The 224,690-nt window shown below is 43.2% G+C and overlaps 4 protein-coding genes across 9 annotated transcripts; 2 read left to right on the top strand and 2 right to left on the bottom strand.

Moving 5' to 3' along the window:
• The first annotated feature begins 40,216 nt into the window (after window positions 1–40,216).
• Gpr45 (G protein-coupled receptor 45) lies at window positions 40,217–44,480 on the top strand. The gene has a single exon (XM_069988435.1). It carries the CDS (start codon window positions 40,781–40,783, stop codon window positions 41,903–41,905), a length of 1,125 nt encoding a protein of 374 aa, XP_069844536.1. The 5' UTR covers window positions 40,217–40,780; the 3' UTR covers window positions 41,906–44,480.
• A 12,063-nt stretch (window positions 44,481–56,543) lies between these two features.
• On the bottom strand, window positions 56,544–120,346 carry Tgfbrap1 (transforming growth factor beta receptor associated protein 1). Of its 2 annotated transcripts, none has more exons than XM_069988616.1 (12): window positions 120,307–120,346; window positions 97,575–98,276; window positions 92,506–92,700; window positions 91,236–91,390; window positions 83,522–83,604; window positions 79,914–80,255; window positions 77,193–77,250; window positions 74,374–74,517; window positions 72,037–72,183; window positions 70,972–71,131; window positions 61,558–61,991; window positions 56,544–59,450 (listed from the first exon to the last, which is right to left on the bottom strand). In XM_069988616.1, the coding sequence occupies exons 2-12, from the start codon at window positions 98,260–98,262 to the stop codon at window positions 59,274–59,276; spliced, it is 2,583 nt and encodes an 860-aa protein (XP_069844717.1). In that variant the 5' UTR covers window positions 98,263–98,276; window positions 120,307–120,346; the 3' UTR covers window positions 56,544–59,273. The 2 variants fall into 2 exon arrangements, with proteins under 2 accessions (XP_069844717.1, XP_069844718.1); XM_069988617.1 differs by lacking the exon at window positions 120,307–120,346 and adding an exon at window positions 99,936–99,953.
• A 3,904-nt stretch (window positions 120,347–124,250) lies between these two features.
• CUNH2orf49 (chromosome unknown C2orf49 homolog) lies at window positions 124,251–140,415 on the top strand. 2 transcript variants are annotated; one of them, XM_069988619.1, is made up of 5 exons: window positions 124,251–124,393; window positions 127,267–127,433; window positions 130,682–131,054; window positions 136,665–136,739; window positions 139,694–140,415. In XM_069988619.1, exons 1-4 carry the CDS (start codon window positions 124,295–124,297, stop codon window positions 136,719–136,721), a joined length of 696 nt encoding a protein of 231 aa, XP_069844720.1. In that variant the 5' UTR covers window positions 124,251–124,294; the 3' UTR covers window positions 136,722–136,739; window positions 139,694–140,415. The 2 variants fall into 2 exon arrangements, with proteins under 2 accessions (XP_069844720.1, XP_069844719.1); XM_069988618.1 differs by lacking the exon at window positions 139,694–140,415 and having other exon boundaries at window positions 136,665–139,638.
• A 7,086-nt stretch (window positions 140,416–147,501) lies between these two features.
• Window positions 147,502–216,651, bottom strand: Fhl2 (four and a half LIM domains 2). 4 transcript variants are annotated; one of them, XM_069988622.1, is made up of 7 exons: window positions 216,527–216,651; window positions 187,486–187,592; window positions 173,078–173,261; window positions 157,927–158,101; window positions 153,753–153,922; window positions 150,343–150,529; window positions 147,502–148,097 (listed from the first exon to the last, which is right to left on the bottom strand). In XM_069988622.1, exons 3-7 carry the CDS (start codon window positions 173,231–173,233, stop codon window positions 147,946–147,948), a joined length of 840 nt encoding a protein of 279 aa, XP_069844723.1. In that variant the 5' UTR covers window positions 173,234–173,261; window positions 187,486–187,592; window positions 216,527–216,651; the 3' UTR covers window positions 147,502–147,945. The 4 variants fall into 4 exon arrangements, with proteins under 4 accessions (XP_069844723.1, XP_069844722.1, XP_069844721.1 ...); XM_069988621.1 differs by lacking the exon at window positions 187,486–187,592 and adding an exon at window positions 207,323–207,385; XM_069988620.1 differs by lacking the exon at window positions 187,486–187,592 and having other exon boundaries at window positions 216,527–216,649.
• Window positions 216,652–224,690: the final 8,039 nt, after the last annotated feature.

A 224,690-nucleotide genomic window follows, 5' to 3' on the forward strand; every position in this document is an offset into this window, starting at 1 on the left:
ATGCCTCCATCAGAAAGAATGACATTGCCCCATTTGTTAGGAAATGGAAAAACTTGGAAAAAATTATATTAAGTGAAGTAAGCCAGACACAAAGAAACACAGGTCCCATGGTTTCCCTTATTTGCAATATCTAGTATATGTATGAGTCAAGCAGAAAAAGTCAGATAATGTGATGTTAAGAAAATGAATCCTTATACAGGTGGACCTGTTGCAACAATGAGAAGTACAAGTTGTCATGTCCAAAACGAGCTTTACAACGTTGGTGCGGGGGGGGCAGGGGGGGAAGGAGAAGGATTGGGATTAGGGGGGAGGGGGGAGGCTGGAAGGGTAAACAAAGGAGGAGGCTGCAATGCTTGGTAAGAAATGTACGCATTGTCCTGCCCATGTAACTGTAACTCCTCTGTACAGTATGTTCACAAATAAAATTAAATTAAATTAAAAAAAAAGAAAATGAATCCTTAGATAGGTATTTTAATGTTTTTTTCTTTCATGCATGTGTTTCTAATGCATTTATAAGTTTATTTCTTTGTTGCTTTGTATGTCCCTCCCCCACAGTATAACCCCCGCTTTCAATATATTTGATGTCAGTATAACTTATGGAGGAGATGGGGAAAAACAAGTCATTTAAGGATTCAGGTGGACCTGTTGCAACAATGAGAAGTACAAATTGTCATGTCAAAAAGGAGCTTTACAATGTCGGCGGGGGGGGAGCGGGGGGGGGGAGGGTTGGGGGGAGGGGGGAGGCTGGGAAGGGAGGTGAAGGGTAAACAAAGGAGGAGGCTGCAATACTTGGTAAGAAATGTATGCATTATCCTGCCCATGTAATTGTAGCCCCTCTGTACAGTATGTTCTCAAATAAAATAAAATTAAATTAAAAAAAAAGAAATGTATGCATTATCTTGCCCATGTAATTGTAACCCCTCTGTACAGGATGTTCACAAAAAAAAGAATTATGTATAAGAAATGAATATATAAAAGAAATGTTAATGACCTTAAAGGCAAGTGAACATCAAAAAAAAAAAAAAAGGGATAGTTTAACTTCTTCTTTCCCTATGTGGATCCCTTTAATGTCTTTTTCTTGCCTTATTGCCCTGGCTAAGGGTTCTAGGACTATACTGAAGAGGAATGGAGACAGTGGGCATCCTTGCCTTATTCCTGATTTTAGGAGAATTGGTTGTAGCTTTTCCCCATTAAGTATAATATTGGCTATTGGTCTGTCATAAATGGCTTTTATTGTTTTTAGAAATGTTCCTTCTATTCCTATTTTCTCCAGAGCTTTTAGCATGAATGAATGTTGAATTTTATCAAAGGCCTTTTCTGCATCTGTGGCGATAATCATGTGATTCTTGACCTTGGCTCTGTTGATATGTTGGATTACATTTATTGACTTACGTATGTTAAACCATCCCTGTGTCTCTGGGATGAAGCCTACCTGGTCATAGTGTATTATTTTTTTATGTGTTTCTGGATTCTGTTAGCTAGAATCTTGTTAAGGATCTTTGCATCTGTGTTCATCAAGGAAATTGGCCTGTAATTCTCCTTTTTGGTTGGGTCTTTGCCTGGTTTGGGGATGAGTGTGATATTGGCTTCGTAGAATGAGTTTGGGATAGCTCCCTCCTTGTCTGTTTCTCTGAAGAGCTTGAGGTGTATGGGTATTAGTTCTTCTTTAAAGGTCTTATAGAATTCTGCTGTGAATCCATCTGGTCCTGGGCTTTGTTTTGTTGGAAGACTTTTGATAGCTTCCTGTATCTCATTATAGGATATTGGCTTATTTAATTGGTTAACTTCTTCTTTGCGCAGTTTGGGCAACTTGTATTTCTCTAAAAATGCATCCATTTCTGCCCAATTTTCTTCCTTTAGAGAGTATAGCTTTTGAAAGTAGTCTGTTAGAATTGTTTGGATATCTTGGGTACGTGTTGTGATGTTTCCCATGGCATCCCTAATCCTATTAATATGGATTTCCTCTCTTCTTTTTTTAATTAATCTAGCCAACGGGCCAACAATTTTGTTTATTTTTTCAAAGAACCAGCTTTTTGTTTGGTTTATTTTGGTTATGGTTTTCTGATTTTCTAATTGGTTAATCTCTGCTCTTAATTTGGTTATCTGGCTTCGTCTAGTAGCTTTAGGTCCCATTTTTTCTTGTTTTTCTGGCTGTTTTAATTGCAACATGAGATTATTTACTTGGTCTGTCTCCATTCTCTTGATGTAGGCACTGAGGGCAATAAATTTGCCCCTCAGGACTGCTTTTGCTGTGTCCCACAAGTTTCTTTGTGAGGTGTTTTCATTTTCATTGAGTTGTAGGAAATGCTTTATTTCTTCTCTGATCTCTTCTGTTACCCAGGCATTGTTAAGGAGTGTGCTGTTCAATTTCCATGTATTAGAGAAATTTCTGCGGTTATGCTTTGTTATTGAGAGCTAGCTTGATTCCACTGTGGTCAGATAGGATACAGGGGATTATGTCGATCACTTTGTATTTGCTTAAGTTCCTTGCATGAACTATGATATGGTCTATTTTGGAGAAAGTTCCGTGAGCTGCTGAGAAGAATGTGTACTGTGTTGTTTTAGGGTGAAATACTCGGTAGATGTCAGTTAATTCTGCTTGAAGTATGGCCTCTCTTAATTCGGTAGCTTCTTTGCCAATCCTCTGGTTGGTAGACCTGTCCTTTGGTGAGAGTGGTGTGTTAAAGTCTCCTAGTATTATCGTATTGGGATCTATTTTATTCTTTAAGTTTGAGAGCATTTGTTTGACATATCTGGGTGCACCAATATTTGGGGCATATAAGTTGATGATGGTTATATCCTCCTCTTGGATTGTTCCCTTTATTAATATGTAGTGTCCATCCTTGTCTTTCTGTACTGATTTTAATGAAAAGTTTATTTTGTCAGATATCAGGATAGCTACACCTGCTTTCTTACTGGGGGCATTTGATTGGTAGATCCTTTTCCACCCCTTCACTCTGAGTTTGTTTGTATGTTTGGCTGAGAGGTGGGTCTCCTGAAGGCAACAGATGGATGGGTCTTGTTTTCTGATCCAGTCCTCAGTTTGTTTTCTTTTAATTGGCGAATTCAGCCCATTTATATTAAGAGAAAGTATAGAGAGATGCATTGTTGTCCCTGCCATTCCGTTTTCCTAAGTTTTTTTTTTTCTTTCCTTTCCTCCTGTGCTTGCTCAGTTAGACTTTGAGTAACGCCTGTTTGGGGCAGGTCCCAGTTCCTGGTTGCTTTCTTCAGGTTGTGTCCCCCCTCTTAGAATTCTTTGTAATGCTGGCTTAATGTTTATGTATTCATTTAGTTTTTCTTCAGTTCTCCATCGAATGTGAATGCTAGCTTTGCCGGGTATATTAGTCTGGGTTGGCAGTTATTGGCTCTCAGGGCTCGTATGGTGCTTTCCCAGGCTTTTCTTGTATTCATTGTTTGTGTGGAGAGATCTGCAGTGATTCTAATTTTTTTCCCGTTGTAGTACAGCTCCTTCTTCATTTTTGCTGCATGCAGGATTGTTTCCTTATTATTCAGATCTATCATTTTTACTATAATGTGTCTAGAAGTGTTTCTCCTGGGATCTTGCTGGTTGGGTGTTCGATAAGCTTCTGTGATGTAGTTAAGATGGTCGTTTTTGAGGTGAGGAAAATTTTCATTGATTATCTTGTTAAATAGGTGTTGCATTCCCTTGCTCTGGAATTCCTCACCTTCGTCCACTCCGATTATGCAAAGGTTAAATTTCTTGGCATTATCTGCTTGCTCTTGAATTTCCCTTTGGTTTAATTTGAGTGATTTTTCCATATCTGTCACTTTTTGGTCCAGTTGGTGTATTCTGTCTTCTGTATCTGACACTCTACCTTCCATTTCATTCACTCTGTTGACCGTGGCTTCTATTGTGGTTTGCATGGAGGAAATGGATCCCTTTATGGATTCAATGTTGGTTCTCAGAGTACTGATCTCACCTCTCAATGAGGTATGCATTACCTCTAATTTGGCATTTATCTCACTTCTTACTGAGGTTTGTGCAGCTTCTATTTTTGCATCCAACTTTTGTTTGATATCCTGTATCTCTTTTGATAGTTCATCCTTGTGCTCTTTCAATTTCTGATCAATTTCTCACTTTATTTCTTGAGTCATTGCCTCCAGCAACCCTTGGATGTAGCTTTTGTCTTCCATTCCTGCTTTGCTCCCACTGGGGCTCTCCCCTGCGTGGCTGCTGGCTTTTGAGGTGAGCTTGCTGTCCTGGGTGCTGGTAAACCTTGTGATTTTTCTCTGTGATTTTCGCATGGGGGTTCAGGAGACTGCTCTTCAATTTTGTTTTGGTGTGTCTGTCTTTGCCTGGTTGCTGATTCTGTATTGGTAGAGAGAGTCTGTGCCTGATCTGGGTTCTGTTGGGAGCCTATTTCCAGCTGCTATTCTGACTTACTTAGGATTCTCAGCTCTCTGCTGTAGATCGCTGGCAATTCCCGCCTTTGGAAGGGTTGAGCAGCCTAGACTGCTTGTGTTTGCTCCTACGGGTGCTCTTGGGAAGATCAGATGCTCTGGATGCACTCTCCCAAATACTGGGCTGCTATGGGCAGCCTGATGTGTTTTTGTTTGTTTGTTTGGGGCTGGTTGTGGGCTTGAACTCTAGGTTTGGGTGCTGTCCCTCAGCTCTTCAGCTCAAGGCTGGCACCCTACCATTTAAGCCACAGCACCACTTCTGACCCTTTTTGCTTTTGTGATGCTGAGGAATCAGATCCAGGGCCTCATAAATCCAAGACTATCACTCTATTGCTGAGCCGCCTTAACAGCCTGAGCTCCTGCTTACTATCAGGTGCTGGCAGCCTGTGTTGCCCAATTCCCAGCCTAGGGTATATGGGTGGCGTTTTGGTGGGGTTTGGGCTTCTCTTGTCCTGAGCCTCCAGGTCTTTTGTTGTCACAGGCGTGCTTCCCGGGGAGTGTTGTTTCCTGATTTTCTCCCCTCTGTTGAGGCGTATGCTCAGCTTTTTACTTCAGTTGGGAGGAGTTGGTTGTGTTGTTCAGGCGCCAGATCTCCGGGCCTGGTTCCGGCCCCAGCCTGGAGCGCACTCGTTAGGCCTGTGCTGATGTGTATACCACCTAGGTTATGCAGCCTGGGGGACACAGTTCAAATTTCTTCTACTGTTGGTAGTCTTGACCCAGGGGCGCTGTTCCTGGATTGGGCATTTAAGCTCCCTTCCAGGGGCACTCTTGCTCTGGCCTGGCCAGCAGAGTGTGCTCCACGGGCTGGTGGAGCTCTCAAACAGTTCCCAGTTTTAGTGGGTCCTGTGGTCCGGGTGTTGGGGTAGGGGGGTCTAGGTCAGGGTCTGGGGATTCCCTCCAGCTCTGGTCTCCCTTGAGGGATACACTTCCCCTGTGGGGTACTCACCCTGGAGCTGGTTGTTTCTGTGTGGTGTAGGTCGTCAGTTGTTGTTGCAATCCGAGTTCAGTTGGGGTGGTTGCGGGCTGGGTTGGGCGGTGGTGGCTCTGTGTGATTCTTTTCTGTCTCTGCCTCTGTTGAAGCTGTCGGGTCAAAAGTGTCCACTCCCAGGCGGCTTCTTCGCGGGTTGTAGAGATCCGGTGGGTCTGATGCCGGTGCCTCAGGCGACTTCTGTGCGGGTGATCTGCAGGCAGCCCCCTGTGCCTCTGGGACCCGGGCGGCCCCTGCCGGGTCATTGCAATCGCGATCAGGTGGGTGGTCTGCCGACAGGTCCCTTTGTCGCGCTGCTGGTGCCGGGCGGCTTTGGCGGGATGGAGCTTCTCTGTTCCGGTGGAGAGTGAGGAGTGGGGGTGGTGGGATCCTCGTGGAGACTCCCGGCTGGTAGGTTTCTCTGTTCCTGGCGATCCGCTGTTCTGCAAACCGGTACCTGGTGATCTGCAAGCGGCCCCCTGTGTCTCTGGGGCTCCGGCAGCCCCCGCCAGGCTGGCTGGCCAGCGGCTTGGCGCACTGCCACGCGGCCAGTAAAGGTTGGGGGAGGGGTCTTCACTTTTCTCTGTTCTGAAATTCTTCTTTTCCTCTCTTTCTTTTTTTTGTTATTTTCCACCTCTGGTTTTTCTCTGAGTGTTCGTCTTTTTGTTGTTGTCGGTCTCTTGGGGAGATTAAGCGTTGGAACTCGAACTCTCTTTTTGGTTGGAGAGAGCTGTGGCGTTTCCCTACTGCCCCCTCGCCATCTTGGTCCCCCCTCCATTCATTAGATCTTTTAAAAATAATTTTAAAAAGGGGGAAAAACTTGCACATTAATTGAAAGGAACCATAGCCTTGCATCTGAAATGTCACCTGTAGGCCCATATGTTAAGGATTTGGTCACCAACATGTGATGCCACTGGAAGATGGTGGCAAGAGCTACTAGGCGGAAGTTATATCATTGGGAATGTTGCCCTTAAAGGGATGTTGGGATCCTAGCCCCTTCTCTGTCTCTCTTTGTCTCTGTCTCTCTGTCTGCCTCATCTCTTTCTTCCCACTCTCTCTCTTTTTGCCTCTGGGATGCCATGAGGTGCATAGTCTTTTTTCCACCCTGCACTCCAGCCACTATTTTGGATGCAAGCCACCACGGGCTGAGAGCAACCCACATAAACATGGACTGAGACCTCTGAAGATGTGCATGCGTCAAAATACCCTTTTTCTCTTTTTAAGTTTGTGCTCTCAAGTATCTTGTTGCAGCAGTGGAAAGCTGCCTAACATGGAAGGCTCTTAGATTGAGGTAATACTCTTGGTTCTCTCATAAACAACTCAGGGTCAGTGGTCATATAGTTTAGGCCAATCAGTAATTACCAAATTAAGCCATTGCTCCTTTAACCAATTGGATATCTTTTCTGGTCTCCTTTCCCATTCACTCTATAAAAGCCTTCCTCTTGTTACTCTTCTGCAGGCCAAGTGCTCAAAGGCTGTAGCTGTTTTGATTCTGTTCAAATGAACCTTTACATTTTAATGTGCCTTGGTTTGTCTCTTAACAGTCTGTGCTGCATTGTTATTTTTGTTGGGATTTCAGGCTGTGCAAGTGCCAACAAGCATAAATAACTCATACCAGCATCTATATTTGTGCATATTTAAAGGGAGTTATAATTAGTGATAGTCATGTGCCACACTAATGGTTTCTCAGCCATGGATCACATACACAATAGCGATGTCAGAAGATTGCAAGGGAGCTTGCGACTATGTAGTGTTGCAGCTCTGTGACCACATATCACAATGCATTCCTTGTACATTCCTGGAGCTGCTGCTGTGGACATACCTACTGCCCTGCTGCCCCAAAAGTGGAGTACCAGGTGCAGGTGGTTCATGCCTGTAATCCTAGCTACTCAAGAGGCTGAGATCTGTTCAAAGACAGCCCAGGCAGGAAAATCCATGACATTCTTACCTCCAATTAATTAGCAAAAGGCCAAAGTGAGGCTGTGGTTCAAGTGAGCAGCCTTGAGTGAAAAAAGCTAAGGGACAGGACCTAGGCTTGGAGTCCAAGCCCCAGTACTGATTTTAAAACAAAAGAAAAAGTGAAGCATGTACAATTTCACAATGCACCTACACTTGATGTTGACTGCACACAAATGTATGGCTTTATCACACCATGCTCTCTATAACTAGAATATACTGCTTCTTATAGGCAAAAGTGCTCTGCAAACCAGGATGACACAGTGGACTGCTGCAGTTCTGACATCTCGTGTTTACTGCGTGCATCTCTTGATGGCAGGGAGAAGCTCACCAGTCCATGTGCTTATCTGTCCCATCAAGGTCTGGGTAGATGCTTCCATGATATTCACCTAACTACAAGATTGCCTTATGCATTTCTTTTCATCATTTGACGATGGCAGTATATACATCAAGGTGGGCTGTACCCAATTTGAGTGTGACCCTAAATTTGGAGGGAGAATGGGCAGACAATCTGAAGAATTGAAATGGCAGGGCAGGGCCTGTTCTTGGGCAGGACCCTATGACAAATCCCAGTCTGCAAAACCAAAGACAGTTCCAAGGGTCTGTAACAAAGAGCTTTAGCATTGCGCTCTGCTTTGGACTTTTTTTTTTTGGGGGGGGGTCTGGTCGTGGGGCCTGAACTCTGGGCCTGGGCGCTGTCCCTCAGCTCTTCAGCTCAAAGCTAGTGCTCTACCACTTGAGCCACAGCACCACTTCTGGCTTTTTTCTTTTTGCTTATGTGGTGCTGAGGAATCGAACCCAGGGCCTCATGCATGCAAGGCAAGTGCTCTACCACTGAGTCACCTTCCCAGCCCCCTGCTTTGGACTTTTATTGGCAAGGCCATCCTCCAAGATCTGGGGTTAAGTCTCTTTATTACAGGCCCTTCTGGAAAAAAAACCCTCTTAAACCTAATTTTTGGCTATAGGAGGATTTTCTGAATGAGTAAAAACTGAACCCACACACTGGATTACCTTGGGGAAGCTGTTCCTTCAGCCTCTTTCTGGGGGAGACAACAGCTCTCTCTAGAAATCAGAAATCATGTCACTTTCTTTTGTGTGTGTGTGTGTGTGTGTGTGTGTGTGTGTATGTTGGTTGGGGTGGGGGGTTCATGGGCTTGAACTCAGGGCCTTGGCACTGTCTTTGAGCTCTTTTTTGTTCAAGGCCAGCACTCCACCACTTTGAGCCACAGCACTACTTCTGGTTTTCTGGTAGTTAGTTGGACATAAGAGTCTCACAGTCTTTCCTACGGGGGCTGGCTTCAAACCACAATCCTCAGACCTCAGCCTCCTGAGTAGCCAGGATTACAGACATGAACCACCAGCACCAGTCTGTCACTTCCATTTTCTGTATCAGAAACACACTTCCCCCTTTCCTTCTAGAGTTTTCTATTTTGTCCCAGGTCTTCTTACGGGGAAAATCAACAGGAGCTTTCTTTTTATAACCTTTTCATTCTGGTTGATTTAGCTATTATTGGACCATTTTCATTTCCTCCTAAAGTATTCAGATTTAATTACATGTTTTTCTTCTGCCTTGGTGCAAGTGTGCTAATTATGTGGAATTTAGTCTGTCTCAAGTTTATTATTAGACCTTTCATTGTCCCTCCATTTGCTAAATTGGAGAGAATTTGTATTTTTAAGGTTCTTTCCATTCATGCTGTCTTCATTTAGGGAAAGCCAAAGAGATTGTCAAAGTAGGCTTAACTTAGTATTTCTAATTCCAGGTGTAAAATGCTACATACATGAAACTGGTTAATTCTGTTGTCTAGTAGCCTGTGAAGATCACTTTAATAAAGGTAGTGGGATACTAGTTTCCTCTTCCTACTATGAGTAGCCATAGAGCCAGGTGACTTTGAATACTGAAGTGTGTGTGTGTGTGTGTGTGTGTGTGTGTGTGTGTGTGTGTGTGTGTGTGTGTGTGTGTGTGTGTGCCAGTACTCCAGTACTCAGGCTTGAACTCAGGGCCAAGGCACCATCCCTTAGCTTTTTCACTCAAGTCTGGTACTCTAACCACTTGAGCCACAGCTCCACTTCTGACTTTTCACTGGTTAAATCGACATAAAAGTCTCCCATACTTTCCCTCTCAGGCTTGTTTTGAACCTTGATCTTTAGATCTCAGCCTCCTAAGTAGCTAGGAATATAGGCATGAGCCATGGGTGCCCAGCCTAGAATGCTTTATAGGCAGCTGCTTGGATAATATCACTATCATCAGAAAGTCTTGAAGAACTGAATTGAAGGAAGGGACAGTGAATATAGTAGCTTTGTTATTTATTACTACTGTTGTTTCTTATTATAAATGTAAAACATGACCTGGATAATAGTCATGAGTGTTCATCTTAACAGGACCAAAACTTTCTGAAGGTCTAAATATTTCACATATTTTTAAAATTATTGTTAGTATAAAGGTGATGTACAGAGAAATTACAGTTACATGAGTAAAGAGTTCTTTCTTTTAAAAAAAATTATTTTGGTTGGTTATGGGGCTTGAACTCAGGACTTGGACGCTGTTCCTGAGCTCTTTTGTTCAAGACTAGTGCTCTACCACTTTGAGCCATAACTCCACTTCCTGTTTTTGAGTGGTTAATTGGAGATAAGAGTCTAATGGGGACTTTTGTGCCCCTGCTGTCTTTGAACTACTATCCTCAGATCTCAGCCTCCTGAGTAGCTAGGATTACAGGCGTGAGCCATTGGCGCCCCTTTCAAGAGTACATTTCTTTTTGAACAATGTCACCCCTTACTTTACTCTCTCCCAGTTTTTCACTCCCATCCCTATCCACAAGGTGTATAGTTCATTTTCAACATAGTGTCTAGGGAACACCATTGCTGTATTTGTTCCATTTCTGTGCCCCCACCATCCTCCCCAAAAACAGATAAATGAACAAAGAAGATAAAAAGAAAAGAAAACCAAAGCAACAACAAAGAAAAATCCTCATATTTCCATTTCCTAGAGTTTTTTTTTTTTTTGGTTGTGGGGCTTGAACTCTGGGCTCAAGGCTAATGCTCTACCATTTGAGCCACAGCACTACTTCCTGTTTTCTGGTTGTTTATTGGAGATAAGAGTCTCATGGACTTTCCTGCCTGGGCTGGCTTTGAACTGTGATCTTCAGATCTCAGCCTCCTGAGTAGCTGGGATTATAAGCGTGAACCACTGGCATCCAGAAAGTTCAATTTGATAAAGATTATTTTATATGATCAGATTTACATAGGCATCGCACTTTGTGCTCCTCTCCTAAGAATATCCTCCGTTGGTCTCACTGTGTGTGAATGCCTGGAGTCCTGTATCATATATTTTTTTTAAAAAGAAAGTGCTATACATCCATGGAAGAAAACTAAGAACTTATCAAAATACACCCAGAGAAAATGCTCACTACTTATGACTAAAGCCTAAGCCTATCTAAACTGAAAACTCTGGCTTGGGCTTTGGATTACTGCCATGTTTTAGAACCAGAAGAATACCCAGGGAAGCATTTTGAAGTGTGGGACAAGTGTAGACGCTGATTAATTTTGATGGCTGTCTGAACATTTGTTTAATCGTAGGTTGAGACTTGTGCACTCCATGCAGAAGGAAAAACTTGAAACGATGTTCTCAGCATTTTCCTGCCACACCCTATGCCTGCTGCAGTGAACTGGGGTTGACAAGGCAGATGTAGGCATAAACGCATTAACCTGGTTTCCTTGGGAACCGTAGAACTGAAGGAAGGATGCCACTGACTTTTAGCAACCTGCTATATGTACATCAATTCATTCTAGAATTTGTCAGATGGCAGTTCTAACACTTTCTTATCAATTATGAGTAAACAAATACCTGGCATGCAGAGATTTCTCTGCAGTTTGAGTCGAGACTCGGTGATAAGGAACAGGATGGCAAGGTCAAACTGCCTGGTACAAAAGATCATTATGATTTGTTCCTCCAGCAGAGGGTCTTGACAGATGGGCTCAGGGTTTGGATATAAGCAAGAGGTAGTATTCACCTCCTGCTTCTCAGAGTGCAACAGACTGGCATACACATCTGCTTAATCACCAAAGATGGCATATGCTGTTCTTTGACCATTTGCTCTGGTAAATTCATAATGGTCTGGATTATGAAATAGTTCTGCTAATTATATGAAAACGTTTTAGACAAGAATAACAAAAACAATCCAAGAAATGCACAGCATTTACTGTATGCCAAGCAGCAGTGGGTTGAACATATATGCCCATTATATTATCCCATCAAGAATGGGGGCAGAAAGCTGGGTACAAGTGACTCACGCCTGTAATCCCAGCTAAGATTAGATCAGGAGGCTAAGAGCTGAGTATTGCAGTTCAAAGCCAGCATGGGCAGAAATGTCTATCTTCCATTAACCAGCAAAAAGTTGGGCTGGAGGTGTAGCTAAAGTGGTAGAGTGCCAGCCATGACCAAACAAGCCGAACAAGAAATGGAGGCTCTGATTTAGAGCCACAGAACCAGACAGAAAACAAAATGAGAGGAAGAGCAAAACTTGAGCCTCACTGTCTGTTGGTAAGGCATCCTCCACTCCACCCTCCCCACCACTCAAAGCATGGACCCGACTGTAGTGTGGGTCTCCCCTGATAGCTTGCCTAAGACCTACATTGTGAAATCCTGATCCCAGATGATCCCAAGGGAAGGATGAGCGACTGTACTGTCTCTATTCACCGCTGTTGAAATGGAGACCATATCCCACAGGACCACACCAGGGGAATAGGAACAAGTGAGTGGCCAGACACGGAGGGCTTGGGAATTCAGAGATGAAACAAGGGCTGAGGGCTGAGATGTTTGGGGGAACCTATACAAATGAGGTGGAATTTGGAGGAATGTTAAGGTTCAAATCCATTGGCACTTTGAAAAATTGAGGAAAACATTTGCCTCAGGCCCCGACCCCCACTTTTTAGTCTCTATACGCCAGGTCTCCAGGGTCCCTAATTGCCCCAGGCAGCATGCTTTCCTGTGCTTAAACCTTTGTCCCTGAGCGGGGTGATTGCCAACTGGGAAAGCTCAGGGAACACCGGACATCACTCAGACACCACTAAGAATTCTATTTGAAAGTAGCTGCGGTGAGACATGGACTCATTCCTGCATCTCTCTCAAAGCAGTCTTGTGATCAAAATGTTTAAAAGTCTGTTTCCAAGGAGGACTCTCTGTATTTAAATTGAAAGAGGCAACACATATTTAAGACACACATATAGCATTTTGACAGTCTCAGGCCGTACTGGATGCTATAACAGAATAGAATACCATAGCCTACCTAGATGGCATGTGAACATCAGAAATTGACTTCTCCCCATCCTGGAGGCTGGGAGTCCAACAAATAGTTCTAACAGATCCAGTATATGGTGGTAAAGATCCACTGCCTGGTTTATAAATGGCCCCTTTCTCAGGTGTCCTCGCCTGGTGCAAGGGGTTTGAAGAGCTCTCTAGGCCTCTTTTACAAAGGCACCAATCCCACTCGGGAAGGGCCCACCCTCATGATCTAATCACTTCCAAAAGGCCCCACCTCTTAACTGATTGGGAGTGAGGAGGATAGTCACAACCATTCAGAGTATACAGGTCACAGACAATAATTTAATTCTATCTGCTAAAATAAGGACGTTTGGGCCAGACATGGTGGTTCATGCCTGTAGTCCCATCTATGGATAGGAGAATTGTAGTCCGAAGCTGCCTTGGGAAAACAAAACAAAACATAAACCTTAGACCTTATTTAGGTCTACAGGCATAGCTCAAGTGGTAGAGCATTTGCTTACCAAGTGTGAGGCCCTGAACTCAAACTAAAAACTAAATTGAAATTAAATGAAATAAAACAATAAAAGAGTGACTCCATTTTAGCGATAATGCCCTCTCTGTATGCGTAGTGCCACCCAAAAGGTGTTCATAGTTCTGCTTACAAAAGAAGTACATGTGTTACAGCTGATAACCAACTAAATCTTAAATGGTGAACTCGAAGACCTTAGCCCATTTCCACATCAGACACCTGCTTTCCCTTCACTAAGCCTCCTCAGACATCCTGTCCCTTCAGGAGGTATTGTCATGCCCCTGCTGCAGCCTTTGCAACCACCACAACCTTCTAAATGCAGACTCAAATTCCCCGTTGGTCCTCAGCTTCTGCCTTGTTTTCCTTTACCACATTTATAACCCTGGCTGTCATTTCCACAAATTATTTGTTATTTATTTTACCTTGTTATTCTCCCTGAGATCAGAGATTGCAGTGAACACAAAACCTTGGATATTTTTCCTATGCCTACAATCTCAGCTATTCAGGGATATACTACAGTCCTCTCAATCTTAGCTTATATAACTTGGGGTAACAGCTGCACCCCACTATGTCCCAGCCTCTGACATTGAGTCTAGTACAATAAGTACCGCTTGAATGAATTAATAAATGAAAGCTAAATGAATAGGTCAGTTGAAACTCCCTGAGTGTGGTTCAAACATGACACTTTTGGCCTGGAGATTGCAGTGAGTCTTCCTAAATGCATTCTAAAAGAAATTCAAAAGATGCAGAAGTAGGTAGCGCAAAGCTCAAAGCTCTGTCACTGGTAAGTTCCACTTCTGAAACTGTGAGGTAGCACCAAGGACAAAAAACAAAAGCCCCAGGAGCTGCTCCTGATCAGCTCTGAGTGGAGCTTCGACCCCAAGATAAGTCATGTCTCCCCAAAACTCATGAAGTCGTGGGACTTTCATGGAGGGATCAAAAATTCATGCTCAAATATTATCTAAGCTAAATAGGCAAGAAGGATTCTTTCCTGCAGGACTTCCGAGACTGATCTTTAACATACAACTTGGCCCTGTGGTGGCATGGAGAGAAATAGAGGCCAAGAGAGGTGAGGTAGAGGGTATAAGTCCACAGGCTGGTGATGAGTTGGGCAGAATATGTATGGTATTGGACTGATTCCAAGGTTCTCTGGTTTGTGCCATATCGACACAGTAGGGCCACTCAATGGGGACACAGGAAGAGAAGACCTCTATTTAGAGTGGAAGAGCATGAATTGTATTTCAGGCATGCTGAGCTACAGACATCCTTGAGAGACAGGAGAGAAGATGATCATGGGATTGTACTGTGCTGTACCTCAGGAGGGTATTTTTCTGTAGAAAACCTGACAGCAAGCATTGAGCCAGGAGATAAAGAAGGGAGACATTTTCTGCACTGTGATTTTCAGAGAACAGCAGAAGCTGAGGATGCTCAAAACAGTGGAGGAATCCCTGCAGGAAGCCATCTCTCTAGCAGCTAAAGGAGTCAGAAAATACCAACTAGAGCTCTGGGATTTTGCCTGGGGCCAGAGAGAATGCCCTGAACGGTTTCATTGTTTTGGTACTCCTGGGGTTTGAAATCAAAGCTTCATGCCTCTGAAGCTGGCAGTCTACCACTTGAGCTACGCTTCCAGCCCCACTTTTCACTGGTTATTTTTAGGATATAGTCTCTCTTTCTGACTGGCCTGGCTACCTGAGCTGCGATCCACGTACTTTTAGGCTATTTTTCATGGCCAGGATCACAGGCACTTACTGGTGCATCTAGCGTCCCCTTGTGGGTGTTGAATCCCACAGATTTTCCTGCCAAGTCTGGCCTTGCACATGACTCTCGCAATCTCAGCCTGTCACCTATCCTGATATAACAGGTGTACACCACTGTGCCAAGCTATGGGTTGAAAAGAGTCTCAAGACCTTCTTTGCCTGAGCTAGCCTTGAAAAAAATCCTCCTGTTCTCAGCTTCCCAAGTAGCTAGGATTACAGGTAGGAGCTACTAGCTTTTGGCCTAGCCTAAACTGTTTGAAAACTAAGAGTGGAAAAGACATGTACCTCATACGTTGATTCTTTCCATCACGCTTGACGTATCATGAAGGCCATGGAGACTTTGTTGATCTATTAGCAATGTCTGCTGATCTCTTACAGTGGAAGAATACAAAACATCCGTGCTGCACATTTACTTGCCCAGGTCTAAGCCCGGCTTGGTATCTGTAGTCAAGGTATCAGGCCCATCCCTGGGCCACTCTCTTATGGCAAAAGCCAGCAAAATAATAATAGGCTATTTAAAAGGTTAGGTTGTGATGTGATTGGAGGAGAAAACATAAAGCTTAAGAAGAAAAAGTAGGGAAGAAGTTAGAGAATGATGGAGGAGAAACTGATCAAAAAAGGCCTTTCTGATTATGTTTTCTCAGTAAAGAACCAGTGTAGTTGTATGCCATTGACAAATAGGTGTCTGGGGAGGAATGTTGCTGGAAGAGGGAATAACCGGTGCAAAGGCCCTGTGGCAAGAGTTTAAAGGAGAGTTTATGAACTACTAAGGAGGCAGAGTGTGAGCAGTGTGTACAAGTAGGTGGTTAATGGTTTCTTGTGCTGGATCATGCTGTGCACTAAAGATTTTGTTACGACATTTATCTCGGCCTTTTTTTCATTGTTATTTTAAAGGTGATGTAAAAAGAGGTTACAGTTACATAAGTCAGGTGAAGAGTACACTTCTTTTTGGATAATGTTATCCTTTCCCTTGCTCTCTCCCACTTTTTACCTCCTATCCTCACCCACAGGTTATATAGTTCATTTTCAACAGAGTGTCTAGTGAGTACCACTGTTGTATTTGTTCACCCTTTGTCCCTCTTTTTCTGTGTACCCCCTTACCCTCCCAAGAGCAGATAAATGAACAAACAAGACAGAATGAAATAAAGACAAAAACAGCAACAATAAAGAAAAAGCCTCTTGTTTCCATTTCCTGGAGTTCATTTCAACAAATATTATTTTATCTGATGAAATGCAATAGGCTTTGTGACTTTGCATTCCTCTCCTGAATATTCTCCTCTGGTCTTCAGATCCAGTCTTTATGAATTAGCTGATGTAATGAGCAAGAGATCAACATGAAAACACAGGTTTTTATAAACCTCAGTATCACAGGTCAGGTTGTAGTCATTATAACCAGAACACAGATCATCTTCATCTGTCTCTGATGCCAGGTTCATGTTTTGCATGATTTGTGCCTATGAAAAATCAGTAATGTAACATTTTCTTGATATAGAAAGTCATTCTTTTTACAAAAAAAAGGACATTGAATTTGTTCTGAGAAAAATGGAAGAAGGTTTCTAGTAAAATATAACATCTCTTATTTTAAAAATACAAACAAAACAAAACAAAAACCCTAAAAATAACCCACCCTACTAGCAGGAAAAGGGGCCCAGATAAGAACAGGAGGTTACTGCCATGATCCAAGTAAGGCAGAACTTGGAAGCACTCAGATAGATAGATGTTAAAGATACAGGGAACAGCATTTGCTTATGGAATTGTTGTGAGGTGCAAGAGAAAGAGGATCACGGGACTACTGCAAATCTTTTGGCTTTAGCCAAGAGAAGGGTGATGTGCTGAGGCATCTGAGCTGTTAGTGAGACACCTCTGTAGGGGTGTGAGGCCATACTTACTAACACCATCATGGGTGCCTTGAATATGGGGATGTAGACTGAGAAACATGTCCATGAGTGCTTTCTTCATAGAAATAGCACAGAGGGCACTCACACATGGCCTACACAGGACAGATCAGCACTCCGTATGGCCTCCCGATATAACTAAGAGATGAAGAAAAATCAGATGTGTGAGGCTGCTGTCAGAATAACACTACACACTACTAATAGTGCACTCCTACTTAGAAAAGAGCAATCAACAGAGCAGTAGCCACGGTCAGTGCAGAAGCCACTCATATTGTTGTGTGTTATTGTCAAGTATGATGTATTATACTTAATTCTTGTGCATGTGACTGCTACCACCACCACTGTGTGAATCATTTGCTGTGCTATACCTGGTGTCACCAGATGATAGGAAATGACCAGTTTGGACATAATCAAATGGGGCCCCAGTCAGATCTGAGACTCATCACCCATGGAAAGATTACTATGTAACATGGGTGCATGAGTTTCAGCATTCAGAGATGGCTCAACAGGAGACATACATTTGGAAGCAGTCAGCACACAGATGATCTTAAGTATGCAGAGATGCTGTTCCTAGAGTTGCCAGTTACAAAATCATGTGACCCAAAGAGGTCACACACAGCATGGGAGATCAGAGGCCCGAGCCTTGTTACTTTTATATTTAGAGGCTATGAACCTGAGCAGGAGCTGAGACAGAGTCTGCGAAGAAGAAAAAAGCTAATACAGAAGAGACTATATATATATCACATTTTCTTGATCCATTAATCTACTGAGGGGAATCTGGGTTGGTTCCATATCTTAGCTATAGTGAATAATGCTGCAATAAACATAATTGTACTGGTAGCTTTAGTATGGCCTTGTTGGTGGTCATTTGAGTAATGCCCAGAAGTGGGATTGCTGGGTCATAGGGGATATGTTTAGTCTTTTGTGGAACCTCCATACTTCTTTCCAGAGTGGTTGAACAAGTTTACCTTCCCACCAACAATGCAGTATAGTTCTTTTTTGGCCACATCCCCTCCAGCATCTGTTGTTATTAGATTTCTCTCTCTCTCTCTCTCTCTCTCTCTCTCTCTCTCTCTCTCTCTCTCTCTCTCTCTCTCTCTCTCTCTCTCTCTCTCTCTCTCTCTCTCTCTCTCTCTCTCTCTCTCTCTCTCTCTCTCTCTCTCTCTCTCTCTCTCTCTTTCAGTTGTGGAGCTTGAACTCTGGGCCTGGGCTCTGTCCCTCAGCTCTTCAGCTCAAGGCTAGAGCTCTACCACTTGAGTCACAGCACCACTTCTGGTTCTCTGGTGGTTAATTGGAGATAAGAGTCTCAGGGCCTTTCTTGCCTGGGCTGGCTTTGAACCCTGATCCTCAGATCTCAGTCTCCTGAGTAGTAAGGATTATAGGCTAGATTTCTTGATATAGCCATTCTAACTGGGGTAAGATGAAATCTCAATGTTGTTTTGACTTGCATTTCTTTTATGGCCAGAGATGTTAAGCATTTCTTCACGTGTCTATTGGCCCTTCTTATTACAGGAATTCTATGCTTCCTTCCATCAGAAAAAATGACACCGCCCCATTTGTAAGGAAATGGAAAGACTTGGAAAAATTCATATTAAATGAAGTAAGCCAGACCCAAAGAAACATAGCTCTCATGGTTTCTCTTATTTGCAATAATCATATCCAGGATAATCGTAGCAGATGAGCAGAATAGTTTGATAGCTATAAACATATGACCATATATGATGATGCTAAGCAAAATGAACTTCAAGACATGGAAACAGAGGTTTTTCTTTGTTGTTGTTGTTTTTAATGTACTATGTGATTTCTTGTTTCTATTGTATGTTCTTCCCCTTATGGTATATCCCCTGTTGTCATTGTAGTTGATTTTGGTACGCTGGTATTGTATATACATTTATCTGAATTAGGGCAGGGAAGGGGAACAACAGAATGGTAAGACAAAGGACAAAGGATGAACCAATGCAACAGTGACATAGACAAGACAATATGTTGGAAATGATCTGTACAACATGGGGGGGGGTTGGTAAGGGGAGGGAAAGTATAAGAAAAATGAGGGAAAGGGTAAAAGTTTGACATGAAATGTACCCAATTACCTTACTTATGTAACTGTAACCCCTCTATATATCACCTTGACAATAAAAATGGAAAAAAAGAAGAGATTCTGAGGGACCAGAGGCCACATGAAGAAAGAAAGGACGGACTGGGTGAGTTGAGTGCTGCTGAGTCAAGAAGAGGGCTGAATGGTGACCACTGGCCTTAGCAACATGGAGGTTAGGTTAAAAAAAAAAACCTTCAGGGGACTGGGAAGGTGGCTCAGTGGTAGAGCACTTGCCTTGCATGCCTGAGGCCCTGGGTTCGATTCCTCAGCACCACATAAGCAAAAAGAAAAAAGCCGGAAGTGGCGTTGTGGCTCAAGTGGTAGAGCACTAGCCTTGAGCTGAAGAGCTGAGGGACAGTGCCCAGGCCCAGAGTTCAGGCCCCACGACCGGACCCAAAAAAAAAAAAAAAAAAAAAAAAAAAGATCTTCAATAGCAGGCAATAAGCAGGAACATTTTCTTCAGAGGACCTTAAAATGATCATTGACTTAGTAAAAACAAGTGCTTTTCTCATCACCTCTTGGTGACTTTTTTAATGCTAGCACTGAAGCTTTAACTTGGGGCTTTTCATGTCTTCCTTGCACCATACATCCTCTTCTAGTCTATTGGTGGCTAATTGGAGATAAGAATCTTGTGGACTTTATTGTGGACTTTCAAACCCTAATCCTCAAGTTTTAACCTCCTGAGTAGGTAGGATTACAGGCATGAGTCACCAGTGCCTTCCTGGTGGCATTTCCAAACAATGACAGTGGAAAAAGTTTATTATTATTATTATTATTATTATTATTATTATTATTATTATTATTATCTTTACATAGTCGTATGAAGGGTTTTCAAGTCAACATGTTAGGTTATGAGAACAATAGATCCTGATCAATGTCATCTATTTCATCATTCTCCCTCATCTCTGCCAGCCCCACCCATCCCCTTAATTTTCCCAGTTCTATTTCCACCTCTGTACATCTTTATTTGTCTATTCCTTTCCTCTTGATTTCACTCTTTCCCCTGGCACTAAGTTCTAAACATCGTTGCAGGAGGTGAAGTTGAATAAGCAAAAGCTTCCATTGACCATGACTGTGATGTTTTCTTCTAATACACAAGGTGTTCTCCAAGAAATGGCAGTTCCATAGTCAGCCTATCACCATTCCTCATCCATGTTTTGTTTCTGATTCTCAGAACTGTAGAAATCCTTTGACTGCATGCACGGTCTGCAGCCTCTTGGGACTACATGTTCCAACACTTAAACAGATTTGGCATGGATAATGATAGCAGAGATCTTGTCAAAACAATGACATGGAGCTGTTGTCCATTCATTTACTCTGTATGACCAGCTGGCATGTTTATTCGTGCTTAAAAATTATAGACCAACAGGAGGGCAAACTATACAGCACAATCCTTTTGGTTGGATAAGTAAAATTTTAGTCAGGAGAGGTACTGGATCAGAATGGCTTTGACATGGAAATTGATTCTTCTTTCATACTGGCAATTGTTTTATTTTATTTTTATAGATTTTTATTATCCTTAAGCAGTTAGACAAAGGGATTTCAATTCAAAATCTGAATCAAGTTCACCCCTTTTATCCTTCATCATTCCCCCTATCTCTCCCAACCACATCCATCCCCTAGTTCACATATGTACATCAAATGTTATTATTGCATTTGCAGTCATAATGAGAATGAACCAAGAGAATGATGGTGAGATCTAGATGAGAGGCTGTTATAATGATCTCCTCAGGTATGAATAATGCTATAGATGCCACTCTGTGAAAGTCATTAGATGACCTCAAAAAGAAAAGTTTGCTGAATTTTTGATTATGGTAAAAAAAAAATTGACATAAAACCTACCATCTCAATCAATCATTTTTCATGTACAATTCAATGGCATTAAACATATTAATAATAGAAGCCAGTGGCTCACACCTGTAAGTCTCTGAGGCTTGAACTCAGAGCCTGGGCTCTGTCCCTGAGCTTTTGTACTCAAGGTTAATATTCTATCACTTCGAGCCACAATACCATTTCTGGCTTTTCAGTAGTTAATTGTGGATAAGAGTCTCATAGGACTTTCCTTCCCAGACTGCTTTGAACCATGATCCTCAGATCTCAGCCTCCTGAGTAGCGAGTATGACAGGCATGAGCCACCAGTGCTGGCTAACCATTTAATTTTTTAAAAATGCACAAAATATTCATTGCACTTGGAAGAAAAGTCCATTGTTTTTTGCAATTGCTCCCGTCATTGATGTGGAAAATTAAAAGCTCTCTACTGTGCATTTTAATCTAATAAAGACTGATGTCTTCACTTGCATAGAAATCTGTATTCTACATCTCGGTAGCAGAAACATAAAAGAAGGAGAAAGATACAATCCCTTCTCTCAAATAAGCTCTAACTCACAAGACAAAATATTCCTGTGTGTGCAGGGTGCATCTCTGCCCCCTTACGCACTGCTCTGGCTGCGTGCAAGCGTTCATTCCATTTGCAGTTGTTACTAATCCTCCGCTTGTCTCCAGCAGCGCCTTCTCTATGCTCATTTTGCACAAACCACAGAGGTGCCACTGAATCTCTAGCAATTTAAAGGTCATCCCGCTCAGGCACTTGAACAAAGTGAAATGACTGTGAGGAAGTCACACAAATCACACCTGTTACTAGTGCTGGGATCTAAACTGGCCTCTCACTAATGACTAATCGTGGCAGAGGCTCCTTGTTGCTGCTATGTGTGTGTAGTCTCAGTTTCCATGAACGCCGTGGTGAGAGGAGATATTTCATTTTTAGCTCAGAAGCCCTTCTTCTACAAAGCCAGCTCCAAGCACGTCTCTCTAGTTATTTCTAGCATCTGCTTAGGCCAGGACCCCTGTAAATGGAATGCCTGATTTTTACAGTGGGAAACCTGGCCTCTCTTCTATTCCACCTGAGTCTTGACCTTAGCATCTCTTCTTTTGGAGGCCATGTCAGTGCTGGGGAACTTGGTATATAACAGGACACATGGGCTTTCTGTAGGACACTGAAGCTGTCTGCCTGTTTAAATAATTTGGTATCTCCCATGAATGATGCTATAAATACCAAATGAACCTTGGCAGAGAAAATAAAAAGGCTCCCATTGACTCAGATGCTCTTCAAGAAACAGTGCGAAGACCCTTCCTGGAGGATCTCAGACTGTCACACCCTACCCTGCTCTCTCTCAGCAAGAAATAGCCTAGAGCAGCCATTGCCCCTGTTCCCTATGGGCAGTTAAGGTTTCTATCTGAGAGGTGGGGAATGAGGGGGAAAAGAGAGCTCTTACATAGATAAGAGGTGATGAACATCACATGTAGTAGATAACATGTGTCCCAACATGGCGCTTCTTGTTCCCATAATGCCTCCTACTCAAATGTTCCTTCTTCCCATAATGCTGTGAGTCCCCAAACACTTCTTCTCATATTGCCCTGGATGCCCACTCAACCTATGAAATAAGTTGGAGAGTGGAGCATGCACAAGCCATCAAGCAATCAGCCCAAAGGGAAGAAATATGGGAGAAGCCTTGTATTATTAAAAAAAAAAAAAAAAAAAAAAACCTCTCTGAGAGGACTCTATTGGACTCCTCTTTGAGGCCCCTTTTGGAACTGAAACTCTTGGTACTTTCATGGCTTTCTTTTTACTTTCAAATAAACTTTCTCTGTCTATTTTAAAAAAGAAAAAGAAAGAAACTTTGTGGACCTACACAAATATGAGGGCAGGGAAGAGGCTACAGAGAACTAGGCCAGGACCTAAGTGGCAGAAGCAGAATCGAGATAAAGCACCTTAGCCAAGATAGGCCCCAGGGCCACCTGAGGAATTCACAGGTGTGCAAATCTACCAGAGTCTCTTTCTTTCCTATAGGAAAGGCCTGAGAAGAGCTACAGCTACTCAGACATTTAGAGGCCACTCTCCAGGAACAATTCCTAAGGCTGAATTTATACCTACATATAAGAAGTCATTTGCCTATTGGTGGCTCATGGAACAAATTGCAGAAATACAGTTTTAATTGTTTGTTCACTTGGTGGCCTCCCCCAGAGGCTGACTTAGATCCTCCTGGAAGTCCAGGGCTGTATTTTTTCCAGCTTTACTGGCATGGTTTCTTTCCCCCAAAGACTCTCAGAAGCAGCAGCTGGTTAAATGCTATTCTTTTACTTGACTGCTTTCATGTCCTTATTTATCTATTTTTTGGTCCTTCCCCTAGAAGGGGAAGCTCTAGGACAGCTGGACCGGCTCTGCTTCCTGTCTAGCACCTGGACAAAGCCCGAGAGTCAAGATTACATTAAGTTGCTGGGCACTAGTGGCTCACACCTGTAATCCTAGCTTCTCAGTGAGATCGGGAACAAGACAAGGATGTCCACTCTCTCCACCCCTCTTCAACTTAGTATTAGAATGCCTAGCTAGGGCAATAAGACAAGATGCCAAGCATAAAGGGGATCCAAATAGGGAAAGATGAAGTAAAACTCTCCCTCTTTGCAGATGACATGATCTTGTATTTAAAGAACCCCATGGGAAAACAATGGAGGGGGTAACAATGTTCAAGAGGAAGTGTACTCATTATCTCACTCATGTAACTGTAACCCTCTGTATAGTATCTTTACAATAAAAAAATTAAAAAAAATAAAGAAAGAAAGAACCCCATGGACTCCACTCCCAAGTTACTTGAGCTTATTAGAAACAATGGCAAAGTAGCAGGGTATAAAATTAACCCTTAGAAATCAATGGCTTTCCTGCATGCCAATAATGAGACGAGCACGGATAAAATTAGGAAAGCAACCCCTTTTGTAATAGCCCCACAAAAAATAAAATACTTAGGAGTTAACTTAACAAAAGAGGTGAAGGACCTGTATGATGAAAACTTCAAAAACCTGAAAAAGGAAATTAAAGCAGAACTAAGCAAGTGGGAAAAACCTCCCATGCTCCTGGATTGGGAGGATCAACATCATGAAAATGGCAATACTTCCCAAGGCTATCTACAAATTCAATGCAATACCTATCAATATGCAAATCTCACTCTTCAATGAAATAGAAGAAGCAATCCAAAAATTCATATGGAAAAAATAAAAGACCCTGAATAGCAAAAACAATCCTTAGAAAGAACAGTGCTGGAGGAATATCAATACCAAATTTCAAACTCTACTACAAAGCCATAATATCCGAAACAGCTTGGTACTGGCACAAGAACAGACCTGAGGACCAATGAAATCAAACTGAAGACACAGAAATGAACCCACAGACCTATAGCCAAATAATCTTTAACAAGGGAACTAAAAAAATAGAATGCAAGAAAAGCAGCCTCTTTAGTAAATGGTGCTGGCAAAATTGGTTAAACACTTGTAGAAAACTAAAGCTAGATCCTTATATATCACCCTGCACCAGAATCAACTCTAAATGAATCAAAGACCTTGAAATAAAAGCAGACTCCATGAAAACATTACAGGAAGGAATAGGAGAAACTTTAGGGCTCCTTGGCACAGGCCAACATTTTCTTAATAGAGACCCAGAAGCACAACAAATCAAAGAAAGGTTGGACAAATGGGATTGCATGAAACTGCAGAGCTTCTGCAAGGCAAAGGACATAGCTAGCAAGATCAGTAGAAAGCCCACGGACTGGAAGAAGATCTTCACTAGCCATACAACAGACAAGGGCCTCATATCTAAAATATACTTGGAACTCAAAAAACTTCATCTCCCAAAGAAACAACTGCCCCATTAATAAATGGGCTAAAGACTTAAAGAGAGACTTCTTTGAAGAGGAAATAAGAATGGCCAATAGACACATGAAGAAATGCTCAACTTCTCTAGCCATAAAAGAAATGCAAATCAAAATAACATTGAGATTCCACCTCAACCCAGTTAGAATGGCTATACTCAATAACTCTAATAACAACAGATGCTGGAGGGGATGTGGCCAGAAGGGAATGCTACTGCATTGTTGATGGGAGTGTAAACTTGTTCAACCACTTTGGAAAGCAGTATGGAGCTCCCTTATGACCCAGCAATCTCATTTTTGGGCATTTACCCCAACGATCACAAACAAGGTCATACCAAATCTACCAGCACAACCATGTTTTTCTCAGTATTATTTACCATAGCTAAGATATGGAACTAACCCAGACGCCCCTCAGTAGATGAATGGATCAATAAAATGTGGTATATATACACAATGGAATTCTATGCCTCTTTCAGAAAGAATGACATTGCCCCATTTGTTAGGAAATGGAAAGACTTGAAAAAAATTATATTAAGTGAAGTAAGCCAGGCCCAAAGAAACATAAGTCCCATGGTTTCCCTTGTTTGCAATGACTAGTACATGTCTAGGACAAGCAGAGGTCAAAGACTATGTACATATGACCACATGAGATAATGTTAAGCAAAATGTACCCCAAAACAGGAACACAAGTGGGTTTTTTTTTCTTGCTAGTGTTTTTAATGTACTTACAATGCACTATGTGATTCTTTTGTTTCTTTTGTATGTTCCTCCCCCATGGTATAACCCCTGTTTTCACTAGATTTATGCCGGTGTTCTGCATCTTGTATAAACATTTTTGTAATTTGGGGAGGGGAAGGGATTTTGCAGAACGCTTAAATGGGGATTGAGGCTGACCCATTGTGATGATGAGATGTACAGGACGCCATGTTGAAAACAAACTTTACAATGTTCGGGTAGGGATGGTGGGAGGAGTTGGGGAGGTGGGGAGGAAAGTGATAGTAGGGGGAAAACAAAGGAGGAGGGAACATAACAATACTTGCTACAAAATGTACTCATTACCCTACTCATGTAACTGTAACCCCTCTGTACAACATTTTTACTATATATATATAGTATATATATATATATATATATATATATATATATATATATATATATATATAAAAGGCTAAGATCTGAGGATAGTGGTTCAAAGCCAGCCCAGGCTGGAAAGTTCATGAGACTCTTATCTCCAATGAACCATCAGAAAACTGAAACTGACTCTGTGGCTCAAAGTGGTAGCGTGTTAACCTTGAGTGAAAAAGCTCAGGGACAGCACCCAGGTCTTGAGTTTAAGCCCCAAACTGATAAAATAAATAAGCAAATAAAATTATATCAAGTCAATGATAAGTGAATAGATGCATGACTTCAAACCTATAAAGCCATTCCTTGCTGATGGATGCAAGAACTTTCTTGACCCAACAATTACCCTGGCCAGACTAGCCTTGCTCCAGCTCCTTTCTTCCTACTCAGGATGATAATATGGTATCCACCTTTTATCTTAGTCAAGGTTATCCAGAGAAACTAAATGAATAGGATATGGCCTAGAATCTATCCATAGATAGATCTGTTTATCTCTAGCATCTACAATCTATCATCTGTCCATCCATCTACCTATGATCTTTCATCTCCCTGTCTATATCTATATCTATTATCTATTAATCTATCCATCTTCTATCATCTATTTATATCTCTCATCCAACATCTCTATCTTCATCTGTCTCTATCTGTCATTATCTAATTATCTATTCACCTATCTGGAGAGATAAAGAGAAAAAGAACCAGAAAGAATGAGAAACAAAGAAAGAGTGTGTGTGAGAGAGAAAGACCAAGTCTGAGAGAGACAGACTGATCATGGTCTAGCAAAGTTGATCCATATAATTTGCCATCACCTCCTACCTCCCCCGGTGAGCTGAAATGAGGGTCTACCCCACCCTCAACTCCTTCCAGTATAACCCAACCAGCCTTTCACTACTCTTTTTCCCCAAGGTGATGAGCCAAGTAGGCCTCTCATCTTCCTTGCTTCCACAAATTTCTTACAGAATGTCCCCCAAAGTGTCCCCCCCAGACTTTCTCTGGAGATCACAAAACTACTTTTCCTCCCAAGCTCAATGAATATTTTATGCATGTTTTATATTAAATGTTTGAGTAATGCAAAAGGTTCCTTGCATGGCTTTTATTAACTTCCTCATTTTGAACAAATGCATTGGGTATTGGGTTTCTCTGACTTCAGCTGGCCTTGCCTCCCCCTTTCCTGCAGGTCAGGAAATCGGGAACATGCTGTCCTCTGATGCTCCCAGGCGAATTTACATCAGATAAACAAAATGACTGAGGCCAGCAGGGAATAATAAGGCAGGTGGTGTCCAGTGCTTTAATTACTTCCTCAGACTGGCCTCCAAGGAACAGCTTTCCATTGCTGGGGGGATGCTGTGTGGACATGGGACCTCATACTGTTTAGAAAGGGAAAATGAAACAATGCAAACGGTGCATCATCCAGCCTGATGGCTCATAGGAATATCGCTATGTCCTTGCTTGTGGGCAGTTAAACTTTCCATTCTTACATGACAGCACTCTGGCTTATTCTGTTCCTATCCCTACCCATGAAAAGCCCCAGGTTATTGCTGAGACTATCCCCTCTGTGATGGAGAGCCCAGGTTTCCTAACTTCTTCCCATTCTCCCTGGGCTTTTTCCACAGGCACTCTGAATGGAGAAACTAGACTGAGAACAAGTGAGCTTCATGGTGCTGTGTTTATTTTCATCCTTCCCAGGAGTGCAGGCTCTTACAGATCAGTAAACTCTGAAGCATTGAGGCTGAGAGCCCTGGCTAGACAATGGGCCCATAGAGGCCAGACCATCAAGGATTGGGACTCAGGTAGGCTTATTCCCAAAGCCTTGAGTCTCTACTGCTCTGAGGATGGCGGTGGGTGGTCCCCACCTTGTTTCCTTCTTTTTCTCCCTCAAACAATCTGCCTCCAGGACTGGAATTCTCTACCCTACACCCTTCCCCCTCAACCATGTACACACTTCTGTCCTGCATCTTCATACAGAATAAGATGAATTTTTATTTTCTTTTTCTTTTTTCTCCATTAATTAATTAATTTTGGTGCCCATACTGGGGCTTGAACTTAGGACCTGTGTCCTGAGCCTTATTTTATCCCTCAAGACAGATGCTCTACAAACTTGATGCTCTACAAACCACATCTTGCTTTTTGCTGGTTAATTGGAGATAAGAGTCTTGGGGCCTTTTTTGCCTGGCTTTGAACCAGCCTCCTCGGATCTCAGTCTCCTGAGATCTGTAGTTAGGATTACAGGTATGAGCCATAGGCACAACTTTGAATTGTTATTTTCATGAAGTAATTCATCCAGAATGAATAAGTAAGGTTTGTCATGCATTTCTTCTCTTCTGTATCTACTAAGGCCCAAGGAATGACACCATGTCATTTGCCCTGAAACAATAAATGTGTGGCTATTCCAGGACAGGGCAGATTGGGTAATGCCAGGTGCCATGTAGGTGGAAGTGTATGAGTGGGAAGAGGTTCTGTTGCTTTTTTTAAAAGAGCCTTAGAAAGTGTTTTCAGGAGGGCACCACTGTGTTCTGAGACTTCCTTGGGAGTCATTTCCTGGGGGAGAGATCTCAGATCTGTTCCCTCTGAATCTGGGACAGGAAGTCTGTCTCATTGTTTCTTTGTGTGCACAAGGGACTGGCACATGTGGAGAACCCCCCCCTCTCAGTGAATCCCCATGATTCAGTGAAGGTCCCATATGCTCACTCTATACAAGGTTACAGAGTGAATCCAATATGCAGAAGCCTATGCTGTGAGCTACGAACCCACAGGTGAAAGGGAAATGGATGTAATGCCTGCTCTAATGAAACCCCTAACGAGCTGAGCAGAAAAGCAGGCACTAATTTGGGAATTGCAGGACAGTGTGAGTGTGACCTGTGGCAGGGGACTGACCCCTGCCTGGGGCCCAAGGAAGGATGGGTTGAGGCTTGGTGGGATAGAACAAGCTAGGCACTTCAAGGAAAGAGAAGAGCATGTACAAATTACTGGCGGTATCCAGAGCTGAGTGTCTAAGATAGTCCATGTGGCTGGAGAATGTCACAAATGGGAGAAGGATATTTGGATATTTGGGTTATGTCCTAAAAAGTCATGATGACTAATTTCTCAAGCTTGTCCTCACTGCACCCCAAGTAAGAACTAGATCTCACATCAAGCCCAGGACACAAAAATGTGAAACCACATCACAGACCTCACTGGCCCTGATAGTACACAAAAGATGCTACTAAGACTCCATTCTATTGGAGGAAGGTGGTTGTGTTTGCTGCTGTTGGCAATTAGTTTTGTTTTGTCGAGGCACTACCTCACTTTGTAACCATGGCTAGTCTCAAACTTGCTAGTCTTCTTAGTCTTCTTCCTTAGCCTCCCTAGTATTGAGATTGCAAATTGCAGGCATACACTACTGTACCCAGCTTCTTTTCTTTTTTCTTTTTCTTTCTTTCTTTTTTTTTGGCCAGTCCTGAAGTTTGAACTCAGGGCCTGGGCACTGTCCCTAAGTTTCTTTTGCTCAAGGCTAGCACTCTACCATTTGAACCACAGTGCCACTTCTGAGGGTTTTTTTCCCAATATTTCATTGGAGATAATAGTCTCATAGACTTTTCTGCCTGGGTTGGCTTTGAACCACAATCCTCAGATCACAGCTTCCTGAGTAGCTAGAATTACAGGCATGAGTCACCAGTGCCCACCTTTCTTTTCTATTTTTAACATGTTGTCTATGACCAAATAACCTGACTTAAGAATCTTCTAATGAATCTCTACACCATTTTGTTAATCATAGTTCAAAATGTGAACTTGATTCCAAGATTAGAAGGGAGTTCAAAGCCAGGAGTAACTTAGTTTCCTTTTCTTGATAGAATGAGTGACACTGTAGCTGATACAGAGGATGGTAGGTATTTGCAGGGACTATCTGGGACTGTAGATGGTTATAAGTCAGTTTCAAGATGAGCACAGACCAAACAGGATTAATTGAAAGCAATAGGTTGGTATTTGGGGGTGGGAGGTAGTACTGGAGCTTGAACTCAGGGCCTCAAGCTCTTGCTTAGCTTTTTCTGTACAAGGCTAGCATTCTACCACTTAAGCCACAGCTTCACTTTCATTGTTTTGCCTCCACTGGCTTCAAACCTTGATCCTCAGATCCTAGCCTCTTGAGTAGCTAGGATTGTAGGCATGACCCACCAGTGCCTAGGTTGGATTGACTTATGAGATTCTTATTGAAGAAGTATACCTACAACTCCTCATATTTCAGCTGATTTGCTGGAGGAGTGGAGATGGAAACAGGGGAGACGTTGGGGTAATTGTCCCAGGGCAATTGCCAAGGTGCAGCAAAAGGGAGAAAAATCCCTCTTTGGCATGGAGGCGCTGGATTCCATCTGAGAATTGAGTCCCACGGACTTGGGAATTTAAGAAGTAAAACAAGATTGGGTTCTTGGACTGTGGGCTGAGAAGATTCTAGAACCTTGGAATCAAGAGGTCTCCTAGGGAGTATAAATGAGAAATGTAGGCAGATCCTGGGTCTCTCTTGGTTTCTGCTCTGGAACCATCTTTCAATGCAAGTAAAGCCAGTAAAATCTGGACATAATCCAGGTCTGGTCATCATTTTCTCTGTGCTCCAGATCTTTAGATAATGTTACTCAGTGGAGGTTAACTCAGAACAGGTGTGTGTTAGACCTGATCGTCAAATGTGGTCCCAAGCAACCTGGCCTGAGCCACTGTAATGGCAAATGAACCTTTTCTCCTGGCCAAATTGTGGGAAACCCATATGAAAACCTGGGGGATGGCTTGCCCTGTGGCTTGGCTGTGGCCTGCAAACGTTTCCCATCTTGGCTCCTTTTGAACTACATGTGTTCCACATTCAGGCAAAGACATGTGTTTGATGTTATTAGAAATCTGAACGATTAAAATACATTGGAAGTTATTAGAAATTGGAGCAGCTGGTATTGAAATATTCTAGCCCTAGGTTTAAATTAGTAAGTTGGTTTACTTGATAAGGAGTGGTATTAAATTCCAGCTTCCAGTTCAGCAAAAGATTTGGCTGCTGTCCAGAATGTGGCCTGCAGTAGTAGGTCTGCCTCCCCCTCTTTCTTCTTTCTTCCCTTCCTCCTTTCACCTCACATCTCTGTTTTCCACTCCAACACATCAAATCCAAGAAAGTCCCAAATAGAACCTTAGAAGTTGTTAGTCATTTTAAAAATTGGTTTTTCTTTCTTATTAGAAAAATAAGATACGTTGATGGCAAAAAGCTTACTGCATATTCATCAGAGTAATGGATGAGTAAAAGAATGCATCTATTGGTAATTACTGAGTGACTACTGATTTTCAGAAACAGTTATGGGTCCTGTAGCAACAGTCATGAACAAAAGCAGCAGGACCCTGCCTTCAGGCCCATTGGTGTTAAGTACTAAGAGATAGAAGGGGTAGTGGGTGGCTATTTATGCCTAATACTATTTCCTCTCAGGACATGGTATGGCCACACAGAAGCATCAGAAGGAAACTGACTGTACAGCTCACCCTATTGCAGGCTCTATCTTGGAATTGTATTAGTAGCTTTCCATCATTATAGCAAATACTCAAGATAATCATCCTAAAAAATGAAAGGTTTAAGCCGGGCGCTGGTGGCTCACGCCTGTAATCCTAGCTACTCAGGAGGCTGAGATCTGAGGATCGCGGTTCAAAGCCAGCCCGGGCAGGAGAGACCGTGAGACTCCTATCTCCAATAAACCACCAGAAAACCGGAAGTGGCGCTGTAGCTCAAGTGGTAGAGCGCTCGCCTTGAGCTGAAGAGCTGAGGGACAGGGCCCAGGCCCAGAGTTCAAGCCCCACGACCGACAAAAAAAAAAAAAAATGAAAGGTTTACTGGAGCTCCAAGTGTTGGTTGGCATTGTTGTTTTTAAGTCTGGTGAGGTAACACACCATGGCGGCAGTATATAGCGGACCAAAGTACTCCTGTCATAGATTGTAAGAAAGGGAGAGGAAGAAGAGACCAGGGCCCTTAATCCATTTCAAAGTCATCCCCAAGGACCGAAAGACCTCCCTCCTGTCTAGGCATGTGCTCCCTCCATGTCTACAACCACCACCATCACCACCACCGCAGATGGAAATCTCATGATGCTCATTTTCAAAGGAGGAAATGGAAGCTAAAGAGTATGCCCAGGTTCCAAGAGGCTTACCAATGCAGAGTCAAGATTTAGCCCAAGAGCTGGGCACTGGTGGCTCACGCCTGTAATCCTAGCTGTTCAGGAGGCTGAGATCTCAGGATCGCAGTTCAAAGCCAACCCAGGCAGGAAAGTCCATGAGACTCTTATCTCCAATCAACCTCCAGAAAACTGGAAGTGACGCTGTGGCTCAAGTGGTAGAACACTAGCCTTGAGCTGAAGAGCTCAGGGACAGCCTTCAGGCACAGAGTTCAAGCCCCACAACTGATCAGAAAAACAAATTTTTTTTTTTTTTTTTTTTTTTTTTTTTTTTTTGTCGGTCGTGGGGCTTGAACTCTGGGCCTGGGCGCTGTCCCTCAGCTCTTCAGCTCAAGGCGAGCGCTCTACCACTTGAGCTACAGCGCCACTTCCGGTTTTCTGGTGGTTTTTTTATTGGAGATAGGAGTCTCACGGTCTCTCCTGCCCGGGCTGGCTTTGAACCGCGATCCTCAGATCTCAGCCTCCTGAGTAGCTAGGATTACAGGCGTGAGCCACCAGCGCCCAGCTAACAAAAATGTTTTAATTCAATACTGTGACTTCAGGTACCAAGAGCATCTCTTCTGCCCCTGAATGGCCGGCTGTTTGAATGGCTTTGCCTTTCCTCAAGCAGAAGCTTGCTTGTGTTGAAATCTTTGTATTAATAATTACTTCCCTAGGATGGAATTCTAGGGTGGAATTTCTATGCCAACTCTTGACATAACAAAAAAAAATTATTTCAATTATGAACAAATTGTTTCAGATGCTTAGAGGACCGACATACATGATGGGAGTCAGTTTTAAAGCAGTAACTGCCATTGGTCTGATGGGGTCTTTGAAGTGGGACCTTTCCTCCTTCCTCCTCATATAGTTTCTCAGGACCTTCAAAGACCCTCAGCCACCCCTTACTCTGGACAGACAAGTTACGCCATCTCTAAATACAAATAACCTTTACCTCTAGGTTGCTGTGCAAGTTAAATCACACAACCAATTATGTGAATATCTGGCCCACATGACATTCTTGGCAGAGTGTGGCTAATACCATCATCAGCTCCATTCAAATTATCATCCTGAGCTTTTCTCCTCTTCCTGAGCCTGCTTTCCTCCTCCTTTCCCTCTGCTACTCGGATACTGTCAAGCATCACTGACCTTGAGACGCCTTCTGATTACTTAATGCATGGGCCTGTGGGGGGCCATTTAAAATTCAAAATATAGCAAGAATCACCTGAGTTGGGGCTTGAGTTGCAGCCCCTGGGACCTCGCTCATGGCACTGATCTAGCAAGAATCTGCTCATCTAAAATGTACCCCATTTTTCTATTCAATCCCCATCCTGTGGCTTTCTTTTATTTCTCTGCTTCCTTCCTTATTGAATCAAACTACCAGAGGAGATCAGATGTTCTGATAAAATAAAAAATAAATGTAGACAGGGTGTGTGAGGGCCTGCCTAGCTTTTTCACTCAAAGCCACTTGAGCCACAGCTCCATTTCTGGTTTTGGGATAGTTAATTGGAGAGAAGTGTCTCAAAGACTTTCCTGCCTGGGCTGGTTCTCAGATCTCAGCCTTCTGAGTAGCTAGGATTACAGGTGTGAGCCATTTATCTTCTTAAACTTGAGACACTTCACCTCCTATCCTGGCTGATTCCTACTGTGGCTCCCTTTTCTGTAACTGAAACCCCACAGTGCTGAGTATAGTGTGAGTCACAACAACAGGACAGTGACTAAAACACTAAACTAATCACTTAAAACAGGTTGCTACCAGATGCCAAAACATTTCTGATCAGATTTACCCTCAAGATAACATATATTAGGGGTTGGGAAAGTGGTTCGGTGGTAGAGCGCTTGCCTTGCATGCCTGAGGCCCTAGATTGGATTCCTCAGCACCACATAAGCAGAAAAAGCTGGAACTGGCACTGTGGCTCAAGTGGTAGAGCACTAGCCTTGAGCTGAAGAGCTGAGGGACAGCACCTAAGCCCAGAGTTCAGACCCTATGACTGACCAAAAAAAAAAAAAGATAACACATTAAAAAAGCAAAATATTTTGCATTATTTGTTCCTTTGTTTAAGCATGTAGTTAGTCTTTGTAATGATCATTGTGGAAAAACATCCAATTTTACAGCTTAGACGAGAAAACAGAAGGAGGATTCACTGGTACTAGTGAATACACGCACCAGTGTGTTAACATTCAGTGTAGCCTAATCCATGAGGATTCCTCTATGTGTATCAGAGTTCTCATCCTCCCTGGATTTATGGTTAAATAGACAGAACCCCTCAATGAAAGGTATGAACTTAATTTATTAATGTCCTTCTTTCTACTGGCATTACCTGTGATTACGTATGATTCTAAGGGGAGGCAGTATGCTGGTATTGGGGTTTGAACTCTGGGCCTTGTGCCTTCCCTTGGACTTTTTACTCAAGGTTGGTGCTCTACTACTTTTGCCAGTGAATTGGCAATGAGAGACTCACAACCCTTTCCACCTAGGCTGGATTTGAACCTCAGTTCTCAGATCTCAGCCTCCACAGTAGGTAAGATGATGGGTATGAGATCCTAGCCTCTGGCTTCCTGTGATATTTTGTCATTTGAGGGCAGATATAATCACCTCAATTTCCTAGATCAGAAAATTTAGATGCAAAAGTACTCTATCATACTTTGGTCTACATGAGGGATATTTCTGAATCAGAAATCAGATTTCTGATTTTACAACTCAGTCTGATGAGTTTGGATAATTTCACTAAGAGATGAAGCCATTCTGGACTTGTGCAGCCAAGTCAGTTTCTAGACCTGGAAAACGGAAGATTGGCTGGGCCTAGATGTCCTGGTAGCATCACTTAAATATTGACACTTGCAGAGCAGAGCCTCTGTCCTAGCTGGTCTGCTCTAAGACCTCCTGGCTTTTTACATTGCCTGTCCCCCTTTCCATTTGATATATACCACACCCTTGGTATGGGAAGATATGTGATATGTCATTCTATGATGACTGCCTTTAAGGACAAACTGTGTATGCTTAGGAGTTCAATGCTGTCGTGTAAAGGCTTGACCCATTTTACTCATACCCAACTTTTACTGAAGATATGCTGCTTTTTACCAAATCAAAAATTTTCACGTTATCACTTCAATTAAACATACTCACTTTTACCTTTGTTTGAGGGAACATTTGCTTCTGTGTGTGTGTGTGTGTGTGTGTCTGTCCATCTGTCTGCCTGCCTGTCTGTCTTGTGTTTCCTGAGATGTTATGCCTGAGTTTTTTTTTGTCAGTCATGGGGCTTGAACTCTGGGCCTAGGTACTGTCTCTGAGTTCTTCAGCTCAAGACAACCGCTGTACCACTTGAGCCATAGCGCCACTTCCAATTTTCTGGTGGTTAATTGGAGATAAGAGTCTCACGGACTTTCCTGCCTAGGCTGACTTTGAACCACAACCCTCAGGTATCGCAGCCTCCTGAATAGCTAGGATTACAGGTGTGAGCTACCAGCGCCTGGCTCCTGCCTGAGCATTTTTGCTCAAGACAAGCATTATACCAGTTGAACCACAGCTCCACTTCTGGCATCTTGGTGGTTGATTGGAGATATAGTCTCATGGACTTTCTTGTCTGAAGTGCCTTCATTCAAATTGGGATCCTCAGATCTCAGTCTCCTGAGGAGTTAGGATTACAACCATGAGCTGCAGGCTCCTGGCTACCATTTACTTTTGGGAAGGCAGATTTTCACAAAATTAAGAACAAAGAAACATTCGGCAGATCAAGCAACTTATTCCATCTGCTGATAACATGGGATTGACTGCTCCTCTCTGTCATTTTGCTGAGCTGCAAAATGTATGACACAGGAATTTTTAATTTGGGGCTTTGATTTTTTTAAAAAACTGAAGCTAAGTGCTGGTGGTTCATACCAATAACCCAAGCTACTCAGGAGGCTGAGATCTGAGGATTGCAGTTCAAAGCCAGCCTGGGTAGGAAAGTCCATGAGACTTTTATCCCCAATAAATTACAAAGAATGCTGCAAGTTGAGCTGTGGCTCAAATGGTAGTGCACTAACCTTGAGCAAAAAAACCTCAGGGACAGGCAAGACCCAGGCCATGAGTTTAAGTCCCAGGACTGGTCATCAATACTACTACTAATAATAACAAAATTTGATTTTACTTTTTGACTATGCTTGGTCAAAACCACATGTTATAAATGCATGAATAAGGTGAGCATACTGTAATTTGACCTTAAAGATGTTAGCCAAAGAGAAGTTTCTTGTAGGCACAGAGGAAAAAAATGAGGTTATCAAGTAGAAAGCAGATAGGGCTTCCAAAGAAGAAAACCATGAGCTCAAATATGTCCTCTTGGTGGTCCTTTTTATCTAACTCATACACAGTCACAAGCCATATAAAGATATTTCGCATAACAATGGACCATATATATGATGGTAGTCTCATAAGTGTATCATCTAGTGACATCCTAGCCATCTTTGTTCAAGTATACTACATGATGATGCTCACAAGACAGCATGGCCAGGACTCATTCATTTCTCATTGTTAAGAGACACATGACTATTTTGATATAGCTGAAGGCAAAGCAATGAGAAAATAATCTGTGTCCCCTGGGTGCTGTGGTTCTGGAACTGTCTCCTAGGGTAGAAGTCTCTGGTTAGTCAGGTGTGCTATTCAGCTCATCTTGAGCCCTTGCCCACAGCATCCCCAAGTGATTTCTGCCTGTGCTACTGCTCACCAGGACCAATGGATATTACCCAGGTAACATCATTGAGCCCAAGCTGCCACTCGCCTCTCTCTCCCGATTCAATGGTCACTCTAGTCACCTTGCATTTTCAACTATCATGCTTTTTATTGAAATCATTATATACCTATCAAAGGGAAAATAATCGGGTGAATATAAGTCAAGTGGTTGATATAAGGGTGAATATAGTCAAGTGGTTGATTAGCGTGATGTTTGTAATGTTTAAATTTTATTTTATTCTTCCATAATTTTCAAACATAGTAAATGTCAAATGACTAACAACTCGAAAGCAACTCCTGCCTGAAGGACCTGTTGCCAAGCTAAACGAAGCCTCCACCCTTGAGCTGAAGATAAGTTAGCAGCTAGCCTCTGTGGATATTCCTATGTGCATCCTTCAGCCCATCTCCCAGGAACATTTCTTAATAATCCTCTCCAGTGGTAATAGTCTTTCCTCCACTTTACAAATGACCACAGGCTCCAAGACATTCAGTAATGAAACCATCAGTTTATAGGAGCTATTGGGATTGAGGACTGGACTTATTGACCCTACTAGGTGCTTAGCATTTCTCAAAGATGACTGAAGGATGAGGTTAGTACCATCCTTCTGTGAAATATTTAACATCTACACTGGAAAAATCATAAACTCAAACAGGTTTGAGAGAATCATCCTTCATGAAGTCCAGGTTACTGATATTTATTCTCCTTCCCTAAGCAAACAAATAGGTGTTAATTGGAGAGGGAATATTGTGGACTTTGCTGCCTAGGCTAGCTTCAAACCAAGGTCCTTTGAATTTCAACCTGAGCAGCCAGGATTACCTGTGTGAGCCATTGACATCTGGGGGTAAATAATGATTTTCACTAGGTAAAAGTAAGAGCACAGCTGATGTCAGAATAGATGCAAAAAGGTGAGAGCAAAGTGGGTAAAGAGAAAAGGTACTGATTGTCTACCTCATAGAGTATGGGGTACCCTCCAGTCTTGAATAAATGCCTTGTAGTCACATAAATATATTGTTAAAATTGCAATGGTGCTCAATTTATTTTCAAAAATACTGTTAAGACAGACTAGTGACTCATGTAACTGTAACCCTCTGTATAGAATCTTTACAATAAAAAAATTAAAAAAAAAAAAAAAAGAATAAGAAGCCTAAAAATAGGATGATAATGGCTCACATGTCAGATAAAACAGGATAATGGGTTTATCTAATGCCATTGTTTTATTCCAACCAAAATTATTAAAGTTTTAGGTCTACCTGAAAAAAAAAAAAGACAGACTAGTGAGGTAGAATAGAGCATACTAGCCCATCATCTTTCATGCATGAGGCCAACAAATACTGTCTAAAGTGAGTAAATGAAGAAATAAGATGCAGTCCTAGCTACTTTGGAGGCTGAGATCTGAGGATTGTGATCCAAAGCCAGCCCAGCTAGGAAAGTCTTGAGACTCTTATCTCCAATTAAACACTGAAAAGTTGAAGTGGAACTGTGGCTCAAGTGGTGTGTGGAAAAGCTAAGGGATGCTGTGTAGGCCCTAAGTTCAAGCCCGAGTACCAGCACAGAAAAAAAAGGAAAGAAAAGAAATGAGAGGCAAGCTAATCAGTCAGAAAATAGGCCAAGAGGTCACCTCTGAGGGGTGATGATAAAAAAAAAAAGAGAGAGCGAAAAAGAAATCCAAACATTCCAATGAAAATGAAGGCAGGACTAAATACCATGAATGTACTTGTGGAAATATAATTGTGATTGTTTGAAAACTTGATAGAATTTGACATAGATTTCTGCATTCTCTCTCATATCATGGGGGCCCAGCCTCCCAGGCAAAGGCCTAGTAGGGAGAGGACAAGAGGCCTGAAGGTGCAAGAGGAATACCCAACACATCTTTGTTGCCTTTGGATGTACCTGGGGCTTCTTTCTACACACGCCTTACCTGCTGCAATTGTGTGCTCCTTCCTAGCTAAGGTTTCTGGCTGAGTGACTGAGAGGGTTCTGGGGCAGCATTGGTCAGGGTGCTGGATTAGCCTTCCTGGCTGCCTGGCATGACCAGTTATAATAGAGAGGTGGGAGAGAAAAAGACTTCAAAACATTCTTACTTCACCTGCAGGCAGATGTAGTGCCATGCAAATGTGTATGTGTGCATGTTTATATCACATGCATCAGGCAGGATCCATTGTACTACTCTAATTGGTTTACCTCAGGCCTCAGATGATAACAGTGCCATTTTCTGAGAAGCCTCTACCATTCAAGCATAATAACATTGCTGTGATTCCCACAGCTGCTTAATATGCAGGCCTGATTGGTGTCTGTGTGTTCTGGATGAGCGAGTCATACTGCAGAGATTAATCAATGAGCCAGAGAATGTCCAGGCCAGGATGGATAGATGAGGCAGATAACATTTCACCACGCTCTGGCAATCTTACTACAGACCAGAGCTTACTGAACACCATTATGGCCACGTCTTTGAGAAAGATATCTCCCTTGCTGTGTTTCCAAGAACACTATCTGAGCTGCACTACAGTTTCCCAAAAAAATTACCACTGGGAGAAACTGGATGAAAGATCGACACAGGAGCTAACATTTTTCATGTGAAGTTACACTTATCTAGAAATAAAGATTAAATAAATACGCTTAAATTTTTAAAAATTAAAACACACAAATACATGATGAAAATTTCCTGAGAGGGTAGAGCTTAAGTGTTCTTAGCACGCATGCACACACAAATGATCATCTTAAGGTGAAATGCATATTTTGGAAGGTGATGGGTATGTGTATGGCCTTGACAGTTGAGGTACATACTATCACCTGCGACCAGTGAGATGTAAATATGTAAAACTTTTTCATACCAGTCAACCCCCAAAAAACAGTTTTATTAAGCTAATATCAACTGACATTCATCTACTCAACAAGATCTACCGGGTAAGTCCTATCTATCAAGCACTGTCATAAGTGCTGGAGACAGAATAGAGAATCAAATAAGCAAAAGCCCCACCCTGCCTGAGCTTCATTCTAAAGGAAATTGCCCTGTCCAAAGCCCTGTTTGTCAGGCAGTTTAGGGGGGTGGGGGGAGATGGGAAGGGTAAACAAAGGAGGAGGCAACAATGCTTGATAAGAAATGTACTCATTATCTTGCCCATGTAATTGTAACCCCTCTATACGGTATTTTCACAATAAAAAAAAGAAATCAAGTCACTACATAAATGCTAATTATAAACTAACTTACTTCCTTAATCTTCTAAAAGATTAAGATTCCAAGGCTACTTGACAAGATTCAATGTTTGTGACCAAACTCCTAAATAATGACAGATAAATGAGTCATCGTTTCTACTCTACTATATTTCTACTATATTCAGTGTATGTTTTATATATATATATATATATATACACATATACATATACATATACATACATATATATATATATATAAAACGTACACCTGCTGAGTTAAGAGGAGATGTTTTCTTCCAAATGTTTCCTATTCTGATTGGCTAAATATGGAGATGTGGAACCCATCAAGAAATGTCTGTTTGTACCTGTCAAATTGAAATGTGGGCTGAATTCATTGAGTCTTACAAAATCTAACTCCCTTCTCTCTTGTACTCTAGCTCACTCTAGGCTACAGACAGTGTCTGTGTAAGAAGCTGAGAACTTCATAGGCTGCCACAGAGATGATCAGGATATGACTCATGAATCCAATATCCCAGCTAGTGCTTCCAAAGAAAGACTTCTCCCTATGGGCACTGGTGACTCGTGCCTGTAACCCTAGCTATTCAGGAGGCTGAGATCTGAGAATCACAGTGTGAAGTTAACCTGGGCAGAAAAGCCCATGAGACTCTTATCTCTAATTAACCAGCAAAAAACTAAAAGTGGAGGTATAGCTCATGTAGTAGAGAGCTAGCCTTGAACAAAACAAGCAAGAGTGTGAGGCCTTGAGTTCAAACACCAGCACTGGCATAAAAAAAAAGAAATAAGAAAGGAAGGGGGAAAAAAAGAAAAAAAAAGGAAGGAAGACAGCAAGACAGCAAGAAAGGAAGGAAGGAAGGAGGGAAGGAGGGAAGGAAGAAAAGAAGGAAGGAAGGAAGGAAGGAAGGAAGGAAGGAAGGAAGGCTTCTTCCATCAACTCCAAAGCCTTAGAGATCCTCGGACATCAAAGAAGAGATGTACCTGGCAGACAGAACACGAAAGCCACCCAAGCGCTGAGGGACACCCAATGCAGCCATTTCTGTCCCCGCTCCAAGTTTCTCTCTATGATGGCCTGTAACAGCACACCCACCGAGACTTACGAATATCTGCTGCTGAACGTGAGCAACGTATCGGACTCCCAGCCCACCCCGCTGTCCACCCCGCTCAGGATCTCGTTGGCAATAATGATGATGATGATGATGGTGGTTGGATTTCTTGGCAACACGGTTGTCTGCATCATCGTGTACCAGAGACCCGCCATGCGCTCTGCCATCAACCTGCTGTTGGCCACCCTGGCCTTCTCGGATATCATGTTGTCCTTATGCTGCATGCCTTTTACCGCCATCACCCTCATCACTGTCCGCTGGCACTTTGGGGATCACTTTTGCCGCCTGTCCGCCACACTCTATTGGTTTTTCGTCCTGGAGGGCGTGGCCATCCTGCTCATCATCAGCGTGGACCGCTTTCTCATCATCGTCCAGCGCCAGGACAAGCTGAACCCCCGCAGGGCCAAGGTGATCATCGCGGTGTCCTGGGTGCTGTCCTTCTGCATCTCGGTGCCCTCGCTCACAGGCTGGACGTTTGTGGAGGTGCCCGCGCGCGCGCCGCAGTGCGTCCTGGGTTACACCGAGTTTCCAGCCGACCGCGCCTACGTGGTGACGCTGGTGGTGGCCGTGTTCTTCGTGCCCTTCGGGGTCATGCTGTGTTCCTACATGTGCATTCTCAACACCGTGCGCAAGAACGCGGTCCGTGTGCACAACCAGTCCGACAGCCTGGACCTGAGGCAGCTCACCAGGGCCGGCCTGAGACGGCTGCACCCGCGCCGGCAACAGGTCAGTGTGGACTTGAGCTTCAAAACCAAGGCCTTCACCACCATCCTCATCCTCTTCGTGGGCTTCTCGCTCTGCTGGCTGCCACACTCCATCTACAGCCTCCTGTCTGTGTTCAGCCGGAGGTTTTACTACAGCTCCTCCTTCTACACCACCAGCACGTGCGTCCTGTGGCTCAGTTACCTCAAGTCGGTCTTCAACCCCATCGTTTACTGCTGGAGGATCAAGAAATTCCGCGAGGCCTGCCTGGAGTTGCTGCCCCAAACCTTCCAAATCCTTCCCAAAGTGCCTGAGCGGATCCAAAGGAGAATCCAGCCAAGCACAGTCTATGTGTGCAATGAAAACCAGTCTGCTGTGTAGCGGAGCAGGGTAGAACCAGCCAGCCACCTGGTGGGTTCCAGATCCAAGCTGGGAGTTCCTGCACTTTAATTGTTGTCTCTTGTGTGTGTGTGTGTGTGTGTGTGTGTGTGTGTGTGTGTGTGTGTGTGTGTGTGTGTGTGTGTGTGTGTGTGTGTGTGTGGTGATTCTCGAAGCACAAAGGTATTCATTCGTTACCAGATGAGCTGGGATATCCAAAGTTCACATTTTCACAAGGTGAATTTTTTGCTCCTCATGACAGAAGCATGTGTGGGTGGTTAGACTAGTTAAGGGGGAGGTGGGGAGTGCAGAAGTTGGGCAGAAGATAAAGGAAGAGGAGGAAAGGAGGAGTGAAGGGCAAGGCAAAAATTGGGCATCTTTTAAAACAACCCAGCTTTGTCATCTGAGGGCCTCACCTGCTTCAAGAGTAGCTCTTTGGTGGCGGATTCAAAGCATAAGTAGGTGTCATCTTATGGTCACCAATAACTGTTTGGCACCAGAGTTCTTGGAAGCTGTTATGTTTATCAGATCTGATACCAAATAGTGATTGACAACTCTGCTAATTATCCTTTCTAAAGAGGCCACCTGCAGCTGACTGACACCTGTAATCCTAGCTACACTGGAGGCTGACACCTAGAGGATCATGGCTTGAAGCCAGCCTGGTGAGAAAAGCCTGTGAGACTCCATCTCCAAAATATAGCTCAAGTAATAGCGTACTAGCAGTGAGCAAGAAAGACAAAGAAAGCCAGGCATCAGAGACTCACACCTGTAATCCTAGCTACTCAGGAGGCTGAGATCTGATGATCATGATTCCAAGGTAGCCCAGGCAAGAAAGTCCATGAACCTCTTATCTCCAATAAACAATCAAAAAGCTGAAAGTAGAGGTGTGGCTCAAGTGCCAGCCTGCAGAGAGAATGCTAAGAGACAGAGTCCAGGCTCTAAATTCAAGACCCAGTGCCAGTATAGAAAAAGACAGACAGAAAGGAGCAAGGAAGGAAGGAAGAAACGAAGGAAGGAAGGAAGGAAGGAAGGAAGGAAGGAAGGAAGGAAGGAAGGAAGGAAGGAAGGAAGGAAGGGCAGAGCAAGAGCTCTAGACTAAGTTCAAGCTCTAGAACCTACACACACACACACACACACACACACACACACACACAAATAAAAGAAACCAAAATCGCACTGAGAAATAGAGTGATCCCTGTACTTTTGAACTCCTCAGTGTGACAAATAAAAAGTCTCAGTAACACCAAGCTCAGAGGATGTATAGGGCAGCTGTAATGAGAAGCCCACCTGAGCACCTACCTGGCTAGCCTGACCATCTGTCCCTACCCTCTCGCTCCACCAGCCTTCCAGCCTCTCTTCAGTTATCTTTTCTGGTGTGCTAAAACAAACACCTCATCCCTTGAGCAAGTATCTGTTGTGGTTTGCTTTCTGAATCAGATGCTGCCAGTCAACTGCACTTTGTTCCCATGGATACCTCGGCACTCCAGAGCCTTTGTAAGGCACTAAACCCACTTTGGTACTACAGTTGTTGTAGAAGCAAGAGTCCCCTCTCCAAAATGGCGTCCTCCATCACTGCCCTTCCTCCCAAGTTGCATCCTCACGCTCACTACCCTCTTCCTTTGTTCACATCCACTGCCATCATCAGAGCCTCCTTCCCTGAATTGGGGAAAAGCTATCGAGAGAGGATCTTTTTGTTTGTTTCTTATTCTCAGTCACACAACACCATCAGGGACTTCTGATGTGGGTGGGAGGAGACTTCTGAGAGTGCAGAGCACAGCACTGGCTCCATTGAGCTCTCTTTACTGAGTCGAATCTGAGGAGAGTAAGAAATGTAAGAAGAAATTAAGTTAATCTGATTCTAGGTTTGATCCTCCCAAGGTCTAGTCAGTGACTTTGCTTGCATTGCCTCCTTCCATGGGTCTCAGTTTTCCCATTTGCCAAGTGAGAAAGCAATCTAGATGACCTCAGTCTCTCTGATTCTAAAATAGTTCTTTTCTACCTGCTACCAGATCCCCAGCATTCATTTACTCTGCCATGCAGTGAGCATTTATTAAGTGCCTGTGAGAAGTAAGGCCCTCCCTGTGTGAGGACATTAATTGAGGACTGGGATGTGCCCCAAAGCAATCTCAGGATAGTGATGACCAGTCTAAGAGCACAGAAACTCCATTTTTGCTTCATTTCTTCTTTATTTCCACGTTGTATTCTAAGGCCAGGACTCCATTCTAGCTCTCCGTTCCTGTGGGACAGAGATGTAATGAAGGCATGAAAAAGGGGGAAGTGAAGAGAATATAGTTTACATTAATCACAGTCCCACAGAGGGTCATTCAACAAAATAACTGACACTTATTCTCACCCACCATGGAGTGGAATGGGTTGGGAACAGACAATGAGTATGTGGATGATGAAGGCTACCCATCATCTGGGCCCCTAGCAAGACCATAAGACAAGGCTCAGCAGTGCATAAGAATACAATCAGACCACTAAGAGGACCACACCCGTGGCATCTCCCCTCCTGCGGTTATCTCAAATGGTTTTCTTCAGGAGCTTTGAGCAAAAAAGAAATCACAAAACTAAATGAATGAAGGTACCAAAATTCATATCCATTCACGTTCTGTGCTATATGTTGGACAATAACATATATGTTTCAAAGTAATAATTTTGTATATATTTTAAATAAAGTATAATTACTGTTTTGGTGTATAAGACCATGTTCTTGCCAAAATTCACACCACAATCAGGAATAATAAGCCCAACACTACCATAGCAGCCAGTCAGGCTACCATAAGCACACTTTGCCTGGGTAATTTATAACAATAGAAATGTATGCTTTATAGCTTTGAAGCTGGGAAGTCCAAGATGAAGGTTGGTATCTGTTGGGTAGGTCTCTGCTTCCTACATCAGCTTGTCACTATGTCCTCAAGAGAGTTCCCCCACATCACATTTGTGTGTGTGTGTGTGTGTGTGTGTGTGTGTGAGAGAGAGAGAGAGAGAGAGAGAGAGAGAGAGAGAGAGAGAGAGAGAAGGTACCATGGCTTGAACTCAGGGCTTTGTTCTCACTCAGCTTATTTGCCTACCGCTGATTCTCTACCACCTGGGCCATGCTTCTAGCCCAGATTTTGATAATTATGTTGGAGATGAAGGCTCGAAGACTTTTCTACCTGAGCAAGATTCGAACTGTGATCCTCTGATCTCAACTCTTTTAGTAGCTAGGATTATGGGAAAGAGCCACCAATGCCCAGAACAACTTTATTAATAGGATCTTAATATGTTGCCTATCTACCTTAAACTCCCAACAGTCTCTTGAGTGCTGTGATCACAAATGATGCACCACCATGACTGTATCTAGCATCTTAGATAAGTATGTTCATCCCATCCACAAAGGTGGACCCCCTCATATCCTAATCATTTCCCAAAGGCCCCCTCCCCTTTAGCATCATAACATTAGATCTGAAGTTGAATTTTGGAGATACCAACAATTTGGCTCCTATGTCAAAATGACTTCAAGACGTTTAGGCCCTATAGGTTAATGGAAATGCTGAAGTTTAACTACAAAGCCAGGCACAGGTGGCTCATGCCTGTAATCCTAGCTACTCAGAAGACTGAAATCTAAGCCTCAAAGTTCAAAGCCAGCCTGGCAAAGAAAAACTGTGAAACTCTTATTTCCAAGTTAACCATCAAAAAACCAGATTTGGAGCTATAGCTCAACTGGTAGAACACCAGTCTTGATCAGAAAAAGCTAAAGGGCAGCACCCAGGCTCTGACTTCAAGCCCCAGGACCAGTACACACAAAAGAATTAAAGATAGATTCATTATGTCACAATATCAAGACCTTTTCCTCATCCTTCTGTAGATTAATGTTTCAGAGTTCAGTAAAGGTAATACCCACTGATGTCAGAAGCATGGATTGGGCTTTAAAAATCAAAAGGCTGGGCTGGGAAGGTAGCTCAGTGGTAGAGTGCTTGCCTTGCATGCCTGAGGCCCTGGGTTCGATTCCTCAGCACCACATAAGCAAAAAGAAAAAAGCCGGAAGTGGCGCTGTGGCTCAAGTGGTAGAGCGCTAGCCTTGAGCTGAAGAGCTGAGGGACAGCGCCCAGGCCCAGAGTTCAGGCCCTATGACCGGACCCAAAAAAAAAAAAAAAACAAACAAAAGGCTGACCAATGGCCTCACCTGCCCACCTTCACTTCATTCAAAACTCTGCTGGACTGTGGGCTGGCTCTCAAAGCTGAAAGGAATTGGATGTATGCGGGAGTGCCTAGTAAAAACAGCCTTATGTGCACATCTGCTCTTCTGAGAGTCATTCCATGTCCACAGCAGATACAGGAAGTCAGGAAGGATATTGGGAGCTGTTGATTGACTAAATGGATCAAACTGCAGTAGCAAAGACAGCCAATACTACTACAGAGGCTATGAGCAAAGCAGATACACATGAAGACTCCAGGGCTGCTGTATGGACTCTCTGTTAACTGGCTGTTCAGGACCCAGCTTCATTCTGTCTAGTTTCCCATCATCCTCTATGGCAGTGTCTTTATAGGATTATGGTCAGTCCAACCACTTCCATGCTCCATTAACATGGCGGGGTGGGGGTGGAGGAAGAGAGTCTCACACATACATCTCACAACACACAACCCACAAGTATGGGGAAGCGTGTGCAAATGACAATTTCATACAAAACTGGTCCTACATAGTTGCATGACCATGCCTAGCTGCAAAGGAGGCTGGGAAATGGAATGACTGTATGCCCAACTGCAACTTGATTTCCCTGGAATAAGATGAAAAAAGTAGATTCCCAGCAATGTTTGTGAATGAATTGCATAATTAAAAAAAAACCTCAAGAGCTGTTGAAATAGAATAGCCTTGAGTGGAAAAAAAAAGCAAGAGCACAAAATCCTGAATTCAAACTTCAGTACTGGCACAAAAGAAAATGAAAGAAAGAAAAATCTGTTCTCACATCCAATATAGCTAGGTGGCAGGGGCTCACACCTATAATTCTAGCTACTCAGGAGGCTGAAATGTGAAGATCATGGTTTAAAGCCAGCCCAGGCAGAACAGCCTATAAGACTCTCTTCTCCAATTAATCACCAAAATGCCAGAGTGGAGCTGTGGCTCAAGTTGTAAAGCACCAACCTTGAGTTAAAAACCCAAATAAGAAGCCAGGTGCCTGTGGCTCACAGATGTAATCCTAGCTGCTCAGGAGGCTGAGATCGGAAGATTGAGGTTCAAAGCCAGCCCAAGCAGGAAAAACCATGAGATTCTTATCTCCAATTAACCACCAGAAAATGGGAAGTGGTGCTGTGGGTCAAGTGCTTGAGCTGAAATGCTAAGAGACAGTGCCCAGATGCAGAGTTCAAGACCCACAACTGACCAACAACAACAACAAAAAAGCCAAATAAAAGCAAAAGACCCTGAGTTCTAACCCCAACACCAGTACACAGGCCCATGTACACAGAGAGAGAGAGAGAGAGAGAGAGACAGAGAGAGAGACAGAGAGAGAGACAGAGAGAGAGACAGAGAGAGAGAGAGAGACAGAGAGAGACAGAGAGAGGGGGGGGAAGAAAAAAGAGATCCTAGAACACACAGAATTCTGAAGGCCTAAATACAAATTTTGCAAATGAACCTTTCTTCCTGGCAAAATAAGCTTACTTCTGTCATGTCGGTTGGCCTCCCTTTTCATCCTTCAATCTCTATAGATAAAATCCTAGATACAAGCCAGGTTCCATTGGCTCATGCCTGTAACCCTAGCTACTCAAGAGACTCAGATCTGAGGAGTGTGATTAGAAGCCAGCCCTGGCAGGAAAGTCCATGAGACTCTTATCTTCAATTAAGCATCAAGAAAGCAGTAAGTTACACTTACTGTACCTGTGGCTCAGTCGGTAGAGTACTAGCCTTGAGCACAAAAGCTCAGGGACAGTGCCCAGGCCCAGAGTTTAGGACTGGCACACATACACACATGCACACACACATACAATCCTAGGTGTAGAAGCAAAAGTTGCATGCATTTACATCCTGGAGTAAGGAGTTAAAGGCCCCACATTCAACCTTTTAGACACAAATAAGAGGAGACAAAAAAGGTAAGCTGACTGAAAAATGTGTAGCCACAAAGGAATGAACTTTGCCAACGTAAGAAAAAGATACTATTTGTAGCGACACTGATTGCAATACATCCTAAAAATTTGATTATGTTAAAGGAAAGAATAACTTCAGAGGTTCGGCTATTGATTGGTGGAGACTAGTTGTTTTCCTATGGTAGATTGGACTGGGGACACACCAGACCATGGAAACGGAAACACTTAAGCAAAGGAAGGATCTGGTGATCATTACTGTTAACATCTAGAATCTATACACATGAAAAGAAGTTGAATGCAAAGTGTAGCAGGTGCATGCCTCCCTTGCCTCCTGGTGTTCTTCATCCTAGAGGTGCCAATACAAGGCATCTTGGGAATAGGAGAGGTGTCCAAGGGGAAACCAATAGGGGGCTGCAAAACACATTTGTAGAATCTCATTAATCTCATAGGAAGAGAAAGAACTTAGATGTATGTGGAGGAACAGCTTAGATCTGCCAGAATATGACCTAGAGCTCCTGGTATACAAGTTCAGCCTCTCCTGGGGTGTTCAGATAAATGCCCAAGGAACCCCCACAGCTCAGATTCATTAAGAAAAACAAATTACTTGTTCTGGGTCTTCATGTTCCCTCTCCACACCCTTTGCCGCCGCCTCTGGCATCTACTGTCCCTTTGCCAATCACTTGTTTAGGGGGAAAAAAACGACCAAACTCATTTAGCATTTTTTATAAGAAAGCTGCCTCTTATGCAGGGTCCTTGGGGGAATATATTTCCTGTTTCCTCCCTAATTGAGATGCAGCTGCCATAGTTCCTCATTTCAGAATTTTGTGGTGCATCAGGAAGCCTTTGAATGCTTTATTTGCACGGCAAAGAGAGAGGTCACTGGTTACCACAAAAGACAAAGACTAAACACTAAAGAATGCATAATGAAAAGTGGGAAGCTTCATTTGCTTTCAAGAGTGTACAGAAGACAGGAGAAACCTTATATGAAACTCGAAGCTTTTTCTCCCCAAGGCTTCCAGATTGTCCCTAGGATATGGTGGGCCTCCAGGAAGTAGGTGGTCGAAGCTAATAAAAAGCACTTCAACCCATACAGGGACTTGGGAGGCAGCCAGAGGCTAGCCCCTTAACACCTGCCCAGGTGGCTGTGGGGAGGGAACTAGCCAGGCCCTGATAAGTGCTAGCTGCTTCCTCCAGTCTCTGGAGAGGTGCTTCACAAAACTATGTCACATTGATTTTCTTTTGTTTTTTCTTTTCTTTCCCTCCTTCCTCCCTTTTTTTTCTTTCTAAGAAGTTCTAGGGGATGAATTCATGGCCTCACTCCACACTTGCTTGGCTTTCTTAGCTGGCACTCTACCACCTGAGCCACGCCTTCAGTCCTGCTTTTTGCTGGTTATTTTTTGGAGACAGAGTCTAGAGAACTTTTCTGCCCAAGATGCCCTCAAACCTCAGTCCTCTCTATATTTCAGCCTCCTGAAGAACTATGATCAGATGTGAGCTACTGGCACTTGGCTGCCACATTAATTTCTAAATCTCTTCTACACCCCCATGGGAACCTACTTCTATGTATGCACCCTCTTCATTCCTCAACCCTCTTCTTTGGTATCCCATATACCAAATATACCAATATATCTGAGATTGGGTAATTTATTAGGGAAAAAGCTCATTTTGGTCCATGGTTCTGTAGGTTGGGAAGTCCCAGTGCATGGCCCCAGCATGTGGCTGGCTTCTGAGGAGGGACCAACTCATAGTGGAAAGAAGGGCAAGCAGGTGCATGCAGAAGACACTAAGGTAAGGGGAAGCCTAGCTCTACACTACCTGACCCCATGGGAGCAAGAGGTCACATGCAGAGGATGACTCACAAGGCCCACAACCCAAACATCTCCCCCTAGATCCCACCTAGGGCCTCTCTGCCCTAGGACAGCCTTACCTGTTCCTTCCAGTAGAAACTTCCATAATGGTTCTTCACGTTCACCACCTCTCCTTCTGCCTCCAGACAAGCTCAAATATGTCTCTGTGTGGTCCCTCATGGCATGCAGAGCGATGAAGAACCACTGGCCTCCCCCATGTTGTAATTATTCTACTGAACACTGTTTTAAAACAAAGTATTCTCCAAATAAGTTGATAGACCAAACCATTTTATATTTCATGCCCCACTCCCAAGTCATTAAAAACTCTTGGTCTTGGCTTTGTAAAGGCTAAAATGAGTAGGAACATGTCTGTCAAGTGGAAATGTTAACACCTTGAGAGGTGGCTTTTTGAACTTTTCTACAGAACATATACTTACTGTTTTCTTTATAGTTCTGGCCAGCCTGGAACTCACTACAAAGCCCAGTTCTGGCCTTGCCTCCATCTTCCAAGTGGGAGGATAGCAGGTGTGGACCAACACACCCAGCTTCACAACTACTTGTTTACTCTTTTGTTCATTACCCTCCAGTCCCAGCTAATACCACTCTCTGATTCTCTCTCAGTTCGGATAAAATTGATATTCTTGACCCATTTCCAAGGGGCTGTAATCTCACCCTCCTCCAGGCCAGGCTCTGGTGCTCCCTCTTCCTGGATGGAGCACTTCCTTCCACCTCCCATGCTCAGGGCTCCTCATCAGTGCCTCTCATTTACCCATACCTCCTGCTTTCTGACTTTGTCCTGCTCTGCAGGTGCTGTTTCCTTGGGCAAGTAGTTTACCAGAAGACTGAATGTGTCTTCACATAAGTTTCCATTTTATGGAACAAATAAATGAATGCATGAATATATAAATGCAAGAATATGTGAATAAATGAATACACTGATGGAAAAGGGAAAACTGGTCCTTTCCAGTTGTACTAACATATTTGGTGAGTCCTTTAATTCCTCCCTGGCCTCCCTCTGTAACAAAGCTATTTCTAAACCTTTAGTTGCAAGGATGTGATAGAAAGCTTGGATTAAGTCATGACTGCTTCCGCTCTGCTCCAGGAGAGCACACAGCCACGCCACACTTAAGACAGTCATCTTTCTGCTCACAAGATCTATCTATATATTTATTTATTTTAGCTGTATTGTAGCTTGAACTAAGGCCTTGCATTTGCTAGGCAAGTACTTTACCATTTAAGCCATACTCTCTTTTTGCTTTATTTTTTATGATATTTCACACTTTTATCCCTGTCAGATTCAGACTGTAGTCCTCCTAAATCTGTGTTCCACATAGCTTAGAATACAGGTATGTGCCATCCATACCCAGCAACAAGTGAATTTTTTATGTCAATGTAACTGGGCCACAGAGTACCCAGATTAAACATCATTTCTGCAGATGTCTCTGACAGGGTTTCTAGGTAGCATTAGCATTTCCACTATGGCCTCAGTAAAGGGAATGACCCTCCCCTGTGTAGGCAAGCACCATTTAATTTGTTAAGGGCATGAGTGAATAATGGCAGAGTAAGAAGGAATTCATCCCATTTCTCTAGGCCCCTTCTTGCTTGACCTGAGATGTCATGTTTCATCTTCTGCTCTCAGACTCGGAACTTGCACCATTAGCTTCCCTGGGACTAGCCTTTGGACCCAGATTTAATCTTATCATTCCCTTTCCTGGGTTTCCAACTTGTAGATAAGTTATAGGACTTCTAGACCTCCAAAGTCATATGAGCCAATCTCTCAATCTTTCTTTCTCTCTCTCTCTCTCTCTCAATCTCTCTCTCTCTCTCTCTCTCTCTCTCTCTCTCTCTCTCTCTCTCTCTCTCTCTCTCTCTCTCTCTCTCACACACACACACACACACACACACACACACACAACATACACATGAATATCTCTTATATGTCCTCATTTTCAACAGAGTCTTGACTAATACTATGAGCATCCTAGCATTGAAATAATAGGTTGGAGACAATTGATCAATTCTGTTCATTGCTGAAGAAGCAACTCATTTTCCAGTATTTGTTTACATGCAAAATATTTTTTAAAAAATTACAAAGTAGGTATGAATTAAGCACGAAGTAGAACATTCCACAAACTCCTTTCTACTTCCCACATTCAGCAGTGTGAAATCACAATTATGAAGTGCAGATAACGGTGGCTTTTCAGGATGTACTCACACTCTGTGAGACAGGACCACCAGACCTCTATTTCTGTGGTGTCTCCCACAGAGATTACTCAGGCCTGCAATGCAAGCTCCCCATGGTAATGTGGAAAGGAAACAGGCTAGCTTTAGCTTGCTATGGACCTATTCTTCCCCTATACACAGAAAAATGGTGCATATTAGCCCTTGTCACCCCAGACCTGGGTAGATACAGTCAATACTACCTGCAACTTCTCTTCCTTCTTTCCTAGGAGAAGTGAGGCAGAGAAATAACTTATTATGGTCCTGCAACCAGGTTTTCAGGCTGTCAGCACTCACTCCTGGATACAAATATGGGGTAGGGCTCTACCTGAAAGCAGAAATGGGAGCCAAGATAGCTGGAGAAACCACCCAAACCAGACAGCTGGGAAGAGTACATACCTTTGCTCCGCAAAAGATACAATGGAGATTTCTAGAAAGAGGTTGAGAAAAGCAATAGGCAACATGTAGACTCTTGCTAAAAGATCTGCCATTGAAAACACCTGGTTTCCTGTAGCAAGTTTGGGTCTGTAGGTACCTGCCCTAGTTCTGACTCTTTCTTGTGTTACTGTGGCCCATTACTGATTCAGCTCTACACAGCCCTCTGTCATCAAGTGTCACATTCTAGATGGAGGAGGGGGGTTTTGCCCTTCCTCCATGGTGATCACTTTGTGCTGATTTTGAGCCCATTTTCTAGCGCTTGCATCAGACCATTTATGAGCTTTATTGGTCTGTTTTAACCTGACAAAAGTAATCAGTCCAATGAATGGGTGGGTGTCCTTTAGATGGGCTGATGGAGGGTAACATGTTTATAGGAACATATAAAATAGCAGTCTTGATTTTATATATAATGAGCACATGTAAGTAGTATACACCTGTGCAAACTTGATTAACTATATTATTTAAAAGCCATGAAATGGAATGAGATTGATCACTAGAAATCATGTCCCATGCTACAATGTAGGGAGGAGCCTTGAGGGCATTATGCCAAGTGAAAGCAAGCAGTCATGAAAGAACACTGAATGACTCTACTCAGGGAGGCATCTGGAGTACTCAAACTCATACAGACAGGAAGAGGAATGTGAGTGCCAGGGGCTTGGGGAAAGGAAACAGAAAGCTTTATGTTACCTGATGCGGCGCGCGCCTTCTCGACCAGCGAGGAAGAACGAACACCACACCAGGAGTCTTCTCAGATCATGCTTTATTGGAGAGCCTTTTAGTTGATGGGAGAGCTTGAGCTCGAGAGAGCGTGCACCCAAAACATGGCTGCTTATATAGGGAATAGGAACACTCGTCTTTCTATCATTGGTCGTCTGCCTTTCACCGTCACCAGGTGCCACGGGATTGGCTGGGGACTCTACGTGGCTCGCGCATGCGCAAAGCCCAGGACCCACCGTCCCGCCAAGCACCGCCTGAAATGGAGTGGTTACCTCAAAGCTGCAAGGGAGTGGGCGCCATCTTGTAATGGCGTTTACCCTGGCTCCCTACAACCTGAGAATAAAATATCAGTTTGGGATGATGAGAAAGATTATGGGGATGGTGAGTGTTCCCTGTTGCAAAACAAGGTGGAAGCACGTATGCTGTTAAATGGCTAATGAGGCTTGGCGCTGGTGGCTTACAACTGTAATGCTAGCTAGCTATTCAGCAGGCTGAGTTCCGAGGATCACAGTTCCAAGACAGCCCTAGTAGGAGACTCATCTCCAATTAATCACCAAAAAAGCAGAAGCAGAGCTGTAGCTCAAGTAGAATACCATCCTTAAACAAAACAAACAAACAAACAAAAAGCTGAGGGACAGCACTGTGGCCTTGAGTTCAAGCCCCAACATAGGCACCAAAAAACAAAAACAAAACAAAGTTTATAAAACCCACATGGTTCTAATAAATAGATAATGCTTTAGAATACACCCATGTCAGCAATAATAGTAATCTGTTTTTTAGATATGACAGTGATTTCCTGATTTTGTTTATCCATATAAAAGTATATATTCTTGTAAATTAACTGACATTAAAAAAAGGATAGAATATTTGAAAGTGTATGTTATTCTGCAAGTAACAGCTGAGAAAATACTCTGAATTCTCAAGAAAACAGAAGTTCAGCATTTTGGTCATGTTAGTGAGCTCAGGTCAGTAGTCTTTAAGTCAGTGGCATTATAGAAAAGATAATTTAGGGAAAACATACGGGGGTTTCCCTGTGACAAGCTGACTATGGAGGTGGGGGTGAGAGAGGAGAGGGCCTGGCTCCCTAAATCCCTCACACACATCAGGTAAAGCACCTGGCATGCTGGAGGACAGAGGCAGACAGAGCCAGCTCCCCAACAGTGGCACGTACACATCCGGCTTTGGGCATCCGGGCTCCCATCCCACCGAGAGCAGTGGGGAATCTGCCCCCAGAGTAGGAAAGCTACCTTGAGGCCCCAGATCCTAGTATTAAAAACTGAGATTAGGGCTGGGTGCTGATGGCACATGTTTGTAATCCTACCTATTCAGGAGGCCGATATCTGAGGATCACTGTTCAAAGCCAGTCCGGGCTAGCCATCAATACGCTGGGAAGTAGTGGAGTGGCTCAAGTGGTAAAGTGCCCACCTTGAGCAGAATAAGCTAAGGCAAGAGAATGAAGCCCTGAGTCCAAGCCCAAGTACCCGCACATACGCACACGCAGATGTGCAGACACACACATACAGAAAGTTGAAATTAGGCCTACTTTCTCTCCTCAGAATTCAGATTAGAACACCTTTTGTTTATGGATGAGATTATTCATCAAGGTCAAGGGCAAAGGTCCGGCGCACAGTTGAGTGTCAGAGGCCAGTGGCACCCAGGTTCCCCAGCATCTAACATTACCTTTCAAATCACTCTGAAGCCCCTAGAGTTGCTTTTTAATCCCTTCTTACCACATGATCTCATTTAACTAATTTATGACTACAGGCTGCAGACTGAATTACAGCTATTTGTTTCCCTTCCCCAGTTACAAGTTGAAGAAAAGCAGGCTTCATTAATTCAAGTGCTTATCTCCAAACAGCATGTTAACAAGCTTTTCAATGGTGCCCCAGCCACTGAGTTTTCTGAGAAGGTGAAAAGGCTCCTGGTCCATATGGTCCCAATTCTTGTACATTTTCATTTGCAAGCGCTAAGGTTGACAGATCTGCTAGGAGCAAATGGGGTGTTAGTTAATATCTAATTACTCCTAACACGAGTCACAGCCCATTTAACTGAGGCAGACGCCAGTCTTAGCTTCCACAGACTATCTAGGACATCCATTTACACTGTCAGCCACATGGCCTTGTCTGCCTACGTAGTAAGTTTTACAATGCAATGTGAATCCAGGTTGGTTCATAGTCTAACCACTCCCTTATTCCCTAGTATGCTAATGGGCCTTGGGATAGCAGTGAGTTAAGATGAGAGACTATAATTGCTGGCTCATGGTTTTCTAAAAGTAGTAATACTAAGATTTGAATAACAGAGCTCATGTATGGTTATTACTGTTTGGTTGGGAAAATGCCAGGAAGGGGAATCTGTTGGCTGGAGCTATCTTACTGGCAGAGTCCCTGAAGCCCAAGGAAATGTCTGGAACAAACAGCACCTGTTTCTTCAGTTCGAAATACGTTGAGTCACGATAGCTTGGCTCAGAGCATATCTCTGAGACATACTTGGCCACAGCAGTTAGAATGGGGTTAGAATAGTCAGGATGTCACTTGGGTTAACATTACCTCCCCCCTTTCCTCAGGGGCAGAAGAGATCCTGGAACAGGACCATGAGGAAGTGTTGTGAGATTCTCCAGAATTGCTCAGACCTACTTTGAACAATGTGCTGGAAGAGAAGGAGAATGAATAAGCTGAGATCTGATTATATTCCTTAGATATACTTAGGGCTAAAAATGCATGGCAACTGATTTATTTAACCTTCTGCTTAAAGGGGAAGTATGGAAAAAGTCATCAGGAAGCTCACCACTGGTAGTTCACATCTGAAATCCTAGTTACGGGAGACTGAAATCTGAGGATCATAGTCCTAAGGCAGCCTGGGCAGGAATGTCTACGAGACTCTTATTTCCAATTAACCAGCAAAAACCTAAAAGTGGAGCTGCAGCATAAGTGGTAGAATATGTGCCTTGAGTGAAAAAGTTAAGGGACAATACCCACCCCCCAGTTCAAGCCCCAGAACACACACACACACACACACACACACACACACACACACACACACACACACACACACACACACACACACACACACACACACACACACACACACACACACACACACACACACACACACACACACACACGAGTCAACAGGAATCTCCTCAGCATGGGATTAGGCATTGGATAATTCATCTGAAGGCAACAAATGACTAGGAGCAATCTAAAAATATGTAGGAGATAAAATGGTGGAGAAGTTCAAATTCCATCCAGTCTGCAGCTATGTTCTAGAACTTCTCAAACTTAGGTACCATGTGCGTGAAAACAATCACTCCATCAAGATGATTTTATTTATTAAAAAAACACTCCAGAAAAAAGGCAAAGAATTAAAAGGATTTTAATAAAATCAACAAGTTTACATTTGTACATCTTGTATATTGGAACCCAGTGGTGGGGAAGGGGTTAACGATAAGAGTTGCAGACACAAAAGTTTCATGGACAGCAAGCAAAAAAGCAAGGGCTAGTTTAGCTGCTTAGGGGGTACCCATGGGAGAGCGAGACCCCATGGCTGGGACCCTGTGGCTACCTCCCTGCATTCCTGAAGTGACAAGGCAGCTTACTAAGCCTGTCAGCTTGCGAAGTGCTGGCTCAGTGCTCAGGTCCAATGCCACAGCCTATGTGACACTCCTACATTAATACCTGACAGGCAACGGGGGATAAACAGTTCATAAAATACTACTGCCCACAGAATATTAATGTATGCCCGAACTCCACTCACACGGTTTAAACCAGAATGGTTCCGTCAAGCTAATGAGAGGGAAAAGGCCCCAGTGTCAGTTCTAATTGCTCCATTCAATGGCACAGTTGCAGAAAAACAGCAAGAGAAAGAACCATGTATTTGTTTTACAAAACAGGATTTAAGAAAAGAACCTCGTGAGAGCGAGGCAGGTCAGAGAACGTAGATTTTAGCATGAAATGATTCTGCACATTTTCACAGGGTTCTGTTTGTGTTAAAGGATTTGGTTGATGAAAAACTCCTCCACTTTAATTCTCATTCTTTGAATGGATGACAGATGTTTCAAACAACTGATCAAGGTCCAGAGAAAAGAAAAGGGACTAGTGTTCCCAAGAGTGAGCAAGCATGTACCTTTTCTTTATTTTCTTTTTGTGCTGGTACAAGGCTTGAACTCAGGATTCTCACACTTGCATGGCCTTTCCACTCAAGGCTGGGGCTCTACCACTTGAGCCATACCTCCACTTCCTTGCTCTTTACCCAACTGCATCATTTTGTGTGTAGGGCCAACAGTGTTTTTAAAAACACAGCACTGGGCTGGGAAGGTGGCTCAGTGGTAGAGCGCTTGCCTTGCATGCATGAGGCCCTGGGTTCGATTCCTCAGTACCACATAAGCAGAAAAAGCCAGAAGTGGTGCTGTGGCTCAAGTGGTAGAGTGTTAGCCTTGAGCTGAAGAGCTGAGGGAGAGCACCCAGGCCCAGACTTCAAGCCCCATGACTGACAAAAAACAAAACGAAACAAACGAACAACAACGAAAAAACCCCAACACCGCAAGTACAGGTAGCTTGTCTTCTTTGAGGGTCATTAGCCCTAACCCACAGGCCACAATGGTGACATACACCCAGATATACCTTGGTGGGAGCAAGGGACCCTGCTCTAGATCGACACCAGTTTACACAGCACACAGGTGCGCTAAAAGAATTCTTTAGCCAACTGAGACATAGTTAGGAGGAAGTGGCGTTAATCCCCTCCCAAGAATGCAGGGAGATTTTGCTTCTTGGCTTACTTAGAATCCCAAGAGGAAAAAAAAAATACACTGATGATTATTAAAACAGGAAACATTTTCTAACGAATGAGCAGTGAGTGAGCTCTGGGCTGATGGAGAGGCTCCTCATGTCAACGTTCTGATGCTCATTCTGAAGAATCACTGCACGGAGTGTGTTGTCTTTATGTAGGGGTCCCCGAGGAGTCTACCTTCCCAATGAGGAAACTCAGAGGAGGGCAGTGGAATAACAAGAGCATGACACGAATCCCACATGGTGATGGTTAGACAGACATTTTCTTCTGAGGGCTCAGGAAAGCTCAAGGCAGGTGCAGAAAGTGCTGGGAGGTAAGGGAGGCCTGACAGGACCCCCTTACCGGGTTGTGCTGGGAGCAATGGTGCCTTGGTCAAGGGCACAGGCAGCTATGAGGGAGGCCAATGTCAGCCTCTCTTCAGGAAGCACGCTTGATACAGCTTATCACGTTTCCCTTTTAATTTCCCAAATCTTCAGTAGGAGGTATGTTTTAATGAGGGAAAAAAAAATCCCTAATGAGTATGAAAGGGGAATTTCTCAATGACAGCAAAACTGCAAAGACAGTATGAACTTAAATAAAAAACGTTTAGTGGAACATATCCATCATGGTGTTTCCAACTGGCAGCTGATGTGATTGGAAAGAACCCACCCTCGCCCTCACCTTCCCTTTCTTCTGCCATCTCGGGGATGGGCGAGGCAGAGTGGAGCTTGACTGGCTTTTAAATAGATCTCCATTTGCCAGGCAGCAGGAAGCACAGGAATTTACCCCAGAGTCAGTGTTTAGGTAAACGGGCGGCAGCTTCAGAGGTTGAAAGCTAGGTGGGACAAAGGAACAGAAACTATAACCCTAAGTTCAGCCCCTCCAGGGGCAAGTGTGGAGCCCATGTGGACGGCAAGGTGCCCACTTCCAGTTTCCGCATCTGGACGCTTGCCTGAGCCTGATAGGGCTTCTTCTCCAGACACACAGAACAACACCTGTCCAGGGCACAGGCATGACTGGAAGTGTGTCTGCACTGCACAGATTCCCTTCTTACCAACACCTGTGCTTCCCATGACTGTTACCTGGACAGGCGACTCCCTATCTGTGTGTTTGGGAAATTTGCAGGGATTTTCCATTTACATTCATACCCAGGGTGGTCAGCAGGGAGGTGTCCTTGCTTCTCAGGGGTCGGGGATAGCGTCTCCTAGTACACAGATGCCTCTCTCCGTCCTCATGCTGCCAAGCATGCAGCTCTCTACAACTTGCATCCAGCAGGCTGGGGAAAGAATTCGGAGTCCCCTTGCACCCTGAGGCCAAGCTTTTCAAGTCCGGGTGCCGGGGCTGGGGGAGCTGGGGGTGGCGTGTCTGCTGGCAGCACAGTGGGTGTGCACAAGCCCTCCATTTGGGTATCTGACAAACACAGGTTCACCAAAGGGGTTCTGGCAGAGCTGGCAGAGCTTTTTGTCTGAGAGCTTGATTGCACTTCCCTTCAACTTCATCTGGAAACAGAAACAGACAGTGAGTATGCCAGTATGGAATTTACCCACCAAGACCGCTTTATATCAACTTCTTGAAACAATCCGCAGGAAGTAGAAATAAACAAAACTATTCTTAGTAACCTGAGAAGTAAAAAAGCTACAAAACCACTTTTCTTAGAAAATTTACCATGTTGCCAGATGCCAGTGGCTCATGCCTGTAATTCTAGCTACTCAGGAGGCTGAGATCTGAGGATTATGATTCAAAGCCAGCCCGGGCAGGAAACTCCGTGAGACTCATCTCTAATAAACCACTAGAAAACCGGAAGTGGTGCTGTAGCTCAAGTGGTAGAGTGCTCGCCTTGAGCTGAAGAGCACAGGGAAACCGCCTAGGCCCAGAGTTCAAACCCCACAACTGACCAAAACAACAACAACAACAACAAAAAAAAAACTTACATGTTGCTGGGCACCTGAGGCTCACATCTCTCACATCTGTAATCCTGACAACTCAGGAGGCTGAGATCTGAAGATGACAGCTCAAAGCCAGCCTGGGCAGACAAATTTGAGACTCTAATCTCCACTTAACAGGCAAAAAGCTGGAAGTGAAGGTGTGGCTGAAGAGGCAGAATGCCAGCCTTGAGTGAAAAAGCTAAGGGAGAGAGCCTGGACTTGAGTTTAAAGCTCAGTATCGGCATACACATGCACCACACGAAACCTTGCTTGTCCAGCCTATCTACTTAGGCGTCACCCTCCCTCCAACATTCTCAAAGCTGTTTCCACCAGGCCTCCTGGCATAGGTATCAGCCTACTGGATCCCTACATGTCACCTCATGTCCTGGCCTTTCCATTTACAAGTAAGATAAGTAAGGCACAAATTGGGGACTTGGGCAAAATTATCAGTTCATTAGTGCCACTTTCCTGATGGACCCTGGGAAATACAATTTCCTTTGGAGGGTCATTAATACAACTGAGCCTAACGCTGTCTATCTCATCTCATTTGCTAAACAGGACTGGAGTTTGCAAGTTAAATCCTTCTGTATAATTCACTTGTGTCAACTCGGTAGCACTTAGCGACTTCTGCATTCATAGTTACATTTATCATTTAACAAACATTTATGTAATGCTTTCAACACACCCCCTGGCTCTAGAAAAACTAAGACATGTAAATGCCCTTCAGGAACTCAGAGTCTAACAGCAAATAGAAACAATTATATGTAAATAAAAACAAAAATATGAACACATACACACAGTACACAGGTTCCAACATGGAGAAAAAGGGCAGCCCGTACTTCAGGTTGAGTGTTCATTAAGCGTAAAGGAAATGGTAAGGGAATTCCAAGTGGTAGGACAGGGCTAGGGGGTAGGAGACAGTATGCCATGTGCTAGGAAGATGGGGAGATGGGAGGGTCAGAAATAAGGAAGTAGACTGCATCTCCCAGGCCAAGGAGCAAATGAAGGACTAAATGTGGCAGAGAACATGATTCTCCCTTTGCCAGCTATGTGGAGCATTCACAAGGGCTACAGCTCAGGGAGAGAAAGCAGGTTTCTTTCTTTGTGCCAGTTCTGAGGCTTGCTCAAGCTATCCCACTATTCAGTCAAAGAGAGTGCTCTACCACTTGATCCATAGCTCTGCTTATGGATCTTTACTGGTTAACTGAAGAATCTCATGGACTTTCCAGCATGGGGTGGCTTCAAACTGCAATCCTCAGATCTCATTCTACTGAGTAGCTTGGATTACAGGTGTGAACCACCAGTGCCTGACTGAACATGGGTTTCCGAATCAGCCCAGAATCAACTCTGAGCAATTCTACGTATAGAACATCTGACTTGCCTGTGCCTCAGTTTCCTTTTCTCAATGTAGATAAGACTGATGAAGGGCAATGACACAATGCCATGCAGTGTTTGCTCAGCAAGCGCCACTATTCTAGCATTATTTTCCTTCCTTCATCTTTCCTCATACACTCCTTAGCCAAAGTGTCAAAACAGGAGGAAAAGGCAGACCAGCCCAGCCTCAGCCTGTGTCCCCAGACCTCGGCATCTAGTGAAAAACTCACAGAGACAGAAACAGAGAAATTAACCAAGACCCTTCCTCAGTAGCTAAAAAGCTGACCTTCCATGAAAGGCCACTCACCTTGTCATATGTGTAGATCAAGTTTTCCGACCTTGCCAGGCCAAGGGCTACCTGTGTGGTCCTCCTGGTATGGATACTGTCTCTCACAGCCCCCATCAGGAATGGGCAGAGCAGCTGCACTGACCAGGTGCCTGGCAGCAGCTGCAGCACTTGGGTAGCGTCAAATTCCCTGGCATGACGGTTGAGCAGGTCCACGGCTGGCATGGCCAGCTCATGGGCAGAGGGGCCGGCGTGGAGGTACATGGCGAGCAGCATGTGGAAGAGGCGCTGGCGGCTGGGTGCGTCCTGGCCCTCGGAGCCCCACAGGCAGTAGTCTTCGGCTGCGGAGAAGTCCCCCAGCTCGTGAACCAGGATATGCAGGGCCTTCTCGTGCTCGCGCAGCTTCCCGTGGAGGATGGCGCGCTCCATGGGCAGCCCAGCACCCTGGATCTTCTCTGTCGGAGAAAAATGTTTCTCAGAGATAGGCAGGCTTGGTGAGGGCCTATCACGTATGTACCCATGGGCCCACAGCTCCCAGCCTCAGAAAGGACAGGAGAGACACTGCTAAATACTGCCACTTAGACCATCAATTGAAAGGCTGCCTTGTGTTGTCACCTTAACATTCTGGGTCTTAGTAAAATAGAAGATAGACTCCACTGTGAAGTGTAGGGAATAAATATCTATGGTCTTGGAAGGCCACACTGAATCAGTGACTACCGAACTCCTTGTGTGCAGCAAACTCATCACTCACTCCCCTTTCCCCAGTACCATACATATCCTTTGACTAATGTAGGAGGGCACTACAGCCACCAGTTATCCGTCTGTGACCTAAGATTGGGTCCCAGAACCTCTTCCAGTAGATATCAAAACCCATTTCACAGAAAATGGCAGGGAGTTTGCAAACACCTGCACCGTATTCGACATATTTTAAATTATCTCTATATTGCTTACAACATTTAACACAATGTACATGCTAGGTGAACAGTTACACTGTATTGTTAGGGAATAATGACAAGAAAAATCTCTACTTGTTCAGTTCAGTCCTATTTCTTTTTGGAATTTTTCTTTTCTTTTCTTTTTGCAGGTACTGGGATTTGCACTCAAGGCCTCCAGGTTGCTTAGCTTGCTTGCTTGGCTGACATTCTACCACTTGAGTCATGCCTTCAGTCTGGTTTTTTGCTAGGTAATTGGGAAACGGAGCCTTATGGCCTTTTCTGCCTGGAGTGGTTTTGAACAAAGAGCATCTGGATGGGCTGGGAAGGTGGCTCAGTGGTAGAGCGCTTGACTTGCATGCTCGAGGCCCTGGGTTCGATTCCTCAGCACCACATAAGCAAAAAGAAAAAAGCCGAAAGTGGCGCAGTGGCTCAAGTGGTAGAGCACTAGCCTTGAGCTGAAGAGCTGAGGGACAGCGCCCAGGCCCAGAGTTCAGGCCTCATGACTGGACCAAAAAAAAAAAAAAAAGCATCTGGAAGCCTCTTGAACAGCAAGGATTACAGGCATGAGCCAATGCTGCCTGGCTCTGGAATATTTGCTATCCACTTGGTGGACCTATAGCTGTAGAGCCCATGGGTAAGAAGGGCCACCTGAGTATCTCCTAGACATATACTCATTTCCCCCGCCCCTCCCATTCCCATTAAAAATATATTTCACTGAAGGGAATGTGGGCTCATGGTATAAAAAATTTCCATGTCAGCAAGAATAAGAACCACATGGTTATCTCAATAGATGCAGAAAAAGCATTCGACAAGATCCAACACCCCTTCATGATGAAGGTTTTGGAAAAATTAGGAATCCATGGAACATTCCTCAATACAATAAAGGCTGTATATGACAAACCTACAGCCAGCATTATACTCAATGGTGAAAAACTAAAGCCATTTCCTCTTAACTCAGGAACAAGACAAGGATGTCCACTCTCTCCACTTCTCTTCAATCTAGTATTAGAATGCCTAGCTACAGCAATAAGACAAGATGCAGACATAAAGGGGATCCAAATAGGGAAAGAAGAAATAAAACTCTCCCTCTTTGCCGATTACATGATCTTGTATTTAAAGAATCCCATAGACTCCACTCCCAAATTACTCAAGCTGATTCAAAACTTTGGCAAAGTAACAGCGTATAAAATTAACCCCCCAAAATCAATGGCTTTTCTGTATGCCAACAATGAGAAAAGTGGGGCTGAAATTAGGAAAGCAACTCCATTTGTAATAGCCCCACAAAAAATAAAATACCTAGGAATTAACTAAAGAAGTGAAGGACCTCTATGATGAAAACTTTAAAATCTTGAAAAAGGAAATCAACACAGAACTAAAAAAATGGCAAAGCCTCCCATGCTCCTGGATTGGAAAGATTAACATCGTGAAAATGGCAATACTTCCCAAGGCTATCTACAAATTCAACGCAATACCTATCAAAATTCCAACCTCATTCTTCAAGGAAATAGAAAAGGCAATCCAAAAATTCATATGGAACAATAAAAGACCCCGAATAGCAAAAACGCTCCTCAACGGAAAGAACACTGCTGGAGGAATATCAATACCAAATTTCAAACTCTACTATAAAGCCATAGTAATCAAAACAGCTTGGTATTGGCATAAGAACAGACCTCAGGACCAATGGAATAGAATTGAAAACCCAGAAATGAACCTACAGACCTATAGCCATCTAATCTTCGATAAGGGAGCTAAAACAATAGAATGGAAGAAAGACAGCCTCTTCAGTAAATGGTGCTGGCAAAATTGGTTAACTACATGTAGAAAACTAAAGTTAGATCCTTATATATCACCCTGCACCAGAATCAACTCCAAATGGATCAAAGACCTTGAAGTCAAAGCAGACACTCTGAAAACATTACAGGATGGAATAGGAGAAACCCTAGGTCTCCTTGGCTCAGGCCGAAATTTTTTGAATAGAGACCCGGAAACACAACAAATCAAAGAAAGGTTGGACAAATGGGATTGCATAAAGTTGCAGAGCTTCTGCAGGGCAAATGACATAGCTAGCAAGATCAATAGAAAGCCCACGGATTGGGAGAAGATCTTTACTAGCCATACAACGGACAAGGGTCTCATATCTAAAATATACTTGGAACTCAAAAAATTAACCCCCCCAACAACAAATCCTCAAAGAAACAACTGCCCAATAAATAAGTGGGCGAAAGACTTAAAGAGAAACTTCTCTGAAGAAGAAAGAAGGATGGCCAATAGACACATGAAGAAATGTTCAACATCCCTAGCCATAAAAGAAATGCAAATCAAAACAACATTGAGATATCACCTCACCCCAGTTAGAACAGCAAAAATCAAGAACTCTAACAACAACAGATGCTGGAGGGGATGTGGACAGAAAGGAACCTTACTTCATTGTTGGTGGGAATGTAAACTTGTTCAACCACTTTGGAAAGCAGTATGGAGGTTCCTCAAAAGACTTCACATAGAGCTCCCCTATGACCCAGAAATCCCACTTTTGGGCATTTACCCAAATGTTTACAAACAAGACCACACTAAAGCTACCAGCACAACAATGTTTATTGCAGCATTATTTACCATAGCTAAGATATGGAACCAACCCAGATGTCCCTCAGTAGATGAATGGATCAAGAAAATGTGATATATATACACAATGGAATTCTATGCCTCCATCAGAAAGAATGACATTGCCCCATTTGTTAGGAAATGGAAAAACTTGGAAAAAATTATATTAAGTGAAGTAAGCCAGGCCCAGAGAAACATAGGTCCCATGGTTTCCCTTATTTGCAATATCTAGTATATGTATGACTCAAGCAGAAAAGGTCAGATAATGTGATGTCAGGAAAATGAACCCTTAGATATGTATTTTAATGTTTTTTTCTTTCATGCATGTGTTTCTAACACATTTATAAAATTATCTCTTTGTTGCTTTGTATGTCCCTCCCCACAGTATAACCCCTGCTTTCACTATATTTGATGTCAGTATAACTTGTGGAGGAGATGGGGAAAAACCAGTTGTTTAAGGATACAGGTGGACCTGTTGCAACAATGAGAAGTACAAGTTGTCATGTCCAAAACGAGCTTTACAACGTCGGTGCTGGGGGCAGGGGGGTGGGGGGTGGGAAGGGGGGGAAGGAGAAGGACTGGGATTGGGGGGGAGGGGGGAGGCTGGGAAGGGATGTGAAGGGTAAACCAAAGGAGGAGGCTGCAATGCTTGGTAAGAAATGTACGCATTATCCTGCCCATGTAATTGTAACCCCTCTGTACAGAATGTTCACAAATAAAATTAAATTAAAAAAAAATTTCCATGTCTACATTATTCAACAAGAAGTTGAAAAAGAAAGAGTCCAAAAGGTTTTCTTGTATTTGTCCTGTAATTAAGCTTCTAGATTATAGGAAAATGTAACTTATAGCAGAGTCAGTCCTGACAAAGGCCCTGCATAGTAGGCCGAGGCTGGCCAAGTTGTTCTGCTTCCTGCCACACCCCATCTATAAAACAGAAAGCTAGCATAAGATCCTTACCTACTGCTAAGTGGGTATTCCACGGCTGACTCAGTCCAGGTCTAAGATTAAACCTATAGTTATAGGCATTGAGCATGGAAGCTTGGCCACATAAGGGTGGTCCTTAGGCCTGATGCTCAAGACAGACATCACCTGTCCCATAGCAAAAGGCTGGCTATTTACAATGCTTCACCTAAACACTAGACGAAGCCACACAGGTATCATCAGCCCGTGAAATGTCAATGTATAACTACCACAGCCTGCCTTATCTGAGGCACAGGGGAAGGTTCAAAGATGGATAAAGTAACTGTGGTGATTCAGTCATCTATACTGACTGCTGGCCCCCCTGTGTAGATAGACTGGACAGGAATCCTATCCACAGCTCTAAGCCTGACACAGCTCCAGGCCACCTAACCAGCCTGGGGTTCTGCCATGGCATTGACATGGTTCCAGGATGTCCTTTGCCCTTCCCAGGCTCATGTTGGAAGCTGGGACCTTACTCTGGGAATGTGGGAGGTAGTGGAACCTTTATCATCCAGGGATCACTCCCAGAAGAGATTAGGGTTAGTTCTCAAAAAAGAAATACACTAACCTCCCAACTAAGAAAAGTCCAGGAGCGGATGGATTTACAGCTGAATTCTACAAGGCCTTGAAAGCAGAACCCACACCAATACTCCTCCAACTCTTCAATGAAATTGAAAGAGAAAGTTCACTACCAAACTCTTTCTATGAAGCCTTCGTAACCCTCATCCCCAAACCAGGCAGAGACTCATCAAAGAAAGAGAACTATAGACCCATTTGTTTGATGAACATTGATGCAAAACTTCTCAACAAAATTTTGGCCAATCAACTTCAACAATTCATCCAAAAAATCATACACCACGATCAAACAATATTCATTTCATGGATACAAAGCTGGTTCAATCTATGCAAATCTTCATCACATCAACAAGAACAAGGATAAGAGCCACATGGTTATCTCAACAGATGCAGAAAAGGCTTTGACAAGTTCCAGCACCCTTTTATGATGAAGACTCTGGAAAAACTAGGAATCCTTGGAACATTCCTCAATAAAGGCTGTAAATGAAAACCCTAGAGCCAACATTATACTTAATGGTGAAATACTAAAGCCATTTCCTCTAAACTCAGGAACGAGACAAGGATGTCTACTCTCTCCACTTCTCTTTAATTTAGTATTAGAATGCCTAGCTGTAGCAATAAGACAAGATGCAAACATAAAGGGGATCCAAATAGGGAAAGCTGAAGTAAAACTCTCCCTCTTTGCAGATGATGTGATCTTGTATTTAAAGAATCCCATGGACTCCACTCCCAAATTACTGAAGCTGATTCAAAACTTTGGCGAAGTAGCAGGGTATAAAATTAACCCTCAGAACTCAATGGCTTTTCTGTATGCCAACAATGAGAACAGCACAGCTGAAATCAGGAAAGCCCCACAAAAAAAATAAAATACCTAGGAGATAACTAAAGAAGTGAAAGATCTCTAAAATGAAAACTTTAAAACCCTGAAAAACCAAAACAGAACTTAGAAAGTGGAAAACCTCCCATGCTCCTGGATTAGAAGGATCAACATTGTGAAAATGGCAATACTTCCCAAAGCTATCTACAAATTCAATGTGATACCTATCAATATTCAAACCTCATTCTTCAATGAAATAGAAGAGGCAATCCAAAAATTCATATGGAACATAAAAGACCCCGAATAGCAAAAACAATCCTCAACAGAAACAACAGTGCTGGAGGAATATCAATACCAAATTTCAAACTCTACTATAAAGCCATAGGAATCAAAACAGCTTGGTACTGGCACAAGAACAGACCTCAAGACCAATGAAATAGAATTGAAAACCCAGAAATGAACCCACAGATCTATAGCCATCTAATCTTCGATAAGGGAGCTAAAAAATTGGTTAAGCAGTTGTAGAAAACTAAAGCTAGATCCTTATATATCACCCTGCACCAGAATCAACTCCAAATGGATCAAAGACCTCGGAGTCAAAACAGACACCCTGAAAACATTACAGGATGGAATAGGAGAAACCCTAGGTCTCCTTGGCACAGGCTGAAATTTTCTTAATAGAGACCCAGAAATACAACAAATCAAAAAAAGGCTGGACAAATGGGATTGCACGAAGCTGCAGAGCTTCTGCATGGCAAAGGACATAGCTAGCAAGATCAATAGAAAGCTCACAGATTGGGAGAAGATCTTCACTAGCCATATAATGGATAAGGGTCTCATATCTAAAATATACTTGGCACTCAAAAAATTTAATTCCCCAACAACAAATCCTCAAAGAAACACTACCCAATAAATAAGTGGGCTAAAGATTTAAAGAGAACCTTCTTTGAAGAGGAAATAAGAATGGCCAATAGACACATGAAGAAATGCTCAATCTCTCTTGCCATAAAAGAAATGCAAATCAAAACAACATTGAGATACCACCTCACTCCAGTTAGAATGGCTATAATCAAGAACTCTAATAACAACAGATGCTGGGGGCTCCCCAAAAGGGAACCCTTCTGCATTGTTGGTGGGAGTGTAAACTTGTTCAACCACTTTGGAAAGTAGTATGGAGGTTCCTCAAAAGACTCCACATAGAGCTCCCCTAAGACCCAGCAATCCCACTTTTGGACATTTACCTCAATGATCACAAACAAGACCATACTAAAGCTACCAGCACAACTATGTTTATTGCAGCATTATTTATCATAGCTAAGATCTGGAACCAACCCAGATGCCCCTCAGTAGATGAATGGATCAAGAAAATGTGGTATATATACACAATGGAATTCTATGCCTCCATCAGAAAGAATGACATTGCCCCATTTGTTAGGAAATGGAAAGACTTGGAAGTAAGCCAAGTCTCATGGTTTCCCTTATTTACAATAACTAGTGTATGCCTGAGACAAGCAGAAAGGTCAAAGGTACATATGACCAGATAAGATGATGTTAAACGAAATGAACCCCAAGATAGGGACACGAGTGGTTTTTTTCTTTTTTGCTCTTGTTTCTAACGTATTTATAATGTACCATGTGATTTTTTTGTTGCTTTGTATATTCCTCCCCACGGTATAACCTCTGCTTTCACTGTATTTGATGTTGGTATAATTTGTGGAGGGGAAGGGAAAAAACAAAATGTTTAAATAGGGATACAGGTTGACCCATTTTAACAATGAGATGTACAAGACACTATGTTGAAAAACGAACTTTACAATTTAGGCAATGGGGGGGGGTGTAGTTGTGGAGGTGGGAGGGAAAGGATGGTAGGGGAAAAACAAAAGAGGAGACAACAATGCTTGATAAGAAATGTACTCATGGGCTGGGAAGGTGGCTTAGTGGTAGAGCGCTTGCCTTGCATGCCTGAGGCCCTGGGTTCGATTCCCTGGCACCACATAAGAAAAAAGAAAAAAGCCGGAAATGGAGCTAGCCTTGAGCTGAAGAGCTGAGGGACAGCGCCCAGGCCTAGAGTTCAGGCCCCACGACCAGACCACCCCCCCCCAAAAAAAAGAAAAAAGAAATGTACTCATTACCTTGCTCATGTAACTGTAACCCCTCTGTACAGTATTTTTACAATAAAAAACTTACTTTTTAAAAAAAAGAAATAAGCTAGCTCCTCCCTCATCTCTCCATCTCTCTGGCTTCATGTCTTTCCCTCTTTTTCTCCTTTCTACTGCTCCCATTTCTCTCTCCTTCCTTGTCACCACCATGAGCTCCTGCCATAATGTCATCTGTTATTAGACTCCCACCAGAGGCCAATTCATTAATGGGGTCATCCAATCTTGATCTCATGGTCTTTTTTTAAAAAAAAATGTGGCTAAATGAGCCTCTTTTCTTTAGAAAGTAGCTAGCCTCCAGTATGTTGTTATAGCAATGAAAAAAAATCTAAAACAGGTATAAAGTATCTAATGTTCTTCCCATAGTGCCTTGGGGCATACTTCCATTTCCCAGTCTTTGTTTTGTTTTTGAGAAGTATAGGGTTTCAAACTCAGGGCCTCTAAGCACTCTACTACTTGAGCCACACCCCTAGCCATTCCTAGCTTAAGTTATTTTTCAGATAAGTATTAAGTTTTTCCTCAGGGCAGTCTCAGACTTCAGTCCTCCTACATCTATCTACCTTACAAGTAGCTAGAATTTCAGGCATGTGCCACCAAGTTATCAGTCACATATGCTAGCCTAGATTTATGCTCTATGACTACTCAAACAGTCTTTCCTCTAGGAGGTTCCCTGAAACCTCCCAACCCAAGGTGTGGTTTGCAGATCCCACCTACCAGGGGGTGCAGACCTTTTCTACATCCTTGTTAAACAAGTCTCTAAGGACCAGAACCAAGCCTCATCCATCTTTATATTGTCAATGCACAGGGATACACTCTATGGACTCAAAAGCTGGCAAAGTCATGAAGAGTATGTGATTTTTATAAAGAGGTTTATAAAGCAAAGAGTATAATTGAGGAGGATATATGTGGGTTTATGCAATCACTATGCTATGTCATTTCCCACAAGAGACCTGAGCATCCACAGATTGATACCCTTAGGAGTTTTGAGGGGTGAGGGTAAAGCTCAGTGGTAGAACATTTAGCCTAAAATGCACAAGGCCCAGAGTTTGCCTGCACTACAAAATACTAAAACAGAATACCAACTCCTTAGAGCTTCTGGAACCACCCTCTAGAACACTCAGGGACAAGTGTACTGGAGTCACCAAAAGGGCTAAAGATGCATGAGAGCTTCACAGTCAAATGCACCAAGTTAAGACTGGCACACCTGCACACATCAGGGCAGCTCCCATATCCCCAGCGCTGTCCCTGAGAGCAAGGGTACAAGAAGCTCACATCTTCCAGGAAGGCTGACTCCAAATCAGCACACTCAGGATTCATCCTATGCTATCAAAATGATGAACTCCACCAAGACCAATCTGTCTGCACCTGGGGAGAAGGATGAGTGCATCCTCACCTATGAGAAAGTGGACTCGGTACAAGTCAGATTTCTGCAGCAGGTGCCGTAGCTTCCTCTGTGTCTCAGTGGCTTCGCTGCCCTTGTCGCTGCCAGACATCTTTTGCCGAAGCACCTCTTCCAGGTAGAGGACAGCCAGGTGAGTGTGGTACTCTTCTTTCTGCAGGAAGCAGGGTTCCAACAGACAGCATTTGCCAGAGGGAAGACTGTGGATCTCACCCTCCAGCCAGTATTCCCACAATCAGGCCACTGTAGAGGAGGGTTGGGCAGATTCTCCATCATAGACATGATACCCTTACTGGACTAGACATCTCCAAGAAACCTCCACACCGAGAAGCTGAGTTTACAACCTATGTTGCTGTATATAGTTTAGATGCTGAATGACTCCCAGAGGCCTTTGTGTTAAAGACTTGGTCCCAAGGTGGTTGAATCTTCAATAGATGAGACCCTTGAGGAAAGTCTTTAGGATCATGCAAACATTCTGGTTTCCTCTTCCTTTTCTTTCCTGGCTATGGGCTGAGCAGTTCTGCTCCTTCACGTGCTGTGCTCTGGCCTCACCACAGGCCCCAAACCAACAGGACCAACTGATCACAGATTGTAACCTCTAAAAAAACCATGAGTCGAATCACTCTTTGGTCCTTATAAATTAATTGACTCAGGTATATTGCCATGGAGACAGAAAGCTGATTAACACACATCCACATATCCACATCCACACAAAAGGATTACTTTGTGAAAGGGCCGAACATGGGATGTCGGTGTTCTACAAAGAGGGGCAGCTTCTCACATTTCCTTTGAAAATAACAAGATGGGAAAGGGAGAAGGAATATAAGTGGAGTGGACATGGGATGAAAGATCCAAGATCTGGCTAGCCCCTTTGTTATCTTTCACCAAGCCTCATATTCCCTTAAGACTATCAACAAGTACACTGAGTAGTGAGGAAATTAAAACATGACATTATCATTTCTGGAAAGCTGATAGGCAGCTTCCCTCTTCTACATTACCCATACCACGTCCCCATACCCGTCCCCATCCACACTTTGGTCTAAGTTCTAAAGAACTCACCTGTAGATTCCTGTCAATAACGAGGTGTTCCAGATATTTAACCAGAGCTTTAGGGTATTTTTTAAGGCAACTGATAATATCATCTGGATTAAAACTGTTCTTCTGCTGGTCATCTAAAGGTCTCTTGGTGAAGACTTGAACTCCAATCTGAAGGAAGAACAGCAATTCAGTTAGCAATTAAGCTTTTAAGTTGCCTTTTGTCATCTTTATTTTGGTCACTGCACATTCATGCTTTGGATCAAATCATCATGGAAAAAGGCAGTGGCTATAATACATAGGAACAGCGTCTGACATGCCAATCAGGCCTCAGCAAGGTGGTTAAACAAGGTGGCTATTGAAACAAACAACCCAGCCTCAAGCCCTGACAAGGACAACCTTTGGTCCTTTGCAGAAAGCAGTCAGAAAAGTGGCCTACACTAAGAAATTCTCTGTGTTCTTCAAAAATAATTGGAAAATTAAAGAATGCATTTACTGATAAGGTTTTGACAAACCACAGAGCACTCCTCTGCAGTAATAAGATCATCCCAAACACTAACTGTTCCCTCTGAAGAATAAGTGAAAAAAACAGAGAAAGCACTGGAAACTCAACACTTGCAGCGAATTGTTCTCTGAACAATGACCGTGTACTTGGTGGATTCTTTATTCAATTTAAGCCTCTGAACAAGTTTCCTGGTTGCCTTCCTGCGCTTTTCCCATGCAGTGCCCATCAAATTCTGCTTTCTAAGGAAATATAAAATAAAGAATGAGATCCTTCTTTGCTCTGTGGACACTCAGGTGTGCACATCCTATCACATGCACATATGTGTGTGCATGTATACATACACATCATAATACTAAAAATGAAAATATGCAACAGCTATTAAAAGTATGCATCTGGGGTCCTATAAGCCTAGATCTCTATCTCTACCATGTGAGGTCCAAAGGGACTGTTTCTTAACCTCTCAGAGCCTCAGTTTCCTCAACTGTAAGTCACGCCCAACTCGTATGTGTGTGTGTGTGTGGGGGGGAGGTTACTGTGTCCTTCACCCAGGCCAGGTGACAGGTCCATCCTTTGGTGCACAGAATTCCATGCATGGGTCAGTTCTGCCCTCTGGGAAGGAACTGCTACTTTCAAGGCACTAGACAGGATGCTGGAGTGAGGGTGACAAGGTGTGTTATGCAGGTTTGTGAAGAGTCTAGGAGGGGTGGAGCAAAAGTCCACCAAGCAACATCCCTGATTTCCAGTGGCAGCAGAATACAGGACAGAGCATTTCTGGGCTGCCTCAGGCAGATGGATACCAAGCTCTCCACTTAAGACAAAGACCCCTCAACATCAGAGAGCTCACTGCACCTCTCCCAGAAAACCAGGATACATGTAATTTTAAGATGGTGAAAACAGAAATGTCTGCTGTTTTTGCCCAGGTTATCTATAGGGCATCACTAAGGATTTTGTCACTCTGTCCCAACCAAGCTGCCTTCCCAAACAGCCCACAGGCAAGGGTTTTTTTTTCACTACTCTCATTTCTCAGCCTCTAAGGTGGATGCTTGTCTCCATGCTCCAAACTTCCAAGTAGAGGCAGTAAGAAAATGGAGAAGAGGACAACAGTCTTGTGGGCATGATGAGGCCTGGGGCTGCCACCTGCCAAGGCAATGGCCTGATTCTGCTCCAACAACAGTGCTAGCCTGTAGCTGGGGGTGGTGAAAAGTGGATTAGAGAGAATTGTGTTTTCAGGAAGGCACAGGCAACAGAAGCTGGCGGACTGCTGGCTTTCCACCATGCTGGCCTCTTCAGAAAGAAGTTCCAGCTGGCATCTCCTACAAGTTCAAAATACCCAGTGGGATTCACACGGTTCAAAGGGAGGCATTTGAAGAAGACTAGAGAAATGTAAGCTTCTTCTAATTAATTCAGTGAAGGGTTCTCTGGGTCTGTTTCTAGGAAGCACTGTGAGAAAGAATAGATTTATAATAGCCATGTGCAGGTGGCTCGCGCTTATAATCCTAGCTACTCAGGAAGCTGAGATCTGAGGGTCGCAGTTTGAAGCTATCACAGGAAGCAAAGTCCATGAGACTCACCTCCAATTAACCACCAAAAAGCCATGGAGCTGTAGGCTCAAGTGATAAAGTGCTAACCAAAAAAGCTAAGGGAGAGCACCCAGCCTGAGTTCAAACCCCAGTACACGTGTACACACACACACACACACACACACACACACACACACACACACACACACACACACACACACACACACACACACACACACACACACACACACACACACACACACACACACACACACACACACACACACACACACACACACACACACACACACAAAAATGCATTTGTAAAGCACAAACCTCCTCACTTTTCTGCAAGACCCAGTCTGCATAGGTCCATACCAGCTCTCGGTCTAAGCAGAAGGTTAAAAAATCTACAATATATTCATACAGATCTGAGCGTGTGGAGTCCTGGACATCCCCATCCACGATGTTCACCCACAACTAGAACAAATAATAAAAAAAAAGAAGGGAAAAACCTTAGGATATTGTATAGCTTTTAACATCAGCTTAGAAAGGTACTATCTGAGCCATATCATCAGCGAAAGACAAAAGCAGCCCACTAAATAGGGTAGGAAGTACAAATCTATCATTTTCACATCAGTACCAAAATTGAGTCTCCCTTGATGGAAAGAAATGCTTGTGATCACAAATATTTCAGGTTTCAGACTATTGTAAGATTTTAGAATGGAGGCATGCACACATGAGGATTCTTGGGACTAGGCCCTGAGTCTAAATATGAAATTCATTTATGTTTCATGAATACACACATAGCACAAAGGCATAATATTTTACAAAATGCATAAATATTTATACAGTATTTTACATAATTTGGGACATAAAACCAAGTTATATGGTGTGACCTTTTCTTTTCTTTCTTTTTTTTGGAAGGGGTCAGTCGTGGGGCTTGAACTCTGGACCTGGGTGCTGTGCCTCAGCTCTTTAGCTCAAGGTGAGCACTCTGCCACTGGAGCCACAGCGCCACTTCCAGTTTTCTGGCGGTTTATTGGGAGATAAGAGTCTATGGACTTTCCAGCCTGGGCTGGCTTTGAACCATGATCTTCAGACATCAGCCTCCAGAGTGGACAAGCGTGAGCCACTGGCACCCAGCCTTAGTATGGCCTTTTCGACTTTCAGCATCATATTAGTACTCAAAAAGGTTTGGATTTGGAAGCATTTTAGATTTTCAGATTAGAGGTGCTTAACCTCTGCTAGTTCTTCAACACTAAATTCTTCAAACCAAATAACTAAATTTTGCATACACTGAAAAATGCTGTTTTTTTTTTCCCTAATAGAATGTTTTCACATATGGAGATTTATTCCATATAATTTCAAGTTTGCAAATATCTCTATATAGCTATGGTAATTTTATTACAATGCTTTTATCAAGCTGAAATTCTAAAAACACCACCATGTTTTCAAAAATGAAAATTTTATCTGTGATACACAAATCTATTCTTGGCCTGGGGGTATGTGTTGATGGGAATCGATTTTCTTTTTACTATGCTCTACAATTACATTACTATGATAGTTCCTCAAAGCAACCAAAGACTAAATATGTGTCTGGCCTGGCCAAAGTCATTGGGTTGGTGTTACTTGGACTCATGTGGCTGGTGTTATCTTCCTTCACAAACTAAAACTCTAAGGAAACTAGTGCACAAGCAATACAGTTGGGAATGAAGAACAGAGGGAGGAAGAAGTCCCTTGAGGGGATGGGAAGATGCTTTTTCTTAAGATCAGTGAAAAGCTGTTAAGATGCAAGATGAGAGGCCAGGCTACCAAATAAAATCATGCCATTAGATAAAGCAGAGCATTCTGCCAGTCTCCTCGGAGCACTTGTCCCAACATCCCAGCTCCATCACTGAGCAGGGTGTGGCCTCCATCAGCTTCAGTCCTGCCATTTAGTTGCCCACAATGGTTATTGTCATTTATTATATATTTAACTGTCATTTGTTGTCCCAATTTTCTGATAAGGCAGGGATGTTATATGCCTTGTAGCTCAGGAAGAAATCATAATTTGAGGGGGCACTGGTGGCTTATGCCTGTAATCCTACTCAGGAAGCTGAGATCTGACAATAATGGTTTGAAGCCGGCCTGGGTAGGAAAGTCCATGAGACTCTTATCTCCAATTAACCAGCAAAAAGCTGAAAATAGCTCAAGTGGTAGAGCACTAGATTTGAACATAAAAGCCAAGAAGCCCTGAGAGCAAGAGGCTTTGAGAATGAGAGGGCCCTGAGTTCAAGATTTAATACCACCACCTCAAAAAAGTCCTATATTGGGGCTGGGAAGGTGGCTCAGTGGTAGAGCACTTGCCTTGCATGCATGAGGCCCTGGGTTCGATTCCTCAGTACCACATAAGCAAAAAAGAAAAAAGCTGGAAGTGACGCTGTGGCTCAAGTGGTAGAGCGCTAGCCTTGAGCTGAAGAGCTGAGGGACAGCGCCCAGGCCCAGAGTTCAGGCCCCACGACCGGACCCAAAAAAAAAAAAAACCAAAAAAAAAAAAAAGTCCTATATTCAAGTTGAAAGAACAGTGGTTATTAGCAGCTGGATAGGAAGAGGAGAGTTGGGGTCAGAGGCAGGCAGCATATGAAGAACCAAATGCAATTAGAGACAAGAAACATGTCTTAGTGTTCAATAGCCCAGCTGCATGAACTATAGTGTATAACAGTTTATATTTTTTAAGACTAAAGAAGAATTTGGAGGTTTCTAACACAGAAAATGATAAATGTTTAAGGAGACGGAAATGCTAATCACCTTGATTTTATCACTACATATGGTATGCATGTACTGAGTTATTATACTATGTCCTACACATGTGTACAATTATGTCAATGAATTATTTTTGCAAAAGATCAATACTTTCTGACTTTTCCAATTTTGAAAAGTTTTATCTTGATAAATGTTCATTTTACAGAAAGACAAAGAAAATCCTTAGCCAATATTCCTCAAGAAATTCACTGCCTAAAACATTTATTATTTTTGTTCTACATAAAGTTCTAGATCAGGCAAAAGTGATCTCTATCAACCTTGAGCTTTCTTTTTTTCTTTTCTTTTTTTTTTGGTAAGTAACAGTCCAAAGGTACTGAATTTAAAGTGATGCTAAAATACTTAAGACTCACCTGAACTGCAGCAGCATCTTGGTTATTGTAATGATAGAGTAGTCCAAGTGCAAAGTACCTAGAAGAGAGTAAGTTATTCAGCACTGTCCCTTCCCCTTTCTGCCACAGGTGGAACCACCCACATCCCATCCTCAGCCCCTGGTTCTACTGAACTTAGAATACAACATCCAGTTCCAAACAACTAAAGAAACCCTGTTTGTTTTACTTATTCACTAAAAAGTATAATCTAAGGCAGGTGCTGATGGCTCATACCTGTAATCCTAGCTACACAGGACTCTGAGAGCTAAGCATTACAGTTCAGAGCCAGTCCAGACAGGAAAGTCCATGAGACTCTTATCTCCAATAAACTTCTAAAAGTTAGAAGTGAAGCTGTGGCTCAAGTGGTATAGCACTAGAGTTGAACAAAATAGCTGAGGTTCTAAGTTCAACCTCCCCCCCCACACACACACACATGAAGTATGCTCTATTGATCCTCAAATAGGGTCTGATTCTAATCTAAGAAAAGCCAAAACAGAAAACCATAATAACAACATTAAAAACAACACTGGAGGCAGGGGCAGTAGTTGTGAAGGTGGAAGGGAAGGGATGGTAGGGGGAAAACAATGCTCAGTAGGAAATGTATTCATTACCTTGATCATATAACTGTAAACCCTCTGTACAACATTTTTACAATAAAAAACGTACCAAAAACCCCACTGGAACTGTCTTACAATTTGCTTCAAATATTAATTAAATTTCCTCTCCCAATCTCAGCTTCTTGTATAGCATGGGATGATACATGTATGCTACTTTATTTAGATATGAATTGAGAAGGAGTTTCTAGAAATTTTCTGTCTGGGGTGGCCTAAAATTGAGATCCTCCTGATGTCAGCCACCCAGGGTATCTAGGATTGAAGGTGTGAACCACTGGTGCCAGGCAATTATTTCAAATTCCTACCAAAAATCATAGGCCAAAAAAAAAACAAAACCATTATTGCTTACACCCACTCCATGCCCCTCATTTTAAGGGGAAGAAAACCCAGGCCTACAATGGTTAGGCACTGTGGCCACCTGCCACAGAAGAAGAAAATGCTGGTCCCAATCAAGCCAGTCATGGTGAATTCACTTCCCATGGACACGAGGCAGCTCACTAAATTAGGGTCATAATGAAGGCAAAGTGTGAAACCAGGACTTTGTATCAGGGAGACTAAGCAGCTCCCTTTCCACCTACATGTACAGGTATCTATCTCATCAATTTGATTATCACAGACTTCACTGCACTCATGAGGCATCTTTCACAGGTGCAATGTAGGTTGACAATAGAAGCAAACATAAAAATCCCTTTATTTAAAATGAATGACAGAAATGTATGCAGTTCCTTACTTATATAACTGTAGCCCCTCTGTACATCACCTTTACAATAAAAAAAACTTTTTAATGGATAATGACTGAAGAGATGGAAGGCTCCATTGAGGGTGATGGGTACCCCCCTGGGAGGGGAGTGGCTAATGAGGGGTAGTAAATGAGGATAATTTTTTTTTTGCATATTTGAAAACAGATCAGTGAAACCTGTTAAAACTGTTTGGGGAAGGGGAGTAGGATGGGGAAGAAAATAGAGGAAGGGTGACTGACACTCAATGCCTGTGTAGAAATGTCACAAGAGAATCTCTGTACAATTTATACGTGCTAATAAAAAATCTGTTCATTTAATAATAAAGCACATGCAGCTTCCACAGTCTTATACATTCTTTAAAAATTGAGCAGGAAGGGCTGGGAAGGTAGTTCAGTGGTAGAGTGCTTGCCTTGTATGCATGAGGCCCTGGGTTCGATTCCTCAGCATCACATAAACAGAAAATGTTGGAAGTGGTACTGTAGCTCAAGTGGTAGAGTGCTAGCCTTGAGTTGAAGAGCTAAGGGACAGCACCCAGGCCCAGAGTTCAGGCCCCATGACCGACAAAAAAAAAAAAAAAAAAAAAAAAAACTAAAAATTGAGCAGGAGTCAGGCGCCAGTGGCCCATGCCTGTAATCCTAGTTATGCAGGAGGGTGAGATGTGAGGATCATAGTTCAAAGCCAGCCTAGGGAGAAAACTGGGATTCTTTTTTTTTTTTAATTTAATTTTTAATTTTTTTTTTTTTTTGGTTGGTCGTTGGTCTTGAACTCTGGGCTTGGGCGCTGTCCCTCAGCTCTTCAGCTCAAGACGAGTGCTCTACCACTTGAGCCACAGCGCCACTTCCAGTTTTCAAGTGGTTTATTGGACATATAAGAGTCTCATGGACTTTCCTGCCCGGCCTGGCTTTGAACTGCAATCCTCAGATCTCAGCCTCCTGAGTAGCTAGGATTACAGGCGTGAGCCACGGGAGCCCGGCTGGGTGACTCTTGTGTCCAATTAACTAGGGAAAAAGCCAGAAGTGAAGCAGTGGTTCAAGTGGTAGAATGCTAGCCTGAGTGAAGAAAGATAAGGGAAAGCATCCTGGCTCTGAGTTCAAGCCCCGGGACCAGCACACAGAAAAAAGAATGGGTAGGAGACCCCTAAGATAGGATGATAATGAGGTTTTCTGAGGAGTACAAGCTGCCTGTAGTCTCTGTCTAGTCACCATGGGGACCCCTGGGAGACCAAGTGTCACTGGCTAAGCCAGCTTCCCAACAGTGTTACCAGCAGAGGGCCTCCACACTGGCTGCCCATGAGCTGGGCTGGAGCCCTTATAACCCTCCCTGGGAGGGGAAGGAAGAACTACGCTCACTTTTTGTGCTTTTCCAGCCAGGCAGCACTGTCGGTGAGGAGGCAGAAGTTTTCAGTGACCAGGAGGTCCAGCAGGCTGTCGTGGTCTGCCTCTGCATAGAGTTTGAGCAAGGCTGTGTCGATGTCTTCTTTGTAGCCATTGGCCACCTCTGTGCTGCGGACCTCATTCAGGTAGCTCATGAGAAAACGCTTGCACTTGGCCATCTTCTCCTGGTCGCCTTGGGTGAGCTGGTTCAGGTCTGCGTACTCATGAAGAGGAGGGTGAGACCGGGTGAATGAAGAGGAGGTGGGCAACAGGAAGGGGTAGAGAGATATCAGCTCCCGGACATCAAGCTGGCCGCTTCTGCAATTACAGTGTCAAACTAAATGAAGCAAAAAGAGAGAAAGAGTACACATAGGCACACAAACGACACTGGAGGGCGGTGCCATGGGCACACACAGTCATGGGGTAGATGTGGGGGTGCATGTCAGAAAGACAACCTAAATTGCAAGTACCATGAAGGACTACCAAACTGGATGCCACCACATAGTTCCGAAAAAGAACAGAGGGACAATGGGGAAAGACACGTATACATACAATGTGGAAGTGCAACACCAAGATATCTAGGCCACTGGGAAGCCCCTGATTGGCCTGGGCTCCCTCAAAGCCAAGGCATAAAAAGCTACACAGAGGATAACATGGTATCTGAGTTTGAACAAGTCAGTATCATGATTCCTTCCAAACCAATGCTCCCCTAACATTAAATTGTTAACAGATTGCTGAATGTTTTTTTTAAAAGGTACTTCATAAGAATCTAACTTACAATGTTCTCAGTGACAGTCTGAACATGAGACAGAAGTATTCGTGTGGCCATTTCCATTACGACATCTGATAGAATTTCAGAGCAAAACAACGGGACAACACTTTGAAATGGTCTGCATACAGTTGTACACATTGTAATCCCAGTCCCTTAGGAGGCAGAGCAAGGAAGATCAAGGCTAACCCACGCAAAAAAAAATAGTATCAAGCTGGATGTGGTGGCCCGTGTCTATAATCATGGCTAATGGGAGGTATGGGTAGGAGGATCATGATCTGAAACTAGCCCTGGGGAAAAACTCAAGAGATCCTATCCGGGGGAAAAAAAAAAAAAAGTAAAAGGGCTGAGGAGTGTGGCTCAAGTGGTAGAGCATCTATCTAGAAAGCATAGGGCCTTGAGTTCAAAGCCCAGTACCACCAAGAACATGAAGGAAGGAAGGAAGGAAGGAAGGAAGGAAGGAAGGAAGGAAGGAAGGAAGGAAGGAAGGAGAGAGAGAGGGAAGAAGAGAGGGAGGGAGGAAGAGAGGGAAGGAAGGGGAAAGAAAGAGAGGAAGGATGGGTAGAGTATCAACCTTCCCAAGGCACAGGAAGCCATATTAGTGACCTCCCTTGTCTCTAATCCATCGCTAGGTCCTTTCCTATCTCCTCTCCTCCAGCCCATTGGTCTTGTCTAGTCTCATCAGTTAATGGTAGCAAGCTGTAGCTCTCTACCTCAGCCAATTTAGACTCATCTGTGGGAAAACTCTTGAGGAAACAGAAGCAAGAGCTGTCCCCACTCCAGATGCATGGAAAGATGAGGAAGACCCTGTGGCCATCACTGCCTGCAAAGTTTGCTACACATGTCTTCAGTCCATCTGACTTCATCCTCCGCTGCACCAGCCTCTGCTTCTGGCCTCTATTACCTCCACTCCTCTCTGCACCCTCACCCTCTCCTGACCTGCAAGGGTTTGGATAAACTTCAGAGCCCTCAACACAGCAGTCAAAGCCCTTTCTACATGATCCCACACTAGCTTTCCACTTGTGCCCCTCTCCTCACAGCCAGCATATCAACTACATCTGCTGACCTCACCAAGACTGATGTCACCTCTCAGCCTGGGCTGTTCCAGGGCCTTTGCCTAAAACAAAGGTTCTTAGCAGGGCTTGAAGGACCTCCAGCACAACTGAAAACTTTTATCACGACTTGGGGTGTGCCACTGATGTCAAGTGGACAGAAATCATGGCTGCACCTAGCTTGGCCCCATGAGATCTGGGGTGCCCTGTGCTTCTTGTTCTGCTTAGGCCAAATCTGCTAAATGAAAGATGTGCTACACCTAACTACCTACAGAGTGAGGCAGCTGCAGTTTCCAGAAGAGGAGATGGCATAGGGCCCATGACATAAAGGATATATGCTTTTCTTACTGGTATCAACCATGACAAACTGGCAGCGTACCTTCTGGTTCAGTTTTAGGAAGGAGCCTAAGGACAAGTCCCAGTGCAACAAGGGAAGAATCCTGACTTACTAGCAATATGAACCTTGGGCATAGGAAGGAGATTCATCTTTGTCTTAGGAGTCTCTCAACCAAACTCCTGACTTATGCCAAGCAGTCAGTGTAAAGATAAGCTTCTAGAAGTGTGGAAGAACACGGACTTTGTAATAGAGCAAGTGACCAGTCACTGTGGACAGCAGCTCATGCTCAGGTCAGATGTGTAGTGGATGGTGCTCCGGAGACAGCTCTGCTCAAGTCCTTCCCAAGATACAAGTGAACTATCTGGTAACCCTTTTCTTGGTTAGATGGCTCTACTCTACATTGCTCAATCAGCTCTGGTGAAGCAATGTGAAAAAACTTTTTTATTCTAAAGGCAGAGCTCTAGTGAGACATGTGAAGACTATGGCAGCTGGTGTAACTTCTTCTCCAGCAAGGACTTGCTGAGCAGTTTCCCGTCTCAGGGAGCACCCAGAGTGAGAAGCAAGGGCAGCAGGAAGAACAAGTGTGGTGCTGAAGGTGACAGGTGAGGGTGAGGAAAAGCAAGTAAGAGAATGAGAATAAGACAGTGAGCAAGAGAAGAGAACTCACATGAGAGCCCACAGGGCAGCTCTCTACAGGTGCAACACGAATCAGAAGGCCAGAAGAATCTCCCTCAGACTAACTCAACTCCCTACGAGAACAGATCAGGAATATTATTATTTGTAGTGTGTGTGTGTGTGTGCGCGCGTGCACGTGTGTGCGCTAGTACTGGGGCTTGAACTCAGGGCCTGGATACTCTCTTAGTTTTTTTCACTCCAAGCTGGCACACTACCACTTGAGCCACAGCTCCACTTTCAGCTTTTTGGTGGTTCACTGGAAGTAAATGTCTCACGGATTTTCAAACCACCATCCTCAGATCTCAGACTCCTGCATAACTAGAATTATAGGCATGAGTCACTGGTGCCCAGGTGGAATATAACATTTAAAGTCATCATTTCTCTTAGCTTTTTCTGAACTCAATTTCTAGCAAAAATCTCTGGATAGGATTCCTTAGAATCCTGCCTTCGTGTTACCAAATTCACTCCTCTGAATCATGTTGTCCTGGCTCAGCAACCTGTACCCTTTGCGGCCTTCCTGGGGCTCTCCTCAGCCTGCCTCCTAAGGACTGGGGATTGTTGGATACATAAAGGGTGGGGTGGATCCGAGGAACCAGCGAGGCGGTGTGAGCTGAGGTAAGCCCCACCACTCTTCCCCGCAAGCTCCAATCTCACCATCTAACTGTCCATGTTTCCCATCATGACATCACAATGAGACTCTGGGCACAGGGGGCACTGGAGTGGCAGGCTTGCTACCAACACCCCAAATTACCTGAAGAGCTCTTTAGCTTCCAGGAACTGAAGCTGTGCAAACTGTATAAAGCCCGCCTGCTGTAGAATCCTTCTGTACATTACCTGCAAGGAAAGACACGTTTGATCTCTGAGCCATCTTAAAACCATTACCAAAGGGGGACACTCACAAGTCAAGCTACCTGATAATTACTACAAGGATATATGATGACATTATGATTTTCAAAAAGAAGTATATCCAATTATATATAGTCATTCTCTAGCATTAAAGAGGGATTGTATTCAGAATCCCTATAGATAGCAACATGCAAGGACACCTATGTAAAACAGCACACTGCCTCCACACAACTCCTACACATCCACCAGCTCTGTCAATCATCTCTACATGAAATGCAGCACCTAACACAATGGAAATGCTCTGTAAACAGTTGTTACACTGTATCATTTGGGGAATAATGATAAGAAAATTATCAGTACACATGTCATTTTTATGTATTTTTGCAATACTCCAGATTGAACCAAGACCTTCATACACACTAAACAATCTCTGAGCCACATCTCCAGTCCCCCACAATTTATTTTTTTCTGAATATCAATGATCTGCAGTTGATTGGATTCATTGCTCTGGAAGCTACAGCTGAGGAGAGGCTGATTGTATTTTGTATACACACACACACACAGACACACACACACAGACACACACACACACACACACACACACACTCACACACACACACACACACACTTCACAGATTTTTTTTCCTGAGTCCTTGTGCATAACCTTCTCCTCTACCTTTCTCCTCATTGACCCGCAGGGTCTCCTTGGTTGCTATTTCTCAGATCATCCCTCAGACACAAGGCTGGGCTCACATAACCACTGAAGAGATACAGATATGTAGACTTTCTCAGCCGAGGCTGGGCAGGTGCCATACTTCTAAATGTCCTATTTCCTGGTGACATCTGTGCTATGCATATAGCTGACTAAAATTCCTGCTATAAATGTGCCAGTCCACCTGAATCTGACCCACCCAAGACCATGCAGTCCTCAACCACAGGACCCCTGTTCTGATAACACCCAGCAACAGCAAAACACACCTCAGAAACCTGCTTGTGGTACCAATCCAACCTCCAGTCTCAGTGCCAAGTGACCATGTCTGAGTTCTACCCAAGCCTGATCTGCACATGTTTCTTTGCTCTGGTCTCATAGATTCTGTCGCCACCATTCAAGCTCTTGCCACCTCCCAACAGAATGCCTGCGTTTCAGCAGCTCTCTCATCATGAATTCCTCCCCTGAAAATGTGGGTTTCATTAGCTATACAATCCTTGAACACATCATGAATCTTCGTACCCATAGCACTGGCCTCACCTCTGCCCTATACTCAGGGTGTCTGAAGGACTGACTGCCTGGTTTGCTGCTAGGGAACCCCACATGGTCATTTTAAAGACAAAAGTTCTGCTCAGAGACGATGGAGAAATTACAGTAATAAATGGTTTCAGTGTGTTTTGCTGTGGCTGGGTGTTACCATGGGTGAATGCTAGAATCATATCCAAACCACAACACAGATATTCTCAACTTTCCCACCCACAGAGAAATGGTTCAATTTACATTCTTACAAGTTACGTATAAAAACTCATTTTCCCCACACTCTATGCAAACTCATACATCAAACTCTTGCTCTCTCATTATCTGATAAATAAAAAATATATGGGTGAATTTTTAATGTGCACATGAGTGAATCAAAGCATTCTTTCATGTCTATTAGACAAACAATTTCATTCTAGTTCTCTGTTGGTCTACTCATCTTTCACTTCAGTATTCTAAGATGTTCTTCACATCCTAGAGAAATTTGCCTTCTTTCTCTGCTGTAAATTACAAATACTTTTGCTTTTGGACTTGTTTACAGTAGGTTACCTTTGACAGTAAGGATAAAGCCTTCATGAATAGGATCCATATGCTTCTAAAAGTCCCTGGACAGCTTGCTTCCCATCTACACAGCTATAAACTAGGAGCCTCACCAGAAACCAAGCCTACTGGACCTTCATTTGGACTTCCAGCCTCCAGAATAGTCAGAAGTGAATGCTTGTTGTTTAACTGACCCCCAGTTTCTGATATTTTGCTATAGCAACTTGAACTGAATGAGAAGAAAATATAAATGGCTAATAGCCCCATGAAGAAATGTTCAACATGCCATAAAGGAATTGCAAATCAAAACCAAACTAAGACTCCCTTTCATCTCTGTCAGAATGGCAGTCAGCAAGAAAAGAAACAACAAATGCTGGAGGATTTAGGGAAAAGGAACTTTCATTCACTGCTCATACAACTACTATGGAAATCAATATGGAGGGTTCCCCAGAAAACTAAAAATAGACTACTTATGACCAAGGCATACAACTTTTGGACATAAACCCAAAGAAGTATAAGATGCAGATATAAGAAATACACCTGCATACCTATGTTTCTTGCAGCACTATTTACAACAGCCAAATGATGTAATTAGATAAGGTACCCAATAATGATGAATAAAATAGATCTAACATATACACACATACACACAAACTGGAATATTACACAGAAATAAAGAAAAGTAAAATCATGTCATTTTTAGGAAAATGGATGCTACTGGAGATCATCATATTGAGTTGAGAAAAAGCTAATAGGAAAAAAAAAGAAGCAAAACAAAATACCCTGTTTTTGCTCAGAGACCTAAACACATAATACATATTCATAGACACAAATATAGAAACATGCCTTGTATACTAACTATACATGGATAAACACAGAACATAAGTTCAATTAAGGAACTACTTAGGAGTAAAAAGGGAAAAAAAAGTGAATAACTTTTTGTAATAAATTGCAAGTACATAGGAAAACAGTATACAGACCTCAATTAAAGCTGTTTATTAATAAGGGGTTGGGGGGAAGGGAAAGAAAACCTGGCTTTGTTGGGGGTAGATACATTAGGAGGAACTTGGATTAATGAGAGTCAAAGAAGATGAATATGGCTAAAATAGATTGCCTGCATGTATGCAAATAAATAATGAGGAAATGGAGTTATGGCTGAAGTGGTAGAGTGCTAGCCTTGAGCAAAAACCTCAGGGACAGCACACAAGCCCAGATACCAGGACTAGCACAAGGGAGGGAGGGAGGGAAGGAGGGAACGAGGGAGGAAGAAAGAAAGAGAGAGAGAGAGAGAAAGGGAGGGGGGAGGGAAAGGAAAAGGAAGAGCAAATGAAGAAAGGAAAGAAAGGAAGGAGGGAAGGAAGGAAGGACAATAAATAAACTGCAACTGTATTAGGAGGGAAAGGGAGAGTGATAGAGGAAAGAAAATTGATTAGACTACATTGTATACATGTGTGGAAATGTCACAATGAAATTACCCTTTGCATACTAATAAATAAGAAGTGGTGGTGTAGTTTTTTCCAATTTTTATTCCTTTCCTACGGAAAAAGGGAGTAATTAGTTCACAGCATTATTGGTCATAAATAAAAGGGAGAAGCAACTCAAATGCCCATCACAGGTGACCTGGATAAGCAAAATATGGTATTGTGTCCATATAATATCCTTCTTCAGAAAAGAGATTCTGACATATATCACAACATGGATGAATCCTGAAGACATCATGTGGAGTCACAAGCCAGTCACAAAAGGAAAACAACATGCCAAAAAGCCTACAAATACATAACCAAATACTCAACAAGGCAGGCCTACAAATCTGAAAACATGAGCCAGGAGGGACAAGCCAGCGCCAGTGACAGGGCCTGGGAGGTGCCCCACACTTGGGGTAGGGAAGCAGATAGAGCAACAAAAGGCTGAGATAGAGAAAGTCAGAGTCCCCACACCCTCCTGGAAACTTCTAAGAAGCTGGCAATTGTCAAAGGACAGCAGTGGAAAGTGGAAGGAGAACCACATAGACAATGAATGTCACCCCTGGACAGTGCAAAACAGAAAATAAAAAAAAAAGAAAGCAGGGGCTGGGAAGGTGGCTCAGTGGTAGAGCGCTTGCCTTGCAAGCCTGAGGCCCTGGGTTCGATTCCTCAGCACCATATAAGCAAAAAGAAAAAAGCCGGAAGTGGCGCTGTGGCTCAAGTGGTAGAGCGCTAGCCTTGAGCTGAAGAGCTGAGGGACAGCGCCCAGGCCCAGAGTTCAGGCCCCACAACCGGACCAAAAAAAAAAAAAAAAAAAAGAAAGCAAAGCCCAAATCTAGGCATCCAAGTTGCTACTGGGAAATTCAGATTATTATTATTGTGTGGGTTTTTTTGTTTGTTTTTTTTTGTTGGTCGTGGGGCTTTTCAGCTCAAGTGGAGTGGTCTACCACTTGAGCCACAGCGCCACTTGCAGTTTTCTGGTGATTAATTGGAAATAAGAGTCTCATGGACTTTACTGCCGGGGCTGGCTTTGAACCACGATCCTCAAATCTCAACCTCCTGAGTAGCTAGATTACAGGAATGAACCACTGGCGCCTGACTATGCTTTTTGGTTTTTTTACTACAGTGCTTTATAATGGTGCACTGTAGAAAGTTTCTCAAAGGTAAGTGAGTCATGAATTTTATATGTAGCCAAAGGGTCTTCAAGGTGATTTCTACAGAAGCTGAAATCCCAGAGGACTGAGGTTTGAAGCCAGTCTGGATAGAAGTCTATGAGACTCCATCTCCAATTAAAATGCCAGACAGAGGCCTAGCTCAACTGCTGAGCAAGCAAGCTCAGTGAGAGCAAGTTCAAACCCCGGTACTGGAAAAATAAAAGTAAAAATGAGGAAAGTGGTACTGGTTATTACTAAGTTCTTCTGAGGAGAAAAAACAAAGTTTTCCAGTGTCACACAGAGTGCCTGACACAGGACAGGTCCGCAGCTGTTTTCCTTGGTGTCACCTCCTGAGGTAGGTTAGGCACACATCCATGAGGGAATACTAGGCCAGAGAAGTAGCTGGACCAAGCTATAAATCCTACCAGGATATGAACTTCCCATGGGCACCAATGGGCCTGAGGTATGTGAATCAAAGAATCTGGTGTGTGGGGAGGACAATCATTACACATTAGTATGCAGGATGAGCTGCAGACACAGATGCAGAGACAGATCAATCCCACAGCGGTGTCATGCAGCAGTGTCATGCGGGATGCATGCGGGAGAAAGGTCATCCCACAGCAGCACACAGGATGAGCTGCAGGAGACCTGAGGCGGCTGTCAAAACAACTCAGGGAAAACAGAAGAAGGTTCTAAATGCCTTCATAACAACAGAACTGAGACTAAAGGCTGACCTGAACAGACTTGTGAAGAAGTGTCTCTATAGCCCAGCTATGAGTGTAGAGCAAAACAGGGAGAAAGCAGCAAGCAGCAAGAAGGAAAAAGAAACAACACAGAGCTAGTAGATGGGACAGAAAAGGGGCTCGTTGCTTCAAGTACTATCTGTGTATCTACTCTTGGAAAAAAGAGTAGAGGAGGAAAAAGCAACACTCAGATAGAATACTGAAAGCCTCTATATAAGAAAATGTTACAGACTTAGAGTGCAGTGCACGTGGTGTGTGTATGTGTGTGTGTGTGTGTGTGTGTGTGTGTGTGTCTGTTTCTCGGGTGTGTAATGAAGGGTGGTGTCTCCCCATGTACCTCATGGCCCTTGAAGGACCTACATGGTGATGGGGCACTGAACACAGCTCCTCTTTACAAACGAACATTAGCCAGATGCAAACAGTGCAGGAGATCTGACTCCAACCCTGTGTCTGCCCCCCAAGCAGGGGAAGGCTGCAACTACTGCCCTAAGTGCAAGTGAACCTCTGTAAGTGCACTGCACAAAATCAGGCCCTGCACTGACAGTCACTCTTCTTTTTGCTTCTGCTGCCCCCTGCTGGATGCTCAGATCAGTTTCCTTCGGCAACAGTAAAGAACACAGGAAAACTTCATCAGTGTTGACAAATAGATAAAATACCTTCTGTCCAACCCTAGCAACCCTACCAACCCTTCTTTGTTAAAACCTGCCCTTTTAGATATAAAATTCAATGTCAAAACCTGCCCTTTCCTTTGCAACTGAGGCCTAAACACATCTTCTGTCCAACAGTATTCCCAGAACTAACTTTATTCTGAGAACTTTTAATGACCAAGTAGTAAGTCACATGAAGTGCATGCACACATCAAGATTATGTTTAATTAGTCTCAAATAATAGGTAGAGTAACCTAAATGTGTCAACATCTGAGTGAGTAGCAATTTCTGCAAAGTTTGATTTCTATCAGTTATATTTAAAACACCAATTACACTTTTTGTTGTTGCTGGTCTTGGGGCTTGAACTCAGGGCCTGGGTGCTGTCCCTGAGTTCTTTTTTGCTCTACTACTTTGCCATACCTCCACTTCTAGTTTTCTGCTGAAGATAAGAATCTCATGGACTTTCCTGCCTGGGCTGGTTTCAAACCACAATCCTCAGATCTCAGCTTCCTGAGTAGCTAGGATTACAGGTATGAGTCGCTGGCGCCTGACTTACCAATCACACTTTTAAAGGTAGTTTCTTATGCATATTTTCTCCTAGGGCTGGTATGAGTAATGGCTCATGTCTGGAATGCCAGCTACCCAGTAGGGGGAAATTGGGAGGGTCATATTTTAAGGCCATCCCAAACCAACAAGCTGGATTTCAAGGTGCACATCCATCACACCAGAGATACAGGAGGTCATAAGCAGGAAGGTTTTGGTCTGAGATCAGACTGGGGAAAAAATGCAAGACCCTATCTGAAAAATAATTAAAAGCAAAAGAGGGGTGGAGGCATGGCTAATATAGTAGAATACCCCCTTAATGTATACAATGTACTGATTTCAAACCCAAAGTCCCACCAAAAAAATTTTTTTCTCCCCACTGAGCATGCTGCTGCATGCCTATAATCCCAGCAGAAGACTGAGGATTCCTAAGGCAATCAATCAGCTGGGTTCCTGAAATCTAAGGACTTTGTCAATGTAATGGGCAAAGTACTTCTTACAAATGACAGAGCTCAAAATTTTAACTGAACCCCATCCAAACAAATACAAATTCTGAAATCAAAGACCAATTAACCCAACTTCATTCTTCCATTTATAAGAACTACATCATTGATTCTACTCAGAAGAATGTTGATTAGAAATACATTCAGCTTGGGCTGGGAATGTGACTTAGTGGTAGAGTGTTTGCCTAGTATGCATGAAGTCCTGTATTTGATTCCTCAGTACCACATATACAGAAAAAGCCAGAAGTGGCTCTGTGGCTCAAGTAGTAGACTATTAGCATTGAGCAAAAGAGGCTCAGGGACAGTGCCCAGGCCCTGAGTTCAAGCCCCAGGACAACAACAATGATAATGATGACGATGATGAAGACAAGAAGGAGGGGGAGGAGGAGGAGGACGAAAAAGAAGAAGGAAGGAAGGAAGGAAGGAAGGAAGGAAGGAAGGAAGGAGGGAGGGAGGGAGGGAGGGAGGGAGGGTAGAAGGGAGGGAGGAAAGGAGGGAGGAAAGGAGGGAGGGAGGGAAAAGAAATGCATTTAGCCTAACAAGGACCAGAATCACATTCAAAGTTGAAACCTGACCTATCTGCCATTGCTGTGCAACCTTAGTGGAGCTATTTAGCTGCTCTGCAATCTGTTTCCTTACCTCTAAATCACAGATATGTTGAAAGAAAGAAATCATAGAAAGCCATGTATAGACTGTGTAGAATCTAAAGGCCAATATATGTGACTTAATTCCAGATGTTTTGTAAATGGCATGCTTTCCTGGGACTAGTCAATTACCAACCTGAAATTTTTCTTTTGGAATGTTCCTCCGGGCTCCTTTCGCTAAAACCAAAGCCTCCTCCACTCTGTGGCTTGCTAGCAGATCCTGTATTTGTTTTTCCAGAGGCAATGGGACCAAGATATAAACTCCTTTACTTGTGGCAACAATCACTCTTCCTGGGAAGAAATTTAATATTACTAGAAAGGAAAAAAGCACTGCTTGCAAGAACACATGCAGCTTTCCTCAGTCTGGATCATTATCTGGCTTGCTTATCAATTTCTCCAGTTTTGCCAATAGAATTTCTGCAAAAACTGTAAGCTAATGCCTCCTTTTCTCCTATAAACTTGTCAGGAAAAGAAACACTCTTAGAATTACATTTCCTTAGCATTTTTTAAATAAGTACTAGTAAATTTAAACTCAGTGTAGGAGATATGCAATACAGACTCTGCACAAGTTTCAGAGTTAGCCTCATACAAAATTTGTTAGAAATTCTTTTCCTTTCCTTCCAAATTAGTTTACATACACTAAGCTTTATTTCAATATTCTGAATGATGAAATATTTCATGCCCTCCTTCCCCCACCCCAAATACCTCCATGTCTTGCTATTTTCTTTCTCATTTCTCCACCATCCTACCAGATCACCTGGCTCATGGCCACATTGTCACCTCTGTACCTGTGAAAGCCTCAGGTGGCCTGTGGAAGGGTCAGACTACAATGTAAGACTAACTCCTGCTACTGAGCTTTCAAATTAAATTGGAAACTTTCAGCTCAGTATTAACTGTTCACAGGAAGCAAACAAGCTCATCGGCAGAGGTGTCATTCCCTGACTCCCCTCTGGACACACCAAGCACTGTGGCCCTACTCTGCTGCTGGGGGCCTGGAAGCTCATATTGGTGCTTGTTCACACACAACTTTCTACCAGACAGGTCTTCACAGCACACTGCTTGCCTTACTCTTACACAACCTGAGTTTGGCTCAAGTACCATCTCTCTCATGAGGCCCTTCCTGCTACCTCCAGGAAGTGCATCCTCCTCTGCTCTCTTAGGAGCCTTATTCCATGTCTGTTGAGATATAAGCCATTGTAACAGTGCATTCGAGTGTCAGTCTCCCTGTAACCCTACAGTTGCTGCAGCTGCTGAGACACAGGGACTGTGTTAAGAGTCATTCATTTGTGGATCTTCCATGCTCAACATGAAGCCATTCCAAATGGGTCCTTAACATCATTTACTGCAGATGTATCAATAAAGGTTTAATATGTAGATTTCATTAACATGTCTATGTCAACAGGTACCTTCAAAGTCCTGCAGGATATGGCCCTCCTTAAAGGGCAGGGTCTGTTTTTGCTGTTGATCCAACATGCTATGGACTGTGATGAACTCAGCATCGAGCGCAATAACATATGGGAAGCAGATGGCTGCCCCAACCACATTCTCCGACCAGTGCACTGGGGCCCGCTGAGAGATCCCAGCCACCGTTGCAAACATGCCTTAAAAAAAAATCAGGACAAAAGCGTTAGCAAATATTCAAATAACACTAACTTCTTCCTAAAGATACATTTGAGTGCAGAATACCTCCTCCCCCGCTTATATTTCAAGAAAATCAATAAATCCAGGCATTTATTGCTCATGCCTGCAATTCTAGCTACTCAAGAGGCTAAATGTGAGGGACATGATTCAAAGCCATCCCAGGCAAGAAAGTCTGTGAGACTCATCTCCAAATAACCACCAAAAAGTCAGAAGTGGACAGGGGCTCAAGTGGTAGAGCTCCAACCTTGAGTGAAAAAGGTAAAGGACAGCACGAGACAGAGAAAGACACAGAAGAAAAAAAAGGAAAAGGAAGGAAGGAAGGAAGGAAGGAAGGAAGGAAGGAAGGAAGGAAGGAAGGAAGGAAGGAAGGAAGGAAGGAAGGAAGGAAGGAAGGAAGGAATACACTCAGGTGCAAAGAACCCTATTGGATTTTGGCAAAGATAACCACCTTACCTAGAACGTCAATCATATCTGCTTCAAAAATAACAAGGTTTAAAATGTTTCCTCTTAGCCAACATGCATTTAAAGTACACATCCTCATGGGGGGGGAAAAGCCACTTTCAACCATATGTGATGCTTTCTTTCAGCTGGCTAGCCCTGTGTTCCAGTTTCTTGTCCCTCCCATATTCCCACACACACTTACTATGTGCTCAGCACTCCACCAAGTGTTCTTTCGGGAACTGGCCATACACTGAGTAAAGGTTTAACTTTGCATATAACTAGGTATATTCCTTTACTATGGAATAGTTGTATAACCTACCATAATGAAGGAGTTTTACAATGCAAACAATGAACATGGTTTTACAAGGAAGCCTCATAGCTGAGGCTAACAGGGACTAGCACATGTCTAGGCAGGAAGACAGATGGATTAAAAATAATAAATCCAGACACAGATCCACTAGCATCAAGGAATAAAGCCATCTAAATAAGTGAGGAAAAGATGGCCTTTTCAATACTTTGTGAGATGACTAGGAAGCCATATAAAAATCCATACTTTATGTAAGAAATGAGACTGTAAAGTAAGAAAACAGAGGTGAATTTAGAGGATGAGGAACTATTCCTAATGGTACCAGTCCAGAAGGAACTGAGAAGGGCTCTGGTGGCTGACTACTGTATTCTTAGCTACTCAGGAGGTTGGGATCAAGAGGCTCATGGTTTGAAGCTAGTCTGGGTATAACAGACTGCAAGTCTCCATTTCCAGCTAGCTAGCACAAAGCTTGACTGGAGGTTCAAGTGGTAGAATGCCAACTAAGTGATGCCCTGAAGTCAACCCTGACAACAGGAAAAAAAAAACAAAAAAACAAAAAAAAACAAAAATAACTTTAAAAATTGAAATATTTAAAAAATTGAAATGTTCAGATTATATTATATAAACTTTTTAAAGCAGCTTTGGGCCTGGTACCAGCAGTTCATACCATAATCCTAGCTACACTGGAGGCTACGATTTGAAAATTGCAGTTTGGTGAGACAGAAAAGTCCCTAATTAAACACCAAAAAAGGTGGAAGTGGAGCTGTGGCTTCAGTGCTAGAGAACTAGCCTTGCCTAGGCTAGATCAAGCCCAGTATGTATGTGCACACATGCGCGCACACACGCCAGCGCACGCGTGCGCACACACGCACTCAGAGCCAAAGTGAAGCTACCATTTAGCTAAGAAAGAGGAAGATATATTTACATACCATTTATAAGCTTTCTTTAAAAATGAAAGATAAACCCACAAAATACAGGCCATGAGTGAGAGAAGGAGAAAGCAGGTGGGCAGAACATACACTAATCTTTTTTTTAGTAGGCCTTGCTATATCTACCTACTTTAGAAATCTGTTTTATGTAATGAACAAATAAACAAAACTAATTTCCTGAAATCTGAAGGTAAAGTGAAGGGAATCAATGTAACTGCAGCTCCAGTTGTTGGCAAAACCACACAGAAGGGAACTAGTCCAAGTGACTTGAAACACAGCAACTCTTGATTGCTAATGTCCTAAGGACAAAAGGCACCAGCACCAATCAGCCTTTTCCCGGTAATTACATTGTGGGGACAGCAGGCTGGCACTGCAGTTCTGCTCCTCGCACTGTGGGGTCAATCAAAGCAATGCTTACAGGGTAGAAGGGAAGTGGGATTTTTGATGTGTGTGGCTGAAAGGAGACACCAGGATGCAGATGGGTCCTCTCCACACGATGTTAGGATGGAGTTATCTTCAAAGTATGGACTTCCTGGCACTGACTTCCAAAATGCCTGGAAACCAGCACCCTGGCACCCAGCACCCAGGCTGTAACAGCAAGCTCCTGGGAGGAATGGCTGGAACTAGATCTAGGGTATCAAGTACATGAAAAGAACAGCACACACCAGAGAGCCAGGGAGCTATAGGATTTCTAGACAGTCAAAGGGCTCAGGAGTCCACCTGAATAAGTCCTCAGGCACTGATGGAAACAGCATACCTCCAGCACTAAACAGTTCCCAATGAGGCTATTAAACAGGCAATTGTAGAAGGCAGAAGTGATCGCCTCATGCTGCCTTTTTATAACAAAGGACTTGGGGATAACCAAATAATCAAGGAGGAGAAAGTTTGCTTAACTGAAGCATTCTCAAGAATACACAAAGGAGGAACCCACAGAAACACAATACTGCCCATTGGCAGACCCAATGGGTCTAGGCCATGACCATCAATAGCTTCCCTCAGCATGAAGGGATCTGAAAAGGCCTTGTGTAACCCCTGACAGAAGTACAGTTGTCTTGGCTCCCCACAAAGCAAGCAAAGAAAATCTCCTAATTACCCATTGCAACCCCCCCCCCCAGAGATCACAGGGCCTAGAGAAGCTCATTGAACAATACTAGGGGCCAAACCATCAAAAGCCAGAGTTTGAAAAACCATCCAATTTCATCAGCTAAAAATTAAGGGAAAATAAAGAGGGAGAGGAGGAACCTAAAGAACAAGAAAATTAACATCAGATCTATGAACCAATGGCTACATAAGGCTTTGGTTGGAACTGATACAAATATATGCGAAAAACACAAATACTTAAACCCAAGTGTACATGTGTATTATGTACATCTATTATCCATGATAAAATAGAATAAACGCAACATGCTTTGTACATTAGATAATAAGGAACTACTATCATTTTTTATGTTAGAATTAGTATTATGGTTTTCCTTTCCTGCATGGGTATCTGACTCTTTGAACTACATACTTTGTCCACAGATGAAATGCTAGGATGTCTGGGGTCTGCTTCAACATCAAGCAGGGGGAGTACAGTAGACAGATGTGTAAAGAACTGACAGTGACTGAAGGAGGGTGGTGGCTATCTCAGGTTTATTATACTATTCTCTGTACTGGGCTGGGAAGGTGGCTCAGTGGTAGAGGGCTTGCCTTGCATGCATGAGGCCCTGGGTTCAATTCCCCAGCACCACATAAGCAAAAAGGAAAAAAGCGGGAAGTGGTGCTGTGGCTCAAGTGGTAGAGCACTAGCCTTGAGCTGAAGAGCTGAGGGACAGTGCCCAGGCCCAGAGTTCAGGCCCATGACCGGACCTAAAAAAACAAACAAAAACTATTCTCTGTACTATGTAAGTTTAAATAGCGTTCCATAAAAAAAAAAAAAAATCATAATAAAAAATCTGCACTCTTTTGAAGAAAAGCATGGTCAGTGCAAATAATTTTTTCAAAAAGTAAACATCTAAGCTGGGCATGGTGGCTCATACCTGTAATCCTAGCTACTCAGGATGAACAAAGTTCCAAACCAGTCAGATCAAAAAGTTCTTGGGACCTCATTACAACAGTAAAAGCTAGCCATGGTGTAATGTGCCTGTCACTCTAGATAAGTTGGGAGGCTGAAATTGAGAGGCTAAGATTGGAAGAATCATACATAGGAAAAAAAGTTCATGAGACAACATCTTAATGAAAGGAGTTGGGCATGGTAGCATGTGCTTGTCTTTCCAGTTATAGCAGAAAGCATAAAATAGAATTTTTGGTACAGGCACAGGCTTAGGAAAAAAGCAAGACTTGCAGTCAAAATAACAATTATGTATTCTGACCCTGACAAATGGAGCTTTGACTTGGTAGTAGAGCACCTGCCTAGCAAAGCCATCAAGAGACTGGGTGACCATCAGTCATGGTTATAATTCTAGCTACTCAGGAGGCTGAGTTCTGAGGACTAAGGTTTAAAGCCAGCCTAGGCCGAAGTCTGTAAAGACTCTAATCTCCAATTAGCCAGAATAAAGCTGGAAGTGGAGGTATGACTCAATTGGTAGAACTCCAGTCAAAAGTGAAAAACCTAAGCAAGAATGTGATACCCTGAGTTCAAGCCCCAGAATACTGCAGAAAGAGGGGGAAAAAATCTTAGGAAAAAGACTTGTAAATGTTTATTCTTACAGTTATTTACCTAAATTTCCTCTCCACTTTGGCAAAAAAACACCACTGTCTGTGACTAGTCTGTTTCTGTTCTACTGAATTCACATGCACTGGTGGAGCTGCAGCACTCACTAGTCATGAGACATTGGCCAACCACATGTGGTCCTGCCGCAGTCTCACCACACAACCCAACAAGGCTTGAACCTCGAAAGGATGTTTCAGTCCTCAGTAGATTTCAAATCTGACTGTGGTCAGCTCCTTCTACAAGTGTGCTATGCTACTTACTGATATCATAGCTGACATAAGTACTCCAGGACTACCCAACACTTAATACTGCCTCACAATGGGTTTCTTAGAGCTTGTCGCTAGGCAACACACACAACTAGTAACTTTTCACAGTTGACTGCTTGCTCCCACTGCAGAATGCAGTTGGAGATATTCTGCGCCCCCCAACCCCAGTGCAGCAGGCAGGGCTCCCGTCCCTTCTCACCCAGGCCTCCGGGGCCAGCCAGCAGGAACTCCTGTCTGCCTATCCTCTTGACAATAGGTGGCTTCTCCTCACTGCAGTAGGGAAACAGGTCCTGGGAGAGGCCCGTGCTATAGTTCAGGATGATGTACTGTGTGGTCAGGGCCAGGCACAGAAAGTAGCCATCTACAGCCACAGCCAGGGGCTGCTCTGGGGTGGACACTTCCTTGACGATCTGAACGCGGTCCTCGTACACCAGAAACATCTGGATGGTCCTACGTTTCACTGAGATGATGCACACTTCCACACAGAATGGGTCCCCACTCACAGGGTTCTCATTCAGAGCAAATGTCACCGCTCCTTTGATGCGAGCCCCGGAGGGGACAGGCTCCAGGTTCAGCATGTTGACCAGGGTTATGGAGTTGTCGCACAGCACCAGCAGCCTGTTAAGGGCTGAGGCTGCTCGCAGCTCATTCACGGGCTTCTTGAAGCCCAGGTGCCTGTGCAACTGTTTGGTGGCAGTGAATGAGGATGTGCCGGTGGGCAGTGTCTTCTCCTCCAGCAGGAAGTGGTAAATGAAGCAGTCAGCGGTGCCGATGTAGAGGTTCCTGCCGCAGCACTCCACGCACTCGATGTGGATGTGTTCCTTGTCACCTGCCAGCAGCTCCTGCTCCACAGCAGAGACCAACGTGAAGGCCTTGATGCTCATCATGCCGACAGGGTGGTCTGTGGAAGAGGGAGAAACTGAATCCCGGAGGAATGAGGAATGCACAGAAACATCAGGTCTCAGTCTATTAAGATATATTCATTCCCTGTTTAGCATTTCAGCTACAAAAAGAAATCTGAATGAGATCTTCCTATGATCTGTCCTACCAGCTAACGGGGGACTCTGACAGAGCTGAACACTAGAGGAAACTTCCTCCGTTGCTCCTGGGAGAAATGTCTACAGGCAGGAGACCTGTGTTCATCCACAGACAACAAGACAGAAAGAGCAGAGATAGTGCCCATCTTTCCCTCTTACTTTCTATGATTGACAGAATGGCATGACACAACTATAGGACCTGCCAGAAACACGGAGGCAGAAAGCATGTGCGGGATTCCCATGTTCCTCCCAGTAAGTCCGGGAAACCACCTCGGGGGCACATCTGCTTCCCACAGCAAACATGTGCTGTAAAACAGCAAAGCCGTTCTTCCAAACATCTTCCAAGTGGCACAGTGAGCTGCTCCAAGATTTGTAAGCACATCCCTGGCATTTCACCACTGATGACCCACGGGTCATCACTACTCTCTCCTATCACATCTCACAAAGTCAGAGACAGAAGAATCTCAAGACAGCCTGTCTTGGCCTCTCTAAGCAGGAAAGGACCTTCCCAAAGCAAATCCCACACCTGTGAGGGCAGGAATCACAGAGAACACAATCATGTCTATTTCACAGAGAGGACCACGAGTTACAAGGATGTTTGCCTCTCCTCCATTGTTCAAGCAGTCCAGAGATGGAACAAGATTGTCTCCTGACAGATTAAATTCCTTAATCCTTTGAATCATTCCTGTGAAGGCTAGAACAACTCATCAATTTCCAAGAAAGGTTCAGACATAGGGAAAGAAAGGAATCACACTGGTGTGTATCACCTCAAACATTTTAGAACCCCAAACATTTTAAAACCCCATTTTCCATCCATAGGAGTAACAGAAGCTATACCTAAGTAAGAATCCAGATCCCTTCCCTGAAACAACAAATCCAGACAGAGGGCATCCCAGGCCTGAGGTCCTGTGGTCCGAATGTTTGGGTCATTGTCCTCTCCCTTCCACGGCTCCCCAACTTTCCATGAGTTTCACTCACTGCTCCCCTTTCATGTGTTCAGTGGGGCAGGTCCTGATGGCGAAGCCCTCAAGAAAGGGATTAGTGACCCTTATCAAGGAGAACACAGTGAGGAGAGGCCAATGCTGCTTACAGCTCGTTCATAGGCATTTGAAGCCCTGGTGTCTATGATCCTGAATCAACCAGTATATACTAAAAGTATATAATACAGTACACTGGGATGCAATGCTCCTATAAGGTAAGGAAATCTGCTGGTTTAATTTGCCACATTTACAAATTAAAGAATGTCATATTTCAATAGATGTGGAAAAGTATTAAATCAAATTCAACAATCATTCACAACAAATACAGGTATCATGCTACCCTTCTAAAGCAAACAGACAAAACCTATAAGAGCAAAATTTCAAACTTATTTCCTTTAAAATCAGACAAAAATGTCTATTATTGTCTATTATTATAGGATCTGGGTATAGTGGTATATGCCTGTAATCTCAGCTATTCAGAAGGTAGAAGCAGGAAGATCAAAGTCTAAGGTCAGTTCAAACAGGGAGAAACAAAGTACAAACCAAAAAGGGCTAGAAGATGTTTGGCTCAAATTGAAGAACAATTTTTGAGGCCCTGGGTTCAATCTCCAGTACTGCAAAAAAAAAAGTATAAATAAATAAATAAATATTCACAGTTACCATGTATAACTGGCTAAATTAAGTTCCAACCAAAATATGCTGAAGCCCCCAGAATCTGTGACTATGACCCTGGGTGGAATCAGGATCTTGATAGAAGATCAAGTTCAGATGAGGTCAGGCTGGTGAGTGTCAGTACAACTGCTGTGCTCACAATAGGGGAAGTGAGATGCGGACATATACAAAGGAGAAACAGGCAAAGATATGGGAGAAGACCAGGATTTACAAGCCATAATCTATGGATACTTCCAGAAGTTCTGTGAGAGAAAACAGACTCTCCCTCACAACCCTGCCTGCCATATCCAGATGTCTATACTCTGAAACTGTAAGAGGATGGTTCTGTTTAAGGCAGCCAGACTGTGGTATTTTGTTATGGTAGCTCTAGCAAAATATCTGTACTCAACACAGTGAAAGTCTGTCAACATATACACACGTGTGCACACACATGCATACTCACACACAAGCCCCCCCCCCCCCCCCGAATAGTTTTAAAAAACTGAAAACAGCCAGGCAGTGGTGGCTTATACTTGTAATCCTAGCTACTCAAGAGGCTAAGATCTGAGGATCACATTTTAGTTTTTTTGTTTTTGTTTTTTTTGCAGTTGTAGGGCTTGAACTCTAGGCCTGGGCACTGTCTCTCAGCTCTTCAGCTCAAGGCTAGTGCTCTATCACTTGAGCCACAGCGCCACTTCCAGTTTTCTGGTGGTTAATTGGAGATAAGAGTCTTACAGACTTTCCTGCCTCAGCTGGCTTTGAACCCTGATCCTGAGATCTCAGCCTCCTGAGTAGCTAGGATTACAGGCATGAGCCACCAGCACCTGGCTCAAGGATCACATTTTGAAGCAAGCCAGACCAGTTAAAACCATAAGATTCTTATTTAAATAACCAGCAAAAAGCTGGAAGTAGAGGTTATGACTCAAGTGGTAGAGTGCCAGCCTTGAGACAAAATCCAAGTGAGAGTGTTGAAGCCCTGAATTCAAGCTATAGTATAAGCACAAAGAAAAAAAAACCCTGAAAACAGAGACAAAATTATAATTATTCACAGATGATAGTTTATAGGAAAGACCATGAATCAGCTATTAGAATAAGAGCCTAAAAGTATTAAAAAATACAAATATATCAAAGCAATCTGCACTTGTATATATAAACAATTAGAATTTTTAATCTTAAAAAGTACTAAAAACATAAGATATAAAAAGAATTATCAAACAAGCTAGGTGCTGGTAGCTCATGTCTACAAACCTAGCTATTAGGAGGCTGAAATGTGAAGATCACAGATCAAGGCCGGCCCAAGCAGGAAAGTCTATGAGACTCTTTTTTTTTTTTTTTTGGTTGTGGGGCCTGAACTCTTGGCCTGGGTGCTGTCCCTCAGCTCTTCAGCTCAAGGCTAGCACTCTACCACTTGAGCCACAGCACCACTTCCAGCCTTTTCTGCTTATGTGGTGCTAAGGAATCGAACCCAGGGCCTCATGCATGCAAGGCAAGCACTCTACCACTGAGCCACCTTCCCAGCCCTATGAGACTCTTAAAAAAAAACAAAAAAAGCCAAAAGTAGAGCTGCGGCTCAAGTGGTAGAGCACTAGCCTTGAGCAAAAAAGGTCAGGGACAGTGCCCAGGCCCTGAGTTTCAAGCCCCAGGACCAGTACACACACACAAAATAGTTATCAACGATGTACAATATCCATATGGATAAAACAATATTTCCTTGTTGGACATCAAGGAAGACCTAAAAACACCCTTCTACAGAAATCAACAAACCAGTCTTAAACACTCAAAGGACATCAAAGGGTCTAGAATTGCCAAAACAGTCTTGAAAATGAAGAAAGCTATAGGTCTACACTCATGGATTTCAGGAATCACTATAAACTAGAGAGTAGATAATTACGACTTGGGTTTATACATCTGTAGTCTTAGCTACTTGTGAGTCTGAGACAAGAGGATTGCTTGATTTCAGGAGTTCAAGGCTACATTAGTGGCTCACACCTGTAATCCTAGTTACTCAAGAGACTGGAATCTGAGGATCACAGTTCAAAGCCAACCTGGGCAGGAAAGTCCAAAAGACTCTTAATCTCCAATTAGCCAGCAAAAAGCTGGAAGTGAAACTGTTCCTCAAGTGGTAGAGTGCTAGCCTGGAGCTAAAAAGCTAAGGGACAGCCCCCAGGCCCTGAGTTCAGGCCTCAGAATCAGCACAAAAACAAAGACATAGTAACAATTAGGCCAAGCCCCAGATTGCAATGCATACATCTGACAATTGACTCATATGCAGAATATTTACAGACTATAAGCCAAAATTAATAAGACAAATTTATGTTTTACAAGAGCAAAAAGACTGTGACATTGTCACAGACAATGACAATGAATGACCAAAAAGAGTAACAAGATGTTCATTAGTCCCCAGAAACATTTATTTTAAGGCATAATAAGATAAGACTTCACATTTACTAAGACCAAATATCAAGGAAGCAATCTCTGATTTTGATGAATGGTACTGCTGCTTTGGAGATTTGTTTGGGAGGTTTTTACAAAGTTAAACATGCATCGATCTGTTAACTTCTTCCTCTGATACTACATCTCTTGGATGTGCTTCTATAGCCAAAAAAAGGTTCATACAACATATACTCAGCAAGCTTCTTCATAATTGCTTAAAAAACACAAAGCAGTCAAGTTGTATCTATTTTTATGCATTTAGTTGTGACATGCAAAGGAATAAACTAATGGATAAAGACAAAAAGATATGACTACTGGGGGATGGGGCTGGGAGAATACTAGGAGTGCCTGGAAAAGCCCGTGGTTCTTGGAAGAAGGAAAACGAAAGAAAAAAAAAAAAAAACGATAACTCAAAAATCACTGAATGAAAGAAACCACATTTACACTGTGTGCTGCCAAGCACAAGGTTCAAAGATAGGTAACACTAAACTATGTTGCTAGAAATCAGAAGCACTTACTTTGAAAAGAATGGGGTGACTAAGAATAGGGTGGAAAGGGACAAAGGGAACTTTCTGAATGACAGAAATAGTCTATAGCTTGTTTGAGTTACTGGTTAGACAAGTGTATAATTTGTCAAAATTTATTCACTTGTAGACTTAAGTTGTATGCATTTCATTGTAGGCAAACTTGCTTTCCAATGAAAAATTTGTCTTAAGAGACCCAGAGAAAAATGCCATTCCAGTACAAATTCTAACCAGTATGGATCTTTGTGCTTATAACTCAAAAACACAGATTCTAAAATTTGTATGACAGGGGCTGAGATTTAGTTCAGTGGTAGAACTTGATTAGTACAAGCAAGATCCTGGATTCCATTCCCAGTACAAGATAATGGTGGGCTAGAATAAGGCTCCTGGAAGATGACACAGCTGGAAATCAAGATGAAGCCTGTACATAAACAAAACTTAAAACACAACAATGGTGACTGTGCATCACAGGCTGACACCTTGCACATACATGTCCAAAAAGCAATGTGCAGAACACCTACCCCTAGCTATAGAGAAGAGAAAATGGATTCCTGTGATTGAGCACATGTGAAAATGATTTCAGATACTTAACATTCTCAAATTTAGAATGCATAACTTTAAAATGTTTAGAAGAGAACAATGGAACAATAAGCCCATGATCTTAGAGTAGGGGAAATTTTCTAAAATAAGATTTTAAAGTAGCAAACTCTAAGAAATAAATTGATCTAGCAGGGCGCTGGTGGCTCACGCCTGTAATCCTAGCTACTCAGGAGGCTGAGATCTGAGGATCGCGGTTCAAAGCCAGCCCGGGCAGGAAAGACCGTGGCGCTGTGGCTCAAGTGGTAGAGCGCTCGCCTTGAGCTGAAGAGGTGAGGTACAGCGCCCAGGCCCAGAGTTCAAGCCCCACGGCCGACCAAAAAAAAAAAGAAAGAAAGAAAGAAAGAAATTGATCCATAGTGAAATGAAACACTTTTATCCTTCAAAAGACATGGGGTGGGGAGAGGGTTGGGGTGTGGCTCAGTGGTAGAGCACTGACTTGCCTAGCATGTAGAAAGCCCTAGGTCCCATCCATGGTAGAGGGGGGAAAAAAACACCATAAAGAGGAAGAGATGAAGATAAAAGGGGGAAGGGAGCTGGGGGAGAAGACACTGACCTGACTAAAGATCTGACACCTGGACTACATGGAGAGTTCCTTGGTAAAGAAACCTAATAGCCTGGGCAAACTGCAAGAGCAGGGTTTTCCGTGAAAAAGAAAGATAATTATCCAGCAAATACAAGACATTTATCCAGATTAATCACCTGGAGTATAAATTATAACCAGAAGAGATTTCATGTTATGCTCACGGAACTGAGAACATATTTGAGGCCTGATAACTTCCAGCAATCACAGAGAGCAGGTGCAATGAAAATTACACTAGTAGGGTTAGCTTCCATCTGGGTAAGACCATGTAGGAACTGTGATGACCCAGGCTTCCTCACCAGAGAGTTAACAACAGCTCCTTTGGGGATGAATCTTACAGAAGCCTCCTAGGTACAACCAAGACAAATCCAGGGGGCACAGGCCTGTGACATACCCGACACTAGACTTCTCAGGGAGCAATAATGCTAGGTTTCTTAAGCTCAGCATGGCTTTTATTATTATTTGCTGTATTTTACATGGGTTACACGTGTCCTTTCATAGATATTAAACAATTTTTAACTACATATTTCAGGTAGACAGATAACTGTTTAAGTTTTAGCTGAAGTATGGTCATGTTTCTCCAGTATTACCTCAAATGAGGAGAGAGATCAGGTCTATACACTGAACAAGTATGACCCCAAGGGACCAAAGACCTGCTCAGATTGTCCTGCTCCTGGATCAGAATACTCCACTGAATCACCATCAGAAAAGCTCAAGGTGCTCATAACTCAGCAGACCTGTCTGGCCTTCCTCCTTCATCTGAGCCCTCTGAGCATCGACTGTGAGCCTGAAGGCAGACTCGCACCTTTGAGATAATTTCATCATGATCTTTGATGCTGGTATTTGAGGCAATCATGGTTCACTCACCTTAAATAGAACAAGTTTAATTTTTGTGTATGTGTTTTGAATTATTGCTGGGTTATTAAACACAGAATGATTTGGAAGTAAATATATATATATATATATATATTTCATACATTCATATGTGTATATATGTGCATATATAGAGAGATAGAGAGCATTTATTTTCCCAAACTTGGCCCTGGAAATACTCTTAGCTTAATAAGCTTGATAGAATGCACAAAGTACAGGTCCTTGTTTAGAATTTTCATTTCAAGGAACATATTTATCATATATATATGTGAATTTCTTGTAATGTCTTAATTCATGTAAATTCAGTATTCAGTTTACATTACATCTACATTTAGTGGCCACTTTTCAGAATATAAAAGCCCAGTTTGTGCTATCACATCAATTACTTCCCATAGAAAAATCGCTTAGAAGTTGGGTGCTAGTGGCTCATGCCTGTAATCCTACTTAGGAAGCTTAGGTCTGAGGATCGTGGTTCAAAGCCAGCCTGAGAAGGAAAGTCTGTGAGCCTCTTACTTTCAACAAAAGTAGAGCTGTGGCGCTAGCTTTGAGCAAAAGAGCTAAGGGACTGCTCAGAGCACAAGCTTTAAGCTGCAAGACTGACCAAAAAAAAATTTTTTTAAATCCCTTAGGATATTAGAAGACAAAGGACCGAATACCCGACATGAGGTGAGCTATCCCCCAGTGTAATTGTAGGAGAACAGCTTCTGTGAGACAGTTTCTGAGGAGAAGGCTTCCAAGGGACACAGATTGCGGTGGGCAGCTTCCAGAAGGCACGTATCTTACCTCCTGGGCCTTTTCCCACCTCTATGCAACCCTCAGGAACATATAAGTACCGGCACACTCTCTTTTCAGCCACTGTGGATGGTTTAACTAGCAGCCTGCTTTTTTTTTTTTTTTAAGTATTTTGTTTTAATTGCAAAGATACTGTACAGAGGAGCTAAAGTCATGAGTAAGTATATTTCCTTTTATAGTGACTCTATACAACTTACCCAGGCCAGCCTTCATGAAACAAGTCACAGCACAAAGAACAGACTTAAGGATATTTCTAATGCAGATAGATTATCTAGATGCAGAAAGAGGTTTCTAGATACATATTTAAATATTTTAACATGTATATACAAAATTATATAAACTCATGAATTGAGAAAGAAATGAATATATTTTACTAAATACTATAACAAATCAGCTACTGACATAGGTAGCCTGTAATCCTTGCTGCTCAGGAGGCTGAGCTCAGAGGATCACAATTCAAAGCCAGTCCAGGTAGAAAAGTCCATGAGACTCCAATGAACTAACAAAAAGCTGGGCTGAAGGTATGGCTCAAGGGGTTAAATGTCAGCTGAGCCAGCATAAGGCCTTGAGTTCATGTCCTGGTACTGAAAAGAAAACGAAACATTGTAAACCCAGCACCAGTGTCTCATATTTGTAATCCTAGCAACTCAGGAAGCTGAAATCTGAGGATAAAGGTTGAAATCCACCCCTAATAGACTCATGTTCAAATAATTACCAAAATGCTGGAAGTAGAGCTGTGACTCAAATGGTAGAATGCTAGGTTTGAGCCAAAATAAATAAATAAATAAATAAAAACACACACCAAAAAAAAAACAAAAAAACTCAGAGACAGTGCATAGGCCTCAAGTTCAAGCCCTAGGACAAGTACTCAAAAAAAACTAAAATAAAATAAAAGGGCATGCTAAACTGATATAATGAATTGAAACCCCTTTGCACAACTACTTAAAGATAATTTTTAAAAAAATACTCTCTCCCAAAGAATGTGATGGCAAAGTGGCATCTAAGATGGGATTTCTAGCAGTAATATTTCTCTGCTGCAATGTCACCTGTTATATTACAGAATATATACCTGAAATGAGGGTTATCTTTAACATGGACCTACATCTGAAAAATACATCCTATGCATCTGAAACAAACAAAAAAACTCACAAACTTATATTCTAGAACTACCTCATGACTTTCAAATGAGTCTTCAGAGCCCTAGGCAGTAGAATGTGCTTCAAAGGAGAAAAACTAAAATAGGCAAAACTGAATAGGCATCATCACAGCCCTCTAACTGGAGTGTTTTCCTTCAACAAGCCACACTCTTCATGTATATTTTGAAAAGATACTATCTCAGCTGGGCACTGATGACTAATGCTCATAATCCTAGCTACTCAGGAAGCCGAGATCTGAGGATCTTGATTCAAAACCAACCTGGGCATAGAAGTCTGTGAGACTTTTTTCTCCAATGAACCAGCAAAAAGAAGTAGAGGCATGGTTCAAATGGTAGAGTGCTAGCTTTGAGAAAGAAAAAAAAGCCAAGTGAGAACACAGGTTCAAGTCCTCCAGTAACATCTCATTCACACACACACACACACACACACACACACACACACACACACACACACACACACACACACACACACACACACACACACACACACACACACACACACACACACACACACACACACACACACACACACAGAGCCACTACCTAAAGTTACATTGGCTATTTCTTCATCTTACAGGAAGGTGTTTGTTTGTTTGTTTTGCTATTAGTTTATGATAGTTCATCATAAGCCAATAGAGTAAATGGTCATTTAAACATGTAGATGAAGAGACAGGGCAGATGTGAAGCCAATAGGGGAAGATCAGCAGCATCACCTCCTTCTTCCATGTCATTGCCCTTTAAGTGTTTGGGAAAAAGACAAAAACAACTCTGCTTTGGAAGGGAAGTCACCATGTGAAAGATGGACTCAGACTTGGCACACAGGCAAATCTCAAACACTCTCACCCTCACCAGCCAGTCCTTTACTGAGGAAGAAGTGTTACATACAGCTATCAACCTCTTCCTATTACTCCATAGCAACAATCATGTGTTGGATAAGCTTTCCGAATTCTAGAATGCTGAATTGGCTAGTGTCTTGTGCTATAAAGAGCCTAAAAATGAGCCAGGCACCAGGGGCTCTTACCTGTAAATCCTAACTACTTAGGGAGGCTGGGATCTGAGGATCTCAGAAGTCAGCTCAAGCAGAAAGTTCTATGAGACTCCCATTAACCGGCAAAGAGCTGTTGTTCAAATGTCAACCTTAGCAAAAAAGCTAAGGGACAGCATCCAGGCCCTGAGTGGTACTCCACAAACCAACCAGGTTTCAAGACTGATCTTGTCCCAAACTACCCTCTGCATACCTTCTTGAGGGATTAAAATTATCAGTCCACAGGGAGTCACCATAAAGTACCAGGGTAGAATTTAACAATATAACCTCAAAGGATAAACTACCACCTTGTTCAGTACAGATTCCCACAGGGTCCCCTGAGTAAATGGATGTGGCTTGTGAGAAAGAGGTATAAAGGACTGGCAGTGTCCCCACAGGCCAGCTACTGGGGCCTGGTCCTAGCAACTCAGGCATTAGGAATATTCTTTCTTTGATCTCTCAGCAATGTGCAGTGACTTTAAAAAAATTTTTTTTAAAGCACAATGACTTTTTTTTTAAAGCTTCTATTCTGTATTATTATTTTTTTGGTCGGTCGTGGGGCCTGAACTCTGGGCCTGGGTGATGTCCCAAAGCTCTTCAGCTCAATTCTAGCGCTCTACCACTTGAGCCACAGTGCCACTTCGAGCTTTTTCTGTTTATGTGGTGATGAGGAATCGAACCCAGGACTTCATGCGTGCGAGGCAAGCACTCTACCACTGAGCCACCTTCCCAGCCCCTCTATTCTGTATTTTAATAAAGGAATTTCCTTTTATAGAAAAAAAACCTGTTTAAAAAGGCTCACTTAGTAAACATATTTACTAAGACCGTAGACAACAATTTCCACTCAAAAGGAGAATCTTTGAGAAAAAAGACTGTGTAGTGTGTTTCTAAAACTGAACCTAGCAAGGAACCAATCCAAATTGCGGTGGTTCTCCCCACCTTAAAAAGATCTGGGGGAAAGCAGGGCGCTGGTGGCTCACGCCTGTAATCCTAGCTACTCAGGAGGCTGAGATCTGAGGATCGCGGTTCAAAGCCAGCCCGGGCAGGAAAGACCGTGAGACTCCTATCTCCAATAAACCACCAGAAAACCGGAAGTGGCGCTGTAGCTCAAGTGGTAGAGCGCTCACCTTGAGCTGAAGAGCTGAGGGAGAGCGCCCAGGCCCAGAGTTCAAGCCTCACGACCGACAAAAAAAAAAAAAAAGATCTGGGGGAGTAGGCCAAGCCTGGAGGGCTTCATCAGTGGTTCACAGCTCTGGAACAAACAGGTACATTGGTGCTACAGCATCAGGAGAGAAAAGGAAAAGCCCAGGGGACAGAGTGAAAGCAAACCAGCCAGGGGAGGAGGTAAAAACAATCTGCAAGACCTTTGCCGTGATGACCAGAATGTCTTAGGCAGTCCAGAGATGACCAAGGAAACCAGTACATGCAGGAGCCAAGTGTCTCCTGATCTCAGCATGATGCCTGGACGGGAGGGTCCAAGCAAGTCAGGGGATGGCCTTAGAAACAGCAGCCAGCCTTTACATTTGTTGACCCTTTATCCTCCTTCAGACAAGCACCAGCCCCAAGCTTGTGATGCTCCTCTTGGTGTGCTGAGGTTCAAAGAGGTCAGGTGGATATAGCTGTGTACACTTTTCTTTTGGCCTGCAGAGGGGTGTGTGTGTGTGTGTGTGTGTGTGTGTGTGTGTGTGTGTGTGTGTGTGTGTGTGTGTGTGTGTGTGTGTGTGTGTGTGTGTGTGTGTGTGTGTGTGTGTGTGTGTGTGTGTGTGTGTGTGTGTGTGTGTGTGTGTGTGTGTGTATGAGTCCTGGCCTGCATGGTGTGTGTGTGTGTGTGAGTGTGTGTGTGTGCAGAGGGGTGTGTGTGTGTGTGTGTGCCCCAAGCTTGTGATGCTCCTCTTGGTGTGCTGAGGTTCAAAGAGGTCAGGTGGATATAGCTGTGTACACTTTTCTTTTGGCCTGCAGAGGGGTGTGTGTGTGTGTGTGTGTGTGTGTGTGTGTGTGAATGAGTCCTGGCCTGCAGAGGGGTGTGTGTGTGTGTGTGTGTGTGCAGAGGTGTGTGTGTGTGTGTGTGTGTGTGTGTGTCCTGGTCACTGGTGCTTTACCACTTGAGTCACAGCCCTTCTGGACTTTTGGGGTGGTCAAGTGGAGAGTCTCACAGATTTTCCTGCCAGTGTTGGCTTTGAACTTTGATCCTCAGATCTCAGCCTCCTCTGGGAAGGTGGCTCAGTGGTAGAGCGCTTGCCTTGCATGCCTGAGGCTCTGGGTTTGATTCCTCAGCACCACATAAGCAAAAAGAAAAAAGCCAGAAGTGGCGCTGTGGCTCAAGTGGTAGAGCGCTAGCCTTGAGCTGAAGATCTGAGGGACAGCACCCAGGCCCAGAGTTCAGGCCCCATGACTGGACCCCCCCAAAAAAAAAGAACAGAATGCTCAGATCTCAGCCTCCTGAGTAGCTAAGATTATAAGTATGAGCTACAGGCACCCTGCTATTTCTTATACTATTGTTGGAGCTCAGAAACAAAACAAAAAGGTGGGGGAGGAGTGTAGCTGAGGAGGTGGGAGGGCAGGGATAGTAGGGGAAAAACAAAAGATAAGAAATGTACTCATTACCTTGCTCTTGTAATTTTAACCCCTCTGTATGGTATTTTCACAATAAAAAAAATTAAAAAAAAAGAAAAAACAAAACAGAAAAACTAACCAACAAAAACCTCTGAAGTATGGTGGCTTGGTGTGCTGATAGGGAAGAAAAGCAGCATTTTTCTCTGAAGGTACTGTCCCTGCTTAGGATGGACCCAGGGAAAAAGACTAAAGATTAACACAGACTGGCTACAGGATGAGGCTTACTTATCTGAAATGCAGGGGGCCACAAGTGATTCAGATTTCAGGTTTTTGGACTTTGGAATATGTGCACATGTATAGTGAAATGTCTTGAGTGGAACTCACATCTAAACATAAAAATTCTTTTGTCTCACATGCAATTCGTTCACATAGCTTGAAGGTATTTTTGTACCACACATATAACACACCTGAGCTTTGACTGAGACCAGTCACAAGAGATCAGGTGTGGAATTTTCCTTTTGCAATGTCATGTGGACACTGACCAGACTTTGGATTTTGGAGCATTTTGGATTTCAGATAGGGATGCTCAAACTACCTTGTAGTCTTCTAAGGAGGTTACCTGAGAGATTAATCTGTATAACAAGACAACCAGTATTCACCATGTTTCCTTCCCCTCACCCTCTCATAATCTGCCTTGCTTTCATTAGCTCAGGTTGCAACGTAAGCTTCCACCGTATGACCTCTCAGCCTTATACTTTGTGTGGCTCTTGTACATATTCACATAGAAAATCTGCATCCCTTTCACCTGTTAGTCTAATGTTGGACTCAAGCCCTAACCTTCAAACAGTAAAAGAACATTTTAATTCCTTACATTATACTCTTGACAAGGACTAAAATTGGCTGGGTCCTTTGATAACGAAAGTCTTCCCATTGCCAGATAGCTTCAGATGTGTACTTTGTGACAAGCTAGCAAAGAAAATGTTAATAGGTAACACCTACAAAGCCACCTCCCATACCTCCAGGCTCCTATGAAGAATTCAAAAGGTTCACATAATTACCTGCACAATCTAAAGAAACAGTACATTTCATGCTGCCTTCTTTTCTTCTCTCCCTCTCTTCCTTCCATGGGCCTTGAGCATGTTAGGCAAGTGTTCCATTACTGAGCCACACCCCCAATCCTAATAACATATGTAATAAAAAACCCCACTACTAATGGCCTGCATCCTCAATTCAGCCAACGACAAATGCTGGAGTGGATGCAGAGAAACAGGAACCCTATTACACTGCTGGTGGGAATGTACACTAATACAACCAATTTGGAAAACAGTCTGGAGGGGTCCTCAGGAAGCTAAATATAGACCTCCCCTATGACCCAGCCTTACCACTCCGAGGCATCTATCCTGAACAACAGGAACCAGGATACAAGCACACATGCACTTCCATATTTATTGCAGCACTATTCACAATAGCCAGGATATGGAAATAACCCAGATGTCCCACTAAAGATGAATGGATCCAAAAATTGTGATATCTATATACAATGGAATATTATGCAGCCATTAGAAAGAACAAAATAATGGCATTCACTGGGAAATGGATGGAACTGGAACAAATCATGTTGAATGAGGCAAGCCAAGAGCAAAGAGACAAACGGCACATCATCTCCCTGATAAGTGGATGTAAAGCCAAAACTTAAGGAGTTATATAATAAAGTAACCAAGACTCAAGAAACAAAGGACCTCCACTCATCTGGTCGAATCATTACTAAATGACCCCATGCTGCTGACCAAATATATGATGTGCAAATCTGAGGAAAACTAGGAGGAGGACACAGAAACAGAGGGAAACAGGGGAAAACATACAACAGTGGGACCCATCAGTTGCACTGGTCATTGATCAAAACAAACTAAGCAACTGGATGGCAGCGATGGGAGGGAGGGAATGAGCAGGAAAGAGGGAAGAGCTGACAGTAAGCAAAAAGAAAGAAATGTATTTATCACCAAATGTGGAAGAAATATCTGTATTATCAAAGCTCACAGAACTCATAAACTTTATAGACCACGATAAAGACAATTTGCCCCGTGAAGGTTAGAATGTGTTTGTGACTTTAAGTATCACTATACTGTGAAATTTATGTAATCACTTAATCACAATAAAAAAAATTGCTTAAAAAAACCTACTAGTGTCTCAAAACTTCAAGTCATAACTACAAGACATATTGAGGTAACTTTAAGTGACAATTCTCTCTTCTTAGATATGAATTGACTAATCCATGAATATGGCCTCAAGATCAAGAAAAGTATTAACTGTTGGGGGCTGGGAAGGTGGCTCAGTGGCAGAGTGCATTCCATGCATGATGCCCTGGGTTCGATTCCTCAGCACCACATAAGCAGAAAAAGCTGGAAGTGGTGCTGTGGCTCAAGTGGTAGGGTGCTAGCCTTGAGCTGAAGAGCTGAGGGAGAGCACCCAGGCCCAGAATTCAGCCCCCACAACCGATTAAAAAAAAAGTATTAACTGTCTAGTCACATGAAGGGATGATTTAACGGCTCAATGGTCACACATATAGTTCTTTCATGGTAAGAAGGCATGGAGTTGTTGTTTTTCAAACAATGGCTGGCTCCTAGGTGGGAAAATGTTTTTTTTTCTCATAAGTCTCAAGGTAATCTAACAGGGAAATGTGAAGTATATAGACATGCAGAGAAACAAGAAGTGAGGAAAGAAAGGGGAACTTTTAGGCAGACAGGGATAAAAAGTGGCAGACATAATACAACATATGGTAGATAGCATGTGGCTCATCATGGTGTTTCTTGTTTCCATAGTGCCTTGAGCTCCTGCTCAAATGCTTCTTCCTATAATATTGTGAGTTCCCATTCAAGTTGCTGCTCAACCAGTAAGAAGGACCAATCGGTGCAAAGCCCAGGAAAGGAGGTAAGGGAAGAGCCCAATACTATGGAAACCCTGTTCAAAGAGGACTCCATTGGACTCCTCTTTGGGGCCCTGTTCTTAGGAGAGTCCTTTCATGGATTTCTTTTCACTTTCAAATAAACTTCTATTTTGACCTTAAACACTTTTCTGCCTTTTAATTCTTTAATGGCAGAGACAAGGAACCTGTACTCCCAGATAGCATTGAGGGTAACAAAAGGACTCAGTTCCCACTCTGGCTCACCAGGGCAGAGAAGAGAACTGCTCACTGGGCCTGTAGGCCAGTGATCCTGGGGACAGTGGAGACACAAGGATCACAGGTTGCTTCATCTGAGCTTCTCCTCCCATCTGGTGGGGGAGGTAACAAGTCCCCAAATTTAAATGTAATTAAAATGTAATTGCAGCATGTCACCTCTGTGGAATTTTTGTCAAAGTACATGGCAGCAACCTAATCATGAGAAAGCACTAGAAACACTCAGAGACTTTCTACAGAATCCCTCAAACCCTTCAAGAGTGCCAAAATCATGGGGGGGGGGTGGCGGAAACACAGAAAAAACTAATGATGAGAGGCCAAAGACTCAGTAACTAGATGTAATCAGAAAAAAAGGGGGGAGGGAGGGTCAAAGAGCAGGGGGAAAAGCTATTCATGCATAGTTTAATAAATGGTATTATTCTAATGTTAATTTCTTAAGTTTGATCAGTACACTAGGAGCAAAAGAGTATTTGAATGCTACTGTTTTCCAGCTCTTCAGTAGGCCCAGAATTACTTCAAAACAAAAGGTTGAAGTGAAAAATGTAATCACAGTTTACTGGTTATTTTACTGCAGAATAACTGAGTAGAGAAGAAAGAGCTGGTATAGTTCAGAGGTAGAGCACTTGCCTAGCATGTGTGTGGTCCTGGGAATCATCACCAGCATAAGAAAGGGGATGAAATGCTAGGAGGAAAGGAGGTGGTTGGTCAGAAGGTCTGAGTGTTAAGGTCTCAAAATATAAGAAGAATTGAAATGTCAAACCAGCTAAGACTCTCTGAGTGTCTGCATTAGCTCCTTTTCCTATGACTACACCAAAATACCTACTATAAAGATTTCAGGAACCCTTTTCCAAGGTTTCAACTCTTCATGGCTAATACAGCAAGGTAACAGAAAGCAGCTCACATCATGGCAGACAGGAAGCTGAGAGACAGGAAGGAGCTAGGCAGATAAAACCCCAAGGTCACACCACAAAGACCCAATCCTCCATCTATATCCACCTCCTACTTTTCATGGCCTCCCAATAACACCAACATATTGTGAATCTATCAAGAAACTAACGCATTGATTAGGTCAGAGATTGCAGGATCCACTCACTGGAACAGTTGGCATCCAAGCCCTAATATATGAGCCTAGAAGGGACATTTCATTCTCAAACCATAACAGTGAGCTACTGGAGCGATTTTACGTTCTTTTTATTGAGAAGCTTGCAAAATGATTAACATTCCAGGTATGAATAAGTCCTTTAAGAGCATTTCCTTTTGAGAATGCATTTCAAAGAGGAGAGCTTAGAAGCTCTGTAATACTAGCCACTTGCAAGCTGAAGTGAAGGATCCCTTGAGCTGTGACAAGTTCAAGAACAGCCTGGGCAACATAGTAAAATTCTATTACTTCCTCCCACCTCACCCCACCCCCCCCCCGGCCAAAAAAAAAAGAGAGAGAGAGAGGTGTTGTTTGGGCTTTTGCTCCTTTGAAATACTTCCCACATAAGGGCTTAGGCTAGATGGGGATAATGGGAGCTGACTCTTGCTGGGGTCAGAAGACTATGAACACTGGGAGGCTCTGAGGATGAGCACTGGGACTGGGAAGCGCTGAGGCCGTCTGTGAAGACCAAGGCCTTAGAGCTCACCTGGGCTGTCCCGGCAGTGAGTCACAATAAATGGTGAGCACAGTACATGACCACATTTCAATTAATTAGGAATTCTGAGTTCTAGTTGTGGTTTGGGTATTCCTTAAAATCCTAGATGAGTCAATGTCTCCTCTGTACACAGGGATTTGGACTCCATCATACACTTCTTCTATACTGTTATCCCACTGCTTCTGGCCCACAAAGAAGGAAAGTGCATCTAGAAGGTTTGAAGGCCACAACCAGTAGGTGGACAGCTGGGATTCCAATCTAGGAAGCTTAACTACAAGGTACATGCCCTTAACTAGGTGTCACATTGCTTCCAAATCTGGACAGTAGACACACCAGATATACACACATTAGCTATACATACTATCTGTATATGTACCATATGTTTGCAAAAGCAGCTCAAAGCCTGGAATGGCAGATGCTAAGATGTACCCATAACATGTGTATGTACACCATTCAGACATCTATCATATATAGACAAAGGCTGCTTCAAGCCTGTAGACATACTGGATGTATGCATAGGCTGGTGGCTCAAAAGCATCATATGACAGCATCCCTGAAGACCCCTTAGCTGCCCCTCCTGGAAGCCCCAGAGTGATGTGTTAGCTCAGATGTTGACCCTCAATATTGCCATTTGCTTTCTTTCGTTCAATGACGCTGCAGAACAAACACTACTATGGAGGCATGGAGATAACAGGTGCCTTGCCCAAGGCTACGAAGTTATTCGTCATAACACAAGGATTTCTATTCAAGTTCTCTAATTCCAGAGCCACATTCTTTCCAGGGTATCAAGAGGGAAAAGTATGATTTCAGATCCTCTCTACATATTTGATCCTCCTGGTCAAAGCAACAACTCCAAGCAAGAATTTTGGAGGGCCCTTAAAGTGACTGATATAGCTCATCCCAAAAAGGACTAGAGATCAGCAGAACTCTTGCTTCTCTAGTGTAGGTCTAAAAGCAGAATCTTACTGTTCTACATGCCTTGCTGTAAATCAGACAGAGACAATCTATGTGCTTATAGATTTTCTACCAACATAGAATATATATGTTTATGTAACATCAATTGTTATTGTTATTGAATGGCACTCCAGGCTGGCCTGGTGTTTTCCAAGTCTGATAAACATCTGTTTAACGGCATAATCTTGAAATTTATTAGAAATCAACAACAAATTTATTGGCCTGTACCACTTTTTCTTTTCTGAAAATTAAGGCAGCACTTGACCAGCATGTGAGTGAGTGTGAAAGAGATAATAACGCTTTCACTAGTTTAAGCACAACGAATCAATTTCAAGAGGGAGAGGATAGGAGAGGAGGGGAGAGCTAAAAGTCTAACATTTTAATATCTAACCTGTCATCTTGATGACATCATGAAATAAAAACTGTAAGTAACTATTTGTGATTGGTATCTTTTTTCTGGGGCATAATGACTAAAATTAATTACTGTGCCCATACTAGGGCTCAGAATCAGGGCATTACACTCTTCCTTAGCTTTTTTACTCAAGTCTGGCACTTTACCACTTGACCTATGCCTCCATTTCCAGATTTTAGCTGGGTAACTGGAGATAAGAGTCGTGAGTATTTTCTGCCTGGGCTCGTTTCAAAACTTGTTCCTCAGATCTCAGCCTCCTAAGTAGCTAGAATTAAAGGCATAAACTACCAGCATATATATATATATATATATATATATATATATATATATATACATATATATGTATTTAATACTGGGGTTTTGAACTCAAGGTCTCATATACTTGCTAAGCAGTTACTACCACTGAGCCATACCTCCAGCACCCCAAAATTATTTCATATAGAGAAATATGCACAACCCAACATTCTTGGGTTCCCCATTTGTGGATTTGACCAAGTATCAGGAAAAAAAAGTCTTATACTAAACATGTTTACTTGTCATTATTCCCTTAACAATACATTATAATAATGTCTTACATAGTACTTACATTGTATTAGGTATTGTCTATCATCTACAGATGGTTTAAAGTATACAGGAAGACGTGTGTCTATTTTATGCAAATACTATGCTATATTTTATATCAGGGACTTAAGCATCCACATACTTCGCTATCTGTAAAGGTCCTCAGAATCAATTCCCCATGGAGAGTAAAGGATGACTGTATGTGTGCTCACACACACACACAAAGTACACAATATACACATACCATAAATATGCACTACACATATATTGTGAATATGTGATGTATGCACATGTGTAGATGAATGTACATATCATATACATGCTAAGTTTTATCAACAGTTATAACTGAAGGAGACTGAGGAGGCGAAAGCTATAGAGTGAGAACAGAGGTCTCTAAGGAATTTATTTCATAACATCTTTCTCAATACTGAGCCTGCAAACAGCAACAAAAAAATCGCCACCTGCATATAAGACACCAGGAAGGTATCCTCATTCACACACATTATTTTTCTTGAATCTTTAATTTACTCAGCAGCAGCTAATTGACTGTGAAGATCTTGCTCTCCAGTCATCCATAAGATTTCCAAATACAATCTCATTTTGGCAACCCTTGAGTTGAGTTGGTTATTTCTACATTCATTGAGTAGTTACATATTTTTTAATAAAGAAAACGGGTCAGGTTTGCCACAGAGGAGCTGAGTCGTAAAGCTGAGCCAAATTATTCAGCAGAATCCAAACACCTGGCTGCCACAAATGATTACTTTAATGTATTTCTAATGAGGTCTGGATTCAGACCAAGATGAAGATGATGCTTAAACTGTTAGTAGAATTTCCTTGAGTTTTCTTAAAGGATCACAAAATTTTAACATTATCATAAAGGAACAGGCCATAAGAACTCCCTCCTCCCTTTTTAAAAAGGAATCAGAAATGCTAGTTGCAAATAAAGCCTAGGAAATACAGTATTCTTAAATAGTGGGTTCTATGCTTTTTCAATCCCTTCAACTGGATGGAAGCCAGGTGCCAGTGGCTCATGTCTGTAATCCTAACTACTCAGAAGTCTAGAATCTGAGGATCAAGATTTGAAGTTGACTGGTGCAGAAAAGTCTATGCCACTCTTATTTTCAATTAACCACTAAAAAACCGGAAGTGAAGCTATGGCTAAGTGGCAAAACACCAAGCTTGAGTGAAAACGTTAAAGGATTGTGCCTAGACTCTTAAGTTTAAACCACAGTCTCGGCGCGTGTGTGTGCGCGCGCACACACAAAACTGTATGCAATAGCATTCGGTTGAAGAATAAGTCCCTTAAAAATCTGTCTCTGGGAAGCTCAGGCCAAAGCTAAATCCATCCTAGGAGCGTATCGTGGTAAACAGCTCTGTCCCTCTGACCAGAGGAATGCCACTCAGAGAAAGTTCAGATGTGTACAGCCAATTGGAATTCAGAAGTCACAAGTCCAACTACTCTAGGGCAAAGCATTCATTGGCTTCAAAGCTAATCCCAACATAAAAATCATACATTTTTCAGATCCAAGTGAAACATAGCTCTCTACTCTCATTTATAGTTGGTAACAATTTTTTATGCCCCTAGCAAGTGCCAGGCTCTAAGTCAGGTACTGTCCATATACATTTTCTTATTAGAATTCATATACTTTGTGTAATGGCACCCTTGTTTTGACCAGTAAATTGACCAAAGGTCAGAGCTGTGAAGGGCAGGAGTAGGATTTGAACTCATAGCCCTCATCACAGCTGGAGCAACAGTTCCATTTCACAGATGGGGGAGGGCAGGTTCCAGGGAATTTTGGTCAGTGTTGTGTCTTGTATCCTAAGCAGCTTTTTATTACACATGGAGGAGGCAGCTGTGACGACTGTTGAAGTTGCTTGGCTAGCAGAAATGAAGGGAAAAAGAAAAGGAAGCAGCTGGCCCAATGTTCCTTCCTATCTGACCATGACCATGAAGCTGTGTGTCCTCAGCTGTCCACCAGCTCTGCTGACCAAAAGAGAGAAGGCTGTCCACTACCTTCAGGAAGTAGCTGGCACCACGCAGCCTCTCCATAGGGTTCTCCTGATTCCAGGTGGACCAGCCCATACTGGCAGCAGGATCCTCCTTCAACACCTTCTCAGGGCCTTAACTTGCCACCACACTCACCACCTCTTCTGCCTTCTTTCCTAATGGCCAGACATCTGCCAAAAGCACCTGATAAAATTCTCTCAGGATACACACTTAAGGCACACTCTGTGCTCCCCAAGGTAGGGCCCCAAAGTAGCCAAGATTGGAGTCACCCACCAACTCTTGCACAGAAGCAAAAGCGCGGATTGGGACTAATGGACAACCCCCAGTCAAAAAATAACCAACCATCCCTGTGTAACACAGAAAAGGAAGCAGACCAACTTCCACCTGCCCGCAAGAGCCGTGAGGGGTACAGCTGACCCCAGCCTAGGTCTTCTGGGGTAACACTCCCTAGCCTACCTAGTCTTTCCAGTTCTGGGAATAATTCGGGCCTGAGTGTGACCCAGAATTTCAGCTCTTTTAAATCCAGGGAAGGAAGGAAGGGAAACCTCAGCTCCACACCGAGGACTGGAGGCGCATGGGTGCAGGCAGGGGGGTCTGTCCTTCTGTCCCTCTCCCTCCAGAATCCCCAATCAAGGACGAGGGCTCGGGACTCTGCCCCGGGACACACACACACACACACACACACACACACACACACACACACACACACACACACACACACGTTACACCCTCGTTCACGGCCGCCCATCGCACTCCCGCGGGAACATTTCACTCGCTCACCCCAAAAGGAATACCTGCCTCCCGCGCCGCGCGCCCGCACGCCCGCACACCTGCTCGGGTCCTGCAGACGCGGGCTCCGCGCCGGCCCCCCACCCCACCTGCCGGGGCGCGCACGCCGCCGCGATCGCCCCCCACGCCCCCGGCCCCGAGCCCGCCGCCCGCCCCCTCCGTCCCGGCCCGACGCTCCCCTCCCGGCGAACTCACCGCGCCCGACCCCGCCGTCCCGCGCCGCCCGCCCGCCGCCCGCGGCCTGGGGCCCCGCGCCCGCTCCGGCCCGCGGCGCTCCTGGGCTGCCGGCCCAGCCGCCGCCGCTTCCCGTCACGTGGGCCGCCGCCCGGCGCCGGCGGAGGGCGGGAGCTCGCCGGCCCCGCGCCGCCCGGCCGCCAGCCCGGCCGTCCCCGCCCCGGCCGCGCGTCCGGGCCCCGGCGGCCGCGCCCGCGCCGAGCCCTGCTGCTCACGGAGGGGGGGAGCGTGCGCGGGGGAGCGCGCGCGGCCGGGGCCGGCGGCGGCGGCCTGGGGTCACGGGGCGTCTCCGCGCCCGCCGGCCCGAGCTCCGCGCACACGCGGCCTGGCCCCCTCCGTCCCCCGCGCCATGGCTGACGGCGCCGCAGTGGGCGAGGCGGAGGCTCAGCGCAGCCCCGCGGGCGGACGCGGGTGGACGAGTGAAAGCGACGGACGGACGGACGGAGACCCGGAGGTTGCGTCCCGCTGCTGCCTAGCAGCGCTGGGTCCCGACTGGGCTGCGCCTTGGGGACCAGCAGGCCCTCCGCTGGTCCAGGCCCAGGGCCGAACGCCAGTCCCTGAGGTTTGCAGGGTATTATTTAGGCGGGCCCTGGGGCTTGAACTCCCCGGCCTTAGCTTTTTCACTCGAGGGTGGGTTCTGCTGCTTGATTCACAGCTCCACTGGATTCTACCTAAAAACACCTACCAAAACTTACTCAAGAGTCTAAGTCATAAATGACAGGCACTACTAGGTAACCACCTAGATTACACAACGTGCTCAAACATCTGCATAGGCTCATTTCATTTATTTATTTATTTATTTTTGTCGGTTGTGGGGCCTGAACTCTGGGCCTGGGCGCTGTCCCTCAGATCTTCAGCTCAAGGCTAGCGCTCTACCACATGAGCCACAGTGCCACTTCTGCCTTTTCTGCTTATGTGGTGCTGAGGATTCGAACCCAAGGCCTCATGCATGCAAGGCAAACACTACCACTGAGCCACCTTCTCAGACCCTGCATAAGCTAATTTTAAATTGCTCATTTTTCTGTTACATTTAAGAACAAGTATCAATATATATGGTTTTCAAAGGAATTATTAATTTCCTCTTAATATTTGTCAAATAGCTTCTGGGCCCATGCCAGATATGGTAGAAGTATTTTATGTGAAAAGGATGAGCTCTAACAGAAAATGGAGGCTGATGAAGAGATGCACAGACACAAGGGATTCTCCACCTTTGCTACTTTCCACCTTCCTACCTTCTTCACACTTCATGTGAGTGCATAAGCTTCAGGCAAGGAGTGGCACTATCTGGCTTTCTGCTATTTTCTGTGTCTTTCTATAAGTATAAAACATTCAACCATTAAAAAAAAAGTGTGTATGTGTGTGTGCACACACACAAGCCAGTACCAGAGCTTGACCACATGGCCTATGCTTTCACTCAGCTTCTTCAAAGCTGGCCTCTACCATTTGCTTCCACTTCTGCATGTGTTGGTTAATTGGAGATGAGTCTCCAATTTGTCTGCTCCAGGAGATTTCAAATCAGAAACCTCAGATTATTATCCTCCTTCCTAAGTAGCTAGGATTTACAGGCATGTGTCACCAACAAATGGCTTTTAAAAATATTCTTGACAATTTGGTGTTCAACGTTGATGAAATAAATTATTAAGACAGGGTTGTTGTTGTTGTTTGGGGGAATGCTGGGTTTGAACCCAAGGGCTTATATGTGCTGAGCATGCTCTTTAACAGTGAGTCCCAAAGATAACTGCATGGGCATCAGTGGCTCACTCTTCCTACCTTAGAAGGCTAGGATCTGAGGATTGAGATTTGAAGCCAGTGGGGCAAAATAGTCCATGACACTCTTATCTCCAATTAACCACCAAAAATCCAGAAGTGGAGCTGTAGCCAATGTGATAGAGGCTTGAATGAAAAACTAAGGGATCCCCACTACAGATGAATGGATCAAAAAATTGTGGTACCAATATACAATGGAATATTATGGAGCCATTAGAAAGGACAAAATAATGGTATTTGCAGGGAAATGGATGGAACTAGAACAAATCATTTGAACGAGGTAAGCCAGGAGCAGAGAGACAAATGGTACATAGTCTCCCTGATAGGTGGATGTTAAATCCAAAATTCAAGGAGATATGACATAGTAAATAGGACTCATGAAACAAAGGACTTCCATTCAATGTGTTGTATCATTTCTAAATGACTCCATGTTCTTGACCTAATATGTGGTGTATATATATGTGCACATCTGAGGGAAGCTAGGAGGAGGGCACAGAATCGAAGGAAACAGGGAGAAATATATAAGAGGGGACCATCAGCTGCACTGGACATTGAAGAAAACGAACTAAGCAACTCAAGGGCTGTGACAGGAGGGAGGGAATGTGAGGGGAAAAGGGAACAGCTTACACTAAGCAAAAGGAAAGAAATGCACATATCACCCAATGAGGAAGAAATAGTTGTACTGTCAAAGCTCATGGAATTCACAAACATAGACCAGGATAATGACAATTTGCCTTGTAAAGGTTAAAATGTGTTCATGTCTTTAAATATCACTATCTCACAATACTGTGAAATTTATGTAATCACTTAATCTCAATAAAGATATTTTTTTTAAAAAAGAAAAGCTAAGGGATACTGCCCAGACCTGAATTTAAGCCATAGTATCAGTATGCATGCACACACAGACACACACCCTGGATGAAGCTGCATCTGGTTGAAAATTTGGTCCCTAAAAAAAAAATCTGGAAAGCTCAGGCCAAAGCAAGAAAGACCTCTTAAACCAGAACAAGTTTTAAAAAAATAAACTAGAAAGAAAAAACATCTTATCATTCCACATACCAGTCTTGGATGATGAACATGTAAAAAAATTGGGGACATATGACTTCCCATTAATGATGAAAGAGCAGATAGGATCTCAAGTCAATTACTAGGAATTAATCATAATGGGACACATATAATATATTCCAAATACTTCTACGTCAATGTAGTTAATAGGTAGGGAAAATTTACTCTTCAGATCCTACTGCCTTCCTCATTGCGACCTCAATGATCAGGAAATTATCCTTTCGAACTCCCATTTTTCTTATCTGAGAAATACTCTGGTAAGACCTCATTGGTCCGAGGGATGAGATAATCCAACCATAGTAAATATCTAACAAACGTTCGGCTATCACGACCAGTTTCTCAGGTAATTATTTTTCACGTGTGAGCTGGTTATTATTCAATGTATCCTTTCAAGGAGCAACTTTCTCTTTTGTTATTGGTATTAGCTGTACTCAGAGGGTTTCATGGTGACCTGTCTATATAGGTATACAATACCAGGATCTGATTCATCCCTCTTAATCCTAAACCGATATTAAACAGGGGACAAATATTTGAGCGTTGAAGTCCCGGGCACTCAAGTTAACAGCGAATGAATGCGACAAAGTCTCTGGCTTACAGGCCAATTAGGTGGTACACGATATAAAAGACAGAAAAGGAGAGGGGGAGGGAAAGTGAGGGAGAGGAGGGGAGGGAGGGAGGGAAGGAAAGACGGACCAAGGCAATTTCAGACACAGGAGGACCCTATTGGCCCGACACGCTCCAGGCTGACCCGAGAATCCCTTTGGGAAGCCCTTGGGCCTTGGCCCCAGGGCCCTGGAACGTCACAGGAGGCGCGACCAGGCAGGACAGGGTGGCGGGACTCGTCTCCCCCTCTCTTCCCGCAGGATCTGACTGACAGGATTTGGCAGTCTGAGTGAACTTCGCCCTGCACGCCCCTTCCTGGCATACCGATCTTTTCTTCATCTAAAGTCCCGCTTTCCCCCCCTCCACACTGGAAAGCGCGGGGCCCGCCCGAAAGCTGTCATCGGTCGCGCGGCGAGTGACCTCACAGTAGAGGTCCCGCCCCCTCACGTCACTTCCGGGACGCCTCCTCCGCGGAGCTCTGTGGGTAGTCGACGGGGTCTCCAGGCGACAAACCATGGCGGGGGATGTGGGCGGCCGCGGCTCCGCGGACTCGGAACTGCTGCTGCACCCGGAGTTGCTGTCCCAGGAGTTCCTTCTCCTCACCCTAGAGCAGGTTGGACGCGCTGGGGCGGAGGACAGGGGGAGCGGGCGGGTCTGTTCCAAGTAGTCCGCGGGGACGGCAGGCCACCCGCCCCGGGCGCGCCCCTCCGGGTTTGTGCCGCCCTCCGCCCGCCCCGACCGGTCCGGGCTGCCCTGGGCCTCCCGCGCCGACCGAGGCGCGCCTGGATGATCGGGACCTGCCGGGATTCGGAGTTCATCCATCAGGGTCACCCCCGTAGTCCGTGGGTGAGGGTAGGGCCGGAGGACCGGCGGGGAACGCAGCACGGAGTGGGAGGAATTGGACCCGGGCGCCCGAGGGACTCGTGTCTGTCACCCTACCGACCCTGGAGGTGGAGATCCTGGGGGATCGCAGTTCAAAGCCAGCCCAGAGGCAGGAGAGCCCGCTTAACTACCAAACAACAACAACAACAGAGCCGTCCGTGTCGCTCCCGCTCAAGTTGTAGAATGCCAGCCTCCCGCACAGAAGCGCCCGGGCACCGGGTTTCAGCCCCGGCAGCAGTATGGGGGAAAAGGAGGGTAGACTTGGAGAAGAGAAATCGTGGGCCCTCGAGGCTGGAAAACATCTGAGAAGCGGTGCATTTCGTCTCGTTTAAAGACATTACTCACTAGGTATAAATGTCAGAGTTAGGAGAATTCTGGGCTCTCCATGTCGTGCACGCTTGTCACCAGCTGTGGCCTGTGATAGGGAGCAAACACAAAAATGTTGCTGGGTGTTGGTACGGTTCACTTCGATAATCTTAGCTATTCAGGAGGCAGAGATTTGAGGATCGTGGTTTGAAGCCAGCTGGGTCACAAGATTCCGGTTTCCAAGTAACCACCAGAAGCCTGAAGTGGAGCTGTGGCTCAAGTGGTTGAGCACTAGCCTTGAATAGAAAAAGCTGAGGGTTAGGGGCGGGAAAAAGCTAAAATGGTAGAAATTAAGGAAAGTTTCCATAAGGTTTTATATGGTATATTTTGTTTTCCATGTAGTTTTCCTTCAGTACTATATCTGAAGCTTTCTTGCTAAGTAGATCATTTTAAAAGTGACCTTCTACCTATGGTTCTCAAGCTTTGGAGCATTTCAGAATGGTCAAGGGCCTGTTGGGAGCCCACAATTTTCTGGGCTCTGCCCTCAGTTGTCATTGTTCATTAAGCAAATTTGGAATGTAGCTGAAAAGTTGCATTTTTAAACCAGTATTTGGCTGATAGTTCAAGAATAACACTTGGAGAACCATTGTTCTAAAGCAGTGCTTTTTGAAGTCTATTTCCTGCCTGTCAATCCTCTGGGCATGCTTTCCAATAGAACCTCCAGAGCCTGGCCCTGGTGGCTCATGCTTGTAATCCTAGATACTCAGGAGGCTGGGATCTGAGGGCTGGTTTGAGAAAAGAGAGGGGATGAATATGATCCTGGTGTTGTGTGTGTATATGGACATGTCTCCATGAAACCACCTGTACAACTAATTCATATCAATAACCAAAAGGAAATTTGCTCCTTGATAGGATACATTGAATAACCAGCTCACATGTGAAAAATAATAATCAGCTGAGAAATTCTGGTAGTGACAGCCGAACATTTGTTGGACATTTACTGTTGGTGGATTATCTCATCGCTCGGACCATAGCCTTATGAGGTATTACGAGAGTATTTCTCAGATGAGAAAAATGAGGGATGGAAAGGATAAAAAATCCTGATCATTGAAGGTCATAGTGAGGAAGTCTGATCTGAAGAGTAAATTTTTCCTACTTATTAACTACACTGATGTATGTGTCCCACTGTTGTATGTGTCCCATTATGATCTTATTCCTAGTAATTGAGATCCTATCTGCTCTTTTATTATTCATGGGAGAGACATATATTGGTCAGTTTTTCACATGTAAAAGCTACACTTACAAGTGCATCAAGGTTTGAAGTCAGGAAAGTTTGAGAGACTATCTCCAATTAACCAGAATATTTGGAAGTGGAGGTGTGGTTCAAATGGTAGTATGCCAGCCTTGAGTGAAAAAATCTAAGGGACATCACTTAGGATTACCCAGCTTCTGAGTGAATGCTAGATGAAAATCAGCAGTAGTACTCTGTATGAGCAAAAAGAAAATTTTGTCTTAAAACTTAAAAAAAAAAAAGGACTGAGGACATTTCTACATTTTCTTACTTGTCCAAATATGTTCTGGATTGTGAGTTGTAGAACCTGTTGTATTTTCATTGTCTCCACAACTATTCCTCTACCTTGGCTGTATGTTTTCCTTGATACCCAGAAGAAATTAGGACAGGAGAATGGTTGAAGTTATTTTGGTAGGAATTAGTATATAGAAGGTACTTGGAAGGGAAGGGAAGGCTGTTGGAAGGCCTTATTTTTCCTGTCATCAGAAAGTGAACTGCAGTTTGCTTCTGTGGTATTTCAAATCTTGGTTGCGACTCTCTTTTTAAAAAGCAAAACAGGAGCTGGACTGTAACTTAAAAAGACTTATGCTTAACATATACAAAACTCTGGCATCAATCTCTACCTCCCCCCCCCCCAAAAAAAACTCCACCCCCAAACAACAACCTCTACATTAGAGGTTAGAGATACATGTAGCATAGCATATAGGATGAGACAGCCTCCGTTTCAGCAATCTGAGGGGAAGGCTAACTAGTTTCTTACACAGCAGTCTTGGTTAGAGTGAAGAAATGTGATCACTGTCTTTAGATGAGGCAGAACCCAATATTTTTAGTACTTTATCTTTAATACCACATCTAATAGTGCCTTAGTGTACTTAGGAAAGTGTGTGTAAAAAAGATTCAAGATTGTGAAAATGGTTTTATCATCTGCTATTTCATGTTTTACCATGTTAGGTAATTATTTAAATGAAGATTTTGTTTTGAAATTATTTTTGTTTCCTTTCCTACAGAAGAACATAGCTGTTGAAAATGATGTCAGAATAAACAAAGACAACCTTACTGATCTTTATGTCCAGCATGCTATACCATTGCCTCAGCGGGATTTGCCAAAGAATCGATGGGGGAAAATGATGGAAAAAAAAAGAGAACTACATGAGATAAAAAATGAGACTAAAAGGTACCGTTAGTGGCTCTAGTTTTTATTTTACATACGTAAAGTTTTGTATTTTTCCCCCAGTTAAACTTAAGAAAAAAAAGTATTTATTGTTTAAAATGAATCAGGCACTGTACTTTTAGCAACTAAAAAAAAACATAAGGGAAAATTCCTTGCTTAGTTGGTGAAAAAAACAGTGTTAGTGTGCCTCATGAGTTGTGTTGCATATACCTTCTGTTTCTGGTTTTTATTCAGGCAATATTGTCTTTATCAGCACATTGTGAGAGTAAGAAACTGTGTGTGTGTGTCTGTCTGTCTGTCTGCCTGTGTGTGTCTGTGTGTGCACACATGCACGCTTGCTTGCGTGTGCAGCTCTTAGGGCTTAAACTTGGGGCCTGGGAGATGATCCTGAGCTTTTGTGATCAAGGCTAATGCTCTGCTACTTGAACCACAGCTGTCCTTCCAGCTTTTGGATAGTAAATTGGAGATGAGTCTCAAAGATTTTCTTGCCCTTGCTGGCTTCACACTGAGATCCTCAGATTTCAGCCTCCTTAGTAGCTGTGATTATAAGTGTAAGCCACTGGAAAGAAACACTCTCAGTGCTTAGGTAGAGGTTCCTTCAAAGCAGAACTTCATATAACAGTCCCTTAGTATTATTTTTGAAAGAATCTTTGGCTCTATGTTAAACATTCGTAGTTTGGAGGTCTGGAGCTTAGCTCAAATGACAGAGTGCTTTCGTCACATAGATAAGGCTCTGTTTCAGTCCCTTAACACCACAAAACAAAAACAAAACCACCCACACAAATTGTAATTTGCTCCTTGAATGAGACTATTCAAGTTAGAAGGATCTGAGATATCTTGTATCGTTGAACTGGTTATTATTTGCAGAGAAATTGGGATTTGGGAAAGTGCTGTAACATGCTCATGGTCATGTCAGTTAGGAGGACCATGTTCCTCCAACTTCCGTGTTAAACCTTGGGTTGAACCTATATGAGCCAATTTTTCATCTTCTACCAAATGATACTCTGGTAACCCAAGAGTTGGTGAGCTTGGCAGGCAATTTATGAATCTTGCTAAAATGTTGGTTTTAAGATGCTCATTTCTCTTCCTAGACTTTGCATTTCTTAAAGCTCCCAAAGGGTGCTGATGTTGGGGCTGGGAATGCGGCTTAGTGTTAGATTGCTTGCCTAGCATGCATGAAGCCCTGGGTTCGATTCCTTAGTACTGTATAAACAGAAAAAGCTGGAAGTGGCACTGTGGGCTCAAGTGGTAGAGTGCTAGGGAGACACTGAGTTCAAGCCCTGGGACTAGCAAAAACAAAAAGGGTGTTGTTGTTGTTGTTCTTGAGCAACACTTTGAGTGGCAAGGCTGATATATTCTTGTTGAATGATTACTCAAGTTCTTTTAGCATGTTAATTTTTTTCATAAATCTGTTGTAAAAAGAACTATCTGATTGAGTAACACTGGTACTCACTCCTGACTACTCAGGAGACTGAGAATCTGATGATTGTGGTTTGAAGCCAGCCGAGGCAGGAAAGTCTGTGAGACTTTTATCTCCAAACTACCAAAAGGCAGATGTACAGCTGTGGCTCAAGTGGTAGAGTGCCAGCCTTGAGCATGAAAACTCAGGGACAGCTCCCAGGCTCTGAATTCAAGCCCCAAGACCAGAGCCTTAAAAAAAACAAAACCCAAGAAATCTATACTAGCACAATTGAATGCTTTTTGCCTTTACTATTAAAAAAGGAAATGTGATTTTTTTTTTTTAGAAGCTAAACAGAAGACTTACATAGCTTCCTATTAAAGTTGCTAGTCTTGGTATATTTATGTAGGTTTTGTTCTTGCTTTCTATTTGGCTTTTTTTTTTTTCCTTGGTTGTGGGGCTTGAACAAGGGTCTGGGCATTGCTCCTAAGCTCTTTCACACAAGGCTAGCACTGTACCACTTTGAGCCACAGCTCCATTTTTGGTTTTCTGGTGTTTAATTAGAGATAAGAGTATCACAGAGTTTCCTGCCAGGGATGGCTTTGCACCTCAATCCTCAGATCAGCCTCCTGAGTAGCTAAGATTACAGGTGTGAGCCACCAGCACCTGGCTTCTCTCTGGCTTTTTTCTCCTATGGCTGGTGCTATGCTACTTGAGCCACACTTCTACTCTTTGGTTAAAGAGTCTCATGGTCTTTACTGCCCTGACTGGCTTCGAACTGTAATCCTCAGATCTCAGCCTACTGTGTAGCTAGTATTATAGGCATGAGCCACCCCTGCCTGGCTGGGTTAATATTCTTTTTTTTTTTTTTCGGTCGGTCGTGGGTCTTGAACTCTGGGCCTGGGTGCTGTCCCTCAGCTTTTCAGCTCAAGGCGAGCGCTCTACCACTTGAGCTACAGCGCCACTTCTGGTTTTCTGGTGATTTATTGGAGATAGGAGTCTCACGGTCTTTCCTGCCCGGGCTGGCTTTGAACCGAGATCCTCAGATCTCAGCCTCCTGAGTAGCTAGGATTACAGGCGTGAGCCACCAGCGCCCGACTTGGGTTAATATTCTAAAATAATTAAAATGACATGGTCAAGATAACCATATCATTAATCCATTATTTGTTGTTACTTGGAAATTCTTTTATGCTTTAGCTTTTAGTGGTTAATAGATGTTTCAAAAATAGCTATATCTTATGTATCTAATAGAGCTCTTTTTAAATAAACATTTTATAATTAAAATAAATTACTAGAATTTTTTTTTTTTTTGGTCAGTCATGGGGCCTGAACTCTGGGCACTGTCCCCTCAGCTCTTCAGGTCAAGGCTAGTGTTCTTCCATTTGAGCTACAGTGACACTTCCGGCTTTTTCTGCTTATATGGTGCTGAGGAATCAGACCCAGGCTCTCATGCATGCAAGGCAAGCACTCTACCATTGAGTCATCTTCCCAGCCCCAGAAATTTATTTCTTTTACAGAGGACATCAAGTTTCTAGTAGTCCCACTAAAAAGACTCTCATCTGGCTGGGAAGGTGGTCCAGTGGTAGAGTGCTTGCTTTGTTTGCATGCATGAGGCCCTGGGTTCGATTCCTCAGCTCCACATAAGCGGAAAAAGCTGGAAGTGGTAGAGTGCTAGCCTTGAACTGAAGAGCTGAGAGACAGTGTTCAGGCCCAGAGTTCAGGCTCCATGACTGACAAAAAAAAAAAAAAAAAAGACTCATCAGTAAATCTCTATTGATTTAATTTTGAATTCCAGTAAATTGTTTTTCCATCCCAGATGGTATTTTTCAAAGGTGCATTTCTTTGATTTCAGGAGTAACACTGTAGATGGGTTAAGGAAAAGACCCCTTATTGTGTTTGATGGAAACTCAACAAGTACATGCATCAAAGTGAAAAGGACAGAGAATGGAGACAATGACCGACTCAAGCCTCCCCCTCAGGCAAGCTTTCCCAGTAATGCCTTTCAAAAATTATCAAATTCCTCTTCAGGTGTTTCAACCCTAATTTTGTCTTCCAATTTGCCTACGAACGATAAGATGGAATACAATAATGACAATAAACCAAACCATGACTTAACGCATAGGAAAAGTCTTTCAGGTCCCATGAAGTCACCACCTTTGTCCCCTGTTGCAACTACACCTGTGAAGTTGAAGCGAGCTGCTCCTAAAGAAGAAGCAGAAGCTGTGGTAAGTAGTGTATGGCTGCCATGCAAAGTATAAAATTAGAGCAGTCCACCTTGTAGTCCAAGATGCGTCAGCTATGTTACTTGCTTGCTTTTGTTTGCTTTTGGTTTGGTAAGTTGAAGATAGGTTTATTTTCTTTGGTGGGTCATGACTTGAAAACACCCAGACATGGGATCCTTTGTATAGAGATTAAAACCTGTCTCCTCATCAAACTGTAACAGAATTTTGATAATTAACTTCTCTTTCTGGTAAGGGTAAGAGGGGAAAAAAGAAGGGTCACTCTGATAATACAGAGGTCAGGTGGCTCCTCTGTCAGGAACGCAATATAGCTAGTTTAGGCTCTTCCTTCAGAACTGCACTGATTTTTTTTTTTCTTTTTGTCGGTAATGGGGCTTGAACTCTGGACCGGGGCGCTGTCTCCTATCTCTTTAGCTCAAGGCGAGTGCACTACCACTTGAGCCACAGCACCACTTCTGGTTTTCTGGTGGTTTACTTGTGATAAGAATCTCACAGACTTTCCTGCCCAGGCTGGCTTTGAACCTCCTGAGCAGCGAGGATTACAAGTGTGAGCCACTGGCACCTGGCAAAACTGCACTGATTGTTAAAGGCCGTATTAGGATAGTTAGCATGTACAATTTCCAGTAGAACTATTATACACTTAATTATATGTTTCCCAGATAAAGGCTGACCAGTGGCCCTGCAAGCTATTTTAAAGCAGGTAAAATATAAGACCCCTGTGCAGAATAATCAAGACCGCAAAACCCAGCACCTCCAAGAGGATCTAGAGTAAATATGTATGCATGAAATAAACAATTAGATGATAGATGTGCTTCCTGCAGTTCCCATACCTGTAACTAGGGCATCTGTGGCCAAGAGCTGAGGTTCCAGCCCACAAGTTGGGGCTCCAAGCCATGTTGATCACCACTGTCCAACCCAAGTATAACATTCGTGAAGGACTGGTTATCCAGTAAGACCTATCTCCACAGGGTATCCTAAGAGAAGGCATAATGGCTCTTGAGGGCAGAAGCACTCACTGGAACCTAGGGGTACTTCAGGACTCCCTAGACTCACTTGCTTTGCTATGCACCTTGACTCCTTCACAGCCTCTTGAGTTGCATCAGCAGTTACTGCCCAACTCAGAGCCTATGCAGTGCTAACCCCTCTTCAAACTGTACTAGAGATCCAAAGGGTCAGGCCTGAGGCTCACCAGTGCCCAAGAGAAAGCGTATATGTGGCCCATTTAACTTTGCAGTTTGAATGCAATGCCTCTTGAACCTTTTAATAATCTTATCTGTGTGTGTGTGTCTGTGTGTCTGTGTGTCTGTGTGTCTGTGTCTGTGTGTCTGTGTGTGTGTGTGTCCTAGGGCTTGAACTTAGTCCCTGGGTGTTGTCCCTGAACTTTTGTGCTCAGGGCTACCACTGTACCACTTGAGCCCCATTTTTTGGTGGTTAATCAGAGATAAGAGTCTCAGGGGACTTTTCCTACCCAGGCTTAGCTTTGAACCACAATCCTCAGATCACAGTCTTCTAAGTAACTAGGATTAAAGTCCTGAGCCAGTGGCACCTACTTTTAATTTGTCTGATTTCTGTGTCTAATTATTTATATGTTTGAGGCCTAGAATTTAAAAATCCATGATGATTTTTGGTTTTGAGACTGTACTCAATTTGTTTCTGTTTACCCTTTGAGCAGAAAAGCCAAGTAAGCAGCAAAAGGATCAGAGTTTAAGCCATAGGCCTGGTACATGCATGTGTGTATACACACACATCTCACAAATTCACGTGTCAATTTATTTCTGCTTAAAATACTTATAGTGAGGTGCTTTTCCTTGTTTTTTCTCATGAGCTCCTCCCACTATCTTGGGACTGAAAAAGAGAAATACTTAGGAAGTGGTGTTGTGGCTCAAGTGGTAGAGTGTCCACCTTTGAACTGAAGAGCTCAAGGACAGTGCCCAGGTCCAGAGTTCAAGTTCTACAACCAACAAAAAGAGAGAGAGAGAGAGAGAGAGAGAAATATTGAGAGTAAAAAGAGAACTTGACTACTAAGGCTTACGATGTAAGTAATTTGTCCAAGGTCGTACATGAAGTAGCATTTGGTCTTTAACCTTAAGTCTGTTTGAACTTACCTTAAAACTACACCAGATGGTTGAGGTATGGTTTATCTGATAAGAGTATTTGCCTAGCAAGCTCCAGGCCCCTGAGTTCCTTCTCCAGAAACTCACACCAGAGCCAGCCACCAGGAGCTCATGCCCACAATCCTAGCTACTCAGCAGCTGAGATCTGAGGATCACCGTTTGAAGCCAGCCCAGGCAGGAAAGTCTGTGAGACTTATCTCCAGTTAATCACAGGAAAAGCCAGACATAGAACTGTAGCTCAAGTGGTAGAATGCTAGCCCTTGAGCAAAAGGAGCATAGGGACAGTATCCAGGCCCAGATTTCAAGCCCCAGTACCAGCAAAAAAAACCCACACTAGGATCTCCTCTAATATTTACCACTTTCCTGTTTTACCCTGCACACATACTTAGCTTTGGAGAAAGAGAAGTTAAGGGAATCTGTTATGTGTATTCTACTGTATTGAAGTATTTGGATGCTGGGATCTTATATGCTTAGTATAGGATATCAGTTACTTAGTATACAAACTTGTTCAGGGTTAATAAGTGACCAGAATGTAGTTTGAAGCCAGGTCTGTTTGATTCCAGACACACATTGCCTCCATTCTTTTTTTTTTTTATTGTGAAAATACTGTACAGAGGGGTTACAATTACGTGGGCAAGATAGTGAGTACATTTCTTATCAAGCATTGTAGCTTCCTCCTTTGTTTACCCTTCCCATCCCTTCCCATCCTCCCTCCACCCCCACCTAATCCTCCCCCCCCACCAAGTTGTAAAGTTCGTTTTTGACATGACAACTTGTACTTCTCATTGTTGCAACAGGTCCACCTGTATCCTTATTTAAACGACTTGTTTTTCCCCTTCCCCTCCACAAATTATACCCACATCAAATACAGTGAAAGCAGGGGTTATACTGTGGGGGAGGGACATACAAAGCAACAAAGAAATAATCTTATAATTGTGTTAGAAACAGATGCATGAAAGAAAAAAACATTTAAAATACATATCTTAGGGTTCATTTTCCTAACACCACCTTATCTGGCCTTTTCTGCTTGACTCATACATATACTAGATATTGCAAATAAGGGAAATCATAGGACCTATGCTTCTTTGGGCTTGGCTTACTTCACTTAATATAATTTTTTCCAAGTCTTTCCATTTCCTAACAAATAGGGCAATGTCATTCTTTCTGATGGAGGCATAGAATTCCATTGTGTATATATACCACATTTTCTTGATCCATTCATCTACTGAGGGGCATCTGGGTTGGTTCCAGATCTTAGCTATGGTAAATAATGCTGCAGTAAACATAGTTGTGCTGGTAGCTTTAGTGTGGTCTTGTTTGTAAACATTTGGGTAAATGCCCAAAAGTGGGACTGCTAGGTCATAGGGGAGCTCTATGTGGAGTCTTTTGAGGAACCTCCATACTACTTTCCAAAGTGGTTGAACAAGTTTACACTCCCACCAACAATGAAGTAAGGTTCCCTTCTGTCCACATCCCCTCCAGCATCTGTTGTTATTAGAGTTCTTGATTTTTGCCATTCTAACTGGGGTGAGGTGGTATCTCAGTGTTGTTTTGATTTGCATTTCTTTTATGGCTAGGGAGGTTGAGCATTTCTTCATGTGTCTATTGGCCATCCTTCTTTCTTCTTCAGAGAAGTTTCTCTTTAAGTCTTTAGCCCACTTATTTATTGGGAAGTTGTTTCTTTGAGGATTTGTTGTTGGGGATTTAATTTTTTGAGTTCCAAGTATATTTTAGATATGAGACCCTTGTCCGTTGTATGGCTAGTGAAGATCTTCTCCCAATCCGTGGGCTTTCTATTGATCTTGCTAGCTATGTCCTTTGCCATGCAGAAGCTCTGCAACTTTATGCAATCCCATTTGTCCAACCTTTCTTTGATTTGTTGTATTTCCGGGTCTCTATTCAGAAAATTTCCGCCTGCGCCAAGGAGACCTAGGGTTTCTTCTATTCCATCCTGTAATGTTTTCAGAGTGTCTGCTTTGACTCCGAGGTCTTTGATCCATTTGGAGTTGATTCTGGTGCAGGGTGATATATAAGGATCTAGCTTTAGTTTTCTACAAGTAGTTAGCCAATTTTTCCAGCACCATTTACTGAAGAGGCTGTCTTTCTTCCATTCTATTTTTTTAGCTCCCTTATCAAAGATTAGATGGCTATAGGTCTATAGGTTCATTTCTGGGTTTTCAATTCTATTCCATTGGTCCATTGGTTCTATTCCATTGAGGTCTGTTCTTGTGCCAGTACCAAGCTGTTTTGATTACTATGGCTTTATAGTAGAGTTTGAAATTTGGTATTGATATTCCTCCAGCAGTGTTCTTTCCGTTGAGGAGCGTTTTTGCTATTCGGGGTCTTTTATTGTTCCATATGAATTTTTGGATTGCCTCTTCTGTTTCCTTAAAGAATGAGGTTGGAAGTTTGATAGGTATTGCATTAAATTTGTAGATAGCCTTGGGAAGTATTGCCATTTTCACGATGTTAATCTTTTCAATCCAGGAGCATGGGAGGCTTTGCCATTTTTTTAGTTCTGTGTTGATTTCCTTTTTCAAGATTTTAAAGTTTTCATCATAGAGGTCTTTCACTTCTTTAGTTAAGTTAATTCCTAGGTATTTTATTTTTTTGTGGGGCTATTACAAATGGAGTTGCTTTCCTAATTTCAGCCCCACTTTTCTCATTGTTGGCATACAGAAAAGCCATTGATTTTTGAGGGTTAATTTTATACCCTGCTACTTTGCCAAAGTTTTGAATCAGCTTGAGTAATTTGGGAGTGGAGTCTATGGGATTCTTTAAGTACAAGATCATGTCATCTGCAAAGAGGGAGAGTTTTATTTCTTCTTTCCCTATTTGGATCCCCTTTATGTCTGCATCTTGTCTTATTGCTGTGGCTAATTGCCTCCATTCTTACTTCAGACACTTTTGTGGGAGATAGGAACAGTATATGGAATGAGCTAGAAGAATAAGCCTTAATTCAAATACTGTAATGAGAGAGCCTCAAAGACTTTTTGAGATATAAGCACACACAATTTACATACAATGTGAGTTATTTCTCATACTGTCAAGATATCTCACTGGGTATGGATTGTAAAGTTGAAAGAGGAGGTGAGTAGGCAGAGGAAATGGGTCTAGAACAATCAGTTTTTAGCCCCCATGTGGCTCACCTAAGGATACTCCAGAAAATCAAGTCAGAGAATTCACAGCCTCATACCTCTGCTTCTTGTGTATTCTGACTTTACTAGTTGCGGGATAAGGGCTAAGCCCAGGTATCTTTTAAGTATACAGTGATGTGTATACATTTGTAAAAAAAGAAACATGGAAACCAGAGGAGGCTTATTGTTTCCCAAAACTTGCAACATATAATCCCACTAGGTGGCAGCAATGATCTTCTATTAGTATAGTAGTAGTAAACCTTGGTGGTTTAAATGTTTATTAGCTGTCCTTGAAATGAAAATGAACTGTAGGAATGAACTGTTTTCTTCTTATATTTTATTAGACTATCCTGAAGCCCCCAGAAGCAAAGAGGAAGATACAACACGTTACATGGCCATGAAGGGATGTTTCCAAAAATGTAAATATAACTGTAACAAGTTTTTCAAACAAGTGCACATACATTTGACAGTATTGACAGAGATTCTGGTTATTGCAGAATTTTCTTAAGAAGATAAGGTCTTTTCTCTCTCCCTTGAAAAAATTTCTTGCCTCTCACATCTTGATTAGGAATTTCTTTGTTAAATAATGGTTTTATATACATCATTTAAATTGGTCCTGCTCAAATCATTAACTGCAGACCTGGCATAAAACATTTAACCAACTTTAGGAATTACTAGTTTCCTTCAGAGTCTTTGAAGAAGTTTGAGATTCTTTTTTAATGCAAATACTTTAGTAGTTCACTACCATTTCTGTTAATTTGCTTTCCTAAGCATTATAATAGTTCATTACAGCATTTTAGTAAATATTACCACATGCATCCTCAAGGATTCACCAAAGAAAGCATCTTGGTAAATACTGCTAGAAAACGATTGCGAATGTACAGATAAAATTGCTTTCTTCAATTGCTTATATTGCTTCTTCCTATAAAAAGCAAAAGGAAAGGCAGTGCTTCCTCCTTGCTGCCGCTCCTCCCCCTGAGATCATACTGTAGGATTGGCTGTGAGCTGTCTGGAGCATCCCTTGTCTTGTAGCAGTCCTGCCTACTCTATTGTGAGTAGCCTGTGATCTCACTCTGAGTTTAGCTATTATTCCCTTCTAGGAGCTTAATCTCTTAAAAAATGAAGTTGATTTAAAAATCTTCAGGCTGAGTAATCATGTTAGAGATGGCACTTGGTAGCAGAAAGTTTAGAGAATTGATGGGGAGCCATAGAATTCTACTTGGGAGAGTACAGAAAGTGTGGTAGTGAGGGGCAAAAGGTCTGCTCTGATGTATGCAGTAGAGAGGCTGCTGGAATCCAAATTCACTGCATGGTGCTGCAGAGGAGAATGGACTTCTAGTAGACTGAGGCCTCCTGTTGTGTAACACATACAACTTCCCACACAACTATCCCATGTAGGAAAGAGGTTTTCTTTCTTTCTTTTTTTTTTTTTGTGCGTGAGACTGTCACTTCCAATATAATGGAAGGCAATGAGAAAATAGTATTCACATTATGTTCAAGAGTTTTAGTATCTACTTTTCTGCTATGTATTTCTAACCAAGAGCAAAAGATACTTTGTACTTTTTTTAATATATATATATATATCTTCAAATTGAGGTTGACCCTTTTCCAGTGAGTTTTAGAGGAATCTCTTTCCTCTTTCAATTTGTTAAAACAACTTGTTCAGCTAGTGAGTAGCCTTACAAAAAATTAATTCAGCCTTACAGGTAAGTTCTAACCCTAGAGTTTTTAATCAGCTCTGCCTTTATTCTGGACTAAGTCTATAACACATAAGACAAAATGGATATGTATATTAGTGTTACATAAATTATTGATGCTATAGTAAGTTTTACTATATTATTAACTTGATGGCTGATGCATATTGTGGATGAGAACTGTGATTCTCTCCATAAATATTAAGATTTAAAAGTTCAGGTTTTAGGTAGAATGACAAATTATATTTTGTATTCAGTTATCCTTCAGCTTCCACTTGTATTTCTCTCTTAATTAGGAGAGTTAGCAATTTGACGATTTTAAGTCAGTGAGAACTTTTAGTTACTCTGAAATTAATTTTTAATTTGTATATTTTTAAACTTACAGAGTAGGTTGATAATAACAGCTGAACTGTGTAACATTGTTGCTTCAAATTGAAGTTTATATTATGAACATCAGAGTCAGTGCTTTTCTAGCAGCATATTATTGAACTGTTATGAGTTTGAAAGGTGAGGAGTGCTGCAGTGCACTGTTTTACATGTTTCCCCCATCCTAGAGTGAGTGCCATGCCTTCTGCAGCATGTGGAAACTGCTCATCCGCCACTGGCTCGCTCACATAGTGAAGCAGGCCTAGTGCTACAAATCTGGGGCACAGCACCACTGGGAGTCTTAGCTTTTAAGTTGTATTTTCCTCGGATGTCCTGAAAAAGCTTAGGAAGATTTGATGTGAATGGTGAACCACTTTGGAATAATCTTTGTGTTGCTCTTGGTTCTGTATTCCAATAGAGCCAGTTATCTTATTACTAGGTTAGGCAATGAATAAGATTAAAGTTAAGAGGTGACTTGTGAGGTACCACAACCTGGTGTTAGCAGGTTAGTTTATTCTTTTTTAATTCTCTTCTACCTTTTCCTGCCCCCTCCACTCCCCCATTATATTTTTTTCTTTCTTTTATTCCTCGATTCTCTAGATTCTCTAGCATCAGTCTGAGATTTGCAAGTCATTGCTGGCCCTACACATTCAGTAAAGGGTAGAAATAGACTGAGCCCCAGTCCTCTGAAACTTGAGGGATCACAGACTGCCATGTGGTTTGTGCAGTCTCAGGACCTGCAGCCCAGGCACTAAATTGCTTCCTACAACAGTACAATTTTCCAAGATAACCTTCTTCCTCTAGATAGCTAACAGCCATTTTGGAAAATAGGTTCGCTGCTACTCTGATGCTTTGCTATATTTGCTAGTGTTAAATTCTTCTGAATTGGAATTTTTGTTTGAAATGTTTTGGTTGACTTAGATTTTGAGAGATGATTCTAAAGCTGATCTAGAGAGTCATTGAATAGCAATGATTTTTTTAAAACTTACATTAAGTAAAACTGCCAGTAGATTAAATCATAAATGTATGTAACAGCTTCCTCTACTAATGTAGAACTTCAGTACTTTTTAGAAGCTAACAAATGGTCAAATGTTCTTAAGTGTGCTCTTTTATTAAATGCTTGTTCAAGTTTTGTAACTCAGTACACAAAAGTTTGAACTTGTACATTTTTGTATGTAAAAGTCTTTTAAGTCTTTATTTAAACTGAATATAATTATCTTGAGTAGATCTGCCATTCATAAAAAATAAAATAAAATGGAAAAATATTCTGATGATGTGATCTGTCTTTGAATAAACTACATCGTTCTTTATAGAACAGCCTCCTCTGTGTCTCTGATGGGGAACAGGCAGGGTCCAAATAGTCCAGCTTCATCCTGAGCCCTGCTGTGAGTTCCAGTGGTTTGGTGTTTGGGACTAGAGGCTGACAAGTTGACTGCCTTGACACACTGGGAGTGAAAAATAGAAGTTCTTGAACTTTCCCATGCAAAGCTTCCCTAACAAAATGGGACAAGAGATTTGTTCAATAAACCACTCATTTCTAAACTTAATGCTACTATCTTAATGTTATTACAGCTGATAACTGAAGCTCTAACTTAAATCACTTGGAAAAGAATCAGTAATTTTTCTGCTTTGCACCTGAAAAAGTAGATCTTTCATTTTCTTGCCTGTATTAAAAGTCTTATTTCCATTTAGATTGTTTTTCCTGAAATGCAATTATTAAAGTGCTTTTACTATTTGGATTAATAATTTAGTTGTTTTCCCTGTTGTAAAATAAGGTGTGTGAATTGCCTGCATGTTTTTTCAGAGCCTGTGTTCTAGATTTTAGGGGTGAACAGACAGGTTAGTCCCTAACTCACTGGAAAAATATAAGTGAACAGTGAAAAAATGGGTAACTATGGTGATGGGAGGGATGTAAAACAGAATCCTGAGGTGATGGGGGGTTGGAAAAGTTAGTGGGGACAACTGCAAGCACTAGGGAAGGCTCTGTGTATACGTGTATTCCCCCACATGGGAAGCAGAGGCAGGAGGAATGCGAGTTGGAGGCCAACTCTGTCTCAACTCGGGTGGGTGGGTGGGGGGGGGATACACACATATTGTTGTTCTAGTCTTGGGACTTAGGCTAAAGGTCTTGGCACTATCCTTGAGTCTTTTTAACTTGAGCTATAGCTTCACTTCTGACTTTTGGTGGTTAACTGGAGAAAAGCATCTCAGACTTTCCTGTTCAGACTGGCTTCAAACTGAGATCTTCCAATCCTAGCCTCCTGAATAACTAGGACTACAAACATGATCTACTGGCACTTGACAGAAAAAGGTATTTTAAAGGGTGAATTAATAAAAAAAATAGCAGTAGGGTCAAATTGAGATGGCTGCATAGTCTTACTTTGTTCTTCCCATCAAAGACGCAACCTTCTTACCTACTACTGGTATGTGGAGTAGTCTTGTAACTTGATCAGATAAATGCTTTTCTCAAGTTTGGACCTTGCTGCAACCATGTGAAAAAGCCCAGGCTTCCCTAATAGGAAGACTTGGCCCATCTGACAGCCAGCATTAACTGCCAGATGCATGGCCACTAGTCACCTGTATGAGTCTTAACTGATGGCTGACTTTAGATGCATCATTGTCCCAGGTGAGATCAGTCTAGATTGCTGACTTAGAATCATGAGTAAAATGGGAGTTTATATTATTAAGTCACAAGCGTAAGAAATGCTTGGCTGCCCTACAGTACAAACCATACCACCAGATAAGGGCAGAATGGGAAAGTTTTGATGCTTTATAGGCTTTAGAATAGAAAGCCGTGTGTTGGATGAAGACTGGAAATAGGCTGTGTTATAAATTGAGAAGGTAAGTGGTAGCCACATTATGTTGGACCCTGTGGTCAGGATTTTGGATTGAATTCTAAGAGCAGTTAGAAGTTGTTAACAAATTGTTTAAATTTAATCAGGCTTAAAAAATAATAAGCCTTAGATCTAGAGCACTGCCGTTCATGGCCTGCTCAGGCAGAAAAGTTCACTAGAGTCTACAGTATGTCCAAAACAGCCAGCAGAAAGTTGGGCTGGAGATGTAGCACAAGTGGCAGAGCGCCGGCCTACAAAGCCCAGTACTGCTCCCCAAAAGCCTAATCAAATGACAATTAAGCATATAATAGTCCTAAACACCTTTTCCTCCTCTAGTACAGGTTTGTCAGTAATTTCAACTAATTTTTTTTTTTTACTAATAGCAAGAAACTGCCTATTTTACCTTGCTATATACTTTTCTTAAACTTTCTAATAAACTTAAAACACTAGGATACAGGAAAATTGTCAAGATAGTACAGAGAATTTTCCATGTGCTTAATCTTCAGACCTTTCCATTTGTCACTTCATAGCCAGGCACACAGAGGTGTCCTCATGTCAGGATGAGCATTACCAAACGTAGTTGAGAATTATTTATATGCTTCAAGTTCTAAAACACTATATTTAACTGATATATCAGTTAATGCTGCTTGTATTCTGCTTTAGCATAGCTAATTTAAAAATCTCTCCCAAGGAAGTTTTTACCAGGGTCCAGTGCTTACAGTTTGGATTACGTGTGGTTGTGGCAAGTCAGTGTGTTGAGTAGATGCCAGTGGCTTTACCTGGGTGGTGACAGGATTTCTCTGCTGATCTCCAAGGCTCTGCTCTGCCAACAGCACTAAGTTCCTTCACAAACATTTCTCTAAGGTGCTCCCCAAGGTGAAGTGTTCACTAAAGATACTGGGGGAACTGAAGGAATGGCTGGCTCAAGCGATGGAGTACCAACTGGGAGTGAAAGAAGATAAGCCAGAGAATGAGGCCCTGACTTTAAGCACCACTATAGGCACAAAATTAACAACAACAACAACAAAAACCCACTATTGATAAGCCACAATCAGTTTTGTTCAGAGACAAATATGACAGACATGTACTGAGCTGTTGACCATGCTCACTGTCCTCAGAGGGACAGCCTGGTAAGTAAAACTGCTGTTACCCCAGTGATTTTTGATTATCATGGTTTTGGTTGAAGGTAGACTCTTAAGAATTTCAGGAAAGTTACAATGTGTTTGTGACTTTAACTGAGCATCACTATCCCACAATACTGTGAAATTTGGGAAATTATGTAATCACCTAATCAAAATTAAAAAAAAAAGTCTTGTGGACTTTCCTGCCCTGGCTCTTTGAGCTTTGATCCTTAGCTTCCTGCATAGCTAGGATTACAGGTGTGAGCATTGGTACCTGGTCAGACTCTACTTTTAAAACAGGAAATCTAGGGGCTGGGAAGGTGGCTCCGTGGTAGAGTGCTTGCCTTGCATACATGAGGCCCTGGGTTCGATTCCTCAGCACCATATAAGCAAAAAGAAAAAAAAGCCGGAAGTGGCACTGTGGCTCTTGAGCTGAAGAGCTGAGGGACAGCACCAGGCCCAGAGTTCAGGCCACATGACCGGACCAAAAAAAAACCCCAAAAAAACAGGAAATCTAAAATAAAAAATTTAAGTTAGCCCAACTTTAAATAAAAAACACATATAGTATACTATTAAAGTACAACTTGATTTAAAGTTCCTACTTTGTTTATACCTTAATATTACTGGAAAAGTGGTATTTTAGCACTTAACACAAGAAGGTAAATTTTGAGCATGATCTGCTGGTATAAAAATGCAGCTGAAATGTCTAATGGGTCTCTAATTCTTTTGAATTAAAGCTCCATCTTTTGAATTTAAAGTTGTCTCACACAGCTTTAAAAAGTTTCCCAACTACATTATTGTGTATCTTTTTTAAATTGCAGGTTCTCAGGCACAGAAAGGAAGTAAGTTAACTACCTAAAAATCAAAAGCTTTTGGGGGCAAATTTGACTTGAAATTATCTATATGTAAAACATTATGACATGCACAATATAAATATATGTGCTAATAAATACAACTATAAAAAAAATTTCACAATATCCTCTGTGACACCACAGATTTGAGTATTTGTTGTAAGATAGTTTAGATCTACCTTGAAGCTTACAACACTTAAGGTATATAAAAAATCAATGTAAACCTCATTGTAGACTATATTAATGAGAAGTATTACAGTGTTTATGATAAAGTTTTTCATATGTTCAAAATAGAGAAAAAGACGCTGACTTCTTACTCTGCATTTAAAAATTAAAAAAAAAAATTTTTTTGCGAGACTGGGCTTGGTACCTGATGGTTTCTTTGCTCATTAACTGGTGCTTTACCAACTGAGACATGCCTCCATTTCCCTCCCCCCTCTTTTAAATTATTAAAAGCACTTCATAGGCAAAACTTAAGAGAATGCCAGAATCCAGAGAAGAGGGCCATATTTTGGTGCTTTGTTGAAACTCAGCAGTAGTTTGGTGACTAATGCAAGGAGCATTCCAAACTATATGACATCAGGGAACAAAACCACATAGATGAACTAGAAAGCAAACTAGGAAAGAACAGGAAATAGTAGTAAGGAAGAATAGGGAAGAAATAAAGGACAAAGTGGGATGGGGACAGGCAAGCTTGCTCTCAATGGGGTTGATTTCAACATCCACTGAATGGTAGAAGTAATGCAGGAAGCGACTTGACCATAGTCCCAGCACCTGACAGTGGTGAGGGAAATCATCTTTTCAGGAAGATACATTCTGAGTCTCAGAGACACACACACAGAAATCTTTAAAGGGCATTGATGAGCATAATTCAGTTGTCCAAGGCTGCAAGGAGACTAGGTAACTCCTCTGTATGAACTGTATGAAAGCATCAAGGAGACAACCCAAAGTTTTCATATAAGAATATTCAAGCAAATGCCAAGCAAGTTTGCTTTCGGTGTTTACAAGAAACTAAAACACAACACACAAGTTAATGTATTTTTATTACAGTAAAATAAGTGAATAGTCATTTTTAACTCATATAGCTCAGTGAAAATATGTGTGTGGTGTACACATGCACATGCACACATGTTGGCTCCCATCCACTGCAATCACTCCCCAAATGAAGGTAGACAACCAGGCAGGGCTGGCAAGCTTTCTCTATAAAGGGCCAGATGTAGAAAATGTAGGGCCCTAAGCTAGGTGGTGGTGGCGGCTCATGGCTGTCACCCTAGGAACTCAGGAGACTGATCTGAGGATCAAAGCCATCCTGGGCAAACAAAATCTGAGAGACTTCTTTTCAATCAACCAGGAAAAAGCTGTTAACTGGAAGTTTGGTTCAAGTAGTAGAGAGCCAGCCTTGAGTGGAAAAATAAAGTGAAAGCTCAAGGCTATGAGTTTAAGCCCCAGTACGTGCGCACATGCACATGCACGCGCGCGCGCACACACACACACACACACACACACACACACAATGTAGGGCTTCTCTGAATAAAAAGGTATAGCTATAGATAACTACAGTCCATAGTTTGCTAACCCACAATACAGAACGTGTCTAGCAATCTAGAGGCTCTCTAGGTCACCTCTGGTAACCACTGTCCTTAATTTGTATTGCCATAGCTTTGTTTTGCCTGTAATTTTGTATACTTTCATGTACATGTGCAATGCTACATTGTAACCACAGAACTGTATCATTTTACCTTTGTATTTTGAATCCCAATGGGTACTTATATCTCTTCTTTATCCTCCTTTGAGTTTGTTAATCAATATTTTTCATTGTATTTGGGGATTTTTCAGCTTAGTTAAGATTTTTCTTTCTGGTTCCTTTTTCTCTCCTGGTCTTTCTCTTTGTTGGTCCACATGTGGTATTATTATTTTTTTTTGTGGTATTATTTCTTTAAGGAGCTCTTTTTTAAATTTGTAGTTTATATTGTTTGTCTTTATGTTCACAGATTTCTTTTTTCTTTTCCCAACTCAAATCTATTATTGCACCCCTCCCTTCTAAGGGATTTTTTTCATTTCAGTTAATATTTTTTCAATTCCAGAATTTCATTTGGTTTTTAAAAAACTTTGATATGTCTGATAATGTTCAACAGAACTGGCTCTGCCATTTTGCTTTTTGCCTCTGTCATAGTTTCCATTCTATCAGCCCCTACTGAATTGCTTGCCACCAAGATCAGTTTTAGTTTTGACAAGCTCCTCAGACACAAGGTTTTCTGTTCTTGGTACCTAGAAACAATCCCCTCAGGCTGACTAGAATTGTAAGGCCTGCCTCTCCCGGGGGGCTGGGCAGCAACCTGCTTCTGGAGTGGCATCCCCTCTTTGTACATTGGTAGTCCTGGGGCTTTTCACACTACTTCCTCCCAATAGGGAACCTCTACCCTATGATCAGATTAGGGCAGGGCAGTTGGAACCCTAGGCCTGACACCCCTAAAGCAGAGCCCTAGAATAGCAGCTGGGAGAAAAGGAAGCCCTTCTCTTCTTGGCTTATCCACGTAGAGGCCAGCTTGCCCATGGAGCTCGGAGTAGTATGGGACAGGTAGGCTCAAAGGCTATATGTAGACTTTTACTCTTCTTGCTGAGAGTTAGTGGTAGATTTTTCCAAATGTGTTTTTGTCTGATTTTATGGACATTTTCAGAGACTTGAGGATAACCAGTTCTTCACACTCTTAATTCCTAGTATACACTCCCCAGGCCCCAGGGCATTAGTTCTGGCCAGGCTGCCTGAAGTGTACTTCCACCCCTGCTCCCGACTATAGCTCAGCTACCAAAGATTAAAGAGCTTGGGGATCTCTTTCCCAGGATTTACTCCTCTGGAAACAGAGACTGTTTCTTCCACATGGGCTCAGGTTCTTCAAGCCAGTGACTTTCTAACAGTTTCTAACAGTCCCACAGGGGCCCACCCTAGATAAAAACAGGAGGGTCACCTAGTGTCATTGTCTCCTCACAAATGTTCACTCCTCTTATCCTCCTGCTTTGGATCATGTTCTAATGCTTCCAAAATTAAAAATATATATTTAAAATATATTTTGTTCAGAATAGGTATTCCAGGAAGGATTGTTCCAGTTAACAGGAAGTGGAATTTTAGGTCAGGTAAAGTGGTGGTATATCTGTGGTTTTAATGAAGAACAGGTAAGCTGCTTTAGAATGAAATCTGGAGTGAAGGGGTAGAATTGACTCAAAGCAAAAACTCTGGTCCACTATAAATCCAGAAAACGCAGCCCACACAATTATCAAACATTTCCCACAGTAGCCGCCAGCCAGATTAAGAAATTGATTGTGTAGCTCTATGCTAGCATAGATATGCCAGCATAACTCAATTCCCACTGGATTTCTGACTGTACAACTTTTTTTTTTTTTTTTTTTTGGTCCAGTCGTGGGGCCTGAACTCTGGGCCTGGGTGCTGTCCCTCAGCTCTTCAGCTCAAGGCTAGCACTCTACCACTTGAACCACAGCACCACTTCTGGCTTTTTTCTTTTTGCTTATGTGGTGCTGAGGAATCGAACACTGGGCCTCATGCATGCAAATGCAAGGCAAGCGCTCTACCACTGAGCCACCTTCCCAGCCCCCACAACTTTTTTTATTTAATCGTATGGTTTCAGGAAGCAAAAGGACAAAGGTCACTAAGGCCACCATTCCAAAAAACAATGCATCCAAAAAACAATGGGCTCAATGCTTCCCAACTATGTACTGCTGAACCAAGATTGTGATTTACAGGATTCTGCTGAAGTAGGAGTGTCAGTTCCACAGCACTATGACGGAGTTTTTCTCTTTATTGGCTTATCTTTTCAGAAATCCTCAAGGCTCCAGTTTGCCCTCACTTGTTAGGGTGTTGGTTAAGATGATCAGGATGAGTAAGAGTGTCTCTGGCTTCAAGCGGCTCGAGTCCTTCACACTGAAGACAAGTCAGGACAGTGTAACATCTAGGTCCATGCAGATGGCACAGAGCCCCAGCTCTGCTCATGAAAGTGACCTGAGACCTGGCTTCACTGCCACTGGCTTCCTACTCTGCTGCTCATTTGCTATTCATGCATCGAATGTAGAGCACTCCATCCTGAGAGAAAGAACTTGGGAGGGAGGCAGAGAGAGAAAATGGCATGGCAGTGTACAGTACTACGTTTTAAATAGCTGGTGTGATAGAATGTCAGTTAACATCACCCTGATGCACTGAAAACCTGCACTTCAATCTCTGGGCCACGTGAAAAAACCATTCATTATTCACTCTGAGAACCTCACCATCTAATCGTTATTTCACATACCCACGCCAATGAAAGAATTTGCTCTAAATAATTTTATTCTAAGTCATAGAATCTTGCTCTCGGCTTTACACAGGAAGTTATAGAGCTGCAGATACCAACTCCTGGGCAAACTTTCAAGTTTGTGACAAATGTTAATTGCACTTAAAAAATTAAATAGGCAGTGAAAGGAAGATGCATTTATAAAGACGTCATTCAACAGGGAGTTTACAGTTGGGTTTGTTTTCCTTGATTACAAAAATTCCAAACTAACTCAAACCCAGGGTTTACAGAAGGGCTTTCTCTCTCCTAGGGCCAAACTAGAACAAAGGATGAAAAGGGTTTCAGTGAACATGAAAATAGCTTGGGTGGTGAGAGTGGAAAGGCTTGAGGTGGCTGCTGAGCACCAGAACACAATGTTGCCTGGTTGAGAGAAAACAAATAAATCTCGTGTGAGACCACAGCTATGCACTTCCGTGTTGCCTTCAGATATCTTTCCCACAGTCAGGGCACAGGATGTCATCCCTCTCTGTCAGGAAGCCCCGCCCTACCAAGGACAGGGAGCACTTCTTGCAGTTAAAGCAGTCGTTGTGCCATTGCCGTTCTTCAAAGGAGATGTACTTGGTACCTCCAAGTCCTGCGAACAGAGAAGAGTTTACGATGGGCGAAGGAGGATGGAGAGGGTGTAACTAGGGCGGAGAAAGGGCAACTGAGCTTGAGAAAGGAATTCTGGTTTGATCCATGGCAGTTTCCAAAGTGTGATGGACACAGGATGACTTTTTAGTGCCTATGATCTGAGAATTCAAATATAACCAGCTAGTGTGCAGAGCCTTGCGCTCACAAACACTAGGAAGCAGATGCAGTCGGGAGCTCTGAAATAAGGGGATGAATTCTATGGAAAAGTATCTGCTCTACTTGTTTACTTACTGTGCTCTTCACCGAAATGAAGCTCCATGAAAATGGAGCAGGTTTCTCTTGGGCCTTTGCTGGGTGCTCCAGGTATGTGTGATGTAATGAATCATGACAGGGAGTTGGAAGAGGAAAAGGTTGAATGGCCTCACAGAAAGAGTGATAATGGCAGGGGGATGGTTGGTCCTGCAGAGGGCCAGTCCTGAGATGATCTCTAGAAACTGGAGCTAAGGAACACAGGTGGGTGAGAAAAAGGGTACAGGGAAAGTGGAAGGGTCACAATGGAGGAAGATGGGCTGCTGACACAGGAGGATCTCACTATAAAGTGCTAGTGCTGGAAAGACACTTTTCTCTCCACCAGTACTGGGGTTTGAACAAGACCCTGAGGTCTTGTACTTTCACTTGGCTTTTTAAATTTTTTTTCCATTTTCTTTTTTTTGGTCATGGGGGGCTTGAACTTTGGGCCTGGGCACTGTCCCTGAGCTCTTCAGCTCAAGGCGGGCACTCTACCACTTGAGCCACAGTGCCACTTCTAGTTTTCTGGAGGTTAACTGGAGTTAAGAATCTTACAGACATTCCTTCCCGGGCTAGCTTTGAACCACGATTCTTAGATCTCAGCCTCCTGAGTAGCTAGGATTACAGGTGTGAGCCACCAGCACCTGACTTCACTTGGTTTTTTCATTCATGGATGGTGCGCTATCACTTGAGCCATGCTTTGAGCCCAACATTTTGCTGGTTAATTGGAAGCTAGACACTTGAGGGGTTTTTTTTGCCTGGGCTGGCTTTGAACCACAGTATTCTAGGTTTCAGCCTTCTGCATAGCTAGTATTACAGATGTGAGCCATCAGATTCTACCTTTGCATTGCCAAAGTCTAATACATTCACACTTTACTCCTGAATTATACCCTAGGCTCCAGTATATACTTTCTGTGTATGTGCTGAGTCTGCAGCTTGAACTCAGGGGCTAGGCACTGTCCCTGAGCTTTCTTGCTCATGTCTAGCACTTTACCACTTGAGCCACAGCTCTGCTTACAAATTTTTGGTGGTTAATTGGAGATAAAAGTCTCATGGACTTTTCTGCTCAAGTTGATTTTGAATAGTGATTCTTGGATCTCAATGATTCTTAAATCTCAGCCTTCTGAGTAGCTAGGATTATAGGCATGAGCCATTGGGGCTAGGCTACCTCCAATATTTTTTTGTGTATATGCTGGTCTTGGGGCCTGAACTCAGGACCTGGGCACTGCCCCTGATCTTTTGTGCTGAAGGCTAGCACTGGAGTCACATATCCACTTTTGGCTTTTTAATGGTTAACTGGAGATAAGTATCTTAGGGACTTTTCCAGGCTTGGCTTTTGAACAGTGATCTTTATCAGCCTCCTGAGTAACAAGGCATAAGCCAATGGTACCTAGCTTATCTCCATTATTTTTAACCAAGATAGTAACTCATTTTGACTTCTGACTCGTGTTTGATGACCAATCTCCATCGAAAGTGTAAGGTGCCCTCCCCCACTATAATATCAAGGCCAAGTGGAGTGTACCATTGATCATCCTGAAGCAAAATACATCAAAAAGCTAAGGGACAATGCCAGGGTTCTGAGTTCAAGCCCAAGAACCAGTACACACACGCACGCATGCACGCACGCACGCACGCACGCACGCACGCACACCCATAAGACTTCTAAGAGCCAGCTCTGCTGCTAAACCTGAGAATGCCAGTTTTCACCATGCTCAGCAGGCCACAGGCTTCCAGTTACTAGGTGGGTTATGGGGGAAGAAGTCACCTGCTGATGTGTAGGCAAGGTACCGAGGACAGAAAAGTGGGAAGGAGAAAGCTTCAAGGAGGCCTGGAGGGAGGGAGGTTTCAGGATATCAACACTACCACATGACAAAATCCAGGCCATATTTCACCTTCAGATGTTACACGAGGCAGATGACCCATGCGTGGCTGCGGGCAGGTCTCCCCAGGATACTCACCGCTGATGGGGTTGGTACACCCAGCACACTTCTTCGCATACAAATCACAGAAGCAGGTCAGGCAATAGGCAAACTCATCCCGGGCTGTGAAGCGCTGCCCTGACAGCTGCTTCTTGCAGGCTGTGCACACGAAGCACTCCTTGTGCCAAGGCTGATCCCGGTAAGTGACACCTCCCATGGTGATGGGCTGGTGAGACAGCGAGAGTTAGTGTGGCTCTATCCTCACCAGATACCCTCTGCCTCCACTATTGGAAATGGATGAGGTGTGAGCCTCACTCAAAAAACATCCAGTTTGTTCAAAGTCATGAAGAAACTGGTCTACAAACCCTACCTCCCATGGAAACAACTCCGTGTACTTCTTCTTTCTTCTTTAAGCCAGTACTAGGGCTGGCTTGAACTCAGGGCCATGGTGCTCTCCATTAGCTTTTTGCTTAAGGCTGTGGCTCTTGAGCCATAGTTCCACTTCTAGTTTTTTGGTGCTTAACTGGAAATGAGTTTCACAGACCATTTTCTCCAGGCTGTCTTCAAACTGAGATCCTCAGATCTCAGCCTCCTCAAGCAGCTAGGATTACAACAGGCGTGAGCTATCAAAGCCTGGCTTAGGGCCTCACGCTCTTGCTTTGCTTGCTTGCTTTTGAGTCATTCTCTTTATTAATGGCTTCTTAAATCGATTGTAAACTTCAGAATCCTTTAATTTATTAAATACTGAATGCTTTAAAATGGACCTACCCCCAAATTTAAAGTGAGTATTACTATTAATGGTTCACCCTTTATCCTCCCTACCATTTCTGTGATTCTTTCCCCAGGAATATTTATAGAAAATAATGGGAATCCAGAAGGCGTGCATACGTAAGGTGTCTCTTCTACCTGTAATTCCACCTCTAGTCCTATACCCCACCCCTCACCCCTTCCCTACACCCCATCAACCAACTCAGGTTCAGCTCAGCCTCAGCACTGCTTCCTTAGAGAATCCCATACCCAACCCCCGACCTCCACTCCACAGCTTAGACCAGGTCCTTTCAATATATTTACTCTACAGCATACATGTCAATAGCGACCTGGCTGGATGGACAATACAGTAAGTTCCATCTAATCCAAAGTCTGGGAGTATCTTGTCTAGATTCAGGTCCCTGCTGCCCCAGGGCTTTGTTCAAAGTTGACTCTGGTGTAAGTGAATACTCTAACATTTAGAGGACATATACCCCCTGATGTGCATCCCATAAGAACATGCTGCCTTCATTTCTGCAAGTGAGCAGCCCACACAGGTGGGCAGGGATGACAGGAGGAAAGGCTGTAGAAGTAACACCCTTGGATCTTGAGAAAAAGAGGAACAGATCAGTGCTCAGAGTTGAGCTGTGAAAATGATTTCACTACTTATTTGGCTTAGAAAACCCCACAAAACCATACAAGTTAGGAGGTTTCAAACACATTTTTTTTTGTCGGTTGTGGGGCTTGAACTCTGGGCCTAGGCACTGTCCCTCAGCTCTTCAGCTCAAGGCTAGCACTTTACCACTTGAGCTACAGCGCTACTTTTGATTTACTGGTGGTTTATTGGAGGTAAGAGTCTCACGGACTTTTCTGCCCAGGCTGGCTTTGAACCCTGATTCTCAGATCTCAGCCTCCTGAATAGCTAGGATTACATGAGCCACTGGCACCTGGCTTCTCTGTTCATTTTAAGAAAGCCTGTCTAGTCAGGTACTGGTGACTCATGCTTGAAATCCTAGCTATTCAGGAGGTTGAGATCTGATGATCCCAGTTCAAAGCCAGCTCAGGCAGGACAGTCTATGAGACTTATCTCCAGTTAACCAGCAAAAGGCCAGAAATGGAGGTGTGGTTCAGGTGGCAGAATGCCAGTTGAGCAAAAAAGCCAAGTGAGATCATGAGGTCCTGAGTGCAAACCTCAGCATCAACACAGAAAAAAAGGCAGGGGGAGGGGTATGAACAAGGGTATAAGAATCAGCATCAGCACATTAAAAAAAAAAGGGATGGATGTGAACAAGGGTATAAGCCATCAAGTGTCTGGACACTATCATTGTAGAGAAGCAGTGTGTACCATCTCCCATGAGAATGGCAGTGGACTCATGCCAAACAGGCTACATTCAGTTGGTGGCCCCCTAAGGATTAGAGTTTTGCTTCCAGGCTCACAAATGCAGAGAGCACACTGAAGTTTGGGAACCAAACGTAGGTCCTGTGGGCGTGGTTTACACCCAGTGAACCAAGTACCTGGATGTGCCGCTCACTGCACTTGCTAAGCTTGTGGACATAATGGGCCCCACACAAGCACCATTGAAAACCATGCTGTCCCCCAACCCGAAGCTGCTTACAGAACACAAAAAAGATACCCCAGAAGAAGTGGAAGAAACCAGAGCATACCAAAAATCCCATGTAAGACAAATGCAAATGCACAGCGGAACTCTGCTCAAGAGCTGGTACAGATCCTAACTACATGGAGACCCTCGGAGCTACGCAAGCTTTGGAGCCACCTGTGTGTGACAGAGAACGCAGCAGAAAACTGGGCTGTCCTCTGAAGGACACATGAAGGAGTGACATGGTGTTCTGCAGGTGTGCAACTTCTTTTCTGTAACCTGACAGTCATGACAGAAGTAGCTCTCATATTCAAGATGATCATTTAATAAAGATTTGTCCCTTCTCCACGGAGCACCTCCTCCACCATTCTCTCACATGTTCATTCCTTCCTACTTGCTGCCTCCTCCTCCTCTCTCACTCCATTTTTTCTCCCCTTATTCCTACCCCTTCCCTTCCACATCTTCTCCTTTCCCTCATCCACCTACCCCCTTCTCCCCATTCTGTGTGTGTGTGTGTGTGTGTGTGTGTGTGTGCACATGTGTGTGTGTGTGTCGGGGGAGAGGGGTAACTGGGACTTGAACCCAAGGTCTGAGCTTTTAGCTCAGGGTCTTTGCTCTGCTCAAGGCTGGTGCTCTACCACTTGAGCCACAGTTCAACTTCCAGCTTTTTACAGGTATAAGAATCTCATAAGACTTTTCTGCCTGGGCTGGTTTCAAACCCCACCTCTCAGCTTTTAGCATCCTGCATAGCTAAGATGATAGGCTTGAAGGAGCAGTACCTAGCCTGTTATTCCCCCATCCGCTTGACAAAGCTTTGAGAACAAAGGTGCTCTTTAGGATCAGGTCGTAAGAGTGACCTGATATTTGGAATGTTCTCAAAGAAGGCAGGCTAAAGGATTTTTCTCACAGAGCATCACAGTGTTTATTTCTCTGAGAAGGACCAGAGCATGACCCAGGTCATAAAATGCATGGAAGCTCACGGGAATACAGAGGTCAGCTTTCATGCCAGTATGCGTCACTGGCAGTCTTTCCTTCAGAAGGGGACGTGATCATGGACCATGGAGACAAACTGACAAGGACAAGCCAAGCGGAGCACCGCCCTACCTTTTTGCACTGAACACACTGCAGGGCGTATTGCTTCTCATAGCAGGGCACACAGAAATTCTCATTGTCTTTAGGAATGAAACTCTTGGTTCCAATGGGCTGCTGACAGCGGTGGCAGACGAAGCAGCTCTCGTGCCAGCTGCTGCCCTTGTACTCCATCTTGCGAGTTCCTGTAGTCAGAATGAAAACAGCACAACCGTCCTTAGACTGGCCTGCAGTCTCAGCAATCTGCGATCAAAACAGGGCTGGCTATATCTGACTTTGAGACTGGAGCAAGTCTCTTCAGCTCCCAAAGGTTTGCATGCAAATGTGGGGGACGGGGCTTTGTCTTTTGATTCAATGCAATACACCTACCTCCTATGCATGTACACAGGAAGCACTTGACATTTGTTATATATGGTTAGGAATGCTAATTTTAAAAAAAAGTGATTCAGAATTACAAAATACCAAGAGGAATCTGGCACAGCTCAGTCTAGCCTTTCTGGGGGACAACCTGACATACAGGGACTATAGTGGTCCTCCAATTTGTGGCTTTCGTGACCTCTGAGCAGTCTCAAACTGAAAATAGTAAATGGCAAGTTCCAGAAATGAACCATCCAAATAAACAAGAAACACTTATTCTTTGTGTATGTGTGTGTATGTGTGTGTGTGTCCAGGAGCGGGGGAGGGAATTGTGGTTGTCGGGCTTGAACTCAGGGCCTCGGGTGCTGTCCCTGAGTTTTTTCTTTCTTTTGTCGGTCGTGGGCTTGGGCGCTGTCCTTGTGCTCTTCAGCTCAAGGTGAGCGCTCTACCGCTTGAGCCAAAGCACCACTTCCGGTTTTCTATCGGTTTATTGAGATAAGAGTCTTATGAACTTTTCTGCTAGGGCTGGCTTTGAACCACGATCCTCAGATCTCAGCCTCCTGAGTAGCTAGGATTACAGGCGTGAGCCACCTGCACCCAGCTTCCCTGAGTTCTTTTGCTCAAAGGTAGCACTCTATCACTTTGAGCCACAGCTCCACTTCCAGTTTTTGAGTGGTTGGAGATGAAAGTCTCACAGGGACTGTTAGGAAAATGAACCCTAAGATATGTATTTTAAATGTTTTTTTCTTTTCAATCCTCAGATCTCAGCCTCCTGAAAAGCTAGGATTACAGGTGTGAGCCACCAGTGCCCAGAGCCAGTTATTCTTAAATTGCATGCTGGTTACTGTGAAGAAATGTCATGTTGTCCGACCCAGGCTATCTGAGACCTGAATCATTCATTTGTTCAGGGTATCTACACGTATATGCTAGCCACCTATTAGTCACTTGGCCAACTTGGTTATCAGATCAGTATCACACTGCTTGTATTCACGTAAACCTTGCCTTACCTAATCTGTAGGCATCCACTCGGGTTCTGGGAACAGATCCTCCAAGGGAGTGGGAGGATGGACTAGTATGCAAGTTCCTGATGCACTTTTGTTAATAAACATTTTCCAAGAGATGGAAGGGGCTGGGGAGTGGATGGATTGAGGAACTTACAACACTTGCTTTATGCAACTGGCTACACCAAGTGGTGATGCATCTTCATGTGTCAGGCTCTATGCCATGGGATATCATGTGCCACTACTACCGCTTGCTATGTTTCCATCATTCACTCCTCTAAGCCAGCCATGTCCTAAAGAGAAACGCTTTTTGGCTCACATCAGAATCACCATCTACTTTCGCTCACATTAAGTTCTCCACATTTGTTAACTGGTATTTTTCCTACTCCCTCCACAAAAAAAATATATGCATATTTATAGCATGAGCTAATTCAAGACAGAAGATGTACACACACACAGTATAAAGCAGAAGAAAGACTTGAGGAAGTGAACGTGACAGAACAGGAAATAGAACAATGTTTCTTATACCCGGGATGGCTCAGGGGCTAGTCCACTAAGTGTGGCCCATGGGCCAAAATCCTACATGTATTTTCAGAGGTTTTATTTTTTTGTGCTTTATTTTTTGTTGTTTTGTGGCACTGAAAATGGAGCCTATGCCTCCTGCATAACCAGGCAAATACTCTGCTACTGATCCACACCTCCGGCCCCCCAAAGACCCCCCCCCAAGGAGGTCTTATAAGATAACTGCTACACCCAAGCCATTTACTGTCTACTGTTGTGTAGTTATGTACTGTTATGAAGTTGTACAGCGTAGCTATGGTGAGTAGCTGTGATGGAGACTTTACAGTCTGAAAAAGCCTCAAACTATCTGGTGGTTCTTTGTTTTGTTTTTTGAGACAGGGTCTCACTATATAGCCATAGCTGGCTTAGAACTTGAGATCCTCCAGCTTCTCACTCTTGAGTGATGGGATTACAGGTATGAACCACCACTCCTGGATCATCTAGTTTTTAATGGAAAAAAAAATGTACAGCCCTGGCCTTACATAAGGGACAGGGACTATGGCAGGATAGGTATACACATAAGACCTCATTGTGGAATGGAGTAATGGCTGGAATGAGATTGTGTGCTTGAGACCAGGGAAGCATGCAGGTAGCATTCAGCAGCCTACAACCTAGCTATTAGCTAGAAATCCAAACATAATAGAGATGATCCAAACCACTAAGTTAAGACTGTATTCCAAATGGTTAAAATACAGGAGCAGAATTTCCATGTCTGGGGAACTTAGGAATGCGTTGAGAATTATTGTATGATTTTTTTGTTAGGTGTCATTCTTGGGCCACTTTCTCAAGTGTCCAATACCAGGCATTCAGTCTCCACCACACATAGATGTCTATAAAATATGCGGGATATGTGTGGATGATGTGAGCAGGGGTTTTGTTTGTAACCTCAAAGCTGAGGTTATAATCTGGAATTTAACCCTAAAGGGACAGATTCTGAAACAAATACTACATCAAGCAACTGGATAAAATGGTAAAAATGGCAGAAAGAGTTTAACACACATTTTAGGATGGTTTTCCCTAGCCTCCTGGGGTTTCTTTACCCATGTATGCCTTTACTACTTGTTCCTTTAATATCTGACCTTCACTCTGATCAGGCTGGCCAGAAACAATTGGATTAGTGACAAGGGGGCAGTTATGGTCCTAACTAAAGCGCATCCTTGGTGTGCTCTGAAGTTTGCCATATCAACACCTGTGCTGGGAAAGTCGCCCAATAGGGAAGGCATTGGGCAGGTGGATTCTGAGAGGCAATCTAAGAACTACTGAGCGCTGGGCTTACAGTTCTGAACTTATTATACAAGGTTGCCAGCAGGGGGCAGGAGAGCACCTTCTGCTAAGATAACTGGTGCCATGGAATCTCCAGCAGAGGGAAGTCTTTGTGGAGGAAGGAAGTGGTGTGATTCTGAATTATCACACAGGCAAGGAAACAGAAAGCTAGCTCGATGAAGGTCTAGATGGTGTCCATTCTTGAGCCTGTTCCAAGGCATCTGTGGAGACCTCTCCCAAGGAGTTGACAAGGACTGGTGTATGTGGTGGGGGGGGGGGGTGCGTGCGGGGAGACGGGGAGGGAATATGCACTGGGGATTGGACTCAGACTCTCAAATTCTCACTCTCAAACTCTCACTTTTTCATTCACGTTGGCATGCCTCTAGTACTCTAGTCTTAAGGAATTTTCTGCCTGGGCTTGGCTTCAAATGGTGATCCTCAGCCTTCTGAATAGCTAGAATTACAGGCGTGGCTAGCAATGGTTTGATAGAATTTTGTTGGATCTTCAAGAAACTGATCTGTGAGAGGTACGGGTTGATGGGGAGTTTTCACTTGGGACAGGTGTCTTGTCATAAAGCTAAATTCTACCCCAATAAGAAAGCTCAGGGACAAGGCGCCTATACCCTGTGTTAAAACCCAAGAATGAGTTGTTTTTTTTAATCGACTGTGTAAAATACCCCAAAGATTTCCTTCATTTCCAGTATCCACCCACAACCCTTCTCCAGGGGGCCAGGATCTACTCATCGCCCCTGCTTCTTCAATTTCTAGAAATCATCTCTGCAGCTTCAGGAACAACACGAGAGTGTCGATGATAGTGTCTGAGGTCACGTGGATCTGAACTGCATCTGGGGAAGTCTCCACCATGGCCTTCAGCTATAGACTGGTGACTGGGTGACTGACGTGACTCAATGGTGGAGCACTCGCCTAGCCAATGCCAGCCCTCAGAATCCCCTGGGTGACAAGAGGCCCTGAGGCATCTCCTCTGTGAGGACAGAGCGCAACCTGACCTGGCATGATGGTCTTCTTACATTCTTGGCACTTGGACGAGTACTCGTTGGAATAGCAATCGGTGCAGAGCAGCTGGTCCTCCTTGGCCGCGAAGGGTTTGTCCACCAGCGAACTCTTGCACTGGGAGCAGTGGAAGCAGCCCTCATGCCAATGCCTCTCTTTGTAGGACAAGTCCTGCAGAGCCAGACACACGGGTGGTGAGAGGCAGGGCAGGGGGTGTGCAGAGTTCCTCACGACTAACCCCCATGCAAGGACATTGTGCAACTTACAGGGGCCAAGGAACAATGAAGAGGAAGGCCTGTAGGCCCTCATGCATGTGACCACCACACGGCTGACATGTGCATGCGTATGTGTGAAAGGGACAGACAGAAACATAGACAGATCCTTCCTAAAAGTAGATGAAAGTATAGTTCCCTTACATTTTGCTGTAAAGATAACCAGAAAGCGGACCAGTCTGCTCACAGGCATGGAGGAGAAGCCCTGGACATTGGGATGTTCACAGACTGAGAACCCTGAGGTCATGACCTCAGGTTAGCTGGTGGAAATGGAGTGGGGGTAAGTGGTCAGGAGAATCCCTGTGAAGGGGCACTGGTTCCATGTGGCCTGCTCACAAAGAGGTCAGGGAAGGGGGTGGTAAGGGAGGGTAAGAGAGAGGGAGTGAAGGAGAGAATGGGATATGGAGTGCTAGGTGTCAGGCTGAAGGGGACACACAAGCAAGGGGCTGGAGTGAGAGAGTTCACAAGCAGGTGCATCAGGATGAAGGTTTCCTTGTCCAAGAACATGGATTTCAGTTCCTCCAGAAGGCCTGGGTAACTGAAAGGAAAGAGAGGGTATGACAAATGGATGTTAACATAGGGATAAGAGCAGTGAGGGTCTGCAGTGGGCTGTATTTTTGGCAGAAATAGGGCACAGATGGAAGAGGCATAGAGAGACAGAATCCTAATTTTTTTTTTTAGCAAGGATGAAAAAGACTAGTAGCTTCCATCTGCAATGCTAGATGTTGAGGAGGCTGAGGATCACTATTGCAAGCAAGTCCAGACAGAGAACTCCAAGACTCTTATCTCCAATTCATTAGCAAAAAGCTGGAAGTGGAGGTGTGCCTCATCAGCCTTGAGCAGAAAAAAAAGCTAAGCAAGAACACAAGGACCTAAGTAAGTTCAAGCCCCAGTACTGGCACCAAAAGGAGAAAACAAGAGCCACAGAGAAAGAGTAGACCAGTCCAGGAGGAGGGATGAAAAGAAGGAGAAAGAAGAGGAAGAAGAAGAGAAGGAGAAGGAGGAGGAAGATAAATGAGTGTAGGAGAGATGAGATTCTGTCACTCTATATGACCCTTGACCTTGCATGAGGAAGAAGAGAGCTTTTCATCATGACCTGCTTAAAATCACATATGGCCTACTGAACATATCAACACAAAATTAAAACTGGTCTCTTCATACTCCACTTTGCCTTACAAGGGCTATTGCTCTATAGCTGTCCCCGCCATCATCATGTATTAATGAGGCAGGAATAGAACTGAAGGCTGGTGCGTGGTCTCCCAAGCCAGGTTCCAGATGGAAGGTATCCTGAACACCACATGGGAGATGCATCATCTCCCACAGCGTCACTGTCACCCACGCTGAAGTCACATCGGGAGGGATGCCCAGTGTTGGCTGGGCAAAAATCAGCTCTTGATTAGAAAGTCCTGAGACACCCACCAAACTAACCAAAATTATACATTTTATTTTGCTGAAATACCACTGTGTGTGTGTTTTCCCAGAATTGAAAGTTATTTGACTTGATCCCTTTGTATATGTGGTCTAAGCATAAAGAAAGTTTTTGAAAATTTAAGTGTTGAACCGGGGGCGCCTTCCCTGCCTAAGGACTGGCTTCCTCAAACATCTTCAAGTGACATTATTGCGGATGCGAGATGATAGAGAATGAAGAGGATGCTGGGTGCCTATAATTCTAGCTATTCAGGAGGCTGAGATCTGAGTATCATGACTCAACGCCAGCTCAGCTCAGGCAGACAAAAATCCCTGAGACTTCTCTCCAATGAACTAGGGAAAAAAAGCCTGAAATGAAGGTGTGGCTCAAGTGGTGGAGAGCCAGTCTTGATTAAAAAAGCTTAGTGAGAGTGCCAAAGTCCTAAGTTCAAGCCCTAGTACTGTATGTACACACACACACACACACACACACACACACACACACACACACACACACACACACACACACACACACACACACACACACACACACACACACACACACACGAATGAGTATGAGACAAGTGTAAAATGTTCTCGAAGCCCAAAGCCTGGTCTCCTTTCTGAGTGAGGTTTACCCTTCCCAGAACTTCTGAGCTAGGAACAGGGACACAGTCCACTGAAATGTCAGAGCTCTCTCAGCTTGTGTGGATCTCAACTGTAAAGTGTATGCACTGGGGCAGAGGAGGGGAGAAGAAGACTCACTTGTCTTTTATAGTGTGTGTGTGTGTGTGTGTGTGTGTGTGTGTATGTGTTGGTGCAGGGGCTTAAACTAAGGGCATCACACTCACCATTACCTTTTTCTCTTAAAGCTGGTGCTCTACCAGTTGATCCACACCCCCACTTTCCAGCTTTTTGCTAGTTGGAGATAAGAGTCTCTTAGATGTATCTCCTTGGGCTGGCTTTGAATCTTGACCCTCAGATCTCAACCTCCAGAGAAGTTAACATTTCAGGTATGAGTCACCAGCACCTAGCACCTGGCTCCGTCTTTGATATTTTAATCTTTAAAGTATTTTCAGAAATTTGCAAGAAAAGTCCTTGTGTTCTATTGGTTACTTTGATAAATGAAAGTATAATCTGCTTTGAGTTTTTGTGTCTTCTGTGGAATCATGACAAAAATGTCAAGCTCATAATGTGCACAAAGATGTCATTGTCATTCAGAATTGACAGTCACGGCCTCGCGTCTCTCTGTGCACAAAGACATCTGCCGGCTCAGCTAAAGCATCTGCCCAGCAAGAATGAGGCCTTGAGTTCAAATCTCACTACTGTGAAGAGGAGGGGTGGGAGGGAGGAAAAAAGAAAGAGGAAAAAACCAAATGGGTGGCTGGAAGGGTGTTCGGTAACAGATCAAAAACAAAATAAAACATAAAATAACAACCCTGCCATGTGAATATTACTATTGATGCTCAGAGAAGTTGTGTAAGCTTCCCATAGTCCCTCGGTGGCAGAAGCTGAGCCAGGCTTCCAGCTCTAATCCTCATTCAAATGCTGTGAGGTCCTGGTCAGGCCTGAGCTGCTCTTTGCTTTAGAAAAATGTATCTTTCATAAGACCTGTGTGTACCCAATGAAAAAAATTCAGAAACAACAAGACTCTCACAACTTGTAATGCCGTATTTCCTGTCCAAATGTCAAGTTCACCTTGTCAGACTGAATAAAGGAAACTGTATGAACCAGGTGAAGTCCAGTCTACCATGAACACTCATCAGCCTAATTCAGAAAGCCTAAGTTTTCAATAATGGATTGGAAACATGAGATGAAAATTGGAATAATGTTCTTAAAAGTTTAATTTTATATGGCTGGGCATTGGTGGCTCATACCTGTAATCCTAACTTCTCAGGAGGCTGAGATCTGAGAATCATGGTTCAAGCCAGCCTGAGCAAGAAAGTTCATGAGACTCTTATCTCCAATTAACCACCAGAAAACTGGAAGTGGTGCTGTGGCTCAAGTGGTAGAGCACTAGCTTTGAGCTGAAGAGCTGAGGGACAGTGCCCAGGCCCAGGATTCAAGCCCCATGGCCGACAAAAAAAAATTTTTATATATATATATATATATATATATATATATATATATATATATATATATATATATATATATATATATATAAGCTACTTAAAAATTAAAGATTAAAAACATTAAAAATAACTGAGTACTGGTGGTTCACACCTGCAATCTGGCCACTCAGGAGGCTGAGATCTGATTGAGGTTTGAAGCCAGGCCAACCCAGCAGAAAAGTCTATGAGACTCTTACTTTCAATTAACCACCAAAAAATTAAAATTAAAATTAAAAAAACAAACAAACAAGTGGAGTTGTAGTTGAAATAGTAGAGCACCAACATTGAGTCAACAATCTTAAGGGACAGCACCCAGGCCTTAAGTTCAAGCTCCAGTTTGTCATGTGCACGCGCGCACGCGCGCGTGCACACACACACACACACACACACACACAAACACACACACACACTTTTTTTTTTTTTGGGTCCGGTTGTGGGGCCTGAACTCTGGGCCTGAGCACTGTCCCTCAGCTCTTCAGCTCAAGGCTAGTACCCTACCACTTGAGCCACAGCGCCACTTCCGGCTTTTTTCTTTTTGCTTATGTGGTGCTGAGGAATCGAACCCAGGGCCTCAGGCATGCAAGGCAAGCGCTCTACCACTGAGCCAACTTCCCAGCCCCACACAAATTGTTTTTAATGATTACATGGAAGGTAGAAAACATTTCTTTCTAAAGTTAGTTGGGCTCCCTTGCAGACAAGTCAGCATATAAAGTATGGCTCTGGATGGCAAAACCTGAAAACTGTTTCACTAGTGAAAAGTGAAATCATTGTGTGGCTAAAGCCCAGGAAAAGGGAGAGAGGTCAACAACCTCTTCTCAAGAGATCAGAAGACACTGGAAAATGAACTATTGTTTCAGGGCAGTGACTGCCCAGAGAGCAGTCACCAAACATGGCATGGTAGGGTCAGTCACACCTTGTTAGTGAAAAGAACAGAAGCATATGTTCAAGGAAATTTGCCTTTGGGAAATTAAATTTAAAAATTAAATTTTAAAAAGAGGAGGAAGCTGGGCACCAGTGGCTCAAACCTAGAGTCCTAGCTACTCAGGAGGAGGCTGAGAGTCAGGATTTCTTCAAGATCGAAAGGGTTGAAAAGTCTTGAAAGACTGTCTCTAAGCTGGCAACAAACAAGCTGGAGATGGATGTGGCTCAAGTGATGAAGCACTAGCAATGAACATGCACAATAAACAATAAAAATAAGGTCCTGGATTCAAACCCCAGCACCACCAAAAGAAAAAAAAAAAAAAGGAAAGAGGAGTTGTAGAAGTAAACTTCAAGGATGACCTCACAGAAGTGAAGATCTGATGTCAGTATGCCCTAGTTGGGGATTCCCCTCGAGAAAAATGTAATTGGTGAATTGGGTAACCAGACTCTCAGCAAAATTGGCTGAAATGCTCCTGTGGATCAAAGGTTTTATATAGAAACCTATTTTTTTTTCCAAATCCTGGGTTTTGTTTTTTTTTTTCTGGGAGGAAGGAGACACATTCTGGCATGAAGACAATAGCTATGGGGTTGACACTGACTTGTGGACTGACATTTACACTTCAACGTCCCCCTAAATGTGGACACTGCCCATGTCTTGTAGACAGAAGCATCAGTGAAAGACCTTTGAGGTCCAGTCCCCAATCTTGATTGTGTTCCACCCTCCCCCACCTCCCATACCAAGGATTCTCCTGTTCTCCAGGACCCACTCTCTCAGTGCTTGCTCTCTTCCCCCACAAAGACCTGCTAAACTGCTTCTAGCACCCTTCCCTGAAGGCTGGAGTCCAAGAAAGCAGAGATATTCCTTAGTGCACCTGAGGAAGCCGGATCAAGGGCATGAGATCAAAGGTTATATAAGACACATCAGCTAGAGCCAGCACAGCTAAAGGCTGGACGGGCTGGATGGCTGATGGCTGATTACCGATTGCTGGAGCCTGGCTTGGCTCATCTGTCTGTGAAGTCCATCTCTCCCTTGGCTCATCTCTGAAGTCCAGAGAGGCACACCCAGACGCATTCGTGCATGCCATATGCATAGTTTCTGATTCACTTAGTCAAGGACCTCTGAAAATTCTCCAAGGCTTCCGTACAGAAACTGCAACCTCTGATGATAGTTGGTGGTATACCATAAATAAAAATACTCCCTGAACTAAGGACTCCTCCTGTTGGTGGTAGGTCCCCAGCAGGAAGAAAACTGGACCTTCCCCAGTGCCACCTGGAGCTGGTGACGGGCTCCTGGGCCATGCAGGCAGCAGGGGATCCTGAAATCCCCATTCCATGAGAAATGATCTTTGAGACCCCAGGAGCACATGACATCTTAGAGGTGAAAACTCAAGAGCCCTAAAGCAAATCCTGGTCCCACTGTAAACCAGCTGCAGGGCAGAGGGCAGGTCAACCTAGGTTCTCACTCAAAATAGAAAAGTATTGGCTGTTATCTGGAAGGAGTTAATTACAGGCAAAACATTTCTAACAGTTGCTTACACTTGGAAATTGCTCAGTGAACATTAGCATTAGCCACTGTTCAGAACTTAAGTTAATCATGGAGTCACCTCTAAGCGTCACTTGCTACAATTTCCTGATAAACATAACAGTAAACATTTCCTTCCCTCCCTACCTCCCTCGAGTCGTTTTGAATCTGCTCCCTTAGCCTCCAAGTACTGGCACTACAGGTGTGCTCTACTTTGTCAGGCTAAAAATAATAATTTCTATCATATCACAGCTCTCATGATTATAACTCAACCCTTCTACTTTTTTTTTTTTTTTAGGCAGAAAAGTTTATTGGGGGAGAGCAAACTGTGGGCCTGCAGGAAATGGAGGCGTGCCTGGAGACAGAAGATTAGGAAGAAGAGAAAAAAAGAGAAAGAGAGCTACCCTTCTACTTTTATAAAATGATTCTCTCTCTCCCCTCCTCCTTGCCTGCCCCCCCCCCCAATCTCATGCCAGTCATGGGGCTTGAACTCAGGGCCTGGGTGCTGTCCCTGAGCTTCTTTTGCTTAAGGCTAGCTCTCTACCACTTGATCCATAGGTCCACTTTGAATTTTTTGGTAGCTTATCGGGGACAAGAGCCTCACAAGCTTTTTTGCCCAGATCTCAGATCTCAGCCTCCTGAGTAGCTAGGATTACAGAGGTGAGCTACCAGCATCAGATTGGATAGTGCTTTTTAATTTTCATTGGTCCTTTGAAATCTAAAATTATGTTTCTGAATGACTCTTGCCCATTTGGGGCCAGATAACAGCTGTACAAAATGATATTGCTCTTTTACCTCATACATGAACAAATTTAGGATAATAATGCTAAAAAGCTGTATTTCTCACAGCCTTCCCATTGCCCCTCCATCTTCACTGACCCCCAAAAACTAAACCGTGCTTCTATTTTTCACCTGGCACAACAGTCTTTTTCTAAGAGGTTTGCCCAGTCTCAGCTTCTCCTGCAAACCTGCTTCACACCTCCTCCTTTGAACACACTGTGTTCAACAGGAAGACTAGTGTGGCATCATTTTTTATATATCATCCACAGTTCCAAAAAGATTCTTTGCTTCAGTTATCAGTACCACAGCAGTCTTGGCAAGTTAGTTTCACTATATTTTTAGTACAATCAGCCCTGAGTAGCCAAGGGTTAAATATCCTCAGGTTCTTAGGGAAACAGCCCAGACATGCTATAATGGATGAGTGAATCCAAAAATGTGGTACCTATACACAATGGAATTTTACACAGCCATGACAAAGAGTAATACTATGTCATCAGGGAAATGGATGGACTAGGAACAAACATGTTAAGTGAGGTAAGCCAAGCTCAGATACACAAATTGTACATGTTTTCTCTCATATGCGGAAGCAACTGGCACATGATAAATCATACAGGACTCTCAGCATTCACACACAGCAAGACCAAAGGAGGATATTCTTAGAAGAACACAAAGGTACAATGCCTATGGGCATCTGATCATATAAAATAGTATTTATTGAAAAGAATGGAAACGCGACTTTTTTTGCTGCGGTTTTTGTTTTCTTTTTACCTTGTTTGTTCGTCTTTGGGAGGGTAAAGGGGGCACAGAAATGGAGGGACAAAGGGTGAACAAATATGGCCATTGTATTCACTAGACCCTATGTTGAAAATGAACTATATAACTTGTAGGTGTTACAATTGGAGACAATGAGGGAAGGGGTGACATTGTCCAAAAAGAAATGTACTCTTTACCTGACTTATGTAACTGTAATCTCTCTGTACATTAACTTTATACTAACAATATATTTTTTTAAATCCTCAGGTTCAACCAACCATAGATAAAAAAAAAAAAAAAAACATTGCACAAAATTACCCCTGGGGAGCAAAGACAGGAACAACATTGACCAAGATGCATTGTACTCATAAATTGACATGTCGAATCAGAGCCCTTTTGTACAATTAAAGATGTCTATGTGTGTGTACTTTGCACACGTGTACATGTGTGTACTGGGTCTTGAACTCAGGTCCTGGGCACCACCCTTTAGCTTTTTTACATCTTGAGCCACAGCTCCACTTCCAGCTTATGGGTAGTTAATTGAAGATAAGAGTCTCACACACTTCCCCACCTGCGCTGGCTTAAAATCTTGATCCTCCTATGTCAGCCTCCTGAGTAGCCAGGCTCAAGGTTAGGCTCAGTGATAGAGCACATGCCTATCCTCCTTGAGCCTCCTTCATCTCCAGCAGACCAGAAAAAAAATTACAAATAGAAAACTGAAGTCCTCTAGAGAGATTTATAAAAATGAAGTAATCTCTTAGATTTCCCAGAAAAAGCAAATACCATAACTAAACTTGTGCTTACAAAAATGTCATAAACTGCAGGAAAATGTTGATAAACATGGAAGATTAGACCCAGATACTTCTTTTCAGCTCTTCTGTTTTTTTTTCCCCCCCTCAGGAACATTCCTGGTAGGGCATGTTTGTTGCTTGATTCTAAATGTGCCCCTGTTGAAACTTCAGCAGAGCCTTAGGGTGGAGTAAATAGCTTGAAGGGACCTATGGCCCTGAGCAAATGACAATGGTTGTGGCGATCAGAATCACCTCAACTGCCACTATTTAGCTGGAGATATCTGGCTTCCTTTCCCCCCACATAACTGTTTCTCAAGTCCATACAATTTCGTTTTGTAAGTAGATTATCAAGTCAGTCATGCCCACCATTTTGAGATTGTCAGGTAGTCATGTTTCCAGCTGGGTGTTCTTTCCAGATCTGTACAAAGTCTGGAAGGAAGGACAAGAGTAGACAGGACAGCTCTCACTGGACTGGCTGACCCTGCCCCACAAGCTCCATAGATGTGAACCCATTCAATTCCCCTGAGACTCCTGATGCGGAAACCATGGCTTTGTAGGTGGCACAGAACTTTGTAGGCCACAGAACTCACTGAAGGTGAAACCAGATCTAACTCTAGACAACTTAGCTCCAGACTCCTGCCTTGAGTGTGTGTGGCCACTCTGGGATACTGTCCACTGTTATTGTGCCTGGAAGATGACACTTTGGTTTCATGGGCCAAGTAGTCCTTCTGGAACCGAACTGGTCAAATTTGTTCCTAACTGTAAGGACTTTGCTTGACAAATTTTGGCCAGACACATATTTTGCTCTTACAGGAGGCCATTTAAATATGAAAACTGACCACTTACTCATTATCTATAGTTTTGCTTTTCATAGTTTTAGATAACTGCGAAGTAAATGAAAAGTTAATGAAATCTTGAGTCATCCTACTCTGTCCTAGGTGGGATCATCCCTGTGTCCAGCATCTCCATACTGTATATGCTATCTCCCCTTTAGTCACTCAGTGGCCATCTCAGTTATCAGGTGGACTGTAAGGATATCACAGTACGTGTAAGCTTTCAGAAATCCACTGGGGCTCTTGGAATGTGCCCTCATGGGTAAGCAGTCCATGGTACAGACCCTGTTAGGCTTATTATAACAAACTCCATGAACCAATTCTATATGGAAAATCTAAAAACATGACTTACTCTTTATGACTTAAAAAGTCACAAAGCTGTTGGGCACCAGTGGCTCACACCTGTGATCCAAGCTACTCAGGAGGCTGAGAGCTAAGGATAAAGGTTCAAAGCCAGCCCAGACAGAAAAGTCCATGAGACTCATCTACAATTAACCACCCCAAAACTGGAAGTGGAGCTTTGGCTCAAAGTAGTAGAATGTTAGCAATGAGCACAAAAGCTCAGGGATAGCGCCCAAGCCCTGAGTTCAAGCCTCATGATCAATTAAAAAAAATTCACAAAGCCCCAGAATCTTTCTCTTTCTCCCTCTCCCATCTCTGTCCCTCCCCCACTTCTCTCTCTCCCCCTCTCTCCCTCTCTCTCTTCATATAAACACACACACACACACACACACACACACACACACACACACACACACAAACTTAAAAAATCATCCCAACAAGTAAGTATCAGGTTGGTAAGTAGGGCTGTATGATGAAGTAGGAGTTCTTCTTTATGGAGGAAGGGCCTAGAAAAGTCAGCAGGGAGGCCTGTGTCATACAGAGTTGAGGAAGGAAGGGCTTTTCCAATTGAGTTCTCTAGGCCCTACAATAGCCTTGGTCATGAACCTTCTAAAACAAAGCAGGGCATCTAGAGCTACCCTAGATGTGAGAGCCCTAGTCTTCCACTTCAGAGATCCACAGAATTTCTACCAGAAGACCTCTGAGGTTTTTTGCCCTTTAAGAATTTCGCAAGCATTCACAGAAGAACTAAATAGTCTGATAGGGGACTTCTATCTAGTGGCTCGTTGGAGATGAAGTCAAACAGACTTTGCTGTCCAAATTGACTTTAAATCTCAGTCCTCTGAATCTCAATCTCTTGAGGCTGTGTGACTAACTTTTAAATGAAGGAAACAAAACTTAGTCTGTTGCCAGTTACCTTGCATACTTAAATACTATTTCTGTTCAAGCAAGTTACATTGCTCACTTCTATTAATTTGTAAGGAAATCCTGTGATCTCCAAGGGCAAATCATGGATTCCTCAGGCTAGTCGAGGAGTTGACAAGAGGTAATACAAATAAAATTTTATGATAATCTGACATTATACCCTCCTTGAAATTTTTCTTGTTGATATTAGTGTTTTTTTAATTGTGTGTGTGTGTGTGTGTGTGTGTGTGTGTGTGTGTGTGTGTGTGTGTGTGTGTATGTGTGTGTGTGTTAGTTCTAGGGTCTAAACTCAGAGCCTGGATTTTATCTTGCTACTTAAAAAAATTTTTTTTTGCTCAAAGCTGGTGCTCTACCACTTGAGTTACAGCTCTCCTTCCAGTTTTTTGCTGTTCTATTATCTTACAGGTTGGCTTTGAACTACTATCCTCAGATCTCAAAACTTTCTGAATTGCTAGGATTACAGGCATGGGCTACCAATGCCTGGCTAGCAAAATATTTGTGTGTGTGCGTGGATGGGTTATAGATTTCTTTTAGTCTGCCTAAGATCCTGGCTTTAGAAATTTAACAAAAGAAAGGTTGGCCAATAACTTCTAAGTACCATGACCCTTTAGCAAGTAGACCTGGCCACTCAGTTGCTAACCCAAGCAGCACCCTACTTGCCTGCTGGGGTTTTGGCTTTATTTCCTAAAATTAACAATTTTTCTATCATTGTTTCTTCCACACAGTCAACTATGTAACTTTTAGAAGTCAAGAAAACAATCACAAATACTCTGAAGTCCCCAAATAGCAAAGACTAACTTTGATTCCACATCTCTCTCTGGTCTACCATGTAGAAAGTCACATGGAATAACTCAGCACATCTTAAAACATAAATCTGGGTTGAAAAGTTCAGAGATTACCTCCTAAATTTTGTAGCAGCCAAGTTGATTTTGGCCCCACAAAGCAGACTCTTGTTTATTTGTTCATAAAACATCTCTGCAGGGTTGATGGGTCTTACAAATCACACAGGACACATGAGAAGTGATATTGGTTTTGTTTTACTTTGGCCACTGGTCAAGCATTGACTTGACACACTCCTTTCAAGTGGAGCTGTTCCTTATCAAAACAGATGTGTCAGATATCTGGGCTTCTTACCAGCTTACATATTGCTTATCCAGGTAAAGAATTTATAAAATAATTATGACTTCCTCTATCTAGTAATTCTTCCACTGGACATTTTTACTGATACTTGTATGGGGAAAACTGATAAGGAGGCAGGGAGAGGCTTCTGAGAATCATGTGAAGAGGATGGTTACCAAAAAAAAAAAAAACACCCTAAAACAGGGAAGGTGTCAGAAGGAAGAAGTTGGGAGTCTGTAGCTTCAATCTTGACCCTTCCTGTGAAGGCTTTGCATGGACTTATCTTAGGAACTCTATGAAGCAGGCCTCCCATTCTCTCTTTACAGATGTGGAAAAGGGCACAGGGGAGGGAAGGAGCTGGCTCCAGTTCACATAACTAATGAGACACTCAGCCTGGACTGCAACTAGGCAATCTGGACAGTGGCTCAGCTCTTGTGTGTGGCCTATTAAGTGAAAAGAGACTCCTACAGATTGGATCATAAATGTTTCTAAAGGCCCATGTGTTAGGTTGGTCCCAGAAGAGCTATTTAGAGTGAAGCCTCACAAAAGAGTTAGGTGACTGTGGTATTGTGGAGCCCTGGTCCCTCCTCTTCCTCTCTTTATTCCCTGAGTGGTAATATAAAGTCTAGTTCTGCCCCATGCTTTCAATATGATATATTATCCACTACATGGAGGAAAGCCAACATAACTCTTTTCTCTTTTTACATGAATTATCTCGAGGGATTTTGTCACAGTGATGGAAAACTGACTAATATAAGAACAAAGAATATTTCTCAGATATAGCAAGATACACCAGCAAAAACTAAAGAAAGGAAGATACTCGATCTTAGACTAGCCAATCACCTCTTTCTCAATCCTCTGTATATTTTAAAGTTTACATGGTATGACTGCTGGGTTTTCTTTTTTTCTCTTTGGTCAGTCACAGGGCTTGAACTCTAGGCCTGGGTGCTGTCCCTCAGCTCTTCAGCTCAAAGCAATGCTCTACCACTTGAGCCATAGTGCTACTTCCAATTTTGCTAGTGGTTAATTGGAGATAAGAGTCTCATGGACTTTCCTGCCTGGGTTGGCTTTGAACCTTGATCCTCACATCTCAGCCTCCTGAGTAGGTAGATTACAGGCACCCAGCTCTGGGTTTTCTTTTCTAACCCTGCACATGCTACTCCTGTTCTAAAGCTAAACTCTCTACAGCTTGGTTTCCAGAGGCCCAGGTCCATAGCTATATTTTCTGTTCAGAGCAAAGGTCACCATCTGCACCGGACAGAAACCTCCCCTCAATTCCTACACATAGCCTGAATCAGTTCCTTAGCAGTTCTGTCTTGATATTTACAACCATGGAGGAGGGCAGCAAAGACCCCAAAGAAATACAAAGAAATGGAAACAAACTATAGTAAAATGCTGTGGATTAAGTCAGAGTCCACTAGGAATTCCTTGAGAGATGCCACATGGCTCCACTCTGTAATCAGTTCTGTGGCTCTGGGGACAACAGTCACTGGCAGTATTTGTCACTTCCATTTTCTCTTTCTTTCTTTTTCTATTTTTTTTTTGTCAGTTGTGAGGCTTGAACTCTGGGCTTGGGCGCTGTCCCTGTGCTCTTCAGCTCAAGGCAAGTGCTCTACCACTTGAGCCACAGGGCCACTTCCATTTTTCTAGTGGTTTATTGCAGAGGAGTCTCACAGCCTTTCAAGCCCCGGATGGCTTTGAACCATGATCCTCAGATCTCAGCCTCCTGAGTAGCTAAGATTACAGACGTAAGCCACTGGTACCCGACATACCACTTCCATTTTCACAGAAGTTTTTCAGGTAAACAAAGATACTAGAGATCTTAGAGACACAAATGGACCTTGCTATAATTTGAACTTGAAATGACCTTCAAAGGCTCATGTGTTGAAGGCTTAGTTCCCAGCATGGCATTATTTAGAGGTGGTAGGACTTTAAGAGGTGGCGTCTGCCAGGTGCTGGTGGCTCATACCTGTAATCCTAGCTACTCAGGAGGGCTGAGATTTGAGAATCACCATGCAAAGCCAGCTGGGGCAGGAAAGTCTATTAAGACTCTTTTTTTTTTTTTTTTTGTCGGTCATGGGGCTTGAACTCTGGGCCTGGGCACTGTCCCTCAGCTCTTCAGCTCAAGGCGAGCGCTCTACCACTTGAGCTACAGCGCCACTTCCGGTTTTCTGGTGGTTTATTGGAGATAGGAGTCTCACGGTCTCTCCTGCCCGGGCTGGCTTTGAACCGCGATCCTCAGATCTCAGCCTCCTGAGTAGCTAGGATTACAGGCGTGAGCCACCAGCGCCCGGCTATTAAGACTCTTATCTCCAATTAACGTTGTGAAAACTGGAAGTGGTGCTTTGATTCAATGTGGTAGAGCACTAGCCTTGAGCAAAAGAGCTCAGGGACACCGCCCAGGCCCTAAGTTCAAGCCCCACAATTCTGACCAAAAATAAAAAAGAGGTGGAATTTAGATCACCAGAAGTCATGTCCTCAAAGGGGCAGTTAGGACCCTAGGTGCCTTCCGGTCTCAGTCTTTCCTTCCTTGGGATATTCTGCTACCTATTCCCACAGCCAGGAGGGGCTGCTTCGGTATAGGCCCTAAAACAATGCTGTTAACTGACCATTGCCTGAAACCTCTCAAACTGTGAGCTCAAATAAACCTTTTCTTATTATACTTTGTCATACCTCAGGCATGTTGTCAAGTACTGGAGAGCTGACTAACACAGACCCCCACAGTGTTGTTGGGTGGTCTAGCTTAGCCTAAGGACATGCTAACAAGTACAGGTTAGGATCTGATCCTCAACCACTAAGTCAGGGAGGAAGGAGCCTGTGGTGAACCAACTGTGCCACCCATGGGAAGATATTAGTTCCTTATTTGTACTCTATTAACAAAACAGAAGAATGTAGGATCTGTTCTTCTCCCACTAAAAGGTAAAGAGCCCCAAGTACCTCCAGGATTTCGGCGCTTTTATGTATCCATTTACCTAGGAACTGACTCCAGTTCTTCATGTACACATCCATTCATTAAATATTTACTGAGCACCACCTGCTCCCAGTTAGTCACCAAGAAACAAACAGACAGGAGGAAGATAACACTGCCTGGAAGAAAAGGTACAGTGCTGGTGGGAGAGAGAGGAAAGATAAGGACACTAATAATGTAAACAGGAAAGTGAACTTGGGTCACTGAGCATATGAGTGCTAGCTCACTCACCTCAGCAAGATGGCAAAGCCATGGGAAGGATCTCAGGGATCAGAGGGAGATCAGGAGACAGGGCCAGTGGGTAATAAGAAGCAGGTCTTCTGCACAAATCATGCCAGAAGACGGGCTTGGGGGGCACCTAGAGGGTATTGTGGACGTGTGGGGGGGAGGGTGCAGGTAGGTACCTTGCAGTCGCAGCCGATGGGCTGGCCACACTCCTCACAGGTGTTGGCATAGAGCTCCTCAAAGCAGGCCACACAGTGGGGGTTCTCCTCCCTCAGGATGTACTTCTTGCCAAAGAGAGATTCATTGCAGTGGTGGCAGTCAAAACGCTCAGTCATGTTGTCACTCACCCCGTTTTACAGCAACCTGTCGAAAAGAAGAGAGCGTTTGCCACTAGTCATACACTCAAAGGTCCCATCTGTCTGTCCTGTCTGATCCAGCTAAGGGCAAGTATGTTTGTATGCGCGCACGCGTGCGTGTGTGTGTGTGTGTGTGTGTGTGTGTGTGTGTGTGTGTGTGTGTGTGTATTCACTCAACTCAACCTTGCTATGCTACTAATTTTTAGTGATATGCTTATTTTCATTAGTTGAGGACAGTTTTCTGTTTGAATGTACTCCACTTTATTTTTTACTTTTTTGTCCTGGTACTGAGGCTTGAGCTCAAGGTCTGGACACTGTCCCTTACTTGACCCACAGCTCCATTTCTAGCTTTTTGGTTGTTAATTCGAGGTAAGAGTCTCATGGAATTTCCTGCCCATGCCGGCTTTGAACCACCATCCTCAAATCTCAGCCTCCTGAGTAGGTAGGACTATAGGCATGAGACACTGGCACTTGGCTAGCACTCCATTTTAAAAGTACCAATTATTGCTGACTACAGGAGAATGCCAGACTCAGGGAAATTAGCGTCAGAGTCCCCATACCACCAGCTCTGTGTGTGTGCTTGCTACCAATGTGTGACCCTGCCTGCCTCTTCGCTTTCTCTCTACTCCAAAATAGAAAGGCAGACATAGAAACAATATGTCCAGTTCTATAAAAAGATTTCCCACATGCTCCCCTTTGTATTCATGAATCTGAACAGGAAGAAACCAATTGTGGGGTGGGGGTAGATGTCTGATAGGGAAATCGGCGATTAGAGGAGAGCAATGACCTGGACCCCAATCTTGCATCAGGAAGTGTAATCTGCCTCAAACACTAGAGAAACAGCGAAGGTTTCTCTGAGAGAGTCAGTCCTCCCAATATATGGTCAACACCCTTCTTCTGCCCAGGTACCCAGAGCATAGGATAAAGGGAAGGGCTCCCTTCCAGGAATAAGGATTAGCATCTGGTCCAAAATGCAGGGGCAACTGCCAGGGGCTCTCCAGGCAACACCTCAAGTGTCACAAAGAAGGACAAAAATATGCCTCCAGACACGTCCCATTTTTCCAGGATGAGAATACAATATGGGCAGAGACTAAAGGAACGCATGAGGGGCTGGGGGGTTGGGAAGCTAGTAGTCTCACCTTCCCTCTCCGTGAGATTACTACAATAAAATTTCAGATTAAAAAAAAAAGTCCACCATGAGCAGGGCATCATAGTTCATACCTATAATTCTAGCTGTGATCTGAGGATCACATTCAAAACCAGCCTGAGCAGAAAGACTGAGAGACTCTAATTTCCAATTAACCAGCAAAAATGTCAGAAGTGAAGATATGGATAAGGGGTAGAGCTTCAGCCTTGAGTTTAGGGGCCCTGAGTTCAAGTCCTAGTACCAGTACCAAAAAAGAAAAGAAAAGAGTCAACTATGAGAGCACTCAAAAATGAATAAATGCTTTAAAACCATAGAGCTTATACTTTATTTTTTCATATTTAAGTAGTTGTACATAACAGTATGATTATCATGCATCTTGATCGATATCCTTTCTTATCAAGGACTGACTCTTTTTTAAGAGAATTTTTCTTAGGTGACAATAATCAATTTACTAAAAGGAAAATGTTTTATAAGTTGTTAAAACAGGCACACTGGCTGGGCTATGTAATTGAGCAATGCTTTATAATTCAATTCAATTTCCAGTCACTTCAAAACACTGGAGGGTGAACTTCCAGAATTAAATACTCTGATGCATATAAAATACTGCTGCATGGTTTAGGTTTATAGAAATTTTAATGATGTTTATCAATTTTATACTCTTGTATACACAAAGTTATGACAAGCATAAGCTGAGAAGGGAATATCTCTCAAGCATTCATCCTTCGTTATTTCTGTGTTTATAGAATACTTTTCTTCCAAGAGTATTAGACAAGCAGCTGGATAATGTGGCAAGATCTATCCTCCTCATGGAATTAAAGAAAATACTGTCTGGACATTTTTGTGATAACATCACAAGACGAGGCTCATGAGCATTGAACTATTATTCCGAAATCCAACATAAGGCCTTTGCACTGAGGTCATCTGGGAGGCCCGCAGCTCTACTGACAGAAGATTCCAGGATTTCTTGTAACTTCAGTTACTAGTTTTGAACTTGGCCATCATTGACATCATTCCAGTTTAAATTTGCCTTGCCAACAGAGTTATTTTTTCCAATAAAGACTGCCATTTAGCTGAACAAGAGAAATGAATGAGAGACTGCATGTCTTCTTCACAAAGAGGAATGATGATTTGAGAGAGTACTATAACTCACAGAAGCTTGACAGCTAGAAACAAATCCTGAGATTATCTACAATGACCTCATTTTTAAAACTGAAGGCAAGGAGTAATGAAGAAGCAGGAGTCACCTCAGGAGCTCTCTCCAATAGCTATTGCACTTCGAGGAAACCAACTCCCACTCTTTTGTTTGTTCATTTTTGTGCTGGTACTGGGGAAGGTTGAATTCAGGGCCTTCTAGTCTTTTTTAGTCAAGACTGGTATTCTATCAGTTAAGCCACATATCCACTTCCAGGGTTTTGGTGGCTAATGGAGATTAATCTCACACTGTTTTACCTGGGCCAGCTTCAAATTGTGATCCTCAGATCTCAGCCCCTAGAGTAGCTAGGCTTATAAACAGGAGCCATCAGCCGGGTGCCAGTGGTTCATGCCTGTAGAGCGCTCGCCTTGAGCTGAAGAGCACAGGGACAGCGCCCAAGCCCAGAGTTCAAGCCCCACGACCGACAAAATAATAAAAAATAAATAAACATGAGCCATCAGCACCTAGCAGAACATGGAGTCATAATCAGGAGTGGTTCCTTGTGAAGTTGGACAAGTACCAACCCTGTGGCTGAAAGGAGACCACTTGTAGACTGTACAAGAGCAACACAACCATGTCTGTAGCCTGTGAGAGGCACAATTTCCTCCAGGGTCATGCTCAGAGGAGCCCACAGACAAGTGTATGCCTTCCCACCTTCTCTAATGCTGTGTGTCTGGTATAGAAAAATAATCCAACGCTGAAATTCAAGCAGAAGCAGGTCACACAGTATGACTGAGGCCACCGTGTGCTACATTCTTCATTGCCAACCCTAGGTACAGCAGTTCCAACCTGCTGGGGAGGCGGGGAGGGGTCCAATCTGGTTGATCATTTAGGACCCCCTTTCTATACAATCATTTCTGATTGTCATGTTCCTCATCTCTACTAAGAGATTACATTGTTTTCTGCATCATCCAACTGGCCACTGAGTAGAAATGAAGCACCACCACAAAATGGGAGCACAGCAAAGGCATTTTATCTAATAAGGTCATCCTAAAGATGTGCAAAGAAACACAAGCCCTGACAATCACAAGAAATAGTCCCTCAACTAATGAGAAAGCTGCAAGCTTCCCTCAGTCACAGGATTCAAGCCCATCCCTCTTACCAAACAGAAAATTCTTTTTTTTTTCTCTTCAGGGAGACGATGGAGTTTGAACTCCAGAATCTCCCACATGCTAAGCAGTGTCCCACTACTGAGTTCTATTTCTAGCCCCAGAATATTTCTTTTTGGAAATTGTAAGCCTTCTTTATTGGGAATATATGCATATACATATACATATGCATTTATATATAGTCTTAGAGAAAGCACTACCTATAATTTTTTTTTTTTAATGGTACTAGGGCTTGAACTGAGGGTTTGAGTTCTATTCCTTAGCTTTTTCACTCAAGGCTGGATCTCTAACATGTGAGCTACATCTCTGCTTCTGGCTTTTTGCTGGTTATTTGGAAATATGAGTCTCATGGTCTTTCTAGCCTAGTCTAACCTCAAACCATGGTCCTCATATCTCAGTCTCCAGAGTAGCAAGGATTATAGACATGAGCCATTCTAGTGCATCCTAAACAATACCTGTTTGTTCAAGCAACATTGGTTGGTTAAGCTGGAATCACACGCTCCATGTCAAGCAAAGCGCTGGAGATAATGAAGGTGAGAGAGATTATGGGCTTTCTACTCAGGGGCAGGCAGTCTAAGGGAGGGCAAACACCTTATGCCAGGATGCAAACCTCCAAGCCAAGAGCTCAAGGGAGACTCGGCTTCTAGGGAAATAAGAAGGGAGGGGCAGGCTGGGAGGGGCAGACTGACTTCAGGGAAGGAAAGCACCTTGCTAGAAAGGGAAAACCAAGTGACGCTGGAGGTCAAGGGACAAGCAAGCAAAGCCACAGAAAGGAAAAACAGGTTAGAGGTAGGACAAGCACGTACCAAAAAGCTGGAAGAGCTGCTGGCAGGGAAAGGGAGAAATTAGACCAAGAAAGGTAAGAAAGGGGCAAGACAAGAGTCTGAGTGCTTTGTTCATGGGCTTGGGTGTTCCTATAGGTAATAGGATTCTGCCTTCCTCCTCCTGCAGCCTCCAACAGTGTAGAGCTGAGGGGTGAAGGAAGGCTCCAATAATGTTAACTGTATGGAAGCCACTTTGCTATGTAAGACAGGGATAGGGGAGTGGGGACCAAATTGAAGGTCAGTGACTCCTAAAAATGATGTCACGTTGTCGGAATCCAGATCTGAATGTTTTCTTCAAATAAAAGTAGGAGTAATGTAGAGTTCCTCCCCTCCCACCACCCACCAATGGTATACAACCTATTTACCCTCTCTGAACTCTACACCCTGCCTTACGGTTATATCAGTCTTCCCCATTACCTGGCGCTCAGGAATGTTGTAAGGATTGAGTAAGGGCATGCAGAGAGACAAATGAACCCTAGGTGTGGTTGCTGACTTGGTATTCACTGAGTCAAATCCAAATTACAGTGTCCTGGGGTTCTCCCTCTTCCCAAGGCAAGCACCATCCTGATGTCCCCCCTCTTTGCTCTGAGCAACTAGAGTATTTGAACAATTTGGACATTAAGGGACAGGCTTGAGGTACTAGAGCAGCTCACTGAACTGGCGTTGAACTGGTAAGGGATTTGATCTCTCCATCTCTCATCCTCTTGGCCTCTGGTCAGTCACAAAATGCAGGTTCAGAAAGCAAGGGAGTCAAGATGTCAGGGCTCAAATATACTACAGATAAAACTAGACAAGTCCACAGGTTTCTAAATATGGTGTGCAAATCTTTAGACTTAAAAACTGTCAATGTCTGGATAGAGGAGAGGATGAGCGCTACAAAGAGAAGAGAGATGAGAGCAAAGGGGACAGAAAATGGAACGAGAACAAGGGTTTCATAGAGCGAGGTAAGAAAAAAAAGGGGTGAATGAGATAGAAAAGAGGGCAGTAGACTCAAGAGCCAGAGACTGCTGTGTGGAGGCGTTGTTGATTTGAGATAGGATCTTGCTATGTAGTAGGCTTGCTATGTAGGCTTCAAACTCTCGATTCTCTCGTGGGATACTAGGAGCACAATGGTGTGCCACCACCTCAGTGCACGTTTGTTTGTTTTTAATGATTAGAAAGATTTCCTGACCACCTAGGAAAGGGCTACACAGTGGCCCACCGGCCAAAGCCTGTGAGTATGGGGCCCGTTCATTTCAAACAAGAAATCTGGAGGGCCATCATCACACTAGGCCAGCTTTTCAAAACATCTTCATGAAACATCATTTTCATGCCCACCTGCTTTCCTTTCTTTTTTTTTTTTTTTCCTTTATGGTTAATCATGGGGTCTGAACTCAGGGACTGAGCCCTATCTCTTGAGATTTTTTTATGCTCAAGGCTAATGCTCTACCACTTTGAACCACTTCTGGTTTTCTGGGGGTTAACTGGAATCTCACACCCTGTCTGCCTTCAAACCATGATCCTCCGAGCTCCTCAGGTCTCCTGAGGATTACAGTTGTGTCATGCCCCTTTTTTTTCAAATCCATACTTTTTTCTTTTTTTTTGCTGGCCCTGGGGCTTGAACTCAGGGTCTTCGCTCTGCTCCTCAGCCTCTCTATGATCAAGGCTAGTTAGTACTCTACCACTTGAGCCACTTCAATCTGATGCCCAGGGGCCATATTCTTCTTCCCCTTCAGATTCCCAAGAGTTTCTCTGTATCAATCCTGCTTCAAGACAAGTTTCTGATGTAGTATGTCTCTAAGCTCTTTTTTCAGCACATGCAAAAACAGCTCAGTCAGCCAATCCCTGGACAAAGCTATGCTGGTCTTCCTTTCTCTTTAATTTTTTTTTTTCTTTCTCGAGACACAGTCTCACTATATAGGCCAGGCTTGCCTCAAACTTATCATCCTTCTGCCCCAGCCTCTCAAGTGCTGAGATTATAGGTATGTGTCACCATACCCAGCTCCACTATGCTGATCTTTAAATGCCAAGGACTCAATGGGAAATGCCAATACTATCAACTATCAACCAGAATTTTAAAGAAAGAATCAGTAAAACTGGTCTATTGTATTCTTTACAAGAATGCATTACAAAAATATAATGCAATGCTCTGCGTGAGGTGTGTGTGTGTGTGTGTGTGTGTGTGTGTGTGTGTGTGTGTGTGTGTGTGTGTGTGTGTGTGTGTGTGTGTTGGTGCTAGGGCTCTAACTGAAGATCTAGTCACTGCTCTTTAGCTTTCATTCAAGGCTAGATAGAACTCTACCTCTTGAGCCATAGCTCTACTTCTGGTTAATTGGAGATAAGCGTTTCATGGACTGTCTAGCCCAGGCCAGCTTTGAACTGTGATCCTCAGATCTCAGTTTCCTGAGTAGCTAGGATTACAGGCGTGAGCCACTGGTGCTCTGTTAAAAATGCAATGTGCTCATGACATCATACCACATTATAATTGTCTGAGTTCCCCACCTACCAAAAACACTGGGCAGGTGGCAGTATATGCCACTGAGATCCCATCAGCATGTAACATACATAGGGGTTTTGTAAATGTTTACAGAACCAATGAAGAAAGAAATGCAAAGATCCCAGAGTACCAGCATGTGGGAAAAAATCAAGACAAGAAAACATGGAATGTTATGTGCACAATCCACTCTTCATAGTAAACCCCCAAAAGTCATGTGGTTTGGCATCTGGTGCCATTAAAATTGCTAATGTGACAGATCCTGAATTTTATTCTCTCTGTTCCCAAACATCTTCATTCCTCTTCCCAGACAAACTGCAGCTTCCACAGCAGGGAGAGCTTTCTCTATTGTATTTGGACTCTAAACTCATAGGAACACACAGCTGCACAGTTCATAAGACCTGGCAGGTCAAAAAGCAAAATGCCAGCTGGGAGATGCTCTGGGAAGAATGCCTACCCCTGCAGCATGGGCTCTGGGCCAGCAAAAGCCTGAGTGTTCCACACAGACACACTGAGTCTAATCAAAGGTGCTCTGCCCAAACCCAAAGTCAGGGATTCATACCCCTGATGTGGTGAAAGAATACATGTACTGATTTGATTTCCTAAGAACAGTAAGTACTGAACAATGAAAACAAGACTCCCCGCAACACTCTTCTCGAGTCCTTTCTTTCAAGTAAAAATTGTAGTTTTTTAAAAAAGGAGAGGACATCGGTGCAAGGGATGTTGCTGTATCTAGAAATGGGATAATGTGTCTGGAATTCACTCGAAACCAACTTTGAGACACTTGGACTACATACCATGTTAGATTGTAAGGTAGAAGTTTGCCCATGCTTACCACTGTATACTTATGGGTTCATTTAATGATCCCTTGTTGAATGTATCTACTGGTAAGGGGAAAGGATGTATTATTATGCAGTAACTTTCAAACTAAAAAGAACTTCTTGACTTGTCTAGGAGATTTCTAAGACACATTTTGTGTAAGACAATGCTCAAATAAGGTAACCTGCTGTTTACCTAGCAATGAATGGTGAGTAAGACAGGAGAAAACAATAGAAGTCAAATTTCTGATCTGAATCCATAAGTGAAAGAGTAGTTACACTTGTTTTTTGAGATGCTTTAGACTGTTGAATCCAGCCAATGAGGGTGTATTGAGTAATCAGGACATCCCACATATGGCGGTAGACACTGGGAATTTGACAACAAACACACCATCTCCAAGGAGTCCTGGTCTAGCTGGAGCTCCAAAGAATTTAAATCACCTTTAAGATTCTATCTTGTCAGCTAATCTCAAAACATGCCATTTCAGTAAATATGAGACAACCTCGATGATTCAGGCCAGAAGGGCAGGCTGTCTCAAGTTCATAAATCACTCTGCTGTGGTACTGACTGAGACTCCACCCAAAGGCTCTCTCCACGATTTGCTGAGAGCTTGTGTACCAGTGAGCTCGTCTCTCTACCAACAAAACCAAAACCACCTGACCTCACTCCTCACTCTCCTTTATTTCTCCATCAGCCTGGCCTCCATTTCCCACGACCCTCCCCAGACTGGCCTTTTCCTCTGATATCCCCCAACTTTCACAACAAACCACCTCTGTCTCTTCCTTCTCCCTAAAGCCCTGCTCCGTGGTGGGGTTGTCAAGGCAACTGTATCAGGGACTGCTGAGCCAGGCTAGCACACTTCTTCCATTCCATCACTGACTGCCTAATTCAAGAGTTGCATCATCCCACATGGGTCTATTTTCTTTTTCACAGACAGTCTCAGTATTTGCAGACTATGAGGCTACTCTGTCTAATTCTACTTTCCATCAAAATAGGGTGGCTGCTTCTCCGGGTGACACAGAGGCTACTTGCCTTACTCAGTCCCGTAAACATTGAAGAGGATGTCTTGATGTCCCAGACCATAGCAGGGCAGACTGGGGATTGGGCATAAAGGCTAAGGACAAATGATGACATAAGAAATGGCCAACTCCAGACTAAGAGGCGCACACAGGTGTTGCGCAGGGCTGAGCCCCAATACTGACCAACACCTCTTAGCACATTGCCATGAAAAAGGCTCACCTTACAGCAAAAGGAAAAAAAAAAAAAACTTAACCTATCAGGAACCAAGACCTAAGAGTACTTAAACAAGTGCAAGTAAGATCTGGGGTGGAGGGCGAGTTTACAAATGTTACTGGGGAGGTGGTTTAGGAGAAAATGAACCAGTAGTAGATAAATGGATATATGCACAGATGGCCCATGATTCACAACACTCTGACTTGTGATTTTGTGTGTGTATGCTGGGAGGGGCTTAAACTCAGGGCCTGAGCTAAGCCCTTTAGCTTTTTTTCTGCTCAAGGCTGCTCTCTACCACTTGAGCCACAGCTGCACTTCTGGCTTATTACTGGTTATGTGGAGGTAAGTCTCATGGCCTTCCCTGACAGGGCTGGCTTTGAACCTTGTTTCTCAGCCTCCTGCATAGTTGGATTACAGACATAAACCACCAATGCCAATCTGACTTGTGATTTTTTTTCTTTTTAACCATACTGATTCAAAAATGATTTACTTTCAGTAGAAACCACTTCAATTTTTAAACATGAATTGTGTGTGTGTATACTCATGTACCAGTAGTAGGCACAAAACTCAGGACTTTATGTTCCTGCTTAGCTTTTTTCAACTCAAGGCTGGTACTTTTTATCACTTGAACCACACCTCTACTTCCTGCTTTTTTTTCTGGCTAATTGGAAATAAGTCTCTCAAACTTGTCTGCCCAGGCTGACTTTGAACCATGATCCTTCACATTGCAGCCTCCTGAGTAGCTAGGATTACCCCTGGCCTTGAACATGGGCCAGTACTAAGTGATATGAAGTATCTTTTATGCTGGCCAGCTGATGAGCTCAAGCTCATGAGGGGAATTAACTGTCACTCTACAGAGAGCTGTATGGCTGAGCTAGAATATTCAGAGGTCAGGTGCACTTCCAGCTTACAATTCTATCAATATCAGATAGGTATATGTGAATTAACTCCACTGTAAATTGAGGACCATCTGTAACTAAACTAGCACAGGGATTTGGATCACACAGTTGTGGAAGCTGGTAAGTTGTATACTATGCTCCCTCCCTATACTGAGGCTTTCTGAACTCAGAGCCCTATGCTCTCACTAGGCTTTATCTGATCAAGGCTGGCCTTCCACCACTTGAGCCACACCTCCAGTTCCAGCTTTTTTTCCTCCTAGTTAATTCGAAATAAGTCTCACAGATTGTCTGTTCAGGCTGACTTAAACTGTGATTCTCAGATCTCAGTCTTCTGAGTAGCTAGGATTACAGGCATGAGACATAGTATACAGCTAGAAACAGAAGTTCTTAACATCTCTTGTCAGCAGGCTGGTGGTCAGGTAGAGCTAAAAGTTCAGTCTAAACAGACCCATGTAGAGCTCATGTTTCAGGCCCCAAACCAAAGGCAGAAAGGACCAGTGTCCCAGTGCATTCCCCACAGAAGGACATCCCTTTTACTTTTTTTTTTCTTCTATTCAGGTTTTTAACGGCTTGGCTAAGGACCACAGACTAGACAGTACAGATTGCTTTACTCAGTTAGATGTTAATCTCATCCAGAACCCTCTCATTGACACACCCTAAATAATATTTGACCAAATATCTGGGCACCTTCTGATCCAGTCAAGTATTACAGGAGGTAAAGTTGAAATCTGTAGTTCAGGATGTCAGAAGAAACTCACTTGACTTACTCAAAGCTAAAATGCCAGCCTAGTCACCTGACACTAAAAATGCCAGCCTAGTCACCTGACACTAGAGAAAGCCAGGGAAAGTATATACATTTCGTTCAAAATGGTCTTTTGGAGCAAGTGGCCTCCTAGTCTAATGCCACCTGAAATAACCAGTAATTGACTAAGTTATTATTACAACACAGAAGCATCCAATATCTAAGCTTTTGGTTCACCAAGCTCCAACGAATTTTGTATGCACTTCCTGGCAGCTGAATCAAAGAGCAGTCTACCTATCCCATCCCTGCATGAATTCACCTTTCATTAATGAGCTACCTGAAGCACACTAACGCTACAAAGAAAAGAAGTTTATTTAGCCATAGTTCTGAAAATTCTAGGCCATCAGCTTGGTCCTGGCTAAGACCTCATGATACATGGCAGGAACAGGTAAAATGGAGAGAGATCACACTGCCAAAAGGAAATGACTGGGGTCCCAAGTCCCCTCCAAAAGCAATGTTCCCAACTGACCTACTGATCTCTCAGAAGGTCTCACCTCCTAACACTACCACACTGGGAACCAAGCTCCCAAGACATGAATTCTGAAGGGCAGACCATGTCTGAACCAGAGAAGTCCTCCTTATTTACAAATGAGGTAATCTGAGTCATAGACACTGGGGAAGAGACCCTTGGTACAAGACAGAAACAAAACCCAGGCCTCTTGATGCTCTACATTCAGTGTGGCATTTTTGCCTGCAGTTTGTGTATCTCTCAGTATTGGATATAGTTTGACAAGCAAATTTTACATCAAAGCATGCAGCAGAAGGCTTCAGGAAGGTATTCAGTGTGCCCTCATAAGAGTTTAGTGGTCAGAAGCTTAGTGGTCAAGTATCTCAGTGACAGTTCTCAGGGGTCAACATTTACAGACTGGGAAACCTTGGAAAAAGTTATTTTGATCTCTCCGTATTCAGTTTATCTGTAAAAATGAGACCACCAAATCTATCTATCTATATCTATATCTATATCTCTCTATCTATCTATCTATCTATCTATATCTATCTATCTATCTATCTATATTGCTTATGACATATAAGCTTGAAAAAACTCTACCACAAAAACATCATGATCTGTCTCCCCAGCTGAGGAAGGAGGCACCAAGACAAAGGTGATTTGGCAGGTTGATGGACATCCCAGATGGGTATGTCAGTAGCCTAGCTCCAGGTTGGGTGCATGTGTTGATGCTGTACTAGTGAGTCTGTTACCTGAAAGGAGGTTGAAGAGCCCCCCCATGGAAGCTGCTAACCCCTATCACTGTGCTGCTCAGAAAGCACACATTAAAGAGGGGATAAACCCAATTAACTATACTGATTGATAATCTTACAAATCTGGGATTAATTCAATCTGGAAAATTGGTGAACACTATCCTATTACCACCAGCACAATGAAATATTTTTCACTGAGTTCTGTTTTATTATTTCATGGACTAAGAGTTCCTGCATAGTAATATTTGCTACAAATGTGGTTGTTTTTTGGTTCAAATAATCTTCCTGATACCATAAGCCTCCTCCCTCTCATATGTTATGATAAAGCACACATGCACACATAGCACCAAAAAAATGTGAGGTTCATGTAGAAGACAATACTTCTGTTCATAAGCCCATTCTGGGACTTACTACTTTTCCCAATCCATGCAAGACAGTGCAGGCTACAAGTTGCCTGCCATGACAAAAACCTCACACATTTCACCCAAATAGTTTTGCCAGGTCCAGTCGACCCAGACTGTAAAGTGAATGTGGTCATCTCTTCATTTAAAATAAAAAAATAACATGTAACCGTTTTGTCCTACAACTTATTCCATGATGGCAAACTAAACATCAGAATCTTTTCCATTTAAAACAAAGGTTTTTAGCCTTGCAGTTGTTTTTAACAACTGGTTTGAACTCAGGACCTTGACTCTCTTACCTCTCTCCTGGTGACTGGTACTCTACCACTTGGGCAACAGCTCCACTTCCTGCTATTTTTTTTTGTCGGTTTTGGGACTTGGGCCTGGGCACTGTCCCTCAGCTCTTCAGCTCAAGGTTAGCACTCTACCACCAGAGCCACAGCGCCACTTCTGGCTTTTTCTGCTTATGTGGTACTGATGAATACAACCCAGGACAAGCACTCTACCACTGAGTCACCTTCCCAGCCCCCCCCCCACTTCCTGCTTTTTGCTGGTTAGTTGGAAATAAGAATCTCAGACTTTCCTACCTGGGCTGGCTTTGAACCTTGATCCTTAGATCTCAGTCTCCTGAGTAGCTAGGGTTACAGGAGTGAGCCAGTGCCCTACAGTTGACTTTTCACCCAAGGAAACTGCCTCGTGCTCCACATAAAGACCCATTGGCCAGTTCGCTCAATGGTCAGACCAGGAGACAGCACGCGCAGGATAGTGGTCAACTCCCAACCGTGGTCAGGGGTTCATATACACAACCAGTCTTGGTTCATCCTTGGCCCAGGGCGTCCCTGGGTAGTTCAGCCCATGCCTGCCACCCCGTGGCCACTCATCCACTGGAGTCCTGTCTCGGATGTGTGTGGGCTCCCCTGGCATCCCCACCCACACCCCCATCCCTCGTTCTCGGTTCAGCTCACCTTTCCCCAGGTCACCCCACCACGGTTCTGGTCCACGCTATCCTAAACTCTCTCTGGGGCTGCTCCTCCCACAGTTCGGCCCAGTCTCCCCCGTCTCTCCCAGCTGGGTTGAGGCCCCCCCTTCCCGTGGTCTTCCCCTCCCGGGTGCCACTTTCCTTTGCCTGGAGTCTTCTCCCCCCCCACTTCGAGTTCCTCATATTCTGGGTCCCCCATACCTGGTCTCCGCTCCACGGTTCGGCTTACCATTTCCCAAGATCCCTCCCCCACGGCTCGAGCCCGCCCCAAGTTTCAGGTCCCCCATCCCCTGGGTCCCATCTCGTGTCTCCCCTTCACGATCAGCAACTCTCCCAAGCCTCCAATCCCACGGTTCGAGTCCACCCCACCCCCGCACGGCTCGGGTCCCTCATCTCGGGGGAAAGGGGGCGCCCCTCCACGATTCATCTCCTCTCTGGAGTCCCTAGCTCCCCCATTCCTGAGTCTGCCCTCCACGATCAGCTCCCGTGCCCTCCGTCTCCCCTTACGCGCCTGGAGCGCAGCGATCTGGGCGCCCCGGGGCCTGGGTGGGCCGAGCCCCAGCCGCCCTGGTTCCCCACCGCCCCGGGCCCCGGCAGGGAGAGGCACTCACGGCGCGGCGCGGCTCGGAGCTCCGGGACGCGGCTGGCGGCGGCGGAGTCGGCGGCTCCCGACCGGTGGTGAAGCCGAGCGCAGCGGGCGCCGCCCCCGAGAACCCCCGCCGAGTCATTTGACCAAATAAGGAGCCACGCGCCACCGAGGGAGGGAGCGCGGGAAGCCGGGAGGAGGCGGCGCGGGTCCGGCGCGGGCACCGGCGGCCCCCCCACCCCCACCCCGCAGCCCAGCCCCGGGGTCACGGCGCTCCCGGGCCAACCCTTTGTCTCCCCCGCGCCTTTCTTTCTCCGGCTCCCTGGCGCCCCGGGCGCACGCTGGTGCTCACCCGAGCTTCACTCCTGCGTGCGCTCTGGGACGAGCTTCCGGTGGGGCCCAGATTCGGGGGCCGTGGCAGGAGGGTGTCTGGTCCCCGACGCAGCCCGCGGGGGCGCGGACCCACAGGGAGGCCGCGGGTAGGAGGCTGGACGTGCCACTTCCCACCCGGGCCAGGCAGGAAGTGCGCCCTGGCGCTTCTGCCCCTGGGGGCTCTTTGGGGCTCACCTGGCAGAGAAGGCCTCGCCCTGGAGGAATGATCCCAGCCGAGGACCCGAAGGAAGTGATTCCCGATCTTTGTTCCAGGAGGGAGGGAATGAAGGTCCCAGCCCCAGCTGTGAGGAAAAAGCTCTTTTCTAACAAAGTACAGTTAGTCTGCTTCCTTTCTGTGCATCTTGAGAGAATGGTTTTCATCCAGGGTCTGCTTTGACCAGGTGGCTTAGCCCTTGTTAAGCACATTTTAGTTACCTATAGCCTTTTCCTGAGCACTTCGATTGTTGTTAGAAGGTCTTTGAATTCTAATTGCATAATTAATTAAGGCATATCCGCTTGCAGATTGTGTGTGAGCAGAGGGGCTGTGTTAGGGATAAAAAGGGAGCAGCCAGACGGGTGTTGGGTGTTTGCTTTGTCAGAGTTTTGGCTGGTGGCACACCCTTCTGCAGAACTAAAATTTGTCTTGCCAAGTTCCTTTCACGTTGGTGTCCTTATTCCTACCTGGCACCCCAACATCCCAAGCCATTTCGAACACAATTCTCAAAGGCCAGAGAAAGCAAATAAACCATTCCTTCTTCCTCAAAGGGTTGGTTGGAAACAAGTGTATGTAGGGAGGGTTGCCTTCCACGAGCAAAGACCAGGCTCTCTACGCAAAGCCAGCCCTGGGGGTAGGGACAGATGGCACTCACTGTTCAATGTGGTGGCAGAACAATCTCAAACACAGTCAAGTCTCATTTCAGGGAAAGGGGCATGTTTGCTCTAGGGAGGGGTGCCAGACAGGTGGAAGATGCCCAAAGCAAGGTAGAAATGTAATTAACAGGTATGTTAGGGTGGTTTGTGGGTGAGTGACTATGTCTATGGCCTGAATCAGGTATGTTAGGGTGGTTTGTGGGTGAGTGACTATGTCTATGTCCTGAGTCTTGAACTCAGAGTTTAGGCTCTGTTCTTTAGGGCTTGAGGCTGGTGCTCTATGACTTGAGTCACAACTCCCATTTCTGGCTTTTGTCTGGTTGATTGAAGATGAGTCCATCCTGCACTTTTTTTTTTTTTTTTTTTTTGCCGGGGCTGGCTTCCAATTGTCATCCTCAAATCTCAGCCTCCTGATCGACAGATTACAGGCATGAGTCACCAGTGCCTGGCTTGCTAGTTTGTTTGTTTCATTTTGTTTTTGTTTTCTTGCATGATTAGTTTCATTTTTGTTGTTGCTGAGATACGGTCTTTTTATATATAGCCTAGGCTGGCCTGGGGCTGGTGATCCTTTTCTTTCAGCACCTGGAGTGCTGAAATTATAGGTATGAAACACCAGGCCCAGTTGGTACTTCATTTTTAACGTTGAGGGTGCTCCGGGAAGAGCATTCTCCACAGTAGGAAAGAGCTATTTCAAGGCTTTCAGTTGATGAGGGCTCCCTCTGTGGTACCATCCATGGTCTCCATGATGGAGAAGCTAGGGCTTCTGAATTGGGAGCTGCCATGTCTCAAGTGCTAGCTCTGCCTGCCCACTTGGTGTCTATTGGATCCTCAACCATTTAGGCTAAGTTTAACAGTGATGACATTTTAGCTGAGAAAAACTTAAACACTTTGCTCTAGCTAAAGTGGTGTGAATGAGCAATCAGTTAGTTGAGATTTGAATTAGGTCTGTCAGACAGCAAGGCCATCAAAGTACTTTATAGGATCAGAGATGCCCATCAGTGGGTCTAAGACTTGCCCACAGACTACAGCCATGCTGTAAATAGACATGGGAAATCCTTCTAACTGCTAAACCTGAGGTTTCACCAAGAATCCAAGTGGTATACACTCTAGCTAAGCTCCCACTGACAGAAAGCCAGGCCAGTATCTTAAAAGTCAGAGCAAAACTTGTATGGAAAAGGCTATCTTCAGTCCTCAGGCTCTGGTTCCTCAGGCCTGTAATCCTACGTACTCAGGAGGCTGAGATGTGAAGCTCGTAGTTCTAAGCAAATGGAGGCAGACAAATCTGAAGACTCATCTTCCAGCAAAAAGTAGGAAGTAGAGACTCTACCTCTAGTGGCTCAAATGGTAGAGCCCCAGCCTTGAGTAGAAACAGCCTAGCACCAGCTCAAGGCCCCGAGTTTAAGCATACCAGCACCAAAAAAAGAAAAGAAAAAGAAATTGTTTTGATTTATTCTTTATAGAGTTAAATTCTCAAATCCTGAAGGATGAGCTTCAGTTTGTAAAATATTAAAACAATCCTACATTCACACTCTTTCTGCTTCCTTTCCCTTGCTTTTTGTTAGCTTTCTGAGTTGTATGTGAATTCATTTATTTTTATTGCTAGGTATTTACCGCTATAATTTTTCTTTTTTTTCTTTTTTTTTTTGGGTGGGGGGTCCGGTTGTGGGGCCTGAACTCTGGGCCTGGGTGCTGTCCCTCAGCTCTTCAGCTCAAGGCTAGCGCTCTACCACTTGAGCCACAGCGCCACTTCCGGCTTTTTTCTTTTTGCTTATGTGGTGCTGAGGAATCGAACCCAGGGCCTCAGGCATGCAAGTCAAGCGCTCTACCACTGAGCCAACTTTCCAGCCCCTACCTCTATAATTTTTCTTCTAGTAGCTGCTTTAGCCCTGTCACACAGACTCTGTTATGCTATGTATTTTTTATTATTAAGAAATTCTGGTTGGTTCTGAAAGAGGACTCCTGTAATTCCAGCTACTCAGAAGGGTGAGATTAGAGGATCACAGTTGAAAGCCAGCATGGGCAGAAAAAAATCCAAGAGGCTCCAAGACTCCATCTCAATTAACCAGCAAAAACTGGGCTGGAAGTTTGTTTCAAGTGGTGGAGTAAAAGTTGAGCAAGAGCTCTAGACCCTGAGTTCAAGCTTCAGTACCAAAATCTACAATTTAATTTTGTGTTTTTCTTTAGACTTGGGTGATACGTGCAGCAAAATCCAGTCTCTGGAAAGAGACTCACTTTCTACAATTCTGCACAAAGAAAAGGAAGCAAGAAAGAGTGAGACACAGAGAAAGAAGGAGAGAAAGAAAGAGACAGGACAATGGCTTAAAAAAAAAACACCAATGGCTCATGCCTGTAAGTCTAGCTACTTGAGAGCCTTAAGAATGGGAGGATCCAAATTTGAGGCCAGCCTGGGCTTAAAAATTCAAGAGACCCTTTCTCAATCCATAGCTGGGCAAAGTGATGAGTGGCTGTCATTTCAAGCTATATGGAAAGCTGAGACTAGAAGAATCCTGGTTCCAAGCCAGTTCACACACTGTCTCCGCTGAAGGAGACATACATCTGTGGCAAACATCTGTGATTCCCAAAAACAAAAGGTAGACTGGCTGGGCACCAGTGACTAACATCTATATCCTAGCTACTCAGGAAGCAGAGATCTGAGGACCATGGTTCGATGCTGACCCAAGCAGGAAACTCCCGGCAGGGAAGCTGTGGCTTAAGTGGTTGAGAGCTAGCCTTGAGCAACAAAGCTCAGGGACAGCAGCACTCTGGGCCTGAGTTCAAGCCCAGTACCAGCACAAAAACAAAAGTAGGCAGACTGTGGCTCAGGCTGAGGTGGGAGGTGAGACTCTATACTAAAAAGCAAAATAGTAAGAAAACAGGGTTGGAAGTATGACTCAGTATAAGAGAAACCTTGAGTTCAAACTCATAGGACTGGGGAAAAATGTATCTAAATGACTCAACAAAGTGTAATGTTATGAGCTTATTTGCATTGTGATAAAAGAACAAACTATTTTTTGTGGGAGAATGAGTGTGTGACATCTGACAGATTATTTGCAGGTGCAGTATATTGTGTACTAGTGAAATGTCATCATGTAGGGGGTTAAGAGGGATGGAAGTTGGGGGAATGGATGGGGTCAGTATGAAACATTACCCAATGTGGATGACTGAGGCTTCAGGATGGGTGCTAGGGAATCCTTTATAATAGTCTCTCTCTTCATGCAATTCCATAATGAAAAAAGTTTTAAAATGAGAAATGTGTGTATGACTTGTCATTGTCAGTCTTTCCCCTTACAGGAATGTTTTGGACACTTACTTGCTCCTGTGTAAAAGGATACCTCTCCGAGAGCAGTCGCTGTAGAATTGTTTATAAAAGCAAATCCTGGGCTGTATTATGACTTCATCAACAAGGGCCTAGTTAAATACAGTCTGTCACATTTTACAATTATCCATGTATACGGCTGTTAAAAAGAAGGTGGTAACTATTTTAACTGTTTGGCATGATCTCCAAGATCAACCAAGAAAAATAAAAAATAGAGGACACTCTACAGATTGTAACTAATTGTTCATATTTATGAGCCAAAAGTTGAGAAAATGACATGTGTGGTGACTTTGGTATAGCTGGTGGGGCAGCTACACTTTTTTTAGAGTATACTTTTTGTGTCCTATGATTTTTGAGCTATCTAAATGTGTTAGCCACTTAAAAAATAGGAATGGTTTTCAATTAAATGTGGCTCAAACACTTTTAGAAAAAGTAGAAAACAATTTTGTTAAAGGAGGTGTGCAGAGGAAGGCAGACAGCACTTCTGGGTTTAATAATGTGTTTACATGAACAATTCCAAAGATAAACTACTCAAAAATAATTTTATTAGACAATCCTGGAAAACATACTTTGAAAAGTTTTATCTCACACACCATTGCATTCCCAGGACTTAACCATACAGCCCGATACATAAATGTTTAAGAAAACATAAATATGTGTGAATGAACAGGCCATCACTGAAGAATGATTTGTAGCCAACAACTGGTAGTGGCTCACACCTGCAATTCTAGCTACTCAAGAGACTGGGATCTGAGGATTGAGGTTGGAAGCCAGACCAGACAGAAAGGTCTGTAGGAGTCTCCACTTCCAGCAAATAGCTGAATGGAAATGGAGCTGTGGCTCAAGTGTTAGAATGCCAGGCTTGAGAAAAAAAATCAAGAGCTAGCCCCCAGACCCTGAGTTCAAGCCCCAGTTCAAGCAATAAATAAACAAATAAATAAAAATAAAGACTGATTTATGATGAGTCTTTCTCTTGTAATTGATTATAGAGTACAACAGACAGTGTGTTGTAGAAAGTAGAAGACTGCTTATAATATCGTTTAACCCTGTAGTCAGGCCCAGATTTGAGTATCTTCCTACTTAGGACCAGCTCACTGACCTCAGAAAGCCTCAAACTTCCTTAACCCTCACTTTGCTCATTTGAAAAATGGTTTCCTACAATTCACTCTGTAAGATTGTTGTGAAGATCTTTAGAGCTCCTACATATAAATCTTCTAGGACAGTAATACAGGGATCCTATATTGTAAGATCCCCAGTAGATGGCTGCCTTTTTTTTTTTTTCAAGTCTATCGGGGAAATGAATCTAGAATAAGAAAATGGACCTCAGAAAAGGGACGGTAGGGGAAAAACAAAAGAGGCAACAATGCTTGATAAGAAATGTACTCATTACCTTGCTCATGTAACTGTAACCCCTCTGTACAGTATTTTCACAATAAAAAAACTTATTTCAAAAAAAAGAAAATGGACTTGATTCTCATCCAGTGGAAGAATTAAGATTTAGAACTTGCTCTAAAGATGAAAGGTTCTTTTCTTGAGAGAAAAACTCTACTGTAGATAAAAGGCTATTTCATGGAGAGAGAGAGAGAGAGAGAGAGAGAGAGAGAGAGAGAGAGAGAGAGAGAGAGAGAGAGAGAGAGAGAGAGAGAGAGAGAGAGAGAGAGAGAGAGAGAGAATAATTTTCCTGCAGGCTTAAGCAGTGAGTCCTGTAATTCCTTCAACACCCGTTCCACTCCATAACTTCTCATTACTTGGCCCTCTGGGGTGTCATAGCTGAGAAACCCAGAGGCCATGATTTTGTAGGTTCAAAAGATGAGTTACCCAGCAGCTCAGGATTCTAGAACCTTCTTAGAAGTGCCTACCCTCAGGCTGCTTCTGTGTATGCCAGCCCTCCAGGTGAGTCTGATAGCCTCTTAGGGATTCTGGATTCAGTTATTTACCATAAATCCCAGGAAAGGTGGTGGGGTGGGGACTGAATCAGAGGAAAGATTGGACCACACTCAGGAACTCAGAAATCCAACAACATGTAGTACTTACTGTCAGTTACTCCACAGGCAGAAACAAGATAGAAGCTTTACAAAGTTTCCTCGAGCAGTTTGCTCATCTCTGGGCTAAATTTTTATTCTCCCCAAGATGCCCAGAGCAAAGGGGAATGCTTGAGATCACCATTATGTGGCAGGGGCATGGAGGCCTACCTGCAGGGTAGGGGTAGGCCTTCTTCCCTGATGGTGGTCACCCCAGGGGCAGTGAGACCTCATCATCACTAGGAATGAGAAAGTATATGAAAACAGCAACAGGAGTCAGACTTCCATACACTTACCCCTTAGGTATACCCCTTAAGGTAGACAATTAAAAAACAGCAAGAAGCAATAAGGGGTTTTGTTTCCTAACTCATTACTGCCCTGGAGATTTGGAAAAGTCTTCGGTCCCATTCAAGAGGATTTTTTTCCCAAGAGAGATGATTCCACAACTCTGGGCAGGAAACTGATGGGTGACTCAGTGTTGATTCAGAGCTAATGATTCTTAATTGTCTCACATGGTTGGAAGGTGAGTAAGAGTCTAAGATCAGAAAGCTGGGGGAAGGAGCATCAGCGAGGCAACCTCTCTGCTCCTCTGGGAAAGGGGTCAGGAGACAGGACTCCGTGTGCTTCCGCATCAGACCCCAATGTAGTGGTCCTCAAGGCTGTACCTGCTCTCTGTTAAGACACTATTTATTTGCCCAGATCAGTAGCAAAATCACATCGATGAATCAGCAGAGGGCTCACCTGCCTGCCTGGAGCTTGTGCAAACAGGGAAACAAAAGACCTCCTACAGCAATGGGTGGATGGCCACAGGGTTACAGCTATGATTCCAGAACCCAAACTGTTCCTTTGCCTGACAGACTGTGAGGCAAAGCCCAGCTGTTGCTCAGAGCAAGCTCTTCCCCTTCCCTTCCCCCATCTGCCAGGCTCTGGTTAGGAAAGTGCCTGGCTCTTTCTTGTGAGACACAGAGTCTCCATATTCTATTTCTTCACCCTCTTTTTTATTTTACAAACTTGATTTGTGCTTCAAGCCTCAAAATACGTCTGACTTACAGCCAAATCCACAAATGACTCTATGATTCTGAGTTTTCCATGGGTGGTTAAAGCTTATTCGAGCATTGGATACAAGTTTCCACTGTGGCTTTGATACCTCATTAAGAAAGGTTCTGTTTGATGGCTGAACAATTCAATGAAACCAGTGAAACAGTCCTTTCAATCACCAAATGATACCAGGTTCTTTCAATGGCAAGCATTTCTCACACAGTCCCCTCCATGAGATGTTTTTTAAAGGAAAAACAATATTATGTAAAACTCACTAAGGTTTTGAGATCCCTGGTTTCTAATCTTAGTCACAGTTCTGTTTGTCTTCTTTGACAGTCACGCCTTGTCTTCTCCGTCAATTATTCCGAAGTCCACTTTAAAACAAATGTTTCAGTGGCTCATGCCTGCAATCCTAACTGCACAGGAGGCTGAGATCTGATGATTACAGTGCAGGAAAACAAAACAAAGAGACTCTTATCTCCAATTATCCAGCAAAAAGCTGGAAGTGGAGGTATAGCTCAAGTGGTAAAGGGCCAACCTTGAGCAAAAAGACTAAAGGAGAGTGTGAAGCCCTGAGACCAAACTCTAGTATCAGCACACACACACACACACACACACACACACACACACACACACACACACAATGTGGAAAGTCTAGGCTCCTGAAAACCTGGCAAAAGACCACGATCAATGTAAGCAACAAAGAGCTGGTTTATTGCAAGCTCGAGCTTGGTCCTCCGCGCACATGGTAACTGGTGACGCTAAGAGGCCCTGAGCATAGAATCAGGGCCGTTTTTATAGTATTGAACCAACAACTTTAAGGAACTTTTACATAAGAAATTATATGATTGGTTAACATTTACATTTAAAGCAAGCTAAACTGGGCAGATAATGATTGGTTGACCTTTACAGAAAAAATGTCCTTAGTCCATAGCTTGACCGAAAAAGGTTACGTCACACCCGGACCAACAGAATGCATGGCATGTCTTGCCCCGGGCTCTGAAGAATGGGTTGGTTAACAACTCTTAGTCCTAGGTGGGTGGGGGGGCAACACCACTTGGGGGCTAACACCTGCCTTAAGCAAACGCCATCTATGGCTCCAAGAATTGTGCATGGCTTTCTGTCATAAATTTCTAGCATTGGGGCTAAAGTGGATCACGAGTCAAGTCGCAGAACTGAGATGGAGTGTTAAACAAAAATGGAGTTGCTTAGGTTTCTTAAAACATCATATTTCTTCCCTAGGGTCTTACTGCCTCGGCCTCCAGGAGGGGCGTTGCAGCTGTGGGGATAATTCTGAGGACTTTGCCCCCTTGGTCAGGGCTGTAAACCCTTTGAAGTCTTTTACTAAGCAACTCTAGGCTCCCAGGCTGACATTCCACTACTAAGTAACTAAAACCAGTCACAGTTAAAATCATACAAAAACCATACAATCATCCAGTACAAAGCCATTCATACAGAAGCAAAAATGGCTGTTAGGTGCTGTCATATATATATATATGTTTTTTTGCGTTCTTCAATTTGCTTCCCCAAAACACCTGAAAACATTTTGCTTTTTGTTGTTTATTAAATTTAAATTTACAATTACATAAGTAAGGTAATGAGAATATTTCTTTTTAAACAGTGTTATTTCCTCCCTCATTTTTCCCCCCACTTCTCCCTCCTGCCCCCCCAAACATTCTGTAATTGTGGCCTTCACCATTTTCTGGCATTCTTGCCTTGAGTAGGACAGGGTTATGTTTTTCTTGCTTTCAGAGTAGTTACTTAGACCACAATAAAATCTGTTACTTTTTATGAATTAATTTTATGAGTCAAATTTTAAGATCTCAAACTCTCTGTATACTCTGTGTATAGTGACTCAGAAGTCATTTTATATTATTTCTACTTTGGCATTGATGAAGTTCATTAACAAAATCTGAATCGTCTAGTACAGAAAAGGCTGGGACCAAACTGGTTGGAGGAGGGTAGGGGTTGAATTCTAGGACTGGGAACTATTTTGGAGGCTGTGTTAGCTTTCTGTCACTACAGCAGCACTTGAGATAATCAACTTATAAAGATAAAGAGAAAAGATGTATTTTGGCTTGTGGTTTTGAGGCTCCAAACCATGATTGGTGAGCCTCATTCCTATGGGCCTATGATGAGACAGAATGTCATAATAAGGTAGGGAAAAAAATCATTCACTTTGTAGCCAGGAAACAAAAGAAAAAAGATTCTAAGGTCCCTTTAAGGACCAATGACCTAAAAGCCTCAGATAAAGCCTCCCTCCTTAAAGGTTCCATAATTTTAATAGCAAGACATTGGAAACCAAACCTTCTTCCCACCCCATGTTGGGAATTGAACCCAAGACCTTGTGCATGATAAGTAAGTCCTCTACCATTGAGTTACACACCACTCCTGGTGATCCAGGTTTTAACACATGGGATTTGAAGGGAATAAGCTCCAAATTATAACAGGAACAGTGTGTTTGGCCACAGGTAAGTATTTACAGCCTTTTATCTTATTTGTGAAAAAAGAGATACAACTTCTCTTTCTGTTTCAAAGAATTAATTTCAAATTATGTACCAGTCATTTTTATAGCTAGTTGATGGCGGAAAACTGTTCTAGATCTCTGTGGAAAATTCTGCACAATAGTACATATTTCTGTGTGATGCAAAGCTGTGCTTACATTCTTCCAGAAATCAAGTTTAAGACTATCTTCCTCCTATCTCAGAAGAGGCTTTGGAATTGGGTCTGAGTCACACCAGAGCCTTTTGGAACAGCTGAGCTTCTTTCTTCATTATTGCAATGCTTAGTTGAATGTTGAAATAACAGGAAAATATTTTTTTAAATGTCTGATCCTTAATATCTCTTAGTAGTACTATTTGTTAGAACATCTTTTTACTTTTATTTTTAATGCAGGGCCTGGGGCTTGAATTCAGTGCCTGGGCAATGTCCTTGAGTTTATTTGCTCAAGGCTAACTCTCCACCACTTGAGCCACAGCTCCACTTCTATTTTTTTTTTTAATGGTAAATTCGAGATAAGAGTCTCAAAGCCTTTCCCGCTCAAGTTGGTTTGACCCACAATCCTCAGATCTCAGACTCTGACGTAGCTAGAATTGCAAGGGTGAGTCACTGTCACCTGGCTATAACATCTTTTAAAAACCAAAAACATATTCTAGACCACTGAACTGTAAAAATATCTTTGGAATCTTCAACACAGTGAAGTGTTGAGCAGTTACTCCACAAGGCTACCAGATTAGACATCTACCTACTGGGATGGCCACAGGTCTTGGGAGCCTCTAGTACAAATCCTAGTAGGGTATCTGAAACATTCATCTAACTGGCTTTCCCCCCTCCCCCTTTGGCCATTTTCTCTCCAATTTGAAATTTCACTTCCATTTTGCTCATGACCATGGTAACAAGGTTATGATGGCAGGAGATCAGCCTTTCTTCCACTCTGTTGGATCACAGCAACTATTTCTGCATGTTGCTGTATTGCTCTTGGTCCCTGGAGTGTCTAGGTCATGCTAAAAGCAGATGAAGAAATAAAGCTCAAAATATTTTCTTTTCTGAAGAATATATTTGGAAATTTATCAGACCAGGGGAGCAGAGACTGCAACCCAGAGTAAGGCGAGTGTCTTTGAGATGCCTCCCTGTTCCTTCTCTTTACCGCAACAGATTCTACCATAGGAAGACAACACCTTTAATCATGAAACGTGTGTGTGTGTGTGTGTGTGTGTGTGTGTGTGTGTGTATGTGTGTGTGTGCGTGCGCCAGTGCTGGGGTTTGATCTCAGGGCCTAGACACAGTCCCTTAGCTTTTTTGCTCAAGGCCAGCCTTACTTTAGCCACAGTTCTACCTTCAGGTTTTTAACTGGTTGATTGGAGATAAGAATCTCATAGTTTCCTGTAGGGCTGGATTCAAACCAAAGATCCAAAGATCTCAGCCTTCTGAGTAGTTAGGGTTATAGGTGTGAGCCACTGGAACTCAGCCATTCCAGACTTTTTAAAGCTGTAAAGTCAGTAGAAAATCTGATCATTGGGTATTTTGGATGACTCTAAGATAATTCTACCCTCATGGCTTGAAAGGTGTGAATTTATTATCAAGAAAAATTATCAACAAAACAAAAAATCTCAACAAATACAAATTCACAGTAGAGGATGAATCTAGTTTTGACTAATTAAAATGAAAATGCTTTGGGGCCAGCATTCCAATAGCAAAATTTCCTAAACTTCTGGTGGTGTTTACATGGGAGCCATTAGCCTATTTGTGTGTGTGTGGGGGGGGGGGTGTCATTAGCCATTTTGTGTGTGTGTGTGTGTGTGTGTGTGTGTGTGTGTGTGTGTGTGATCCTGGGACTTGAATTGAGGGGCTTGGCACTGTCCCTGAGCTTTTTTGCTCAAGGTTAACATTCTACCACTTGATCTACAGCTCTACTTCTGGCTTTTTTTTTTTTTTTTTTTTTTTTGGTTGTTAATTAGAGATAAGAATTTCATAGCCTTTTTTGCCTAGGCTGGCTTTGAATCTCATTCTTCAATCTCGGTCTCCTAAGTAGCTAGGACTCTACAGGTATGAGGTACTGGAACCTGGTAGTTAGCCCAATTTTATGTAAAAACCAACACAGCAAAAATTAAGTGATAAAATAATGGAAAGAGTAAGGTCTTACAGAGGAGCAAGGATTGTTAGATGGAGTAAGGTAGGGGAAAAAAAGAAGCAATATTGCTAAACTCCACAGATAAGGAATCTGGGGCCTAGGGAGGTTAAATACCATGCCCAGGGCCAGAATGAAATTGTATAGACTGTACTCCTCAGGAGAAAGTACTACTCGAAAGATTGTTGCAAGTGTTTCTGGCTCTATCCTCTAAGCCAGTGTTTGTTTTCATGTTTCTTCCCTTATCCTTAAGCTGCCTAGGGCCCCAGACTCCTTATTTGCATACAAGGCAGTCAATTCTCTAGAGGTCCCAAGGAGTTTCGGATCTGAATATCAGAAAAAACTACATGAATGTCCCCACCTATGTCACTGTAATGCAGCTTATTAACAATCTCTTGGCAACCTGTGACTTTTACAACTTTCTCTGATACAACTAACTCTAGCTCTACTGGTGTCAGCTTACAAACTCTTTGAGCTAGAAAGTTCTACTTGTGTGCATTTGTTGTACAAAATGCAAACATGAACAGGGATGAAAACATTTTTTATGATAATAAAACATGAGAATAACTACAAATGTCTATAGGGCGATGAAGAATCAAATTCATCATTGATCCCTACAGTGGAGCACTACACAGTTTTAACAATATGACCGTATGTAACAACAGTAAGATAGTGTTAAGTGAAAAGAGTAAATAAAAATCATTACTTCCATCTGTAATAAAAAAGTGTCTATTATATGGTCACACATTACATTATGGCCAACTATATATAGTCAATGGGGGTCCCATAAGATAAAGATGGAAGCCAGGCACCAGTAGCCCACCCCTGTAATCCTTGCTACTAAAGAGGCTGAGATCTGAGGACTGTGGTTTGAAGCCAGTTCCGATAGTAAAGCCCATGAGATTCTTATCTACAATCAACCACCAAAAAGCCAGCAATGCAGCTGTAGCTCAACTAGTAGAGTGCTAGTAGCCTTGAGCACAAAAGCTCAGGGACAATGTACAGGCCCTGAGTTCAAACCCAGAACTAGCACACAGAATAAGATAATAAGGGAGCTGGAAAATTCTGTGTGTGTGTGTGTGTGTGTGAGAGAGAGAGAGAGAGAGAGAGAGAGAGAGAGAGAGAGAGAGAGAGAGAGAGAGAGAGAGAGAGAGAGAGAGAGAAGGAGGGAGGGAGGGAAGATGGGAAGATTTAGGGCCTGGAGGCTGTCTCATAGCTTTTTTACTGGAGGCTAGTGGTCTACCATGTGAGCTACAGTTCCACTTATGGCTTGTTGTGGTGGTTAACTGGTGATCAACGTCTTATGGACTTTCCTACCCAATAGGGCTTTGAACTACAATCCTCAGATCTCAACCTTCTGAGCAACACAGCTTACTGATACAGCTGTTGTAATGTAATACAATGTGTTCCTTGCGTGCTGGGATGATGCTGATATAAACATACTATCTACCAGCAGTAGGACAGTATAGCACCTACAGTTGTATACAGACCATAACAGTCTATAATGTTAATAAACAACAATGTCAGGGGTATACATGTTTTCTATCCTGTACTTATTATTATTATTATTGAAGAGTATACTCCTGCTTGCATAAAGAAGTTACTGTAAAACAGTGTACTGTCGCATCCCTTGCCATAGAAATGCTAATCAAGACAACTCTGAGATTGTTGGTGGGAATGTAAACTAGTATAACCACTCTGGTCAGTGGTTTGGAGGTTCCTCAGAAAACTAAACATAGATCTTCCCTACAACCCAACCATAGCATTCCTGGGCATCTACCTGGAGCATCACAAGCCAGGATATCTTAAAGACACTTGCACAGCCATGTTCATTGCTGTAACTATTCACAATAGCAAAGCTGTAGAAATAGCCCAGATGCGCTAGACTAGATGAGTGGATTAAAAAAAGTGGTACCTATACACAATGGAATTTTACACAGCTATCAGAAAGATGTCATTTGCAGGGAAATGGATGGACTTAGAGGAAAGCCAAGCTCAGAGAGACAAATGGCATGTATTTTCTCTCATGTGGAAGCAAGGTCTAAAATACCCCAGGACATGATAAATGACATAGGACTCTAGAAAAGGAACACAGGGGCACAATGACTGTATGTATCTAATCATATAAAGTAATATGTATCTAAATAAACTCCAGGAAATGGAAACAAGTGTTTTTTTCTTTGTTGTTGTTGTTTTCTTTTCTTTTTGTCTTGTTTGTTCCACTGTTTTCAGGAGGGCAGGGGAAGGACAGGAATGGAGGGACAAAGGGTGAACAAATGTAGCACTGGTTGGTACTCATTACATAGATCCTATTTGGAAAATGAACTATAGGGCTGGGAATGTGGCTTAGTGGTAGAGTGCTTGCCTAGCATGAATAAAGCCCTGGATTTGATTCTTCAGCACCATATAAACAGAAAAAGCCGGAAGTGGCACTGTGGTTCAAGTGGTAGAGTGTTAGCCTTGAGCAAAAGAAGTTCAGAGATAGCGCCCAGACCCTGAGTTCAAGCCCCAGGACTGGCAAAAAGAAAAAAGAAAAAAAGAAAATGAACTTTACAACCTGTAGGTCAGGACAAGAGGGAAAAACTAGGAGAATGCAAGGGAAGGAGTGAAATTGTCTTGACTTATGTAACTGTAATCCCTCTGTATATCACCTTTATAATCACAACTTAAAAAAGCCCAATGTACTGTTAATGCCAAAATAAGCTTCATACACTTCCAATTTCTAAGGAAGGTGTTATCTCTTGTGCTTGATTTAATTTTAATTTATTTTTGTGCCAGCTCTGGGGCTTGAACTCAGGGCCTGGCTGATGTTCTTTAACATTTTTACTCAAGGTTGGTGCTCTACCACATGAGTCATGACCCCAGTCTAGCCTTTTGCTGGTTAAATGAAGGTGGAGTCTTAGATTTTTCTTCCTAAGCTGACCTTGAACCTTGATTATCCCTTTCCAGCCTCCTGAGTAGTAGCTAGGATTACAGGAATGAGTTGATAGCATCTGACTAGATTTAATTTCATGTTCCTTTTGGCTCTAGGAGCAGTAGACTATAGTATGTATATATACTTACATATACATATAACATACACATATGTATGAGCATGCACATATAAGATGCACAGTACAGGTGTTTCAAAGCTGATAGCAAGTAGGTTTGCTCAGTACATCTGTGTCAGAAGCACATAGGACCAAAGTGTGTAATGTGATGATATATTTGTCTTTAAAACTGTCCTTAGTGTTAAGTAGCATAGGGCTGTTCATGTATAAGCATCTCTGAAAGGCTAGGTGGGGCATTTAAAATTAACAATGAAGCTGCTTCTAGACAGAGCTGGAAGACTGAAGAAGGGAAACTGGAATTTGAACTACTTTCTATTATCTCTCCTTTTGTACCTTCTGAATTTTATACCATGTGTATTTATTAATAAATAAAATAAAATACAATAAAAATGATATCCCTTATCCACAGCAAAGGCAGTTTAAAGCATCATGTCTTTAAATGATACGATTGGTCATTATTTTAACACAAGAGATTGCAAATGGCTTTGTACTAGACAGTGGAACAATCCGTGACAGAATTTGCAGGCACAGAAACCGTGTCTGTGAAAATCACATTAGAGTGTGTTGGGGGAAAAATGAACTTAATGAAAAACTGTTCCTAAGATAGAACCAATAAAAAAAGTAAGCAAAGCAATTTCCTTAAAAGCACAGAGATGCATGCACCTCTACACTGCATTGTCCTAATCCAAGTTAGGCAGCAAGGTCTCTGAACAGCACCAGTATCCCTATAAGGACACAGTTCACCACCATGCATGCATCTGAAGTAGTTATGCCACAACTTTATCTTTGCCTTTGTGTTTCCTGTAATGGGGGCAGATGGGTTACACGAAGGAGAGTTGAAGCATATTCAATCAACCTCATTTAATTAAACCACCTATTCTCTTTCCTTCTTTACTCAGAATCCTTAAAGGTACTTTAATAGTATTAAGAATCCCAAAGCGTTTTGTTTATGCAGGTTATTGCTATTGATGTATTAAAACTTTGAATTGAACATGGTCTGATAGCTCACATCTGTAATCCTAGCTACTTGGGAGGCTGAAATTAGGAGGATTCAGGTCCAGGACAGTTTGAGCAAAAAAACAAAAAGAAAAACAAAAACAAAAAACTCTGCCTCAAAAATAATCAGAGCAAAAAGAGCTGTGGCTGTGGCTCAAGTGGCTAAGTACCTCTCTAAGAAGTATGAGGCCTTGAGTTGAAACTCCAGTACTTCTCCCCAAAAGAAATTAAAACTGAGAAACAAAAAAACAATTTATTAAAAAATAACAATATCAGGGACTGGGAAGGTGGCTCAGTGGTAGAGTGCTTGCCTTGCATGCCTGAGGCCCTGGGTTCGATTCCTCAGCACCACATAAGCAAAAAGAAAAAAACCGGAAGTGGTGCTGTGACTCAAGTGGAAGAGCTCTAGCCTTGAGCTGAAGAGCTGAGGGACAGCACTCAGGCCCAGAGTTCAGGCCCCCTGACCGGACCCCCCCCCCCAAAAATAATAACAATATCAAACTCATTATATGCTACTACAGACATTGTGTATGTGTGTGTGTCTGCGTGTGAATGTGTACACACACGTATGTGTACATGCCAATACTAGGGCTTGAACTCAGGACCTGGGTACTGTTCCTTAGCTTTCCCATTCAAGGCTGGTGCTCTGGTACTTGAGCCATACCTCTACCTCTGGCTTTTTGCTGGTTATTGGAGATAAGAGTCTCACTGAGTTTTCTACCTGGGCTGACCTTGACCCAAATTGAGATTCTCATATCTCAGCTTTCTGAGTAGCTATGATTAAGACTTGTATTACCAGTACCCCCAAACAGACTATTTTTATAAGAAAAAAACAAAAACAAAACAAAAACACTATTTTTTTTCCAAAACAGCCAGTGAGAAGAAGGGCTTGGTTATATACCTTTGAATATCTCTTTACACAGATATGTAATTGGAACTACTCTGACAATCATATTATTCTTTCTCGTGTGTGTGTGTGTGTGTGTGTGTGTGTGTGTGTGTGTGTGTGTGTGTGTGTGTGTGTGTGTGTGTATGTGTATGTGTGTTTGATCCTACTTCAAAACTTGACAAGTAGCTGTAATGTGGAATCTGGAACCACATCAATGAACTTTACATATTCTGTTACATTAAAACTCATTTGGTGCCGGCGCTGGTGGCTCACACCTGTAATCCTAGCTACTCAGGAAGCTGAATCTGAGGATTGTAGTTCAAAGCCAGCCCAGACAGGAACATTCAAGAGACTCTTATCTCCAAGGTGCTGTGGCTCAAATGGTAGAGCTCTAGCCTTGAGCTGAAGAATTTGGGGACAGTGCGCAGGCCCAGTGTTCAAGACCCATGACCAACAACAACAAAAAAATCATTTGGTTTATTTGATCTTTAAGTGGATTCTTTTCCCTACATAATACTTCACTGTACTAAAAAATATTGTGTTCATCAGGGCTTCTCCATGTTAGCACACTTTATCAAACAATGCTCAACATATCACATTAGTTAATTTCTCCACATACCTCTAACCAGAAAATCTTTATATAAACTTCTAGGTTCTCAGTGACAGATGGAAGTTTTCCAAAATGCTAATTTTTAGCTTTAAAGTTGAAATTGTATCTATCTTAAAAAAAATACTTTTTGGGGCTGGAAGGTGGCTCAGTGGTAGAGTGCTTGCCTTGCATACATGAGGCCCTGGGTTCGATTCCTCAGCACCACATAAGCAAAAAAAGCCGGAAGTGGTGCTGTGGCTTAAGTGGTAGAGCACTAGCATTGAGCTGAAGAGCTGAGGGACAGTGCCCAGGCCCAGAGTTCAGGCCCCACAACCAACAACAAAAAAAAAAAGTTTTTGGTATTTTCCTTAAAGTGACAGTTTACCCTTGTCATTTTTTTTCTTTTGTTGGTGCTAGTTACTGGGGCTTAAACCCAGGGCCTTATGCTGTTGCTTGGCTTTCCCACTTACCATTTGAGCCACACCTCCACTTCCATCCAGGTTTTTGGTGGTTAGTTGGAGATCAGAGCCTCACAGACTTTCCTGCGCAGGCAGGAACCACATTGAACCACAATCCTCAGATTTCAGCTGCTCTGAGTAGCTAAGATTATAAGCATGCACAACTGGTACCCAGCTCATTTTTTTCACCAATAGATACCATGTATCTCAGTTAACTAGGAAACCATAGTAAAGTCTGACATTCATATTGTCAGAACATTTTCTTTCCCCCTCCTTTTTTTTTTTTTTTTTTTTTTGCTATTCCCTGTACCTTGAAGTGTCTAGGAAACAAGCAGAAGAATCTAATGGCTAATGCTGGGTAATACAAATGCAGAGCACTGTGTGGTGCTGGGCCTGAATTAGGCGGAACTCCCAATGGCCAGGGCCTAGGGATGCTCCTTCCTCCCCTTGTGTTTGCCCCCAATAGAGGTGAGGGCCTGCTGTTGGTGACTGGAGATCAGAGGCCTTGGTGATGTTCCCATATTGGGAACAGCCAATAGCAGCAGGGTCACCTAGCAAGAGCATTTTGAACCATTGCTTGTTACCTTTGTGTTGTTGGGAAGCCACTTGGAGATTTTAGAAACCTTTTCCATAGCTCTAACAATGAACATTAACAAGCATGATTATCTTTATTGAGAGGAGAAATGTACTCAATATCTCCATGAAAATTCTGGTAATATCAAGATTAGATTGGGACAGGGGAGGTATCAGATATCAGGGGCTCACACCAGTAATCGTAGCTATTCAAGAGGTTATCTGAGGATCACTGCTCCAAGCTAGCCTAGGCAGAAAAATTTGTGAGACTTTTATCTCCAATTAACCAGCAAAGAGCCAGATAATGGAGTTATGACTCAACTGGTAAAGTACCAGCTTGAGCAAAGAGGATAAGAGACAGTTCCCATGTCCTGAATTCAAGCACAATTATTTGCACACTCACCCACCCATCCCACAAAACTGGAACAGTTTTTTTTTGCTCCTAGCAGCATTTCAGCCTTTTTTGCTAACAAATGGACAATACAAGGTAGGTGTGTGTGTGTGTTGTGTGTGTGTGTGTGTGTGTGTGTGTGTGTGTGTGTGTGTGTGTGTGTCTGTGTGTCTGTGTGTCTGTGTGTCTGTGTGTCTGTGTGTACTAGGGCTTAAATTAAGAACCTAGGCACTGCCCTTTAGATTTTTCTGCTCAGGGCTGGTGCTCTATCACTTGAGCCGTACATCTATTTTTGGCTTATTGCTGGTGAATTGGAGGTAAGAGTCTCACAGACTTTCCTGCTCAGTCTAGCTCTAACCATAGTCCTCCGATTTTAGGCTCCTGGGTAGCTAGAATTACAGACATGAGCCACCAATGCCTGGCCACAGTAATTGAGCAAGCTACCTCGTTTCTACAGAAGGAAGTTTGTTTTTCTTTGTGTCTTGCTCTCTGGTTCAAAGAGTAAGTAGTAAAAGGCCACATTGGTCACCATGCTGAGCTGTTTTCCCTACTGGATGCAATGTTCTGCCACTTGCATTATTCAAAGTCCTCTGGGTTCTTGGGAAAACGGTATTCCCAGAAGAGAAGAATCTCCCAGCTTTCTGAAAAGCCCCTTACTGTCATCCTTAACCCCACCCTCACCAGTATCCATTTTTTGATGTCTGAAAGTATTTGCATCCAAGTTACCTTAATCAAGCTCCATTTTCAAGCTGAAAGTAACCCAACTCGGTAATGAGAAACACATGGTGAGTAACAGAAACAGCATGTATACTCAGGTATTTTGCAGTTGGCTCTATCTCTCCTTCCAGACATCCTGCCAAGGGCCGGCCCCTTCTACTCAGCCCCCGGATTTCTTCTTCCCCTTCCCTAACCAGCAGTCAGGAAAGGAGGCTTTGATTTGGGAGCCCCCCTTCCTGTGACTGCCTTCTATCCAACGACAGGAAAAGAACAATGGCACCCTGAGACAATGCCCAAGCAGGGCTTGTACTATTTTACTTGTTTTGTGGCATAGAAGAAAGTTGGTTAGAGTGCACACACACACACACAATCTCTTGGCACGTCCACATACAGGCAGAAATTATGCCTCTCTGTGTATGCTACAGAAGCTGGAGCTTCTAATAATTCACATGTGCTTTTGGGTTTCTCATAGCTCTTTGCCCCCACAGCCTTCTTACCTTTTGGTGACACATGAAGTTTTGTGGTTGCTTTGTTATGTTTGCTTTTGGTTTTCTTTTCCTCTATTGATAAAAACACATAGAAGTGATCATTGAAGAAGCCATTCCATCAACTCTCACCTAAAGAACTGAAATCAGCCATGTGCAAAGGGAGGGTGCCCAAGAAAGGAGCAAAGGAGTTACCATGCATCATAAGGGGTCAGTCAGGGGGAAGGGAAGCCTGGAGGCAGTTACCACAGGATACTGCCAACTGTCTGACAGTAACCTGCCCCAGAAGTCCAATTTTGCCTCCCACCCACTTCACACCTCCCACATGTAGACTAGAATAATCTACTGTAATGAAAGAATTACTGTACTTGTATGAGATGTGCTGTTTCTCATTTTCCACTTTTTATTCGCCTCTAATTTTGTTAAGTACACACTAGTCTCTAGCTGATAAGCTGCTTTTGTAACTCGTAGTACACTAGGAAACTACGAAAGTCCAAAAACGTCAATGTCTGTCCAAGAAAGGTCTTCGTGACCTGTTAGACAACACAGCAGAGAAGCAAAAGAGCTCTGACTTAAGGACAATGTCACAAAAGAAGAGCCAGCTAGTAGGGGGGCCTACAGCTCTTCCAGGTCAGCATCCTGTGGACAGGAGATCACTGACTGTCCAATGGAGAGCCCTGTGAGGGGTCATCATAGAGCTCCCTTGTAAGAAACAGGACATTAGAATTTCTGATCTTCCACATGAAAAGAATAAAAAGGTTTAAAACAGCTACAGGCAAGTGTACAGAGGGGGAATAATCTCCTCCTCTGTGATGATTGTATTTATAACTACGGCAGCTCTTCTGGGGCCTTGGTGCCTGTGATATGAAACCTTGAGGCCAAAGATTGCTCTGCCTTCAGAAGCAATAAAGACATGTCCACGTGCACGTGTGGACCTGACATGCAATCATATGTCAATTAATAATGAAGACATATTCTGAGAATCACATTAGGTGATACTGTTGTCATAAGAACATCATAGCATTTAACTATCCAACACTACATGGTACCTCCTACTATATACCTAGCCCATATGGTATAGCCTTTCTTCTCAGTACAAACCTGTGCAACATGGTGTTATACTGAGTATGGCAGACAAATGTGTTACAATAGCAAGTAATCTAAGTAAATACAAGCTTGAAAAGGTACAGTAAAGGTACTAGATGAAAAGAATCATTCTTATCCATTATAACCTTATAGGACCAGCAAAATTGGTTTTGTTTTTATTTTTTGGTGCTGGTACTGGGGCTTGAACTCAGGACCATATGGTCTCACTTGACTTTTTGCTCAAGTCTGGCACTCTACCACTTGCCACACCTCCATTTCTGGATTTTTGCTGATTAATTGGAGCTAAGGGTTTCCAAGTGGAGTTTTTTTTTTTTTTTTTTTTTTTTGGCCAGGGCTGGCTTCAGAACATTAATCCTCAGATCTCAGCCTCCTGAATAGCTAGGATTATGGGTGTGAACTACCAGCACCTGGCCATCATATTGTTTTGACCTACATGTCATTATACAGCACATGGCTGTATTTTGAAGTATAAAGTACCTCGGTTATAATCATACATTTTACGAATGATCACCCTCTATAGGGATAATTGAGGAAAGAATGCCTACAGTATGTTTCATTGCAACATAGCCTATTCATATATTTAATTTTAATTTCTATTATACTGTAATGCACACAATAAGGAAATAGAGAAAATAATGCAATTGGGGGCCAAATAAGAACTCCCATCCCTGAAACTCATGGTCATGACACCTTCCTGTGGTCTGGAAGCTTGCTAAGGCTTCCTAGTCCCTCCTACTTAAAGGTTGAGGCTTTTTTAGAGCTCTGGGGGTTCCTGACTATCCCTCAGTGGATAGAAGGTATTATTTATATTCATGGGACCGTCCCTGCATAGAAATGATACTTTACCGCCTAACCTTCACTACTAAAGGTAAGGTCTACACAGAGTCAACTGACACTTGGAACTTGGGGCTTATGGAGATAATGTTGGTGATCAGAATGTGATACCTCAAAGTAAAGATCTCAAAAGTTGGTCCAGAAGCAAAAATATTCCCTGCTCTTCTCCTGACAGTTTTTCCCTCTTTTTTTTTTTCTCTCCCTAAGGCAAGCCCCAGAAAGTGAAATTTCCCTCCTTAAAGCAGGCCATAAAAACTCAAACCCTTTAGCCCCAAAGCCAGCCATAAAACCTATAATTCCTACTTTAATTTTCCACTGCTGTTTTGTTTCAGAGCTGGCCATAGAGAAATTCTCTGCTCTTCTTTGAGAGTAGAACATAAGACCCTCCAGTTACTCTCTTGGCCCATACTCAAGAGAAAGGAGTGCTTGCAAGCGAGGCCAGAGGAATTTAATCTGTGCAGACAGGCCTGGCTAGCTTCCTTTCTTTCTATCAGGATCTCTCTCTCTCTCTCTCTCTCTCTCTCTCTCTCTCTCTCTCTCTCTCTCTCTCTCTCTCTCTCTCTCTCTCTCTCTCTCTCTCTCTCTCTCTCACACACACACACACGTATATATTAATTATCTCAGTTCCATTTCTACATAGTGATTCCTCTTTATGTAATTTAAGCATAAAAATGGGTAGTTGATCTTAAGTTTTAGGATCTTCAGTCTGAAGGTTTGTGTATCTTGTGAAGCTACTGTGAAAGAAATTTGTTATGCATTTCTCCTATTAACCTGTCCATTGCCAGTTTATTTCAGCTGATGCTGATATCCAGTCTTCAGAGGGAAGGTTTGAATTTCATAATGAAGTTATCACATTTTCTATAAATGACAGCCTTCCTCTAACTCTTGGTGTTCATTCCAACTTATTTCTTTTATGTCCAACTTACTTCTTTTATGTCCAAAGAAGGCTCCTATCTTTCCATGCCTTCCTCTCAGGGGATTAGACTGCTGTTCTATTACAACCTTTGCTAGGTCATGCAACTGACTCTTCCTACCCCTGGGAAGTTGGGATTCTCCTAGATAACCTCAGTCTAGCTCTGAGGACCACTGGAAATCACCTGCTGCAGACAGGGCCCTCATGCTGACACCTGACTCTGCCTTCCTTTCTCTCTGTCCTTATAAGTCAGCCTGCTCTGCCATCCTGCTGGGCTGACCTTGGACTTCTGTCTTTCCCAGTCTGACCCCAGTCACTCAAGCTCTGTGTACACGAGCTGGGTCACCTCTGCCTGTCTAGCTCCTCTTCAGCTACTTCTTTAGCTGTGGGGTCCCTGGTACTGGGTGTGCCCAGCTGCTGCTCTAGATTATGCATGGCACCTGGCTCCTGGTGAGAGGTAGCTGGCCTGTCTCAGCATGGCTAAGCCAGCGGTATTGCATATCTGTGGTCTCTCAGAAGTCAATAACATGTTTGGGGATGTGATGAGGCTGATTATTTTAAAACTTCCCTTGATGAGATAAAACAATTCCTAGAGTTAGCTGGGAACCTTTGTCATCTTGTACTGAAGAAAAACGGGGGCAGAAGGTATGAAGTGTGCTGTTTAATGTCAGAGAAGGAAACCAGAGTCTGGGAACCGGAGCTTTCCCTCCTCTTCTTATTACAACAAAGGAGGAAGAGGATGTGTTAAACACAAAAGGCAATCTGCACACTGCCAGGTCAATAAATCACTCTTCTGCCTTTCAGTGACTGGTTACAGAATGATGTCCACCCCATCCACAAAATAATGTGGACCTCCTAAATCCCAGAAACTGGGAATGGGACACCTCTCAGGGAAAAACGGGCTTTACAGGTATGATTAGGGATCAGGATGTGGGTGGATCACCTGATACTTTCTAGGAGGGTGCCCGCTGTACTCACAAGGCTCTTCCTGTGTGAAACACAGAGGCAGGAAAGGCAGGGACAGAGATTTGGAACAAGGAAGCAGAGGCCATGAGCCCAAAATGCAGGCAGGCTGTAGACACACTGGGACAGTCATGCAAACATATTATCTCCCAGAATTTCCAGAAGCTCTTGTAAAACGTTGACTTTAGCCCAGTGAGATCCACTGAAGACTTCTGACCCTTGACACTGTAAGATAATAGATTCTGTTACTTTATGGCTAATTTGTAACAGCAGTGAGGGAGAACCATCATGTAGAGAGGGAAAAAAATGTGGCCACCATGTTTCTCCTTAATTAAATCTTGTTCTGGATTTCAGTTTGCTTCCTCACTTGAGAACTAAGAATTATAATAGTACCTGATTGTTGTAAGGATGGGACACCATTTACATATCATTTACCTATCATCTACATGTCACCTACATATCTATACACCATCCACATATCACCTACATACCATTTATGTATATTTGCATATGTTTTACATAGTATTACCTATTATAAATCATCTAGATGATTCATATAATGAATGTGGGAGGATATGTGTAAGTTCGATGCATATATGGTGTCACTTTATGTGAGGGACTTGAGCATCTGTGAATTTTTGTATTTCTAAGGGAGTTCTGAGGCCAATCCCTGGTGTACATGAACAGACAACTATACAAATACAACATGCATACCTGTGTAGATAATATGTGATATTGGCATGGGTATGTATGTGGAAGATAGTAAGTGCTTTGAACAAGAGTAAATCAAGGTAAGAAAACAATTGGGTTAAAGATCCTGAAAGTGAGAATGTAATTTTAGTTGGGAGGTGAATGGAGGGTCTCTGCTATGGTGTAAATAAAGGGGGCATGTGATCTATAGAGATATAGTAAGTGAAAAGGCTCAGACACAAGGCTGCACTTACCCAACAGGGTCAGAGCACTGTAACTGAGGCCCACTAATGAAAGGGGAGATAGAGAGGAGACAGGTCAGACTGCTGAAGGCTAGCTCATCTAGGTGTGCATGCACTATGGTTACAGTGAATTTTATGTTGATTTTGGAAGGCATTAGAGAGTTTTTACATGGGAGAAGTGTTTTGATGTAAACTACAACTATAATCATACTTTTACAAAAAGGCTTGCTTGTGCTTAAAATGACCTGAGGATCTCAGTTTGAAATGAGACTGGTCTCCAATAAAAAGCCGGAAGTGGCTCAAGTGGTAGAGCGTTAGCCTTGAGCACATAGAGGTCCAAGGACAACCCCCAGGCCTGGTGGGGGTGAGGGAGGTAAGGAGAGAGAGAGAGAGAGAGGGGGGGGAGAGAGAGAGAGAGAGAGAGAGAGAGAGAGAGAGAGAGAGAGAGAGAGAGAGAGAGAGAGAGAGAGAGAGAGAGAGAAAGAGAGAGAGAGAGCACTCCTATTGGCCTCTGGAACTCCCTGGCTAGTTGTACCCTAGGTTGGCACCTTGCTGGCACTCCTCAGAAAAGACTGAAGTGCTGCCATGCAAAAGTAGGAACTGCAGGGTGGGCAGGGAATCAGGATCCTACCAGAGCTGATCAATACCTAACCTGGAGGATTTGCTGCTGTGACTGCAAAAATGGTAGCCCAAACCATATAGTTTCTTCTGTCTCTACATCTCATTACTGAGGCCAGGCTGAATATGGCACTGTGCATTCCCAAACATGTGGCTTGCTGAACTCCTGTTATTATATACAACTAGACCCTTACCCACCTGCCACCCCCCTTCCCTGTTGCCTACCACTGAATACACTGGGATGGTGAATACTTACTTTTCCTTCTTACTTAGATAATTAGATGATTGGATGTTTGTCTATGCTGGTTTAAGTTGAATGCCTACAAATTTGCACCTGCTGTAAGATTTTTATATTTTCAGTCTGCAAGACTAGAGAAAGAAGAACTTAGAGGAGTTTTCTCACATGCATTCCAAATATCTTAGCTTTGGGTACATTGCACACTGGATAGTTTCTCATGAGTTGCCACTTGTGACCCTAGTGTCTTTGAGTTGAAAGAGTACCACATTGGGACATGGGGCCCCAATTCAGAGCAACTCAAATGGGGCATGACTGTCTGTCTTCTCTCTCACCTGATTTTTCATTTCCTAAATTATACTGGAGAGAAAAAATATTTTCTCTTAAAATTATTTGAGATATGGTGGCTAAGACTGATGGATGACTCAAAAAAGACACATCCAGAGTTTGAATTTATTTAGCATTTCATCGGCTCCTTTCTCCCCATCCTCAATATGGAACATGAGACTTCCAAGTCAGAGAAACTCCTTCTTAAGGACACATAATCACCAAATATTAGTATTTATTGCCCATAAAAATTCCATTTAAAAGCATTGCTAGGAGCATGATGTCCCTGTAGTGTGCACAGAAGAGCAGGGAGTGGCCAGCCAGCATCGCTAAAGGAAAAGCACCAGTTAACAGGGCAAACATCCAGTTCTGCTTTGGACTCTAGACACTTCTAGAACAAAGTCTAAATGTCACAGTTTAATTCTGAGAAAACCGCTAGGCAACTGTGGGAGTCACTGTACGAGCCATAGAAAAATCTAAGAAGATGAATGCCATGGGAAAATGCTGGTCTGAAGGGAGGATTTCAAAGGAAAAGGAAGGCTGATTGAAAGTTTCAATTCACTTTTGAGCCAAGGTTCACCTAGCTTTCCAACCGTTTCTCATTGGGCTTCTGTTAATGTCATACTGAACTGCACATCAGGCTCAGCTGAGCTCCTCTCTCAGCTCTGTGCCCTGAACTATACAAGTGACAGAGCTACTGAGCTGCTGAGTGCGCCACAGGGCAAATGTGTGTATGCAAGCATGTGTGTGCACGGGTGTGCATGCACAATACTCACAACAGTGCTAGCCATGCCAGGAGCACTGCAGGACCTATTACTGTTCTCTCTGACCCTGAGCTTTGTGTAACTTTGGTATTTGAGTTCATCTCAACTCAGATTGCTTAATATAGTGCTCTCTTTCTCTCCCTTTTCCTCTCTCCTCTCCCCCGCCCCACCCTTTCTTTCCTTTTGTCTTTTTCCTTTTCCTTTGGGGAACCAAGGTACTTTTTATTTCCTATTTATTTCAGAAATATCTCAGAAAGAACAAAAATAGTGAGGCAGCCCTTGTCCTCAAGTCATTATCCCCTCCCCACTCCAAACTCAGTGGATTTTCTGACCTTAGGATGAATCATATTTGTGTCTACCTCTATATTGTTCATATTCCATCTACCTGTAATACTCCTAGCCTTTGGCACTTCCTCCATTCCAGAGCACGCCCTCCCCCACTGCATAGTATCCTAAATGCTTCTTACTTTCACTCTCAAGTCCCATCTTCATTTACATCATCACCCCCTCTTCCATGTCATATGCTTTAGACTAGCTCTTTTACTATTTAAGTCTATTGCCAGGCATCTTACACAGACCTTGAAGAAAGTGAGACCGGACATCTAAGTATGGCAGTAAACCTTTGTAATCCCAGCTATAGCTACTTGGGAGATGAGACTGGCAAGATCAAAACTTGAGACCAGCTTAGACAAAAAGGTAGCAAGATTTCATCTTGACAAACAAGCCAGGGGTAGTAGGGAGCACTTGAGATTCCAGCTACATGGGAAACTTACGGAGATGAACCAAGGATGATGCAAGCAAAAAAAAAAAAAAAAAGAGACCTTATCTGAAAAATAAACTAAAACTAAAAGAGTTGAGGCATGACTCAAGTTATAGAGCAACTGCCTAGTACATATAAGGCCCCGAGTTCAAAACTCCAGTATTGCCAACAACAAACAAACAACAAGAAATTACAATCGCAAAATGTGCTCAAAAATATGCAAAATGTTTAGCTGTACATGGAAGTTCTACTTTACAGCATTTTCTTAAGGCTGGACCCAGGATTCAGTGATTGGCCTTCACAAAGCCCTGGGTTTAATCTTAGTCACTACTATGTTTTTTCTTAGTATTTTAGTGGTAGAAAGCATCTCTGAAAACGTACTCACTTGAGTTGATTATTTAATTAACTTATTGTTATTCAATCAAAAATTGCAAAGAAGAACAGACCACCACATAGCTTCATTTGGATGCAATTTGTTGTCAAAGCCTATCAAGGTACCTCCTTTTATCATTCTCCCCCATCTTTCCCAACCACACATGCATTCTCAAGCTACTACATGCTTCCACTTTCACATATGCACCCTGAATGCAAGGGCTGTATTCTCCCAGAAAGGGGTGACATTGATCAAGATGTATTATGCTTATAAACTGATTTGTTGAATTGAACCCCCTTTGTACAATTATTTAAAGATAATGAAAAGAATAAGTGAAAAGTCTATCAATGAAATAAAGAAGAAACAATGAAGAAAAACAATAAACAGGCACACATACATGCCAGCTAAAATAAGATTAGCCTGCAACAGTCACTTTTCTCTTTGTACCTCAAAATTACTTTTCAGAAACCAAACCAATTGACAATTTTTATTTATTAGTTTACAGGGTCTTGAACTCAGTGCCATACCTCCAATAAACAAAGTAGAGGATGTGAGCATTGATCCCATGACCTCTCCTATGCTAAGCATACAAGCACTCTACCATTTGAGCTAATCCCCCAGATGACAAAGGTTTTTTTAATACTCTGATAAAGTGCATTGCACAGAGTCTGAGTAAAGGCCATAGATGTATATATATCTATATCTATGTATCTATATATATCTGTTATCATCTGTGTCATCTTGTCTGTTTTTAAGAATATTATACAATAGGCCAGAGCATTACTCTTAGCCCATGCTCAGCTCTAGAAATTAACAGAATACTTAAGCATTTCCTTTTGAAAACATGAAACCGCTCTCTGGACTCTTGATTCATTGGCCCTAATAAGTCATCTTATCTAAACATACTTTCTCAGTGTAATCAGACCCATTGGTAGCTTGCCTTCTTACCCCAGGTCATCTGGAAATACTGTCGGAGAGAAAAAGCTCAAATGTGCTGTGGTTTCTCTCTCTACCAGTGTTCATCTTATGATTTTTTTCTTCTTTTGCTGCTCCTTTAAAAAAACAGTTTTCCATTGTCCCCAACTGATATCCACCAAAGAGGGCAAGATGAACAAGGATCTTTCCCATTCTCTGCTCCACAGCAGACACCAGCACAGTGCTGGGTATATCTCTGTGGGCTTTGCTTCTGGGGAAGGGAGAGACAGCTACCAGTGCCCAGTCTCTGCTGGAGTCTAAAGGTCCCCAGTGCCTGAGAACTCCCTCCCAGGGCCGGGGCACTGCTGCTACACTGAGCAGGAAGCCAACCCAGCTGGCTTCTGAGCCTGGCTGCAGACACAGGCTGGGAAGGATGGCAGTGGAGAGAAAAGGGACAGAAAACTATGGCTCATACCTGTGGTGTCAGAGTTTTGCCCCTGTCCTGCAGCCGGGCTAGTGAGGATAACGGTCTTGGCCATGCAGGCAGCCTGCCTTGTTGGATGGCCTCAATCCCAAGGGCGCCTGTCAGCAGCACTATAAATAAGGCGTGCCCAGAACACTGGTGGGGGTCCAGGAGATAAGAACCCAGCCCTCACTCCTGCATGCCTTTTAAGGTCTCCCATGCAAGGAGCTTCAGGTTCCAGATGGGAAGGGGCTGCTCTGTCCCCATTTGGCCAGCCTCAAGGACATCCCAGGCCTCACACATGTTCTATCATTCCAAAGAGCCGCAGAAGGGGGAAAGCCACCAAGGCCAACAAGGAATGTCACCTTGCCAAAGGAGGGCAGAGCCTGTGAGAATGGAGCCTGGCCATGGCTGCGTGCTTCTGAGATGTGGACGCTGGCAGTGACTTTCCTGCTCCTCTTAACACCTCCGTGGGCTAGGAAAGCAAGATCTTGGCTTTATGGATCTCTAGCACTGCTCCTTGGAAAATACTTGCTGACTTTTCTTTTTCTCCCTGGCTTGAGAGGGCAAGGCTTTATGCTTGGTTGAGGATTCTAGAGAGCTCTGAAAGATCCAGCGGCTCAGTCACTGCCAGGCTCATATTCCGCCACCGTAGAGTGGAACACATTTCCAGTCCCCCCTCACCCTCCCTCTTTACACATGATGGTAGAATTCCACTAGCCACACATAATTTTCTTTATGGATTGAAAACAAACCTCACTGGGGCCTTTTTCAAGCCATATGCAGGAAGAAGGAAGAGCAGACAGGGCTCCTGATCCCTCCCTGGATTTTCTACTTATGGAAGTGCTGAAAAAGCATCTCACTCCAGTCCCTCCCCAGGGCTGTCTGTTTCGCCACAGCTATCCAGATCTGGGAATCCATCCCAAGGAAAATAATGGATGTGGGCAGAGACAGCTCCAAGGACAATTCTTGCAGCTCTTCTTTTGTAATTAGGGGAAGTCGGAAGTAACCTAAATGCTGAGGAAGAGCTGACTGATCCAATAATGTATGGGAGTGGAAAATGTTTTCCTTCTTTCCCTCTGGGTTTTGTTTGGATGGGATACAAGTTGAATCGACATTAGACAGATAATAGAAGGAGAATCATGCTTATGTGCTAGGGTAGAGAAGCTGGAAGAGGACCGGATGATGGGGTCTCATCCTGAGCTTCCTGAGCTATAGAAAGGAAGGGAGAGGGCTCTCTGGGGTGGTGGTGAAAGTAAGGGGAGGGGGACCGCAAAGGATGGTGGATAAAGGTTGTCTTATCATGAATCTGTCTCCCAGGTAAAGAAAACTGCCTCTGAGCTGGAAGAGGACCATGAGTGTCTCACACCTGTAATCTTAGCTACTCAGAAGATTGAGATCTGAGGATCTGGGTTCAATGCCAGTCCAACAAGAAAACTATCAAAGATTTTTTTTTTTGGTGCCAATTCTAAGGGCTTGAATGAAGGGCCTGGGTGCTGTCCCTGGGCTTTTGTGCTCAAGGCTAGAGCTCTACCACTTGAGCCACAGCTCCACTTGCAGCTGATTTTTTTTTTAAGTTAACTGGAGACAAGAGTCTGACTAATTTTCTTGCCTGGGCTAACTTTGAATTGTAATCCTCAGATTTCAGCCTTAGGATTACAGGAGGGGCCACCAGATCCTGGCTCCTGGAGATTTCTATCTTCAAATAACCAGCAAAAAGTCAGCAATGGAGGTGTGGCTCAAGTGGTAAAGGTGAAGCCTTGAATAAAAAAACCAAGCAAGAGTATAAGGTCCTGAGTTCAAGCTCAGTACTGGTGTGTGTCTGTGTGTGTGCACATGCATGCACATGCACACATGTGCACATGCACACATACACACAGACACAAAATAAAGAGAAAGGAAGGGAATAAGGAAGGAAGGAATAAAGAGAGGGAGAGAGGGACTAAGGAAGGAAGAGAGGGAGAAGAGGGAGAAAGGGGAGAGAGAGGAAGGAAGAAAGGTAGGTGCATGCCATGGAACAGTCTTCTCTATCTGAAGGTTATACATCTTGAATTCACACAATGGTAGACTGAAAGTATTACCAAAAATTGCATCTCTGCAAAAGTCCTGTAAGACATTTCTTGTCGTGATCCTTAAATCATACAGCATGGCAATGTTTTCCTAAGATTTACTCTTTATTAAGCGTGACAAGTCATGCAGAGAGAGTTTAAAGTGTACAGGAGGTTGCATGTTGGTTCTGAGCAATACCACACCATCCTACAGAAGGGAGCTGAGTATCTGCAGATTCTGCCATTTCTGAGGGTCCTGGAACTAATGGCTTTTGGGGATGTGAACTGGATCTTGTCTATGTAGAATTCCTTTATAAATATACATTTACAAAAGGATAGCTTGTCAGAGCTTTCTGGTACCTACAAGTTCCTCAGAGCCAGCTCAAAAGAGGCCAGAGAAGGGTATTTTGGATCTGTAAGTCCTGAGCACCAACAATGAGGCATAGAATTTCCTAAGAGGACACACTCTGCAACCTTTAGAAATATTACAAAAGAATAGTCATAGAAACAATGTGTATGACAGCATCTGTCATAAAACACAGCTCACCCTATGGGACAGTGTATCACATGTAGTTACTATGCGTAGGACTTCCTGTGCTCTGAGAGGATAAACGCCAAGTATGAAAAGATGCTGATAATGGATAGTAGAACATGATTTTTTTTTGGCTTATATGCAATCTCCAAATTGCTTACAAGAGTCTTGTATTACATTTCTAAGAAAACTATCTTTATTGAAAATCTACGTTTTTGGAGCTGGAGGCATTGCCCTAGGGGTACAATACTTGCCTAATATAGAGGTTCTGACTTTGAACCTCAGTGTAAGTTCTTGAGGATCAGAAGACAATTTCCTGTATTTCTGCATTAACCTAAATTTATTTATTTTAGGATTACAGAATTGTTTTGGGTCTCCTCAGTCTGGGGAAAAATTTATGTGGGGCCAGCAGCTTTTTTGTCACGCAAGTATTAACGATAGGGATACGATGTAGCTGTGCCTATAGAAACCTCCAGGGCTCCAGTCAAGGCAAAGGATAAAAAGAAAGAAAGGGAAGGAGGGAGAGAGGAAGGGAGAAGAAGAAGGGGAGGAGGAAGAAAGTACCAAGAGAAAGAAAGGGAAAGAATAGGAAAAAAAACCCCTAACTTCTTGTAATATTTTCAATCATAGTCATCACTATTTCTGTCACTTTAGGTCATTTCTATCTGACCTTGCACATCTCAATTTATACTCTGATCAGGACATAGCAAAGTACTTAGTCACTTTTGATAAAAGGATGTGTTATGATGATGATTTATGATTTTGACTTAACTTTTATAATGACTTCCTTGAAGTCAATGACTTCATTATGAAAGTGTGCACTCATGTACCCTGCTACCTGAACCTAAGGAGAGGCTTCCCTCCCCCAATTTGGCTCTTGGGATTTCTAGTGTGAAGAGTCCTAGGCCCTTTCTCTGCCTGTGTCTTTCTTTCTTCTTCACACAGGCACTGGCCTGGAGCTACCTCCCTGTGATGAAAACATGGTGGAAGGCATTAAATGAGGGAGCTTTTGTGTTGGATGGCTGTTATGGAGTTGGCTTTGTGACATTCCCAGCTCTGAAGCAGTGTCTGAAGATGTCAACTCTTGGGAGGGTTCTTTTGATTATGAGCCCATTTAGTCCTGTTTTAATACTCCATGATGTTACCTCTGACTTCCAGTCTTCCTTTATGGGGCAGTCAGAGCTCAGAAAGCAAGGCCTAAAAGTGAGGGCCTCAGAAACAAGGTCTCTGACCTCTTCCTGCCCTTCTGTCTCTCACTCCTCATCCACTCCACAGACAAGCCCTGAAACTAGAATTTCTCATACCCATGGATGGTAATCAAAACCAGAACCCCCTTTCTCTAAGTCCAGACATAAAACCTGAAAAATAATATTATAATTTCTCCTGCCTTTCTGTGTAAAAGTTGTCCATAGAGAAATCCTCTATGATGAGGGAAAGAAGGGATTTTTTTTATTGTGAAAATACTGTACAGAGGGGTTACAATTACATGGGCAAGATAATGAGTACATAACCACTATGGAAATCAGTATGAAGATTCTTCAAAAAACTAAAAATAGATCTACCAATACTATTCTTGGGCATTTATCTGAAGGCTTGCAAGACCAGATTCAATAAAGACACCAGCACACTCATGTTTATTGCTGCACTATTCACAATAGCCAAGTCATATAAACAGCCTATTCCATAACTGATGAATATATATACATATACATATATACATACATATATGTAATGAAATTTTATTCATCTACCAGAAGAAAAAATTATGTCATTTGTGGGGAAATGGATGGATCTGGAACAAAAATCATACTCAGTGAAGTAAGCCAGGCCCAGAAGGACAAAGGGTGCTTGTTTTCTCTCATATGTGAATTTTAGACCCAAAGCTTAACATTTCATGTAAACGCACAGTGGATTATATGCATACATACATGATCAAGCATATACTTGTGTATCTATGAGTAAAACTCCATGATGTAACCTCTTTGCACAATGAACAGTTTAACAAAAAGTATCAGGAAGCTATAAGATGTTTCGAATAGGAGGGGTAGTAGGAGGTAGGGTGGATGAATAGAAAAGGGAATGAGGAACAAATGTAGTCATGTTATTCAGTGTATGCTTGTGAAAAAGTGGGAAACAATGTGACTGGTAGGGGAGGGGAGGGTGATGGAAAGGGTAACTGACCAAGATGCATTGTACACATACATGGACATGTTAAACTGTAACTCCTTTGTACAGCCATTCGAAGATAAAAACTAATGAATCTTCTGACATTCCTTGCCTGATAGGAGATCATAAAACTCCCAGTTCAGTAGAAGAGGAGTGCTGTGCAGAGGGGCCAAGGAGAACCTGACAGCCAGGCTTAGCTGGGATTTCCTCCTCTACTTCTAAGAGCATAGATTCTTTTGTCCCATCCCATTTTTATATGGCTTTCTTTGCTCCACAGACCTAAGTATACAGATAATTTACCCTGGGCCTTGAGTTTTCATATCATGCCAAACTGATCAAAGACATCTATATAGTTATAGAGATGTATGTATGTATGTATACATGAATATACAATATATCCATATATCCATATATATGAGGATATACATTTATATAAGTAAATAAATGTTATGTATAAATATCTATATACTCATATAAATATATAAATATGTATATATACTCCCATATCATGTCAAACTGATCAAATACATCTATATTCTTTTCTCTTGTTTCATTTATCTTTTGTTTTGACAAATATTGGCTAGTGTGGACAGGAAAAGGGTCAATCCTTTTTCATCAATATCCCTTAGAAGAAGGAATTTCTGACCTGAGGTAATTCTGGGCCTGAGATGGAGTTTTCTGAAGGAAGGCAGAGATGGGAACTGAGGGGCTCTGAGCAAAGGCTTCTCTTGGGGGAAGGTGGGCCTAGGCTCACGTACTGAGCCTCAGCCTCAGCCTCACTGAGGTATATTGAATGAGGGACTTCGCTGAAAGGATACAGTGGCTCAAGTATGGGGGAGAAAAAAATAATGTTCTGTCTACCTGTGTTCAGTTCTTAACTGGGATCCTCTGGAGCCAATGATTAATAAGAGTATAATTAATTCGTATAATTAATAAGAGTATAACAAGCAAAAGTTTAATAATGTTGAGTCCTCTTATATATAAGAAATGTCAGAGAGGTAAGCAGATCTCTAGAGAAGGTCTCAAAGAAAGAGTTGACATTTGGAGTTTTAAGGCCATTGTTTCCTGAAACAAAGAACAAAGGATACAAGGGAAATACGTGCATGGGATGAGGCTCAGAAAAAGCATGGAAAATAAAGATGGGTTTGGGTGTTAAGGGCGAGGCACTTTAGATACTTTCCCTCATCCAGGGTTCATGACGGACATCTCTATAACAAAAGAGACTAACACAAGAAATACACTACATCAGAGTTTACTTGGCATCAAATCCTTCAGAAATGAAGACTCAATGGCTTAGGGGAAATTGTTTTTGTATGTAGATTCTACCACACATTGATCATTTTTTAGAAATGAGATTGACCACTGGGCTAAGATTTGAGGATTTGCAGGTCAAAGTCTGAGACAAACATCTCCAATTAACCACCAAAAAGCTGTAAGTAAAGGTGTGGCTTAAGTGGTAGAGTGCCAGTCTTGAATAAGAAGCTAAGGACAGTGCCCAGGCTTTGAGTTCAAGCCTCAGTACTAAGACTACAAAGAAAAGAAAAGAAACAAAAAGAAAAGAAACAAAAGAAAAGGGAAGGGAAGGGAAGGGAAGGGAAGGGAAGGGAAGGGAAAGGAAAGGAAAGGAAAGGAAAGGAAAGGAAAGGAAAGGAAAGGAAAGGAAAGGAAAGGAAAGGAAAGGAAAGGAAAGGAAAGGAAAGGAAAGGAAAGGAAAGGAAAGGAAAGAGGGAGGGAGGAAGGGAGAAATGATGAAAGGAAGAAAGTAAAGGAGAGAGAAAGAGAGAGTGAAAGAGAGAGAGAGTGAAAAAGAGAGAGAGAGAGAGAGAGAGAGAGAGAGAGAGAGAGAGAGAGAGAGAGAGAGAGAGAGAGAGAGAGAGAGAGAGAGAGAGAGAGAGAGAGAGAGAGAGAGTTGAGAAGATGAGATTGACCTAGAGCTGACTGACTGTGGGGGAAATCCAGCCAGGCTTGTCTGTCCAGATTCTTCCTGGTCCTTCCCCGGGGCATTCTTTTTTCCTGCGCATGGTTTAGGATCTTTCTAGAACAGGGGTCTTAATAGTCTTACTAGGGAAGGTACATCACAGAATTTCTTTATGGCAGCCCTGAGATATTTAGGTGTGTGGGTGTGGAAATGAGAGCAGTAATTTCACGCTTCATGGTTGGTTTGGGGGTAAAGAGGTTTTTCTGGTTTCTATGACCTGCCTTAGGGAAGAGAGATACTAGTTTCTATTGCTTGCCTGGAGGGGAGAGAGGGGGCTGGAGAAGTGGAGGAAGTTTGCCTTTTGAGGCTGCTTCTGAGGCCCAGAGTGACATATTTTGTAGCACTATTCTCTGAGTCCCAGAGTGTCTCTCCACTACTTAGCATGTAGTGATTTGGAATGTGGTATCCTTTTTCCCTATGTGGAGAGGGAGACACTCTCACAAATGGGAGTTCCTATATAGTGATGAATTTCTCTTACTCAAGGATAATATTTCCATTGTAATTTGGCATGACACATTCAAGTCTCCAGCAGCTGCTGCCCAGTTTGACATCTTCCCTGTTCCATGCACTCTGCTGCATAGCCTGGGGGCGGGGGGTGAGTGTGAGTGGATGGCCTAAGGGTGGAGGGATTCTGTCTGACTGTTCACACTCCATCTTCATAGCATCTGCTGGTAGGAGGAAAAGCATCAGAGGAGGCTGTGGTTGGCATTCTGGGCTGTGGTCAGGACTCAGTGTGGCAGAGAAAACCAGTCACAAATATAGCACATGCCCAACTTTCACATCACAGTGGCAGATTCTCTTGGTTGTATTTTCCAGAACACAGAGACCAAAGTGAATAGACACATAGGTCTGGAATCACCTTTGAACTTGGGAAATGCATAGGTGAAAGGACATAGTTACAAAAATGTAGTTTAAAAATCTTAATTGGCTGTATTTTGGATTAGTATTGGACCAAGACTTCATTCCATGAAGGAAACAAGGAGATAGAATACTAGTAAAAGTTTGAGTATGACACTAAGTCACTTCAGGTCACTTTTCCAAGCAAGGATTAAGAGAAAATTTAGTTGTCATGACAATTAAAAAAAGTGGTTAATTTTTGAATCCTGATCTCATTAGGCCAGATCAGCAGATTCCTTTCAGCTGGGTGATTTGGAGCTTTTAGCATGGGTGATGCCATTTTGACCTTTGGTCTGTACAGGGACTTAGTCTTCTGTACTTAATTTTTTTTTTTTTTTTTGTCTGCTGTGGGGCTTAAACTCTGGGCCTGGGCGTTATCTCTCAGCTCTTCAGCTCAAGGTGAAGGCTCTACCACTTGAGCCACAGCGCCACTTCTGGTTTTCTGGTGCTTTATTGGAGATAAGAGTTTCACAGCTTTTCCTGTCTGGCTGGCTTTGAACCATGATCCTACCTCAGCCTCCTGAGTAGTTAGGATTACAGGCGTGAGCCACCGGT

This window comes from Dipodomys merriami, unplaced genomic scaffold, assembly GCF_024711535.1.
Source record: "Dipodomys merriami isolate MVZ:Mamm:240054 unplaced genomic scaffold, mDipMer1.0.p SCAF_36, whole genome shotgun sequence".
Lineage (NCBI taxonomy): Eukaryota > Metazoa > Chordata > Mammalia > Rodentia > Heteromyidae > Dipodomys > Dipodomys merriami.

Coding starts and splice junctions, on each gene's coding strand:
- Gpr45 (XM_069988435.1), top strand. CDS start 40,781: ATGATGGCCTGTAACAGCACACCCACCGAGACTTACGAATATCTGCTG.
- Tgfbrap1 (XM_069988616.1), bottom strand. CDS start 98,262: ATGATGAGCATCAAGGCCTTCACGTTGGTCTCTGCTGTGGAGCAGGAG. Junction 83,605..91,235: donor TTCCAAAAGAAAAATTTCAG/GTTGGTAATTGA, acceptor CTTTCCTTGCAG/GTAATGTACAGAAGGATTCT. Junction 59,451..61,557: donor TGATCTACACATATGACAAG/GTGAGTGGCCTT, acceptor TTCTGTTTCCAG/ATGAAGTTGAAGGGAAGTGC.
- CUNH2orf49 (XM_069988619.1), top strand. CDS start 124,295: ATGGCGGGGGATGTGGGCGGCCGCGGCTCCGCGGACTCGGAACTGCTG. Junction 124,394..127,266: donor TTCTCCTCACCCTAGAGCAG/GTTGGACGCGCT, acceptor CCTTTCCTACAG/AAGAACATAGCTGTTGAAAA. Junction 127,434..130,681: donor ATAAAAAATGAGACTAAAAG/GTACCGTTAGTG, acceptor CTTTGATTTCAG/GAGTAACACTGTAGATGGGT.
- Fhl2 (XM_069988622.1), bottom strand. CDS start 173,233: ATGACTGAGCGTTTTGACTGCCACCACTGCAATGAATCTCTCTTTGGC. Junction 153,923..157,926: donor TAAGAAGACCATCATGCCAG/GTCAGGTTGCGC, acceptor TTCTGACTACAG/GAACTCGCAAGATGGAGTAC. Junction 148,098..150,342: donor GTGTACCAACCCCATCAGCG/GTGAGTATCCTG, acceptor CTCTGTTCGCAG/GACTTGGAGGTACCAAGTAC.